This window comes from Salmo salar, chromosome 03 (assembly GCF_965601325.2).
Source record: "Salmo salar chromosome 03, fSalSal1, whole genome shotgun sequence".
In the NCBI taxonomy this organism is placed as follows: Eukaryota; Metazoa; Chordata; class Actinopteri; order Salmoniformes; family Salmonidae; genus Salmo; species Salmo salar.
The window spans coordinates 65,619,169-65,858,633 of NC_138293.1; the positions used below are offsets into that span (position 1 = coordinate 65,619,169).

Genomic DNA, 239,465 nt, shown 5'->3' on the forward strand with positions numbered 1-239,465 from the left:
TCAGGACATGCCTGACAACACAGTTAGAGTTATGTGATGAGTCCTCAACATACAAGTCCACAAACATAGAGGGAAGGTTCTTGCTGGGAAGGCCTTTGCCCCAGCGACAGGAGAGCAGCAGAGAGCATCAAAGAGAAAAGCTAGGCTTCCTGTCCGGGAAATATATGGTATTTCAACAACCCTCCCATTTACCAGGAAGGACTTTACTCAATCTCTTTAGAATCAAGCAATGAGCATTTCAATGTTTCCAGCACCACCTTGCTTCTATTCATTGTCACCCACACATTCAGTATTATGTGTCTCTGGCCATCTGGTGTGAGAGTGATTGAGCAAACAGTTGACACGGAGCTGTGAGCTGTGAGTGAGGCTGATGCTGAGAGTACTGGCGGACTTTCATTTGTAAACAGCCCATTTGTAAACAGTCATTTGGACTGCCCATGAATTTAAAACAAGTACTCCTCTGCCATTTTTAAAGTCATGCCATCCTCCGTCCTTGACTTTTCCTAAATAAGTCTATATAACAATCTTAATATCACTAACAGAACTGGAGTTATAACCAGTTTTGTGAGGGCATGTCATTTTCTTTATGGATTTACCCGGTGCCCCTGCATCTCCCGACAGTAGATCCGGAAAATGCTATTGTGTTATTTGAAATAAAATATAAATCATATTCTAATGTTACCTTAGAACTTTGTAAACACAACCAAATGATTATTTTTGCGATAGCATATATGAAATGTATTAATTACACTGTTAGAATGTTGCAAGTCAAAATGACTGCTCATTAGCTTGAAAGGGGGTCCCTCGAGGCCCATCGGTTTTAGTGTTAAAAGGAAGGTGAATGCAGGCCATGGCCTTACAGTGCTGCTGGAGCTTCCAGGAATAGGACAGATTTTAGAGCCTGATTGGGGATAAACAGTGATTGACTCTTCAGGGCCCATGGTGGTTCAGTCCTTTTCCCTCTCTCTCTCCCCCCTCACTCACTCTCCCTCCTCAATGCAAAGGCCATGCATAGCTATGCTACAAATCCTTCTACAGACACAGACAGAAACGTATAACACGGAACAAGTCTGCGCCCACTTAAGTTGGATTTCTTCTTCTTATCATAATTGTGTTATACGAACACTACAAAAATGCTTTCAATCTTCTATAAAAAAACGTTAGTCCTCCAATTCATCACAGCAACTCCTCCAGAGGTCATACTGCACCAGTGTAGTACTCAGTGTGAAGTTAAGGTTCTAGGAGAGCTAGACACTCTGATTCATCACTGTCGGTGTTTGGTCATGGTTGATATCAGGACGACTTTCAGAGCAGAACATTCAGCGCTGAATGCATCCTCATTCACAGCAGCCTGCATGCTTACTGTACAGCCCTCATTCCACCAGTGATGATAAGATATCGTCCCATTAATTCTCAGTATGACTCACATCTTGGATAAAATCACAATGGCCATATAAGGGGGCAGAATAATGCTGCTTATCTGAAATACGTTCTGTTTCCTGTCAATGGAATACCTCTGACATGGCCTAGTTTGACTCATGGAACAGGTTCTTTGTGAGGGAACTGAACTGACAGAAAGGAGATTCAACAGGGAGATTGTTGAGTGAACGTTCAAGACTAAAGCATCTGAAGTAGCAAACACTGTAACTCAATAACAGTTTCAAAAATACAATAAACAACCAAATTGACAGTATGTTTCTAAAACCAGACCACAGTACAACTTTCCAAAATGCTATCACTGGGCAAATCCCTATATATAGTATCACCATATCATACAGCATGCAGAGTTCTTAATTGGACATGACAGTTGAGTATAGTACAGATGTAGGATCTCAATTTGAGCCAGTTTGCTACAGCAGGAAAATAATCCAGCAGCAAGAGGAAAGTGTAATTATTATATAGATTATAATTAATGGACATTTGTGTAGGGGTTGATGCATTTTTCCTATAATAAAATTAAGTCTGAAATTTCTAAGTGGAAATTACAAACTTCAGAAGCCTTTTTAAACCTCAAATACACTACAAGTTTTAAATGTCCTGTATTGCAGGAAAGTTCTCCTGCAACAGGATGATCAAATTGGGATCTTACATCTGTATAATGAAAAATGCTAAGTACCTAAGGGATATCGGATATATCAAATCTCTAACTCGTATTCTGGGACTTAGAAGATCATATGAGGCTGTTCATTTCCAGCCCATCTCTGCCCTTTTACTGCGTCTGCCTGTCAGTGAGCTCATGTAGTGTTTGTTTACCCTGCCTTTCATTCATGGATACACCCATTAATTATTTCTCACCTCTGAGTCACAGCTGCTCCTGCTGGAGCTGCCAGCAAAACATGTATTTATGTCAGATTGTCACGGTTGTCCTAAGAACGGGACCAAGGCGCAGCGGATGTTGAGTTCCACATATTTATTACAAAGTGAAACTTTAAGCAAAAACAATAAATCAATAAACGAACAACGACACGTGACTACGTGGTGCACATGCACAAACAAAACAATATCCCACAAACACAGGTGGGAAAAATGGCTACTTAAATATGATCCCTAATTAGAGGCAATGATTACCAGCTGCCTCTAATTGGGAACCATACCAAAACACCAACATAGACATTTTAAACTAGAACACCCCCTAGTCACGCCCTGACCAATGGCTCTCTATGGTCAGGGCGTGACAGTACCCCCCCAAAGGTGCGGACTCCAGACGAAAAAAACCTGAAACCAAATGGGGAGGGTTGGGGGGGGTGGGTTGGCCATGGAGCTGGGTTGGATGCCGTGCCTGGACTGGGCACCAGCGCAAAGGAGGGCTCCGGCCATGGAGCTGGGCTGGACGCCGTGCCTGGACTGGACACCGGCGCAGAGGAAGGCTCCTGCCCTGGAGCGGGACTGGACGCCGTGCCTGGACTGAGCACCGGCACAGAGGAAGGCTCCGGCCTTCGAGCTGGACAGGACACCGTGCCTGGAAGCTCCGGACCGTTGACCGTCGCTGGAGGTTCCGGGTCATTGACCGTCGCTGGAGGTTCAGGACCGTGGACCGTGGCCCGTCGCAGGAAGTTCTGGACCGTGGACCGTCGCAGGAGGTTCTGGACCGTCGCAGGAGGTTTCAAACCATGGACCGTCGCAGGAGGTTCTGGACTGTGAAACGTCGCAGGAGATTCCGGACTGGGAACCGTTGCCAGAAGCTCTGGACTGTGAACCGTCGCCAGAAGCTCTGGACTGGGAACCATCGCCGGAAGCTCTGGACTGGGAACCATCGGCAGAACTTCTGGACTCGGAATGCGCACTGGAGGCCTAGTGCGTGGAGCCAGGACAGGTGGCACCGGACTGGTGACACGCACTTCAGGGCGAGTGCGGGGAATAGGCACAGGACGTACCGGACTGGGGACACGCACTTCAGGGCGAGTGCGAGGAGCAGGCACAGGACGTACCGGACTGGAGAGGCGCACTGGAGGCCTGATGCGTGGAGCCGGCCCAGGTGGCACCGGACTGGTGACACGCACTTCAGGGCGAGTGTGAGGAGCAGGCACAGGACGTACCGAACTGGGGAGGCGCACTGGAGGCCAGATGCATGGAGCCGACACAGGTTTCACCAGACTGCTAACCGGATCTTCTGGTCGAATGTTGAGCAGAACACACTTGCACAACATCTCTCTCATCTCTCTCTCTCCCATCTTCTCCATTGCTTCCCTGACAGACTCTGGCTCTTCCCGCGGAAGAATCTTGGGGTTTCTGTGGCCGTGGTCTGACGACACGCTCCTCCAGAGATTGTCATTCGGGCTCTGGCACTCTCCTCGGCTCGACCGACCACCCCTTGTGCCCCCCCCCAAAAAACTTGGGGTTGTCCTTGGGCTTTCTGTGGCCGCGAACCCTGGCGTCGTCGCTGTCCTCCATTATTACCTTCCGTCTGCTGCAAAGGATGGGTTTCGCATCCGCCCATCACTTCTTCCCATGTCCAAAACTCTGTTACCTGGTGAACACGCTGTTTGGTCCTGGTTTGGTGGGATATTCTGTCACGGTTGTCGTAAGAACGGGACCAAGGTGCAGCGGATGTTGAGTTCCACATATTTATTACAAAGTGAAACTTTAAGCAAAAACAATAAATCAATAAACTAACAACGAAACGTGACTACGTGGTGCACATGCACAAACACAAAACAATATCCCACAAACACAGGTGGGAAAAATGGAAACTTAAATATGATCCCCAATTAGAGGCAACGATTACCAGCTGTCTCTAATTGGGAACCATATCAAAACACCAACATAGAAATTAGAGGTCGACCGATTAATCGGAATGGCCGATTAATTACGGCCGATTTCAAGTTTTCATAACAATCGTTAATCGGTATTTTTGGCCACCAATTTGCCGATTTTCTTTTTTCTTATTATTTTTTACACCTTTATTTAACTAGGCAAGTCAGATTAAGAACACATTCTTATTTTCAATGATGGCCTAGGAACAGGGGTTAACTGCCTTGTTCAGGGGGGATTCGGGGATTTGTTTTTGCAACCTTCCGGTTACTAGTCCAACGCTCTAACCACCTGCCTTACATTGCACTCCACAAGGAGCCTGCATGGCAGGCTGACTACCTGTTACGTGAGGGCAGAAAGAAGCCAAGGTAAGTTGCTAGCTAGCATTAAACTCATCTTATAAAAAACTATCAATCTTAACATAATCGCTAGTTAACTACACATGGTTGATGATATTACTAGTTTATCTAACGTGTCCTGCGTTGCATATAATCGATGCGGTGCCTGTTAATTTCTCATTGAATCACAGCCTACTTCAACAAACGGGTGTTGATTTAACAAGCGCATTTGCGAATAAAGCACTGTCGTTGCACCAATGTACCTAACCATAAACATCAATGCCTTTCTTTAAAATCAATACACAAGTATATATTTTTAAACCTGCATATTTAGTTAATATTGCCTGCTAACATGAAATTGTGTCACTTCTCTTGCGTTCATTGCACGCAGTCATGGTATATGCAACAGTTTGGGCCACCTGGCTCGTTGCGAACTATTTGCCAGAATTTTACGTAATTATGACATTGAAGGTTGTGCAATGTAACAGGAATATTTAGACTTAGGGATGCCACCCGTTAGATAGAATACGGAACAGTTCCGTATTTCACTGAAAGAAAAAAAGTTTTGTTTTCGAGATGATAGTTTCCGGATTCGACCATATTAATGACCTAAGGCTCGTATTTCTGTGTGTTATTATGTTATAATTAAGTCTATGATTTGATATTTGATAGAGCAGTCTGACTGAGCGGTGGTAGGCAGCAGCAGGCTCCTAAGCATTCATTCAAACAGCACTTTCGTGCGTTTTGCCAGCAACTCTTCGCTGTGCTTCAAGCTGTTTATGACTTCAAGCCCGGTGGGTATAATTTGTGGAACGTTCCAACAGGAATCTATTCCAAAAACTTCGTAAATAACAAGGTTGCCAAAAAACAACGCATACAAAGTGATCTATTTCATTGCGTTTTTCACTCATCACGTTTATTCTGAAAAATGTCTGTCCTCACTCTGGTTGCCTATGGACAAACATTAGGAATAAGCTACGTGGTGAGTTGATGCCTATTCGGCAGCTAGTTAGCTAGGTTTGTATGCGTTGCTACTTTGTATGCGTTGTTGGTCGGCAACCATTTACTTTACGTTTTTTGGAACAGATTCCTGTTGGAACATTCCACAAATTATACCCACCCCTTCAAGCTTATCAACTCCCAAGATTAGGCTGGTGAAACCGATTTGAAATGACTAGCTAGTTAGCGGGTGCGCACTAATAGCGTTTCAAACGTCACTCGCTCTGAGACTTGGAGTAGTTTTTCCCCTTGCTCCACAAGGGTAACGCTGCTTCAAGGGTGGCTGTTGTCGATGTGTTCCTGGTTCGAGCCCAGGTAAGAGCGAGGAGAGGGACGGAAGATATACTGTTACACTGGCAATACTAAAGTACCTATAAGAACATCCAATAGTCAAAGGTATATGAAATACAAATCGTATAGAGAGAAGTAGTCCTATAATTCCTATAATAACTACAACCTAAAACTTCTTACCTGGGAATATTGAAGACTCATGTTAAAAGAAACCACCAGCTTTCATATGTTCCCATGTTCTGAGCAAGGCACTTAAACGTTAGCTTTCTTACATGGCACATATTGCACTTTTACTTTCTTCTCCAACACTTTGTTTTGCATTATTTAAACCAAATTGAACATGTTTCATTATTTATTTGAGGCTAAATTGATTTTATTGATGTATTATATTAAGTTAAAATAAGTGTTCATTCAGTATTGTTGTAATTGTCATTATTACAAATAAATAAAAAGCAGAAAAAAATCGGCCAATTAATCGGCATCGGCCTTGTTTGGTCTGCCAATAATCGGTATCGGCATCGGCGTTGAAAAATCATAATCGGTCGACCTCTAATAGAAATGTTAAACTAGAACACCCCCTAGTCACGCCCTGACCTACTACACCATAGAGAAACAATGGCTCTTTATGGTCAGTGCGTGACACAGATTAAACAAACAATGGTACATCTATAATCCCCCTCTCAATGATAGGTTGTGATAAGACTCTTGTAATGCCATTATCATGGTGTTAATGTTACTGTAATATATCTGCATGAGATTGGGAGGGGAAAGTCTATGCTTGTGCAAGGTCAAGATCATAAGGTGTTTGGGGGAAATGCAACATGGGCTCTATAATCTTGTCAGATGGCACACTTTTGACTTCCTTCTTCGTTTACCTGGGAGGTAATAAACATTCAAAGAACTAAAATAGGACACCACTCCAGTGAATCAACTTAAATTGACATATTTTTATTGCCGCACGAACGTTTTGTGTATGAGCCCTTCTTCAGCGTGCAAAGGCAATTGCAATCAATGTCACAACAAGATCACATTTTCAGTCAGTATTGGCCCAATCAAGAGATCCCAGGGAATTCAAATGTGCATCTGTGCTGTGATCCTAGCCCTGACAGCAGTGGTGCAAAGTACTTAAGCAAAAAATACTTTAAAGTACAACTTAAGCCGTTTTTTTGGGTATCTGTACTTTACTTTACTATTTATATTTTTGCTAACTTTCACTTCATTCCTAAAGAAAATAATGTACTTTTTACTCCATACATTTTCCCTAACACCCAAAAGTACTTGTTACATTTTGACACAAAAATGGTCCAATTCACACTCTTATCAAGAGAACATCCCTGGTCATCCCTACCTCTGATCTGGCAGACTCACGCAACACAAATGCTTCATTTGTAAATTATTTCTGAGTGTTGGAGTGTGCCCCTGGCTATCCTTCAATAAAAATTGTGCCGTCTGGTTTGCTTAATATAAGGAATTTTAAATGGTTCATACTTTTACTTGAGTACATTTTAGCAAATCCATTTACTTTTGAAACTTTTAGACTTTTACTCAAGTAGTATTTTACTCGGTGACTTTCACTTTTTCTTGAGTCATTTTCCATTAAGGTATCTTTACTTAACAATGACAATTCAGTACTTTTTCCACCACTGCCTGACAGTGAAAGCTAACAGACACACGTGAGGTTTAAATTCCTGCATTACCTATCCAGCACCTCACTCCCCCAGATAAACTGGACAGCTCACAAATCCACTCTAAATTGGAGCCAATCGTCTCATGCTCTGGATACAGACGACCTCCCTTTCCTTACTCCTTCCCAGACTTACGGTTATTACTACAAATGCATAAACAAATCAGCAGAAGAAATAGTAATACCAAAACAGCGTAGTCCTTAGGATTTGTAAACATCTCAGAAGACACCTGGGAGAGACTGTGTTCCAGAGTCAGGAACTGGGTCAGACAGCACGAGACACGAGTCTCTGGCAAGGAGCACGCTAGGCCTGGCTGTCCCAGGGACTTTAAGCACAAGTCAACTCAAAACGAGAGGCCATTTAAGTGGCTTTATGATGGAGCTGGAGAACTGGAGGAAGTGAAAATAACCGATTTTTGTTTAGAGTTCCCTGAGTCTTAAACCTGTCCAGCCACAACCATGCATTATATCCTGTAATTACGTGTTAGAACATCCTGGATTTCAGGAAGCTCGACTTTAAAATGTGTTTATGTGTTTTTGTTACATAAATCCCACAGTGCCAAACACAAAGGTACACTTGAATCTCTATGAATGGCAAACACAGACGAATCCCAATAATTTCCCTCACAGCACAAACAAGAAGAGGTAGACCATTATATGTTTTTTTCATGTAAAGCACATTGTGTTGCATTCCATGTATGAAATGTGCTGTATAAATAAAGCTTAATTTGATTTAATTTAAAACTTTGATATGTTCATCCATTTTCATTGGGGATATGTATTGTAAATATGAGCCCACGTAACTGAGCCCACGTCCCTCAAGCACATCAATCAATAGGATGACGTAAACTCTGCTCTATTTACCTTTTTAAAAGGTGGAGATCAATACCATAACCTTTCCCTGAGGAGAACATTGTGGTCTGGCACACATATCCTTACTACTATGGTATTCATATACTCCCCTAGTGCCTCTGTATGGTCTTACTGTAACACATTGAATGGTTCGAGCAAAACACTTACACCAGGGAATCGGCTGCATGGATCCTCTTGGGGCGAACTATTTTGCTATTTACAAAAGCTGCAATAGACCTTCTCCATCGTAGTTCACTGTTTGAGTAGAGGGTGTGAGGGATAGATAGGGTGTATACCAGGAAGTTTCAAATGAAACAACAGCAGCAGCAAGGCCATCACATGCCTCACACCACTGACGACCCAGAGGGTTGGGCCCAGGCTGTTATTTTGCCGTATTTCTTCTTCCCCTCAGGTGCAGAGCAGGAAATGAAAGTATGGCTCTGTGTTCATAGGAGCCCAGCACTAATAAAGACCTTATGTCATCATGTCATCAGAAGCCTCTGGTGAAATCTCTTCAGAGAAATCTCAAGGAGCCGTTGAGAGAGGGGAGTTTTAGCAGGACACACAGACTAATGAAATGTAACATGATGGTGATAGTAGATGTCTTCTCTGTGTGATATGGTCTAACAAAGACCAACCAAAAAACAACATTGGTTTCACTATTAAACTGCATATCCAAAAATAAAATATATCTGATGTATTATCCACTTAAAAACTACTCCACAATGGCGAGAAGGGCAATCAGTGATTTCTCTCTTAACAAGATATAGTTACTATACCCATCTAAAACACAAGCATGTAGTATATAATAAGTATGTTTCCAAACAAATTATCGTGCTGGCATATCTGGGTCAGAAATCCATCTCTAGACGTTACAACACTGTTATAATCATGATTATAAACTGGGTGGTTCGAGCCCTGAATGATGATTGGCCGAAAGCCGTGGTATATCATATACCACAGGTATGACAAAACATTATTTACTGCTCTAATTACATTGGTAACCAGTTCATAATAGCAATAAGGCACCTCAAGGGTTTGTGGAATATTTCTGCGTTGCATCGTGCATAAGAACAGCCCTTAGCCGTGGTATATTGGCCATATACCACACCCCTTGGGCCTTATTGCTTAATTAATGAACAGATTAGTGTTTATAGACAATCTTATTTAGATGGAACAGCATGATCAATAATGTGTTTCACCCTGTCATTTGTATATGAGCTTCAACCTTGCTGTTGTCCAATTAAAACACACACAGAGTTCATTTCAAACCCTCTCTCTGTGTGGGTCAGCACATAGATAGAGTATGTGGGTCATAAACGGTAGTGAAGTATTTACAGTTGGCCACTTCTTCTGTAATCCTTAATCTTCTTAGCAAACTCCAGTAGTCTCATTCCAACCACAGTGTGCCTTATCGTGTTATAAATGTTGTTATAACTAACAGAACATCCTTCTTGTTCATTTGAGTATATGCTTATTAAGAAAATGCTGTTCATCAGTACCTGTTTGTATTATACGATTTCCCCCTCTCAGTTAAAGTAAGCAGAGACTGCTGTTAGATTTCTGCCTGCCAAGTCCACCAGTCCAGACCAGTGGTAGATCAGGATAGATTTGTCTGATTCTGGGATTTCTCCAGTTAGGGTTAAGTTAGACCTGCCTCTCTGGGACATGTCAGGGACAACACACAAACTTACCCCAAACCACAACCCTCTCCTGTCAAACACCAATCATTTCATACCAGACAGTTGACAAACAGACCACAGGGCAGTTCATCCCACCATATTATTAGCATTCCATGCAGATTTGGTAAATCTATTTATGTAAACACTATCAAATGAAAACACAGAGATGAGGTGTGAAAGATTAGAGTATTAAAATAGCCTTTGCTCCAGTTATCTGATACAGGCATTCCATGTCCAGATATAATCCTGTTACATCATGCATAATCAAAATATCTGCTTATTACTAGATACATTTCTATTTCCAGAAATTAGAGCTGTATCCGTTTGGAGTTGTCAGATTTATATTAGAAGCAGGTGATTGTGATATACATTGCATACATGCACTTTGAAGACAGACAATTTTCACAAGTACAGTGAATAGTAGGCTATTATTGATTGAGAAAGATAAAAACACAGAACACTGATAACGGCAAACTCAAAGTAAAACTGATTTTCCAACAAACTCTTTCTGCATCTAACAGCATACATTACTGGCCGAAAACTGCTGTCAGGCTCCCTCGGTATGACTGGGTGTTTTGCGCACGTAAAAGCGGGGTATGTTGTTGAGAGTCCATCCAACTCCCCCTCTGATCTGCTTCGTCCAATGAGTGCGTCGAGGGCGAGTCGGGCCTCATCGACGAAACGAAGGAGACTGTGGGGGAGGGTCACGTGTGTATACACTGTAGGGTTCAGTACCACTCAATTCGTAGTAAGTTGTCAACGTCCTCCCCTTTCGAGAACAAACCTCGTCAGACTAGAAACTGTATCGCTAAATGCAGCAGTAGCCTAAGTAACTACGCAAAAAGTAATAGATCCAACTATACCGTTTTTGTATTTTTTTTTTCTTCCGAATAGAAAAGGTTACGACGTTTGTTACAAGTGAACACCAAATGTAATTACAGAGAAATGTCAGTGGAAGTACAGCAAAACCCGATGCCTCCGTAGACTTGTCGCCGTGCCAAATCTGTACTTTTCTGGTGAGTTTTCCTAAAATGTTTGTATCATTTTTCAGCAGACTGCATATTGAGTTCCACACAAACATATTTCCTATCTATGTTCGGACGAAAGCATTGAATTTACTGTTTAATTTGGCTGTAGAATAAATAGGTAGGCTATGATAAAATATAGCGTGTGTTTGAATGTAGTGGTCAACAATAGCCTCACAGATGTTATGTCATCTATAGTTTCTATAGATGACAGTTATCCTCGTTTAGCTCCCAATGGTCGGTAGCACCCATAGGAAATCGGCGCCGAATAGGTTGCAAGCAAATGGATACAATGTATCCGCGAGTCTAGATTCTGTAACGGATATATATAATGATACATTGCTTTTAGTTTAGCAGGATGTATTACATTAGACAGTTCAATAAGTTACGAAAAAGTAATCGTTTAACAGCTTTGTGCTTTAATGTTTCTGGAAACACTTGCACAAATAGGTTTCGTAATCACTAAAGACCCTATTACCAGCAATCTAATTCATGCATAGGTAGATCATACTGTGACTATCATCAACAACATTGATTTGAAGGATGATATAACTTACAAACATATGGACATTTTACATGAACCTACTGTTAAAGTAAGACTGGTCTCATAGACTAGACATAGTACACGTAAATACGGGACACTCAAATTAGTACATAAGCGACATGGCCAAAAGTATGTGGACACCTGCTCGTTGAACATCTCATTCCAAAATCATGGGTATTAGTAGGGAGTTGCTCCCCCCAGCCTCCACTCTTCTGGGAATGCTTTCCACTCGATGTTGGAACATTTCTACAGGGACCCTTTTCTTCTATTCAGCCACAAGAGCATTAGTGAAGTCGTGCACTGATGTTTGGCGATTAGGCCTGGCTCGCAGTTGGTGTGCCAATTCATCCCAAAGGTATTCAATGGGGTTGAGGTCAGGGCTCTGCGCAGGCCAGTCAAGTTCTTTCACACCGATCTTGACAAACCATTTCTGTATGGACCTCACTTTGTGCACGGGGGCATTGTCATGTTGAAACAGGAAAGGGTCTTCCCCAATCTGTTGCCACAAAGTGGGAAGTACAGAATCGCTTAGAATATCATTGTATGCTGTAGCGTTAAGATGTCCCTTTACTGGAACGAAGGGGCCTAGCCAGAACAATGAAAAACAGCCCCAGACCATTATTCCTCCACCACCAAACTTTACAGTTGGCGCTATACTTTGGGGCAGGTAGCGTTCTCCTGGCGTTTGCCAAACCCAGATTCATCTGTCGGACTGCCAGATGGTGAAGCGTGATTCATCACTCCAGAGAATACGTTTACACTGCTTGAGAGTCCAATGGCGGGGTGCTTTGCACCACTCCAGCCGATGCATGGCATTCTGCATGGTGATATTAGGCTTGTGTGCGGCTGCTCGGTCATGGAAACCCATTTCATGAAGCACCCGACAAACAGTTCTTGTGCTGACGTTGCTTCCAGAGACAGTTTGCACTCCGCGGTCCCGTTCTGTGAGCTTGTGTGGTCTACCACACAAGCTGTTGTTGCTCCTAGATGTTTCCACTTCACAATAACAGCACTTACAGTTGACTGGGGCAGCTCTAGCAGGGCAGAAATGTAACTTCTTGGAAAGGTCACACCCAATGATGGTGCCATATTAAAAGTCACTAAGCTCTTCAGTAAGGCCATACCTCTGTCAATGGAGATTGCATGGCTGTGTGCTCAATTTTATACACCTATCGGCAATTGGGTGTGGCTGAAATAGCCGAATCCAGTAATTTGAAGTGGTGTCCACATAATTTTGTATATATAGGTTATGTTATGTTTGGTATGGTTACATAAAATGAAAAGAGGGTGGTTGGTCGGGGTGGATGGGTAGGTATATAACGTGAATGTCTAGCAACCCAAAGGTTCCGTGTTCGAATCTCATCACGGAATGCTTTAGCATTTGAGCTAATTAGCAACTTTGTAACTACCGTAATTTCCAGACTATAAGCTGCAACTTTTTCCCCAGGCTTTGAACCTCGCGGCTTAAACAATGACGCGGCTAATATATGGATTTTTCCTGCTTTCAAATTTGTTTTGTCCAAAAAAACACATTCTGTGACGTGCTCAGTTTTTTTGGCGGCATGAAGCTTTCATTAGACCAATGAAATTGCCAAACGGGTTACGGTCAAACAACTTTTTTGTTTACTGTTTCGATTAAATCGAGCGCTCTCTGATTACGGTAGTCATTTTGTCACCCTGATTCCTGGGGGCACAACAAAGTATTTGCAGCCACTCGACATCAGTGTAAATCGTGCATTTAAAGTGGCGCTCCGTGTTCAGCGGGAGGCTTGGATGACAAGTGGGGAGAAATCCTTCACTAAAACGGGCCGCATGCGAAGAGCAACTTATGGTCAAGTCTGCCAGTGGGTCCTGACAGCGTGGAGCATTGTCAAAAAATCCACTATCATCAACGGGTTTCGAAAGGCTGGACTGCTGCGTGTTGAAGAGGGCTCAGCGGGGGATTTGCCTCCGGATGAAAGTGACGAGAACGACAATGAAAACGATCCAATATCGGATGAAGCAATTCTGAGGCTATTCAACTCTGACACCGAAGGAGATGGTTTCAGTGCACAGGAGGAGGAAGATAGTGACCAATGACTTTCTTGGTAGGCTACTGTTTACTGCAAATTTTTTATTTTTCGGTAAAGCCTATTTATTTTTGTTACAAGCCGTGTTTCGTTAAAGCCTATTTATTTTTGTTACAAGCCGTGTTTCGTTAAAGCCTGTGTAAAGTTCATTTGTTTCAATGTACCGGTAGGCACCTGCGGCTTATTTATGTTCAAAATAATATATATTTTTTAAATTCAGTGGGTGCGGCTTATATTCAGGTGCGCTTAATAGTCCGGAAATTACGGTACTTACTACTTTTTAGCTACTTTGCACCTACTTAGCATGTTAGCTAACCCTTCCCCTAACCCTAACCTTAAATATTTTTGCTAACCCTTTAACCTAACTCCTAACCCCTAGGGCTAGCTAACGTTAGCATTAGCCACCTAGCCATCGTTAACCACAACAAATTGGAATTCGTAACATATCATACGTTTTGTTAGTTTGTAACATGTTGTAGATTTTAGAGGTCGACCGATTAATCGGAATGGCCGATTAATTAGGGCCGATTTCAAGTTTTCATAACAATCGGAAATCGGTATTTTTGGACGGCGATTTGGCCGATTACATATATATATATATATATATATATGTTCCAACATCAGATTTTTACCTTGTCAGCTCAGGGATTCAATCTTGCAACCTTACGTTAACTAGTCCAACGCTCTAACCACCTGCTTTACATTGCACTCCACGAGGAGCCTGCCTGTTACGCGAATGCAGTAGGAAGCCAAGGTAAGTTGCTCACTAGCATTAAACTTATCTTATAAAAAACAATCAATCAATCATAATCACTAGTTAACTACACATGGTTGATGATATTACTAGTTAATCTAGCCTGTTTTGCGTTGCATATAATCGCTTAGGTACACGTTGCGCCAACCATAAACATTAATGCCTTTCTTAAAATCAATACACAAGTATATATTTTTAAACCTGCATATCTAGTTAATATTGCCTGCTAACATGAATTTCTTTTAACTAGGGGAAATGTGTCACTTCTCTTGCAAACAGAGTCAGGGTATATGCAGCAGTTTGGGCCGCCTGGCTCGTTGCGAACTGTGAAGACTATTTCTTCCTAACAAAGACAGCCGACTTGGCCAAACGGGGGATGATTTAACAAAAGCGCATTTGCGAAAAAAGCACAATCGTTGCACGACTGTACCTAACCATAAACATCAATGCCTTTCTTAAAATCAATACACAGAAGTATATATTTTTAAACCTGCATATTTAGCTAAAAGAAATCCAGGTTAGCAGGCAATATTAACCAGGTGAAATTGTGTCATTTTGCGTTCATTGCACGCAGTCAGGGTATATGCAACAGTTTGGGCCGCCTGGCTCGTTGCGAACTAATTTGCCAGAATTTTACGTAATTATGACAAAACATTGAAGGTTGTGCAATGTAACAGGAATAACGTTTTGTTTTCGAGATGATAGTTTCCGGATTCGACCATATTAATGACCTAAGGCTCATATTTCTGTGTGTTATTATGTTATAATTAAGTCTATGATTTGATAGAGCAGTCTGACTGAGCGGTGGTAGGCAGCAGCAGGCTCGTAAGCATTCATTCAAATAGCCCTTCGCAATGCATTGCGCTGTTTATGACTTCAAGCCTGTCAACTCCCAAGATGAGGATGGTGTAACCGATGTGAAATGACTAGCTAGTAGCGTTTCAAACGTCACTCGCTCTGAGACTTGGAGTAGTTGTTTCCCTTGCTCTACATGGGTAACGCTGCTTCGAGGGTGGCTGTTGTCGATGTGTTCCTGGTTCGAGCCCAGGTAGGAGCGAGGAGAGGGACGGAAGCTATACTGTTACACTGGCAATACTAAAGTGCCTATAAGAACATCCAATAGTCAAAGGTATATGAAATACAAATCGTATAGAGAGAAATAGTCCTATAATTCCTATAATAACTACAACCTAAAACATCTTACCTGGGAATATTGAAGACTCATGTTAAAAGGAACCACCAGCTTTCATATGTTCTCATGTTCTGAGCAAGGAACTTAAACGTTAGCTTTCTTACATGGCACATATTGCACTTTTACTTTCTTCTCCAAATACTTTGTTTTTGCATTATTTAAACCAAATTGATTTTATTGATGTATTATATTAAGTTAAAATAAGTGTTCATTCAGTATTGTTGTAATTGTCATTATTACAAATAAATAAATAAAAAAATCGGACGATTAATCGGTATCGTTTTTTTTGGGTCCTCCAATAATCGGTATCAGCGTTGAAAAATCATAATCGGTCGACCTCTAGTAGATTTTGCAAAATTCGTTACATATTGTTTGATTTGCAATTCATAACATATCATACGATTTGTAATTTGTAACATAACATAAATGGAAGATGACATCCACAAATGTATACATACGAAACGTAACATATCATACCAAATGGAGTGTATTAGATTTCCGTACAGAATAATACGAAATGCACTGAGACCATGTTGTTAAAGTCCACCTGTGACTTAGCATGGCAATAAAGTGTAATTATGGATCTATTGCTTGAAGGGCAATTCCACGTAACAGAATTATTTTCAGACTCAGATTTTCCACTTTAAAATGTATGCCAAACAAAAACCATTGATTTCAAAGTTTAACAAACCAACTATATGCACCAGGACTACTTTGAAAAATGTACACAGAAAATTGAACAAAAACAAATTTACTGTAAGAGTGGTGCAGGTGCAAAGTTTGGTAACAGTAAAATCTCCCTCAGTTTGTAATGCGACCACGTTTTACCAAAACTCTGTTAAATATCGGCTCTGAATTAAGATTCAGAGATGCAGAAATAATGGGGTGTCAGCTATAATATGACACCTTGAGTTTAAAAAAATCTGTTTTGGTTATTGAACTACAGTAAGTAATGTGAATGTAATTACATCATGGGTCCCCGATCTGTACTACATAGAAATGCATAATTATGGGTATGTCATTATCTTCATGGTGATGTATCCTGAATAGGTACACGAAGGTAGAAATATGCAATATCCTCCTTTGCATTTTTGGGTATTATTCTACACATTAGCTATTGTTCTAATGAACTCTGCCCCCAAACAAGACCAAATTTGGTTGTTCTGGACCGGACCAAATTTCAACCAGTCCTAGACGTATATGTTTCATAAGTTTGGACATCATAGTATAGCATAGTAGAGCACAGTAGAGTACAGAGGTACCAATGCCTATAACTGTTAGAACCCTGAATTCACCCATATAGGGCTCCAGATTGTGGTGTGTGGGGCCACGATGCGGCCAGTCGCTCCTACAGACATTGGACATTGGTACTCTTACTGTACTGTGCTGTCCAAACTTGTGAAACATAGACGTCTATGATTAGTTAAGATTTGGTCCAGTCCAGACCAACCAAATTTGGTCTTGTTTGGGGGCAGAGTTCATTAGAATCCAACGACAGCCAGAGTGGATGCTGTTTACAGTAAATGGAAAGAGAGGGGGCTCATGGGTAGGTGTCAGTAAGAGCCGGGAGAAGTAACATTAACTGGCAAGAGAGAGAAGAGCGAGGCAGAGAGAGGGAGGGGTTTCACACTCTCGCTTTGACTACCAGACAACAGAAAGAGAAAGAATGAGCTGAACATAACAGTATGCCAGTGGAAGGGAGGACAGTAGCAGATGACCCAACTCTGGTTTGTGACTACTATGATTTTCCATTGTTGCCAATTCAATTACAGTAATTCTGTTACTGATTTTTCACAATTCTGTAATTGATTTGGTGATAGAATTAAAAGTGTTAATAAATAAAAATGTGTATCAGTAAAAACATTCATTGGTAGGTCTACCTTTACTTGTTACAGGTGCTAACTTTCATTATCCTCCCACCTCATGAGGGCGAGAAATAAACATCTATCTTAAAGATATGTGGGTTTTTAGTAACAGTGAAAAGACACAAGGCAATGTTTCTTAAACTTACAGAAGGCAAATCATTTCGCCAAAACGAAATATAAATATTGATATTAGTTGTCAGAGGTCTTTACTTCAACATTATTGTGTTTTGATGTATTCCTAATTCTTGGAAGTGTTTTCTGACCTCTTTTCATTCTGTTTGACCAGAAATCAAAGTCATTACTTGTGCCTAATTTTTAATATGGAAAATGGATGAAAAATGTATCTATGCCTTCATTTCCTGAAAATATAGACTGTTAGCTTTTATTTGTCACCTAATTCGATATGCTTCTGTGAACTTCACATGAGTCATTTTACAAGTAAATCATGGGAAACTATTTCACAGGTGGCATGATGTTCAAGAAGACTGACAGGCCATGCGCTCACAGATTACTTTGGTTTTAGAAATGTACTTGCCCTGCAACCAATTACACACTTTCTTGTCAAACATACTTTTTTCAGTGTGTATTTACATGAGAAGTCATTTGGGAAGGACATTTTGGCTGTGCTTTGGCATCCCTTGATATAGTAGCCTACTCATATGTAACTTCCATATTACTCAATTTACTGATATCATCATGTTGTTGTTACTTAATTGGTAACTAATGCATTAAATTGTGTTTATGATATAGATACACTTGCTACTCGTTAAAAGTCTCAGTGGTGGTTAATTACAGTGTTAAAACATATATTTTGGAAAATATTCACAGATTCCTGTGATTATTTTCTCCCTATTTTGCATTGAAACTGCTACTTAAAGCCCCCATGCAGTCTTTTTAATTGTATTCTTAAATCATTACTGTATGTCTAATAAATCACTGTGCGTGTTTATTTAAAAACATGTTTTCATTTATTTCCCTAAGGCTCCTTTTCCCTTTTAAATGCTCAGTCTGATCGTGTGGCGTGTTGATACAAATGTAAATATATTTACATACACAGCCCTGATTGGCGGATAGGATCTTCTAGACCAGGGGTGTCAAACTCATTCCACCGAGGGCCAAGTGTCTGCGGGTGCTATTTTTTTCTCCTTTCAATCAAGCCCTAGACAACCAGGTGGGAGGAGTTCCTTACTAATCAGTAACCTTCATTCATCAATCAAGTACAAGGGAGGAGCGAAAACCCCCAGACACTCTGCCCTCCGTGGAATGAGTTTGACACGTGTGATCTAGACTCTAGAGCCCTCAAACTCAACTCTGGACCTCGAAGCCAGTTCCACTGCTTTTTTTCTTAATTGTTCCCCTTTAATCAGGCACTGATTTAGACCTGGGACACCAGGTGGGTGTAATACATTTTCAGGTAGAACAGAAAACCAGCAGGCTCTGGACCTCGTAGGGTAAGAGTTAAATACCCCTGCACTAGAGCCTTCCCACTTACCCCTTCAAATTAGGAGGATACATATGCAAATAAAATATGACTGGTCATTGGTCAGAATAATCCGATCCGATTATGATGTCATGCAATGGGACAAAAACTCCATCCCACCTGAATAGGCTAAAATTCTAATAATACTGTATTATTTTGTCAAGCCATTTATGAAGAAAAACTCTGGAATGCCAATATAGAATAGAAGTTCATTAGTTTACATGAATTCATGCTTTTTTAGTAGCAGCATTCCCCTATATGAGAACTAGGGGAAGCACTCAGGTGGGTTTTTCCAAGTGTGTAGCTGACAACATATTTCTACTGGATTACATAAGAGACATATCACATTTTCCCATTTCGTCATCAACATTGTCTTCCTTCAATCACTTCACTGAGTGCCGTCCAAACAGGAATTATTGTTTACAGGAATTATGCAATATTTAAACAAATATCCTCTTTTCTATCATGTATAGTACACAGACTGGCTGAGATTAAGGACTGGCTGGACTATCAATAGAAAGCACAGAGGTGAGGTGTGGAATAAAGTCAGTAGATTAGAGTGTGTCAGACAAAATGAACAGAACTATTTACCGCAATACTGTAAATAAGTCCGTTTTTTTGCACTGAAGTCGTAAGAGAAGCCACCTGCCACATGACATACAAAATCACAATGCATAGTTTTGCTCCTCATTTTGCTGTGATTGTGTAACAAAGTCACGCTAGGCCATTAATTATAATGAGTGAAAATGCACCAGGTTCTACACTGTTGAGCGTTATGGTATATAACAAACCCTAAGCCTGCGGCACACCAGAGCGGGCACCTTCACACAAATCACACGCCGCTCCCCTCGGTTGTTATGCTACTCTGAGGGAAGCGAAAGCAGGTGTGAATATCAAAGGGAGCTATTCATGAGAGCTGAAGGACTTTCACAGGTGGAATTATTCATGAAACAGTAACGTATTCTCACATCGTTCTGAAATGTTAATGTGTTCCCTCCTAGCCTCCTAGCCTCTCCTCAAACGAAGTGCAAAGAGGACAATCGGTGTGAAACCAGACGCGATGCCAATGTTATCCTGTTTGGGAGAATAGATAGATTTTTTGAGCAGAGGAAATTGCTTGTATGGTATGAAATGAGTTTGAATGAAATGTTGGCCTAATCTAATTGCGGTTAGATTCAGAGTTGATTGAATGCTCTGTTGTTAGTTTGCGCAACATCTGAAAGTAAGTCTCCAAATGTGCAGTATGATCCTTCCAGAAAGCTGCTCTTGCTCTAGCTATCAAACACCATTAGAGACATGTATGCGCTCACATGTGATGTCATTCAGGCGATTCTGGGAAATAGCTGTACGTTCCAGAGGGGAAGTGAGGGGTGTGAGCCTATCACAGAGTGTCACACTATTCACATCAATAACCCTGAGATATCAAATCCATCTGTATCCCTGAACACCCAGCCTGGAGGGAGGGGACCTGCCAAAGCAGAGTTTCTCCTTTTCTACTTCTGGTAATATTAAACTAACAACATTGAACCTTGAAGATGAGTGAAATGAGCAGATTGTCTTGGATCAGGTCAGCTGTAATATCTTGGTGTTCCCATACTAAATGTGTTGTAGTGAACTCCTATGGTTACAGCATAAAATATTGGCCCAGGCTAGTGTAATACCACAATTATGGTAGGGTTTGGTGACATACTGTTCACCGAAGGCTTCTTACAATTCAACCAGGTGTCCTATGAATGGCGTTTTCCCATCTCAACCAGGTGCCCTTTATAGTGAAGAAAGCGTCTATGGAATGCCCTGTTGTGTTGACGTGCCTGTTACTGTCAGTGAAGCGTCAGCAGCGTAGCTCACTATCTTCACATCCTTAGGAATGCGTCTACCATCCCAGTCCACGTTTTGTCATGGTCTCTTGACAGAGAAAAGGTTCTGGAAAACTGGTGAATGAAAAGAGATTTACAGAGAAGATCTGCGGTCTATTCCAACACGAAGATTGTACTGGAATACAAAATAAAGGAGTTGTGTTTTGATGTTCGGTGTGGGTAATTAAGAGGGGATGACAGTGTGACATAAAGGGCGATTACATCTCAAGCACGCTGTGTGCTGTGCCTTTTGATTGTTCACACATACTTCCACAGCCCATTAGGCTGCTGTGTTCATTATTAACACATTGTCCACGTCTCTAAGAGGACTCGCACAGTCAACACTGCTGTCCCATGAATATAGAGACATTTAGTGTTTTTCACACTGTGTATTCATATACTGTATTCTTCACATTGCTCATTCTGCAATGTCCTACTGTACATTGCAGTTTTGTTACACCGTTTATACACACTGCGTATTTATATACTGGATTCATATTTATATGCTTATAAACTGGGTGGTTCGAGCCCTGAATGCTGATTGGCTGACAGCCGTGGTATTTCAGACCGGATACCACAGGTTTGACAAAACATTTATTTTTACTGCTCTAATTACATTGGTAGCCAGTTTATAATAGCAATAAGGCATCTTGGGTTTGTTGTATATGGCCAATACACCACGGGCTAAGGGCTGTATCTATAAAGGCACAAGGCGAGACCCAAATGCAGACACAGGAGGCAGATGGTTGAGCTCCGATATGTATTATAGCAAAAGGGGGAGGCAAAAGGCAGGTCGGGTACAGGCGAGAGTTCATAAACCAGGTCAGAGTCCAAACGGTACAAGACGATAGGCAGGCTCGAGGTCAGGGGCAGCCAGAGTGGTCAGGCAGGCGGGCTCAGAGTCAGGACAGGCAAGGGTCAAAACCAGGAGGGTGAGAACAGAGAGACTGGAAAAAGCAGGAGCTGAGACAGAAAAACGCTGGTTGACTTGACAAACAAGACAAACTGGCACAGAGACACAGGAAACACAGGGATAAATACACCGGGGATAATAAGTGACACCTGGAGGGGGTGGAGACAAGCACAAGGACACAACAGATCAGGGCGTGACAGTATCAAAGCCCTTAGCCGTGGTATATTGGCCATGTACCATAATCCTTCAGGCCGTATTGCTTAATTATACACTGACTGTACAAAACATTAGGAACACCTGCTCTTTCCATAACATAGACTGACCAGGTGAATCCAGGTGAAAGCTATGATCCCTTATTGATGTCACTTGTTAAAGCCACTTCAATCAGTGTAGAAGAAGGAGACAGGTTACAGAAGGATTTTTAAGACTTGAGACAATTGAGACATGGATTGTGTATGTGTGCCATTCAGAGGGTTAATGGGCAAAACAAAATATTTAAGTGCTTTTGAACGGAGTGTAGTAGTAGGTGCCAGGCACTGGTTTGAGTGTGTTAAGAACTGCAATGCTGCTGGGTTTTTCACGCTCATTTTCCTGTGTGTATCAAGAATGGTCCATCACCCAAAGGACATCCAGCCAACTTGACACAACTCAGTATTAGGAAGGTGTGCTTAATGTTTTGTGTATACTGGATTCTTATTCATATACTGTATGTTATGTTAGGAGCTAGTAACACAAGCATTTTGCTGCACCCACTATAGGGACCCATTATAACATCTGCTAAACTGTGTACACGTCCAATAAACTTTGATTTGATTTGAGGAGAGACCGACTCTAACTAAGGGGTTGCGAGCTCAAGATACACACCTGTTCTTCCTGTTCAGTACGGCAGGGTGTAATTCCCAAAGACAGGTTACTCACATGCCTTTGTCTTTAGTCTTAGTGAGCCCTCCCCCACCCCTTTAAACTCGAGCAGAAAACGAGTCACCTGGTGGCTTTAGAGTGGTTTTTACCAGGGGCAGTGGCAGCCCCATTTCACCTGTCTCTGGGAAAGGAAAGCATCTGGGAGTTTTTGAAAGGGTAACCGTACACCGCCCCCCTGCTGCACGCCCCTCCATGCAGTGTACTCTCCTTACAGCCAGCTGGAGAGGTGTGGAGGAGCACACAGGAACACTGTGTGTGTGTGTGTCAAATCTAATTGTATTTTTTGTATGCGCCGAATACAACAGGTGTAGATTTTACCATGAAATTCTTATTTACGAGCCCTTTCCCAACAACACAGTTTAAAAAGTTAGAAAAGATTAGCAAAAAATAATAATAATGGAAATAGTAACACAATAACAGTAACAAGGCTTTATACAAGGAGTACCGGTACCGAGTCAATGTCCGGGGATACGAGGTAATTGAGGTAATATGTACATGTAGGTAGGGGTAAAAGTGTCTAGGTAATCGGGATAGATAATAAACAGAGTACCAGCCGCATATGTGAAAGTGTTTCTGTGTGAGTGTGTGGCGTCAATATCCGTGTGTGTGTGTGTGTGTGTGTGTGTCTGTGTGTGTGTGTGTGTGTCCTCAGGCAGAAACTGAGGTTATGTAATTGAAAGAAGGAATGTTCTCTTTACTGGCTGTGGTATCTTCCCAGCCTCAACCTCTTGCAAACAAAATCATCTGTCTGCTCTGTTTCCAAAACATTGTCTGGAAATGTTATTTTGTAGTAGTCTGACCGGTCACCAGGTAAACACGTAATATGAGCTTGTAAATATGCTTCCTTACTTTGCACGAGAGCGGCTTGTGCACCAGTTGATTCATCCAACCTTTTAAAATCATATGTTTTTTGTCTCGCGCTTTTCCGAAGCATCAAACCCCACGTCTCTCTTAGGGGAATCTTATCATTGATTCTATATTTTTCATTTTGAACTGTCCAAGCTTGAATACAATGTTGAGAATTCTCCCCTTGTTCCATTCCCTCCTGACATAAGCTCTTTTGTTAGCGTATGCTTTCACTTCTTCCTGAGCAGAATTAATATGATCTGAGTTGGCATGTTCCAGTTCAGACTCCGGCAGGCAGAGTTATGTAACTGGTGTTTTAATGAGCAGGCTCTCACTGCGCCAAGCAGCAGGCTTGATCCCCAGTCAGGCCGTTCCCCCCTCCATGTGCCCAGGCGTTCTCTCTGACCTTACCCTGAACTCCAACCTCACGCTCAGTCCACTCCACACTGACCCCTCCCTGGGACCGCCCGGCCAGGCGCAGGGGGGCTGCATCACATTTCACCGTCTATAAATCTACCCATCACCCGCAACATCCCGCAAACTCCTTAGCTCTCTCTCTCGTCTCTGTTCCTCTCTTTCGCTCGCTCGCTCGCACACACACACACAAACACACACACACAAATACACACACACACACATACACACACACAAATACACACACACAAATGCACACACACACAAACCAGTGTAGTAACCTGAACAGAAGGTGCTCATGCTTTGGAAGAGACATGGATTGGAAGAGACATGGATTGGAAGACGTAGAAGCCAAGCGGCCTGCAGAGTCAGGCTATAGTAAAGAGGGAGGTCTTCATCTGAAGGACAACAAGGGCAACTCTCCAAAGGCAGCCTGGCCCCTGCATGTTATTCTTCCATCAGAACAAGGGATTCACTTGCTCTGGCAGGAGAGGCCCTGAACACTGCAGAAAGAAAGAACGTTTTTTAAGGCTGGAGCTGACCAATGAAACATATTGTGAGGAGTTTTTATTCAGCCAGTGAAATGCAATGAAGTGGAATTAATGGTGTTACCCCAGGCATAATAGCCATGCCGTGTGTGTGTGTGTGTGTGTGTGTGTGTGTGTGTGTGTGTGTGTGTGTGTGTGTGTGTGTGTGTGTGTGTGTGTGTGTGTGTGTGTGTGTGTGTGTGTGTAGTCTTGCTTGCTTCTCTCTTCTCACTTTTAAAGAACCACAAGAATGACTCCAATAACATAGATAGTCCTAGAACATGTCTCAAGGAAACACTTGAAATGAGAAAAAACAGTGCCTGTTGTTTAGTTTAGTTTGTTGTTTCCCACATGGAAAAATATTTCAACAATCTACTGATCTTCTTCATGATGGATTATGAGATTGTTTAAAAGAGAATGGAAACGCATTATCTCTTCCTATTTGAGTGATTTTAATTCAAACAGTAGGAAGGAGAGGGGGAGACATGAGGGTGGAGAACATTTTCTCTTCAGTCATCAGTGTTAATACTTGACCACACATCAGCTGTTTTCGCCTCAGTCATCAGTGTTAATACTTGACCACACATCAGCTGTTTTCGCCTCAGTCATCAGTGTTAATACTTGACCACACATCAGCTGTTTTCGCCTCAGTCATCAGTGTTAATACTTGACCACACATCAGCTGTTTTCGCCTCAGTCATCAGTGTTAATACTTGACCACACATCAGCTGTTTTCGCCTCAGTCATCAGTGTTAATACTTGACCACACATCAGCTGTTTTCGCCTCAGTCATCAGTGTTAATACTTGACCACACATCAGCTGTTTTCGCCTCAGTCATCAGTGTTAATATTTGACCACACATCAGCACTTGTTCATGTAATGAAAAACAAGATAACTTAACTAATGTTGTTCTCCTCTCTCTGTCTGTCTCCAGCCAAGCCAGTGCACCAGTGCAGCCCTCTCTCAGAGCCCTAGCTATGTGGAGCTGTATGGCTTACAATGAGACGGACTCCAGCTCCGAACACCGGCTCTGCCAGGACTTTGGCCTCGTCCTTTCCGTCTTCTCCTTGTTCTACCTCATGGTGTGCTTCCCCATAGGGCTCTGCTACAACACCCTGCTGGTGGTGGTCAACCTCTCCAACAAGATGTCCATGACCATGCCGGACGTCTACTTCGTCAACATGGCCATCGCTGGCCTGGTCCTCAACCTGGTGGCCCCCGTGGAGCTGCTAGGCCCTAGCTTCACACGATGGCCTGTGTGGGAGTACAACAATGAGATCTACATCACCCTGCTCATCCTCTTCAACATCTCCTCCCTGGTCATCATGTACTCCACCACACTGCTCAGCCTGGACTACTACATCGAGCGAGCGCTGCCACGCACCTACATGTCCAGCGTGTACAACACCAAGCACGTGTGCGGGTTCATCTGGGGCGGCGCCGTGCTCACCAGCTTCTCCTCGCTGCTCTTCTACGTGTGCAACCACGTCTCCACCAAGATCATCGAGTGCTCCAAGATGCAGAACAAGGAGGCTGCGGACGCCATCATGATGTTCATTGGCTACGTGGTTCCGGCCGTGGCCGTGCTGTATGCTTTCGTGCTCATCCTCCGCATTAGGAAGGAGTCCACCCCGCTGGACCAGGACTCATCCCGGCTGGACCCTTCTATCCACCGGCTGCTGCTGGCCTCTGTCTGCATGCAGTTTGTCCTATGGACCCCGTACTACATGACTCTACTGGTACACACTATAGCCGGGGCGCCGGGGAGCTACGGCAGCAACAACAAACAGCGGCTCACAATTTACTTCTTCCTGAGGTGTCTGTCGGAGCTGCTGGCCTTCTCCAGTAGCTTCGCCATGCCTCTCATGTACAGGCAGATGAACAAGAACTTCTCCCACAAGCTGCAGCGGCTGCTAAAGAGGCTAAACTGCAGGGACACACCCTGCCCTCACGAACACTCCTCAGTGCAGCAGGTGGCGACGTGAGACAGGGCCAGGCCTTACTAACCCCTAACCTCTTACCCAGGCTGCACTTATTATCACAGACCCCACAGAGCCCGCAACACGTGGCCTTAGCAGTCAGCTACAGGTCCACTGCTGCTACTCTGGCTGGAGTCTTGACTTTCAATGAAACTAAGGAATCTTCAGTGACTTTCTAGAACTTGACTTTCTTTATCCAGTTCTGCAGCGAGAGGACGAACCAAGTAGAAACCACTAAGTGCATTAGCAAGCTTGTCACTTGGATACTTGGTTGTTAGATTGGGGGCGCAAAGCCGTTGTAATGCGGTGTCTCTTCTAATACACACAGGGTGATTCACCAACACAGGCTGTAGAGATACTGCGCTGCACACCAAAACTGACAATGAGTTATACTATTGGAGTAACAATTGTTTTTATATCTCATGTGTCAATCAGCATGTTACTAATATGCATGTAGCTGGTAGTAGGTAGGAAGTGGAATGCAACCTGTTTATGACCCTGTCAGACCACCCAGTGCCCTGGAGCCTGAGGCCATGTCTCATTTGAAGAGTTCCTGTCCAGCCTCGGCCACAACACTCTGGAGGGGTCTCAAATGGCACCCTATTCCCTACATAGTGCATTACATTTGATCAGAGCCCTATGTGTCCGGTTAAACAGTAGTGCACTATATAGGAAATAGGGTCCCATTACAGACACATCCTCTGTCCTCCACTGTCTTGCACCTAGAGATAACCTTTGCCTGCTCGTCACCCTCAGCAGTTTACACAGTACTATACATGTACCTTGTTTAATTTCACACCTCTACGGCATTACATAGGATCATGTGAACTACCGAGAAATTTTCCACACAGCTTCTATTCAGGGTTCAGGCATGGCCAACTTACCTCTTGTGTCCTAGAATGCTATCACTTAACTGGCTGCACACAACACCCAGTCATTGTGTGGGGAACATTTGCCTTGGCTCAGTTGATGTGATGTCTAAAAGCTGCTTAAAGGCACAGAAGTGACCTGCACAGCTGCTTTGCTATCTTGCTTCCCACTAAAGAGGAAGACTGTTTATATATAAAACATGTCCTATTTATATTTCAGCTAAATAATGAACACGTCAATCACATTTCACTCTTGTCATGTTATGGTGATGTCCGTTATTGCATGTGATTATGTGATGGTATGAAGTGTTGAAGTCTTTGTTGCTAAAATGAAAAGGTCAGTTTAGTCATCTCCACTTTGAAAGAGACAATACAATGATAAGCTGTAACCCATTGTTTAAAAGAGACAATACAATGATAAGCTGTAACCCATTGTTTAAACATGTTGCTTCTTGCTACTGCTGGGGTATCCAAGCCACCTCATGATAAGTATTGACTTAATTAAAAGATCAGCAAAACCCTTTGAGTTTAAATGCTGAGGAACCCTAAAAATGAGTCCACACCCTGTTAATCATTATTTAAGGTCTGGTCAAAGTCCTAATTTATTACAGTTGAAATGCTCTTTCTGAGCAGTAGAGCAACAGAGGGACAGATATGTCACATGTTCTGCCCTGCTACTATCAGAAACAAACAAATGACATATGTCTAGACTTATATTGGCTCATTTTCATTCCAGGGTTGTTGAATGATGGTAGAGTTCACTGAAAATGTCATACAATGAAAAGGATTCTGGCTCTTGCACAGTAAAGTTAGTTATAAGCAATGTTATTCTACCTTTAGATATGACCAACGACACCAGGAAATAAAGAACGGTTAGGAATAGGAACTGAAATAGGAAACAGTAAATTCTCACAGTTAAAGATTCAGTCCGAGATCTTAGGCACTTACAACTTCCTAACATATCATACGAAGTGGATGACATAGTACTCAACTGTTTTCTACTTTCGTGTACCAGTTTTGGCTCAAGAGCACTACTTTCAAAACTACTGGCTGAAATTATACAAAACCTTTGGAGCGTCACTTTAATGGGATTCTTAGTTTTAGAATGACAGATTTCATCGCCCTTTACCTCCCCTTTATGTTGTGCCATTATAACCCACCAAAATTAGTATATATTTTTTAAAGAACCAGTACTGTATGTTTATGGGAAACGTTAGAGTATGCTATTCTTTGAAATCCACCTATATAAGCAGAGATAAGAATGTATTTTATTTCATGAGGTTTAGCTACATAGGTCAAGATGAATCCAGTTTCAGATGTGATGCTTTTGTGATTGTGTATATACCAGTATATATGTATAATATGAAATATCTGTATATATTGTATGTTAGAGATTTACTGGAAAAACACCATGTCCTCTCACAAATACAGTATTATTTTCTCAAATATATATTTAGATACTGTAGCTTCAGTAATCTTCTCTATTGTCAGTTGAGTCAAAGACTGATTACACAATAAACTAACATGGGAATTAAACACAATGTCTGTTCTTTTAGTTTCTCTTTGTCTTGATGTTCAAAGTGTTCTTTTGATATGCTAATGTCAACTGTATCCAGTATCCACAGTACATTGTCATGACGAATCAATGTCAACATTTCTGAGGGTATTCTTGTGTCAGTAAACAATGCCAAACTTATTTTTCATTGCTGTTTGAAGCCATGGGGATAGTGCCAGCTATAGAGAGCAGAAACCACACTTATGTGTCATCTTGCAACATACTGTAATTAGGTTTGGTTGCCCCTCTACAGAGCTTGGTAAACCATAGCCATTTATACTGTAAAAAGAGCTTGTTTGCCCGTTCTCCCATTGGCAGCTGGGTCTCTTTTTTTCAAATCAACACACTAATCACATGGGACAGGCTCAGACAATCCCACCTGGGACCCTGTGACCTGGGGGTGTTTCCCTGCGTTGGTCCAAATACAGACCTGTCATGTTTTATATCCATGCGGTTGAAACCCAGCCTCGTCAACAGCAGGATCTACTTAAAACACCCACGCATTTTGAAATGAATCGACGCTATTTATATGTTCTGATGAATTTAAGCCCCCTTTCGAGAGATGATGTTATTCTGGGTTGACATCCCCTCCCCCATGTCCATTTCCAGGGTTAATGTTGAGCTACCGTTGTGCGCTATAGAGGTAAAAAAAAAAAAAAAAAAAAAAGACAGCGGGACACATCCATTTCCAACGTTAATCTCTTCATATACTGAGACCTAGAATAGACTCTCTGTCTGCACTGTAAACCCGCTAGAGTAACCGTGGCTGTGGCACGTCCCTTTAACCACACTGTGTAAAACAGGAACAATCCAGGCATTCTGTGAATTCTTTTGACATCCGTGGGCCTGGCTATACAGCCCAGTGTTGTTGCAATTCTCAACAAGAGCAATATTGTTCTGCTATACGATAACAGTGTGGAGCAGCTGATGTGGGAGTCGTGCTGGAGATAAAGGAGTCCGAGGAAGCAGAAGCGGAAAAGTGAAGACATTAAATAGCGAGTTGTTTTGTTAGAATGTCCAACTGAGAGGAGTAGAAGGAGTAGAAACAGGGTTCTGACGTATTCCAGCATGGGGAACAGGTGACAGACAATTAGATCTAGCCCTGGAGACTTTGGCAGGGTTTATACTCAACAGACCCCCCACACTAACTCAAACCGTCTCAGTCTACATTTGTAATTACTTTTGAGGGGATGAAATTTGAGCTTAACCAAATGACAGCACCATTGCATAAAGGACAACCCTTTAATCTCCCCCCTGCTGGGGGGAAAAAAATGACTTAATGATCAGTTGCTGCTGCTACAGCTACTGTTGATAGATACTTTAAATGTTCAGGCTTCAGGAAGTCCTGAGTCTGCACAGTCGTGCAACATATACAGTACATTATACACTACTGCTGTGCTTTAAGTCCTCGTAGCTATAGGTCTTGCCAAACAGTGCAGCCATAGTTTAAAAGAGAAGGCTTAAAATACTACAGACTGTACATCTGGAAATGATATGATAATGGAGTGAATTGAAAACGGTTGCCATGGAAGCAGTTCCCTTCTGAGAATAGGAGTTTCTTAAGGTAGACTCACTAGAAAGCAGTATTAAGAAAACAACACACTAACCATCATCAGTTTATGTTTCCCTCACTGTCATAACATGTTAACCATTTTAGTTGCTGAAATAAATAGCCTAGTTTGTGGCCGCGTGTCGTCATTTGTAGTTATTTCCATTAATGAACAACGGTCTGTACGATAATATCCATCTGTCGATGTACTATATTCTGTGTGTCAGCTGCAAGTTCCAAATGGGAGAGAGAAGCTGTTTCCAAGAACACAGGAAGTCCTATGTAGGTGAAGAGCATTGAAACATGCTGCCAACTAGCCTGAGGACAGACAACAAGACATGACCCTGTGCCTGGACACAATCAACTCATTGTCTCCCCTCAGCTCCATTGTCAGAGCTACATCTGTGGAGCAGCCAGCAAACAACAACAACCTGCTATAGCCTGACCAGGAGAGAATGTTGATGTTCTTGATGAGAAGACATTGGTGAGGTCACCATGTTTGCCACTGATCCCCTTTACCCTCGTATCCTATGGTCTATTTGCAGAGTTACTAAATATACATAGCATTTGGCCAGGGGCTCTCTATGTTCATTGGATGAACAACAAGAGAAAAGCATGCATTTAAGCTACGTTTCAGGCTGCAGAAATAGCACGAATAGCTATTATACCAGCTAACAGAGGGTTAATACAGTTAACACGCTAAAATAGTAGAATGAGCTGCTATGCTATTAACTGTAACCTGCTGTTAATTAGGTTAAACAGGAGCTTACATGTGCCTTAGAACATGCTAGACCACCTATGTAGCTTGCCCATTTGGTTTATCACTTAAACCTAGCTGTTTCGGTTGGCTGACACCCAGATCCCTCACAAAATCTTTCAAAACACAGCCAGTCGGTTCCTTCAATAACATGTAGCAAAATCAAGTGCAAGATAAGCCTAAATTCTGTAACCTCAGGAAAAAGAAAAACAAGCAGTGATTAAAAAAATATTATTTGAGAATTTCTGGGTGTTGAGCACACTGAATCAGACTTGCAGCCTGATATATTTCCAGTCTTGTCAGTTGGCTAGGAATTTGCTTATCTCCTATGACAACAGCACTGTAGGACGGATGATGAGAGCAATGACCTCATGATCGGAGTAGAGTTGGACTCTGGCTACACTGCTGTCCTGTCCCTGTAACTTCCTCTGACGGCTGATGATAAGCTGTACTACACAACATGGATTTGGGGTGGGGAGGTTTACTTTAGAGACGCTCAGTGAAATCATCCTCCCTGTCCCACCCTATCCTCTCCTCTCCGCTGGGAAGACAACCAGACCAAAGCACATTTTTTAAACACTATCCACCCTCCCTCGCCTGCCAGCCATACTCTATGATCTCTACCCCCTCTCCCTCAGATGAGGACCAGAGAATCAAAAATACAATAACAATGAGAACAGAATATCAAGCAGGGCCCTGGAACCACTGGAGGATCCTGTCCGTGTACGATGCCCCATCATGAGGCTGTGGTTGTGGGTCTGGAAGACTGTCAGAGAGCCAGCAGCATGCCAGGCAAAAAGGCCTGTTAAGTGAAGGCAGATGAATGTGTTCTTCTTCTCCCCAGTTTATTGAAGCCCAATAGACCTCCCACCTCCTTTCCCCCAGAACCCACAGACAGAAAACTGGCACAGACTAATAACATTTGGATGCTGTTCACATTGTCTTGTTCGTAACTTGTTGCGGTATTTGTTGTTGTTCTTTCTTTGATGGTGAGCCTTTCTTTTGTGCTGCCGTACCAAGGGGTATGAGTTGTGGAAGGATTACTCCTTTGACATGTTTTGCATTAATCACAACAAAACCCTCACCCCACCCCTCTTTCTTCATCCTATTATCAAACACCCACTCACCCCCTGAGAATCTAAGCAGTTCATCATAATCCGTCAGGGAGTACAGTACTATCACCGTACATCAGATCGTCTGTCTAATTAGCCTGTTAGAGAGCCATTAACAATGACTCATTGTTATCAATAAACAAGGAACAAGCTTACATTATGGCTCAAAGGATGTCCAATGTGGCACACAGATAGTCATTCTTTCAGATAATGTTGGTCTTTCCAAAAGCAACACCAACAACAACGTGTATGGCACACACGCACGCACACACCTCCTCCTACTCCTCCCAACCTACCTTCGCCAGCGTCGGTGGGAGCCAGTGGGGTGTCACCCAAGAAGACTAGTGCACTGTTCAAGGAGGCAGCTGGACCTGCTTTTCAGAGCGCAGGTGCACAGTTCACTGTGGGTGTGTCACAACAACAGCCACATCAACTGATCCCAGGTCAGTACCCTCTGACCTCTGCCAGATGGGGATATGAAGTACACTATGATCTCTTCTTAGCCACAGTACACTAGCTTTGCCAAGAAGGCACAAACAAGTCTGTTATACTAGAGACTATAGTCTTAGAAAAAAAGGTGCTACCTAGAACCTAAAAGAGTTCTTTAGCTGTCCCCATTGCAGGCCCACGGACCAATAAAAAAGAAAAGAAGCTCAGTCGGGGTCTCAACTTACTGTTGAGAGTTAGAATAATAGAATACACTAAGCACAAATTATACATTTGGTTGTTCATCAGCAGTCACTCAATTAGCCCATGTCAGCTACATTTTTATTTAGATTGGTAAGTTAGCAGCCAGCTATCTAAACATGTAGTAAGATGGTCAAATTATCACCCGGGGTGGGGCCCATTGATCATCAGTAATTATATTAAAAACTGCAAACATCCACCCTATTGGCAAAATTTGTAGAATTGCCTGAAACTAGTTATAACATTTAAAAAATCTTCTCTTCGCCCCATGGAAAAATGTGTAGAATTGCAGAAAACTTGCTTTTAAACGGAAACATTTTCTCTACGCTCCATGGCAAAATGTGCAGAATAGAGGAAATTAACTTTATTTTTTCTTCTTCTCTTTGCTGTCAAGATGGGGCCACTAAAATGGTGGGGGTGGTGAGTTCCATTTTGTTGTGGCACCTGCCCCATCAAAGTTGCCCATCCCTGCCATAGGAGAAACCTTTGAAGAACCCTATTTGCGTCCAGGTAGAACCTGGAACTAAAAAGGGTTCTACCTGGAACCTAAAGGATTCTCCTATGGGGACAGTCAATGAACCTTTTTGGAACCCTTTTTTCTAAGAGTGTATGGCCTCTGTGAATCACATCTGCAGTAAACAAACATTTTGTTGCTATTTTCCATAATATACAAGCTCTCTAGACTCTTGACACAACTATATCCACAAAAAGGACTTCTCGAAACATGCCAAGCCACTACTGTAGCATTGTTTTAGTTAAGTTCATAAATCATCAATTATTAATACTAGTGTGCCTCCCAGTGGTCATCCATTGATGATGCGCCAGTATTTGACTACAGTTTTTCTCAGTTGCTACAAACAAGTTTTGGATCTGTGTTGGAACCTACAGAGTGTGAATTAGACTGTGACATTCAGGGGGTCTCTATTTGTTTTATTCTACAACAAGTCATGAGGTTTTCATCTGATTGTCAAACAAATCACTTAAAAAAGTAGGCTACCTGCAAACGTTCGTCCACTCCAAAATTAATCCAACTTCCAAACAGTACACTTTTTGCATATCTTAGACCACCTTTCGCAGAACTTTAAATACAAATGTCATCAGTGAATACAAAATTCACTCCTAAAGACCTACTCCAGTCTCATTGTGACCTGTTCATCACGTGATTTACTTGACCTTTCACACGTGGCAGGAATAAGTGTGCTGGTTTATAGTATTTGTTTTGTTCACAGAATGCTTACACATTATTTTCCATATTTCCCTCCCTTGGTTACATAATTTTAGATCATAAGAGAAAAGTGTGCAATTGACCTTTCACTAAGCCCCGCCCCCCTTGGTTACTGTTGCAACCTCCGACAACATTTTCCCTGGACGCTCAATCGCCTCACAATGATCTCATACTGTGGTTCTAATACACAATTAAATTAAACACAGACTACCCCTTGCTAATTAGGAAACTCTTGGGTATGATGTGGTGGACTGTGATTACAATTACTTCACGGGAACCTGGTAAAATTGGGTTTTTAGTGTAGCTAGCCACTGAATGGCTCTGAATTCACTGTCAGCATGCAGTCAAAGCTATAACCCCTTGTAGAGCTAACTAGTGCTCTCAAATCTTATCCTGATGTGGACAGCAGATGGGAGTTGAATTTATAACATTGCTAACTTAGCTAGCTAACATACACTACCTTTCAAAAGTTTTGGGTCACTTAGATATGTCCTTGTTTTTGAAAGAAAAGCACATTTTTGGTCCATTAAAATAACAACAAATTGATCAGAAATACATTGTAGACATGGTTAATGTTGTAAATGACAATAGTAGCTGGAAACAGCTGATTTTTAATGGAATATTTACATAGGCGTACAGAGGCCTATCATCAGCAACCATCACTCCTGTGTTCCAAGGGCACGATGTGTTAGCTAATCCAAGTTTAGCATTTTAAAAGGCTAACTGATCATTAGAAAACTCTTTTGCAATTATGTTAGCACAGCTGAAAACAGTTGTACTGATTAAAGAATCAATAAAACTGGCCTTCTTTAGACTAGTTGCATCAGCATTTGTGGGTTCGATTACAGGCTCAAAATGGCCAGAAACAAAGAACTTTCCTCTGAAACTCGTCGGTCTATTCTTGTTCTGAGAAATGAAGGCTATTCCATGTGAGAAATTGCCAAGAAACTGAAGATCTCGTACAACGCTGTGTATTACTCCCTTCACAGAACAGCGCAAACTGGCTCTAATCAGAATAGAATGAGGAGTGGGAGGCTCCGGTGCACAACTGAGCAAGAGGACAAGTACATTAGACTGTCTAGTTTGAGAAACAGACACTTCACAAGTCCTCAACTGGCAGCTTCATTATATAGTACCCGCAAAACACCAGTCTCAACGTCAACAGTGAAGAGGCGACTCCGGGATGCTGGCCTTCTAGGCAGAGTTGCAAAGAAAAAGCCATATCTCAGACTGGCCAATGAAAATAAAAGATTTAGATGGGCAAAAGAACACAGATACTGGACAGAGGAACTCAGCCTAGAAGGCCAGCATCCCGGAGTCGGGATCCCAATTAGCCAACTCCAATGGGGACAGCTAGTATTACTGGGGTCCGACACATACATTAGAAAAATACATTAGAGACAAGACTTTACAATTTACATTACTTAAAAACATTAACATGTGGTGTGTGTGTGCATCTATCAGTTACACATACATGTCAGTACATACACACAACAAATAGTTCACATTGTGGAGAGTTGTTGTGCCGTGAGGTGTAGCTTAATTTTTGGTAAATGAGACAGAGAGCTAGCTAGTGAACCACCTGAGCTAGCAAACAATGTAACAAAAGCATAATTTCAGATTCTAAAAAAATACTCTATCAAAAGTCTCTGCATTTCAGGAATCACAGTAGCAAGTAGCCTACTGTTCAATAATTTAGCCATTTAAGCATTACTTTTTTTGAAGAAAACTTTGCCATAACCCGCACTATTTTTCATGCGATTTGAACGTGAGCTTGGAGCTCTGCTATTGGTTAGCCAAAATTCTAGGGCGGGTAAATTGTGGTCATTGTTTCCAGCAATCCGTAAATACTACTGCATGAAATTCTAAATTACCCCATCAGTGTCATACCACAGTATGGAGAAAGATCTGTCTAATTGTTGTGATTTTTTAACAATACTGTTGACATGCAGAGATGCAGAAAAAGAAGTTGGGTTACTTCTTACTCCTAAATCATCTCCAACATTGGGACCTTCCATTCGGAACTTTGCTTTGGTGTGGATTTAGACCTATAGATTAGTATCAGTTGTGTTCCTTGTATTCACCTTTCCTTATTTCTATTGTAGATTAAGTTTCTGTGTGCCAATGGAAAGTCTACAAAACTATGAGCAAACCAGCCTTTGTATTCAATTGGATTGTGATGATACTGATGAATGAATGTTGCATACAATGTGCTAATTTGTTGATAAAAGAAAAAAAATCTTGAATAATATTTCGCTTGATGTGTATAAAATATGCAAAAAAGGAGAGCAATTGCCCATAATTCTGCACCTTTGGATAGTTTTCCTTCCAATTTGAATCATGATTTAGTGACTGCAAAGAAAATGTGTTGATCTTCTGGGATTTTTAAAAGACAGACTAACTTTCTGTTTTGTCTGCTTGGACTCAAGAGATAGAGTTGAAGTCGGAAGTTTACATATACCTTAGCCAAATACATTTAAACTCAGTTTTTCACAATTCCTGACATTTAATCCTAGTAAAAATTGTTTTAGGTCAGTTAGGGTCACCACTTTATTTTAAGAATGTGAAATGGCACAATAATAGTAGAGAGAATTATTTATTTCAGCTTTTATTGCTTTCATCACATTCCCAGTGGGTCAGAAGTTTACATACACTCAATTAGTATTTGGTAGCATTGCCTTTGAATTGTTTAACTTGGGTCAAACATTTCAGGTAGCCTTCCACAAGCTTCCCACAATAAGTTGGGTGAATTTTGGCCCATTCCTCCTGACAGAGCTGGTGTAACTGGGTCAGGTTTGTTTTTTCTTTATTTTGACTATTTTCTACATTGTAGAATAATAGTGAAGACATAAAAAATTTGAAATAACACATATGGAATCATGTAGTAACCAAAAAGTGTTAAACAAATCAAAATATACCACAATCCCCCGACCTCGACCAAATTGAGATGGTTTGGGATGAGTCGGACCGCAGAGTGAAGGAAAAGCAGCCAACAAGTGCTCAGCATATGTAGGAACTCCTTCAAGGCTGTTGGGAAAGCATTCCAGGTGAAGCTGGTTGAGAGAATGCCAAGAGTGTGCATAGCTGTCATCAAGGCAAAGTGTGGCTATTTGAGGAATCTCAAATCTCATTTGTTTAACACTTTTTTGGTTACTACATGATTTTATGTGTTATTTCATAGTTTTGATGTCTTCACTATTATTCTACAATGTAGAAAATAGAAAAAATAAAGAAAATCCCTTGAATGAGTAGGTGTTCTAAAACTTTTGACTGGTAGTGTATTTTATATTTTATATTGTTCAAAGCAGCCACCTTTTGCCTTGATAACAGCTTTGCACACTCTTGGCATTCTCTCAACCATCTTCATGAGGTAGTCACCTGGAATGCATTTCAATTAACAGATGTGCCTTGCTTAAAGTTAATTTGTGGAATTTCTTTCCTTCTTAATGCATTTGAGCCAATCAGTTGTGTTGTGAATAGGTAGGGGTTGTATACAGAAGATAGCCCTATTTGGGAAAAGACCAAGTCCATAATTATGGCAAGAACATTTCAAATAAGCAAAGAGTGGAATAACTACAATGCTGTTGATTTATCCTCAGTTTTCTCCTATCACAGCCAGTAAACTCTATAACTGGCCTCATGGTGAAATCCCTGAGCGGTTTCTTTCCTCTCCGGCAACTGAGTTAGGAAGGACACCTGTAGCTTTGTAGTGACTGGGTGTATTGATACACCATCCAAAGTGTAATGAATAATTTCACAATTTTTGTACCTCTACCAATAGGTGCCCTTCTTTGCGAGGCATTGGAAAACCTCCCTGGTCTTTGTGGTTGAATCTGTGTTTGAAATTCACTGTTCGACTGAGGGACCTTTTTATTTTATTTTATTTCACCTTTATTTAACCAGGTAAGCTAGTTGAGAACAAGTTCTCATTTACAACTGCGACCTGGCCAAGATAAGGCAAAGCAGTGCGACAGAAACAACAACACATAGTTATATGGAATAAACAAGCGCACAGTCAACACAATAGAATAAAAAGAAAGTCTATATACAGTGTGTGCAAATGGCATGAGGATGTATGGCAATAAATAGGCCATAGTAACAAAGTAATTACAATTTAGCAGATTAACACTAGAGTGATAGATGAGCAGATGATGATGAGCAGATGATGGTGTGTAAGTAGTGATACTGGTGTGCAAAAGAGCAGCAAAGTAAATAAAAACAATATGGGGATGAGGTAGGTAGATTGGGTGAGCTATTTACAGATGGACTATGTAAAGCTGGAGCGATCGGTTAGCTGCTCAGATAGCTGATGTTTAAAGTTAGTGAGGGAAATGTAAGTCTCCAACTTCAGTGATTTTTGCAATTCGTTCCAGTCACTGGCAGCAGAGAACTGGAAAGAAAGGCGGCCAAAGGAGGTGTTGGCTTTGGGGATGACTAGTGAGATATACCTGCTGGAGCGCGTGCTACGGGTGGGTATTGTTATCGTGACGAGTGATCTGAGATAAGGCAGAGCTTTACCTAGCATAGACTTGTAGATGACCTGGAGCCAGTGGGTCTGGCGACGAATATGTAGCGAGGGTGTCACGTCCTGACCAGTAAAGGGGTTATTTGTTCTTATAGTTTGGTCAGGACGTGGCAGGGGGTATTTGTTTTATGTGGTTCAGGGTGTGTTTGTGTATGTGTTCATGTAGAGGGGGTATTTGGTTTATATGGTTCGGGTTGGTTGTGTATGTAGAGGGGTATTTGATTTATTAGTCCAGGGTTTTGGTTATTGTTCTATGTTAGTTTATTTCTATGTTCAGTCTAGTCGTTTGTATTTCTATGTTTAGCTAATTGGTGTTGGGGCCTTCAGTTGGAGGCAGCTGTCTATCGTTGCCTCTGATTGAAGGTCCTATAAATAGGAATGTGTTTGTCATGGGATTTTGTGGGAGATTGTTTCTTGTTTTGCTGTGTGCCTGACGAGACTGTCTAGTTCGTTTGTTTTTTGAATACCTTGTTTGTGTTTTTCCTTCTTCACTAATAAAAAGAAGAGTATACATTTTCCCACTGCGTTTTGGTCTACATCCTACGACACCCGTGACAGAGGGCCAGCCGACTAGAGCATACAGGTAACCTTACAGATAATTGTATGTGAGGACAGTGGTGTAAAGTACTTAAATAAAAATACTTTAAAGTACAACTTAAGTCGTTTTTTAGAGTTTCTGTACTTTACTATTTATATTTTTGAAAACTTTCACTTTTGTACTTTTTATAATGTACTTTTTACTCAAATTTTGCCCGAGACCCAAAAGTACTTGTTACATTTCAAATGCTTAGCAGGACAGGACAATGGTCCAATTCACACACTTGTCAAGAGAACATCCTTTTGAAACTTAAGTATATTTAAAACCAAATATTTGTAGACTTTTACTCAAGTAGTATTTTACTTGGTGACTTTTACTTGAGTCATTTTCTATTAAGGTGTCTTTACTTTTACTCAAGTATGGTAATTGGGTACTTCTGCACCACTGTGTGTGGGCTACAGAGATGAGGTAGTCATTCAAAAATCATGTTAAACACTTATTGCACACATTGAGTCAATGCAACTTAATATGTGACTTGTTAATTTCTGGGGGGAATGGCCCTAGCCCTCACCCTCTGATCCAATGGGTCCCAGACATGCTCAATGGGATTGAGATCCGGGCTCTTCGCTGGTCATGGCAGAACACTGACATTCCTGTCTTGCAGGAAATCACAAACAGAATGAGCAGTATGGCTGGGGGTCATGTCAGGATGAGCATGCAGGAAGGGTACCACATGAGGGAGGAGGATGTCTTCCCTGTAATGCACAGCGTTGAGATTGCCTGCAATGACAACAAGCTCAGTCCGACGATGCTGTGACACATCGCCCCAGACCATGACGGATCCTCCACCTCCAAATCGATCCCGCTCCAGATTACAGGCCTTGGTGTAACGCTCATTCATTCGACGATAAACGCGAATCCAACCATCACCCCTGGTGAGACGAACTGTCACTCGTCAGTGAAGAGCACTTTTTGCCAGTCCTGTCTGGTCCAGCGACGGTGGGTTTGTGCCCATAGGCGACGTTGTTGCCGGTGATGTCTGGTGAGGACCTGCCTTACAACAGGCCTACAAGCCCTCAGTCCAGCTTCTCTCAGCCTATTGCGGACAGTCTGAGCACTGATGGAGGGATTGTGCGTTCCTGGTTTGACTCGGGCAGTTGTTGTTGCCATCCTGTACCTGTCCTACAGGTGTGATGTTCGGATGTACCGATCCTGTGCAGGTGTTACACGTGGTCTGCCACTGCGAGAACGATCAGCTGTCCTTCCTGACTCCCTGTAGCGTTGTCTTAGGTGACACACAGTACGGACATTGCAAATTATTGCCCTGGCCACATCTGCAGTCCTCATGCCTCCTTGTAGCATGCCTAAGGCATGTTCACGCAGATGAGCAGGGACCCTGGGCATCTTTCTTTTGGTGTTGTTCAGAGTCAGTAGAAAGGCCTCTTTAGTGTCCTAAGTTTTCATAACTGTGACCTTAATTGCCTACCGTCTGTAAGCTGTTAGTGTCTTAACGACCGTTCCACAGGTGCATGTTCATTGATTGTTAATGGTTCATTGAACAAGCATGGGAAACATGTTTAAACCCTTTACAATGAAGATCTGTGAAGGTGTTTGGATTTTTACGAATTATCTTTGAAAGACAAGAGTCCTGAAAAAGGGCCGTTTCTTTTTTTGCTGAGTTTATTTAGGCTTGCCATAACAAAGGGCTTGAATACTTATTAACTTGAGACATTTCAGCTTTCATTTTCAATTAATTCATAAAAATACTGAAAACGTTATTCCACTTTGACATTATGGGTTATTGTGTGTAGGCCAGTGACCAAAACATCTCAATTTAATCAAGTTTAAATTCAAGCTATAACACAACAAAATGTGGAACAAGTCAAGGGGTGTGAATACTTTCTGAAGGCACTGTATGTACCTCAAGTGCTTTTCGGTCCCAAATGCCACCCACCACTCCTCAAATTATATTTCAGAAAATAACATTTCCATTTTGGAGCACTTCACAATTCTCCTTTATGATTGTATCAAGTCAAGTCAAGATATCATAAATCAAGCTGTTTTTGAAATGTTCATGAAGAAAGCTACAGAGGAGCAAGTCCTCTCACAAATTATGCTTTGGTGCGGCACATCAAAAGCAAATAATACACGTTATTTATATAGCTTTTTCCACAACATTGAGTGCTTCACAACAACCTGGCCTAAACCCCCAAAAAGCAAGCGGTACCAATGTGGAAAGGAACAATTTAAAAAAGATGAAAGGAACCTTCTTTAGCTGTACCGGGTTGAAGGTTGGAGTGCATATGACCATCTGGTCCAGATAAGTTGTAAATTTAGACGAGAGTATGGTAGAGTATGTGACAGTTAATGAATCAGTTGTTCATTTAGGCAATATTCATGGAAGGGATGACCAACAGGGTCATAGTAGATGAGAGTGTGCAAGACCCTCTAGCCAGAGAGTTGTCCACATAGGTTGACAAAGATCTCATATTCTATATTTCAATACACTTCATCACTATTGGGACATAAGTCCATAATGAGTCTATATCTTGGCATTCTGAGAATGTGGCCAAGCCATCAGAGATGTGCTGTGACATTTTGGCAACTGGTCTTTTTGTATAGCTTACTGAAGTATATTTTATTCGTCCAGAAGACGCAGCAGATTCTCTTGAGACAACCACTGCTAAAAGACTCCACCCTTCTCATGTCATTCTTGACAACAGGGCAACATGCCAGTCCATAAAAAAGAACAGATTTGACATACAGTTGAAGTTGAAAGTTTACATACACTTAGGTCGGAGTCATTAAAACTTTTTCAACCACTCAACAAATTTCTTGTTAACAAACTATAGGTTTGGGAAGTCGGTTAGGACATCTACTTTGTGCAGGACAAAAGTAATTTTTCCAATATTTTTTTTACAGACAGATTATTTCACGTATAATTCACTGTATCACAATTCCAGTGGGTGAGAAGTTTACATACTCTAAGCTGACTGTGCCTTTAAACAGTTTGGAAAATCCCAGAAAATGATGTCATGGCTTTACATCATTTGAGTCAATTTGAGGTATTTCAAGGCCTACCTTCAAACTCAGTGCCTCTTTGCTTGATATCATGGAAAAATCAAAATAAATCAGCCAAGACCTCAGAAAAAAATTTGTAGACCTCCACAAGTCTGGTTCATCCTTGGGAGAAATTTCCAAACGCCTGAAGGTACCACGTTCATCTGTACAAACAATAGTATGCAAGTATAAACACCATGGGACCACGCAGCCGTCACACCGCTCAGGAAGGAGACCCGTTCTGTCTCCTTGAGATGAACGTACTTTGGGGTGAAAAGTGCAAATCAATCCCAGAACAACAGCAAAGGACCTTGTGAAGATGCTGGAGGAAACGGGTACAAAAGTATCTATATCCACAGTAAAACGAGTCCTATATTGACATAACCTGAAAAGCTGCTCGGCAAGGAAGAAGCCACTCCTCCAAAACCACCATAAAAAAGCCAGACTACGGTTTGCAACTGCACATGGGGACAAAGATGGTACTTTTTGGAGAAATGTCCTCTGGTCTGGTGAAACGAAAATAGAACTGTTTGGCCATAATGACCATCGTTATGTTTGGAGGAAAAAGGGGGAGGCTTGCAAACCGAAGAACACCAACCCAACCGTGAAGCACGGGGGTGGCAGCATCATGTTGTGGGGTTACTTTGCTGCAGGAGGGACTGGTGCACATCACAAAATAGATGGCATCATGAGGAAGGGACATTATGTGTATATATTGAAGCAACATCTCAAGACATCAGTCAGGAAGTTAAACCTTGGTCGCAAATGGGTCTTCCAAGTGGACAATGATCCCAAGCCTACTTCCAAATTTGTGGCAAAATGGCTTAAGGACAACAAACTCAAGGTATTGGAAAGGCCATCACAAAGCCCTGACCTCAATCCTATAGAGAATTTGTGGGCAGAACTGAAAAAGCGTGTGTGAGCAAGGAGGCCTACAAACCTGACTCAGTTACACCAACTCTGTCAGAAGGAATGGGCCAAAATTCACCCAACTTATTGTGGGAAGCTTGTGGAAGGCTACCCGAAACATTTGACCCAAGTTAAACAATTTAAAGGCAATGCTACCAAATACAATTGAGTGTATGTAAACTTCTGACCCACTGGGAATGAGATGAAAGAAATAAAAGCTGAAATAAATCATTCTCTCTACTATTATTGTGACAATTCACATTCTTAAAATAAAGTGGTGATCCTAACTGACCTAAGACAGGGAATTTGTACTAGGATTAAATGTCAGGAATTGTGAAAAACTGAGTTTAAATGTATTTGGCTAAGGTGTATGTAAACTTCCGACTTCAACTGTAGCTTTTCTATTCTAGGTGGATTTTTGGCAGCTCTGCTAAGACATCGACATGGGATGAGTTGCGTAAATGCAGAATGAGAGGAGTTTGTTTAGAGATGCTACAGCTGAGAGAAGAGGGTCAATACCTCTGCGTTTGTATGATGTGGTTTTGGTCATGATCCATTCAATTGTATTAAAGGATAGGAGAGATGACTGACCCTGGCCTGTCTCACTCCAGACTGCACAGTGAACCACTTAGAGAGGGTACTGCCAAAGAGAATATACATGAAGAGGTCCAGAAACTGATTCTCCAATAGAAATCCTGATCATGTCTGTAGTCGATGTCATAGCGACTTTAGCTAGCTAAGCTCATGCACAGTAACACGCCATCGGGTCTAACGGTCATGCAGGCCATCAAATCAAAGGGACTCCTTCGATATAAAGCTGTTTTTGACAGAAATTAGAACATGTAGCTTTGACAAGGTTGTTTTAATAGCATGATGAGCTACTTTACATTGGCTTGAATATAGGTTGTGCTTTCACAGAAAAGTAACTACTAAGGAAGACAATTTTCTTTCTCCCAATGACTCCACAAACCCCACATTGGTCACTTGGAACTCTGGGTGTGAAAATTCTTTGGTATTGCCCATAATGACTCTGCATTTGAAGTAGTCGAAAACATGTCCATGATTGTAACAATACCATAGAATCTCAGAATCTGTGGAGAGAGCATACATCTATTCCATCCTTGTCATGTGCAGAATCCTTCTTGCTCCTGCCTTAGCTTGGTGTCAATGGCTGACTCCATACATACATTTTCAGTAAAGCAGAATAAAAATGATTGATTCCGCAGTACTCCTAAACTGGGTTTTAAGTCGCACTCCAGTCTCCGTTTCATTGCATTTATCACCTGATTTACTTAACAAAAGGCACATCTCAAGGTCGTCCAGATATCCTCATGGCATGACACAAGTGGAGGGTTCGGCCTTTCCTCTTTTGTTCTCTATTGCTCCTCTATTGTTCCCGTAAGCAAGGGGGAGGCCGATGACATCAGAGGGCACCATGAGACCAACTCCTTGAATGGCCTACTCCTTGAAGTTTGCTGTTATGTCAACAACAAAAAACTTTTACTCAAAACATACTTCTTTAATTAATATAAGTGTGTATACATTACTGTATTTATACATGGGATATTGTTTTTCAACAGGAAAGTTAAAAAAAATTGCTGGAGTGCATCTTTCAAGTATGAGGTTTCTCAAAATATATATATATTTTATGAATCAACAACATAAATAATATGATATAGTGTACGTAGTCAGAAACTGATTTCATTGGATTTGTTCACATGGCTTACCATGGTAGTCCACAATTATATAATGAACTGAACTGTTTTTTATGTTGAGCACGGCATCACGTTGTTCATGGCTCCAATCAGGCCTTTATGGTAGAGTGGCCAAACGGAAGCCACTCCTCAGTAAAAGGCACATGGCAGCCTGCTTGGAGTTTGCCAAAAGGCACCTAAAGACTCTCACACCATGAGAAACAAGATTCTCTGGTCTGATGAAACCAAGATTGAACTCTTTGGCCTGAATACCAAGCGTCAGGTCTGGAGGAAACCTGGCAATATCCCTACGGTGAAGCATGGTGGTGGCAGCATCATGCTGTGGGGATGGATGTTTTTCAGCAGCAGGGTCTGGGAGATTAGTCAGGATCGAGTCAAAGTACAGAGAGATCCTTGATGAAAACCTGCTCCAGAGCGCTCAGGACCTCAGACTGGGGCGAAGGTTTACCTTCCAACAGCACAACATCCCTAAGCACACAGCCAAGACAACGCAGGAGTGCCTTCGGGACAAGTCTCTGAATGTCCTTGAGTTGCCCAGCCAGAGCCCGTACTTAAACCCGATCGCACATCTTTGGAGAGACCTGAAAATTGCTGTGCAGCAACGCTCCCTATCCAACCTGACAGAGCTTGAGAGGATTTGCAGGGAAGGAAAAAAAGTAATGGGGTCTGAATACTTTCCGAATGCACTGTATCCTGGAGACAGGCCTGATCTGGAATAAGTCAATGTCATAATGACCCACTCACTCTACGGGGCATGTTAGCAGCACAGCCATTCAGAGAGGGTTATGAGAGGACATGAAAGCTACAGTATGTTGAATAGAGAGTCTCTATGGTGCATGGGTGAGCCGTGCTTCCAGGAAGCTGGCCCTCTTTAGAGTGTGTTATCCTCACCACTGGGCCCCGCGATACACTGGGCTCTGACAGGCAGTCATGTAGTCCGGCTCCTACAGCACCCTGTATGGAGCACCACTGTAATTCACCAATAGGCATACAGTACACAGAACCAGGTCCTCTTACCCACTGGGTGGGTATTCATACTGTCTGGAACCCATTGAAAGTCATCACATGACTGTGTGATATGAATGCATTATGAATGGGTGTTGGGATGAGTGTTCTCATTATTTGTGAATTATCTCCTAGCTGTTTTGATGTTGTAGCTATATGATTGAAATGTGCTATCCTCCTTCTTAAGGCTCCACTCCTTTTTTTTCAATTTTCGCCTAAAATGACGTACCCAAATCTAACTGCGTGTAACTCAGGACCTGAAGAAAGGATATGCATATTCTTTATACCATTTGAAAGGAAACACTTTGAAGCTTGTGGAAATGTGAAATGAATGTAGGCGAATATAACACATTAGATCTGGTAAAAGATAATACAAAGAAAAAAACATGCATATCTGTTCAATTTGTTGTATGATGACTGCCCAAATGTGCCTAATTGGTTTATTAATACATTTTCAAGTTCATAGTTGTGCACTCTCCTCAAACAATAACATGGTATTATTTCACTGTAATAGCCTTCCCTGTAGCTCAGTTGGTAGAGCATGGTGTTTGCAACGCCAGGGTTGTGGGTTCGATTCCCACGGGGGGCCAGCACAGAAAAATAAAAAATGTATGAAATGAAATGTATGCATTCACTACTGTAAGTCGCTCTGGATAAGAGCATCTGCTAAATGACTAAAATGTAAAAAAAAAAATGTAAATGTATAGCTACTGTAAATTGGACAGTGCAGTTAGATTAACAAGAATCTAAGCTTTCTGCCCATATCAGACATGTCTATGTCCTGGGAAATGTTCATGTTACTTACAACCTCATGCTAATCACATTAGCCTACGTTAGCTTAACCGTCCCGTAGGGAGGGACACCGATCCTGTAGAGGTTAAGGCTTAAACATCCATCTTTAACCTGTCTCTTCCCCTTCATCTACACTGACTGAAGTGGATTTAACAACTGACATTAATAAGGGATCGTAGCTTTCACCTGGATTCACCTGGTCAGTCTATGTCAGAAAGAGCAGGTGTTCATAATGTTTTGTACACTCAGTGTATAATTTAGTGTGGAAATAGCTTATTTATGCCAACAGGATCTTTGTGTTTGCCTGTGCATCTGTACTGAGATCAGTTACACAATGCATAAAGAAATAAGCCCCCTGTGAAGAAGAACTTCCTGTTTTGGTGTCAAGGCCAAAATGAGCAGCATCAGTCTGCCTGCCTCAGATACACAGTGTGAATGGCGATGTAGAGCAGTTAGTATGGTAGTTACATGAGCAGTTCTGTTCCATCCACCAGATGGCCGTATCTAAACACAGACTGGCTCTGTACACTGTCAGATAGCTCAGCTGTCACAGAGGCACTACACTATCCACCATCAACCGCAATAAGAAGAGGGACACAGTCATAATATATTTAATAAAGTCTTCAATTGGGTCTACTGTCTGTGACTGTCTGTGACCCACTTGCTGACATTAAGGACCAACCTCAGAGGAAGTGTTCAACTATGAGCCTCATCTAAGCATCATCTGGTGTCCATCCCTCTTTCTCTCACTCCCCCCTTTTCTTTCGTCAAAATGTATTCTGCTCGGAGGTTAATTATCTTCCCTCTTTTTTGCTTTCTCTCTTTACTCCTCCTGTTTTTCTCATCTTGATAACAAAGCTGTGTTGAAGAAACCAGAAGCCTCTAAAGGGCATCAAATGTAATTATGAGGAGAATGGGGCAAACTCACAACTCACTTTGCTTTTAATACATAGCGGGGTCAACTATTACCTGTAAAATATAAGGAAGCCATGCTTGGCTGTCCTCATTTGGCCTCTTGAAAAAATATCTGTTTATAGTCATGGGTGTTCACTAACAATTATCTTCTAATCTATGAGTATCCTATACAAAAACAGTTAGTGACTAAAATGTTTTGTGATTGAGAGCTCTGCATACCCTTTTGGGACTAACAAATCTATTTACCTTCTACCGCCTGGTAAGCTTTCTTATCATCTGTGTTTCCCTTGGAAGCAGGCTGGTAAAAGTGGCATCAGTGGTATTTACTGGAGTTCCACATTAAAGCCACTCATGCCAGATTCCCTCCAGCTGGACCCAGTTAGGCTGTCCTATGCCAAATGTTTTTCAGTGCTTTTTGAAACTAGTGAAATATGTTCACTATGCAATGGAAACATTAAACAGATCTGCTGTGAACAGGATGTCAATGCAAACTCCTTTGAGAGGCTTAACTAAGAGGAATGAGGTATATGCCTATAAAGTATATACAGTATAGTGATGTATGACTATGACCTTATACAAACGATATACTGTATTCTCTGACGGGATGTGTACAGCGCTGTGTTTTCCTTGCTCAGACTAGATGGACTCTACAGATGAGGCTGTTTCCTCGGGCTACTGTCTATAGACTATGTACATAGAGACCTGGGCCAAGTTACATCTGGAACCTTTAGAAGATCCCATAGCATCCACACACCTCGCTGGGTTAATAATTAGGTCACGAAACCTGAACGCTGAATGCTTTGAGCAATTCAGGTAGGGTTCAGGGAGAGAGGTGTGAGGGAGGAGGGGAGAGGAGGAGGAGGGGGTAGATGAGTGAGGGAACAAGCATGGTCACAAACAAAGCAAGTTTCATGAGGGAGGAGGTCTAGTGATCAGCTCCCGCGTTTGCTTGAGCGCTCTCTCCTCCTCTTCTTCTGGCTCCTCTCTCTCTCTCTCCCTCTCTCCCTGGGTTGGGGTGAACAGCAGGTGGCGCAGGCAGTGAGTGCAGCCTCAGCTGGACATGGGGATTAGAAATCGGTGACACTCCACTGACTTCTGCACTGGAGCTTCACACTGGATGGACAACAAGCCCACCACGGAAAAGTAAGTGGTTTTCTCTGCTCTCCATCCCTGTGTGATATTGTAGCTGTTTTATAACTATTACAGAGTTGAAGAAAATAAATAGTCTCAGATATTAGAAGGAGAAGGTGCAAACTTGAATTGGATGGGAGGTTTCAATAGATCAGGACCAGAGATGAATGGGGTTTTTCCTCTGCTCATTGTTAGATTTCATTTCACTTCAATGGTGTTACAAATTAGACAGTTCAAGTTGTTATTTTCAGATTTAAGATTGTGTAAAAAATGGGGACATTCAAGAGTCCATTCTAGAAAAGAAAATGAACGTGTAGCCTGGTGCGGATAAGCTGCCTGTTGCGTTTGGGGTTGATGGACCATTTGTACCTTCATGCCCAGTGAACAGAAAGTGATTTGTGATGTATCATTTGTTATCCGCTCTTCATTTTTTCACACTAACCTACATGTCTGAACTGGTAGATTGACATCCTGTTTCCCTAGAGAGACAGGGAGCTGTCAAGTCTCATGTCTCACTAGCACCATGCATCTCTTCTTCTGTCCACAACAACATAACCCCTCCTTAGTTTCTAGCGATAGATGCCCAGCTTGATTGCAATAGGGCCATTGCGGGAGCTTTTTGCCTGGTGCTTAAGCTTTTTAGCTGGCTTATAAATGGGGTGTTATGACAAAAGCTGTATAATAACGCAAAATGGGGTCACCAGACAGTGCAGATGGAGGATAAACAAATTACATATCAAGCCAATTAATACAGATAGAATGCCTCACATCATTCTGCCTCAGGCTATAAAAGTCTTCCTGGTAACAGGAGTTTTCATGTATGACTGTACTAAACGACATAAAGGGTCAAATAAAATGTACCAGTATGTTTATCTTTGAATTATACAACTGCCTTTATAAGGGAATTATATTAATCTTAGCTTTCCTAACGTGGGTCCTGTTGATTCCTGATCAGCCATCCATCTTGGTCCATATCAAAATAAAGTCCCCATGTCTAATCTAAGTGGGCTGGCATGTCTTTCTACACTTATCTGCCTCCTAGGACTGCCAGTGCCATTTCATTGGCAATATGTTCCAAAACCATCACAGCAGTTTGAGGCTGCATTGTGGAAACGTTAGATGATGTATTGCTCTAAGTGTCAAATCCTTCATTCTGCTGGAAGTCAAAACAGACAGTCAACGTTTGTTTGCCAAAGGATAATGGTAATATACTGCATGGTTGGGTTAGCAAGGCTTCCTGGATGTTTCTCAGATGGCTCAGAGGCTATTCTCCCTGTGAGATGAGATCCCTATATCTCATTTATCCAGTTTTTTTTTATTTCCTGTGCATACATGCTTCATGGCTAAGGTATGGCTGTGAAAGCCAGCACTCAGGGGAGAGGAGGCAGCATTAATATTGCAGAGGTTTTCCTTTTTGTAAATGAAAAGACTGAGGGTCTGAGTGTGAACGCATGCTAAAGGTCAAGGTTCCCTCTGCACTGACGGAAAACAGGCAACGGGAAGTGTCATGATATTATTTACACTGTAAAGGGGTTGCTGTGAATTGAACAGTAAGTTACAGGCAGCAAAGAATCATGTAAGTTACTGTATTTCATATTGCACACACCACATACTGGTTAAATTGGTACAGCATTCTTACTAATAGGTGGAACAAATATTACAAGGCAGGCGTCAAAATATTTTAATGAGCCAGAAACAACAATACCATGCACCTAGAAGTGGTTAAAAGGTTTTGGCGCTCCAAAAAAATACAGTACAGGGATGGATTACAGTACCATTCGAAATACAGCAATTCTTTCCCCTCCTACATCATTTTCTCACAATGCACCATAATTTACAATATGCTGCAGTAAAAAGTTTCATGGTATTTTCCTGTTGATAATATCCCCAAATTACCATATAACTTAGTTTTCCTTTACAGTGTAGCTTAGACTATTGTTTAGCTAAGACCAACGTGGAGAAATTAAAATTGGGATAATGTGCAAAACAGTCAGGGTTAGATTAATGTTATATTTTTGTTAGTAAAGGCTGGTGCACGATATCTAAGGAAGTCTCAAGGTTTTGCTTGCCTGAGGTAGAGTATCTCATGACAAGCTGTAGACCACACTATCTACCTAGAGAGTTTTCATCTGTATTTTTCGTAGCTGTCTACATACCACCAAAGACTGAGGCTGGCACTAAGACCGCACTCAATGAGCTGTATTCTGCCATAAGCAAACAGGAAAACGCTCACCCAGAGGTGGCTCTCCTAGTGACCGGGGACTTAATGCAGGAAACTTAAATCGGTCCTACCAAATTTCTATCAGCATCTTAAATGTGCAACCAGAGGGATAAAAACTCTGGACCATCTTTACTCCACACACAGAGACTCATACAAAGCTCTCCCTCGCCCTCCATTTGGCAAATCTGACCATAATTCTATCCTCCTGATTCCTGCTTACAAGCAAAAATTAAAGCAGGAAGCACCAGTGACTCGATCAATAAAAAAGTGGTCAGATGAGGCATATGCCAAGCTGCAGGACTGTTTTGCTAGCACAGACTGGAATATGTTCTGGGATTCCTCCGATGGCATTGATGAGTACACCACATCAGTCATTGGCTTCATCAATAAGTGCATCGATGACGTTGTCCCCACAGTGACCATACGTACATACTAGAGGTCGACCGATTAATCGGAATGGCCGATTTAATTACGGCCGATTTCATGTTTTTACAACAATAGGTAATCGGTATTTTTGGACACCGATTTGCCGATTTTATTTAAAAAATAATAATAATTTTATACCTTTTATTTAACTAGGCAAGTCAGATTAAAAACACATTCTTATTTTCAATGACGGCCTAGGAACTGGGGTTAACTGCCTTGTTCAGGGGCAGAACAACAGATTTTTACCTTGTCACCTCAGGGATTCGTTTTTGCAACCTTCCAGTTACTAGTCCAACGCTCTAACCACCTGCCTTACATTGCACTCCACAAGGAGCCTGCGTGGCAGGCTGACTACCTGTTACGTGAGGGCAGCAAGAAGCCAAGGTAAGTTGCTAGCTAGCATTAAACTTATCTTATAAAAAACTATCAATCTTAACATAATCAGTAGTTAAACTAGTAATATCATCAACCATGTGTAGTTATCTAACGTGTCCTGCGTTGCATATAATCGATGCGGTGCCTGTTAATTTCTCATCGAATCACAGCCTATTTCGACAAACGGGTGATGATTTAACAAGCGCATTTGCGAAAAAAGCACTGTCGTTGCACCAATGTACCTAATCATAAACATCAATGCCTTTCTTTAAAATCAATACACAAGTATATATTTTTAAACCTGCATATTTAGTTAATATTGCCTGCTAACATGAATTTCTTATAACTAGGGATGTGACGTTGTGTTACTTCTCTTGCGTTCCGTGCAAGCAGTCAGGGTATATACTTCAGTTTGGGCCGCCTGGCTCATTGCGAACTGTGTGAAGTTCATTTATTCCTAACAAAGGCCGTAATTAATTTGCCAGAATTGTACATAATTATGACATAACATTGAAGGTTTTGCAATGTAACAGGAATATTTAGACTTAGGGTTGCCACCCGTTAGATAAAATACGGAACGGTTCCGTATTTCACTGAAATAATAAACGTTTCGTTTTTGAAATGATCGTTTCCGGATTCGACCATATTAATGACCAAAGGCTCGTATTTCTGTGTGCTATTATGTTATAATTAAGTCTATGATTTGATATTTGATAGAGCAGTCTGACTGCTCTTCGCAATTCTTCAAGCATTGCGCAGTTTATGACTTCAACCCCCAAGATTAGGCTGGTGTAACTGATGTGAAATGGCTAGCTAGTTAGCGGGGTGTGCGCTAATAGCGTTTCAAACGTCACTCACTCTGAGACTTGGGAGTGGTTGTTTCCCTTGCTCTACATGGGTAACGCTGCTTCGAGGGTGGCTGTTGTCGATGTGTTTCTGGTTCGAGCCCAGGTAGGAGCGAGGAGAGGGACGGAAGCTATACTGTTACACTGGCAATACTAAAGTGCCTATAAGTCATCCAATAGTCAAAGGTATATGAAATACAAATCATATAGAGAGAAATAGTCCTATAATTCCTATAATAACTACAACCTGAAACTTCTTATCTGGGAATATTGAAGACTCATGTTAAAAGGAACCACCAGCTTTCATATGTTCTCATGTTCTGAGCAAGGAAATTAAACATATTGCACTTTTACTTTCTTCTCCAACACTTTGTTTTTGCATTATTTAAACCAAATTGAACATGTTTCATTATTTATTTGAGGCTAAATTGATAGTATTTATGTATTATATTAAGTTAAAATAAGTGTTCATTCAGTATTGTTGTAATTGTCATTATTACAAATAATAAATGAATACAAATCGGCCGATTTAAATTAGTATCGGCTTTTTGGCCCTCCAATAATCGGTATCGGTATCGGCGTTGAAAAAGCATAATCGGTCGACCTCTAGTACATACCCCAACCAGAAGCCATGGAATACAGGCAAAATCCGCACTGATCTAAAGGCTAGAGTTGTCACTTTCAAGGAGCGGGACTCTAACCCAGAAGCATCCCGCTATGCCCTCCGACCAGCCATCAAACAAGCAAAGCCTCAAAGCAGGACTAAGATCAAATCGTCCTACACCGGCTCTGAAGCTCGTCGGATGTGGCAGGGCTTACAAACCATTAAAGACTACAAAGGGAAGCACAGCCGAGAACTGCCCATTGACATGAGCCTACCAGACGAGCTAAACTGCTTCTATGCTCACTTCGAGGCAAATATCACTGAAACATGCATGAGAGCACCAGCTGTTCCGGAAGACTGTGTGATCACGCTCTCCGCAGCCGGTGTGGGTAAGACCTTTAAACAGGTCAACATTCACAAGGCCACAGGGCCAGACGGATTACCAGGACGTGTACTGCGTGCGTGCTCTGACCAACTGGCAAGTGTCTTCACTGACATTTTCCACCTCTCCCTGTCCAAGTCTGTAATACCAACATGTTTTAAGCAGACCACCACAGTCCCTGTGCCCAAGAACACTAAGGTAGCCTGCCTAAATTACTACCCGTAGCACTCACGTCTGTAGCCATGAAATGCTTTGAAAGGCTGGTCATGGCTCACATCAACACCATTATCCCAGAAACCCTAGACCCACTCCAATTTGCATACCGCCCCAACAGATCCACAGATGATGCAATCTCTATTGCACTCCACACTGCCCTTTCCCACCTGAACAAATGGAACACCTATGTGAGAATGCTATTCATTGACTACAGCTCAGCGTTCAACACCATAGTGCCCTCAAAGCTCATCAATAAGCTAAGGACACTGGGACTGAACACCTCCCTCTGCAACTGGATCCTGGACTTCCTGACAGGCTGCCAGGAAAACAACCTCTCCCTCAACTTGATCAAGACAAAAGAGATGATTGTGGACTACAGGAAAAAGAGGACTGAGCACGCCCCCATTCTCATCGACGGGGCTGTAGTGGAGCAGGTTGAGAGCTTCAAGTTCCTTGGTGTCCACATCACCAACAAACTAACATGGTCCAAGCACCTATTCCCCCTCAGGAGACAGAAAAGATTTGGCATGGGTCCTCAGATCCTCAAAAGGTTCTACAGCTGCACCATCGAGAGCATCCTGACTGGCTGCATCACTGCCTGGTATGGCAAATGCTCGTCCTCCGACCGCAAGGCACTACAGAGGGTAGTGCGTAAGGCCCAGTACATCACTGGGGCAAAGCTTCTTGCCATTCAGGACCTCTATACCAGGCGGTGTCAGAGGAAGGCCCTAAATATTGTCAAAGACTCCAGCCACCCTAGTCATAAACTGTTCTCTCTGCTACCGCACAGCAAGCGGTACCGGAGCACCAAGTCTAGGTCCAAGGCGCTTCTAAACAGCTTTTACCCCCAAGCCATAAGACTCCTGAACATCTAATTAAATGGCCACCAAGACTATTTTAATTTGTCCCCCCCCTCCCCTTTACACCGCTGCTACTCTCTGTTGTTATTATCTATGCATAGTCACTTTAATAACTCTACCTACATGTACGTATTATCTCAATTACCTTAACTAACCGGTGCCCCCGCACATTGACTCTGTACCTGTACCCCCCCGTATATAGTCTCGCTATTGTTATTTTACTGCTGCTCTTTAATGACTTGTTCCTTTTATTTCTTATTCGATAATGTTTACTTTTTTTACATTTTAACTGCATTGTTGGTTAGGCGCTCGTAAGTAAGCATTTCACTGTAAGTTGTTGTATTCGGTGCATGTGACTAATAAAATTTGATTTTGATTTGAGATTGATCTAATAGCTTTGTGAGTCTAAATAAATTACGGTACATGATCTATTATCAATAATACAATTAAGCAAATGTAAAGTGAAGAGAGAACAGCGACTGGAACGAGCTGCAACAAACACTCAAACTGGACAGTTTTATCTCAATCTCTTCATTCAAAGACTCAATCATGGACACTCTTACTTACAGTTGTGGCTGCTTTGCGTGATGTATTGTTGTCTCTATTTTCGTGCCCTTTGTGCTGTTGTCTGTGACAATAATGTTTGTACCCTGTTTTGTGCTGCTTCTGTACCATGTTGTGCTGCTGCCATGTTTTGTTGCTACCATGTTGTTGTCATGTTGTGTTGTTACCATGCTGTTTTGTCATGTGTTGCTGCCTTGCTATGTTGTTGTCTTAGGTCTCTCTGTATGTAGTGTTGTGTTGTCTCTCTTGTCGTGATGTGTTTTGTCCTATATTTTTATTTAATTAATTTTAATTTTTAATCCCAGCCCCTGTCCCCGCAGGAGGCCTTTTGCCTTTTGGTAGGCCGTCATTGTAAATAAGAATTTGTTCTTAACTGACTTGCCTAGTTAAGTAAAGGTTAAGTGAATAAAACATTGATTGAACATTGATTTATGAAATGTCTTTACTGCGTCACTGTTTAGGAATATAAACATATCGTCTCACAGATTAATGATATTTGCTTATCAAGAGTATAACAAGGGCTGTCTCTTACGTGTATAGAAAGCATGTGCCCCGCTCTAGCCAAAACATCAGATTTAGAATGGTTTTGTTCAATGTTAATTAGCTCGAAATCTATTTTCCCACCATCCCACCAATTAATAAAAATTAAGTCTGTAGCAGGATGATAGACTGAGCTAGCATTGGCTGAAGATTTCAAAGCAGCTGGTTTTCAATGAATCTGTTTAAGCCTGAGAATGTGCATTTTAATGTCCTTTGGTAACCACCAACGAACTTCGTCTCATCTCGGAATTAGTAGAGACAAACTGTTGAGTTCAACCATCATATATGATTGATTGCTGTGTATACAGTTCGATACCAGTAAATCATTTTACCTGAGATGAAACCTCTGGTCCTTTGGAGTTTGATATGTGCTCAGTCACTAGACAGACAATCAGACATATGTCATTTGACCAAAGGCTGCTGAGCACCTAATCCTTCTTTCATGTAATGACTTTCTTCTTCTGTCTTCTCCACAGCTCAGGTGTCACAGCAATAGCGTCACAGGCTGAGGTTGGGTGAATAAACATGCACATGGACTGGATGAGACAAGCCAGCACTGGAATCAGAACGTGTGAAAAACAAACGGCTCAAAAAAAGAGAAAGAAGCAAAGTCCCTAAGTACATGTTGGTCCTTAGGTTGAACCACATGGATCATGTAAGCCCTTAAGTTGAACCACATGGATCATGTAAGCCCTTAGGTTGAACCACATGGATCATGTAAGCCCTTAGGTTGAACCACATGGATCATGTAAGCCCTTAGGTTGAACCACATGGATCATGTAAGCCCTTAGGTTGGACCACATGGATCATGTAAGCCCTTAGGTTGAACCACATGGATCATGTAAGCCCTTAGGTTGAACCACATGGATCATGTAAGCCCTTAGGTTGGACCACATGGATCATGTAAGCCCTTAGGTTGGACCACATGGATCATGTAAGCCCTTAGGTTGAACCACATGGATCATGTAAGCCCTAGCAGCCTCTGCCGATAAGAAAGGATGATATCAAAACATGGAGGTGCTGCTCTGTGTCTGTACCCTCTGTCATCTATTGCTAGGCAAACCTTGATATCAACATGGGGTCAGACAACCCTTAAACTATTTATATATTTATAAGAACTGACTTCTGTCAGCATGCAAATGGAGCATAGATGAGAGAACCATTTGAGACAGAGAATCGGGCATTGACACGATTGAAGTATGTAGGCTATATGACCTATGATTCAGGACCTTCAAAGCAAAGACACAGGCAGTATGGAAGTGCAGACCACCTCTCTGGTTCAGGTATATGTCAACGGTACGGAGCAACTAAACACCTCATACGACTACAACGTCACGGACGCGTCTGAGAACCCAGACACCTATCAGTTCTACACCATCGGCCTCTTCCTCTCCTGCCTCTACACCATCCTCCTCTTTCCCATCGGCTTCATTGGGAATATACTCATCCTTGTGGTCAACCTCAACCACAGGGAGAAGATGACCATCCCAGACCTCTACTTTGTCAACCTGGCGGTTGCAGACCTCATCCTGGTGGCAGACTCCCTCATCGAGGTCTTCAACCTCAATGAGAAGTACTATGAGTACGCTGTTCTGTGTACCTTCATGTCCTTATTCCTGCAGGTCAACATGTACAGCAGCATCTTTTTCCTGACATGGATGAGCTTTGACCGCTACGTGGCTCTGGCCAGCTCCATGAGCAGCAGTCCTCTGAGGACCATGCAGCACGCCAAGCTCAGCTGCAGCCTCATCTGGATGGCCTCCATCCTGGCTACGCTGCTCCCCTTCACCATCGTCCAGACCCAGCACCGCGGCGAGGTGCACTTCTGCTTCGCCAATGTCTTTGAGATCCAGTGGTTAGAGGTGACCATCGGCTTCCTGGTGCCCTTCTCCGTCATCGGCCTGTGCTACTCGCTGATTGTGCGTATCTTGATGCGAGCGCAGAAGCACCGGGGCCTGTGGCCTCGCAGACAGAAGGCCCTGAGGATGATCGGGGTGGTGGTGCTGGTGTTCTTCATCTGCTGGCTGCCTGAGAACATCTTCATCAGCATCCAGCTGCTGCATGGCACGGACGACCCGGCCCAGCGCAGCACCTTCAGCGGCCACCTGTGGCACGACTACCCGCTGACGGGCCACATCGTCAACCTGGCCGCCTTCTCCAACAGCTGCCTCAACCCCATCATCTACAGCTTCCTGGGGGAGACCTTCAGGGACAAGCTAAGACTCTTCATCAAGCAGAAGGCCAGCTGGTCCGTGCTCTACCGCTTCTGCCACCACACCCTAGATTTACACATACCTGTGAGGAGTGAGGTGTCGGAGGTGTGATGCTGCAGGATCAGCAACATCTTTGTATGAAAGGTTAGGATGTAACAGAAGTCCAGGGGGGAGGAAGAGCTATGTGCTGATGTGTCTACCCAGCAGGATCCTGGGAATTGTCTTCATGACACTCTCAAGGCTTCCAGAATTCAGCTTCTTATAAGTGGTAGAGATACCATGGAGGAAAACTGAAACTAACCATGAGGCAGCCATTTTGTCTCCTGTAAGCGTGGGTGGAGAACACACTGTGTATCTACATGTCATTAGATATAAATAATGAGATCAGGTTATCAAATACACATTTGGAAAATGGAGAAGGCAAATTGATGAAAATACCAGGTTTGGTGTTCTTTCAATGTCTTCTCTTCACTTATCAAAAGACAAAGTCATTATTCTAATGTAACAAAGCTATACCTGTCATGAAACCGCAACAATCTACTCAGAGAAATGGCAGTGATGGAACAAATTAAAACAGACACATCAAAGGGACCAGTGACTTGCTTCTCCTTGACCCCAGTGTGGTTATTGTAACACTGTATACTGCTCAGAACTGTTTGAGTAACCCATAAGACTGCTAGACAAACCTGTTGTCGGATCGGTTTTTATGTACTGACAATTCACTGGATTGTAAGTAGATGTCCCTTTCCTCGTTTGCCTGTGCAAGCAATTGTCCACTAACACCACTTTTATTTAAATAAATAAAATAAGCGTTTGTTTTTTAGGAAGCTGTTGAGAAGCTCTTTGCTGACTTAGTACTGACAACCTTAAGTGTATTACAAAAAGTGGAAGTGGAAGACATGATATGCCTTCCACAAATCTAAACAAATCATTTTTCTACATATGAAAACAAATTGTAGGTGGTGACCTGCTGCATGCGCCCGGACGTCAGAAAAAGCTTCTTTACCTTTAATTTTTTCCTATGTTTACAGAATTCATTTGAAATATTTTTAACAAAAATATTCTTCAAATCAGGGTAGATAGCAAAGGAAACATGAATGTTCATTTTCCTCAAGCATACAGAAACAGTTGTGTGCCAGTGCCCTCAGTATTTGGAGAACGCTAAATATATCTAGTCAAGACCGATACTCATTCTAAAGACGGATGTTATCCACAGTATTATGACCCTAGTTGTCAACTCCTGTTTGCCTGAGGCAGAAACAAGGAGGCAGGTGTTGCTCTGAGCGGAGGAGATGGGACTATATGTAAACACATTACTCAATGAAAACGACAGAGGCGCTGCGATCATCTCTTGTGTTTACTCTGTCTCCAACAGTTTCAGTCATTCTAAAACTACAGTGAGCAGGGACAGACTTATTTACCAAATACTATTTTGGGTAAGGGATGAGAGTAAGGATTAACGTCCTTTTAAACATCCTTTTCTGTCTTGCTAATCTGTCTGTGAAATAAGGCTGAATAAAGACCAGATTTTTAGTTCTTGTTACAGTGGAGAGCATGTACAGTAGGCTACTGTAAGGAGTCGCACCTGCTCCTGTTTTGCTAGAAAAAATCTCCTCAATTACAGGAAGCCGGCAAAAGAACTGCTCCCCTCAACTATTGTTCTCATTCACTATAAACACAAACATTCTGCGGAAATACACCAATCTTTGTAAGTTTATGCCATGACCCTGTTAACCCTTATTGAACTCTAAGACCATTGCCTCAGTCATTACTGTGTATGATATCCTTACTGTGCATTACGGTGCATTCTGAGAAAAGTATCCATTTCCCATGAATGTAAAAGGAACCAATAGAAAAACAAACAAATACAATGGATTCCAGTAATTGCAGTTCCCAGCAGTTAGGTTTTTGTGCTATTTGTTTGTGTTTGTGAATTGATCCTAGGTTACTCAAACTGTAACAATCCATTCTATCTCTAATTTGAATCTGGGGAAATGATGGATTAGTGCATGTGTCAGATATTGTTTGACTAATAGGCCTACTTACTGAAACCACAACAGAAGAGGCATGGTATGTTTTTATAGACATCATAAAATATCTTATAAAATCTGCCAACAAGCCTTTTATGTGCGCCTGAATTCCCACACGTGAACCATCCAAAACAAGCAAACTATTTTCAGTCAAGATATCAATAATAACATAGTCTGGGTGTTACTTCCATGGCATTTCCTTTCCACCAACATGTACACATCAATAACCTCGAGATTTGAGATGTCGATGTTTGGAACCAGTTCAGCTCATCATTGGAATGTGTGTTTGGTAGTAGAGTAGTGTGAGGGTTCGTAGAGAAATAACTTTGATTCGTAGTTTAGCAATAACAAAACACACGCACAGCGTGTAACTGCCATTGCTAGTCATAGGCAATTTGAGGCTATGTACTTCGGGATTATGCAACAGGCGGGCCACACAAACAGGATGGCAGTGGCTCATTTGGGTGCCACCACTTTGTAACATTTATGGCCTAACCCATGTGCGTTGTTGAAGAATACAATAGCACATTGATTTTATTTTAGAGTGCCTGGCTAAAAAAAGCCAGGGAATCAAAAGCTGGGTTCCTAGTTGGAAGTAGATAGACTATCATGATCAACTTGTTTCTTACCTTGTAATAAATACTAACAATACACACTATGAAAGGAGAAATAAGGAGTAGTAATTAACAAACTATTCCTAATAATTACAAGGCAACTAAATACTGGCTACTAAGCCACACAAGAGGAGTAGAAAACCCATTGGACAGTGCTATAAACTTGTTAATTGAGGCTCCAAATCATCTGACATAAATCCAGTTTACAGCCTCTGTGTATATCATTGTCAGCCAGAGCAAGTGCAATAAACAGTTAATGCATCAGGTTGAATCTAACATGGCTAAAAGTGACCTGTCTTTTTATTACTCTCATATTACTGTGAATTGCACCCTCTATCCTAAACAACATGTTGGAATTAATATTCTCAAAGCTACAAACAAAAAACTACTTCGGTATCATTCCAGAGAGCAAATAGGTTCCCATTGAAAAATGGTTTCAAGGATGATACAGGGCACGCCTGCATCTAGCATGTACTGTAGTCGTATCCTGTGGTTTAATTATTGTTTCTGTGGGTGTTGCTGAGACAACCTCCCTGTGGGTCTGTTACAGTAATGCCAGTGAGAGTTCAGTAAGTTACATTGTGTGTGAATGGGACAGTGTGCTGCTGGGCTGGATGGTTGTCAGGGCTCCATGGCCAGCCTGTGGCTGTGATAAGGCTGGGCTGTATTTGTGGACGGAGCTGCACAGCGGGAGATGGCGGCTTGGCGTAGTCTGGGAAAAGCATGAGCCCAAACCACAAACTGTTTTTCCAGCTGTGATGATCCAGGCAGCCTGGGAAATCAGCTCAGAGCATTGTTTGAATAATTGTTTGTAGGGGGTCTTTCGTGAAAATGTCAAACTTGTTGTGGTACATGATACAAAGATCTGTCCTTTTCACACAAAACACATCATATCCTTTCAGAGTACCTCATCTCTTTTGGGTGAAACAGCATGTTAAATTGCTTGTGCATGAGAACATACAGGAGATACTCTCTGTGTACACTTGTGAACCACATATAGCAGAATGTTAAAAAATACTAGAACAGGGCTGGGTATGTCTGCCTATACAATGTTTGTATGAGATTTAGAAATAAAATAAAGATCCCTGTGAGAATGACCTGAGGATGCGACTATCAAGGAAGGCGACAGAAGGGACCAAGACAGGAAGATAAGTGAGTGATTACGCAAGGATGACTGAAAAGTTCAATAATATACAGAAGCGGCGGCCAGACGGACGGAACCAAAAGCACCCCAGGTCACCCACCCCCTGGGGTGAGGCAGAGCAGGACCCGTCCGGCACACGTGTGGTGTACACAGACACACACACACAGGGAAATATAGACTGTGAGAAGAGTTTGACTGGGGACTGTGTGCGCAGCTGTCTGTTGAGTAGGGATCAGAGTTGGATGTGACTGACGTCATAGAAAGCAGAAATGGTGTGACTTTTTCCTTCGATTTATCTACCGCATTTTTTCTCTTTGAATGAGGTTTGCTTAGACCCTTGAGCATGCTTGGGCAGTATAACTTGACTTTTAAAGATGACCAGAGTAATACACCCTGACATTCTATGGCAAATTGAAGAAAGGTGAAACCCATTCACCACAGCCAGTGTTGGGAAACTACTCCGAAAATATACTTTACCAAGGTACCAATTACTTCACACAAGAAGTTAAGCTACACTAAAGCAACCTTAAGAAAAATATATTTTACTTAACCAAAGTTACTTTGAAAACTTAAATTAGAAATTGAACTACATGGAGTTCACTACTCCCCAACACTGACCACTCCAAGGAGTGAGAGAAGGCTGCTGCCATGTCAAAGTAATTAAGACTGGATAGGGCTCATGCATAATTGTATGACAATGCACGCTGTAGCGCTTGGTAGATGAATAATGGATCTGACTCATAATTGCATTTGTAAATTAAAATTATTCACAGAAAAACGAGAGGTGAAAAAGAAAGATTGCATTCTGGGTAATAGAAAAGGCGAAGGATGATATTTGCACGTATGCTGAGACACACAAGCGTGCATTCAAGCAAATGATTGGCTGATTTTGAGACAAGTTCAATTTAGACAGCAAGCATACATAAAATGAAGAGGGCACGTGGTGACGAAGTTGATGTACTCTATCTGAAGCTGAGTGAAAGCTTAATGTGTTTTCATCATTCCTCCCCCTTGCCTAGCAGCACCCCTGCTCTACGTATAGATTTGACCTGCTACAACAACTGCACACACACCAATACGTGCAGACAGACAGACAGACAGACAGACAGACAGACAGACAGACAGACAGACAGACAGACAGACAGACAGACAGACAGACAGACAGACAGACGGGATATAGTAAATATGGTTATGGCTATGTCCGAGGTAGATCAGAAGAGTATGTACTGTATGCAGCCACTGATAAGTGAGAAGTGTTGAGCAGGGTGGATATGGGCTTCCTCTCCATCTTCAGTTCTATTTGTCTTTATCATGCAACGTGATGAATCGCTGGATAAAGCACAGTCAGATAATACTACTCTGCCCTCTAGTGGTATACTAACCAAGCATTATACTCTCTCTTTCTCTCACTCAAACATGCATGGCATGCATGCATGCATGCACACACACACACACACACACCGACATACACACACACACACACTACAATCAATAGAACATCCAGCGTCACTTTACTTGGACTAAGAAAATGCACTTTGACACTGTCAAGTAGAATTATGACCATCCTGTGTCACTTTACTTGGACTAAGAAAATACACTTTATGACACCATCAAGAAGCATTACGACCATCCTAATTATATAATCCAGCAGTGGTGAAAAAAGTACTCAATTGTCATACTTGAGTAAAATTAAAGATACCTTAATAAAAAATTACTGAAGTAAAAGTCCCCCAGTAAAATACTACTTGAGTAAAAGTCAACAAATAGTATAGTGGTGGAAAAAGTGCAACATTGTCATACTTGAGTAAAAGTACAAAGTAAAAGTAAATGCTATACTTCAAAATCCTCATATTTAGCAAACCAGACGGCACGATTTTCTCTTCTTTTTTTTCCGGACAGACAGGGGCACAATCCAACACTCAGACATAATTTACAAACGCAGTATTTGTGTTTAATGAGTCCGCCAGATCAGAGGCAGAAGGTATAACAAAGCATTATATTGATAGGTGCGTGAATTGAACCATAACTCTGTCCTGCTAAGCATTCAAAATTGAACGAGTGGTTTTGGGTGTCAGGGAAAATGTATGGAGTAAAAAGTAAATATTGTCTTTAGGAATGTAGTGGAGTAAAATTAAAAGTTGTCAAAAATATAAATAGTACAGATACCACAAAAAACAACTTAAGTAGTACTTTTTTGCCTAAGTACTTTACACCTCTGTAAGCCAGATAGGCCTATCACGTACATGCCCTTATGCCAATCATCAGTCAAAAAGAGGGTGTCTTGTCCTGCTCTTGAAATCTGCTTCTGCATTCATCCCAGTCATCTGAAACAGAGCATTAGGGTAGGTGCATGTCTGACTTCAATGAGTGCGCAATTACAAAAATAATTACATTTATTAGGTTTCCCTCTCCAAAATTACAATTGAACGTAGGCCCTACACATACAGTAAGTGAGCAAATATTACAGCAGATGGTGTTAACAACTATAGCATATCCTACCTGTGTTTAGTTTCAATCAAAGCACATAATGCCAAGTTGTGCGTGCTGTTGAGTTGTGGCCGCAAGAGAGAAAAACGAGACCATTCGCACAATCATCAGTGGCGTAGCGCCGTTTCGTGGGGCCCCCTGCAAGGGAAGAGAGAAAAATGTGCAGCTGTATAGGTATTCTCATGATGTTTTACCAGTGGCGATTCTAGCATGTATATCTTGGTGGTGCAAACTCAACTTTTTTGGGGTTGTTGCATGCCAGCAAAGCCACAACACAACACAACACAACACAATAGTAAACAATACATTAATTGCACTATAACAATAATGATAATTGCACTATTATGACAAACGGTGCCCACAAAATTTTAGGGCCTACATAAAGTTGTTCCAACAGCAGAACTTTCTTCTCAGCACCATGGAGTGAGCCCTTACCACTGCTATAACTGGCTATCAGCGGAGCCTTGTCTGGCAGCGAAACCGTTCATTCAGCCTCATTTACTGCCTTTTTAAAAAACATAGCTGATATGACTGACTTTCTTAAATAAATGTGGTTTCTACTGACAATTGAGATGTACAAACTATGGCATAAGGGAATGATGAGCGAATTATAGGCAAACCATCATTTTGATGAATACATTAATGAGCGAGCTAAGATGGACATAGGCAAGATAACTGATTCCAGTTATCCACTGATTCCTTCCAAACCACTCATTGTTGAATTTGCAATTTTCAAATTCTTGTGTAATGTTTATGTCCAATGCAATAGCCGATGAACAGCGATTCGTTTTATCTATAATTTATTTTCATATGACAAGGATTGAAAAGGATTTGCCAGTAGATTGTCGACGTGATTCATGATGATGACTGCTTGTCTAGCTTGCTAGCTAACATTTTGAAAGTATGTTTACACGATCAGTCCAATCAAAGCTACGGTAGATATAACATGATTTGACATCATTTTATCTGTGGCCACCGACCTTGAGCCTTCTTGGATGGGCACTTCTAATGTAACTCTATGGCAGCACCCAAGGGGGCTTGAACATTCTACCTCTCCCTGTAGATTTTGCAGTGACATAGTGTCCCCATGAGTGACAGAACACTGAGCCAATCCTGGCGCAACTAGAGAAGATGACCAACCCCTACGCACTGTATTTTCCGCTGGCTGCCCCTCAACCACAGAAAACACTGAGCTAGACTGAAACACCTGCATTTTGGAGCTGCCTTACTCAAGAAAGCAAAAAGGAGACCATGTTTGTATGCGGCTTTATTAACTCAATAAAATAAATGTTAAATTTTTTGCAAACTGATATGTGACACATATTAATGCCAAAATAACATGCAAAACAGGCAACAACAAAATATATATATGAGCAGTTACTGCCTTTTTGCTTGGTATGGCAGAGTACAAGTCAGAAGTTTGGACACATCTACTCATTCAAGCGTATTTCTTTATTTTTTACTATTTTCTACATTTTAGAATAATAGTGAAGACATCAAAACTATGAAATAACACACATGGAATCATGTAATAACCAAAAAAGTGTTAATAAACAAATCTAAATATATTTTATATTCTTCAAAGTAGCCATCATTTGCCTTGATGACAGCTTTGCAAACTCTTGGCATTCTCTCAACCAGCTTCACCTGGAATGCTTTTCCAACAGTCTTGAAGGAGTTCCCACACATGCTGAGCAGTTGTTGGCTGCTTTTCCTTCACTCTGCCTCCCACCATCTCAATTGGGTTGAGGTCGGGTGATTGTGGATGCCAGGTCATCTGATACAGCACTCCATCACTCTCCTTCTTGGTCAAATAGCCCTTACATAGCCTGGTGTAAAGAAACCCCCTTGAATTAGTATGTTTGTCCAAACTTTTGACTGGTACTGTATATATGTATTATTGGGGTTTTTTTGCAAAAAAAATGACGGGTTGCCACTGTATTTTACACATTTTTCCATGAGGCCGAGAGAAAGTGTTGCTGTTTTAGAGCTAACCATGAGGCTGAGGCAATCATTCTAAAATATCATTCGAAATTAAGTTTTTTGTTGTTGTTGTCTTACAGTAAGTTTTACTATGCTATTATATTTGGTTCTGATATGTACAATACTGTGATTTGTGATCTTGCAGACATTGATTCAGCAATGATCTCACTTAATTAAACAAGCACCCTTCCTCAGAGTAGCCTGTTCTCTAGGAGTAGAGTAGAGACGGCGCGTAAAGTAGAAGCATCGGGCCTTTAGCTGTCAGGAAGAAGGGTCAAGTAAAAGTCGAATCCACAGTAGGGTGACAATATGTTCCGGATTGTGCGGGACAGTCCTGCATTTTGGTCCTTTGTCCCGCAACCAAACAATCATGTCCCGCATTTTATCAAACAAATTCTAACACCACTAATTTACAAAAATATATGATTTATTACGTATTTTAGTTAGGCATTCAAATGTCTCTTTTCAGCAGAGAGGAAGAGGCGAAGCAAGAGGTTTCAATCGCCAAAATATGTCAAAAATAAGGCCAACGCGTTTCTTTGTGCTTATTTCGACCTAAGCTTTTCGCCTGCCTTCCCGCCTTTGGGACAATGACTCCCATTGTTAGGAAGCATACATGGGCATCTCGTCATTATATACTGATCTCTGTTTGCAGTCCCGTTTCTCTTTAGACAAGATATGCATCATATAGATGTGGTACTGATGATGATAAACACTTCTCCAATCCTTGTTGAGATCTGATATTCTGCGCAGCGCAAGGTGATAGGGCCAATGTCATACCGTCAATCAATCACTTTTGTAAAATCCTTTCGGTCTAAATTCCAGCTAAACTTGATGGGAACGTTTTAAAAATCATGTTTCTGACAAAAAGCTACAAAAGTAAATAAATAGCCGTATTTGAAAATATATGTAAGGTTATTAAGCTGAAAATATAGAATGTGATTTTATCAAATTTGTGAGGCTCTCCATGCTCATCAGTTGTTCGTCTAACATATCTGCTGCTACATCACTCAATCCGGTTGTCAAAGTCTCCCTTACTAACTGTTTTACATTCCCTGAGACCAACCAGAAATGTTTCCTTGGCCAAGTATTCCCAGATTTTCACAAAACAGACACACATTTGCTTTCTCATTTCTGCGTGATCGAATTTTGCGTGAAGCAAAGGAGTAGGCTGTAGGCGCGCTTCAATTAGCTTGTTTGGTGCAGTGGGAGTGTGTTTTTTGTGTGTGCTTGTGTGTGGGGGGTGCGTGTGTGAAGTGAGACTTCCTAACATGAATGCCATTGGTGGTCCCACCTATGAAAAAAAAATGTTTTAAAGCTCAGGTTACCTCGTTCAAATTACAGGTCAGGTGTATTCAGGATTCTCTTAAAGTTGAATACAAACTAAAAACTTGACGACTTGGTTTGAAGTTACTGTGAGATTATTTCTGCATGGAATTTAGAGTATGCTTTTGCATAGGTTTTTTGTTAGAAAATGTTACTAATAATGGTCTAACCATAGGATGGATTGCAGTCTCTCCTTATCCATAAGTGTAAATACCAACATGTAAATAATAATAGGAGTGTAAAAAGTCCTGCCTAGAGGTAGCTCTCCAAGGGGTTTGGCCAACCCTGACCTATCTTTCCCAAATACTGGGGTTTGAATATGTTCATGTGACATTTGACATTCTACAAAGTATCCCACATTTGAGAAAAATCTAATGAAAATCAATCTTCAGGTGGTTGAGGCTGATTTACAAAACCTTGCCATCATCCTATTCTACATAGGCAAGATATTTTGCAATTATGCCCACCGTTTCTGCCTAGTAGCTTGTGCACAATACTAAAATGAGAAATCAGGATACTTGAGGCAGGGGCATTTCAATATCGCCTATTCTCATTTTTAGACTACAGTGAGCTCCAAAAGTATTGGGACTGTGACACTTTCTTGTTGTTGTTTCGTCTCTGTACTCCAGTACACAATAACTATGAAGTTAAAGTCCAGACTGGCAGCTTTAATTTGAGGGTATTTTCATCCATGTCGGGTGAACCGTTTAGAAATGACAGCACTTTTTGTACATAGTCCCCCATTGATTAAATCAAGCTTGTGACTCTACAAACTTGTTGGATGTATTTGCTGTTTGTTTTGGTAATTACAGATTATTTTATTCCCAATATAAATATATGGTAAATAACTGATTGTGTCATTTTGGGGTCACTTTTAAATAAGAATAGAATATGTTTCTAAACACTTCTGCATTAATGTGGATGCTACTACCATGATTACGGATAGTCCTGAATGAATCGTGAATAATGATGAGTGAGAAAGTTACAGACTCACAAATATCCTAACGGTGAGAAGTTAGCATGTCCTGAGGGTATGATATTTCTTTGTTTTTATTTTTTATTTTACCTATATTTAACTGTGTTTGTAACTTTCTCACTCATCATTATTCACGATTCATTCAGGACTATCCGACTATCTGTAAAACGTGTCACTGTGCCAATTCTTTTGGAGCTCACTCACAGTCCATAAATGCTTACCAAAATGCAAAGCCCTCGTTGACATTTATTTTGTTTCGTTTTTTTCAAAGACACAAGTTCGCATATCAGATTTCAAATAGCCTAATTAAACCAGCAAACTTACTTAGATGTGAAATAATAAAAGTATGGGGAATAACAATAGCATTTTTGCTGTGATAAGGTTGATCATGGGACTCCTTTTTTTTTAAAGGAAAATCGCCGCGGTCATTTTAGGGTACCACACTTATCGTTGTTCAACCCCATCACCTCTGGGTGGCGCTGCGGTGTAGACTACATTTGAACCACGATCGACTGTAAAAAGCTGTTACAGATGCATGCAAATCACTCAACGTAGGCTATGACGAATTGTAGCCTTTTTGAGTAGCCTATAGTAAAACTCATAACAATATCACAAGAAGTAGAAGTAGATGTAACAAGTAGGATGGCTAGTAACCAAACAGATTCTGACTATAGCCTACACGACGTGATGGAATACTTTTTAACACACATCCATAATATTTTGTTCCTTGCTGACTCATACAGTGAATAGCCAAATAATTCGGGACTTCACTCTTCCTCTAAGGGAGCATTTCCTCTGTTACAATGACCGCTGGTGAAGAGATGCCTTGGTAGAGGAACATGCTGTGATTCATAAGGGAGTTATACTATAGACTTTAAAAACTCTGTAATAATGTTGCGCGTCGTAGTGGAATCAGCCAAAGGCATCCCCAAAAAGAAACTCGGAAACCCAGATCCCATAGCAGCGGTAGTGTTCAAAGGTGAGTTATTGTTTTGTTGCCTCTTGCTGTGGCATTTAGCCTACATTTTCTCTTTGGCTTCAATGCCTTGATTGTTGGCTATTCTTGAGAAGTTCAAAACATCTGGATCAAAGACGTTCTCCAAATGTAGGTTAATATAAATCAAAGATGAAGACATGTGGAGTTGCTTTCAGGTTGTAGCCTACTTTTTAGTTAGGCTACTTTATAGTTCTCTTTATTTTAAAGGCACATTATCCTTTCTGCCCTTTGCTGTCAATGTTGGGTTAGTCGACCAATTTTCTGTCTATCATTTATTCTTTGAACCAACAACTGCAATATTCCACAATAAGATGATATTCTGATGGATTTTGTAGTCCCCAAACATTTCACATGTTCAATAAACACAAACATGATGCTCTTTGTATTCAAAGTGGAGATACTGCATTATTAACTGTGAGCATGTAAGGGCACAAAACTACTATGAATTGCATTGAAGGTACAACAATGGTACTGTGCATTAGTTCTGAGCGTCCCGAACCTCCTTTTACCTGCTTTAAGGCAATGAGTCACATTAAATAATGTTGCCTATATTGTGTTACACAGAGGGAAAACACATTCCCTTATAAACGGTTGGAATCATCCATTCTCCCCCTGTCATGAAGAGCTCTGCAGCTGGGTCAATGTGCTTCATTTTTGTATGGATATTTTAGGACATGAGTCAGTCCAAGATGCACATTCAACTTTTATGGTTCAATATGTTGCCACTGTAAGTTGTCTCTCTATGTTAGCAGCCCCAGGGACGTTGTAGTTATTACTCATTTTAAAACTACCTGTATAAGTTAAAGGCCCAGTGCAGTTAAAAACATGATATACCTGTGTTTTATATATATTTCCATTATGAGGTTGGAAATTGAAATTGTGAAAATGACGATAATGCCCTTTTAATGTAAGAGCTGTTTGAAAAGAACGCCTAAAATGTCAGCCTGTTTTGGTGGGATAGAATTTTGGCCTACCTGGTGACATCACCAGGCAATAAATTAGTTAAGAGACCAATAAGAAACAAACCACTCTGCCAATAACAGCTAGTTTTCCCCTCTCCACTTAAACCACTCCTAAACAGTCCTAGAAAAATGATTGCTTGAGAACTTAGCATTTTTGCAAAGAAGCTATTTTTGTTTATTTTTGACCATTTAATTAAAAACAATCACAGTAACATAATTGTTATCCAGAAATGATTTGATATTCAGATAAAAACGTCTGCATTGGACCCAGAGAAATATATTCCACCCATGGATATACTCCCGAGTGGCACAGCTGTCTAAGGCACTGCATCTCAATGCTTGAGGTGTCACTTCAGACACCCTGGTTTGATTCCAGGCTGTATCACAACCGGCTGTGATTGGGAGTCCCGTAGGGCGGTGCACAATTGACTCAGCGTCGTCCGGGTTTGGCCTGTGTCGGCCATCATTGTAAATAAGAATTTGTTCTTAACTGACTTGCCTAGTTATATGCAGGATACATATAAAAACGTATATTCCATGTTTTAATCTTGCCACTTTGTGTGAACGCTACAGGTGAAAAGAAGAAAACTAAAGCAATTAATAGTGAACTCAATCCCGTGTGGAATGAAGTAAGTATAAATATTTACATTACAATCCATCCTCTCTCTGGCAGTCTCTGGGAATGTTGAAAAAGGCCTTGAGAGGAAAGTTTTATGTGGATTAGGGAATGAGGCAAAAATTTTGTCCGCTGTGTTTACTGTTTGTTGATGACTCAACATGGAGTAGTTATTATTAGATAGAGGAATGATAACTGTGAACACTTCCCCTTTGATTTAAAGCATTTGTACCCCCCCATGTTTCATAATTTAACTAACATTGGCAAAGTTGCGTTTTTTATGAACTAACTCAATTTGTGGTTGCAGGTGCTTGAGTTCGACCTAAAGGGCTCCCCATTGGATGCGTCCTCCTTTATAGACGTGATTGTGAAAGACTATGAGACTATCGGCAAAGACAAGTATGTACCTGACATGTAGCTACTGTATATGTCTCAAAGGTTTTGTGAGAGAACACACATCACACACACGCACACACACCTCCTGCTAATCGGACGCTGCTAGTGCTGCTAGGGAGGAGGTGGGACATAGTGTTTTACTCAGTTTGACCTCTGTCATTTCTCAGTCAAAGTGCCCCTCCATTAGTATGTGAACCTGGTCATTACAATACAGTGTCTGGTAAGCACAGGGTATACAGAGAATGACTTAAAGGGAAAGTTCAAACCCTGAGGCCATTGCCGAGTTTAAACTGAGTTGTAAAAAACTAGAGTAAGCACTTCTGCGGAGGGAGATCCATAATGTTCATTAAGGTCAAATCTTCAGGTTACTTGCGTAACCCCGGGTTCTCTGATAATATGAGTGAGCTATCTTACATATGGGGCGAGATCATAAGGAAGCTCCAATCACACAACATCTGTCGTAAACAGACAGGAGGCGTGGCGAATAGTGAGGAACCCCACTTATTATAATGCGTCAAGTCCCACACTCTAGCTCATTATCAAACATATGTTTTCCTCCTTATGCATATTGAGATACCCCAATCATATTATCAGAGAACAGGGGTTACGCAAGTAACCTTAAGATTTGACCTTAATAAGGAACATTATGGATCTCTGACGGCAGAAGTGCTTACCCAAGTGCTCTTTCAAATACTTTTTTCGTTATCTCAAATATGGGTTTCTCACATACAGTCAACTCCCATAGCGCTCATGTGCTCTCCGAAGCAAGATAGTCTCGACATAATCATTCCTCAGAGGCCCCAACACAGCAACGTATATGTCAGCAAGGGCACAGTGACGTCTAGTTCGTAAATCCTCATAAACGTATGAGGGGTAGCCCAACATGCCGCATTGCAGCGTCACCGCTTGCTAGTTCAAAAAACAGCGGGCAGTGTGCGTCTTTGCGCATACGTAGAGATCTATGGACATTTGTCCATATTTTTCCACCACACTTGAGCCACCACTTCAGGATGGAGTCCCCATACAAGTGGTTCCCTCTGGACTACAAGTCCGTACCTGTCACAAAAAGAGCCGTGTTGAATAGACCAAACTGCAGCGGGAATATGGATGCTCATGTTTTAATTCAAAAAAGGAGTAACGCATCCACTGGAAAACAATATACACGACAGGAACAGTTTTGCAGGCACACAACACGCAGTGCAAAAACAACTACCCACGAAAACCAAACAAACACACACCTACTTATGGGACTCCCAATCAGAGGCAACTAGAAACACCTGCCTCCAATTGAGAGTCCAGCACCCAAAACTACACATGGAAAAACAAACCTAGAACCTATACCAAACTAATACACCCCACTACACCACACACAAAAACCCATAATACAAAACAAATATACCTCTGCCACGTCCTGACCAAATATAATAGAAATAATACCTAAATATTGGTCAGGACGTGACATTACCCCCCCCCTAAAGGTGCAGACCCCGGAATGCACCTTAAAAGAAAACATAAAAAAAATCCCCATTACCCCAACAAAACCAAAAAGCAATACCCCCTAAACAATAAGGGAGGGAAGGGAGGGTGGCTGCCGTCAACGACGGCACTGTGCTACACCCTCCCTCCCCAACCCACCTATCCTGGAGGTGGCTCCGGTGCAGGACGTGGACCCTGCTCCACCCTCGGCGTCGCCCACTTCGGTGGAGCCGATAGCTGCGCCAGGCAGACGGACCCCTCGGGCTGGGCCGGAGGACAGGAGGGCCCCTCGGGCTGGGCCGGGGGACAGGAGGGCCCCTCGGGCTGGGCCGGGGGACAGGAGGGCCCCTCGGGCTGGGCCGCTGGGCCGGGGGACAGGAGGGCCCCTCGGACTGGGCCGGGGGACAGGAGGGCCCCTCGGGCTGGGCCGGGGGACAGGAGGGCCCCTCGGGCTGGGCCGGGGGACAGGAGGGCCCCTCGGGCTGGGCCGGGGGACAGGAGGGCCCCTCGGGCTGGGCCGGGGGAGCAGGAGGGCCCCTCGGGCTGGGCCGGAGAGCAGGAGGGCCCCTCGGGCTGGGCCGGAGAGCAGGAGGGCCCCTCGGGCTGGGCCGGAGAGCAGGAGGGCCCCTCGGGCTGGGCCGGGGGACAGGAGGGCCCCTCGGGCTGGGCCGCTGGGCCGGGGGACAGGAGGGCCCCTCGGACTGGGCCGGGGGACAGGAGGGCCCCTCGGGCTGGGCCGGGGGACAGGAGGGCCCCTCGGGCTGGGCCGGGGGACAGGAGGGCCCCTCGGGCTGGGCCGGGGGACAGGAGGGCCCCTCGGGCTGGGCCGGGGGAGCAGGAGGGCCCCTCGGGCTGGGCCGGGGGAGCAGGAGGGCCCCTCGGGCTGGGCCGGAGAGCAGGAGGGCCCCTCGGGCTGGGCCGGAGAGCAGGAGGGCCCCTCGGGCTGGGCCGGAGAGCAGGAGGGCCCCTCGGGCTGGGCCGGAGAGCAGGAGGGCCCCTCGGGCTGGGCCGGAGAGCAGGAGGGCCCCTCGGGCTGGGCCGGAGAGCAGGAGGGCCCCTCGGGCTGGGCCGGAGAGCAGGAGGGCCACTCGGGCTGGGCCGGAGGACAGGAGGGCCACTCGGGCCGATCCTGACAGGCAGGGCACCCTGGCAGATCCGGGCAGGCGGGCACCTCTGGCAGAACCGGGCAGTCTGGCCACCCTGGCAGTTCAGGGCAGTCTGGCCACCCTGGCAGTTCAGGGCAGTCTGGCCACCCTGGCAGTTCAGGGCAGTCTGGCCACCCTGGCAGTTCAGGGCAGTCTGGCCACCCTGGCAGTTCAGGGCAGTCTGGCCACCCTGGCAGTTCAGGGCAGTCTGGCCACCCTGGCAGTTCAGGGCAGTCTGGCCACCCTGGCAGTTCAGGGCAGTCTGGCCACTCCGGCAGTTCAGGGCAGTCTGGCCACTCCGGCAGTTCAGGGCAGTCTGGCCACTCCGGCAGTTCAGGGCAGTCTGGCCACTCCGGCAGTTCAGGGCAGTCTGGCCACTCCGGCAGTTCAGGGCAGTCTGGCCACTCCGGCAGTTCAGGGCAGTCTGACCTCTCTGGCGACTGTTGACTGGCGGGCAGCTCTGACGACTGTTGACTGGCGGGCAGCTCTGACGACTGTTGACTGGCGGGCAGCTCTGACGACTGTTGACTGGCGGGCAGCTCTGACGACTGTTGACTGGCGGGCAGCTCTGGTGATGGTTGACTGGCGGGCAGCACTGACGACTGTTGACTGGCGGGCAGCTCTGGTGACTGTTGACTGGCGAGGCTGGGTTGACACACTAGACTCCTGATGCGTGGGGCTGGTATAGGACGTGCCAGCCTGGAGACACGCACCTCCATGCTAGTGCGTCTGGCGGGAAACACCGGACCGAAAGGGCGCACTGGCGGTCTTGAGCGCAGGGTTGGCATCACCCCTTCCGGCTCGATGCCTACTTCGCCCTGGCACATGCGGGGCGCTGGTACCTTGCCTACCGGCCTGAAAATCCCAGGCCTCACCACAGCCCCAACCCCAAAGCACGGGACCTGTCCAGTCTGCCCTACAAGGGTACGGGGAGCTGGCCTGGGGCTGTAATCTCGCCCCGCCAAATAGCCCTTGTGCCCCCCCCTAAAAAATTCTTGGGGCTGCCTCCAACATTCCTCCCTCACTTGCCTCTGTCCTCTTCTCCGCTGCTTGGTCCTTTGGTGGTGGGTAGTTCTGTCACAAAAAGAGCCGTGTTGAATAGACCAAACTGCAGCGGGAATATGGATGCTCATGTTTTAATTCAAAAAAGGAGTAACGCATCCACTGGAAAACAATATACACGACAGGAACAGTTTTGCAGGCACACAACACGCAGTGCAAAAACAACTACCCACGAAAACCAAACAAACACACACCTACTTATGGGACTCCCAATCAGAGGCAACTAGAAACACCTGCCTCCAATTGAGAGTCCAGCACCCAAAACTACATATAGAAAAACAAACCTAGAACCTATACCAAACTAATACACCCCACTACACCACACACAAAAACCCATAATACAAAACAAATATACCTCTGCCACGTCCTGACCAAATATAATAGAAATAATACCTAAATATTGGTCAGGACGTGACAGTACCGGACATGAATCACATGTAAAGAGTGATGTGCGCTGCTCCACAGAATAATTTTGTGGGCTGGTCTGCACAAACGCAGAGATCGGGTGCCACCTTGGTGGTTGATGTATGCCACTACAGTCGTATTGTCCATTCTGACCAGGAAAAGGCAGAAAATGCTTTAGTGCAAGCAGCACTGTAAGCAACTCAGGATAATTTATGTGAGAATGACGTAGTTGTGGGGATTACAATCCATTCAATGCTCTCCCCTCACAGACTCCGCCCCACCCTGTGAGAGATGCGTCTGTTATCACAACTTTCCTCACAGACACTACCTCTAGGGGAATGCCCTTGGCGAAGATCGAGGGGTCCCGTCAGTGGCGGAGAGATGCTATGCTTGGTGAGGACACTGTTATCCTCCGATGGAGGTGACTACGGGGACACAGGCGTAGGGCAGACACCCAGTACTGAAAATATCTCATCCTCAATAGTCCCAACAGAACTACTGAGATGGTGGAGGCCATCAACCCCAACATACAGAGACACGTCTTGAGCGTGACCGTATGACCCCATTGGAACATGGAGAGACACTGGTGAAGCAACATGATTCGCCCGTCTGATAGTGCGGCCTGGAAAGAGGTAGAATTCAGAACCACGCCTAGATATTCTATTCTTTATGTGGGCACTAAACAACTGTTTATCTGATTGATCCTGAAATCTACAAGGGCAGCTCTGTCTCTCACTGCATGCTTCTGTTAATGGGAGCAGAGCAGGTAGTGGTCTATGTACGTGGAGATCCTGTGTCCTCTGCATCTCAGAGGAGTTAGGGCCACCTCCACACACTTGCTGAATGTCCGAGGGCCTAGTGATAGCCTGAAGGGAACAGCTAGATACTCGATACCTTGACAGACAAACTTGAGAAATCTCCTATGTGCTGGCAGAATGCTTTTGTGAAAATCCTGCAAATTGACTTTAGTGAACCAATCGCCTCGACAAACAAAGCAAGACGGCACTTTGTGTGTAAGCATAAGAAATGTGAACTTTTTCAAATAGCTGTTGAGGATCTGTTGGTCCAAGACGGGGCGCTGGAGAATGGATGAAAATAAATGTTTCATCATGCCAGGGAGAGACCTGTCGGTGAGGGAGGCACAGCGTTCGGGGTGGAGGTGGTTGGTGAGATTGTTCCACTGCTCCTCCATACCTTGCATGTCCATGGCAGTGAAGTCCCTCGGTGGGACCTTACCGGAAAGGGGTTTGTCCCAGTTGTGTTTAGCCTCCACCAAGCATGCTGGGATCATGGGGACATGCTGTTTCCTAGGGACGGTACGGGATGAGAATCTATTCCCATCGAACCAGTCTATTTTGCCGTTTTCGCACAAATGGATTAGCCTGTACTCCAGGCTGGGAGAGGAGGGCCCTCCACTCAGGGTGCTGAAGGCCTTGAGGCCTGAGCCTTGGGGTCTTCCTCACCTTCCTCATCCTCATTGCAGAAGAGTCACACAATACTGTTGTCCTCCTCCTCGTAAACCCCTATACCTCCTTTCCCTGCTGCTAGCTCGTCAAACAGAGAGTGGATATCTGGGGGGAGACCGCCCATAACCTTGGCCCAGCTCGGGGTTGTTTCGTTGCCTCTTCGTCCGAAGGCTGGGAGGAAGAGGAGCCTCGAGGGGGGGCTGCTCTGCACACCCTCCATCTGAGGCTGGACTCCGGCAACTCCTTGCAATGCTCGCAGGACTCTGGGTTAGCAAGAGCCGCCTGAGCATGCTCCAGTCCCAAGCAGGCAATACAGATAGGATGTGTGTCCTTCACTGACATCATGGACCCACACAGGCATGGGTGAGCCGGTTGGGGAACAGGAGACCAGCTGGGTACACACTGTGAAGGGGTAGTAGTATCCATAGCTCCGAATAGTGGAGGGTTCAAGGCTATGCGTGTACTGGCCGATGCTTAGCTGTGTAGCAAGTCCTGACATTAGCTAGCTAGTGTTCACCCCGTGGGCTATTAGCCTAGCTTTTGCTAACACACTGCTAGCTGCGGATAGCATTCGTTTTTGATGAGCTAGCTGGTTAGCTTTACCTTGCAGCGTGGGCTAACAGAGTAGAAAGAGCTAGTGGAATGAGCTATCTCTAAGCGTGTGCTGGTGTAACAGTGTAGCTTCCGTCCCTCTCCTCGCCCCTACCTGGGCTCGAACCAGGGACCCTCTGCACACATCGACAACAGCCACCCTCGAAGCATCATTACCCATCGCTCCACAAAAGCCGCGGCCCTTGCAGAGCAAGGGAAACAACTACTTCAAGGTCTCGGAGAGTGACGTCACCGATTGAAACGCTGTTAGCGCGCACCCCACTAACTAGCTAGCCATTTCACAACGGTTACACCGGCCGACATTTAGCTGTGAAGCTTGTCCTGGTGTTAGCTAGCTAGCATTCACCCTGTGCCTAATAGCCTAGCTATTGCTAGCACACTGCTAGCTGAAGGAAAAGAGTGTGATGTAAGTCTTCGGTGAGCTAGCTAGGTTAGCTTTGCCTTGCACCGTGGGCTAACCCCTTTTAAAAAAGATTGCCGTTTTGAAACTACAGTAAAAGTGCAGTAACTGCAGTTGACTGTGGTATTTCAGACACAGTAATTGCAGAATAACTGTAGTGTACTGCAGTTAAGTTATACTGCACTGTAACTGCATTTACACTGCAAAATGACTGTAGTAAAAAAAACGGTGTTATTTTGGACGCATGTATTTGCAACATACTGCAGTTATACTGCACTCTTAACTGCAGTTTTACTGCAGTGTATTGCATTTATACTGTACTCGGACAGCAATCTTTTTTTGAAATGGACCGAATCTCAAAATTGTCTTTTCTCCCTTCCACTGTGGTGGTAATTAGCAGCACGAAGCAGGTACTGCTAAGTGGGCGAGTGGGGCAAAAGTTAGCCATGTGGCGCTAGTTTTGACTGGAGACTGAGAACAACCCAACTTTTCATTTTGGTAAAAGTACTTAACACCCTACACGAGAAGCAGTATCCTGTCCTCGGTGGCGAGTTCACAATTAAGTCGGAAAACAATGAGACAAGTCATGCTGAGGAGAGTGTAGAGAGAGCTTGTGATCTCCGTAAGTCTATGCAGACGACACCATTCTGTATACTTCTGGCCCTTCTTTGGACACTGTGTTAACAACCCTCCAGACGAGCTTCAATGCCATACAACTCTCCTTCCGTGGCCTCCCAACTGCTCCTAAATACAAGTAAAACTAAATGCATGCTCTTCAACCGATCGCTGCCTGCACCTGCCCGCCTGTCCAGCATCACTACTCTGGACGGTTCTGACTTAGAATATGGGGCAACTACAAATACCTAGGTGTCTGGTTAGACTGTAAACTCTCCTTCCAGACTCACATCAAACATCTCCAATCCAAAGTTAAATCTAGAATTGGCTTCCTATTTCGCAACAAAGCATCCTTCACTCATGCTGCCAAACATACCCTCGTAAAACTGACCATCCTACCGATCCTCCTGCGACCTGTACGCTCTCGTTGGCTGGCCTTCGCTTCATAATCGTCGCCAAACCCACTGGCTCCAGGTCATCTACAAGACCCTGCTAGGTAAAGTCCCCCCTTATCTCCGCTCACTGGTCACCATAGCAGCACCCACCTGTAGCACGCGCTCCAGCAGGTATATCTCCCTGGTCACCCCCAAAGCCAATTCCTCCTTTGGCCGTCTCTCCTTCCAGTTCTCTGCTGCCAATGACTGGAACGAACTACAAAAAATCTCTGAAACTGGAAACACTTATCTCCCTCACTAGCTTTAAGCACCAGCTGTCAGAGCAGCTCACAGATCACTGCACCTGTACATAGCCCATCTATAATTTAGCCCAAACAACTACCACTTCCCCTACTGTATTTTTTAAATTTATTTTGCTCCTTTGCACCCCATTATTTATTTCTACTTTGCACTTTCTTCTACTACAAATCTACCATTCCAGTGTTTTACTTGCTATATTGTATTTACTTCACCACCATGGCCTTTTTTGCCTTTACCTCCCTTATCTCACCTCATTTGTTCACATTGTATGTAGACTTATTTTTCTACTGTATTATTGACTGTATGTTTGTTTTACTCCATGTGTAACTCTGTGTTGTTGTATGTTGTCGAACTGCTTTACTTTATCTTGGCCAGGTCGCAATTGTAAATGAGAACTTGTTCTCAACTTGCCTACCTGGTTAAATAAAGGTGAAATAAAAATAAAATAAATAAATAAATAAAAAGGAAGAAAATTATAATGAGCTAGAGGGCGGGACGTGGCGCCTTACGATAGGTTGTGTGATTGGAGTGTCCTTGTGATCCCGTCCCGAAGGGCTTACCCCATACGTGAGATACAGAAACAAGTATTTGAAAGAGAACTTAGTTGATCTACAATTACATAAAAAAGCTCAAGTTTTTCCATTGCAATGGGCCACATAACGTTTACAGGAACTCCTCTTGCCATGCCAACATGTGTTGAGGAACATTGTGTTACCGCAGAGCTTCAATGATTACCACATTGGTAAGTGAAAAGTGAGGGGTGATTTGAAGTCGCACAACCCCTTACAGCTCCACTACCACACCCTGTACCTGCCTCCGTGTTCAGACTCGCTGTGCTATGTGAGGAGGATTTATCTCTCAGTATGATGGAACCGTTTTCTCTCTCCAAAAGGCTATTGCTTCACCATGAGCACAAATCACTTCAAACTCAATAGATTCAAAATGGTGTCTTATGTGTCTACTCTGTATCAAGAGAAACAGGTCTCAAAATGCTTTTTACTTCACATATTAGTGCTTTTATATTGATGAAACATATCTAAGCTGTATTGATGCTTCATTGTTGTTTCATTTCCAATGTGACATTTTTAAGTCACGTAATGCGCCGCCTCTATTTAGCAGCATGCTTTTCACCACTTATCAGCAGGAACTCAAATCTAGATGTCTAGAGAGAGGGGGAGAGAGAGGGGGAGAGAGAGGGGGAGAGAGAGAGAGAGAGAGATTTAAGTGAATTGAGAGAGAGAGATAGAGAGAGAGAGAATTTAAGTGAATTGAGAGAGAGGGGGGGGATAGAGAGACAGAGAATTTAAGTGAATTGAGAGAGAGGGGGGGATAGAGAGAGAGAATTTAAGTGAATTGAGAGAGAGGGGGGGATAGAGAGAGAGAGAATTTAAGTGAATTGAGAGAGGGGGGGGGGGGGATAGAGAGAGAGAGAGGAGAGGAGAGAAGAGGGTGGGAGAGAAGAGAATGGGGGGAAGGTGGGATGTTGTCATGCCTCTCCCCTCTTGGCTATGTCACCTCAGTGTGGAAGTCATTTGTCATCACACACAGAGAGATAAACAATCATGCGTTAAAACAGGTCCTGGAAATGAAGTTGAACTACAGGGTCAGCGGTAGAGATCACACCTTGGCATTGAAAGCAGGCTACTCTGAAGCTGAGAGCCCCCCCCCCCCCCTCCTCTCCTCTCTCTCTCTCTCTCTCCTCTCTCTCTCTCTCTCTCTCTCCCCTCACACACACACAAGGCCAGAGTACAGGCATGCCTGTGGTAGATGCTAATTGCTCCCAGCGGTTAGTCTTTCCTCGTCCTCCCTTTCATGATTCTTTGCCCTCGTCTATGGGATCGAGTGTTGTTCCTAACTACAGAGCACAGATTACTTTTTTTTTTCCCAGTGTTCTCCGGGGAAGGCTCTAATGATTGCCAAAATAAGCTATGCTAGGCTGATGTTTGTCATTGTGACAGTTTATTAAGATCACTCAGTTACAGGAAAGTCGTCTTCTCGCTACAATCCTGTCACTTTGTTTTTCTTGAGTCCCTCTAGTCCAGTACAAGCAAAGTGCCTCAATGGTATCAACAATATGTTGACATATACACACTTCTTTAAAATGTGGCTGCACGGCACGGTGGTGGCTTTGTATACATAACGGGAATAACTGAGATTAAGCAATGCAACATGATTCTTAATAATTGGGTAATAAAGAACCCTTGGTACCTTTCTAGTTAGTCCTCAGTTCCCCCATAAGGGACTTTCATCAGATCTGTGTGGCCAATATAACTGCTCTATAGGACGATTTGCTAGGTTTGTCAATTCTGAAAGAAGTACAAATGAGAACTGGATACTGCCTGTGATTAGTCAAAAATGAATATATTCCTACATATAAAATTACATACATCATTGTACACAAACAAGAGGAAATCTACACCTCTTTATGCAGTAGACCAGCAAGCATAATACATACATTTGTTTAAGTGATCTGGGTATGATATTATTATGTTACTGTATGCGTTTCCACAAGAAAGATTCATATCACAGACATACAGGTGGTGCTCATTACTTTTTACCTGTATTCCAGATTTATTGGCTCAGCTAAGATCTCTCTCCTAGACCTGGCTCATGGTCATACCAAGTCCCTCCCAGCAAAAAACCTGTCCCTGGTCAATGAGAAGAAACAGGACACTGGGGTGAGTTTCTCTATGGCTACACACTTGTGTCACTGAGAATTAACAGCTTCAAGAATGAGCTAGATTTATAAACATGTATAAGCATTTATAATTGGCTTATTCTTAAAAGTAAATGAAGTGTAACCAATAATACACGTTATTGTAGTGACATTGTCAAGAGGTTTGGTGCTTTTGTGCTTAACGGCTAATGTGTTGGATTGACAATCGCTGGACCCGGGTTCGAGTCCTGGTCAGAACTAACACACAAATTCCCTACATTGGTGTAAGAAGTGGGATGGCGCCCATAAGGTCATCGGAAAGGCGTGTACACATGAAGGACATGGAATAAAGAAGCTTGGGGAGATGTTCTCCTGAAGGGAGGGGCTAGTGCAGAGTATTTCACTACACTACAAGCATTTCGCTACTCTCGCATTAACATCTGCTAACCATGTGTATGTGACCAATACAATTTGATTTGATTGGAGTAGCGACCTTAACCCAACACCTAGGGACCTCGTCAAGAGGTTCAGGTCTCTTGGCGTAACCGCTAAGGTGCTGGGTTGACAGTTGCTGGACTCAGGCCTGAGTCCCAGTCAGAACTACCCCATGCATATAATAACTAGGTTAAAACTTCTTGATCATTGACCATAACATGTCAATGTAAAATAATGTAAGTTAAAGTTGTCAATACATTGAGACATTGTCTTGAAGCAGCATGTTTACATTTAATCCCATCTTTTTTTAGGCGACCATTCATTTGATGATTGGGTATGAGCCGCCAGCGAACACAACTCCTAACCCTAACAATCAAACTGATGAAGACCAGTCGTATGGGGACACAGGTCAGTTTAACATAACAAATATGTGCACGCCATCTTTTGTTTTGGTTAAGCAAAATGGTGTCCTCTCATGAGATCAGTTCCAATGTCTTTGGTATGCCAGTAATGTAAGTAAACTCTTATACATGCAGTTTGGGAAAAGTATGCAGCTATCTCAGTGGTATGTTTGGGTTTGGTATTGCAGTGGTAGCCTGGTTCCCAGATTTGTTTGTGTGTTAGCCAACTCCTCTGTCGTTCAATGTCATGTAATGAGCAGTTGACTAAAGTACAGACAGATCTGGTAGCCAGGGTTGTGTTCATTAGGGCACACAACAGGAAGCGTTTGAAAACGGAAAACAAAAGCTTGCATTTCTTATTGGGCAAGTCCAGGTAGTCCCTACCTGTTTCAGAGTTTTTTTTTCTCACCATTTGGTCTCTAATGAATACAACCCAGGTAACCAGGCTAGTGAGGTGGTGTGATGTTGTGGTTTTAGGCTTTGGTTGGTAGTATTGGAGTGGTACTGGCTTGTCTGTGGTCATTACACAAGTGAAAGGCTGCTCGCTGTTTATGGAAATGGAGGATGCAAATTGAAAAGACAAACAACACTTACAGCCTTTGGCAGACTCTGCCACGAGGAAACAGAATCAATAGAACATATTTTGTAGTACGTTCCATCGGGGGGCTCGCTTTTGGAGTCAGGTCCGGGAATGGGTGTTATGTCATAATATCAGGATATAGATGGACCTGCAAACTCTTTTGTTAGGTGATCTGAAAAACCACGATCAGTGAATGGGAAATATAATTTAACTCCTGGGTAAAGTATTTATTTTTGGGGCAATATTGGTAGAAATGTTACAAATAGGGAGGTTCAGGACTCTCATAAGACATCATAGTAAAATGGATGGATGTATTGCAAAAGGAAATAGCAAAATGGCATTATACTGGGAAAGATGGGTGAATCTGTGGACATCGGAGGGTTGGAGTTCAGATTGAATGGTGGATTGGCGCTGTGGGTAAAAATCTAGCACTTGAGGAAATTAGGAATGTTTCTGTATGTCTAATTCTTTAGCTACAGGTACTGTAGATATGAGGGAAAATAGCTGTAAGTAGCAGTAGAAGTTTTGTTGTCTGTTAGTTTACTGTAATCTAATGGTAGGGTATGAATTTTTTAATGTATATTTGTATTTTTTTTTTAAATATACACACGACACAAGTACTCTCAGCAGACAATATGCTGAACACAAGTCACCTGGACCAGAAGTCCCCACAAGAATTGTAAACTAAAATGTTTTTACCAACTGGAGACATTTTGTAGGTCCCCACAAGGTCAAATTCTATTTCTAGGGGGTTTAGGGTTTAGGTTACAATTAGTGTTAGGGTTAGAATTAGGGTTAGGAGCTAGGGTTCGTTTTAGGGTTATGGTTAGGAGCTATGGTTAGGTTTAGGTAATGTTTTCGGGTTAAGGTTAGGGTACAGGTCAGGGTTAGGTTTAGGGTTTTAAATGGGACTGAATTGTGTGTGTGTGTGTGTGTGTGTGTGTGTGTGTGTGTGTGTGGTGTGTGTGTGTGTGTGTGTGTGTGTGTGTGTGTGTGTGTGTGTGTGTGTGTGTGTTCTGGCTTCCCAGGTGGGGGTGAGGAAGGGAAGGATGGGGAGGAGGTATCCCTTGGGGGTCAGGTGGGGACCCCTGGAGTTCCACCCACACCTGGCCAGCCTGGTAACCCCAACCAGAGGCCTGTCCGGACCAGCCGCAAGAGACACCGGGCCCTGGCCAACAAGCCCCAGGACTTCCAGGTAGAGTACATAGCTAGGACATGAAGTGCATGTCAAAAGTTTAAAGTATCCTCTCCTCCTCATCTCTCTTTCCTTCATTTGCACTGATCTGAAACCACAGGACAGATGAAAGCAGTATGGTGGATGGTGGCTTTCAACCTCCAGTTCTTTCAGATCAGTGGGAGGGAAGACTAGCAAAGGACTATTGAGATGCAGCCCTGGATGGTAGTATGGGGCCCTGTTTAAATACTTATGAAATGCGTCCTTCATCCTATTTTATCTTACTTGAGGTAATCACTAATCTGTATAGGCATGAGAGGTGACAGCAATATGATAATTATGCATTCATAAATCCAATCACTAACAGATCAGTGATTGCCTCAAGGAAGGAAGGAAAAAAGGAAGGAGATATGCATTTTGTAGTAGAACAGCGCATCTTTGACCTCTCGTATTATTGACAAATTAAATAAATAAAAGGCGTAATTAAGGAATTTTGTGTTTGTTGAAGTCACTCAGTGTTAGTTAAACTCTTATACTCTTGTCTTCAATGACCAGATTCGCGTTCGAGTTATCGAGGGCCGACAGTTGCCGGGAAACAACATTAAACCAGTTGTCAAAGTGAATGTGTGCGGACAGACCCACAGAACCAGGATCAGACGAGGAAACAACCCCTTCTTTGATGAGGTAATCTCTTCATAACTCCATACTTTTAAACTGCCCTTACACTCCAAAATCAAAACCACTAGGGCAAAGTTTGATTGCGCTGAAGGGAATCTTTGTTTCAATATTTAATCTTTTGATTGACTGTCTTTTTCACCTCTTTAAACGCTTGTCTTTCTAGGGAGTTTTTCCTAGCCACCGTGCTTCTACACCTGCATTGCTTGCTGTTTGGGGTTTTAGGCTGGGTTTCTGTACAGCACTTTGTGACATCAGCTGATGTAAGAAGGGCTTTATAAATACATTTGATTGATTGATTGATTGTCTATTTGACTCCTGCTCCTCTTTTATCTTGTCCTGCTGATCCCTCTCTCAATCCTTCTCCTGCTTCAGTGTTTCATTCGGATCTTCTTCTCTCTCTGCAACAGTGATATGTTTGAGTAAATCTAAAGCGTAATCCTCCGTTAGATACATTATCTATCCCCCTTGACCTCTCACATGCATTCTCAACCTTTTCTAGTCAATTACTATACAATTGCTAAAGTATGTCTGTATGAATTTCCTTCAAAATCAAGAGTATAGAAAGCTATGGAAAATGGTCATGGTTATGCCTAACTCTTTACTATGTACATAAATAAACCATGAAAATACTGTATATATCAACATATTTATAAACCCTCTCCACAGATGTTCTTCTTCAATGTCAACATGCTGCCTTCAGAGCTTTTAGATGACTGTATCAGTATTCGGGTAAGTACAACACTCCCTCTTAGACTGGGTATAGTCTATATACAGTGTGTTCACGAGTTTGGCTTCTCTCCATCTGACGAACATGTCGGAAGGGGTAGTAGTTGGAGTATGGTAAGGGAGTTTTGGCGTGGATGGTGGACAGGGAGGCTAGACCCCGATTGGGGATCGGGGTTGGTAGCTGTCCTCCCAGCAGGATCAGCCCCCAGTCATGGACTGAGGTTGTGCTGAGCCTGCTGGCAGTGCCAACCCCTGGCCATAAGCCAAGGTTGTGTGAGCATGGATCTGATGAACATGCAGGAAGGGGTTGTGCTGGCCCACCATTGTGCAGGAAGCCTGGAGGCGATGGGGAGGCCAGACCCTGGTCGGTGATTGTGGTTGGTAGCTGGCCCCCCAGCAGGATCAGCCCCAAGCCATAAGCCAAGGTTGTGCTGGCCCCCCTGCCAGTATACAAGAGTGAGAAAGACTTTCTGACAACGAGGTCGCTACTGTTGAACTGACCAAGTTGCACTTCGGTGAATAAGCTTTATCACCTACTCAACCTGGTTGAAGTACTTGCTGTAGACATGCTCTAGAGTGAAGCACATTGAGTGTCAGATGGTGCATTTAGCACAGAGGCGAAATGAGCCAAAGGGAATGGAAGGGGTGAGAAGGTAGTGTAAGGAAGGCCCAGCCCCTGGTCGTGTACCAAGGTTGTGCTGAACCCCCTTCCTGGTAGGGCCAACCCTCAGTTGTTGACTAGGTTTGACCGGACTTCCCAGTGCAGGAAAAGGCCCTGGTCATGGACCAAGGTGTGGTCTGGTCAAACATGTGGTTTCCATATGGTTGATGTGTTTGATACTGTTGCAGTAATTCCATTCCAGTCTTTAGAATGAGCCCGTCCTCCTATAGCTCCTCCCACCAGCTTCCTCTGGCACACACACACATTCACACACACACACACACACACACACACATTCACACACACACACACACACACACACACACACACACACACACACACACACACACACACACACACACACACCACACACACACACACACACACACACACACACACACACACACATATATTCACACGTTATCTGCTCCAAGATCCTCCACTTGACCTATATGGTGTGTATCTGACCGTTGGGAGGTTATCCAGAGTATGGTTTAAATAGAATGATATACACTGAGTCTACAAAACATTAAGAACACCTTCCTAATATTGAGTTGCACCCTCTTTTGCCATCAGAACAGCCTCAATTCGTTGGGGCATGGACTCTAGGTGTCGAAAGCGTTCCACAGGGATGCTGGCCCATGTTGACTCCAAAGCTTCCCACAGTTGTATTAAGATGGCTGGATGTCCTTTGGGTGGTGGACTATTCTTGATACATACAGGAAACTGTTGAGAGTGAAAAATCCAAACAGTGTTACAGTTCTTGAAACAAACCGGTGCTCCTGGCACCCACTCATACCCCGTTCAAAGGCACTTTTGTCTTTCCCATTCACCCTCAATCCACATCTAAATTGTCTCAAGGCTTAAAAATCCTCCTTTAACCTGTCTCCCCCACTTCATCTACACTGATTGAAGTGGATTTAACAAGTGACATCAAAAAAGGGATCATAACTTTAACCTGGATTCACCTGGTCAGTCTATGTTAATCTATGTCACTTCCGTGTTGTCTCCGTACGGCTGTACTTTTTGTTGCTACTTGGCTACCTGCCAAACCTTTTAACTATTTAATCAAACTCTGTATTTAACAAATTTACCAATGTCTTAGTTTTGTCCTCACACAACTTTTTTAATTGAACTTTTTCACCCCGGATACTTTATTTGGACATAGATCTGCAGGACCTCCTCCGGCCGAAAAAAGACAGGAGAACCATTGCCTTATGGTGAGCATAGCCAAGTTTCAAGCTCGGCTTCAGACGCAATCGTTAGACAAGGGCAATTTAAGTGTAGGAAATCACTGATCATAACCTTGATGTGATTGGCCTGACTGAAACATGGCTCAAGCCTGATGAATTTATTGTGTTAGATGAGGCCACTCCTCCTGGTTAAACTAGTAACCATATCCCCTGCGCATCCAGCAAAGGCGAAGGTGTTGCTAACATTTACAACAGCAAATTTCAATTTATAAAAAAAATGACTGCACTTTCTTCTTTTGAGCCTCTAGTCATGAAATCTATGCAGCCCACTCAATCACGTTGTATAGCTACTGTTTACAGGCCCCCTGTGGCGTATACATCATTCCTCACTGAGTTCCCTGAATTCCTATCGGTCCTTGTAGTCATGGCAGATAATATTAAAAGTTTTCTTGACTTCAATATTCGCATGGAAAGTCCAAAAGGCTTTCGGAGCCATCATCGACTCAGTGGATTTTGTCCAACATGTCCCTGACCTACGCATTGCCACCGTCATACCCTGGATCTAGTTTTGTCCCGTGGAATAAATATTGTGGATCTAAATGTTTTTCATCATAATCCTGGACTATCGGACCACCATCTTATTACACTTGCAATCGCAACAAATAATCTGCATAGATCCCAACCAAGGACCCTATTCCAACTAAACTACTGAAAGGCAGCAACTCACTGTCTTCCTAAAGACAAATAATGTACATATATAAGAAACGCTCCAGCCTGGTTTTATACCCCATCATAGTACTGAGACTGCACTCGTGAAGGTGGTAAATTACCTTTTAATTGCGTCAGACCAAGGCTCTGCATCTGTCCTCATGCTCATAGACCTTAGTGCCGCTTTTGACACCATTGATCACCACATTCTTTTGGAGTGATTGAAACCCTAATTGGTTTACACGGACAAGTTCTTGCCTGGTTTAGATCTTATCTGTTGGAAAGATATCAGTTTGTCTCTGTGGATGGTTTGTCCTCTGACAAATCAATTGTAAGTTTTGGTGTTCCTCAAGGTTCCGTTTTAGGACCACTATTGTTTTCACTATATATTCTACCTCTTGGTGATGTTATTCGGAAACACAATGTCAACTTTCACTGCTATGCGGACGACACATATTTCGATGAAACATGGTGAAGCCCCAAAATTGCCTACCCTGGAAGCCTGTGTTTCAGACATAAGGAAGTGGATGGCGGCAAATGTTTTAATTTTAACTCGGACTAAACAGAGATGCTAGTTCTAGGTCCAAAGAAACAAAGAGATCTGCTGTTTGATCTGACAATTAATCTTGATGGTTGTACAGTCGTCTCAAATAAAACTGTGAAGGACCTTAGCGTTACTCAGGACCCTGAACTCTCCTTTGACGAACATATCAAGAATATTTCAAGGGCAGCTCAGAAACGTTTTGTCCAAAAATTATGCAGAAACGCTAATCCGTGCTTTTGTCACTTCTAGATTAATCTACTGCAGTGCTCTACTCTCTGGCTACCTAGATAAAGCACTAAATAATGTTTGGTTAGTGCTAAATTCGGCTGCTAGAATCTTGACTAGATCCCAAAAATTTGATCATATTAGTCCAGTGCTAGCCTCTCTACACTGGCTTCCAATTAATACGGACTTAAAGATCGAGACCAAGTCTGGGTCTCTCACATGGATAGGCAGACCTTTCCATAAAAATTGAGGTCTATAGGGGAAAGCCCTGCCTCCAGCTGTTTGTTTAGAAATTCTAGGGACAATAAGGAGGTCCGCGTCTTGTGACCGTAGTGTACGTGTAGGTATGTATGGCAGGACCAAATCGGAGAGATAGGTAGGAGCAAGTCCATGTAATGCTTTGTAGGTTAGCAGTGAAACCTTGAAATCAGCCGTAGCCTTAGCTATACTTGACTTGAGTGGGTTGAGTCACTGAAGTGATCCTCCTCTTGCTGGTCTTGCGCCCCCTCGGGCTCGTGTGGTGGAGGAGAATTTTGTGGGCTATACTTAACCTTGTCTCAGGGTAGTAAGTTGGTGGTGTGTTGATATCCCTCTAGTGGTGTGTGGGCTGTGCTTTGTGGGGGTTATATCCTGCCTGGTTGGCCCTGTCTGGGGGTATTGTTGGACAGGGCCACAGTGTGTGTGTGTGTGTGTGTGTGTGTGTGTGTGTGTGTGTGTGTGTGTGTGTGTGTGTGTGTGTGTGTGTGTGTGTGTGTGTGTGTGTGTGTGTGTGTGTCCACCTTTGAATGCTCGGCTATGAAAAGCCAACTGACATTTACTCCTGAGGTGCTGACCTGTTGCACCCTCTACAGCCAGTGTGATTATTATTTGACCCTGCTGGTCATCTATGAACGTTTGAACATCTTGAAGAACAATCTGACCTTAATGGCCATGTACTATTATAATCTCCACCTGACATAGCCAGAAGAGGGCTGGCTACCACTCAGTGCCTGGTTCCTCTCTAGGTTTTTTCCTAGGTTCCTGCCTTTTCTAGGGAGTTATTCCTGGCCACCGTGCTTCTACATCTGCATTGCTTGCTGTTTGGCGTTTTAGGCTGCGTTTCTGTATAAGCACTTTGTGACATCTGCTGATGTAAAAAGGACTTTATAAATACATTGGATTTGATTTTGATTTGATGTCATGGAAAGAGCAGGTGTTCGTAATGTTTTGAACACTCAGTGTAAATCAATCATTTTAAAACTCCTTGATTGTGGTAAACTATGAAGCAGTTTAGGACTAAGGGCTGTATTTGTTTCAACATCTCTCTCTCTCTCTCTCTCTCTCTCTCTCTCTCTCTCTCTCTCTCTCTCTCTCTCTCTCTCTCTCTCTCTCTCTCTCTCTCTCTAGGTCTATGATTCCTTCTCCCTCAGAGCAGACAGTCTAATGGGGGAGTTCAAGGTGACATAGACATTTAAATATCCTTACATCCTAATTTGCAAAAAGTGCATTTCATTTAGTTATTTACAGAGCAATACATCAATTACATCCCATCTATTATGTTAGCCTTTCATAACAATGACAGAAAACATTGGATAAATCACAGGAATCCTTTGTTCAAATATGGTATGGCTACAATGCACACTACCACGCTGTATTTATACTGTATTGAATCTGTAATCATCCTTCCAGGCAATAACCTCAATATCCATATTTGTTTGATATTTAATTGAGTTGTCAACAAACATGCATTTTTATTGAAATTAAAGTAAAATGGTTGAAATCTGGTTAAAATCAGTTGTGTGATGTATCTGTAACCGGACTTTATTTTGATTTGAACAGTTGGATGTTGGGTACATATATGACGAACCTGGTAAGTTCCTCTTTACAGAAGAGTGATACAGGAAACAAAGTATTATATTGATCTTCAATTATCTTCAAAGACATCCTTTGTGTGTGTCTGTGTCTGGAATGTGTATATTCTTATGGTCAACAGCCCACGCCATAATGAGGAAGTGGCTTCTCCTGAGTGACCCTGGTGACTCTAGCTCGGGGGCCAAAGGTTACCTGAAGGTCAGCCTGGTCATCGTGGGGACAGGAGACGAGCCACCGGTACGACTGCTGTTTCACTATGCTATGTCACCTCACACCTCACCTGTCTTTCTCTACATTCTCTACCATTGTACTTAATGTAATATTGATTATATAGTTTATAAACTCAGCAAAAAAAGAAACGTCCTCTCACTGTCAACTGTGTTTATTTTCAGCAAACTTAGCCTCTCCAGCGTCTGATCCCGTCAGCGGGATCAAAATCCAGCGAAAAATCATATCGCCAATTAGCATTAAAAAAAAAATCATAATTAAAAAAAAAAAAAATTAATATATATATCTTTTTTTTATAGATACACCTCTCCTGAATCGACCCACGTCATCCGATTTCAAAAAGGTTTTACAGGAAAAGCAAATCATTAGATTATGTTAGATGAGTCCATCGTAAAAAGCAGCTTCATAGCCATTTTCCGACCAACCACTTGCATCACATATAATCAAAAAACAGCTAAATGCAGCACTAACCTTTTACAAACTTCATCAGATGGCACCCCTAGGACATCATGTTATACAATGCATGCATTCTTTTGTTCAATAAAGGTCATATTTATATATAAAAACAGCATTTTACATCTCTGTCTGACGTTGACTAAATAATTTCCCCTCAAATGCGTCCCGGTAAACAATGCTACATTTCCCTAAATTACTAGCCAATAACGAATTTTTTAATTTATATTGTCAATCTAACATTTATAGATGAATATCTCTTGAGAACACCTGTCATACCAGATTTTAAATTAACTTTACTGGGTAATCACACTTTGCGATAAAAGGAGATGCGATACTCAGAAAATGAGCTAATATACAGAGCTCGGCGCCATCTTGGAAACAATCGCATGTCACATCTCATCTTGTATAATATTGTCAATAATCGCCTACCTTTAGTTGTCTTCATCAGAAAGCATCCCAGGTCCACAACAGATGTATTTTCGGTCAAAAAGTCCATACTTCACGTTCCATTAGCCGTATGTTGGTAGCGCGTCCTATGGCTCTCTCCAAGCGCAGGGCTGAAGTTCCGGATAAAATGAGATTCTCCCGCCTGTAGGTTCGTTCAAACATGTCAAACGTTGTAAAACATTAATCTTCAGGGCCTGTAACACCAAGAGAGCCAATAAGATTCGAGGGGGATGATTTAATTGTCTTTCAAACCCATTCCAAAGGTGGGGGTAGACATGGCCGCCGGCGTCATAATGGTGATGGCCCATCCCCTGTGACCAATTTCAAAAGAGTCTCATTCACTGAGTTTCGACTGTATAAGGCTCAAACCACTGTGAAAAGACTGGCGACATCTAGTGGAAGCAATAGGAAGTGCTCACTGAACCATGGTTAACGGTGTGATTTATAGAGAAAGATGAGAAGTCGAGTCCACAATTCTGAATTCCACTTCCTGTTTCAATCGGTCTCGGGGTTTTGACTGCCATTTGAGTTCTGTTATACTCACAGACACCATTCAAACAGTTTTAGAAACTTTAGGGTGTTTTCTATCCATATATAATAAGTATATGCATGCCCTAGCTTCTGAGTTAGATTAGTAGGCCGTTGAAAATGGGAACGATTTTTTTTCAAAATGCGCTGTGGCGCCCCCTATCCTAGGGTATCCTCAAGAGGTTTTAACATGTGTACATATTTGTATGAACATAACAAGATTCAACAACTGAGACATAAACTGAACAAGTTCCACAGACATGTGACTAACAGAAATGGAATAATGTGTTCCTGAACAAATGTAACAGTCAGTATCTGGTGTGGCCACCAGCTGCATTAAGTACTGCAGTGCATCTCCTCCTCATGAACTGCACCAGATTTGCCAGTTCTTGCTGTGAGATGTTACCCCAGTTTTCCACTAAGACACCTGCAAGTTCCCGGACATTTCTGGGGGGAATGGCCCTAGCCCTCACCCTCCAATCCAACAGGTCCCAGAGGTGCTCAATGGGATTGAGATCCGGGCTCTTTGCTGGCCATGGCAGAACACTGACATTCCTGTCTTGCAGGAAATCACGCACAGAACGAACAGTATGGCTGGTGGCATTGTCATGCTGGAGGGTCATGTCAGGATGAGCCTGCGGGAAGGGTACCACGTGAGGGAGGAGGATGTCTTCGCTGTAACGGACAGCATTGAGATTGCCTGCAATGACAACAAGCTCAGTCCGATGATGCTGTGACACACCGCCCCAGACCATGATGGACCCTCCACCTTCAAATCAATCCCGCTCCAGAGTACAGGCCTCGGTGTAATGCTTAGTCCTTCGACGATAAACGCGAATCCGACCATCACCCCTGGTGAGACAAAACTGCGACTCGTCAGTGAAGAACACTTTTTGCCAGTCCTGTCTGGTCTAGCGACGGTGGGTTTGTGCCCATTGGCGACATTGTTGCCGGTGATGTCAGGTGAGGACCTGCCTTACAACAGGCCTACAAGCCCTCAGTCCAGCCTATTGCGGACAGTCTGAGCAATGATGGAGGAATTGTGCGTTCCTGGTGTAACTCGGGCAGTTGTTGTTGCCATCCTGTACCTGTCCCGCAGGTGTGATGTTCGGATGTACCGATCCTGTGCAGGTGTTGTTACACGTGGTCTGCCACTGCGAGGACGATCAGCTGTCTCCCTGTACCGCTGTCTCCCTGTAGCGCTGTCTTAGGCGTCTCACAGTATGGACATTGCAATTTATTGCCCTGGCCACATCTGCAGTCCTCATGCCTCCTTGCAGCATGCCTAAGGCACGTTCACGCAGATGAGCAGGGACCCCAGGCATCTTTCTTTTGGTGTTTTCCAGAGTCAGTAGAAAGGCCTCTTTAGTGTCCTAAGTTTTCATAACGGTGACTTTAATTGCCTACCGTCTGTAAGCTGTTAGTGTCTTAACGACTGTTCCACAGGTGCATGTTGTTAATTGTTTATGATTCATTGAACAATCATGGGGAACAGTGTTTAAACCCTTTACAATGAATATCTGTGAAGTTATTTGGATTTTTATGAATTATCTTTGAAAGACAAGAGTCCTGAAAAAGGGACATTTCTTTTTTTGCTGAGTTTAGTAGAATGTGCATACAATATCAATATGTTATACAACTACATAGAACACACCATTTTTCATCAAGGCTCTCCTCTACCCTCTCCTCTCCTCTCCTCTCCTCTCCTCTCCTCTCCTCTCCTCTCCTCTCCTCTCCTCCTCCTGTGTGTTCAGATTGAGAAGAGAGAGCGGAACGAGGAGCAAGATGACATAGAGAGTAATCTGTTGGTGCCGGCTGGGGTAACACTCAGATTGGTCACTCTCAACCTGAAGGTGTACCGTGCAGAGGACTTGCCTCAGAGTACGTGTATATTCCTTCTTTCTCCATCCTCCACCCTTCTTCCTCCATCAGCAGCAAAGTATCATTTAGTCCAGTCCAAAAACAACCCCTTGCCCCTTTCTTTATCCCTAAACCTCTTGTTTCTTCCACCTATCACTTGCCCCTTACCCCCTACCCCATTGGGTATGCATTTTTCTAGGTAAAGGAAACATGTAAGCAATATGGCAGAAGTTAGTGTGAACAGCCAACACCATATTGATTGCACGTATCTGCAAACACCAAGTGATTAAGGGTTATTTTTGAATTTGGAAATTAATTTCAAGTAATCCAACATTGTTATCAGTGGGCCTATTCTTTCAAAACGTTGATTGAACATCTGTTATTTTTTTATGTTGGTGTATGTTAATATCCATTCATTCCATCTTACAGTGGATGATGCATTTGTACAGACTGTGAAACAAGTATTTGGAGGGGAAGGCGATAAGAAAAACTTAGTTGATCCATTTCTGGAGGTCAGCTTCGCTGGCAAGAAGGTAAAGCTAACACTCAGAACTCCTAGAATGCAAGAGAAAGACAAAACGCAAGTCATTAGGCAAATATTTTCAGATGTTTGGTTTGATGTTGCTTAATGATGACATTGTTTTGGTTTCAGCTGTGCACCAAAATTATCGAGAAAAATGCCAATCCTGAGTGGAACCAGCTGATCAACCTTCAGGTCAAGGTATGAACTAGCTCTCTCGTATTACATGTAGTACACCACAACACAATTGGATGATATGAATGGAAGCCAAACAAACACAACATGCTCTCATTTCCCTCTTTAGTTCCCATCCATGTGTGAAAGCATCAAGTTGACTGTATTTGACTGGTAAGACTTTGGTTATCCTCCCTGGAAGACAGATATGTATGTTTGGATTTTCAAACAATTGTTATAACGGTTTACTGTGTATTACACTATACACATTCACGTATACCTTCACCTTCAAATGCTGCTACTTTGAGTTTGAAGACATGGATCTCGTATGAACGTTTATTAACAGCGTATTGATCTTTTCACACAGGGATCGTCTGACCAGGAATGATGTGATAGGAACCACATTTCTAAATCTGACCAAAATAGCCTCATCTGGTGGTGAGGTTGAAGGTATGGTATTGCTCTTTCTCACTCTCTCTCTCTCACTCTTTGTGTGTATGTGTGTGTGTGTGTGTGTGTGTGTGTGTGTGTGTGTGTGTGTGTGTGTGTGTGTGTGTGTGTGTGTGTGTGTGTGTGTGTGTGTGTGTGTGTGTGTGTGTGTGTGTGTGTGTGTGTGTGTGTGTGTGTGTGTGTTCCCTGTCTCATCCACATTGCATCTGTCCCTTCAAACAGATACACCTGCAGAAAATTGCACCAATCTGTCATCTGAAGGTAAAGAACCATCATCTTTTTGTATGAGGCCTCCCTATAGGGTGGCAGGTAGCCTAGCGGTTAGAGTCTTGGGCCAGTAACCGAAAGGTCCCTTGTTGAATACCTGAGCTGACCGGGTGAAAACATCTGTCTATGTGCCATTGAGCAAGGCACGTAATCCTAATTTGCTCCAGGGGTGCCTTACTACAATGGCTGACCCTATAAAACAACACACTTCACTGCACCTCTCTGGTGTGTGACAATAAAACTTTTTCTTTTGATTGCTTTTGTCAAACAGGGACAGCATTTGTAAATACTAAAGTTTGACTACAGATGTAGCAGAGGCACCAGACCACGTTGTATTACCATGTAAAAAAAAAAGGTGGGGAAATAACAGAAAAACAGCTTCCATCTCCAGACCATCAGATTGTTAAATAGTCACCCCTAGTCGGCCTCCGGCCAGTAGCCTGCCCTGTACTTAGTCACTGTTACTAGCCGGCTACCACCCTGTACTCTAGCCTGCACTTTAGAGTCTGCTGGCCTACTGTATGTACATAGTCATTGAACACTGGTCACTTAAACACTGTTTTACCCACTTCATATGTATATACTGTATTCTAGTCGAAGCTCATCCTGTATAACTACTGCTGTACACACGTCTATTCATATACTGTCCATAGCGTCTATACACACCATTATATACATACATACACTATATACAGTATATTTCTATTCCAGACTCATTCTGATATTTCTACATTTCTTTCTTTAAATTGTTTTGTATTTGTCTGTATTGTTTTGTATTGTTAGTTATTACTGTACTGTTGGAGCTTGAAACATAAGCATTTCACTACTTCGATAACTTCTGCAAAATATGTATACACGACCAATAACATTTGATTTGTTTTGTTAACACTATCGCTCAGAGTCTGGTCGCCAGGCTAATTACACTGTACTTGGCAATGGACTGGAGTAAATATTACATTAATTCAAAATATCTGTAGCAAACCATTTCACAAAGAGAACCTGCCTTTTATTTCAGTGAGCAGTGGGGAGGCAGGGGTGGGTTTCCTCCCAGCGTTTGGGCCTTGCTACCTAAACCTGTACGGCAGTCCCAGGGAGTTCACTGGCCTACCAGACCCGTACGAGGAACTCAACTTTGGCAAGGTAAGACCATCCCTGGGGTTGAGGACAAGTGCTTCAGCTCTGGCAGGATGTTTTGTTATTTCTTATTGTAAATATTTGCATATCTAACATGCACACCTCTCTCACAGGAACATGCAATAGTTCAGGTTCAGAATGTAAATTGTTGTAGAAAATTAGCTCTTGTAGTCAAGAAAATTATGAAGCATTCACCCAGGGTTTATTCAATAGTGACCTGTGCAGGGGAGACCTTTTCTGGACGCAGCCAGCATTGGTCTCGCTTAGACAAAATACATTTTAGCTTATATAGGCAAGGAACATCAGTATTCTCTTTTCTGATAAGTTTCTTGGCAAGCTTATCTATTCTATAAAACATACAGGTATCCCCCCCTCTTCAATGTATAACACGTGGGATTGCCACGTTTCATACTCCCCTTCCTCAAATCCAGATTGTCCGGTTCTAGTTCAACTTGGATAATAGCTTTAAAGCACACACTACAGTTGTCTAACACAATTGTCATTAAGCTGAATTTTTCCTTCACATTGACATTGACTTTTTTTTTTCTCAAGTAATTTCCTGTGTTGATAGGAACATCTTGTGTAGCAACACGATTACAGTATCACTGTGTTGTTTCGTCTGTCTGTCTGTCTGTCTGTCTGTCTGTCTGTCTGTCTGTCTGTCTGTCTGTCTGTCTGTCTGTCTGTCTGTCTGTCTGTCTGTCTGTCTGTCTGTCTGTCTGTCTGTCTGTCTGTCTGTCTGTCTGTCTGTCTGTCTGTCTGTCTGTCTGTCTTGTCTGTCTTGTCTGTCTTGTCTGTCTTGTCTGTCTCTGTCTGTCTACCAGGGTGAAGGGGTGGCCTACAGGGGCAGAGTCCTCATCGAGCTCTCCACTCAGCTGGAGGGCAAAGCTGACAGGAAGCTGGACAACATCTCCAGTGATGACATCCTGGTGGCCCAGGTACACAGAGAGGGTGGGACCCTGTCATAGCTGAGATATTGTTGCTTCATGTATTAATTAAGCTCTGGAACAGGGTTGGTGTCAATTCCAATTGAAGGCAGTCAATTCAAGAAGTAATTTGAAATTCCAGATCAATCATTTAAAAAAGGGCATATATTTTCCATGACTTCTCAATAAACTGTAAGGTGGAAGCTATTTACTTCAAAAGTAATTCAAATTACTTCCGGAATTGACTTCCTTCAATTTGAATTGACCCCAACCCTGGTACAAAACTTGCAAAACATAGAGAAGAACTGATGAGAAATGGATAGAGATAGCTAGAAGGGAAAAGTTTACCCTCCATCCAGTTTTCTTGTGTGTAGACCAGTGTTTCCAAATCCAATTTTGTTTTAGTCCCACAGTAACACACCTTTAATGAATGTACAATGTAATTAAGCACCCCTGACCTCTTGTTTGTGCTTTCAGAAGTACCAGCGGAGGAGGAAGTTCTCGCTGTGTGCTGTGTTCCACAGCTCCTGCATGCTCCAGGAGCCCGGTGAGCCAATCCAGTTCGAGGTCAGCATCGGCAACTACGGCAACAAGCTGGACTCCACCTGCATGCCGCTGGCATCCACAACCCAATACAGCTGTGCTGTATTTGACGGTGAGAAAACCTAGACTATACACCAGTGTTCTTCAACCTGATGGGTACCCTCCTGGTGTGCTAGCTATTGTTCCAGCCCAGTGCCAACACATTAGACCTTGATTAGACCTGATATCTGAATGTTTACAAAATAAAGCTTTTTTGTAGCTCCCATGCTTCGAGAGCATGTGTTTGTTTATCTATCAATTCTAAAGGCACAAGGCAGACGAACTATACAGAGTCATGCATATCAAAAAAGGAATACATACAGTGCCTTCGGAAGGTATTGAAACCCTTTGACTTTTTCCACATTTTGTTACGTTACAGCCTTATTCTAAAATGGATGAAATAAAGCAAATTCCTCAGCAATCTACAAACAGTACCCCATAATGACAAAGTGAAAACAGGTTTTTAGAAATGTTTGCTAATTTATTAAAAATTAAAAATGGAAATATCACTTTTACATAAGTATTCAGACCTTTTACTCAGTACTTTGTTGAAGCACCTTTGTCAGCGATTACAGCCTTGTGTCTTCTTCGGTATGAAGCTACAAGGTTGGCTTAGCTGTATTTGGGGAGTTTCTCCCATTTTTCTCTGCAGATCCTCTCAAGCTCTGTCAGGTTGGATGGGGAGTGTTGCTGCACAGCTATTTTCAGGTCTCTTCAGAGATGTTCGATCGGGTTCAAGTCGGGCTCTGGCTGGGGCACTCAAGGACATTCAGAAACCTGTTTTTGCTATGTCATTATGGGGTATTGTGTGTAGATTGATGAGGGGAAAAAACAATTTAATCAATGTTAGAGTTAGGCTGTAACCTATCAAAATGTGGAAAAAGTAAAGGGGTCTGAATACTTTCCGAGGGCACCATTCATGCCTATCAAAACTGCATTGCTGCTCCCAATGCAGTAGAAACATCCCCATACAGCAGGACTAAATTGTCAAGTTCTACAGGTATATACCACTCTGCAGCTTGAACTGAATATGACTCAGTTCTGTTTCTCCTGTAGGTAACCACTACTATTACCTGCCCTGGGCTGACACCAAACCTGTTGTCATCCTCACATCCTTCTGGGAAGACATTAGCCACCGATTGGATTCAGTCAACATCATCCTCTACATCGCAGATAGACTGGTGAGAAACACTTTCAACAAATCGACCAATCAAATAATCAATCAACCAATCATGGGATAATTCTCAGTTGTTGCAACTTATTATTTTGTTGTCATTTCTTCCAGGAATCCAACCTCACTTCTTTGAGAACAGCCATCCTTGCCAAAGCCTCAGAGGCGCGCTTGGCTGAGATCTGGCTCAAACTCATCAACCACATGATTGAGGATCTGAGCAAGTAAGACATTCATCGATTGTATCTTAGCTTATGATAGTTTCTTGCTAGGTTCTGTTAGCTTCCTTCTGACATATCCTAGCTTCATGCTAGATTCAGATCGCTTCATGATATGTTCTGATAACTTAATGCTTGGTTGTGATAATTTCATGCTAGGTTCTGGTAGCTTTGTGCTTGGTTATGATAGCTTCACCCTAGCTTCACATTCGTTAGTTGACGTTACCCTAGGATAGGGGGCGCCACAGCGCATTTTGGAAAAAATTTGTGCCCATTTTCAACGGCCTACTAATCAGACTCAGAAGCTAGGATATGCATATAATTAATACCTGTGGATAGAAAACACCCTAAAGTTTCTAAAACTGTTTGAATGGTGTCTGTGAGTATAACAGAACTCATATGGCAGTCAAAACCCCGAGACCGATTGAAACAGGAAGTGGAATTCTGAATTGTGGACTCAACTTCACGTCGTTGCCTATTATTCACACCGTGAACTATCGTTATTTGAGCACTTCCTATTGCTTCCACAAGATGTCGCCAGTCTTTACAAAGTGTTTTGAGCCTTCTACTGTCGAAACTCAGTCAATGAGACCGTTGGAAATTGGTCACAGCGGGAGGGCCATCAACATTATGACGCCGGCGGCCCTGTCTACCCCCACCTTTGGAAACGTTTTGAAACACATTGAAATCGTCCCCCTCGAATCTTATTGGCTCTCTTGTTGAAACAGGCCCTGAAGATTTATGTTATACAACGTTTGACATGTTTGAACGAACCTAAATGGGAAAAAATAGCTTTTTTCCGACACGGCTGTCCCGCGGCCGGCAGAGCTTTTGGATACTGCCTTGAGACGCGCTAACAACAGCATGCTAATGGAACATAAAGGATGGACTTTTTCGACCGAAAATGCATCTGTTGTGGACCTGGGATTCCTGGAAGTGCTTTCTGATGAAGACAACTAAAGGTAAGGGATTATTGACAATATTATACAACATAAGATGTGATATGCGATTGTTCCAAGATGGCGCCGAGCTGTATTTACTAGGTCATTTTCTGAGTATCGCATCCCCTTTTATCGCTAAGTGTGATTACCCAGTAAAGTTATTTTTAAATCTGGTATGACAGGTGCTTTCAAGAGATATTCATCTATAAATCTTAGAATGACAATATTACATTTTAAACATGTTTTCGAATAGTAATTCAGTAAAATGTAGCACTGTTTCATCGGATGCTTTTGACGGGAAAATAGTTACTCAATGTCAGACGCCGATGTAAAATGCTGTTTTCATATATAAATATGAACTTTATTGAACAAAAGAATGCATGCATTGTGTAACATGATGTCCTAGGTGTGTCATCTGATGAAGTTTGTAAAAGGTTAGTGCTGCATTTAGCTGTTTTTTGGTTATTTGTGATGCAAGTGGTTGGTCGGAAAATGGCTATGTTGCTGCTTTTTACGATGGACTCCTCTAACATAATCTAATGATTTGCTTTTCCTGTAAAACCTTTTTGAAATCGGACGACGTGGGTCGATTCTGGAGAGATGTATCTATAAAACGAAGAAAAAAAAACATTTCAAATTATTAAATTTTGTTATGCTAATGGCGATATGATTTATCGCTGGATTTTGATCCCGCTGACGGGATGAGACGCTGAAGAGGTTTTTAATGTGAGGTTGTAATAGTTTCATGCTAGGTTCTGATAGCTTCATGATACGTTTTGATAGTTGAACACTAGCTTCTGATAGCTTTATGCTAGGTTTTTATTGCTTAATGCTAGGTTCTTATAGCGTCATATAGGTTCTTATAGCTTTAAAGCGTTTGATAGCTTCAGTATAGTTTCTGTAGCCTCATGCTAGCTTCTGATAGTTTTCAGGTACCAGAGCTTGAGGGCAGGCCCAACCTGACGGCGCTGGACGTCCAGATTAAGAAGCTGCGTGATTCGACGGTGGCCAACATCAGAGAGATGGCCAAACGCTTGAAGGAGGAGGCCACCGACGTTATAGCCACTCTGACAGACATCGAGGACTGGCTGGAGAGACTGAAACAGCTTGCAGAGGAGGTTAGGAGCAACAAGACATTGACATTCTCACGACATTCAGGGTTCAATAGCACATTGATTATTGGGATGTCCTTAAAGTAAGTGCGTGCCCTTATTTTGAGGGTGCCATGACTTGTTATGGGAGTGCCAAGCCCACTCAATTTGAACCCTGAGCACACGTACCAGCCTGTGAATTGAATTGCCTGTCTCTCTCTCTCTCTACTACTGTCAACGGAAAACTCTCTCTCTCCCCATCTCTTAATAATCTCTCTTTCATAGCTGTCTTTTGCTCTTCCCTCAGCCCCAGAACAGTATGCCTGACGTGGTGATCTGGATGCTGCGTGGAGAGAGGAGGGTGGCGTACGCCCGTCTCCCAGCCAATCAGATCCTCTACTCCACCTACAGTGAGCAGGCCTGTGGGAAATACTGTGGCAGGACCCAGACCATCTTCATGCAGGTACTAGGATGGAGAACAGACGGATACTAGTGATAATAGTAGTAGTAGTAGTAGTAAGTGTAGCAGTATGATAATGGTAGGGAAATTCTACGGCAGTACCCATACTATCTTAATGCAGGTATTATGATGGAGAACAGAGACTACTGATCATGCTACTACTATTATCACTAGTATTAGTAATATTAGTGCTAATAGTAGTAGTACTTGTTTAAGTAGTAGTAGTAGTAGTAGTAGTAGTGGTATAATTAAGCATAAGGCCCGAGGGGGTGTGGTATATGGCCAATATACCATGGCTAAGGGCTGCATCCAGGCTCTCTGTGTTGCGTCGTGCGTAAGAACAGCCCTTAGCTGTTGTATATTGGCCATATACCACACCCTCTCAGGTCTTATTGTTTAAGTATAGTACAGGGGTCGGCAACACGTGTCACACGAGCTAAAACCAGCCCATAAGTGATTTTTTTTTACCCCCACCCCACTCAATGTTTTTTTATGGCAAAAATATATATAAATAAATAAAGGATTTTTGTATTATTTAAAAAAAAATTGCAGTAAAAAAATAATTAATTTAGGTATTCTGTACCCAAGTATTCACACAAATAAAAAAAAGTGGCGTGATCATGTCTCAATGTAATCAAGGTATGAAATAATTATTTTCAAATACAATCTCTTTTTGGAATTAGTTGTGGTCAGTTTGCAGTGTACAAATTATTCTAATTATGTTCCGGCTCCCGACCATCCGATCCGACAAAAATCTGCCCGCTGCTGAGTCTAATTGCCTACCCCTGGTATAGTGGTATGATAATAGTACAGGAATACTGCAGCAGGACCAAGACAGTCTTCATGCAGTTATTACTAAGGTGTACAGAGACTTAAAACTGATGCCACAGACATTGTTAGTGGATATTAAAGCGAAACTGGTTGAAATGACGTCATTATAATCAGAAAGTGATGTCCTTTCAACTAGTTTTTCTCAGTTTTTCTCAGTTTTGGCTACTGGGAAGAGGCTCAAAATCAATCAGTTTTGTGTCAATGTCCAATGACAATGTCTGTCAGAGTGCGAAGAGAGGAAGAGTCCAGGGGGCAGATCTGTTTAAACGCAGGTGCATTGGTTTAACCTGAGATATGGCATAGACATTCGGAGATAACATGCACTTAGCTACTTGCCGTTTTCATAGGTGATGTACAGTAGGGTTGGATGATATACCGTATATACCAAATACCAGTGAATTTCGAAAACTCCCAGGTAGGATTTTCAATACCGTCAATATAATTTCAACATTAGCCGGTTAGCTAAAGGTAGCTAACGCCGATTAGTGCTAGATATGAAACTCTGTATACCGCTCAACCCCGATGTATAGTATTTCGTTTTGATGTTTGTTTGTTTCGGCCAGTACCCCATGGACAAAAACAAAGGCGTGAAGATCCCTGTCCAGCTCCGTGTCAACATGTGGCTGGGGCTCTCTGCCCATGAGAAGAAGTTCAACAGCTTCTCAGAGGGAACCTTCAGTGTGTTCGCAGAAATGGTATTATTATTGTTATTCACATTGGTTTTGTGGCAATGCTTTGTTTTACAGTACTAAAGTTGGTATTTTAGCTGGTATTTACTATGCTGACAAATCTCTTTTCCCTCACCCCCTCGTTCTCGCTCTCCCTCTTCACCCTCAGTATGAGAACCAGGCCCAGGTGTTTGGGAAGTGGGGCACCACAGGGTTGGTGTGCCGGCATAAGTTCTCTGACGTGACGGGGAAGGTGAAGCTGAAACAGGAGCGCTTCATGCCCCCCAGGGCGTGGGAGTGGGAAGGCGAGTGGTTCGTCGACCCCGAGAGAGGGTGAGAGTGACCTGTTGGCATGCTTAAACACACACACAAACACATGTACGCGCACACTCACACACGCATACTTATACTCATATCCACACACACTCACTCAGACACACACACACACAGAAGTTTGTGGACCCTGATAGATGGTGTGTGGGAGATCTCTAGCGCTATAAATAATTGAATTTAAGTAGAAACTTCCTGTTTTCATTGTTTGTTTTCAGTAGTTTACATTTCAGTTGGACTACTCCACCCACACGAATCTAGCTTGGTCTGACATTGTCTGTGGTTGTGGTTAGGGAATCATCCTCTTTCCGTCTCTATAGATGTGCAGGGAGTCATAGTACTGAGTATAGTACTCAGTACACAATACTCCCACTTCCACCTCATCCACTCCACCTAAGTCCTCATTGTTTGCCTCTAAATCAGGAGTGCACAACACCAGCCCCCTCATAGTACTCCTATATAAACACTTCCCCAGACCTCATTGATTTGGTTGATTTGACCTTTCCCCAGACACAGTTACCTGATTGATTTGGTTGATTTGACCTCTTTCAATACATTTCTTCAGTGGTTCTGTAATCCTACCTTCTTTCCACTAGAAGTTAGCGTTCCTGGTCTAAGTTCCAGTTGCCAGTACTCGATGGGTTAGTGGGATCAAGCCCGCTATTTGTGATGTGTATGTCTGTGTTTCGTTTTGCTATCCTTGTGGGGACCAGAAGTCCTCACAGGGATAGTAAAACCAGGAACATTTTGACAAGTGGGGACATTTCGCCGGTCACCACAAGGAAAAAGGCTATTTTAGGCTTATGGGTTAGGTTTAGGGTTACAATTAGGGTTAGGTTTAGGTTTAGGAGTTCGGGTTTGGATTAAAGTTAGGGTTAGGGGTTAGGGTTAGGGGTTAAGGAAAATAGGATTTTGAATGGGAATCAATTGTTTGGTCCCCACAAGGATAGTCAAACAAACGTGTGTGTCTGTGTGATTCAGCCTGCTAACAGAAGCAGACGCGGGGCACACAGAGTTCACAGACGAGGTCTACCAGAACGAGACACGTTTCATTGGCGGGGAGTGGAAGCCTGCTGCCGACCCCTTCACAGACGTGGTGAGACAGAGCAACACACACAGACACACACACTATTGCTAGAGACAACCCTGTCGCCTGTACTCAGACCCCTCTATCTACAAGAGGGAAGAAATATGTAACACTGAGAAGTTAAGCTGACCCCTCAGTGTCACATTAATTCTCTTTTTAGGACGAAATTTTATGTTCTCTTTTTCTTACGAAAAGAGGCCAACGAAAACTGAAGCCATTTAGCCTGTTTCCTATGCAATTTGATCTACTAGACTAAGTAGCGACAGGTGCTCTTCCATGGATTCATTTAATGCACATATCACTCACTGTCGTGTTTTAAGTCATGTTTCCCTTGAGAGCTGCATATAGCCCGAGTACCATTCCACTTTTTGTCTCTCCTTGTCATGCCAAGAATTGTAGCTAAAAATAAAAGAAAAGTTGTTTCTTAATAACAGTATTTATAGTTGTTCTTAAAATTCTGGATATTGAACGTTGAAATTGCAAATGTTCAGACTGTTAGGCATATGACACCGAGTACAAGGAATGAAAACAGGTCTGGATTTCAGGCTAAGCTGCGTAGCCTTGATGTTTTCAAACTGTGATGCTTATTGTTTTGATGTCGGGGAGTTTACACAGACAGCTACCTTTTACCACAATCGTGCTTGTTTCAGTGAATCCCATATATATATAGAGGCTTAGTTAAATACTTGATAGGAGACTAGAAACCAATGTGAATCAATCCCTCCCACACAGAATACCCAGAGGGGAAAATAAAGTGCTACTTCCCTACTTTTATAAACGGTGTCTCTGTATTGTTTTGATGTTGTATGTGGTGTCATTGTCACATGTTGATATACAGCCATTGTGTAATGTTGGAAGTGACTGTTACGAATCCCCTTGGCCCAGCAGTCTAGGGGGGGATGGCAATGAGACCCGTAACATAAATCATGCAAATTATAATAGTGATAAAGAACAGTGAGAACCAAAAACCACAGACAACTGAAATCTACCGTCAAACTCAAAAGGTTTATTTTACACACACAGTAAAGGGGTGTGAGAAAAGGGGCTGAGCTGGACCCAAGCAAAGAAACAATAATCAAAAACACCCCTAAGCTAGACTAGCCTATTTCCACAACAGCTAGCTAACTAACCAAAAATACAGTGGGTGGTCCGCACAGTTCTAACTAGGGTACTTAGACAAAGTATTCCTACGGGTAATGTATGCCCATGGGCGACTTGTCTTAGTACCCCCTTTTCCCACCAAACAACACTTTAACAAAATAGTACTCACGAGAGAGAGAGAGAGAGAGAGAGAGAGAGAGAGAGAGAGAGAGAGAGAGAGAGAGAGAGAGAGAGAGAGAGAGAGAGAGAGAGAGAGAGAGAGAGAGATTTTAAACCAAGGGGCTGTGATTGGGTGAGGGAAGAGGAGCGGCTGTCTTCTGATTGGGGGAATGATGATTGTCACCTGTGAGGGGAGAAGGAGAGAAAAGAAATACAGGATACACACTACTTGTATGCGTAACAGTGACTGACTGCGACTGTTCTGTGTAGAATGGGCAGAAGAGCCAGAGTCCAGGGGAGATAGAGTGTCCTGCTGGCTGGAAGTGGGAGGATGACTGGAGTTTCGACAGCAACAGGGCTGTGGATGAGAAAGGTAAAGAACCACTGGAATTATTCTCCTTCATATCCATTACCCAGATGATAACACTGGAATTGATTTTATAATGTACTGGTGTATACTTCGTTTCAAACAATCAATATTGTTTAAGGATTGCATTATCATATGTAGAACAATATGGCACTGTATTGTATACAATTTAATTGATACACCTCTTCTGTACTGTATTTTGACTTTACCTATTATAACCAATATGATACTACAGTATAAAGCTGAATGTCCTCTGACTCTGTATACCGTTTGTCACTATGTGTGTTGTGTACCAGGTTGGGAGTATGGCGTCACCATTCCCCCCGATGACAAGCCCAAGTCCTGGGGAGCAGCAGAAAAGATGTACCACATCCACCGCAGGAAGAGACTCTTACGACCACGCAGGAAAATAGCAGACACTAAAGCAGCACCTGAGGTGAGCGGAGGAGGAAGAAGAGAAGCGGAGGGAGGAGGAGGAGGAGGAGGAAGGGGAGGGAGAAGGAAGAGGAGGAGTTGGAGGAGGAGGGGAAGGAGGAGAAGGAAGATGAGGAGGTAAGGGAGGAAGAGCAGGAAGAGGAGGCGGGTAGGAGAAGGAAGAGGAGGGGAAGGAGGAAGGGGAAAAGGAGGAAGAGGAGAAGGGAGGGGAAGGAGGATGGAGGAGAAGGAAGAGGTTATAGAAGAGGAAGAGGAGGGGAAGGAGGAAGAGAATGAAGAGGAAAAGGAAGAAGAGGGGAAGGAGGAGGAGAAGAAGGGAAAGGAGGATGGAGGAGAAGGAAGAGGTTATAGAAGAAGAGAGCAGGAAAATGTTTAGTGTGCAGGGTAGAGTGGAAGTATGTGTGTGTCTGTATGTCAATTTCAAGTGCTAAAGTTCAAATTCTTACACACTGTCCACTGCCTCTCCGTTGACTCTACAGAGGCGGGATCCCGGCGAAGGCTGGGAATACTCGTCCTTGATTGGCTGGAAGTTCCACAGGAAGGAGCGTTCGTCTGACACATTCCGCCGTCGCCGCTGGAGACGCGAGATGGCTCCGTCAGATGGGATAGGAGCGTCAGCCATCTTCAGACTGGAGGGGGCGCTGGTCAGTAACTTCTTCTGAGTTCAAAAACAATTGACTACACAGGAAGGCTAGACTTAAACTAGACTCTCATGCCACACATCAAAAGTGCTTCATTTTACAAATGTTGTTTTTTCATGGGCAGAAGATTGACTATCAATCATCAATTTTATAATTGTTGCTCTCTCTCAGCTGTGTGACTGGGTTGTGGAGACAAATAAAGTACTACTTTAGTTACAAAGTGTTAGGTTCTAGATAAACAGAGTAAAAAACTCACAGATGCTTATTAAAGCTCATTTTTTTCACCCACTGGGTCATACAGCTGCATAAGACAAGGAACATATTCACACAAGCACTGGTATTTAATCATTTCTACTATGCTGAGCCCCTCGTTACACATCAGAACCTCCAATACACCTCTGTTGCTATCCAGAAGATTAGTGATATATGTTCTTCCTCACTTCATCTAACCTGACCTCTGCCCAAATTGCTCACACCTCCCCAACTCACGGCTGTCATGTTGACTTGTACCAGACTGTGTCTCTTCTCCTCCCATAGGATCCCTGATGGCTAACAATAACATATCCCGACAGAATGTAAACATTATACATTCCCCTCTCTCCCTCAGTGACATGAACACGTGTATTTCATATCTAAAAGTCAGAACCCATCAAAAGGTTTTGGGAAACCCAGTCCATGATAATAAAAATGGAATTTGGCCAAGTGCCTTTTAGTGTGTTATCTTGATTATAATATCCTCTCATTATTCTCCTCCATCTGCCCCTTCCTGCCCAGTGATCCTGATTGGCAACGCACTCAAAAGGCACAGATTAGACCAGAGTTGACTCATGCCCTATTTATTTATTCACGGTGGTGTGCTATTTGTGCTGCTGTACCATCATGGGCCCTATCCAGAAACAAACCCAAACCCCTAGTCCCTGGACACTTATGGAGATTCAAGAGGATTGGATAGATTTAAGCAATATCGTTATAGCTCCAGCAGGGTCCAATAATCTAAAATCTTCTATGTGTCTAGGGGGTAGGGTCTAGGGTTTATTTTTTTGGACTGGGCCATGGTTGTGTTGGTTGTGTTATTATGTCCTGATGTCATGTCATGATGAGCTTGTAATCAATGCACATATTTTCCTAATGGATGATCATGATAAAGTGATAACTATAAAATAAAGACATGTATTCAACTTTCACCACTCTAGAATTACCCATCTCTCAAATGAAGGCATTGCTAGTCCTGTTCTGATCTGGTCTCTGTCTCTCTGGCTGTGTTTACACAGGCAGCCCAATTCTGATCTTTTTCCCACTTATTGGCAAAAGAGCTGATCTGATTGGTCAAAAGACCAATTAGTGGGAAAAGGTCAGACTGGGGGTGTCTTTGTAAACATAGTCTCTGTGTTTTGTCTACAGGGGGTAGATGTTGATGAGAAGGCCAGTAAGAAGGATGCAGCCAGACTGTTTGGTGCCAACACACCCACCGTTTCCTGTAACTTTGACCGTGAGTAACATTGACCCATGCCAGCTGATTGCAAACATTGATTAAGTGATTAAGGCTGTGGCCATACAGAGATAGATGAAAGAGTATGAAAAACACATAAGCATTGGTCACGGTCCAGTTTTTCCATCAAAAAAGTAAAATCATTTCCACATTTTGCATACGAGTTGCATACATAACAAGATGGACAACATCAGCATTTTTTTGTTGACAGATAGACATTCATCATCTCCTTTGTTCGTGAAGGTATGACTCCGCTTAAAAAAACACTGGGCCAAATGTTGTTGTTTTTTACGGAGAATCTCTGTCTGGCCGCGGCCTAAATGTTGATTTCTCCTCAGATTCCTCCACTGCTCTTCCTCTCAGGAAGTCTGGGCCCACACTTTTCAGATTACATTAAATCACTATCGCTCTCTCTTCAGGGTCGTATATGTACCAGCTGAGGGTGTATGTCTATCAGGCCAGGAATCTCATTGCCATGGACAGGGACAGCTTCTCAGGTGAGGAACATCATAAAATGTAGATAAATGGATAGCTCACTTTTTTTCAACTTACCAAGTGGGTTGTTACATCCAAACCATTTGTTTGTTAGCTAGTTATTGAGCACCGTCCACAATCTCCTGGCTAGCACTTTTGAAACATCTAAGCAATACTAGTGGGAACAGACTGGGTTGTTTCCACTGGCCTTGCATGGGGAAAGAGAGAGGTGGAAGCGTAACCCGATCCTCACAGCAGTTGTAATTGAACCACTAGCTGATTAAATCAGTTGTATCAATACAATGACTGTGCTCTGGTCTCCTGCTTCAGATCCCTACGCCCATGTGTCCTTCCTCCATGTGAGTAAGACCACGGAGGTCATCAGGGCCACTCTGAACCCCACCTGGGACCAGACCCTCATCTTTAATGACATCGAGATCTATGGAGACCCCCAGACCATTGCACACAACCCCCCCAACGTGGTGCTGGAGCTCTATGACAGTGACCAGGTGGTATGTACCCTATCCTACCCTACCAGTTGTAGTGTATTAGTGGTGACACTTAGTGGTGCAATACCAGCCGAGCACTGTACATACATGTGATACACTTATGTACATGTATGTGGTCAATGTGTGTAACCACCACTAAGTACATTTCAATGAATCCTGTGAGTCCGAGTCAAGTCAATACATTACACCCATCAATTTCCATCCACTGCCTGCTCACCTGGACGTATTTACCTGTGCCCTGTTAAGTCACATCCAGCCCTGTCTATTTCAACAGTGTCATATTCTAAGTTCAAGAAAATTTCGGTACCATTGTTTTTGACTAGTGCAAGCAGTTGATACTTGTCTAGCTATCTGTTATTCTTATTTTTTTAAGTGTGTATGTTGGAAGCATCTTGGATGAGTGCACTGTCCTTGAGACAAAAAATACCAAAATAACTGTTGTTTGTGTTTTTCTTTACTGTTACTCTTGTACTATTAGCTAGTCATTTTTGAAGATTTTACTTGAAATTATCTGGATATGTGGTTGTTTTGCCTACTTTAGTTGAATGCACTGATTGCAAGTTGCTCTGAAAAAGAGTGTCTGCTAAATGTACTAAAATGTAAATGTAGATGCTACATATCCCTGTGCTGTGTCTGACTCTCAGGGTAAAGACGAGGCCATGGGTCGCTGTACGTGTCCCCCTGTGGTGAAGCTGAACCTCGACACGGTGGTCTCCCCCAAACTGCTGTGGTTCCCCGTCACCAAGAAAGGCCGCAACGCAGGAGAGATGCTGGTGGCTGCCGAACTATTGCTGAAAGAGAAGGTAAAGTACTACCCAGCTAGCACATAATGTTCTGAGAACCGTATGTTTCTTAGAGCTTGGTGAAAGCTTTGTGGTCCTATGGTTATTTTGCATACAACCTTCCCGCAACTTTCTGGGAATGGTGCAGGATAGTTACTTGGCTTTGGAACATTCTCAGCACATTTAAGGAACCTGACAAAAAACTTTATTTTCTTGGTATTTCCTTACTTTAACAGAACATTTCCTAAAAGTTCAAAGATGGTTACATTCAATTAAAATGCTGGTAATGTCCTAGGAACATTCTCCAATTTGTTTGACATTGGGAATGTTCTCAAATTGTTCCGAGAACGTTAAGAAACAACATTCTTCTGTGGGAATTTCAGTACTTCAGAATAACTTTTCCTACAGGTTTCCTCATGGTTCTATTTAAAGTTATGTTCTCAAATAGTTCGGAGAACGTTAAGAAAACGTATTTTGTAACGTGCACATAACGTTTTTAGAATGTATATTAAAAACATATACATTCTGTTCTTCTCAGCATCAACAAAACTCTCTCTATCCTCTATCTTGTTAAGTGTGTTAAGGTTTGTTGGCCGCGCCCACTAATTGGCCACACCTGCTCTTAATGAGTACTTGTTTCCTTTGAAATGGGGTCTGTTTGAATAGACTAAAATTAACAGCTTTGTATGAGTTTAAAAAAAATATGGCATGCTATCTCCAACCTGGTGGTGCAGTGAGCTAATTCCATGGATAGACAACAGAAGCTCATAGGTTTGCATCTCACTGACGCTGTGCCACAATAAAAAAATAAATGTGTTTGCATGATTAATGCCTAAGTAAATTCATGTTCATGTGTCCTGTCTATGCTTGGAGTTCAAAACAGTTAACCCAAACTAAGCTAGCAGTTTTATTAAAAGTCTCAGAACGTTATTTAATTGTCTTCAAATAACCTAGAATTTCTATTCTCTGAAAGTTTAGAAAACCTGCCAGAGAAACGTTCAGAGAACCATAATAAAACAAATATGCTAGCTGGGTAGTGCCCCGTGTTGCAGTGTTTGTAAGGTGAAAGTAGCTCCTAACCACAGATCTAGGATCAGATTGCTCTACACCTAACCTCAAGTGCCAGGTGGGTGGAAAATATCTGTGTGTCAGTGGTTGGTGCAACTTCCACCAACTCCAGTCTAGGTCGAGTTACTGTAGAGCACTTTTTGTGAACATCACGATATAAAATACTTTTAATTGATTGATGTGTATTACTTTTAGGCCAATGAGAGTGACTTGCCCCTGGTGCCCCCCAGACGAGGAGCCATGCTCTACATGGTTCCCCAGGGAATCAGGCCTGTCGTACAGCTTACCGCCATCGAGGTGAGGCCTCAGGCAGTCTGCAACACCATCAAACACACACTCACATACACGCTTGTGCATGCATGAACTCACACAACACACACACACGCAAACACACATTCACACACATGAAGACACATACACATTCTCCTCTGTGTTTCTCTTTCTCACGTGTGTGTGTGTGTGTGTGTGTGTGTGTACATGCACACTTGTGCTGTGTGTGTGTGTGTGTGTGTGTGTTGTGTCCTAGATCTTAGCCTGGGGTCTGAGGAACATGAAGACCTACCAGTTGGCCACAGTCACCTCTCCCAGTCTCATGGTGGAGTGTGGGGGGGAGGTCATCCAGACTGCCGTCATCAAGAACATCAAGAAGAACCCCAACTTCCCCGGATCTGTCCTCTTCTTTAAAGTGGTACTGCAACTTCCCTTCAAACTCAGTGTACTGTATAACAGTTCTCTCTATGAGATATACTATTAATATCAGGGACTGGAAAGAAAAGACAAATGCTCTCGACGTAAACAAAGTGACTGAATGAACGTGACATGAATGTACTATATTTGAGTGGTATTTACCTGTATTTTCACTGTACACCATAAAATGGATACGTACTGTAGATTTGTATCCAAGGTGATACTTAACTTGTTTAGTTTCAGATATGTTTGTGTTTGACATTGACAATGACCATAGGAGCTGGCAAGACCACTCAAATAGATCTGGGACTCGGCTAATCCTTAAAGCTAAAATCCATGAAAGGCGTCACTGGTCGCCCCGCAGGTTGACGTTTACTGTCCTGGAGGCAGAACTGAGCAATTTCCCTTTAGATAGGAAAGGGAAAGGGGGATACCTAGTCAGTTGTACAATTTAATGCATTCGACTGAAATGTGTCTTCCGCATTTAATCCAAACCCTCTGAATCAGACAGGTGCGGAGGACAGCTTTAATTGACATCCACGCTCGGGGAAACTGAATGCGCACAACAGTAAACCGATAATCTCATAGATAACCTCACCTGAATACCATATTCATAATGTATCAAATACGGGCAGAATGACAGATTTTTAGCTTGTCAGCTCGGGGATTCGATCCAGCAACCTTTTGGCAAGTTGCAACGTCAAAATTTGCGAAGGAGATGAGCATCCATCATCATGGTAAAATTTTTTATAATTCTAGTACGAACTCTGATGTTCTATCGTTCCTGCAATGATGTCAGAACCAAATAAACAGCGTTCGTTGTTTGAAATAACGTCTTTGTTGTAATATCTCAAACGGACGTGGAAGTATCAGCACTACAGATTCCAGCTTTAAGGACCCCAATTATTGATGCATTTTACATCCCAATAAATAATTACTTAGGTTGAAATGTTTGACAACCATTAAGATAAACCAGTTTAAATGTCTCTGCATTTAAGCTGATTGATATTATGCTTTCTGTTGAATTGATTGATTGTCTTCGATTTGATCCTACAGTTTATGAACTAATTGTAAGTCGCTAAGAGCGTCTGTTAAATGTCTAATATGTATATGTAAAATGTAGTTTCTGTATCACTGGTAACACTGTGAGTTGTCTGAGCCAGGTTAACCCTACCCACCCCCTCCCACCAGCTCCTACCCAAAGAGGAGATGTACACCCCTCCCATCGTTCTGAAGGTGATGGACCACAGGCCGTTCGGCAGGAAGCCCATTGTGGGCCAGTGTACCCTCTCCCTGGAGGAGTTCCGCTGTGACCCTTACGTCACCAATGCTGAGGTGGTCATGTCTTCCAAAGGTACACACATACAAACAGAACCACGTATGCACGCACACAAATACGCATGAACGTATGAATGAATGCGCACACAGATACACACACACACACACACCCACATGCAACATTGCTGAAGTACTGGACCCCCCTCATCTATTTACTACCCCCCCTTCTTTTCTGTTGTGTATTGTTGTATTAGTGGCCATGATGGCAGCAACTCAAGGAGACATCATCATTAACATGGAGGATAGCCCCATCCTTAATACTGAGGTAGCTACTGTAAAACTCATAAAGGACTTTACAGTATGAGCTTGTCTTAGTGTTGTGTTGTTATATCAGAAATGTACCAGCACTGTAGCCTGGGTGCCAGGCTGTTTCTGCTGTATTGTAAAAATAGCTTGGCATGACAATGAGTGACAAAGAGTTGACAAGATGGTACAAACAGATCTGGGATCAGGCTAGCAAAAATGTGTTGTGTGGTTACACATTCTGATGATTTTATTCTGTTTTTTTTCTTAGCTCCACAAAGAGAAGGTGAGATTTTTCCTTTCTTTTATGAATACATATTATCAAGGATGGAAAGAATCAAGGATTTGATGGCTTGTACACTTCTGACAGAGTCAAAATGTGCTGTTATTGAGGCTTATTTGAGTCTGCCTGTTTTGCAGGAGGAGGAGGCAGTTGACTGGTGGAGTAAGTTCTATGCCTCTGTGGGAGAGCACGAGAAGTGTGGGCCGTACCTCAAAAAAGGGTACGACACCCTAAAGGTACAGTAAGAACGTTCTACCACTTCTGTGGCCATGACTGAATGGTTTGAGTTTACCTGTTTTTTTTTATCTCTTTTGTCTTACAATGGTCACAAGGACTGTTCATAGGACTTTTCCCATCAATATTTAACACCCAGGTGGGTTTTACACGACAACCAGTATAATGGTGATGCTGTGAGAAATGTGTGTTTTCTTATATGCATGATGGTGTGAATTGTGTGTGTCGTCTCAGGTGTATCAGGGTTGTACATACAGTCAGGTCCCAAATCATTGGCACCCTTGATAAAGATGAGCAATAAAGACTGTATAAAATTCATAATACAAATTCTGAGCTATATTGTGTATGCTCAAAGAAAATGGTAAATTATATTATTTTATATTAATTTCATTGTTCAGAGAAAGAGGTTTTGTTAACAATAGACCTTAGACCATTCCGCCATACAGAATATTTCCAGATCCTTGATATCCTTCGCTTATGGACTGCCCTCTTCAATTCAAACAACAGGTTTTCAATGGCGTTCAAGTCCGGAGACTGAGATGGCCATTGCAAAATGTTGATTTTTGTGGTCAATTAACCATTTCTTTGTGGATTTTGATGTGTGCTTGGGTTATTGTCTTGCTAGAAGATTTGTTTGAAGCCAAATTTCACCCTCCTGGGAGAGGAAACCAGGTTTTTGGCTAAAATGTTCAGGTACTTGGTAAAGTTCATGATGCCGTTGATCTTAACAAGGGTCCCAGGACCAGTGGAAGCAACATAGCCTCATAACATCAAAGATCCACCACCATATTTTACAGTAGCTATAAGGTTCTTTTCTGCGTATGCATCCTTCTTTTGACGCCAAATCCACCACTGGTGTACATGGCCAAAGAGCTCTATTTTCATGTCATCTGACCATAGCACAGCCTGGATTTTGCTAAATGGCATTGGCACTTGGATTGGAACTGGTGCTATGGTCAGATGACATGAAAATAGAGCTCTTTGGCCACAAAATCATCATCTTGCAATGGCCATCTCAGTCTCTGGACTTGAACCCATTGAAAACCTGTGGTTTGACATGAAGAGGGCAGTCCATAAGCGTAGAGGAAGGATATCAAGGATCTGGAAAGATTCTGTATGGAGGAATAGTCTAAGATCTATCCCAATATGTTCTCCAATGTTATAAAACATTTTAGAAAAAGTGTCAGTTATCCTTGCAAGGGGAGGGTGCTGGAGTATTTAAAACAGGTGCCAATAATAATCTTTTTTAGATTTTTTGTTATTACTTGTTTAAAAAAGTCTCTTTCCCTGAGCAATTGTATTAGAATAAATAACAATATAGCTCAGTGTTTGCATTATTTATTTTATACTGTCTTTTTTGGTAATCTTTATTGAGGGAGCCAATCATTTTGATTTGTGTGTTTCTGTGTCTCTGTGTGTGTCTTAAGGTGTTTCAGGTTGTGTGATGCGTGTTTGTCATCAACATATTAAGGTATGTGTCCTCATGTGTATAACAGTGTGATGTGTGTGTTTTCCCAGGTGTATGAAGGGGAGCTGGAGGAGGTCCCAGATTTCCGAGGGCTGACAGATTTCTGTAAAACGTTCCGACTGCAGCGGGGGAAGACTGAGGATGAGGACGACGACCCTTCAGTGGTCGGAGAGTTCAAGGTGATCACAGACCTCTTTTTCTTTCAGGAATGTATGATCCTTCATGTGTACATGTCATCCTGTTAAGATATATTTTCGAAGGGAGTTCTGTCCAGAGCCTGTTTTCAATAACAAGGAGACATGGAGTGGGGGCCTTTTAAAGCCCTGCACATACAGCTAGCTGGTGGGGGGAAAAACAACATTACGTAGAACCAATGATAAAATGTCCTTATTTTCTCCACTTTATATGTGAACCCAGCCTAAGTATTGACACACAGCCTGACTTTTGACCCCTGACCCTGCTGGTGTCTCCTGTCCTGTAGGGCTCGTTCCGGGTGTACCCCCTATCTGATGACCCAGAGATGCCAGCCCCACCACGTCAGTTCAGAGAGCTGCCTGAGAGCGGGTTGCAGGAGTGCCTGGTCAGGATCTACGTGGTGCGATGCATGGACCTGCAGCCTAAAGACAACAACGGCATGGTGAGTGGACGCCAAACACAGTCTAACAGACTCTACACACTGAGAACACTTCCAACGCGATCCTGGATCAGGCGTATGTCAAAAGCTGGATTCATTTCAACTTTCAGCTGAGCATTTTTGCTGTGCATTTACATAAGTCTGCCCTTCCCCCTCACCAACCAACAGTTCTCATTAAAATACATGACTTATATAGCCTTTTCCCACGCTAACACATACCATATTTTAACAATTGTGTTTGTTTTTGCTTTTTAGTGTGACCCTTACATCAAGATCTCTTTGGGGAAGAAAACAAAAGATGACAGGGATGACTACAAACCAAACACCCTCAATCCAGAGTTTGGCAGGTAAACATTTTTTATTTAACCTTTATTTAACCTTTATTTAACTAGGCTAGTCAGTTAAGAATAAATTATAATTTTACAATGACGGCCTACAGTGGTAGTTTTAACTAAAACCTTCACTTACAGAAAACTGTCAAAATGCCACTGAAACTGTTGAATTAATTAATTAATTAATTGATGGATGGATGGATGGATGAATGAGTTATTTTGAAATGTATAAAGTTGTTTCGCCAAGTGAAATCAACAATGCACACATAAGTGCATCTGACCAAGTTAACCTCATCTCTTCCTCCTGTGTCAGGATGTTTGAGCTGTCCTGTTTCCTCCCTCAAGACAAAGACCTGAAGATAGCCGTGTACGACTATGACTTGCTCAGCCGAGATGAGAAAGTGGGAGAGACGGTCATTGACCTGGAGAACAGACTCCTCTCTCGCTTCGGCGCCTACTGCGGCCTGCCGCAGTCCTACTGCATGTGAGTGTGTATGTGCGTGTGTCCATGTGTCTATCTGTAACGCCCAACGCAGTAGATGAGAAGCAGGTACAGGGAGTGAACCATTTAATACAGATGTAATGGAACAAGAACAGCGTCTGGCCATAAACACGAGACGACAGACAATGCTACTACAGGGAACAACACAGAGGAGCAGACATACACTACTGTTAAAAAGTTTGGGGTCGCTTAGAAATGTCCTTATTTTTGAAAGAAAAGCTCATTTTTTGACAATTAAAATAACATCAAATTGATCAGAAATACAGTGTAGACATTGTTAATGTTGTAAATGACTATTGTAGCTGGAAACGGCAGATTTTTAAAGGAATATCTACATAGGCGTACAGAGGTCCATTATCAGCAACCATCACTCCTGTGTTCCAATGGCACGTTGTGTTAGCTAATCTAAGTTTATCATTTTAAAAGGCTAATTGATCATTAGAAAACCCTTTTGCAATTATGGTAGCACAGCTGAAAACTGTTGTGCTGATTATAGCTGCAATAAAACTGGCCTTCTTTAGACTAGTTGAGTATCTGGAGCAGCAGCATTTGTGAGTTCGATTACAGGCTCAACATGGCCAGAAACAAATAACTTTTTTCTGAAACTCGTCAGTCTATTCTTGTTTTGAGAAATGAAGTTTATTCCATGCGAGAAATTGCCAAGAAACTGAAGATCTCGTACAATGCTGTGTACTACTCCCTTCACAGAACAAACTGGCTCTAACCAGAATAGAAAGAGGAGTGGGAGGCCAAGAGGACAAGTACATTAGAGTGTCTAGTTGGCAGCTTCATTAAATAGTACTCGCAAAACACCAGTCTCAATGTCAACAGTGAAGAGGTGACTCCGGGATGCTGGCCTTCTAGGCTGAGTTCCTCTGTCCAGTGTCTTGTTCTTTTTCCCATCTTAATCTTTTCTTTTTGTTGGCCAGTCTGAGATATGGCTTTTTCTTCGCAACTCTGCCTAGAAGGCCAGCATCCTGGAGTCGCCTCTTCACTGTTGATGTTGAGACTGGTGTTTTGCGGGTACTATTTAATGAAGCTGCCAGTTGAGGACTTTTGAGGCGTCTGTTTTTTTTTTATTTTTTTATGAAATTTTTATTTCACCTTTATTTAACCAGGTAGGCCAGTTGAGAACAAGTTCTCATTTACAACTACGACCTGGCCAAGATAAACCAAAGCAGTGCGACAAAAACAACAACACAGAGTTACACATGAACAAACGTACAGTCAATAACACAATAGAAAAATATGTACAGTGTGTGCAAATGTAGAAGACTAGGGAGGTAAGGCAATAAATAGGCCATAATGGCAAAATAATTACAATTTAGCATTAACACTGGAGTGATAGATGTGCAGATGATGATGTGCAAGTAGAGATACTGGGGTGCAAAAGAGCAAGAGGATAAATAACAATATGGGGACGAGGTAGTTGGGTGTGCTATTTACAGATTGCCTGTGTACAGGTACAGTGATTGATAAGCTGCTCTGACAGCTGATGCTTAAAGTTAGAGAGGGAGATATAAGCCTCCAGCTTCAGTGATTTTTGAAATTCGTTCCAGTCATTGGCAGCAGAGAACTGGAAGGAAAGGCAGCCAAAGAAAGTGTTGGCTTTGGGGATGACCAGTGAAATATACCTGCTGGTGTGTGTGCTACGGGTGGGTGTTGCTATGGTGACCAGTGACCTGAGGTAAGGTGGGGCTTTACCTAGCATAGACTTATAGATGACCTGGAGCCAGTTGGTTTGGCGCTGAATATGTAGTGAGGGCCAGCCAACGAGAGCATACAGGTCGCAGTGGTGGGTAGTATATGGGGCTTTGGTGACAAAATGGATGGCACTGTGATAGACTACATCCAGTTTGCTGAGTAGTGTTGTAGGCTATTTTGTAAATGACATCGCCGAAGTCAAGGATCGGTAGGATAGTCAGTTTTACGAGGGTATGTTTGGCAGCATGAGTGAAGGAGGCTTTGTTGCGAAATAGGAAGCCGATTCTAGATTTAATTTTGGATTGGAGATGCTTAATGTGAGTCTGGAAGGAGAGATTACAGTCTAACCAGACACCTAGGTATTTGTAGTTGTCCACATATTCTAAATAAAAACCGTCCAGAGTAGTGATGCTACTCGGGCAGGCGGGTGTGAGCAGTGATCGGTTGAAGAGCTTGCACTTAGTTTTACTTGCATTTAAAAGAAGTTGGAGGCCTCGGAAGGAGTGTTGTATGGCATTGAAGCTCGTTTGGAGGTTTGTTTGCACAGTGTCCAAAGGGCCAGATGTATACAGAATGGTGTCATCTGCGTTGAGGTGGATCAGAGAATCACCAGCAGCAAGAGCAACATCATTGATTTATACAGAGAAAAGAGTCGGCCCGAGAATTGAACCCTGTGGCACCCCCATAGAGACTGCCAGAGGTCCAGACAACAGGCCCTCTGATTTGACACACTGAAATCTATCTGAGAAGTAGTTGGTGAACCAGGCGAGGCAGTCATTTGAGAAGCCAAGACTATTGAGTCTGCCAATAAGAATGCAGTGAGAGACAGAGTCGAAAGCCTTGGCCAGGTCGATGAACAGTCTTTTATCGATGGCGGTTATGATATCGTTTAGGACCTTGAGCGTGGCTGAGGTGCACCCATGACCAGCTCGGAAACCAGGTTGCATAGTGGAGAAGGTATGGTGGGATTTGAAATGGTCGGTGATCTGTTTGTTAACTTGGCTTTCGAAGATTTTAGAAAGGCAGGGCAGGATGGATATAGTTCTATAACAGTTTGTGTCTAGAGTGTCTCCCCTTTTGAGGAGGGGGATGACAGCGGCAGCTTTCCAATCTTTGGGGATCTCAGACGATACAAAAGAGAGGTTGATTAGGCTAGTAATAGGGGTTGCAACAATTTCGGTGGATAATTTCAGGAAGAGAGGGTCCAGATTGTCTAACCCAGCTTATTTTTAGGGATCCAGATTTTGCAGCTCTTTCAGAACATCAGCTCTCTGGATTTGGGTGAAGAAGATTCGGGGGGGGGGGGGGGGGGCTTGGGCAAGTTGCTGCAGGGGGTGCTGAGATGTTGGCCGGGGTAGGGGTAGCCAGGAGGAAAGCGTGGCCAGCCATAGAAAAATAGTTATTGAAATTATCCATTATCGTAGATTTATCGGTGGTGACAATGTTTCCTATCCTCAGTGCAGTGGGCAGCTGGGAGGAGGTGCTTTTATTCTCTATGGACTTTACAGTGTCCCAAAACTTTTTGGAATTAGTGCTACAGGATGCAAATTTCTGTTTGAAAAAGCTATCCTTAGCTTTCCGAACTGACTGTGTATATTGGTTCCTGACTTCCCTGAAAAGTTGCATATTGCGGGGGCTATTCGACACTAATGCAGAACGCCACAGGATGTTTTTGTGCTGGTCTGGGGTGAACCACAGGCTATATCTGTTCAAGTGTCTACATTTTTTGAATGGGGCATGCTTATTTAAGACGGTGAGGAAAGCACTTTTAAAGAGCAACCAGGCATCCTCTACTGACGGGATGAGGTCAATATCCTTCCATGATACCCGGGCCGGGTCGATTAGGAAGGCCTGCTCTCTGAAGTGTTTTAGGGAGCTTTTGACAGTGATGAGGGGTGGTCGTTTGACCGCGGACCCATTATGCACGCAGGCAATGAGGCAATGATTTCTGAGATCCTGGTTGAAGACAGCAGAGGTGTATTTAGAGGGCAAGTTGGTCAGGATGATATCTAAGAGGGTGCCCATGGTTATGGATTTAGGGTTGTACCTGGTAGGTTCCTTGATAATTTGTGTGAGATTGAGGGCATCTAGCTTAGATTGTAGGACGGCCGGGGTGTTAAGCATGTCCCAGTTTAGGTCACCTAACAGTACGAACTCTGAAGATAGATGGGGGGCAATCAATTCACATATGGTGTCCAGGGCACAGCTGGGGGCTGAAGGGGGTCTCTAACAAGCAGCAACGGTGAGAGAATTGTAGATCTTTGCAGTAGATTACAACTCTGCCTCCTTTGGCAGTTCTATTTTGTCTGAAAATGTTATAGTTAGGGATGGAAATTTCAGTATTTTGGGTGGCCTTCCTAAGCCAGGATTCAGACACGGCTAGCACATCTGGGTTGGCGGAGTGTGCTAAAGCAGTTAATAAAACAAACTTAGGGAGGAGGCTTCTAATGTTAACATGCATGAAACCAAGGCTTTTATGGTTACAGAAGTCAACAAATGAGAGCGCCTGGGGAATGGGAGTGGAGCTAAGGGCTGCATGGCCTGGGTTAACCTTTACATCACCAGAGGATCAGCGACGGAGTAGGATAAGGGTACAGCTAGCAGGCCAGGGCTAGCAGGCTAGTAGATGGGCCTTCGGGGGACGTCGCAACGGAAGAGCCTGTTGAAACCCCCTCAGATGGTTATGTCGACAGACCATTCATGATGGATGGGTGAGGCTCTGTGTCGACAGTAAAAGGGTCCAGGCCAATTGGCAAAATAGGTATTGTAGCCCAAGAATTGGCTGATGGACCTCTACAGCTAGCAGGGAGATGGGCCTAGCTCGAGGATAGCTCCAGGCTAACGGGTGCTTGCTTCGGGACAGAGACGTTAGCCAGGAGTAGCCACTCGGATAACAGCTAGCTAGCTGCGATGATCTGGTGTAAAGGTTCAGAGCTTGCGGTAGGTATCCGGAGATGAGGTAGAGAAAAAGCAGTCAGATATGCTCTGGGTTGATATCGCGCTGTGCACACTGTTTCTCAAACTAGACACTCTAATGTACTTGTCCTCTTGCTCAGTTGTGCACCGGTGCCTCCCACTCCTCTTTCTATTCTGGTTAGGGCCAGTTTGCGCTGTTCTGTAGAGGGAGTAGTACACAGCATTGTACGATATCTTCAGTTTCTTGGTAATTTCTCGCATGGAATAGCCTTCATTTCTCAGAACAAGAATAGACTGACGAGTTTCAGAAAAAAGTTATTTGTTTCTGGCCATTTTGAGCCTGTAATCGAACCCACAAATGCTGCTGCTCCAGATACTCAACTAGTCTAAATAAGGCCAGTTTTATTGCTTCTATAATCAGCACAACAGTTTTCAGCTGTGCTACCATAATTGCAGAAGGGTTTTCTAATGATCAATTAGCCTTTTAAAATGATAACCTTGGATTAGCTAACACAACATGCCATTGGAACACAGGAGTGATGGTTGCTGATAATGGGCCTCTGTACGCCTATGTAGATATTCCATTAAAAGCTACAATAGTAATTTTCAACATTAACAATGTCTACACTGTTATGCTCATTGTTGGAATGAGACCAAGGTGCAGTGTGGTAGGCGTACATTTTACTTTTAATTAAAAATGACACCGGGAAAAAACAACAAAATACAAAAAAATGAACGTAAAGCTACATGCAGTGCAGAAAGCAACTACACACAAACAAGATCCCACAATCACAGGTGGGAAAAAGGGCTGCCTAAGTATTATCCCCAATCAGAGACAACGACAAACAGCTGCCTCTGATTGGGAACCATACTAGGCCAACAAAGAAATATAAACATAGATTTCCCACCCTAGTCACACCCTGACCTAACCAAATAGAGAATAAAAGGGACCTCTAAGGTCAGGGCGTGACATACACTGTATTTCTGAACATTTGATGTTATTTAAATAGACCAAAAAATTGCTTTTCTTTCAAAAACAAGGACATTTCTAAGTGACTCCAAACTTTTGAACGGTAGTGTATATGTAGGGGGAATCAACAAAGTGAGGTAGTCCAGGTGAGCCCGATGACCGCAGCTGCACGTAACGATGGTAACAGTTGCGTATGATGACGGGTAGCCTGACGCCCTCGAGCGCCAGGGAGGGGGAGAGGGAGCAGGCGTGACACTGTCTGTCTGTCTGTCTGTACGACTGTCAGTTATACAGGTCTCTTAGTCCAACTTTCCCACTGTGTCTCTGATCTGTTGAATTTATGATTCATGCCTTTTAATTGCCTGTAGTTGCCCAGTTCAGCTCAACTTTTATTCTGGCATAATCCAGCCACCACTAGAGAATGCTATTGTATTGTACACTGCTCAAAAAAATAAAGGGAACACTAAAATAACACATCCTAGATCTGAATGAATGAAATAATCTTATTAAATACTTTTTTCTTTACATAGTTGAATGTGCTGACAACAAAATCACACAAAAATAATCAATGGAAATCCAATTTATCAACCCATGGAGGTCTGGATTTGGAGTCACACTCAAAATTAAAGTGGAAAACCACACTACAGGCTGATACAACTTTGATGTAATGTCCTTAAAACAAGTCAAAATGAGGCTCAGTAGACTGTGTGGCCTCCACGTGCCTGTATGACCTCCCTACAACGCCTGGGCATGCTCCTGATGAGGTGGCCAAATCCTGGAAAGTCTGTGGTGCAACGTGGCGTTGGTGGATGGAGCGAGACATGATGTCCCAGATGTGCTCAATTGGATTCAGGTCTGGGGAACGGGCGGGCCAGTCCATAGCATCAATGCCTTCCTCTTGCAGGAACTGCTGACACACTCCAGCCACATGAGGTCTAGCATTGTCTTGCATTAGGAGGAACCCAGGGCCAACCGCACCAGCATATGGTCTCACAAGGGGTCTGAGGATCTCATCTCGGTACCTAATGGCAGTCAGGCTACCTCTGGCGAGCACATGGAGGGCTGTGCGGCCCCCCAAAGAAATGCCACCCCACACCATGACTGACCCACCGCCAAACCGGTCATGCTGGAGGATGTTGCAGGCAGCAGAACGTTCTCCACAGCGTCTCCAGACTGTCACGTCTGTCACATGTGCTCAGTGTGAACCTGCTTTCATCTGTGAAGAGCACAGGGCGCCAGTGGCGAATTTGCCAATCTTGGTGTTTTCTGGCAAATGCCAAACGTCCTGCACGGTGTTGGGCTGTAAGCACAACCCCCACCTGTGGACATCGGGCCCTCATACCACCCTCATGGAGTCTGTTTCTGACCGTTTGAGCAGACACATGCACATTTGTGGCCTGCTGGAGGTCATTTTTCAGGGCTCTGGCAGTGCTCCTCCTGCTCCTCCTTGCACAAAGGCGGAGGTAGCGGTCCTGCTGCTGGGTTGTTGCCCTCCTACTTTCTCCTCCACGTCTCCTGATGTACTGGCCTGTCTCCTGGTAGCGCCTCCATGCTCTGGACACTACGCTGACAGACACAGCAAACCTTCTTGCCACAGCTTGCATTGATGTGCCATCCTGGATGAGCTGCACTACCTGAGCCACTTGTGTGGGTTGTAGACTCCGTCTCATGCTACCACTAGAGTGAAAGCACCGCCAGCATTCAAAAGTGACCAAAACATCAGCCAGGAAGCATAGGAACTGAGAAGTGGTCTGTGGTTACCACCTGCAGAACCACTCCTTTATTGGGGGTGTCTTGCTAATTGCCTATAATTTCCACCTGTTGTCTATTCCATTTGCACAACAGCATGTGAAATTTATTGTCAATCAGTGTTGCTTCCTAAGTGGACAGTTTGATTTCACAGAAGTGTGATTGACTTGGAGTTACATTGTGTTGTTTAAGTGTTCCCTTTATTTTTTTGAGCAGTATATGTTATAATAATTATATAACATTACAAAACAGCTCAGGGACCAACCAGTGGAGGGATCAGCTGAAGCCCTCCCAGATCCTGGAGAACCTGGCCAGACTGAGAGGGATCCCTTCACCCCGCACCTCTGCTGACGGCAGCACTCTCTCCTTCGGGGGGAGAGACTACAGCCTGCTGGACTTTGGTACAGAAAACCACTAAGTAGCAAACCACACGTTGTTAGCTAGGCAAGAGTTGTGTTAATAACTTGAGGGATGTGTAAATCACTTTAGACCTCCTTGTAAACCATCCATTTCAATGGGAGATTTGTCCAAGAAGTTAGTATTCAACCATCTGAGGTACATTCAGTTCTATTAGGGGAGTTCCACAGATAAAGCAGAAAGAATATTACTTTTTTTTAAATACATGTGGCATTTGGCATTTTACTTAAACCACAACATAGTGAATGTGTTAGTCATCTGAACGTCAACCCAAACTTCTGTCTCCTGACTGAGTTGTGTGTCCTGTCGCTAGAGGCCAATAGAGTCATCCACCAGCACCTGGGTCCAGCCAGGGAGAGGATGGCCCTGCATGTCCTCAGTAAACAGGGTCTGGTACCAGAGCATGTGGAAACCAGGACTCTCTACAGTACTTACCAACCTACACTGTCCCAGGTTAGTCCCTTATTCTCTTTTTCCTGATAACACTTTCTAATAGCCTTCATTGTAAGCCATTGTAAATGTTTATAAGTGCTTCATAAAGTTTATAAGCATGTAAAAAAAATGCATTTAGAAATAATGAAATGCTTATAGTTTATTATAGTTATTATAAAGTGTTTCCTTATTGCCCTCATGAAACGTCCAAACATTGTACTGCATTATCAGGCCACATTATCCAAGAAAAAAAGAAGAAATGTCTACATGAGGTGTTTGTTTGTTGTGTGACAACATGACATTGTCTAGAGCAGTGCTTCTCTAACCTCTCCTCGGGGACCCCCGGGCGTTTCACCATTTTGTTGTAGCTCTGAACTAGCACACCTGATTCAAGTAGTAAGGGCTTGATGTTGATGTTGAGTTGACAAGTTGAATCAGCTTTGCTAGCTCTGGGGGTTCCCCAAGGAGAGATTTGAGAAAGACTGGTCTAGGGAATACTTACCAATTGTATTGGCTCTCACTCTCCCCATCGTTAGGGAAAGATTCAGATGTGGGTGGACATCTTCCCCAAGAGCCTGGGTTTACTGGGACCTCCCTGCCACATTACTCCACGCCAAGCCAAGAAGTGAGGGCCTTTATTACATTCATTAAAAAATAAAGAACCTGCACAGTCAAAATCATATTTTTTATCATATTTGATGATATTTGGATGAAACCAGATCAAAGTAGGATGACCAAAGTATGACAAATGACTGGTAGTGGTACATTGATGAAGTTTGATCATACACTTACTGGCTTCCTCCTCTGTGTTAAAAACTTGAACTCAGGAGGCAGGGTTAATTGAGGCTTTATGTGACATCACATACATTTTTATTCACCTCCTTTTAATACACCAATGGTAACGTCTTATTCTGTTACCCAATTTAAATAAATACCACCTTGTAACCATCATTGCGGAGGGGAGCGGTTTACATAGCTAGCTAGTCAATTGGTGGCAAGATTTGACTGCAGGGTGTCAGCAAATATAATTACTTTTTTCCCCTATTCATCTATAGCAAAGTTACTTATAGGTTTCCTCTTTCATTTGTGTCTGGTGTTAGCTAGTTAATGGCTAGCTAGGTCATCAGCCAGCATGGGAAAAAAAGGGGGAAGGGTCGTTCAAAACTCCTACGCAGTTGTCATGTCAACACATCTGTCAGTGCTGCTGCGAACTGCAACAGAAGAGACATGCCAAATAGGAGATAACAGAGGTTAGACCAAGTCATTGTTTTACAAGTCACAAGTAAGTCTCAAGTCTTAGCACTCAAGTCCCAAGTCAAGTCCCAAGTCAAGACAGGCAATTCCGAGTCAAGTCTCAAGTCAAGACCGACAAGTCCCAAGTCGAGTCTCAAGTCTTAAACTTTGAGTTTCGAGTTCTAAACAAGTCATAATGTGCTCTTCACCAAATGTAATACCATTTCATATTTTTAACAAGAGTAATAGTTAGTATGTTACATTTACACAAATCATTCATGCTTTTAAAAATATATATATTTATTACTTTCCAAATAAACTTTATGTTTTCATAGAAATACATGGGTAGCCATGAGAAAGATCCCCCACCCCATAGCGATCGACTATCGAGGATCTATGGGGCGCAATAAGGTGATGTAGGCTTGTAAACAATCGCCTAACCTCAACACATACACACACACATCCTCACTGTGTGTGGTTACAGTAGGCTAACGTATGTCAATGGTTTTAGGAACAGCAGTAACATCTGGCAGGATTTAGGCTACGAACTGCCTAGCCAGTTGTAGCTCAATCTTGGGTGCAATGATCACGTTCCCGTACTGACTGACTGGAGGCTCATTGATTTAACATTACGTTAACCTACATGCTACACTAGCAAAGTTAGAAATTATATAGCTGTCGGCTATATTAGCCACTACTTACCCTTCTTTGTGCAGCTTCAAATGTCGAACAAATTTGGAAGTTGTTGCGTCTCCGTCTGTAATTTTCTTCCCGCATGTTTTGGAAGTTGCAATTCGTTTTTTGTTGATACAGCGTAGTCTTTATATCTGAAAATAATAATTTGGGGTATCATCTTTCCAAGGGCTTCATCTGAATTCACCTGCCGACGTTCCTCTGCACTGCCACGCACAACTTTTTCTCAGCTGGCACAATTTGATTGGCTGCTGTCCGATTCAAACTGTAATCCGTTAAATGAAGAGTTGATGCGCTGCACACATTTTTTTTATAGCATAATTTTTAATAGTTGGGCTTGGGGAGGGTATCAAGTCAGTTCGAGTCAAAATGCTCAAGTCCAAGTTAAGTTACGAGTCATTGGTGTTAAAGTCAAAGTTGAGTTGCAAGTCATCATATTTGTGACTCGAGTCTGACTCGAGTCCAAGTCATGTGACTCGAGTCCACACCTAATAATTGATAGTCATGGTTTATGAACATGGTCTCGCAGTCAAGGTGCCTTCAGAAAGTATTCAGACCCTTTGCTTTTTTCACATTTTGTTACGCTACAGCCTTGTTCTAAAATTGATTTTTTTTTTAAATATTTCCTTAGCAATCTACACACAATACCCCATAATGACAAAGCGAAAACAGGTATTACATTTTTTGGGCAAATGTATAAAAAAAAAACAGAAATACCTTATTTACGTAAGTATTCTGACCATTTGCTATGAGACTTGAAATTGAGCTCAGTTTCATCCTGTTTCCATTGATCATCCAGATTTGGAGTCCACCTGTGGTAACTTCAAATGATTGGATATGATTTGGAAAGGCACACACCTGTCTATATAAAGGTCCTACAGTTGACAGTGCATGTCAGAGCAAAAACCAAGCCTTGAGGTCCAAGGAATTGTCCATAGAGCTCCGAGACAGGACTGTGTCGAGGGACAGATCTGGGGAAGGGTACCAAAACATTTCTGCAACATTGAAGGTCCCTAAGAACACAGTGGAACCACCAAGACTCTTCCTAGAGCTGGCCGCCTGGCCAAACTGAGCAATCGGGGGAGAAGGGCCTTGGTCAGGGAGGTGGTCACTCTGACAGAGCTCTAGCATTCCTCTGTGGAGATTGGACAACCATCTCTGCAGCACTCCACCAATTAGGCTTTTATGGTAGAGTGGCCAGCCAAAGCCAATCCTCAGTAAAAGGCACATGACAGCCGTTTGGGAGTTTGCCAAAAGGCACCTAAAGACTCTCAGACCATGAAAAACAAGATCCCCTGTTCTGATGAAACCAAGTTTGAACTCTTTGGCCTGAATGCCAAGCGTCACGTCTGGAGGAAACCTGGAACCATCCCTACGGTGAAGCTTGGTGGTGGCAGCATCATGCTGTGGGGATGTTTTTCTGCGGCATTGACTGAGAGACAAGTCAGGTTTGAGGCAAAGATGAACAGAGTAAAGTACAGAGAGATCCTTGATCAAAACCTGTTCCAGAGCGCTCAGGACTTCAGACTTGAGCGACGGTTCACCTTCCAACAGGACAACGAGCCTAAGCACACAGCCAAGACAATGCAGGATTGGCTGAGGGACAAGTCTCTGAATGTCTTTGAGTGGCCCAGCCAGAGCCCGGATTTGAACCCGATCTAACATCTCTGGAGAGACCTGAAAATAGCTGTGCACCAATGCTCCCCATCCAACCTGACAGAGCTTGAGAGGATCTGCAGAGAAGAATGTGAGAAACTCCCCAAATACAGGTGTGCCAAGCTTGTAGCTTCATACCCAAGAAGACACAAGGCTATAATTGCTGCCAAAGGTGCTTCAACAAAGTACTGAGTAAAGGGTCTGAATACTTATGTAAATATGATATTTCTGTTTTTTATTTGTAATAAATTAGCAAAAACTTCAACAACAACAAAAAATTGTTTGTCATTATGTGGTATTGGGGGTATTATCAATTTTAGAATAAGGTTGTAACCTAACAAAAAGTGAAGGGGTCTGAATACTTTCCGAAGGTACTGTATATATATATATTCTATGAGGTGTAACCAGACCTCACCCTGTCCAGTTTCAACTGAAAGAGGAACTAGATAGCTAGCTTGATAAATCAGTGCTGACAATTCCATCTTGGCTAGCTAACTCAATTATACAGGTATCATTATTTATATATATATATATATATATATATATATATATATATATATATATATATATATATATATATATGCTGTTACAATAACCAAACAGTTGGAAAAACAAATAATTTGTTAAACCATGATGTGATGTATGACAGGATTGGATGTTGCATACAACTTCAATGCTGTTTGAGTTGCTTTGTGTATCAGCATATTTGCTTGGATGATCTCACTGCAACACTGCTCACTGTGTCCAAGTTTCTTGACATAGGTGTTTCAAAGAACTGTCAGTCAAGGTGAGCTTCCTATCCACTCCGGCTGTCAGTTCTTGCATTCTCAGCTCTGCTTATGAATTTGGTGGTTACATTCCCACCTCATACCTTTACATTTACCAAATAAAGTGGCAGTGTTAGGCTGTTTATTGAAATGATAGATTGCGCCTTTAAGTGTATGATATTTTTCAACAGGTACTTCATGCGGGCTATCGTCTGGAACACCACTGATGTCATACTAGATGAGACCAGCATCACCGGAGAGAACATGAGTGACATTTACGTCAAAGGGTACGGCAGAGCATGATTGTCTACTCAATGGTACAGTATTGAGTGATTGGCTACTCATACGGATCATACTGTATTGCTGATCAAGCAAGGGTAGTGAACCCTACATTTTAAGTGTGCAAAAAAGAAGTGAAAACCATGTGCACAGCTGTCCATCTACTTTAGATCTAGGTGCTGGTTCTAGCAGGAAAAGCTAGGTGTCCAAAACAAATGTAAAAAAATACACACAAGTAAAGACACAACCAACTTTGACTTCATAATTATGTTGAAATGTTTTCATTGCAGAGTGCATGAGAGTGTACCCCATTGCCGACTCGATCGGTGGCATACAGTAAACAGGGAATTGATAGAGAAATAATGATGTATGGTTGATCAAGTAAATAGGCGCAAGAGCAGTGGTGTCAAACTCATTTTGCCTTGGAGGCCGCATTCGGTGTTCAACGAGGTCTGAAGGGACGCACTGAATATTTGTTATAATTCCTCGCCGTCAAAATTTGCAAAGAATAGTGCTTTATCCATTGTTTTGGGAATTTTTGATGCTCCCTGCTCTAGCTTTCATTTTGGTGATTATTAGCGAGCTGGAAACAGTCAAGAAACTATATGAATGTAGGTCCATTATATTTACTACACTGCTTTGATTTGGTTTTAGTCATTTTAACGTATATTTATTTACAGATGGATGCCTGGTATGGAACAGGACAAGCAGAAGACAGACGTCCATTACAGATCCCTGGATGGTGACGGCAACTTCAACTGGCGATTCGTCTTTGGCTTTGACTACCTGCCCGCAGAGCAATTGTGCCTCGTTTCCAGGAAGGTGCGTTTGAAGAGATTTATTGCCTTTATTTGACTATGATAATGATATACGCCATTTAGCAGACACTTTTATCCAAAGTGACTTAGTCATGTGTGTTGTGCATACATTTTATGTATGGGTGGTACCAGGAATCAAACCCACTATTCTGGTGTTGCAAGCGCCATGCCCTACCGACTGAGCTAACACATTCTCTTTTACAGTTTTGACCTAAATTGAAGCATTTTGACAAATTTAAGTCAAAGTTTGACAGTAAATAATAGTTTCAGAAACGTATATGTTGGGCAGATGTTGAGCTCCAGACTTACATCCAAATGTGTTTGTTTGGTCTGTTGTCAGGAGCATTTTTGGAATCTGGACCAAACCGAGTTTCGAACCCCCCCAAAGTTGATTGTCCAGATTTGGGACAATGACAAATTCTCACTGGATGATTACCTGGGTAAGATACATTTATTTCCTCTGAGCTAAACTAACTGATACTAAGTGTTTCTCTTTTTCTCATCACCGGATGTCTCCAAAATTCTGACTGACTGACTGGTTAACTCATTGAATGAATTGATGTTTATTGTCCATGAAGACAATAACAAGAAACATCCATCAGCATTTGAAAACCAATCTTATTTCAACCCAGGTCTGCAGTACATAACATATAACGGTGAATAGGAAATGTGGGAAGGAAACAGTGATATAAAGGGATTGCTAATGCAGTTTGTGTTGTATTTGGGACACAGGCACAGTTGAGCTGGACCTGCTTCATCTGATCCCCCCTGCCAAGACCCCTGAGAAATGCAGTCTGAAAATGTTACCAGGGGTTACAGGCTCCACACCTTCCAAACAACCACCGCCCAACTCTCTGTTCTCCCAGAAGTCTGTGCGGGGCTGGTGGCCCTGTATGATCGAGCAGGATGGAAAGCACATCCTGGGTGTAAGTCCTGTTGTAGTGAAACTGAGAGAATAAATGGCAAATTCTAAGTTAATTTTCCCATTTTGCCATGAATACAGAAAATATTGAAATTCTACACATTCTGCCATGGGGCGGAGAGAATATTTTGCAGTTTTAAAGCTAATTTACTGCAGTTCTACAAATTGTTCCATGACTTATGCCATGTTCATACAATACCTGGATGAGAGCGACTAACAAAATTGTCATTTAGCAGACGTTTTTAACCAGAGCGACTTACAGGAGCTCAGCTCAAGGGCACGTCAGATTTTTCGCCTAGTCAGCTCTGGTATTTGAAACAGCGACCTTTCGGATACTGGCCCAACTCGCTTAACCGCTAGACTACCTTTGTGCCCCCAAAATCAATGGAGGAACACTACCAAAGAAATAAAAATTGCACCTTGTGTTTTCTACTATTTTAATTCTCAACAGTAAGTTGAGACCCTGACACCGACCTAGCATCCGCTTATGTTGATTATCGGTAGGGCCGGCCCTGTGGACAGAACACACGCACACACACCAACCTTTCCCTTTGGGAATTTACTGTAACTGTGGTATGTGGTTGTCATACCTAGCTACCTTAAGATGAATGAAAGCCTCTCTGAATAAGACTAAGATGTAGATGTAAATTAAGTTAATACAGATTTCCTCAAAATAAATTCTTATAGTTGATCAGGTGTCATTATGAATTTATAAACAGAAATGCCTGCTCATAGGTGACAGTATTTAATCACTTTGATCCTTTGCACAGTATTGATAAACATAATGACGTGAAATGGATGTCTGAAGTCACAAGCTTTAGGGCTAAATGTGTTTATAGATCACATAGAAGATGGATGACAAAGTCTGTGGAGTGTTTATGACTGTCTCTGTGTTCCCATAGGGGAAAGTGGAGATGACCCTGGAAATAGTGGAAGAGAGGGCGGTAGAAGAGAGGCCTGCTGGGAAGGGCCGGGACGAACCCAACATGAACCCCAAACTAGACTTTCCCAAGTAAGACAACATCCACAAGTCACCTTTCAACCACCTATGACAATAACATTGTAGCTTGTACATTGTAAGTAGAATGTTTTAACATACAAACTACATAGCGCTATAGCATTCAGTAACAACATGGCACCCAATAAGAGTCTACATTTCAGACTGGGCTTGCCTAGACCTACCGCCTAAAGCAATGTGTTTTGTTGTTGTTTCTCTCCCCATACAGTCGCCCCAACACTTCCTTCTTCTGGTTCACCAGTCCATTCAAGACCATGAAGTTCATCATATGGCGCAGATTCAAATGGATCTTCATTGGTTTGATAGTCCTCCTGCTTGTGCTCTTGTTCCTTGGGATCCTGCTGTACTCCCTACCAGTAAGATATATGTCCTTGTAATCTATAATACGAATATATCTATGCCACTTAGAAGACACTTTCATCCATAGCAACTATAGTGAGTACATTGTGCATACATTTGTTGTGTTTGTATGTGATTCACTCATATAGTGTAAACAGGCAACGTGCTTCATTCCTTTGATATAGCTGAATTGCAACATAATATGGTAAAATTAAGCATAACTGCATTTATTTGATCTGATAATAGAGTGCAATATTGCAATATTTCCACTCCACGAATGCATCCTGCATATGAATATAACAGAGGATTTAACCTTACTTTAAATAAAAGTAAAATATGTGTTTTATTAATTAAATCTTTTCTCTTTCCTCTCCAGAACTACATCTCAATGAAAATTGTGAAGCCTTTCTCTTAGGAGTTACTCTACAGCGCAGCTGAGTACTATACCTGTCTTCGTCCAAGGGATAAGGCAACAGAAGTCTTGACACAGGCCCTCACAAACTCTATGCAATGTATTCCTATCAGTGTTGTCTTCAGAGTTGCATGCATCATTTAAATGTTTACATTTTATCAATCAAGGCTACACTTCACTTGCATTAAATACTGTAGCTACACAGTCCTTTTAATTGTACTGTACTTGTACTGTTCTTACCTGTCTGTTTTTCCCTGAAATACAGAAAGTGAAAGGAAAGGGAAAGGGGATACATAGTTAGTCGCACAACTGAATACATTCAACCGATAATGTGTCTTCTGCATTTAATCAAATGCTATTTTGTATGCATGCTTTACTAAACCTAATATGGAGATTTTGTCATCACTGATAGAACGAACTACTAACAACAAACTGTCACGCCCTGACCGTAGAGATCCTTATTATTCTCTATGTTTGGTTAGGTCAGGGTGTGACTCGGGTGGGGAAGTCTATGTTTTCTGTTTCTTTGTTTTTGGGCCAGTGTGGTTCCCAATCAGAGGCAGCTGTCTATCGTTGTCTCTGATTGGGAATCATACTTAGGCAGCCTGTTTTCCACCTGTGTTTGTGGGTGGTTATTTTCTGTTTAGTGTCTGACGGAACGTTTTGTTTTGTGGCTTTTGGTTATTCTTGTTTTCAGTGTTTCTTGAAATAAAGTATCATGAACACTTACCACGCTGCGCCTTGGTCCACTTTTCCTTCTAACGACGAGCGTTACACAAACACTGTTGTTGTGGCTTCAAACAATGTCCCAACGTTCTAATAAGCCACTTCCTTAGACACCATACAGAGAAGGCCCCAACAAATTTCCATGAAAGCGCATGAGATCATTTCTTGGTTGTAACAAAAATCCCATTTAATTTACTCACAGAATGTCTAGGTATGTCATACAGTCCGGGTAAATCCAGGTATGTCACACATAATAAATTAAGCATGGTTTCCATGTAAGCATAGACAGTTTTACTATAAATATTAATTGGGATCTAGCTCAAAAAGGTACACAAAATGATTAAGGTAAAATAGATGATTGGATTTAAACTTTTGATTTCAAGACAAAGGTATTAATCCACAAATGAAACAGCATTATTAATCCACAAATGAAACAGTATTAATCACTCTAGTTTTTGGAAGGCATTTTTCTAGCAGGCTTATTTCCCCTGTTCTAATTCAGTTCCACCATAGAGGTATAAATAAGGCTCATCATTGTATCTGTGCTATAATGGCTTCTAGAGACAGGATGGGCAATGCAATTGAGGGCTATCTCCATTTTAAAGTAACTTTCCAGTGATAATCTCACTTTAAAAATGTCATGTTCTTATAACGCATACCCAATAATGTTGTTGGCTCATCCTATACTAATTTGTGGCCAAAGCAGAAATTGGAGAAAAAAACACTTTAAAATCCCAACCTCAAACTTGTATCTCAACCAGAACAAAATGCTTGCTATTTCCTCATAGAGGAGGATGACATCCTCATAGAGGAGGATAACATCCTCCTGAGGAGGATGAGCTAGCCAATCAGCGGTCTACTCGTGTTAATATTGGACAGTTACTTTAAAGTAGTCAATTTCTTCTTATTCGACTTTTATAAGTCAGTAAACAAACTAAAAGGGTGCATACTGCCACCTGGAGTGTGTTGTCTGAACAGGTATAAAGCCATGGTTGGTGATTTACTGCCACCTGCAGTTCTGGAATGTTTCCTCACGAGTATAATTAATTGGCTGATCCCTCCTGATTACCTGAATGGAATTATGTGATCCTTCCTTAATTTAACCCATAGGAAGTCCCAAACAGTTGACTACTTTAAAATGGCGAAAGCCCTCAATGGCAATGTTCATGCTGAAACAGGTTCTATCCATTCAGAGTCCTCTTTCTACCTCTATGGGTTCCACTGATGCATCATAGCGTTAACCCATTATATTTCCATATAAACAGTTTCCATACTGTGAATAATAACTAACATATTTTATTTTCACATACAAAATGGCTCTAATAACTGTTGTGTTAATATTTCATTTATATCAATAGGCTTTTCTATGTTTTAATAAAGAACAATGATTATGTACAAAAGTGGCGGTTGCGGATATACTGTAAACGTTTCTCTCCACACTGATCCTGAAGGCAGAGTTTTAGATCACTTACTGATACCTGGCTGGTGTAGCGGTAGTTCCGCAGCCCTGCGGCACACATGGCTAAAAGTGTCCATATAGGTTTGAATCTGGCCTACTGCCCTTTGTCCCAACCATAGATTGTGTTCACATACTGTGTCAGTACTCAATCAATCAATAGACAATTCCACCAATTTATCAATTGGCTGAATGATCTATTGGCTGACTTTCAGCAAACTCAACTCAGGCAAAGCACATTAAGTTGTGTAATTTGTATTGGTGATTCTACAGAAGTGGTTCAAAATTGCTGTCCCCAATCAAAGTACTATTAAAAAAAAACAGATAAGTCTTCAAACGTTGATTTATTTACTTTGAAATGTATTTATATCATAATATATTCTAATTAATTACAAGTCAATTACAAACATTGTTAAATTAATATAGTACAAAGTCATTGTTTAAATACCCATTCCTATTGAGAGGTGGCTGTCCCACACCCTGACTCCTAAAATTCATGTTTGAAAATAAAGCAATTAAAGATTTTTGTAACACTTTTATCAAAAATTGAGTTAGTTAGTATTATTACATTGAAAGACACTGATCTAATTAGTACACTCTTAGAAAAAAGGGTTCCAAAGAGGTTATTTGCGGAGGGACAGGGTTGTACCAAGAACCATTTACATCTGAAGAACCCTTTTTGGAAGACAAGGGTTCTACCTAGAACCTTTTTCATCCTAAGAACCACTTTTCGAAAGAAAGGGTTCTTTAATGATTTTTTGGTAGGAAAGAAGGATTCTTTGGAAGGCAAGAGGGTTCTACTGTACATAGGCTTTTAAATAGTGCCTAAGCATTAGTATTTACCTCAGTGTTTAAACTTTAACATCAGGAGTTTGAGTTATCCGATAAGGGTGGGAATGTTTTAAACTGTACCTACAGTATACTCCCAGTCGGTATTAGATAGAATGTCGCGGCCCCACCCGCTTTGGGGGAAAATGACCCGTGGTTACCCATTGTCTCACAGCAAAAACATCACCTTTTTGCTACTGACCAGAACATTAAGCTAGCCAAGACCAACTAACCCAAACAAACTGACTATATGAAATGAGTTAAATGCTTTACCTGTGATTAAATGTTTTCCACACACATAGCTACGTGTAGACTACTTGGACACAGAGTTCTCACATTTTCCCACTCTCCCACACTGAATAGCCTGAAGCCACAGCACTCTTCTCGCAGGATCTATTTCCATACATGGGAGCATTGCAAACTGTAGGTCGTGATCTTTGACATAGTTACATGTACAACAACACAGCATCTTTTCAGCATGTTTTGTTATTTCTGTATAACAGAAAATTTGACATTTGACAATGGGGTCAATGGGAAAGAATGTTTGTTTCCCCCAATTTGTGGGTGTGGTCGAGGGGAATTACTTCTTATGGCGTGAATATCGACCATCGAGTATATGGGAATATTTTTACATGTATCTGGTATTCCTGATGTGTCTGGTATTCCTGTGTGTCAGATAGTTTTTAAACCGATTACATGCAGCCTGATCCAGGCCAATGACCTGGTCTAAAGCCAGACTGATGAACATTTACAATACATTTCTTAGATAAGAAAGTTCTTAGTTGAAAGTTAGGCAGGTAACTCCAAGAGTTACCTGTCTAACAGAACACAGAGGGTGTTCTTTAATAGTAGCCTCTCCAACAAAATCCAAGTAGAATCAGACATTCCCCAGGGCAGCTGTCTAGGCCCCTTAATCTTTACTAATGCCCTGCCACTGGCTAAGTAAAGCCTGTGTCTTCATATATGCGGATGACTCAACACTATACACGTCAGCAAGTTAAATCACTGCAACACTTAAAGAGCTGCAGTCAGTTTCAGAATGGGTGGCAAGTAATAAGCTAGTCCTAAACATTTCAAAAACTAAAAGCATTGTATTTGGGACAAATCATTCACTAAACCCTAAACCTCAACTAAATCTTGCAATGAATAATGTGGAAATTGAGCAAGTTGAGGAGACTAAACTGCTTGGAGTAACCCTGGATTGTAAACTTGTGGTCAAAACATATTGATGCAACAGTAGCTAAGATGGGGAGAGGTCTGTCCATAATAAAGCGCTGCTCTACCCTCTTAACAACAATATCAACAAGGCAGGTCCTACAGGCCCTAGTTTTGTCGCACCTGGAGTACTGCCCAGTCGTGTAATCAGGTGCCACAAAGAGGGACTTGGGATAATTACAACTGGCCCAGAACAGGGCAGCACGGCTGGTCCTTAAATGTACACGTAGAGCTAACATTAATAATATGCACGTCAATCTCTCATGGCTCAAAGTAGAGGAGAGATTGATTTCATCACTACTTGTTTTTTTTACTCAAGCAGTAAAATCAGATTTAAAAGAAAGTGAGGACTGAAGAATCACACACAGGTACAAACACACATAACATACACACTATACACACACGTACACTTGGATTGTGTGTTGTAGTAGAGTAGGGGCCAGAAGGCACACACTTAATGTATTGTGAAATCTTTTGTAAAATGTATTTTAATGTTTAGAAATTGTATTATAATGTATATTACTGCCATAATAAATACAAATACAAATGATTAATACTTTTGCTAGGTAAGAAAATTTAGAAATAGGGCAATCATTATTTAGGGCACAAGGGTCACCACCTTTGTGGAAAGGGAGCACATGGGCCGCCTTCTAAACCCTTGTGATAGTACCAGATATGATCGTCAAATACAAAAATCTGGGTTAATGATTCAGCAATCAAGGGGGCAGAGAGCAGTAAAAACGGGTCAAGCATATCAACCCCGCATGGATGTATTAACTTCAATCTTATGCAAGGCCTTCAGCACATCACAGGTACAGTAGTAACTTGTTGAAATTAAAACACAGATTCACTAGTAGTTGACAGGTTATCATTCAGGTCAGCTAGAGGATGGGAGAGAACTGACTGACAAGGGTTATTTAGACCACCATTTCTCTCAAATAAAAATGTGCTAATGTAATGCTCATAATGTCCAGGAGGGGGAATTCTGTTCACTGTGCAACCCAATATGCATTCCATACACAGTGTATTGCATTTGGGGCTATGAAGGGGGTGGCATAAAAAGCCAGCAGCAGGCCGTGTGACACAGTCCCCCTCAAAAAGTAACCATATCTGGTTAGTAGAGACCCTACTAAGTATTTTTCACCCCACTTTATTTGAGACAGGTAGTAAAGTTGTTTCTCTACAACCAAATACTGTATGAATACCATATAGTATTGCATTTGGAGCTATGGGGCCAACGTAAAAATCCAGCAGCAACTCGCGCGACACAGTCCCGCACAAAAAGTAAATATTTGGTTAGTAGAGACCCTACTGAGTATTTTCCACCCCAGTATTCCATATACAGTGTATTGCATTTGGGGCTATGGAGGGGTGGAGTGAAAGGCCAGCAGCAGGCCGTGCAACTCAGTCCCCCTCAAAAACTAAGGGAATGCAGGTGACAAGTTTAGATCTGCATATTATGCCCATTGAAACGCATTGGGCTTATTCAGGACAGATTTTGGCGACAGTGAGCCCTCTCGCCTCGCCTCTTCCTCTATGCTGAAACTAGTGAGCGAAACAGCGCTGCTCTGTCTTACTATAGGTAGCCCATGTATCTGATGCTGTCTGCCCAGAAACAGTATGACATGCCATACTCCTTCTGTCCAGACAGCATCAGATACATGGTCTACACATACGGAGACAGAGGGGGGCTGTTTCGCTCGCTCGGATGCTTTATCTGAGATCATAAATCCGGCCCTAGCTATTTGGTGGCACAAGTGGGGACACTTCAGGTTGAGGAGTAAGTTTCACACATCCCCGTGTGCTACATTCATCCCTGAAATTTACCCAACAGCGACCCCAGTGCAATAGTAGAACGAAGTCACTAAGCACCACAGACAGATGCTGGCACTAAGACCGCACTCAGTCAGCTGTATAAGGAAATAAGCAAACAGGAAACCACTCACCCAGAGGTGGTGCTCCTAGTGGCCGGAGACTTTAATGCAGGGAAACTTAAATCAGTTTTACCAAATTTCTATCAACATGTTAAATGTGCAACCAGAGGGAAAAAAAATCGAAATCACCTGTACTCCACACACAGAGACGCGTACAAAGCTCTCCCTCGCCCTCCATTTGGTAAATCTGACCACAATTCTATCCCCCTGATTCCTGCTTACAAGCAAAAATTAAAGCAGGAAGCACCAGTAACTCGGTCTATAAAAAAGTGGTCAGATGAAGCAGATGCTAAACTACAGGACTGTTTTGCTATCACAAACTGGAACATGTTCCGGGATTCTTCCGATGGCATTGAGGAGTACACCACATCAGTCACTGGCTTTATCAATAAGTGCATCGAGGACGTCGTCCCCACAGAGACTGTACGTACATACCCCAACCAGAAGCCATGGATTACAGGCAACATTCGTACTGAGCTAAAGGGTAGAGCTACCGCTTTCAAGGTGCGGGACTCTAACCCGGAAGCTTACAAGAAATCCTGCTATGCCCTGCGACGAACCATCAAACAGGCAAAGTGTCAATACAGGGCTAAGATTGAATCATACTACACCGGCTCCGACGCTCATATAATGTGGCCGGGCTTACAAACTATTACAGAAAAACAAAAGGGAAGCACAGCCACGAGCTGCCCAGTGATGCGAGCTGCCCAGTGACACGAGCTAAATCACTTCTATGCTCGCTTCGAGGCAAGCAACACTAAGGCATGCATGAGAGCATCAGCTGTTCCGGACGACTGTGTGATCACGCTCTCCGTAGCTGACGTAAGACCTTTAAACAGGTCAACCTACACAAGGCTGTGGGGCCAGACGGATTACCAGGACGTGTGCTCCGGGCATGTGCTGACCAACTGGCAGGTGTCTTCACTGACATTTTCAACATGTCCCTGATTGAGTCTGTAATACCAACATGTTTCAAGCAAACCACCATAGTCCCTGTGTCCAAGAACACAAAGGAAACCTGCCTAAATGACTACAGACCCATATAGCACTCACGTCCGTAGCCATGAAGTGCTTTGAAAGGCTGGTCATGGCTCACATCAACACCATTATCCCAGAAACCCTAGACCCACTCCAATTTGCATAACGCCCAAACAGATTCACAGATGATGCAATCTCTATTGAACTCCACACTGCCCTTTCCCACCTGCGCAAAAGGAACACCTACGTGAGAATGCTATTCATTGACTACAGCTCAGCGTTCAACACCATAGTGCCCTCAAAGTTCATCACTAAGCAAAGGACCCTGGGACTAAACACCTCCCTCTGCAACTGGATCCTGGACTTCCTGACGGGCCGCCTCCAGGTGGTAAGGGTAGGGAACAACACATCTGCCACACTGATCCTCAACACGGGAGCTCATCAGGGGTGCGTGCTCAGTCCCCTCCTGTACTCCCTGTTCACCCATGACTGCATGGCCAAGCAAGACTCCAACACCACCATTAAGTTTGCCGACGACACAACAGTGGTAGGCCTGATCACCGACAACGATGAGACAGCCTATAGGGAGGAGGTTAGAGACCTGGCAGTGTGGTGCCAGGATAACAACCTCTCCCTCAATGTGATCAAGACAAAGGAGATGATTGTGGACTACAGGAAAAGGAGGACTGAGCACGTTCCCATTCTCATCAACTGGACTGTAGTGGAGCAGGTTGAGAGCTTCAAGTTCCTTGGTGGACCACATCATCAACAAACTATAATGGTCCAAACACACTAAGATAACGTCTATTCCCCCTCAGGAGATTGAAAAGAGTCTCCTGACTGGCGTGCATCACTGCCTGGTATGGCAACTGCTCGGCCTCCGACCGCAAGGCACCACAGAGGGTAGTGCGTATGGCCCAGTACATCATCGGGGCCAAGCTTCATGCCATCCAGGACCTCTATACCAAGCGGTGTCAGTGGAAGGCCCTACAAATTGTCAACGACTCCAGCCACCCTGGTCAAAGACTTTTCTCTCTGCTACCGCACGGCAAGCAGTACTGGAGCGCCAAGTCTAGGTCCAAAATGCTTCTTATCAGCTTCTACCCCCAAGCCATAAGACTCCTGAACAGCTAATCAAAGGGCTACCCAGACTATTGCATTGCCCCCCCCCCCCCCCCTCTTTTACGCTGCTGCTACTCTCTGTTTATTATCTATGCATAGTCACTTTAACTCTACCTACATGTGCATATTACCTCAATTACCTCTACTAACCGGTGCTCCCGCACATTGACTCTGTACCGGTACCACCTGTATATAGCCTTGCTATTGTTATTTTACTGCTGCTGTTGAATTATTTGTTTCTTTTATTTAAAAATGTTTACTTATCTATTTTTTACTTAACACTTAGTTTTCTTAAAACTGCATTGTTGGTTAAGGGATTGGAAGTAAGCATTTCACTGTAAGGTCTACACCTGTTGTATTCGGCGCATTTGACAAAATACAATTTCATTTGATCACTTGGCTCTCAGCTGCTCAACATGCAGTAAGTCATTGTTTTGCAGGCCAGGAGTGTCCGTATAGCCTCTCCCTGCTAACTATTGGTTTAATTTAAACAACATTGTTCCATAATGTTACAGTGTTAGCTAAACCTGCTCAGTTTACAGTATCCTGGCACCAGAATTGCAAGCTTAATACTGTAATATTGCTTTGCAGCAGAGATTATGTAAAATAACTGACTTAACTGACTTGCCTAGTTAAATAAAGGTAAAAAATAAAAAATAATGCTGTAAATTTACAGGGAAAGATTTTAAGGTGTAACTCACAAATAAACCATGACCTGTAAATATGTAAAAATATTTCACAAATATTGACCATATGTCACTTAAGCAATAAGGCACGAGGGGTTGTGGTATATGGCCAATATACCACGGTTAAGGGCTGTTCTTATGCACGACGCATCGCGGAGTGAGGTGCCTTATTGCAATTCTAAACTGGTTACCAACGTAATTAGAGCAGTAAAAATAAATGTTTTGTCAAACCCGTGGTATACGGTCTGATATACCACGTCTGTCAGCCAAGCAGCATTCAGGGCTGGAATCACCCAGTTTATAAAAATAAATATATGATCTGTAAATATATTCAACATAGCTCACACATAAAACTACAATTTGAACAAATGTAGAACGATTTGTGAGCAAATGTTCAGAAATCCCTAACATTTAAAACTGTGGAATGTGCATTTGCACATTCAAAAAGTGCTTGTGGATCTGTATTCTGTGTTTACAGAATTTTTTGTTTTTTTCCCCCCACCTGTCCATGTACTGCAATCCACAAATGTAGCTTCAGATGAGAGTCGGCTATCTCCATTCATTGGGATAATCTTTATGTCACGTGACGAGCGGTGACGAAATTACATCACGACTGTGTACTTCTTGTCCTTAGCTAGAAGAAAGAATAGCTTCATGAAATGTGAGTATAACGTTTATTTATTCAACAAATTATGTTAAAATGTTCAACAAATGACTTTCGTATGAATATTACATTTGACCATTGGGTGCATGCAATGCCGAGTGTGTGTACCGATAGCTAGCAGGCGATCTCGTCACCTGTTCAGACAAACCAAACCAAAACAAATTAAACTTACTAGCAGTTGTTGAAAAAGTACCCAATTGTCATACTTGATTAAAAGTAAAGATACCTAGAAAATGAGTCAAGTAAAAGTCATTCAGTAAAATACTACTTGAGTAAAAGTCTGAAGTATTTGGTTTTAAATATACTTAAGTATCAAAAGTAAATGTAATTGCTAAAATATACTTGTGTATCAAAAGTAAAAATCATTTCAAATTCCTTCTATCAATAAACGGCACCATTTTTTTAACATTGTATTTACGGAAAGCCAGAGGTATACTCCAACAATTAGACATAATTTACAAATGAAGCATTTGTGTTTAGTGAGTCCATCAGATCAGAGGCAGTAGGTAGAGATGGCCAGGGATGTTCTCTTGATAAGTGTGTGAATTGGACCATTTTTCTGTGTTGCTAAGCATTCAAAATGTAACGAGTACTTTTGGGTGTCAGGGAAAATGTATTGAGTAAAAAGAACATTATTTTCTATAGGAATGTAGTGAAGTAATAGTAAAACTTGGCAGTACAGATACCCCAAAACATTACTTAAATAGTACTTTAAAGTATTTTTACTTAAGTGCTTTACAACACTGCTTAATAGTTCATTGTTAATTCAGAAATGTGTCAATTGTTGGTGATCTGGCTAGCAAGCTAAATTGAAATGTTGCAAATCATCTTTTTCAATCTGTCTTTCAGGGACTTAACAGGGTAATTGATGCTTTGGCAGGACACATCACTCTTTCCCAACTGGTGTGGAGGTATTAAGAAATTGTAACATTATTTGATTAGAAATGTTAGAAATTCAGCTACTGTTTTCTGCTCCGTTTAGGCTTGCAAGCTAAGCAAGTCATTTGTTGTGCATCCTTAGATACATGTATTAATATGTTGTTTCCTAGTCAATAAATGCATTCTGTGTCTGAGTACTGTCAATACATCTCTGTATTGTGTTGCATCATTGAGTTGAGGGGCTGGGCAATGTTGCCTGTTCAATAAAAGGCAAAGTTGTAAAAATTATTAACCTGACAATAACGCTTGACCAGCTGTTTTTGGACCCTACTGCAACTCCCCACTAGTCAATCTGCCATTTATTTCAGACCTTTCCTTAGTTGTTTGATCTGACAGCTGACTCGCCCAAGGACCCACAGCAGCGTTTCCCAAAAACGGTGCTAGGGACCCAAAGGGGTGGACTTTTGGGTTTTTTGTCCTAGCATGACTACATAGCTGATTCAGGGCAATTGGTCAAATTGATTATTTGAATCCGCTGTCAAGACCAACCTGTACAAACACTCCTTTACCCCCTAATGGCTATTGCCCTTTGAATGCAGGCGTGCGGGCAAGTCTGTGAACAGGAACTGGTATCATTGTCCTTGGTCATCATAACATAGGGATGATGGTAATGTGATGGTGAGGTTGATGGTGTTGCTGATGATGATTTTGGTCAGCACATTTTTGATGTGATTCGAGGATGTGCGCTTTGCAACTTTGTACTATTGCTATTTTTACAGATCCACATGCACTTTTTGAATGCGCAAATACACTTTCCACAGTTGTAAATGTTAGGGATTTCAGAATATTTGCACACAAATCTATCTACATTTGTTCAAATTGTAGTTTTATTTGTGAGCTATGTTCAATATATTTACAGATCATATTTATTTCTTGATTTATGGTTAATATTTGTGAAATATTTATACAGATTCACCGATTATGGTTTAATTTGTGAAATATATTTTTACATATTTCTGGACTATAGTATTATTTTAATATATTCACACATCAAAGTTTTATTTGTGAGTTATGTTGAACATACGCACGGATCGTGGTAGACAGACACATTTACAGAATAAAGAAACAAATCTCACTCCATACGCAAATGGAACGAAACGGGACAGTTCGCGCAGGCGCGTTTCATTGTTTTGACTGAAAATGCCGTCGGTTTCGAAAACGGCGGCGAACGCTTCTCCTCAAACCGAGAAACCAACCCACTATACGTAAGTAAAGCAAACGTTAAATGGACAAAGACGTATTCGTTAAAATACCGTGCTTCTTTTTTGTACGGAATATTGTTTTATAGTTGGACTGCTTGATATTTCTTCACTCGTAGTGCAGTAAAACATGGTGCTTTTCCTTTTGTAAATTCTTCCCAATGCACGTAGCTAGCCTAGCGCTAACTTGCTAGCTACATATTCAAATTGATACAGTAACTGAATTTTAACAAATACATTTGTATAATTGTATTGTGTGACCGTGAAAATGTTCCACATAAAAAAGAGGCGTAACATTAAAAAGCGGAATTCGCAGGAACTTGGTTGGTGGTTAACGTTAGCTAGCCAGTCAGCGTGCTAGCGTGGACTGGGTAACGTTAGCGAAGTTGAATGGTTTGCCAGCCAGCAGTGTTATCCTTTTCCTCTTTCCACCTCGGCCTTATTTGCTGTCTGTCTACGCATGTGTTTTGACGTACGTTCTGGTTGTTTGATAGAATGCAACGTCGAAAATCTTGCGTGGATTGTATGTGAATGGTCAAAGTAGATAGCTAGTAACTATCACTACCAAGTAGTTTTATCAGTTCGAGTGATTGTAAAATTCAGATACATAGCTAGCTAGTGTCAATCAAATATTAGTTGTAGATGATGTAAACGTTTATCTCCTTACCTTTAGCATAGATATGGTTTACTTTAAATTTCAAATAGCGAAGCTGTAATATTTCTATCAAAGTTAGATGTGATATTCCCCCTGAGCTTTGGACTTCATTAACACCGCCTTTGTCTTTCCATTTTGCAGATATTTGAAGGAGTTTAGGACCGAACAGTGCCCTCTCTTCTTGCAACACAAGTGCACACAACATAGACCCTTTACATGTTTTCATTGGCATTTCCTCAACCAGAGGCGAAGACGACCGATTAGAAGAAGAGATGGAACTTTTAACTACAGCCCTGACGTTTATTGCACAAAATATGACGAGACTACGGGCATTTGCCCAGATGGAGAGGAGTAAGTGTGAAGCTTCAAGTTTTTTTTTTTCTTCTTCTGTGAATTGTTATGTTCTGGTTAGATGGTTGCTACTGTATCATGCTTATCAATGTTGTGGCTGTTGTTCATTCCGGTTGAGAATTCACTCAATTTGTGCAGGTTGCCAGTTTAGTGAGCACACATATAACGGTGTTGCTAATATTTTATGGATGCTGCATTGTTTCAGTATGAAGTCAGATTCATGCGAATTCCTGAAGTGAATGATCATCGTTGCACAGAATTCAGCTCGCACCACGAGCTTGGTGATGACCTAGCTTGCACATGGTGTTGTTGACTTGTCTATTGTTCGAGCTAATGTCGATCCGTATGGCCCCGGAGTGGGACGACAGCCGTTCTCAATAATGCGGAACCAACTGAATGATTCAACCACATTCATTGTCATTTCATGGATGTTTTTTTGTAATTCTTGCTGGACACGTCTGCTTTGAGCTGCAGAGTGGGGTTGAGCTTCTTCCTCCAGCTTGCAAGGAAACGATGAACACACCCCCTGTTTTCTTGCTCGTGATTGAACCGCCTTTGCACATAGCCTTCTCCCATTGGTCGAGCAAGCAATGTTTATTGTTCATGAGTCCGTTGAATATGAGGTCGCATTGAACGAGTCCCTGCATTGTATTTGTAACCTTAATGTTAATGTTGTCACAAGTACTTATACATGGACGTGTATGGTTTTTACCACTTGTACTGTATCGTTATGTTCATTGAAACCTAAGTAGCATGAATTGATACGTTTCCGTGTGGTTTCATGCAAGTACATGCAAGTCCTAATTCAAGTATCAGCTCAGCCTAAGCATAACTACTCTTGTATGATAATTAGTAGAGATGTACTGAGGGGTAGAAATTGATTATGTAAGTCTTTATATATTCTTGCTCTATTATTTAATGGCTACTGCAGCATTTTTAGGCCCAACCCTCAAAGCATCAGCTAATTTCACTTTATTTTTTTTACAAAATCAGAGGAACATATTTTGAATGAGCTCATAAGCTCATTCTTAGAACTGTAGTTTTCATTACTGGTGTGACATCAATCTACTGAAAATGAAAGTAACAAAGAATAGGCCTTATGAGCCTACACATTTGTAAAGACATAATCATGATAATGATAGCATAAACAAATGGTAATAGATGTAGCCTAAAATATTTGTGACATGATATAGCAAGTCAAGTTGTGCGGATACAGTTTGTCACTTGAGATTACATATGAGAAGGCTTGTGGTGGTGCGGATAGACACCAAAGGAAGGATGAATAAATTCATAAATTAGCAGTTCATCTGCATCTACCTAAAATAAAAGCTACAGTATTCAGTTCCCATGTGTAACAAAGTCACAGCGTTATTGTAAAAAAACAAAAACAGAATGCTACCCTGTAGTGAAGGGGGAACTTACATATCAGGATATTATTTTTGACGATATATGTATTCATAATATCATGTTATTTCTGCTATAGTTACTGGTACCTACACCAAATCTCCAGTATTTTTCCTTCATAGAAAACAAGCTATCTTCTTTTTCAATAGGAAGCCAATTGCAATACTTATTGTATCAGCACTTAAGTATTGTGAAGTCCCAGGTATTTCCCAGCCCTACTAACCTGTCCTGAGTAATATTACAAAATGCCCATACTTGGCCTACTGGAGCAGATGTACTTGTTAGTATACTTACTGGCAGCTCTATCAGTTAAAAAAAAAAAATGGAAATGTTAATATTTTTATTTAAGGTAAAGTCAAATTCTTATTTTCAATGACAGGGGGCAGAACGACAGATATTTACCTTGTCAGCTCAGGGATTTGATCTTGCAACCTTTCAGTTACTAGTCCAATGCTCTAACCACTAGGCTACCTGCCACCCGATGTGTTGGTTGGGGATTTTACAAGTCTCCCTACAGAATTAAAGGTTCACTGAAAGGAAGCAGGCTATACAGCTAATAACCTATCCTATTTAATAAGACATGATAGATGTTCTAGATTATATCTTGAGAAAGATGCTGTTCAACACTAAGAAGAACAGCTCTGAAACACGATATTCAAGCCACTCCTATAATTTGGGCCTATTTGTGTCAGAGCACCATAAAGAAATTGAGTAATGTCTCACTCACTAGTTCAGTGACAATCCTCAATGGCACAGGTCTGGTTAAAGTGCTTTGGTCAGATCCACAGTTTAGTGGTAGAGACTAGCTGCGATGTTAAGTATTTGTGGCAAATGTGTAGCATACTGACTACTTTATAGAGTGGTTTATCATTGAGAGGTTGAGTTCCAGCTTCCTATATCAGTGTATTTGGAATTTCACAGCAGTAAGTAAACAATGTTCCTCAATTCAACCAGCTGTCATATTGAAAGTTCTATACAATATTTGAACTCTGCCTGAGAGCGAGCACTTGCACTCTCTATTCCTCATTCTACCAGTGGCTGCTCTCTTCTCATGACATCACATCCGTTGCCATGGTTACTGTTGCTGAGTAAGAAGCTTTTTGCTGTATTTGAGGAAATTATTGGTTTTCAATGTGAATTTGAGCACATTCATAGCAATGTTGCTATTATTTCTGTTCAATTCCTCACCATACATCAAAGCCTGTGAGAGCGCTGTATCTATAAAAGGCGTTGCATTCCTCTGACTCCCACTGTGGGCATTGGCTACATTTTTGTTTGTCTGATGTGCATATTAAGCACCAAGAAGAACGTTTGCCACTAATAAAGGGATGAAGACAGATATATCTCATTATGCTCTGTAACTCATTTCTTTAGCCTCGGTCTGTTTCCTTTCAATTAAAATCTGTGGAATGACTTCTCAGGAAACGCACAGCATAGAATTCTAGAAACATAGAGTAGAGCCCGATTATATGCAGATTGTATCTCTGTCACATCAAATCCTGATCATTTTAATGAGGAAGCCTGCATTTGTCTAATCGCTTCCTTTCCTGTCTAGCTGTCCTTACTTGCACCGGACTACTGGTGACACAGAGCGCAAGTACCATCTTCGCTATTACAAGACTGGTACCTGTATCCATGAAACTGATGCCCGCGGGCACTGCGTGAAGAACGGCCTACACTGCGCCTTTGCCCATGGCCCACATGATCTCCGCCCCCCTGTATATGATATCAGGTGATCTATCATGCCTTTAGTAACCACTCTGTTCTCAAGGTGTCATACCTTCAACAAACATGTGAATGGGCTTGTTAAGCCAGTTAGCTGAGTACACAAGGATAAATCATGCAAGGTCTGATCATGCACTAACAAAATGTACCAACTGATTCCATTCGTACATCATAGTTTAATGAAATTCTTAAATTTACCCATAGACTATATTTTTGAAGCTGGCTGTCAACCCCTTCTCTACCATTGTTAGTGTAACGTTGATTCAACATGGTACGTCTAGCTGTCTCCGCTGAAGTGATAATAGTCTGTATCCACTCCAGTACATGCCCATACATGGCAGTGGGAGAATGAAGCATGTTCATCTATTTTCTTAGCTCAATTAGTCTCCCTGATGCCTCTCAAATTGGCTGGGGCTAAGAGCAGATGAAAGCACAATTTTCTCTTCATAGACATCAGTCATAGTGTACTTATTGCCAGGGTTGTTGGTTTTGTTGAGTACCATTTACTGTGCAAACAATTAAAGTGTTAAATTATGGTTATTTCTTTAATGGGATGAAAGATTCAGTGGTATATTTGAAGTAATATCCCCCATGTATCTCAGAGATGGATACAAAAAGTAGGCCAATATCTGTATAATGCAAGCAATGGACTTAAACTTAACAATAACATACATTTGCTATTTTACTATGAACCATGTGTTCACATTTTAAATACCCGTCACTAGAAAATAGCAATACCCTGTCCAACGTCCCATGAATGACGTCACATTAAGGAATGGGAGCTTGAAATAATTCAACAAAAACAACAGTAAATGTGGTATCAGAGGTACGCTCAAGCGTTGCCTAGCAACTGTTGAGCAGAACAAGTCTGTAAGAGCAAGGCATTGCCTGAATATTCTACATTTGTCTCTTCCTCTTTTTTTGTTTGTTTTGTGTAGTAGCTCTCTCACTAATCTTCTTCATGTGCACAGAGAGATCCAGGCACAGGAAGCCCTCCAGAATGGCCAGTTGGGATCTGGAGAGGGTATCCCTGATCTACAGCCTGGCGTACTGGCCAGCCAAGCCATGATAGAGAAGACTCTTACAGAGGACCCCCGGTGGCAAGGTGAGCAGGAGACGCATTGATTCTGGTGGCGGTGTCACCCAGAGCCACATTAATTTTCTATTGATTTGATTTCCTTGACCTGTTGTTATATTTTGGCATTAGGTCAAGAACAGAATGTCTTATACTGAGTATGTTTATATGCACATTAATAAATCAATATTAAACTGATTATGGCAGAAGGCAGAGTATGGCATTAGTCATGTAAGGTGTTTACATGACTATCTTAATCAGCATAAGATCATAACGGTAGTAAGCATACGCCGATTAAAACACCTGGATTTCGGCGTAATCTTTTGCATTTTTAGGACATGTAAATGCTTTAATCAGAGTTCAGAGGTGTGCACGAGCTTCCTTTTGTGTGAATGAGTATGCATATTAGAAATAGTTTCCACATACAAACTTTGTCTGAACTAAGAATCAAAATGTTTTCGCAAAAATAACATGGGCGCTGTGGTAGAACATTTATTTAGATATTTTTTTATTCCTTTTTTTATTTTTTGCATTCATCAAAGTCCCGTCAGGTAGCCTGATTTCAGATGTCCATGTAAACAGGATTATTAGGCGACTCGTTCTTGAAAAGCATGTAAACGTTTTAAATCAAGTGATTATGTTAATCTGACTATCCACAATAATCGTTTTATTGTGTGCATGCAACATACTCATTGTGTGCTTTCCTTCCAGACACCAATTTTGTTTTAGCGAACTACAAAACAGAGCAGTGCACCAAGCCTCCACGACTATGCAGACAGGGCTATGCCTGCCCTCACTACCACAATAGTAGAGACAGAAGACGAAATCCACGCAAGTTCAAATACAGGTAGGAGATTAGGACTGTCTAACGACAAAGAGAATGCCTTTTTACAACTGTGTAATAATTCTGTAATATGTAGTTAACCCCTTGAATGATGTGTCAGGTCAACTCCGTGTCCCAATGTGAAACATGGGGATGAGTGGGGAGAGCCATCGAAGTGTGACAGTGGAGACAGCTGTCAATACTGTCACTCACGCACTGAACAGCAGTTCCACCCAGAGGTAAGTGGGACATTGGACACTTTATAAACGCTTAGCACATTTTGTTTCTTGCAATGAGGAATCTGTCAGACCTTGTTTTGGGAAAATGCCACACAGTTATGAGCAGAGAACCTGTCTTTCTCACTTCAGATCTACAAATCCACCAAATGCAATGACATGAGGCAAACTGGTTATTGTCCTAGAGGGCCGTTCTGTGCATTTGCGCATGTAGAAAGTAAGTGAAGCTCCTCAAAATAAGTCAACGCTGTCTTGCTTGTTGGCAACTTTTCAAAGTTAAAACCTCTCCTGTCTGTGATTTGTGTACTTTTTCAGGAATTCCCTCCACGGAAGAGACCATGAACTCGTTGCTAACAGCGATGCAGTCGGGCTCTCAGGCCAAGCTGGGCTCTCAGCAGTATTCAGAGTGTCCGGTCAGCGAGTGGGGCAGCAGTGCACACTCCATCAGCAGCATCAACAACGGCCAAGTGGGGAATGTATGTGATCTGATTACTACTCCCTCTCTGCTTCTCTCCACTGTCTTTTACAAAGGCATCTCAGTTTGTATGAAAAACATGCTGTCTATAGATTAGACCCTGAATAGATATTTAAGCTGTTAACTTTCCTTATTCGTTACACCTTTGTTTTGTATATTCTTGTCATTTTATGTTTCCATTCTTCTGTTTTCTATACTTGCCTTGTATTTCACTAGCCTGTAACATCATTTTGTTTCTGGTAGTACTAGTGCACCAAGAAATATACAGCGTAATTCAAATTAATATAGGATTCAACAGAAACCAAACCTTAACAATTCAGTGTCCTCTCTCTCTTTTTCGCTCTCGCTCTCTCTCTACCCCCCCCCCCCCCCAATATTCCATCTTCAGCTATCATCTGCTCTCTGGCCTTGTTAGGAAAGCTGGGCTTGTTTGGCTGGCTCTAAAACCCTATTAAGACCATGTGTACTTCTCTCCCTCAGGTTTCATATTCTAATAGTCCGACTGTAACACCAAGCTCAGGAAGCAACAGTTCATTGTCCCCAATCGGACCCATCGGCAGGTCCAAATGCTTAACTAATGGTAGCTTATGTTCAGAGTCCACCACGTCAAGTGTGTCATCTCTGACGTCTAACTATCCCAAAGCGCCGGGCTTTGAACGCGAGGATCAGGTACTACAATAAGACTGCTCTCTCTCTTTCCCCGTCCTTACGGGAAGACCCCCGTACTCAGCTTAGTGTAGGGCCTGACCCACTGCTGTACACACTTTGGTCATAGTTTCCATTCTTTTGATTCAGAATTTTGATTTATTTCTATATTCAATTATTTGTCAGTCACATTTTTTATGTTATGTCATTTTCTATAAATTTGATAACTTGGTGAATACTGAAATTAACAACCAAGGCTAAATAAATAATAATTTACCCGTTCCAGGTCAAATTCAGTGTTGTGCTTAACGTTTTATGAACCTAGATTAGACATTATGTTTGGATATGGAACTTGTATTCATGTTATCTATTAGTTATAAAACAAATGTCTGCTTATTTAGTTTTAGACTGTCTTAATGGGTTGTGCTGATGACATTAGACATTTTCTCTCTTTTGATAGGGCTGCAGATGACTGATTATTAACTGAATTTTCTTCACTTAAGAAAGGTGTTGGCTTTCTAAGACCCAGCCAATTGCTGGGTTTAAGTGTTGGGTCATGTGAATGTGCTGTCTGTTTTCAGATAAAGAACTATAAGGGACATAGCGATCAAAAGATGATGGACCAAGACAAGCAGGTGAATAACTAAAGCATTTGCCACTGCCTTTGTATTCCTAGAGGTTAGTGACTGTGTTTCCCCTATATTAATTTCCCGCTGGCCCAAAAAATATGATTTATGGAGAATCATTTTCATTTTAAGTGTAAACTTAAATGACTAAAACCACATATAAAGTATGTAGAAAAGATAATGGAGCTATACATTTTTTAAATAAGATCATCTTTGAGAACTAACAATCACCAAAAATAAAAGCCGTAGTCAGGGAGTCTAAAATTCAAAAAATGGCATGGGGCATCCATTGATATGTTAATGTTTGAGTCACTGATAGCATAAGCCATGGCAAAATGTGTAGAATTGCAGGAACTTAGATTTAAAACTGCAATTTTGCCGCCTATGCTGAAAATAAACACGGGAAACACTGCAAGTGATATGTAGAACATTTTCTATTTAAAGGTATTCCTGTGGAGGCAAAAGGCTTTTGCTGTTATAATTTCAAAGTCATTGGGATTTGTCCAATCGACTTGATAAAAAAGGCCTATTCATAATCTCCCATCTAAAGCATATGACCAGGCACGTAATCTGTGGCTTGTCTTACTTCTTAACCGAGCACCAATGTAGTAAAGCTAAGTATTGCTCAAATTGACGCTCAAAGTGACACTATTAATGAAACAATGCCTTACTATGTACGCCTCTTTTACAGACACACAATAGTGTATTCTCTGGGATGAACCCTCTGGCATCCAGCATAACCTCCAGTATAGAATCTAGCCTGGCCTCCAGTATTGGATCAGATAGTTCCTCACCCACCACCTTATCAACAATGAATGCAAAAGCAACCCCATTCTATCCTGGGAGCAATACTGTGGAGTCAGTTATAGGTAAGTGTACTTGTATTGTGCAAACTTGTTTGAGGGGTTAATGTACCTCTTTATACAAGGAATACTTCTTTTTCAAATAAATAAAAACGATTTGCCTTTTCTTTCAGGTTCTGCTCTTGACCTGAATTTTTGTGACATCAATGTTGCCTCTCTTGATAAAGAGTTTGAGGAGCAAGAAAACAACAGTCTTGGTTTAAGTAAGCAAACCTTGTTTGAAACATTGAACACAATTGACTTAAGTGTGTTCTGCATTTTTTAATTGCGAAATTGATTTATGCTTCCTGTTGCACTCTAGGTCAAAGGATGTTGGGAGGATCCGCTCCGGTCAACATTCCTGGCTCCCTTGCACGGTCTTCTTCATTGAATTCCAACTCATCGCTCTCTGCCTCCCCTCTGAGCTCTCTCTCCCAGTCCCTGTCCCAGTGCCTGTTGTCAGGAATGGCTCCACAGCAGACTCAGCCTCAGGGCCTGCTAACCAAACCTGAGCATGGCCTTCTGGGAACACCTACCTCCTCTCAGAACTCTCTGGGTAAGTTAACAATATAATATTTACTAGTGATCTTGACAAACATGCAAGAGTGAGCATTATTCTTTTACTTATGAGGCATCATCAACAATTTTATAAATGCATCACTTTTTTTGTTGTTGCGCTTTGACATGAAACAATTGTCCTGATCCCACCTTGTAGGTTTGAATGGGGGAGCTAGCAGCATATGGGACTTTGTGAGTGGCAACTTCTCTCCCAGCCCATCACCAGTGTTCAGCAGCCTGGGCTCCACCACTGTGAGCAGCAGTGCTGACCTGAACCGGCTCTTCAGAGAGCTGGACGAGGCCAAGAGGAAGATCAAGCAGTGGGAAGACGCGTGGCACCAGGTCAAGCAGGTCAGCCACTAGTCCCATGCAAGAACTATGACATGAACTAAAGGCACTGCCTCAGTAAGCAATACATCCTGACCCTTGTTAAACCAATTATATATATATATATATATGACATGTCTGTCTGTTCCAGGCTTGTGAGGCCTGGCAGAAAGACTCCCATGATGCAAAAGAACAAGCAAAGTCAGCCGAGGCGGAGCGGCAGCTGGCAGAGCAGAAGCGAGAGGATACGGAGCGCAAGCTAAAGGAGCTCCAGGGGGACTTTGACGTGCTGTGTCGCTCCCCTGGCACACCCCTGCTTAGAAGCTATGGAGACCTGGACCAGCTCCCTCTACCAAAGCTCCACTCCATCCAGAGCCAGCTGCGCACTGACCTAGACCTTATAGATGGGGTAAGACGGGCCAGATACTAAGCACATTCTTATTTATAGTGATCAGGATATACATTATGGCAGACTATTTAGCCTAGTGAAGCATGTTTAAAAAAAACACAAAAAAAAACGAATATATATTTAAGATCTTGCTTGGAATCATTGTATTGAGTTATTATGTTGCGAATAGTTTCTGATACAACCTCTTCTCTTCCCAACACAGGTAATATATCAGCTTCAGTCAAAGAAATGTATAGTTTGCCAAACGCATGATCGTTGCATAGTCCTGCAGCCTTGCCAACATTATGTACTTTGTAAGAACTGTGCACCTAGTAAATCAGAATGTCCATACTGTAAGACAAAAATATTGAAGTGGTAATGTACAATTATTCAAGGTACTACTTAAGGAATTTGCCCTTTGAAGAACTACTAATACATATAGTATGCTTACATTTTCTAAATAGCATTTTGTGTTTCAGTATTTCATATAGTAATTCAATTAATAGTTTAATTGAACTACATAAATGGTGTTTGATAAATCAAGTACTTAAATGTAGTATGTTATTTTGTATTATAAAGGATCACTTACATTTTCCAAAAAGTTTGGGCATCCATAGTTCAAGTGGGCCTAATTTGACTTTATCACTGAAACACATCAGTCAAACGTTATTATTAGTATTGCAACCATCTTTGTGAAGATTGATTTCTTGTAAAGCACTTTGTTGACCTGGGAATTTAAAGGGTATTTTAGAAATTAGCTTTGAGCTGGTTTTGTTTGTTAAATTTTTTTCTTAATATGCTAATGTATGGAGCTTCTGTGTGTACTGTGAAACATACTAGAATATTTCATGTTTCCTATTGTTAAATCATGGTATAGTTCTATATATCTTGTTAGTTTCAATAGAAAAGTACTAAACAATAGTTTCTACTTTTCATTCTTTAATTTACACCTTTCCATCAAAAGTACAAACTTTTGAATGCATTTTAGGCATAACCAGCAGCTGTAATATCAGTAAAGCACATTTATGCTAAAGGAGTTAGGAAATCAATTACTCTGTCTTTTAGTGATTACTGAATTGTTCATTATGTAGTTGTTAGAGGAGCATGTCTTGATGTACATAAGTCTGACATGGTGAAATTGATAGGATTCCTACTAGCTCTCAAACATGTCTAGAACATATCTGATACTTGGCCTCTACTCTAGTCTCAAGTGCCTTGCCTTAGATGATAACCATGACCATCGATGCTTAGAGGATTGTTGTAAAAGCAGACACAGGTAGTCAAAGCCTCTGCACACGTTTCTGCATATATGTCTACTTAATTTTGCTACTTTGCATCATGTGCATTGCCCAATCCTATGTCAAAGTATTTCCTCAGATTATAGTTGTATGAAGATAAAAATCTTGTCAGTGCCTGTGTCCTGACTTCACGCTTACAAACATAAAACAATATATTTTCCTTGTCTACACAGGCAATGGTGCTTTTTTTTTGATGCGGCTTCAGTATAATTTCAAATGACCATCTTTGATTTAATGTTTGGGAGTATGCAAGCAAGGAAACAACTCTGGTCTTGTTTTTAAACAAGATAAAAACAGGCTCTGCTATACATTTTAGACTGGTGTTTGTTGTAAGATGCATCATTGGTGTTGAACCTGTAAGTTGTGTTTTCAAATATGACAGTGTAATGTGCTTAGCTAGGTTAATCTAATTGAAATGACCTTCTACTGTGTTCAAAATGTATTTTTCCTCGCTCTATATCTTGGTCCTTTTAATATTTACAGCAATTAGTATGTTCAGTAGAAAGAACCTTATAATATTCCCAGGTACACGATTTGTAACTTAGTTAGAAAAATTGAGAAATACAATTGTTTACATTTACATGGATGGTAATTCAGAAACTCAGAGAAAAACAAAACTTGTGTTTCTCCTAAAATAAAAAAGGTATTGTGTTCCCTCATGTTTATCAAGTTAAAATGGCAGGTGAAACAATTTTATTGCATGTCTTATACGCGTCATATGTTAACCAGCTACAAATCTAGATCACTGCCAGATATATTTGTATTGTCAGTAGCATACTGTAGAGTCGATCACTTCACTTTTGCAAGCTTTGTTGCTGCTGAGAGAAAGATGTATACATATAGTTGTAATGCATTTAGATTCTTGAATGTTATTGTGCATACACAGTTCAGACATCAGTAGCCTAATTTCTCACACAAGTTAAGCAGTGACACATTTTACTTTACATATAATCAAAATGGCGTCATAACAATGACTCTTATTACCTAACATTCAGAGACATGTCATGGCGTCTAACATTTGGTATACCAAGTTTATAACTTCTTTAATGTTATAGTTCAAGTAAAGTACCACTTAAACAAAGACTCATTAGATTAAAATGTTTTGATTTTCGTTTTAGGCAGTCACACGTTCGGGTACTTTTGTGAATCTTCGAAACGTTGTTACAGGCCAATCAATGTACTGCTATAGAATGTCTCGATTCTTAAATTGGTTGGAGAATCCTAATAAAGCTACTGGGCTACAGTAAATGCTCACCCCAGTTTTTAATATCGCAGGGTTTTTTCCTGTGATGCCAACTAAGTTAATGTGGACTTGACTCAAATGAACCAAAGTGGTGTTGTAGTTTGTTCTTGTAGTTACTTTTAAAATGTATTGAAATGTACAATTTAGTATAACATTCTCTTCAATGGTTCAATGACAGAAATAACTATGCCAACTGCTTTTGCTGACAATAGTAATGGACTTGAAGCCCATTTGTAGTTTTACCAAAGACCTTTATTGCGATTATGTTTATTTTTTTTTCATTTTAGTAATCTAAGCAAATCATTAACCTAATTTGAAACAAACCTAACCTAACACCTAATGTAGATTGGTGTGCATTTACAGAAACTAATGGCATCGCTGTCCTTTTTTGTAAAACAAATGACTGGTTAGCAGCATACACACAATTCTAATTGGCAGTTGTCTACAGTGAAGGAATTTCAGAAGTTAGGGACATGTTAATATTCTTAAGTGGCCATATAGATGAGTACCAGTGGAGGCTGCTGAGGGGAGGACGGCTCACAATAATGTCTGGAACGGAGTGAACCATTCCACCGATTCCGCTCCAGCCATTACCATGAACCCGTCCTCGCCAATTTAAGGTGCCACCAACCTCGTGTGATGAGTACTATTTTGAAGTATGTTTTTCTTTTCACTTTACAGCTAAAATCTCTTAATCAGTTTTAAATATTGATGGTTGTGCACTACTTGTATACTGTCAGGAGTATAGAGTATACTTTGACTGTAATGTGCTTTTGTTTTCATTTGACTGGTGTTTTCTTTGTTTTAATTCACAATTTACTGCAGTCATTGGAAAGATGGTGATAGCGTATCATTTGTTTATTGGTTAGATATTTGAGTGGGTCATTGACGGGTGAAATGACAGAACTTGATTTATTTAAACCAGCATCAATGGCAGATACAGACGTGAGTAAGTTGAGGAGCAACTCTTCACTCATTCGTTCTTGGTCCTTAAGCCCTCTTCAATGTGGCATACTAAGTATACATCTTCCTTTTACACTGAATAAGAAAAAATTTAAGCTCATATTTTATAAATATGGCTCTAAATCATTCAATGTTATGGCCATATTAAACTAATGTTCTTTTACTATGGAACAATTTTTTAATTTTTTTTTATAAATCTGTGCCTTTGATGTTAAAATGTCACATTTTAACTGGCATTTGAAGAGTATTTCTCTTAATGATGGGTGGCTTCATTGAGGGTAAATTGTTATTACAGTAAAACTGAAGAAAAAAAATCCAAATTCTAGTGCCTTTAGATAATTGTATGTACCATAATCTCCCCAATTTAAAATCTGTGGTGGATACCACTCAGATGATTCGATTTTTCGATATTATCACTTAATGGTTCTCGAGTGGTAAAATTTGCTTTGTCACTCTGAAAAGTTAAGAATTCTGTGTAAAGAGCTTGCATTCGTAAGTGATCAGAGAAGGGCCGTTTTGAACCAGACTGCATGTTTCGTAAGGGTGGCTTAGGCAACCTTAGAATGATGAATACTGCTTCTTCATCTGTCTGTATTTGCCATATCAGTCTTCATAACATGCCACAATACCTACCACCAATAAATATGATTCCTTCTGTACTCAACTTTATTGGCACAAGAAAAAAACAGACAATTAATTTTAAAGAAAAGCACCAAGTAGGACTCATTGTTTTGTAAATTTAAATGTAATTGAGATGTAACAATGCTCTGCAGTGGATTAGCATAATCTATTTTGCATTCTTGTGAAGTGTTGTTTCCTTGTTTTATTAAATATTGTGATCATGGAACCTGAAGAATTTATGCAATCTTGTACATACATAAATGTATGAAGCTGTTCCAATTTTAGAATGAAAAGGAAAAAAATGCATATTGCAGCATAAAACATTTAATTGTTCCCAATAGTTAATTTCAAAATGTTCATTTAACATAGAAACCCTGAAATATTGAATGTACCGTTCTAAATTAGATATTTAATAGGTCACTGGAATAATATGGAGAGCAGTTCATCAGTTAGCTATGATGTAGCATCTAGTTTTGTGAATTGCTATACAATGAAATAAATGTAAGACTTAAACACATGCAGTTTTCCGGTCTCTGTATTTATCAGTGTAATGATTAAGGGGAGGGGGAATACATTTTATTTTCTCAGGGTTTCAGTTATGACTGTAGGATAAAAGGTTTAATTGTGAACTGTAGTTCATAGATGTATTTACGCTGATGTCGATGGAAGTAGACATTTGTATTACGAATGAGAAACATGTCCCTTATTTTGTTACAAGTATGGACAAATAGGACATTGTATATTGAATTAGTATTCAACTACCCCATAGAAATTATCAATGGGAGTTCCCCTGTCTTAAAGTTGATCCTCTTTATGGAATCAAAGGCCTGATTTGGCTTTTTACTCAAAATTAAGTAGAAGGTATTGAATCTTTTACTTGTAGTATCATTAACTTGTTCAATTGTACTGCAACATTATGCAATGGTTTGCAAAATTCACAATTTGTATCATCTTGGGAATTAAAACCATTTTTGATCTTAAATGTGTTGAGTATTTGTTTCATGCATTTTAAAACCAAGGTATGTACTTCTAGTTCACTAAACTCCAACGATTAATGCCCCTTGACAAGTATAATCTTGCAATAACAAACATGAACCAGCATTTTAAGTATTTATTTTCTTCACATGAAAATACCCTTTTTTTACTTTTCTTTTGGGGGGGGTTACATGAAAAGGTTTCTTACTACAACCAATTAAATAAAGATCTCCTTTATACAGTATTGGGATGTATCAAATGAATTATAATCAAAGATTGGCACAGAATTCCAGGAAATAGGTTGGCCCTCTTGGTAATGCTCTATAGAATTAAGGTTCACTCAGATTACTGTGGTATGATGACTATCAGGAGACAGGACATCAAATAGATAGCACAGCAGCTGCAATGCCTAGAGCCAAAACAGATGAGATATTCTCAGAGGTGCTTGTTATCAATGGTGCTTTCTTCATAGACATTCACTCACAATCTGTTTTTATCGAGGTCACTTGATCCTGTTAACTAAACATAAGGGTCCATTTTGCCATTATTTGGTACTACAACACAATGTTTCCGCATTTAGTACAAGCTTACTTTAAAAAAAATCTGTGCTGGGATAAATCAGCATTTTCCCCACTTTGGCAAGGTTAGACCTCTCTCCGTAAATACTATAGTGCAAAATAAATAAACCATAGCATATTAATCTATGCATTCCATTATGAAGCAAAGAAGAAGAAATGCAAAACACTAACTGGTACATGTTTGAGTAGCCTATTTCCTTACCTTTCAAGCATGGAGTCAAAGCAGGTCACAGCATAATCTTTCTGTAGAACAACGATAAAACAAGCGCCCTCAGGTAGAGCAGAAATCTAGAGGAGATAGTCAATACCACAGTGTTACAGTGAGTGACCACTGCATGATGCTATTGCGCAACTATCAAACTCCTTCTACATAGCAGATACCCACTCCTCACCTTCCCATCCCTCTCAGAGGGTAGCATCAGTGTCTCAGCTATGTGACATCTCTGGGTCTCGTCCAGGGCACTCATCCTCCCGGCCACCAGGTGTCAGCCTGTCCTCAGCAGCTGCTCAAGCAGGTCCAGGTGGATGGGGGCTGGGCCCAGTACACTGGAGGGCAGCAGGTGGTTTGGCAGAGAGCAATGCGGACCGAGGGCCCTGCTGCCACCCACACACAAACAGCCACGTTTACAAAGTTCAATTGCTGTTCATACCACATCAACTAAACACAACAACAGTTGCCCCAGACCAATCATAGGCAACGTCCCAATAAAAAGTCAATGATTAAGGGACCTGTTTTGTATCCACATAAAAGTAGTAAATAAGCGATTCAACAACAAAGATTCAGCTAGGCTAAAACATTCAAAACTAGACCTCACCTCCATTCAGTCCAGAAGCCATAAGGTGTGATAAAGATGGCTTGTTCGCAGCGGCAAGTGTGCCTCTGTTCACGGGCCAGACAAGCCAAATGGTCTGAGTGTACACTGGGTATCTGTGATACAGAACAGTGAGTGACAACAGACACAAAATGTGTTCCATATTAAACACAGGGCATATGAGACGGCTATACATCTAGGAATAGTAAATCATGTCTATTGTAGCACTGTGATGTACCTGCTCCTGTCTCATGGTGTTGGTCTCTGTGCAGCATAGGCCCTGAGGGAACAGCCTCTTCACATCCTGAACAGCTCTCTGATAGCTCCTCGATCCTACAACATAGTATTATATCATTCATTACGCGCAACTAACATTACATCTGAAACATTAAAGCCTTGTTCCAAAGCCAGTCTCAGCCACTCTGTAACTGATTGATCTATGTTGTCTGGCAGGACCTGGAAGGTGGCCCAGTATCGTGCGGGGTCGAGGGGCACTGACTGACCATAGATGCCGCTGTGTAGATGATGTGAGCTTTAACAGGCCCTCCAGAGGAATTGGTCCTGAGCGCGGCCTGGGCAGGGTCCTCAGGTCCCAGCACGTCCAGTAGCCTCTTCACAGCGTTCTCCCTCTGCAGGCACAGAGCCATGGAAGGCCCAGAGCTCAAGTACTGGACATGGGCTTCTACACAGAGGGGTCCTAGAGGAAAACACAAGAGGAAGGGGGGGGGGAGTATGAAGAGTATGAAATGTATGCATTCACTACTGTAAGTCGCTCTGGATAAGAGCGTCTGCTAAATGACTAAAATGTAAATGTAAAAATGTTAAATATTTTCAACCATTTTGTAACCATTGTTGAAGTAATCGACTTTGCAAGTAACCAATGTTTAATAAAACATCCTACATTACATCATGTTATTTAAAGGTCAAAGTTCATCCAAATAAACCCATTTCCAAACTCACCCTGCACCAAGCAGTTTAACAACGACTCACACTGGGAACCTGTAAGGAACATTAAACACAAGTCAGAAGGGAGGTGGGTGAGAGAGTCGTTTGAATGTGCTGATGACCCGGTGACACATACCAGCTACATTAATGCGAGGTGGGGGTAGGAACTTCAGTAATGGGCGCACACTGTGATCTGAAGATGAGAGACAATCCACATAGATCCAGCTATCCTTGACATGATTACCCCAGATAGAGGGTAGTAGTGAAATAGTACCTAGCTTGCACTGACTAGTCTTTACCAGGGATCATGTCTCCCAGGGAGAAGAAGAGGGATGCTTGTCTGAAGGCCAGTTCAGGAGTGGGAGACAACAGTATGTTCAGGTTCCCGGGGTAGTCCCGTGGCAGGAACCGTAGGGTGGCGAAGGCGTCCACCCTCCTCAGGGCACACACCAGAGCAGGGGAGGAGGCCAGGCCCACCAGGCTGCTCTGCCACAGCCGGTCACATACCTCATAGGGGCTCACCTTCCGCGCCTGCTGCCGGGACAATGTGGGCAGCCACTTCATGGCCAGTAGCTGGAATCCATCCTCCTCGACATCGCCTGATGGAGAAACAGGGTAGAAAGGAGAGAAATGCAGAGCAAGGTTAGGTAGGTGAGGAGTTCAGTGCTACAGCTGAATTGCAAGTACAATATTGGTATTATGAATAATATTATGCATTTTAAATATATTTCATTACATGGGCTGTGTTGTGGGAATGGTTAATGTGGGGTAACGTGCCTGTTGTGTCCCCTGTCCAGAGCCTGTGTAGCAGGCTCAGGCCCTGACTGATGTCCCTTCCAGCCAGCGTAAGCACCACCACCTGCTCCAGCTCTGGGTTGGATGGACACCTGTGATTGGACAGCACCACATTGCAGGGGTTGGGTACGGCCCACATACGCCCACTTGAGAACCAAGCATGAACATAAACTCAATTAGACCAGGAAGCCAAGGAGGGGGTCATCATTGACAGAGTGTGTTAACTCTTCCCTTACCAAAGCTATGGAGCAGGCTCTCTCTGTAGGGCAACATGTGAAAGCAGCTGCTCGGGTCCAGCTTTCCTTCATCTGACAGTCTGATGTGGATACATCCCAACAATCTCTGTGTCTCCAACTCTTTCACAAGGGCTGACAAAAAGAGGAATCAGTGTCAATAGACTGAACATTGATGTCACAAGATCAAATGCCTCTATAGTGCCTATCGGCTTCAAATGGGAAGACATGTTCTTTATACACTGACTGTAAAAAACATTAGGAACACCTAAACATGGAATAATCACAGATAGATGGGCATAGACACTGAGTGGACAAAACATTATGAACACCTGCTCTTTCCATGATATAGACTGACCAGGTGAATCCAGGTGAAAGCTATGATCCCTTATTGATGTCACTTCTTAAATCCACTTCAATCAGTTTAGATGAAGGGGAGGAGACAGGTTAAAGAAGGATTTTTAAGCCTCGAGACAATTGAGACATGAATTGTGTATGTGTGCCGTTCAGAAGGTGAATGGGCAAGACAAAAGATTTAAGTTCCGTTCAATGGGGTATGGTAGTAGGTGCCAGGCTTGAGTGTGTCAAGAACTGCAACGCTGCTGGGTTTTTCACATTCAACAGTTTCCCGTGTGTATCAATGGTCCACCACCCAAAGGACGTCCAGCCAACTTGACACAACTGTGGGAAGCATTGGCGTAAACATCGGCCAGCATCCCTGTGGAATGCTTTCAACACCTTGTAGTCCATGCCCCAACGAATTGAGGCTGTTCTGAGGGCAAAAGGACGTCCAACTCAATACTAGGAAGGTGTTCCTAATGTTTTGTACACTCAGTGTACTTTTGAGGTGATAGAAGCAGAGATATTAGGTATTATAGGTTAAGTGCTATACCTGCTGGCACAGTGACGCAGGCCACTCTCTCTCCTCAGAAGTAAGACCAGGCAGTGGGAAGACAGCTCCACCTTCTTCTCATCCACAGTAAAAGTGGGCGGACTGCAGAACCCTGACACCTTGTCAAAGAGAAAGACAAACTTTTAAGGGCATAGTCAACATTGATCTCGCCAGCTCCTCTCAGGCACTTTGCTGTCAATTCAGTGTGGTGTGACTGATCTGGAGACAGTGTGGTGGAGGTGGGGTCATACCTGCTGTCCGGTGAGTCCCAGTGCCTGGGTTCGTTTGGTGGGGAGCTGCAGCCTCTGGACCCCCCTCAGACTGAACCCTCTGCCCTCACACACAGACAGAACCTGGCTGTAGCAGCATGGCGCCACCGCTGGAGACACTATCAAGAACACGTCCACTATGAGGTGGGAAGGGAAGAGTCAGATCCACAGTAAGACATTTTGAAACTTCCAACTACTGTACTTGGGATCTAGACTTGAGTAAAGCATTAAGCTATAAATGTGACATTGTTGACCTCAAGTGTGTACTTGTTTCTGAGTTACCTTTAACAGTAGCACACAGGGTAGTAGAGGACCTGGTTAAATACAAGGGGCTGCTTCCCTCTCCATCACCAGGGGCAGAGCTGAGAGTGTTGGAAGAAAATCATGTTTTTTGTGAAATACTTTGACTACTGTTTGTGTTGTGTTGTGTGTGTTATATATATATATATATATATATATATATATATATATAGCCCAAAAAGATGAAAACAAATGTATCAATCAGTGTTTACTGAACCTTCAGTCTCTTGACCTTCCATCTACTCATGATGATTAATGATGTTGTTTTTGAAATTGCTTGTTGTTTTGTTGTTGTTGCTTTACAACGCTTTGAGATGCTTTATGTAAGGTATAGCGCTATAAAAGTTCAATAAATTATTATTATTAGTAGTAATATGTTTGTTTTTCTACTTGTAATGTTTGAGTGATGGTTGTGAGACATCAGGACGGCTCTGGACTACAAACACACCTGTCAGTTGGAGCCTGGTCAGGGTTCTGGGAATTATTTCCTGGAACTCTCCCTGCGAACCACGTGACCAGTTCCCTGTGCACACTGCTGGCCAGGCGAGGGGAGTAGAGGAGGGGCAAGTTCTTGCTGCTGTAGTGCAGGGCGTTGATGGATGCCGGGTCTGTCTTCCTAGCCAGCAGGGGGTCTGAAGGGCCTGTTTAATCCTGCCACACGGTGCGGGCGTGAGGCCCTCGGACAGCCAGGGCAAGGACGGGCTGATCGGCCCCATCATCTCCCTGCCCGTAGGATACTCTGCCTGAATCAGAGACAGAATTACTATAACTTACTGAATCATTCCAGTCTAGGCCACTGAAGATCTGCAGACTAGATAAGAATATAACAGAATAGAAGTTTATTAGTTGATAAACGTTTTACCGACACTGTTGGTCAGAAGGCCAGGAGGAGGGTAAACGAGGCGGAGGCCACAAACATCCAACCCTGAGTTGTGGAGAAGCTGGAGGGTGTGGTGAACCACCAGGGGATGCAGGAACAAAGAACTGTATCCCAGAGCAACAGCTATCTGTGAGGAGAAGAAGAAAAAAACTGTATGGTTGATTTCCTCATCCTATACCAACAGTCATGATCATGGGGTATTAACACTGAGGTTAGATGATACCAAGGAGCTTTGGAACAGCTGAGACATAAGATGTTCTTACCTCTGTGTGTAGCAGCTGAGTGCACATGGTCTCAGGCCTCTGACAGCTGAGTTCCTGAGTCTCCACAGTCTGCCAGTAGAAGCCAGGGTTCCGACCGAAAGGTCCTCTTCACAGCCTGAGACACAGGAGAAAGATACAGCACATTACAGCGAACACATCCACATCATCAAGTCAATCTCAGATTCTAAGCATTCACCTGTACCTACCACCAACCATTTTGTCTGAGTTGACAGAGATAAAGCTGTCCAGGCAGGAGGCAGGTATGTGGACGGTTGGGGGATAGGCCTGTTGGTCTAATAGGCTCATGAGCTGGGGCAGCCAATGGGTGATGGCTCTGAGGGAGGTCTGAGAGAGGAACCTGCAGACACGCTGCTGGAACACACTATGACCCTTATCCACACCCCGTTTCTATGAAGAAGAAAAAGGAAAATCACTTAACTGCAGAAAAGGTGGTGGAGGAAAAGAGGAAATGTTTGGGTGCATTCACATAGAATTAGGAATTAGACTACTACTACTACTAATAATAAGTCATTTAAAAGGATCTCTATGTTCATTCCTCTCACCCGGGGTTTTCGGACAAGTTGTAGGCTCTCTCCGTGGGACACAGTACAGATGTGTAGAGCCAGTCCATCCTCTGTCCACAGCTGCTGTAGGCCAGCCACCCAAAAAGGTACAGCAGCCCTGTCATCACCACCTTGAGGGCCTGGTGCTCCAACCTAACAAGTTAGAGGCCTCAGTAAAACATGGACTCCATCTCAAACAGTAAAAATAATCAGATGATCTCAGTGGAATGACGGTGTCAAGAACTAGTCAAATAAATATTCACCAAAGACAGAAACCAAGCAACCAGAGCATAGTATATATGGGATTTGGTTGTGGCTGACTCCACTGTTGGTGCTTTCCAATGATGACTGCTGCTGGCTACCAGGCCTGGACTGGCATACAGTCAGCAGCAAGCACTCCTTATCCTCCATATCAGCAAGCAGAGTGTTAACTGATAGTAGGTGAGAGGACCCCTGAAAAAAAAAGAACGAAAAATATTTAGGGGTAGCGCTCAATTTATGACAATGACAAAGAAGACTGAGTGGAGAGCTATTGAATTGTGAGCACTGAGTCTCTGTTCCAGATGAACTTACAGTGTCATAAAGAACATCAGTCTTCTCAGCGGCAGGCTCCCTGTCTCCGGCAGACCTTGTTGGTCTAAAGCTTTCCAGCTGTTTCTGGAGCTGTTGCTGGCACTGTGCTCTCTGTTTCTGTTGCTCTCTCTGCTCTCGGTCACTGACAGGTCACAAAACAGGTGTTCAGCCACCAGTGGAGGCTGCTGAGGGGAGGACAGCTCATAATAATGGCTGGAACGGAGCGAATGGAATGGCATCAAACCATGTGTTTGATGTACAGTATTTGATACAATTCCACTCCAGCCTTTAGCACGAGCCCATCCTCCCCAATTAAGGTGCCACCAACCTCCTGTGTGAGCCACTGTGACTAAGATTCAAGATACAGTATATGAGACAAAGTCCCCTAAAATGAATATCTTATCTACCTTTGTTTCTTTGGCTGCCCGGTAGTAGCACTCTGCTGAATAGCAGGTGTTCTCTCAACTGGCGGCCTGTTTTGGTCACGCTTCATTGTGGGAGATGTGGTTTTGTTGTCCACCTCTGGAAGCAGAGATGTTATCTCATTGTTAGCCTCAGGCAGCTTGTCCTTCAAGGCCACTCTTCTGGGGGTTCTGCATGTAGAATCTGCTGGAACTGGATCTTTCCTGTCCGGCTCTCTCCTGTTTCTGTTCGCCTCGCGTAACATTCTGAGTAACAGGCTCTTTCCAAATACTTCCCTGTGAGAAGAAAAAACAACATGAACTCAGGAAGGAGTTAAACTGAATTCATAGTTCACAGCCACAGAGCCATTATAGTATATTTACAAACCTATGTAATAATGTTTAGAGCTTTACAATGGGTCAGTTATTCATGGCAATATTTACTCTTTTCCATTCAGTAAACCAGACCGTATATTACTGTCTGTTTTCTCATAAGATTGTTTTTTGTCGTGTAGGTTGAGGTTGGTCAGTTTCATGGATTGTGATGAAGTGCTGTTACATGGTCTGGTTGTTTTCGTGGGAGGCTCAGGGTTACGTAAATCAATATAAACGGTGGGCGCTTCCTGGCGGCTTGGCTGCAACTCAAATGCCATCCTTTTGAAAGACTTTCTCCATCCACCATTTTGTCTGGACAGTAAACAAAACATTCATGTTAATTAATTACATTATTCATAATCATGTGAAACCCACACAACTTGATCATATATTTTACCTGCAATTGGTAGGATGTTGGACAAGTGCTTTCTGAGGCACACCAGAAGTTTTATCTGGCGCAGTTTCTCTTTCCTCTTCAGCATCTCCACATGACTGTGTCCTACAGAACGCAGCCAGCCTCTCCAATATAGTATCCTGTGACCTTACATTGTCTCCATCTGTGACCAAACTGAGAATGAATTGATTACATCATTATGATAATAGCATTGAGTGTGAATGACATGCTAGGTGCACACTGGTTACTCTACATCTACTAGTTGTTCAGCAGTAGCTATATCAGTGATACTTTAGTTACCCTATTGTCTACCTGGTTGTACTTCCATTGGTTCGTCAGACACACTGCCTCCTAAAAAGAGTCTATCTGTTTGAAGAGTCAGAAGAATCTGGTCCAGATCCCAGTGCTCCAGTGGCTGGTAAAAACACAAAGGTACTGATTTGTAGGACATACAACTTCATCAGTATCTATCTAACTGCAGAATGAAAATGACCAGAGGTCAACAAATACATTAGTTATTATGTAGTACCTTCTCAATTTATAACAGGAAACTTAAACTCACCTCAAAACTATTTTGAAGTGGATTTTTCATAGAGCCATTTGGTTCTGTTCTCTGTGTCTTTCTCAAAGCATTGAGTGACTCCAATGTGTTTTCTTCACAAGCTGTGTTATGTGAAGGGTGTGGCGATGTGGACTCAGTTGTTTTTTGTCTGTTTAGTGTGCCATGGCTGTGGTGCGCTGAGGTGTCCCCTTTCATCTCCACAGGAACATTACTGCATGGATGGCCTCCTGCCCGAGCTGCATTCCTAATAGAGTCATGGCTGCATATCTCATTTACCTTATTACCTATGGGACTGGGCTCCTGGTGTGTGCCCTGCTGGGCTAAATCAGTGGCTTGATAAACTCCATGGGGTTCCGTTGTAGGCTCTCTATGAGGGCAAAGGGTCTCCTCTGTCCAACACAGTTGTGGCTGTGCCACAGATATTAGAAGCTCCTGTTTGGGATACACACAGATACACACACAGTAACCTTGTCAAGGACTCTTCAGCAATTGGTGTAAACTTGCTCAGCTAGCTAGCTACTTAACGTTACCTCTATTTCAGAGTCCTCCAATGACAGACACTCTAGGCCCTCTGTGTTTTTAGGAAGGGCTACTGGTCGGGGAAAGATGGCTATGTCTTCTTCATTTTCACACTGGAAAGTGAGATTAGCTACATTTCTGTTAACGTTTGATACATTTATCTAGATTTACTCTGGCAAACACAGTTCAAAAACAAATAAACACAACTCTAGTGGAACAGCAAGTAAGTAGCAAAGTTCATACAAATTAAGGGCTTTTCATAGGGCTAGCTAGCTAACGTTGTCTTACTGCTGCACTTGTTGTTAGCTAGCTAACGTTAGCTAAGTGCAGTAATCAAACTCACTGATGATGAAGAATCTGAATCAATGGACGGAATATGGGTTTTGAAGCTGTCAAAAAGTACATTCCAACGCGTTGAAGGATCCGTGTCCATATTGACTATAAGCTAATGCATCTATAATCATCAAGATAGACCACTCTTATGTGAAAGCAGTAGCAGTCAGCTACACTAAGTTAGCTAAAGTTAAATAGCTGCTAACAACAACTAGCAAACTGTTGGTTACCATAACAACTGAACAACAAGAGTGAGGAGGGCATATAAATGATGGAGGAGCACGTGTTGCAGTGCAGAAGGGATGGGACCTGGGGAAAGATGGCCAACATGAACATGTCAACATCTGTGATGCGACTGCGAGTTAAGTAATGTATGAACCGTTCAAGTTCTGCGGTCTAGAATCCTGCAGGAGCTGTGTTGGAAATGTGCTGCTGTAAAATTGCTCCTGCCCACTTCTTCAAAATGAAAACGTTATAGTGTTGTTATATGTAGGCCCTGAAAGTTTTACTTCTCCCTCTGCTTAGAGTTCTGGACCGTTGTGGTACAGGAGGAAGTGTTTGCCTTGTGTACACATATGGTCCACCTCAATAGCTGGGCCTCTGCACCTTTCATTTGTAAAGGCTGATATTGTTTACCTAGGGCCTATATCTATATTTGGTTGTGTGACCAATTCCTTGTTGAGCAAATCTGTCTCTTAAATATTTAGTCAGAGGACAAAAACATACATGACTTGTGTTTATTCAACGGATGCGTTTAATAGTCACCCATTCAAAGGTGGACTGCTTTGAAACATGTCCTAAAAGAGTACTGTACTGTACACTGTGTATTCTAGTAGGCTTACTTGCAATTTTTTTGTGTGCAATGATTTAATGAACATTTCATGAAATATAAAACTAACTAAAAGTGTATGATGCAAAAGCTACATACTTGAAAAATGTAGGGCCTAATTACCACAGTAGCAAAAATAATTTGTTACATTACATATTTTGAGAAATAATTAATATAGGCTAAATCTTTGAATGTACAGGGAAAATTGTAGGCTAATAACAATTATTTTGAAATTATTGTCTTCCAAATGTCTGGCGTCTTTGACCCCTTCAGCAGTTGTTGAAATGTTCGTTGCTGATATCCCTCAGGTCATGGCCAACCAAGCCTGGAGGGCTGTTGCATGTTATATTGTTGTAGATGGTGACAACAGTGTGGGGTTCCTCTCCCTCAGCCAGGGTTTCCACTTGCCTGGGCACCGTCTGCGGTCTCCTCAAGCTGTAGTCTCTAAGGGGAAGGACACTGCAGTCACACTTCCAACGGTTCCCTGTCAGCCACAGTTGGTGTAGGGTGTCTGGGATATCTGGTGGAATGCTGCTAAGAGCGTTATCTTTCAGGTTTAGATAGCGTAGCCTGGGCAGCAGCTGCATGGTACCATTGTGCAGGATCTCCAGCCTGTTAGCTGAGACGTCCAGCCACGAGAGATGCTTCAAGGGCATGAGGGCCTCAGAGGGAAGTTGACGGAACAGGTTGCTGGACAGCAGCAGATAGTCCAGGTTCTTCAGGCCGTAGAAGGTGTGGGAGGTTAGGACCTCGAGCTTGTTGAATCTCAGGTCTAGTTGTTGTAGGCCTAAGAGTTCCACGAAGCTCTGGCGCTCCACCACAGAGATGTTGTTGTTTTGAAGGAAGAGCCGTCGCAGACCCGATAGTCCAATGAAAGCTTGGGTCGTGACCCTGGTCAGACAGCCCTTATCCAGGTGAAGACTGTGGAGCTTGGAGAGACCTTTGAACACTTGGTCTGGAAGACTGCGGAAACAGCTGCCAGACAGGTTAATGACAGCCAGGTGAGAGAGGCCCATGAAGGTGCCCATCCGGGCCTCCTGCACCTGGTTGTGCTCCAGCTCCAGAACCTCCAGGTGCCCAAGCCCCTCAAAGATCCTGTCCGCCAAGGCCTGGATCCGGTTGTAGCTCAGACGCAGTTCTTCAAGGTACTGCAAGTCACGGAAAGTCCTGGGCCTTAGTCCACTGATGGAGTTGTTGGAGAGCCGCAGCACATGGAGGCTGTGAAGACCAAGGAAAGTCTCATCGTGGAGCGCTGATAGTTTATTGTTTGTAAGATCCAGCCATCTGAGGGACTTCATACCCACAAAGGCTCTGGGTACCACCGTCACTATCTGATTCTGCGCCAGGTAAAGCTTTTGCAGTTTGGGGAGCTTCATAAACACATTAGCCTTAATGACCTTCAGGTAATTTCCGGTGAGGTCCAACTCCTTCAGCTCGGTAAGACCCTGGAAGAGTTGTGGCTGTAAGTAAGCCAGCCTATTCCCAGCCAGCACCAGCTCCCTCAGGCCATGCAAGTCATGGAACCCAGTCTCAGGCAACACTGCTAATGAATTCCACCCCAAGTTGAGAAGCCACATATGTGAGAGGCCAGCAAACATCTTCTCCTCAATGCGGGACAGTTGGTTGTTATGGAGACTAAGCGAGGCGAGGTTAGGCGTATTCTGGAAGATAGTGCCCGGCAACGAACGGATGCGGTTGCGCTCCAGGTGGATGTGAGCTAGCGACTTAAGCCCTCTGAACACCTGGGAGTCAAGGGACACCAGCTGACCGCTCTGTAGATTCAGAAAATCCAAGTTGCTGAGATCCTTGAAAGCGGTGGCAGGCAGAGTGGTGAACAGGTTTCCATCCAGCCAGAGGGAGCGAGTGGAGACAGGCACGTCAGAGGGGGCCTGGGTGTAGTTGCGTGCGCTGCAGTAGACATTGAGCTCTAGACTGTAGTCGTCATGCAGACAGGTGCAGCCCTTGGAACAAGGAATGGGCTCCTCAGTAGGTTTCTCTCCCCCTGTGTCAGGGTCTGGCACCACCAGTGACGTCCCCAGTACCCACAACACCAGTAGCACAATGGTGTGCATAACAGCTGGGGGTAGAGAGCAGAAGAAGTAAGCTCAATGTCGGTGCTCCTTATCTAAAACTACTTAATAAGCTTATTCTCTTTGTAATAAACATGTATTTTCTCACATTTTAAGTCCTCCCTGAAAGCCAATCAACTAACCTATGTACTCAGATTATTCAGATTTTACAGGAACCAATTTAAGATCAATATTATAGACAATGCCTAGGCCTATTTCCAATACTAAAAATACAAAAAAAATATTTACTGCAAACATTCATTACTAAAATATGCAAAGCTACTATAAAGTCTACATTCATTTCTATTATGTGTAATTTGAATAGATGAAAGTTCAATGAATCAGAATAGTTTGCCCTACCTTATATTTCAGCAATTTTGACTGAGGTAGACCGACAGACAGCCACCCACTAAACGAAGGACGTGTGTATTTGTGTTTGGAAAGAAAAACCTGCCTAGTCTTTCTAGAAAAAGTCAGACCCACTGAACTCTCAGAATTAACCTGTTCATACCCTATGACCAGCATCATCATCAGTCTTTCAATGGTCTTATCTCGCTCAAATATACTTTTTATACGTATGCTAACCTATCAGTATCTTTATAAGTACATTTTGAGTGAACATTCTTAACTATTTGATGTTCAAGAATTTAATAAACAAAATTCATTTTTTCCCATGACCTCAGATTTGTCATAGTACATAACATCATTAATACCCCTAAAATTCATATTATATGAATGTCTGCTGTACATATGGTCTGGTGGTTTGACTTTCAAGTAGCCTTTTGCTGAGTACATTTGCTGTAGATTCTGACTGATACAGACAGCATGGCTGAGAGATAAGACAAACCTGGTGCAATGAACCTGTGCTGGCTGAAAAGTAGCAATAGCATTTTCAAATGTATTACAAAAAGAGATTCAAGTTTGTACTTGCATTGTGCGTAAAAGCTTTTTTTTTTGTCCGAATTTTGTCTTGATATCAGGGCACTTTAGCCAATCATTATCCCAGGTAAAGGAAAATGTAGCTGTTTCTTATCTCACAGCACACACATTGACCAGCAAACAGACTCTGATGTTAAACGTGGGTTGACTTTCACTTTATTCTCTTTCTCTGTAGCTTGGTTTCATGAACTTACTGGACTACCCAGAACCGGACGTGTGCCTAAGGACGTCCAAATTCAATAAAATCTAACAGAAAACGTGACCATTGGCTGGACAATCCTGGACTTTGACAGACTGGCGGTTAAGAAAAGGCATGGGTATGTTGTGTAATGCCTTCTCTAATACTGACAGGCATTAAATGACATTGTTTTGTCACACTGAACATTTTAGTTGCTAAATGATATCCTAACCTAGACTTAAGTAGGTATATCAGGGTTTTAAGACACAAAGTCATAATTTTGACACAGAATTGTCACCTTAGGCTTAGTTCTCTGTTTAGCTCAACAAGTTTCTCCCTTCACAATGTGATTGTTCCATGAAGGAACAACATGAGACTTGCCTGAAGGGTGTTAGAAAGATAACGCAACCCTCATATTTAAGCAGTGTGTTTAATGTTTATAATTGGTGGTGCTATTCACTTCTTTCACCACTAGAGAACACTGCTGCTCTGTTATCTAGGCATATGAGACATGTTGAAGGAATCCAAAAGTTCACTTTCTCTGAAAGAAAAGACCCTTCAGCATACAATCCAGTTATCCCAATCTGTTTGCAGGTGTTTACATGTTTTGAGATTTTGTTTTACTTTGAATTACTCCAATAAGTTAGCCACCTTACCACATACACTCTGTCATGGCAATGTTCATTCAAGTTTGATTCAGAGCTTCCATTTCTGCTCTAGCAGAGGAGGCCCTTGTTTGCTACAGCGTAGTGTCAAATTAGAATAATATGGAAAAACATTGTTGAGTTTTATGCTGTTAGAATGATTAATGAGCCATCGCAAAAAGATATACCAGCTTATTTACTTATCCTATTTTAAGAAATGAAGGGAATGGGTCTCATGAAGGAGTGTAAATCCATGTACCGGAGAGAAATCTGCCATAGTGCGTCTTTAACAATTCCTGCTCCCCAGACAAACATCTCTAATTGGCTCACTCCCCTGCTCTCAACCAGCACAAAGGTTCCCTTCCCAGGTCTGCCAGCACCGGGACAACAGGAGGCTTCATAGTGAGTGACAGAGCCCCAGCTGCAGTTGCAGTGAACGTAGAGCAATGTCTTGGGCTCTGCTGGGAGTCAGTGTTTATATACAGGAGGAATAGATAAACTCCTCAGTCACATAACTAGCAGTGGAAAAGTTGAGAACTTCCTCAGCAGTGGTGAACAGACCTGAAGGGCACCGTGTCAGTGTGTGTTGGAGGATCCGTGCTGATAGCTACAATACCGCATCTTCCTTATCTTTTTGTTATTCCTTCTGCTGCTCATGACTGTCTGTCAGAGAATGAATGCCCAGAGGGGCAAGTGCACTCTACTGCTTTCCAAATTCTATCCCAATAGAAGAGAATACTGCCTACCTCCGTTAGGCTAACTGTTGTGTAATCGTGCAGGCTGACACTGTTTTGATGGCTGGTTATGGAGCAAAGCTATGTCATATTTTACGATAATAGGGAAAATAATATTTTTGCCAGTTGCACAGTCTTATTCTTTACAGCTGCCTTCTTATACAGATTGTGGGCTAACTAAATACATTATATGTGGGGGTTTTGTATAGTGCAGGGCTGTCGAAGGTAGCCTAATGGCACAAGTCCCTTAAGATCACATGTGACAGCCATATTGTATGAAATCTAGCATGTCGTCTTCCCTGGGATTACATATTACATATGTAGGGAGCAGATAATAGGTATAATTTTATTAAAGAACATTACCATTCCTCCGCTGGCATATTGGATTCTCCAGATGTAGGGAGCAGATAATAGGTATAATTTTATTAAAGAACATTACCATTCCTCCGGGTACTTTTGCATGATTATTGCAAGAGATGACATCAAACCCAATCCATTGACAAGTGAGGGGAGGCATGGAAGCTTGAAGTCATTTCCTTTCTCTTTATACAGGCTATGTATGTAGAGGGGCTAAAGTCAAGGAATGTGTTGTAGAAAGTTGTTTTGCAGTAGATTGTAGCCTACAACTACACAGGTGAAGTGGAACAAGCTTTTTTCTATTACACAGTGATAGAACAGTACTGAATAAAAGTTAGGCTAGCGGCTTTGTGTTGAGCCGTGGGAGACATAGGCTAAGAAGTGTTTACCTCAAGGTAATATGAAATAACCATGGAACTTTTTCATTATTTCAGGGATTAATTGTATTTTCTTGTTACAAAAAAGTATTTTAATCGACTCAGAACATGAAATAATCCCCTCGAGAGATTAATGATTACTCTCCAAAAACAAGATTCTTCTGCCCTCAAGATAAGAATAATCTTCCCTGAAGATGTAAGATTATTCACTTGAAAAGGATGTTCCTGTAAAATTGAAAATGATGCCCCAACCTGTCTCAAAATGGAGAGAAACTGTCAGAAAGGGCCATGATCCCCATCTGAATCAATATAAAGCATATTGAAGCTGTAGCACAGAAAATACTTTGTAGGAATGAACTAACCTGTATGATTTTAAACGCTTGAATCAGTAAACATTACTTTGACCCACTGGTCTGCTGTTGAGATGAGTCCATATCAAACGCCATCTGTTGGGTACATCCCACTAGGCCTATAGGCATTAGATGAAACCTGCAGGCCTCAATCTCAAGCAAAAGGACTTATTGGCACCAATGTTCCCTCTAATGTTTTGGGGCACTGCGCAAATTTTAGGTCTTGTGAGCGGAAACTTGAACCTTGTGAGAATTTTATGCAAATTCTGGCGCGCATTTACAGTGAACACTGAGGCTGTACCCTTACAGTTTTAGACAGTAGCCAATAGGCTATTGTGGCTATATGAGCATAATGTAGGCCTACCAACAAAACCAATGGAGCAAATCACATAACATTTTTTACATGGAAATAGCTTTTAATTTCTATGATATAGCCTACAGTAGCCTATATTTGGTGTTCAATGCAGGCCTACATTGTATGAGACTTTTAAGAACGTTTTTACATTATGAATGGCTTGACATTGATTAATGATTTTTTACTAGGGTCTGTAACACCATGGGCCAAATAGGTGACTGTAAATTGCATTGTATTGTATGATGCAAGAAACCACTTTAGAAAATAACAGTAATTATTATTACCATACAGAGAATTAGACAATCTAGGCTACCTCTGCCTATTGGCTTATTTGCACATTCAAGCCTGCGTCAAAATACAACACTGCCCCTTTAATTAAGACGTAAGCTTTTTACCTGACTGGCTTTTCAAAGACTACTTGAAATGTAGCCTACGTGTTTTGTGCTCTTGTAGGAAGCAGTAGCTCCCCATGGCTGACCTATACTTATCTATAACTGGGCTAATACCTCGCTAACTAGCAAAGAATATCAACAAATGTGCACATGCGCGGCTCTGCGCTCTGATCTGAAAAGGGCATTCAATTGCGGGTGATTGAAAAACCGCTCGTGGCCTACTCCCGCCAATAGAATTCTACTCCTTTGCGCCCTGGCTCGGCCTACAACAAAATCAAAGACTAAATCTTGCAAAGTTAGATTTGTTTTGTTTTTCTGATATAATGTTGATTCGATCACAGAAAAAACGTTGATCTATATAGTCTAAACTAATGGGGCGAACTCAGTGAAGTTCAATCTCTTGCGTCTCTGTGCGGTCTGGCATTTCTTCTGCCCAGCAGTCCTGGAGGAGGTGCGCACCCGCGCAGTTTAAAGGGAACATCGATTGGCACCAATTAATTCCATCTAACTGGATGGAGGCAATTTTTCACAATTAATAAGAACAGAGGCCTTCCTTCGTGATACACAATCAAATTGACTCCCGGTTTTCGGTATGAAAACGTCTGACAGAGACCTATCCATTCAAGAGCTCTGAAATGTCCAGCTGTGTGAGCCAAAGCCATTTCAACCATTTGAAACATTAGTGACTTAAATCATGCCATTCAGCCTCATATCCGGCTTGGGAGGTAGATCATGGTGTGCTGAGAATGATTGTGACTATGTATGCTCTCTCCTTCATGAATTCCCTTGGTTGGTACCACGCCAAGCTGATTGCTGGTCAGATTAGAAAGGAGATCCACACAACCCTATTCAATTAGGAACCCAATTCATTTGGAAATTGAATTGGTCAAATGTAGCCCACTTTGAATCCATGTAAGCCTTAGCTAATACATTTCTCACATACACTTTCATATCCCTGGATGATTTTTAACCCTTGTCACATGCTGTAACCTGTGCCTCTGACCATTAGGCAATCTATCAAGCGTCGATAGAGGCATGATTCAGAGAGCAACAAAGAACCCAAATCTGAGGTGTGACCTTTTTACATTGATGCTGATTGGTGTGTGGTCTGTCCAATTGTTAGAGAAAAAAAGAAATCTGCCTTTCATATTAGGTTTCAAACCCGGTTTCAAACGGTTTCCTAGGCATTCATTCACCCTTGACAAAAAACCTTTCCACACAATGCAAACTCAACCAATGCATGATGGGAGATAGGCCTATCTGTACAAAGCATTGAGGGTTGGTATTAAAATGTGTTTTTATAAGTAGGCTAGACTGATTGAAATGTTCATTAGCACATTAGCAGCTGATTTGATCTTTAAGCCTCATATCTGAATCCCCCCAGAACCACTAGTCAGGATGTGCCCATGATTACTCATACTGTACCTCGACTCTTCAATACCCATGTCTGTTGAATACAGGAGGCTTCATTGTTCTCTGCTTGTTGGGTGCATAAAACACAAAATGTTATGCTTAGATAAAATTGCAAGACCAATTTATGTCCTTTTATTCAATAGTGTCCTATGCTCATAGGCCATGACGTAATTGTGGACAAGCTGTGTTCTATGATAAATGGACATATGTTATAGCGCTGCTGGGTATGGTACATGGGTTGGCAAGCAAGATATGTGTCTCAGGGGTAGTTGGGATATGCAAAAAACACATTTCATACTCGTACAGGTTACCCACCTGTACATGTAGTGAAACAGGCCAAATATAAGCAACCTCTATTTGGCCTTTGATAATAGTCCATTAGAGAGTCATTCGTTTTGTGAGAATCTAGCCTCTAATAGCCCCTAATAACAGTGTTCTTATCTTACCTCTGTCATGGTGCTGCAGAGTTAATGGAAAAACCTTTTACATTATAGCTCATTTTTGTTTCATTGTCCACAAGAGCCATCTCCCATTTAATATAATAATACTATATAGTATAATACTACTGTATATAATATACATAATATCATAATATATGTCATTTAGCAGGCACTTTTGTCTTTAAGTGACTTACAGTCATGTGTGCATACATTTTACATATGGGTGGTCCGGGAATCGAACCCAAAGCGCCATGCTCTACCAACTGAGCTACAGTGGACCTGATACATCCCACTTATTTAACTGATTAGTATGCTGTACAGGACAATGGGAGATAATTATTAGGAAAATGTAATATTCTGAAGAATGAATTTGCCAAACTTCATATAGACAGGCATTTTCCCATTTTAGACTCATTTACATACTTTCACACTTTATTAAGTAGGCATGCTTGAGGTGCACCCTCATAGATACAACCAGCCACCATTTAGTTGATTGGCATCCACCCACTGCTTACAACATATGACTTCAGTGTTCTAAACACAAGCCCCTGGTGTTACAGATTGAACTGCAACATGGAGTTACACTTCCCTTTCAGTCTCTGTTTTCAGATCCTTTTTTATTACAGTATTTTGCTTCTTGATGAGATTAATTTGTCACAGTAATATTGAGTCCCAGTAGGTTTTTCATAAGGCCATATGAGTGCACATAGTAGCCCACAGTATGAATTTGCATACTGCCTATATTGAAAAAGGAAGGGGCATTCACATTTCCAAACTACCAGCGGCCCCTTAAAGCTCAGAGTTTCTAAGAGACCGATGGAGCAGACAGAGCCCCATGGACACTGTTGCTGTTGGCAGGTCTAATGAAACCCTGGATTGTGTGTATTACCATACGTAATGAGATACGAATCTTCTGTGGGACCCATGACAGCCACTTCCCCTTTTGTCAGTCATTAAATCACCATGTGATAAGCAGACAGTGCTTGGGGGATCCATTCAGAGCATGTTGTCTAGAGCTTTTACTCAGTCTGATAACCCTAGTCAACCCTTCCCCAGTACCAGATTCCAGAGCTGTACCACTGTCCCTTGTGAACACTAAGCATCCACATAAAACCTAACAGCTGCATGTGTTTAACAGAACTTTGGAATGAAGTGTTTTATAGGCTGATAACAGCCTGACAGAGCAATAACACTACAGACTATATAGCTCCCCACCTTCTGTATTTGGTGCAGTGGGCCTTTGGGGCATAAATGCTGTCAGACCATCCTGTTGGACTCATTTGTTGCATGATGTGCTATGAGCATGGGGGACACAGCACAGCAGTTGTGCCCAGCCCTGGGGACAGTCGCAGCTAGGAGAGAGCCCTAGGGATACTGTCTCTCTCTTCCACATCAGCAAAAGGATGCCCACCACATAGAAATCATCCCTCCCCCGAAGATACAAAGAGGATCTGTTGGATTTAATTTCATTGTTTTCTTCTGTCCTTGCGCTGTCATAAAAGTGTGAAGAAAACGGTGTCGTTTCACCAGTAGAATGAAGCCTTTGTGGAAGACACAGCAGAATTGGAAGAGTCATGTCATGGCATTCAACAAGGAAGAGGCCTAGATATGATACATTTTTTATTTGTTCTTTCTTTTGCACTCTTTTGAGTTTAGTGCTTTTCTGTTGCTGCTGCTTTGTTGAGCAGCCACCATTGTGTCTAGGAAACCGTACACAAAATGAATAATTTGACCAAATATTTAGGATGAGGTCATCATTTCATGGGGTCTGTGAAGGAAGAAACCATATGGAAAAAGTCTTAAGCTTGACTTTCACCAAAACAAATGAATTTATTGTGTTAGAGGTTTCATGATGCTTGTATCTAAAGCAAAGTAGATTATTTGAAGATGTTGAGCCAATGGGAAGTTGAGCAAATTGAAATGTTTTCTTCCCAGGCATAATGCAAGGTGGGGTAAGTTTTGCCAAGAGACCACTTTTCTTGGACAAGCTATGTTTTTAAACTGTAATGTTTACATGATTTCTGATCATTTCCTGGGATACACAACATCCTGAAACATATGTAGATATCTTTGTTATAAAGAATACTATATTTCCCTTGACTGAGTGATGCTAAATGTAAAAAATGGATAAACTTACCCCAATCTCCCCATGTCAATTTTGCTATAATTAACTTCAAAGAACGAGTAATAGGAAATGCAAAACAGTTACAGCCTACACAGTGCTCTGAGCAGCACAGTTTAGACTCCTCGTCTCATACAGACAGCAAAACCAATGTAAAACCATGTGGGGAAACTTCTCTTGCTCTGAGTCCTCTCCTTCTGTCAGTGTTGACTTTGAATGCCCCCATAGCCCATTTACCCATTTCTCTCTCTTTTGTTATGCAACACCTCCACCACCAGGTCAACAGTGCCATCCACTGTTAGGAGGTATTTTAGATTAGAATACCATCTAAGTGACTCTCGCTCCAATATCGTGATAAGGAGAGCTGGTCTAAACCCTGGCATACAGTACCACCTCAGTCCCGCTGACAGTTAAAGACCCCCCTCCCTTCCCTCCGGCCACCCCTGCAGCGCTGTCACCCAGCTATAAATACCCCGTCTCAGCCCCCTTCCAGCCCTGGTGAGGAGAGCTCCAGGAAATGAGAGATGTGCGTTGGCTTTGTCTTGACATCTGGAAGGCACCGGAACTCAGCCGTTCGGATCGTTGTAACCACAGCAAATCAACGCAGCTGATGACCCAATTAGGCCCCTTGAATCGGCCAATTAGCTGTGTGGGAGAGGATGCATCCCTGACATCTCTTCCTGCTCTCAGACCCCAGGAGATGGGCAGTACATGGATTTAATTTGCAGCATTGGAAAGTAGAAACACCTAATTAAATCATTCTTACTTCTGTGTTATGTTTCAAAGCATATCCTACATAATGCAATTGACCAGGACAAAAAGTAAAGTATGTGTTAATATCAATAATAAGCAGTTTGGGCACCACCTAGAATAGAGCATATTATTTGCAGCTCCCTTTCTGATCTGGAAGTACCTTGGAATTATGTCAACACCTATACATCCTAAAGAAATCTGTCAAATAAGGCACAGACTCTGATCAGACTATTTCAGCGCTTGCTTACGCAGCAGGAAGATAAAAAGTCACTGGTTCACAGACACTGGTTCACTGTTTCCTGTGGTGCTACTTTCTGGTGTAACACCCTTGAGATGAGACTAATACATAGAGAGAGTAGCTCTCTTCCCCCTGTTCCACCCTCAGGCTGGTCTTGGTAGGGCTGTGATGTACTGTACTGTGCTCTATCCCCAGTGGAGTATCTGCTTTGCAGGATGGGGCTTCCATACCTAACAGGGCCAGTAGTTTCATTCAATTTTACAGTAGAGGACTATTTCAGTGCATTGGGCAGCTGTTAGCAGATAATAATCCATTATGCAGATGTTGCTATGGCCACAAGTGATATAAGGTTTACGTCGGTAATGATTAGCCTATACCCTACATTTGTAAGTCAACGCAATACTGATTTAAGATTACAGTTGACTAAGGATTTGCATAGATATTGATGCTTTACCATTTGCTATCTGTTTATGAACACTCAAGCATGGGCCTTATGACAATGTTTAGCTGAGATTACTGGGGTTTTATGTGTGGAAACATTTCCACAAAATGTGTGATCTAGGCCTTTATTACTCATGAGCGGAGAAAAATACTGGTCAGCAGTGAGGACAAAATACTTCTCAGCTCCCCCAGGAGGATTATTTTACTTCTATTTATATTTTTATTTTTTTTTGCTGTAGAAAACTGGCTCAAGTTAAGATCCTACGTCTATATAGTGTTTCTTTTAGTATCTGAAATTTGTTCTCCTGCCATCAAAAATATGAAACACGTTTTCCCCCCCAAAATTGAAAGGCTTTTCTGATAATAGTTACGGTACTAGGCTATAGTTTGAATGTTCAATGTGTGTCCATATTTTTTTGTGCACTTTAGATGCTTGTCTCAGTTTGTAAATCTCTTCACACATTTTTGTTATAGGAGTGAGTCACTGAAAATATGTAATTTTTTTCACTTCAAAGAGGGAAATTAATTACCGGTAAAGATAAGAAGGTTTGGAAATTACTTTAGACTTTGAAATTACACAGGGTTCAGGGAACAACTTCACTTCAAATATATTTTGAATGTAGGGGTGTGTAGGGCAATTTAGAAAAAGTGTTTCATGAAATAGAATTTGGTCACAGGTAGTTTTCAGATACCGATGGTTGAAGTTGCCCTCTCATATTTACCAGTCTTGCTCAGTAATTCCAGGTTTCAGCTCTCTCCGAGTCTGTTATCACTACGAGGGACCTGAACGTCTTGGATTTCCAATCAACCCACACAGGCAAGGGGACTATTCTTATTCAATTTCAGAAATCGCTCATCCTTCTTTATCTACCAAGTGAAGCATGTCTGATGGGTGTACCCAGACGTATGGCCATTATTAAGCCAGCTGTTTATTAAATTAATGAATAAATGAGTGTGCGTGCTTAAATGGTTGACATTATTTCCTCTCTTTTCTCAAAAAAGAGCCACTCCTAGATGCCATTTGGAATATTTTCTATGGGGAAGATTGCTTACCATTCAGGATACATTTAAAAAGATAGGGAAACCGTGGGTGAATGTGAATTTCCCTCTATCTGGCGTGACACACGTTGCACAGTAATTTCATACCAGTCCATGCATTTGCTTGTCTCCTGTCCTTCAGCTTAAGCCAGTGTCATGCCTTACTTCAGAATCGATCTTGTTCTTACATGCCGATAATAGGTTTTGACAGTTGGAGATATATTCCTGGAGGGAGTATCACTCTGGCTTGCAACCCTAGCTGACTTGAGTTGTAAAATGACTAGGGTGTCTGTGTGACAGGGTTATCTGATTCATGTCACAAACACTTAGTTTACATGTGGCATTCCTCTATGATTGGCACCCAGCCAAGAGAGGCAGCCAACCAAGTAAACGTGTCATGTTCCTATGGCCAGTAAGGGTCGGACTGCTCTAAACCATTTCCAGTTCAGTCAGGACATGAGGAAATGCAAATTATAAACACATTTCTATTTTTAACGCTAACAACTATTCACTAACGGCGAAAGATTGACTGACTTACACAGAGCAATGGAAACTCATTTAGCTCACCAGTGAGACCATTTCATCCCCTTTTAGCACCATGTACTGAAGTTCATCTGATATGAATGCACCGAGCTGTCGAATCACTTAACACGCTTGTCCTGTCAGTGAGAAGGGAACCTCTGAGGAGTCACAGAGAGACACACACGCTGATGTGTTAGAGAACTAGAGACAATAGGGAGTCATGTCTGAATAGGTCAAATCACAGACAAGGAATCATTCAGAAATTGGCCTAATTTAAATGATGATGTTAGAGGAAAGCCAGGGTCATTCCTTGTCCCAGAGCCTCATTATGATGACAGACCTGCTAGAGAGAAAAAATATACAAATGGAGTATGACATTTTGAGTCTCAATTCTTCAGTAATGAAACATTGCTTAGACTGACGTTACTTATGTATACTAGCCTATACACAATCAGCCCTGCCCTCCAAAGGGGTGTGCTGTTTCCAACCAAGTTTTGGGGCTGTATCAGAGTTAAATCTTGCTACAGAGTTTTCTGCAGTCCTTGCTCCCTCACTAGTTAGCCTAATATTTGTTTTCATCATGTTCAGTGCTGACGTCAGTTCTCTTTAGAGCCGGTCTTTTGTCTCGCTAACAGTCTGTTTTGAAAATGCAAAGTCATTTCCAAAGAGACAGATGGATGACCATGGTAAAGGGAAAGTTGCCATTGATGTTGCTGATAACAAAGTTCAAGTGAAATGCAACCAGCTGAACCTTTCTATCTTTAATCCCCATCAATATGCACACACACACACACACACACACACACACACACACACACACACACACACACACACACACACACACACACACACACACACACACACACACACACACACACACACACGCACAGGCTTTTATATTACACCTTTCATGTCTAAGTCAGCAGAGCATTGATTTGTTTAAAGGCGCATTGATCTGACAAAGACTTATCCAAGGCCCACATCCCAGAAAATTGGTTCTGTCTCGCTTAAGTGCAGTATTCAGTGGTTTTGATCAAGATTCAACTTTGAACAAATTTCATCCTACAATGTATTATTGAAGTTTATTTCCAGTTGATTTCTGGCACTTTCCAGTCGTCTGTGTTCACTTTCTCATGCTATTTATATAAATGTTGTTTTGTTGTCAGAAAAAGTCTAATCCCCTCACCAGAGGGTGCAAGTGCTTGATGAAAGCTTTGGTGGATAAAAATATCTTTGTAGGCTATCTGGGAATGTGTAGACGTCTTCCTGTCATTAGGCAAGTGCTGCAGCTCTTCAGAACACAAGTGTAAATAAACTGTGAAGTGGCTCTAACTTCACAAATGGCCTTGTGTACCGTACCTTTAAAATTAGATTATAAGGACGGTCCGGCACATTTACAAGGTATTAAACATAGTACTTTATGGGTCAATGTTCATCCCTCAAACGAGAGCTGAAACCACCTCAAACGCGCTATTATTCATGTGGAAATGGGTTGTGTTTCCAGCGCAGGTTACCCTGTTAGCACAGGGAATTAGGGATTGGTTGTTGATGGGTGCCCCTGGCATGGCTGTCTCTATCCTGGCTGGTAGCCTGGGTGTGTGTGGTGGGCTGGGGGGACCAGATGGAGGGAGAGGGAGAGAGGAGCAGGTGGGAGCCAAGAACAGAGCAGCAATATGGGCCACAGAGTTCTGCGGGAGCCGCTCTCACTGAGCATCCTCTCTTTGATCTCTTGGCTTATTAGCATCCCAGCAAGCGACTCCGAAACCTCCAACCATGATAATGAATATCCCTGCATCCCTTGTGGCTACGGCAGGGCCGTGTGGTACCGTGGCTCGGCTTGTCTGAACATATGCTCTCCCTACATACTCACTGTATTACTCCTCTTGTCCTGGCAGCCCTATTCGGTTGCTTCAGGCAGACAGGCACATTAATGTGTCGTGGAAGAAGGTACAGTGATCATGGAAATCTTCATCATTATATCTATCTGATGCTACACAGGCTACACATGGAGATGTGCAATGGAATAAGGAAGGATCTTGTTTGTAATGTCATATTGGCAGATCCTCAGATGAAACATAGTCAAGTTGGGGTGTAAGTTAAGAGATGGCAGTAGTGAGAGTCGTAAGGCCTGTAGGCCCCCAGAAAGTGGCAGGGCCCAGTGCTTGCCCTGGCTGGACTACATCCTAATATCCTACCATCAGACCTGATGTGGTGTGTTGTTTTTGGCAGCCCAACACAATGATCAGGCAGGCTGTTTTATGAACAGTATGAATATTCAGGGCCACCGCTGTGTATGGAGAGGGATACACTTGAATGAGCTGGAAGGGTTATAATTAATGCCATAGCGAACTGGAAAATGATTTACTTTCTTAGCCTGTTTATCAAACGCAGCACTCCTCTCCGTCCCCCCCCCCCCCCCCCCGTCAACTCGTTGCCCAGGGTGATGAATAACATTACATTATGTTTTTACTGGGCCGACCTCCTTCTGGATGACATAAAACACAGACTGTTGTTATGATTCTGTAACCCATTTATATTGAGTCCAAAGCTTTTAAACATAGAAAGACCCAATCTTCTACCTTAAGACCCAATCGTCTACCTGCGCCATTTCCTGGTGGCAAAAATTCTAATAGTTCGCCTAATTTCAGTTTATGTAACAAAACAAACAATTATAGTGTAGAAAATCATTGTACCATCTAAACCGCTGTGAAATATATTTTCCATAACCAAACACTTTGTATTTTCAGCTGTTTGAAGCTGGTGTACAAAACCGAAAGTAAAGGACGCAAAAATGGAACTAAAGCACGGAAGCAAAGAAATAGCGCACATAGAACAGATCTACCGCTACTTAGACTTGTTTTCAATGAGAATGACAGATCTATAACTCACATTTTTATGTTATTTTGGTAGGGTTGCCCAGAAAGTTACATATTGCAGCTTCAACATATAAAGAAGACCTAATCATGCTAGAAATCACAGGGCTTGTGTAATGGATAATATTCATTTAGAAGTAAATACAGTATGTCACTTTGTCACTCATTCACACTATCCATTCAGATATGTTTATCCAAGAATCAACCATATCCTCCTCGTCCCTTTTCCTCCTACCTCACCATTATACAGTGGCTCCTTTAGTCATCATTATGTTAATGTATTACAGTGTCAGTCATTTGCCTGGTGTGCCCAAAACTAAAGCATGAGGTAATAATGAGCTTATCACGGTGATGATGATCACACGTCAGCCCCATCACACGGCCAATTAATAGAGAAACAACCCGCCCTCTGTGGTACTATTGTTGTTTTCTCCCTTCAAGGCCCTCACAACAATAGTGTGACACTCTAGAATGCAGCTTTCCCATTTAAAACCATTCTACAGGATCACCCACCCCGTCCATCCTCACTCATTTCACTACAACCCTCTCCCCACGCTCCCAATGATGTCGATCATAACGCCAGTCACCCTGCATGCTGCCGTTTCTGCTTAGAAGGCTGTTTTCATTCCCAGGAAGCCCACCTCAGCAGAAGTCAGGAAGGAAAGAGAGTTTCACTGAGACGGATCAAAGAGGGAGTCTGACAGTACAAGTAGCAGGGGACGTGAAATTAAAACTACAGCAAATGAGCTGTTGATGCAATCCCATCCTTTGTTAGTCAATGTGTTTGAATTATGGGTATATGGTGTCAATTATGCAAAATGGTTACCCTATATTTTCAGTTTGTTAGGTACACCCATCTAGTACGGGGTCGGACCCCCCTTTGCCTCCAGAACAACCTGAATTCTTTGATGCATGGAAACGTCTCTCAATTGGTATCAAGGGACCTAACGTGTGCCATGAAAACATTCCCCACACCATTACACCACCGCCACCAGCCTGTACCGTTGACACCAGGCAGGATGGGTCCATGGACTCATGCTGTTTACGCCAAATCCTGACTCTGCCATCAGCATGACACAACAGGAACCAGGATTCGAAGGACCAGGTGATGTTTTTCCACTCCTCAATTGTCCAGTGTTTGTGATTGCATGGCCACTAGAGCTGCTTCTTATTGTTTTTAGCTGATCGGAGTGGAACCTGGTGTGGTCGTCTGCTGCAATAGCCCATCCGTGACAAGGACTGACGAGTTGTGCGTTCCCGAGATGCCTGTTGTGCTGCAACGTTATTTGTCTGTTTGTGGCCAGCCTGTTAGCTTGCACGATTCTTGCCATTCTCCTTCGACCTCTCTCATCAACGAGCTGTTTTCGCCCACAGGACTGCCGCTGACTGGATGTTTTTTTGTGTGTTGCACCATTCTCGGTAAACCTTAGACACTGTTGTGCGTGAAATGCCCAAGAGGCCGGCTTTTTCTGAAATACACTGACGATCATACCACGCTCAAAGTCACTTAGGTCACTAGTTTTGACAATTCTAACATTCAATAAAACAGTAACTGGATGCCTGTCTGCCTGCTGTATATAGCAAGCCACGGTGTTCCTAGTAAACTGGCCACTAAGTTTATCCATGTATGTGTACAGATTTCTGACAATAACGAAAGTAACATTGAGAACAAAATGGCTCCTCTTTCTAGTCTAGTTGAATAGTTAACTTGCATTCACTTTAAACTGCTGAAGTACATCGTCCAGGAAGACACTGCTTCTCAAAGGGTAAATCAGATCTACAGTACGTGCCATTAAGTAGCATTTGTAGGCAGTTTTTTTTGTGTGTGTTGTGCATTGTGGTATATAATGATGAAATATTCAAGTGAATTTATCTATTCATGTAGTTCAGGGAGTGAAGTGTAAGGAATAATGCAAGAAACATAGCCATTGGAAAGCTACTGTTTTTTAAATGTCTTTTTACAAGTGTTCCCTACTGCTGTGTGGGTCGGGAGGTTTAGTTTAGGGGGAGCTACATTACAGACTGACAATAATTACAGCTTTCTTTATTTCCAAATTTAGCTCAGCTGTGTCTGCACAAGAGGAACATTACAGCCCCCTGTTACTAAATGTAAGTGCCTTTTCTCTGCGTGAAGAACAGTAGCTACTGACGATATAGAAGGTTAAGTAACCTTCCCCTATATTTCTCTTTCAACCCTTTAACATTACTGACTGTCAGTAGTTAGACAGTATACTTTTGAAATTACTGTATAGTTTGGGTTGTGTGTAAAAGAAGGTCACAAAAGTAACAGTTGTTATGACAGAATAGTTCATTTTTGTAAGCATGGTTCCTTACTCCCGTGCTACACAATACCTAACATCACATCATTTCAAAAGGAAACAATAGACATTTCGAGGGAAATCACCTATGTTGTTGCACTTTGTGGTTGCAAATGATAAGTACATGTTGCAGCAAGGCTAATTTGTTGAAAATAAATCTAGTAGATAAGGCACTATGACGGAATAGAATAGAGAGTGAATGAACACTGCCTTTCCCATTCTCAGAGACACAGAGTAGCTGTGTCTTGTGGCCTAAACACTTCCTGTAGATACAACGCGTGCCAATAAATCAGATGGGAGTGGGAGTAACAAACTGATTAGCTCTCTTGTCCCCCATTTAATTAGCGCCCTTCATGCTTATAATTAATTCCCCATTTTTCTATAGTCTTGTTTCAAAGTCACACCATAAATAGACTCAATGGGTGACTGTGTTGAAAACTGTATTTTCATGTACACTCAATGTATCAGATATGAGATGTGCTGGGGATGGTCCCCATAGTAGACTCTGGTACAAAAGCCATACTATAGTACAGTTCAGTCTGAATATTGAATGGCGGTGTGTACCTGTCTTGTGTATTCTTCAGTGCTGTGCTGCTGTTGCATGGTATCTGACCTTGGTGGTTGCAGCTTTTCAGAGGTGAATCACATATTCATGATTTCTTGAGTGAGGGGGCTAGAGACGAGGCTGATAGAAAAATTATATTTTTGGGGTTAAGAGTTTGTTGAAGACAAATTGCTGGGAAATACGTTTGGGGGAAATGTGCCAAGTTGGAATTGCACATATTTGTAGATGTTTAAATTGGTGTGCTTTCAGAACTTCACCAAAGAGTAAAATATTCACATCAAAGCTTAACTCTCACTTCCATGTTATGCTGCATCCTTTTCCACTGGTTCTGCATCAAGTCACTCTTAGATAATTCTAGCCTTTTGTCCTTTTGTCTGTGTTTTACGTCTGTAGACAATATGAAGTCTGATTGATCTTACTTTCTTTGCAATTATTTCCTGTCTCTTAATACAAAGAAGCTAGGCTGAAGACTTCATCCTTTATTGTGTCTGATTCTATAAATATTCATGGTCGGCAGTCATCAATGGCCAATCAGATCACAATCGGAACTGAGCAGGTAGTGGCTTCAGAATATTCATCAGCATCTGCTTTCTAAGGGACTCTTTAGTTAGAACAGAGCATCAGTGTATGTACGTCACAGATTGATGGGTATATTTCCAATGTAGACTATGATGTGCTTTTCTCCCCATTCTCGGTCTATAAAAGTCACAAATCAAGTTATTTTCTCCCCTTCCTTGGTTATTACAATGTGCATGTGTTTGATGAAAGGGTAAATACAGAGAGTTTGTTCTTATTTCCTGTTTTCTCCCACATGTAGTTAGGGAAAGAGCCAAACACCTCAAAACCTTCATACAGATTGGCAATCCCGAGTATCTTGTACCATATTGATAATTTCCCCAAACCGATCTATTCGAGATGATCTGTGGAGGAAGGTGAGCCAAGTGCCTCCCGTCCAGGTAAATCCCTGTAAACACTTCTTCCCACTGTTTCATTTCCAGGGCTAATGATGTTGCTTTTCTTTCTGGGTTTGTTTCCTCTCCTTCTCCTTCCTCTCTCAGGGTTTTCTTCATGGTCTAGTCTCGTGAAGAATCATTAAGGTGATTGTTGCGTACACTTATCTTCAGACAGCATCCTTCACCTGTCAAGTCAGAAAGTGTGCATGTGTATAGAGGTCACCGTCTGAATATGTAATAGAAGCAGACGTTCCTGGAGATACAGTTAGCAGGACTCAGCGGGGGTTGAGAGTGTTGCAGTAATCAGGGTTGAGATAGTGCTCGTTATATTTGGCAACTTACTGGTGGTGGCACAAATGGAGTGAGTGTGCCTGCAATTTAATGTCTGCTGAATGAGAGTGGTGGTGAGGTGAGATGGCAGTGGCCCGTAAGTAATTCCTTGCAGGTTGATTTTAGTTACCGTGAACATTTGTATCCTGTTAGAATTTCAAATGAACCATTTATATATTCATCTTGCCCTCCACCAACATCTTATCTAGCCGTCCCTGGTGACATGTTGCCTGAGGTGTTGACCCCTGTGATTTGACCTCTAAGAGATCCCTTTTCCCCAAGGTGTTATTCACCCTGCAGGGCGTTAATGTTAGGTTACATATTACAACTGTAATGGCCAAGTATAATGGGATAACAGTACATATACAGTACCAGTAAAAAGTTTGGACACACCTACTCATTCAAGGGCTTTTCTTTTTTTTTTCTTTATAACTCTGTGAAGCATTGATTTGTGCTGCAATTTCTGAGATCTAATGAACTTATCCTCTGCAGCAGAGGCTCTAGTTCTTCCTTTTGTGTGGTGGTCCTCATGAGAGTCAGTTTCATCATGGTGCTTGATGGTTTTTGCGACTGCACTTGAAGAAACTTTCAAAGTTCTTGAAATGTTCCGCATTGACTGACTTTCATGTCTTAAAGTAATGATGGACTGTCGTTTCTCTTTGCTTATTTGAGCTGTTCTTGCCATAATATGGACTTGGTCTTTTACCAAATAGGGCTATCTTTTGTATACTACCCCTACCTTGTCACAACACAACTGATTGGCTCAAATGCATTAAGAAGGATAGAAATTCCACAAATTATCTACCTCATGAAGCTGGTTGAGAGAATGCCAAAAGTGTGCAACGCTCTCATCAAGACAAAGGGTGGCTACTTTGAAGAATCCGTTTAACACTTTTTTGGTTACTCCATGATTCCATATGTGTTATTTCATAGTTTTGATGTCTTCACTATTATTCTACAATGTAGAAAACAGTAAAAATAAAGAAAACCCCTTGAATGAGTAGGTGTGTCCAAACGTTTTACTGGGACTGTACATGTATGGTTTAAGTCATTATTTTGTGAATGTTAAATCTATTAACAGGTTATTATTATAGTATTACACGACTGCGTTGGCACTTAACCTAGAGTTTAACTCTTGATTTTCAGACGTTGTAACCTGATCTAGTTCTATCCAGTCAGTAGGTATTTTGGAGCATCTCAGGGGATCTGATTATTGTCTGGAACATTAGAGGAGAGAACAATATGAGCCCTAAACATGAAAGCAGTCTTTGACTTTAACACGATCAAATAACTTATTCTAATTATTCATTAGAGGAAACAGCTGCTTGCATTTTATTTTGTAAGTTTGTCTAAAATGCTAATTTAAACTGTAGATATATTTGACAATGCTGTTTATACTGCTGATGTTGTAAATCAGGAAAGCATACAGAAATAAAAAAACATATCTAGGCCCAAATGTTCTCGTTCCGTCCCTCCAACTCTTCTCATCCCTTACCACCAGCACCACAGTATCAGAGGAGTGACTCCATACAGTCCAGCTGCAGCTGTGGATCTGATCCTGACTCCTGACCCTACACACCCCCACACACCCCGTCACCTCCGTCCCCCCTATGACAGATGCAGCCATTGGACTTCCTAATGGCAGATTTCCACCTTTCCTTAATGCTAGTCATTTTAATCATTAGTACAACTCTCCAAATGGATTCCATCTTTTTGCCTAATTAGCAAATCTGGTGTCCTGATGTGACCTATTTCAATAAAATTGGGTCCAGCTCTGTGGTTATAAACAAACCGTTTTGTTGAACTAGTAGGCTAAATAGAAGTTGGATCTCTCCTCCCCAACATGGTCCCTCCTATGGGGATATAGTGCCTGTGGTTTGCCTGGGGGCAGAATGGCCAGTGTTGTCTCAGTGTTGTCTCAGTGTTGTCTCAGTGTATGCATCAGTGTGTGAGTGTGAGGTAAGCAGATGTTGTCGTAGTGCCATTAAGGAGGGCGTGTGCAGGAGGAGCAGGAGACATGATATGTCACCCACCGAGCAGCCGGAAACAGCAGATGTCCACTCACCGAGTTTGCTACTGATAATCAAAAAGCCCCATCAGTCGAGCTAGATGATAACACATGTTGGTTACCATGATGGCATTGTCAGGAAAGCTGTGTGAGATTACAGGTCATGAATACATCCCTTGATTCAAAAGGTTGCTCATGACATTTGTATTATTGGAGTCAACCACAGTGCCAGTGTATGAAAACACTTGTGAATTGAAGTATGTAATCACTGTGACTCACGATTGAACTTAATCCAACAACCAGCAAAGTAGTGATTGAGAGGAACAGGTGGGGAAATGATTCAACAGCGATACTGTATAATTGTAGAGTGAAGAAATATTTTCTCTCTGTGTTGTGTATCTCTCTCTGCTGAGACACACACACAGATACACATACCAATTCACTGTCAGTGTCAAATGGAGGTTGGAGGCCTTGTTTAGACTACTTGCCAGGCTGAAGTCGAGGATTGTTTATCAGGCTCATTCTCTGGCACTAGGAGGCAAGAAAGAGAGAGAAATTGAGAGTGACAGGCGATAGCTGCTACTCTGTCACTGTCTAGCTGTGAGTCTCATTAGTCATTCCATTTAATGAGCAGAGAGTCTTTTCTTCCCAGGGCTGGCAGCTTGTGGTCTCCACTCTCCAATCAGAGTCCACCTGGGGATCTGCAGCCAGGCTGCAGCACTGAAGCCACTTGCACCCACTAAGCCCCCGTGGCTACAAGTGGTTATCAGAGGATATTAGCCAATCACACACCTAAGGGGACCACTTGTCAGGGTCACCATCTTTCCCTCTACCGACTGGTGGATATCCCTGATGGATAGATATTGTGATGTTACGCAAGAGTCAGTGGTTATGACTGGCTCGTATGCTGTGGGAACAAATTCAGTCAGACAGTTTCATACAGTCCCCAACTCTCACTACCTTGAACATTGCAGGCTCGGGGCTTTCAAATGGTGTAGAGAACATTTCTAGGAACATATTTTCATATTATCAAAATTGTTCACCAAGGCAGACATTTTACTGCCGGCTGGCTTTGAACTTCATACAGATGTAGGATTTTAATTTGATCAGCCTGTTGCAGGAGAACTTTCCTGCAATGCAGTAGTGTATTTGAAGTTTAAAAAGGCTTCTGAAGTTTGTAATTTCCCCTTTGACATTTCAGACTTTGTTTCCCTTACGAAAAATGTATCAAACTCTACACAAATGTCCACATTTCCTGTTGCTGCAGGATTATTTTCCTGCTGTAGCAAACTGGCTCAAATTAAGATCCTAGGGTGAGATCAAAGGGTGATATATGACATGGACAACAATTGTGAGAGAGACATGAGAAGAGTGGTCTTTGATGATATCTAGTCATTTTAGACAAGATTAAATATGTCAGTTTGGATCCTAAACGAATCTCAAAATTCTCTTAACTGAGCATTCTACTCAATGCATCGTCAATGAGCGCTGATGAAGATTTCATCAAAAGTACATTACAGTGGCTTGGAAATACAATGCCATTCAAAAGGAGGCAAATAATTAGAAGGAACACCTTTTGTCATCATTTTGATGTCGCCAGATTGACTATAGATGCAGTATAATGTTAGCTAGTTAGGTACGTTTGAGGGAAGGACACCAGATTTAAGCTAGTTACCTTTAGCCTTGGTAGCTATTTTTGACGAACTTTGCTAGCTAATGACAACATTGCCATCTGTCTAAAGTAAATTTGACGACATGATAATGCTGGCAAAGTTGTTTCGTACTAAACATTTGACTACTTTATCAATGTCATTGTATTTCCAGGCACTATAGTGTAATTTAGACTAAACAGTAGTTAGCTTCCGTCCAGAATGACTGGTCTTATCACGACTTTAGGGCGGCTTGAGAACGTTCATAACAGTGGCGTGACGCGACCGAGTGACGTAGGTGCAACCTATGAATAGGCCTAATTCTATATGTTCTGTATGTTATTATGGGCGTGGAGCCAGGAGAGTCATGCTCCCAGCTCTGGTGGGAGACGCCCATGGTACAACGTATGGTGTCATCTGTGTGTATCAGGCAGGCGCCTCGACGGGCGGCAGGTGTGATGAGTCAGTGTGGGAGCAAATCTCCTCCTCCTCCGCCTAGCGCCCATCTGCTGAGGGAAAAGCTGAGAGGAACGGGGTGAAAATAAACACACAGAACGCAACGTGGGCCATGAGATCCATGATCGAGCTAGAAGCTTGCCATGTAGAGTCTGCACAGTACAGTCAGATGGTATGGATGGTTGAGTTCAGATGGCATGGATTGATTGGATGCTTTCAATTAAAAAACAAAGATGGGGTAATAGTTAGTGTACGTTGCCTGTGGATGAACTGGAAGACCGTGTACGCTTTGCTTCTGTGTTTGTTGTTACCATTAAGAGAGAAGATTGTTTCTACTTTAATCATCAAGTTCTATGTTAGTGTTTTCTTTGATTTTTGTCCCTAGATGTAAACAAATACCAATCTCAAAACTTTCCCTGCTCAGTTGAGTGTGTGGGAAAATGCATGTAAGGATTTTTTCTCAAGGTAGGTGTGTGAAAGTGGTCGATGTAAGAACGCATTGAGCTGTGACCGCATTGAGCTGTGACCGCATTGAGCTGTGAATGCATTGAGCTGTGAATGCATTGACTGAGTGAATGTAGCTGTTAAGAGGGTCAAATTTGTTATAAGCAGCATGAGTTTAGACTCTGCCCAACTTGACAAGCAAAATGGAAAATAAGAAAGACTGTCAACAGAGCGTCATAAGAGGCACCTGGCTGTCTCACTCTGTTATAGGATGTACAAAATATTAAGCCTAAATTAGACTGCCTAATGCCAAATGACTCAACACACCTACCTACCTGTCCTTTGAGATTTTACAGCTCTCCGTTCATCTTTGTTGGAGAGGCTAAAGAAAAGACGTTACCATTTCTAGCAGGGTAGGTCTACGTTTTAGAGATCATTAAACTCAAAATGGTAAGAATGCCTAAAACCTAAATGATGATGAATGCACTGGCATTGTAACTAAATAAGTTGTACTGCAGTGTTTCTGAGGGGGAACAGAACAGATGCTGAGGGATTCAGTCTTGGAATCAGTCGTCTGTCCTCCAGAAATAACCTAATCTTCCTATGGACACACTGTAAGCTTCTATCTGTTTAGGCATAAAGCCTTTACCCCATCATCAAAGACATGCAACTGTCAAAACTACTTTTTACAGGGTACTTTTAATTGTGCGTGTGTCTGTGCATGCGTGTGTCTGAGTGAGTGGGCGGGTGGGTTCAAGTGTGTGCTGTAACCTTTAGTTGTGCATCTCAACAGAATAGGTGTATTATCTGCGAGAGCGAGAAAGATCACAGGTCAGGCTGGTATCACGTTTCCACAGAGGGATTCTCTGGGTTCTGTCTGCTCATTATCAATGAATAGGACTTTAATGTGCTTTCAGATGCTTACAGAACTCCGGGGACCCCACATCCACCCCCTCTACCCTTTTCATCTGGGTCTTTGATCAAGACCCAGCCAGGCTAACTGGTCCAGGGCTTCACTGCCGCTGTTCTGCTGACGGAAACCTCTTTGTTTCTCACTTTGAAAACTGGAATAATTACGAGACATTATGATACAGTACTTTGTTCACCTTAGGCTGTGCAAAACACGCATGCAGTTTGAGTCCCCCCCCCTTCACTTAAAAGTGCATTCTTAAACGTAACAGTAGGCATTTCAGCCATAGGGCTTTTGCAAAGGAGTTAGTGAGTACTTTCTACGTTTTTGAGCGTGCCTAGAGCAACATGTAAGAGCATTAGATGAAGATTCCCTGGACTTTCAGAAGCACTAATGTGACTCTTCAAAGAGTGGCTTGTGGTTGTTTTGGACTTGTGTTTGGGCTCAGGGACAGGAAATAAGAAAGATGATTGCGCTGTCTGATGTGGAGTAGTTGCCTGACGACTCAAACTGAAATCTTCCGCAGCTCTATGTTCGCTACGTACTTCAGTCTGAGACTGCCATTGCTGAAGTCGTTTGTGTTGATGTCTGACCTAACCCTTTGGTTTCTGGGACCAATCAGAACGGTTAGAATGTGTTTGCGTTCTAGAAATCGTCAGGGAAGGACTCAGATCCAGACTCATTGCAGAGCAATGGAAACTGATTCACTAACACATGGAGTGCTAATTCAGGGGTTTCTTACAGTCTGTCTCTCCACACTGTCTCACAACATGTAGGATGTGTGAAAGACACCTTACATTACAGGCTACAGCATTTGCCAAGCAACCTGAGACACTGAGCGAGACTGACACTGTCACCAGTGTCATAGTGGGTGTACATTTTAGTTGATGTTGATGGAATAAAAACATTGCACATGATCATATAATCTCTCTTGCATACCCTTTTTATTCCAATGATTCTTAATAAATGCATTTTCTGGATTATGCATTTGTAGCAGCTACATTATCTTTTATTCTGATCATGTCTGTTAGTCCATACACCTTAGAGACCCCCGAGCAACAAATGTGTCTCAGCAATGCGATTACAATGGAATAATACTTCTGTGCTCCTTCCGTCATTGAATTTCTACCTGCTCCCAGCTCTTCCTATTATAATTTGTCCAATGTTACCCAGGGTATTATTTAAGTCCAAGCCTGTATGCTGTGTGAATGTCTATGCTGTCATTGGCTGAGGGTATTAAAGCAGTGTATAGCTGTGCAGCAAAGAGGCTTGGCTCCACGCTTTTGGGTTTTTGATCTGACCTCCCTTCAGGTGCACAGCAGGAGCTCAGATAACGAGATAAAGGGGCCCAGCTCTGCACGACTGCCGATGGGCTGCAGAACGGCCGGCCCAGCCAGCCGGAGCCCTTCAAAGGCTCCATGCCCTCTGATTCCTGCCCAAATGCACCCTGGGAGGCCTGGTGTCAGGCCTAGTGTCAGGCCTGGTGTCAGGCCTGGTGTCACAGAGACTCACACAGTGCTATTTGACACACAGTGGGACACACACTGGGAGATGGGACAGCACAGGGATCTAAGAGTATAGCAGGAGGCCTTCTCTTACACATTTGCTTCACATGACATCTGAAAAACAACTGTGGTGAAGGTTTTTAGCTGCTGCTTGAGCTTCACAAGTCATTTATTGGTAGATCCCTATAATTCCTGGATAATATTGCATTTTTGTATTTCTACATCAAGGTATCTGATTAAGTTTTTCAGTTTTGTCATGTTTATATGACACTCCTTTTGGAGAAAAAAAATCACAATCATCAAAACACATTAAATTCATCAGAGTAACGCTTATGTTTATGATGAATACTCTTGTGTACATCTTGGGTTGCAAAGATGGTTTTCATGGATGTCTAAATTAGCATTTAGGCCTATGAGATTTGACAGCTCAAGGTAAGGTGTTGAAATAGAATAGGCATACACTACATGACCCGACCAGTATTCCAACAGCAGTATGATGTTTCTTATTGATACAGTACATGACCCGACTAGTATTCCAACAGCAGTATGATGTTTCTTATTGATACAGTACATGACCCGACTAGTATTCCAACAGCAGTATGATGTTTCTTATTGATACACTACATGACCCGACTTGTATTCCAACAGCAGTATGATGTTTGTTATTGATACACTACATGACCCGACCAGTATTCCAACAGCAGTATGATGTTTCTTATTGATACAGTACATGACCCGACCAGTATTCCAACAGCAGTATGATGTTTATTATTGATACAGTACATGGCACGACCAGTATTCCAACAGCAGTATGATGTTTCTTATTGATACACTACATGACCCGACCAGTATTCCAATAGCAGTATGATGTTTCTTATTGATACAGTACATGACCCGACCAGTATTCCAACAGCAGTATGATGTTTCTTATTGATACAGTACATGACCCGACCAGTATTCCAACAGCAGTATGATGTTTCTTATTGATACAGTACATGACCCGACCAGTATTCCAACAGCAGTATGATGTTTCTTATTGATACAGTACATGACCCGACCAGTATTCCAACAGCAGTATGATGTTTCTTATTGTATTAGCTAGCTATATATTCACACAGTTCACAACAATTAAGGATGACACTGGGGTCTAGAAAAATACCTGTTATAGCTGGGCACATATGGCTCCTCTGTTATGTTGCAATGGCTGTCAGCAGCATTTCTGCTCCACGTCTATGTTGCTCCAGAAATAGCTGTGCTATGAACTATGTCATTTTCTTTTGTGCCTTTGACACACTTCCGTCTGGTTATATTAACAAGCAACAGTTCTTCACTGTGGATTTTTCCTGGTGCGCCTGTCTTTTTTTAACTTGTCAGGAGGAGACGGGCAGTAAAAAAGTGAGTTTTAAAATAAAATGACTCCCTGAAGGAAGTGGCTGTATTTTTGGGGCAGCGTTTCAGGTATCTGGGAGGAGGCTACTTTTCGCACCTGCATTTTTTTTTGTCTGAGCTAGGGAGTTGTGAAAAATCTGTTTTTTAATAGCTTCAACTTCACAATCTGGACCTGAACTTAATAATATCAATGCCCGGGTGTCTCCTTTTGAATAGCTAGATTGATTCTCTCCTTTCATGCTCTTCTCCGTGCTCAGTTCAACTGATTTCACATCAGGGGTCTCATGTGGTTAAAAAGCAACAGGGTCATATTTTCACTGTTGTACCAATACCAAGAAAAGACGGGGGTACAGAGAGGTGTGCAGCAGGTTCTGATCTTCTCCTGCCTATTGCCCTGGCCTGAATATTTAATGACTTCCCCACACTTCATCCTTTCTCCTTTCAAGACTAATGTAATTTGCCCCGGGCTCTTTCTACTATCAGTGATATTGAAATGCATGAGGAGAAACCTGTATAACGCCTCAACCTTCAAAGACAGCTTTTTAGAGCATGAAAGTGATGTGGTCTGTCTGTCTGTCTGTCTGTCTGTCTGTCTGTCTGTCTGTCTGTCTGTCTGTCTGTCTGTCTGTCTGTGAGTTACCATGTTTATGCATGAGCTACCACCTGATTTCAGTCCTGACTTTTCCAAAACAGGACAGTAGTTCAAGTGGGCCTATGTGTTCTCTCTTTGTATGCTGACCAGTATGATATCCCATGATTCCAAGCTGCTGTCAGTTGGACCTGTCAAGAGCTATTCAGTCGCTGGCAGACATCCTCTTGATTGACCTTTGATTTGATGTTGTACTCCGTCCACATTTTCAGTCTCTTTCATGTGAAAATTACCCCCTGCACTCTTTCATGTGAAAGTTTCCCGCCTCACAGCTTCTACAGAGGGTTATCCTGAGCAGGTTGATTATGGAATGTCAGCCTATTCTAAAAGGCCTACTCTGTTCCTCTGGAGGTAAACCTGAATGAAGCTTCACCTTGACCATACAAAACAGGGCACACTCATTAACCTAGTTGCTATTTCGATAGAAACCCAGAGAGCTAAATTAAGCAAACCTATTTACCAGAAAATGTCCATGCATACTCTAGGGCTGCATTAGGCTAAACTGTTGTATAGATGTTTTTTTTCTTTAGGTTCCATGATATTGTAAGACAAATTAGCTGGTAAATGTGATACAGCAGGAAATCCCTCTATGTTAACAGAAAAGCTAAGATGTCACCTGGCGGGTTGAGCTCAGGAGAAACCATGGAGCATGTAGGATTGCGGTGGGCGTTGTGTGCGAGCTGTGTCCTATATAAAGCACTGGGCTTCACAGATTCAGACAGGGTGTTGTGTTGCAAACTAGCTCATGACTCAGCTCTCTGATTCCCACATGATGTAGATGTGCAACACAGTCCAACACTTTCGTCTTTCATTCCAAATGTTTCTTTGTTTGTGAACAGTAGATCCCCACTACTTATAAAAACAGTATATTGAATGACTAGAGGGCCTTCCTGTTGAACAAGCTGTGGATTACATGGCATGAGTGTACTTTCATTGTTTTGGCATGAAGGTAGGCAATTACTAGTCTTAGCGTTGATTCTCTTCCATTCCTTCAGAGAAACAAGGTTACATTTGTAACAGGACTTGTTTTACCCATCAATTGGGATTAGTTTGATTTGGGGTTATTTTAGAACCACCTAGATGAGCCTGGAGCCTAGTCATAATGTACAGGGCGCAGAAGTTGCAGAATTTAATGACTTTGACAATGCAAAATGGCTTCAAACACAAAAGTCCTGAGGGCAATGAAGAGACACGAGCACTGAGCACAGAGGAAAGTGTCTGTGAGCTCAAATGAGGAGGACTAGCTCTGTCTGTCTGAGTCTGGGTGTCGACAACGGGGCTTTTGCTGATAATCGTTCGGTCCTTTGAGACTAACTGTCATGTAGCTTTTAATTCTGGTCTTATCTTTCCCCTCCATTTTTGCTTTTTTCAGAGGGTTGTGATTGCCATGTTATGGAGATGTATCTGACTTGTTTCTTTCTGTTTCTCTCAGGTGAAGTGTGATGCTGTTTCCTGTGTTTGTTCTGTCTTCTTCTTCTCTACGCCTCTCCAGGATTACGTAATACTAGAGTCTCTTCATACACAGTGCCTTCAGAAAGTATTCATACCCCTTGACTAATTCCACATTTTGTTGTGTTACAGCCTGAATTCAAAATGGGCTAAATAGGTTTTTTTTCTCAACCATCTACACACAATACCCCATAATGACAAAGTGAAAACATGTTTCGATTTTTTTTTAAATGTATTGAAAATGTAATATGCCATTTAAATAGGTATTCACACCCCTGAGTCAATACTGTCGCGACGTTGTATTAGTTAATGTGACGACTGTTGCTCATCGAATGATTAACTGTTTATAATTGCGTGCTTAAATGAATCAAGCAATGAATCAAGCAATTATTAACTCATTAACCTGGGGCACCATGGGAAAATTAGTTTTATTGAGTTTCTATTTTCCAAATTAACTCAAAGAATATCAGAATATCGATTTTACAACAGTCGCTAAATTAATCAACCTCTAGTCTCATGTCTGAACGTCGCATAATCCGGGAATCTGCACGAACCCGGGCTACACCAATGAGTTTACCACACCAATCTTAGTTGATTATTTATTTACTAGCAAGCTAAAATGATGATAAAAATACACATACACAAAACTGCCGCTCTTATGAGTCAGAATATAATAATGTAATTACATGTTGGAGTTCTCAGAGGGGCGTCCCGCGTGGCTCGTTTAGGCTTCTCAAGGGCGCACTGCTTCAACACAACTCTCTGATTGTCCTCACGATGTCAGTGTCCTTCTTGGCTTGGTGGTCTGATATCTTCCCTTTTCTCTGTGGTGTCGTCTGAGGACATACAGCTCTGTAGCTCAGAGCTCACAGCGAATGCATGAAATAGCGTAGATACCACGATTCGATGAAGAGTGGAGGCTAGGTGGTTCGGCTTGAATTCACCCGCTTAGACACAGCTACTCATCCGTAGCTGGGGTAGAAAAATATTTCTTTGTCTCAAACTTTGTGTTGCGTTTTGGGGTTCGTTGACCATTTAGACCTTCGCTGCAGCTTGGGGTCTCTTTTAGTCTACAGTTCATTCTTCAGTTACATGTTTTATACCCTCGGGTCAGAAGTGGGCATAACCGTCTTTAGGGCAGTTCTCTGGGCGTACCAAGTTAAGGGACAAGGCCTAGATTTTACTCAAATCCAATTTTAGACACTATTTTCACATCTCATCTTTACCAAAACGTTCTCTTTGATTTGGATATTTTCCACACAACGTACAATGTATAAACATCAGGCATATACTGGGAAAACTCTTAAAGGTACAATGTTTTCTTAACAACGTCATCTGTTAACCTTTAATAATAAAACAAAAATTGCATACATTTCATAGTCCATCTCTCGTCATGACCACCATTGTGGCTGATGGAAACCATTGTTCCAAAGTCCCTTTATTGCATGTTTAATGTTCTGAGGCCAGTTCTCCATAGTGAGGACACAGGAATTTCTCTGTGTCCTAGGATTTATCATGGGCGTGAGGGGTCATAAAACCCCCACATCCTCATACCCCTAGATCTCTCCTCCTCTGTTGGGGGTTGAGAGAGACCCTGTAGGATTGTGGTCTCCTGTAACCTGACCTGATCAGGACAGTCATGACAATACTATGTAGAAGCACCTTTGGCGGCGATTACAGCTTTGAGTCGCCTTGGGTATGTCTGTATCAGCTTTGTATCAGCTTTCCATTATTCTTTGCAGATTTTCTCAAGCTCTTAAGTTAGATGGGAAGCGGTGGTCAACAGCAATCTTCAACTCTTAACACAGATTTTCAATGGGATTCAAGTCTGGGCTTTTGCTGGGGCCACTCAAGGACTTTCACATTCTTGTTCTGAAGCAATTGCCGCATTGCTTTGGCTGTATGCTTGGGGTCATTGTCCTGTTGGAACGTAAATCTTCGCCCCAGTCTAAGGTCGTTTGCACTTGAAGCAGATTCTCATTAAGGATTTGCCTGCATTTGGTTCCATTCATGGTTTTCTCTAGACATAGCGCTTTGCATTCAGGCCAAAGAGTACATTTTTTGCCTTATGCTCTGATGTGCTCTTATGTGCTTTTTTGCCAACTCCAGGTGTGCTGTCATGTGCCTTTTTCTCAGGAGTGGTTTCCATCTGGCCACTCTTCCTTAAAGCCCAGATTGGTAATATGCTGTAGAGACTGTTGTCCTTCTGGCAGGTTCTCCCATCTCAGCCAAGGAACTCTATAGTTCTGTCAGTCATTGGGTTTTTGGTCACCTTCCTGACCAAGGTCCTTCTTGCCAGGTTGATCAGTTTGGTCGGATGGTCATGTCTAGTTAGATCCATATTTTTTCAATTTCCCAATGATGGAGACCACTGTGCTCTTGGAAACTTTCAACACTAACAAAAAATTTATACCCTTCCTCAAATACAGTATATGCCTCATCACAATTCAATCTCGATCTACGGACAGTTCCTTGGACGTCATGGTATAGTTTCTGCTCTGACATGTACTGTCAACTGTAGGACCTTATATAAACAGGTGTGTTTCTTTCTAAATCATATCCAAACAATTTAACTCTAGACAAAGTTGCAAAGAAAAAGCCATATCTCAGACTGGCCAATAAAAGAAAAGATTAAGATGGGCAAAAGAACACAGACACTGGACAGAGGAACTCTCAGCATCCCGGTGTCGCCTCTTCACTGTTGACGTTGAGACTGGTGATTTGCGTGTACTATTTAATGAAGCTGCCAGTTAAGGACTTGTGTGGTGTACTATTTAATGAAGCTGCCAGTTGAGGACTTGTGAGGCGTCTGTTTCTCAAACTAGACACTCTAATGTACTTGTCCTCTTGCTCAGTTGTGCACCAGGGCCTCCCACTCCTCTTTCTATTCTAGTTAGAGCCAGTTTGCTCTGTTCTGTGAAGGGAGTAGTACACAGCGTTGTACGAGATCTTTAGTTTATTGGAAATTTCTCGCATGGAATAGCCTTCATTTCTCAGAATAAGAATATACTGACGAGTTTCAGAAGAAAGTTCTTTGTTTCTGGCCATTTTGAGCCTGTAATCGAACCCACAAATGCTGATGCTCCAGATACTCAACTAGTCTAAAGAAGACTAGTTTTATTGTTTCTTTAATCAGTACAACCGTTTTCAGTTGTGCTAACATAATTGCAAAAGGGTTTTCTAATGATCAATTAGCCTTTTAAAATGATAAACTTAGATTAGCTAACACAACGTGCCATTGGAACACAGGAGTGATGGTTGCTGATAATGGGCCTCTGTACGCCTATGTAGATATTCCTTTATTAAAAATCTGCCGTTTCCAGCTACAATAGTCATTTACAACATTAACAATGTCTACACTGTATTTCTGATCAATTTCATGTTATTTTAATGGACAAAAAAACAAGGACGTTTCTAAGTGACCCTGTAAGGGCTGTCGTCATGGAGAGAAGTGGACCAAAATGCAGCGGAGTTTGTGTTCGTCATCTTTAATGCAAACGGAACACTATACACTTACAAAACAATAAACAACCGACAGCTAAACAGTACTGACAGCATAACACACTGAACAGAAACAATTACCCACAACCACAAGGAAAAACACACACTACTATATAGGACTCCCAATCAAAGGCAACTCAACACACCTGCCTTCAATTGGGAGTCCAACAACCAACTCACACGTAACACAAAAATCTCTGCCACGTCCTGACCAAAACGAATACAATTGCTCCCTCTGCTGGTCAGGACGTGACAGACCCCAAACTTTTGAGTGGTAGTGTATGTAAATTAGATTTTTTTGTATTTCATTTTCAATAAATTTGCAAACATAAAAAAAAAATGTACTTAGTCATTATGGGGTATACTGTGTACATTTTATTTTAAATAACATTTTCAGTCACACTTTAGTTGCACAAATGCCATATAGAAATTGAATAAATTGGCACGATTAATAATGTCATGTCTTTGGCATCATTAAAACGGAAGACATGTTTATCAAATAACTCTCTGTAATTATTATTACGCGATTAAACTGATTAATCGTGTAACTGTAATTAACTAGGAGGTCGGTTCACCAAGAAAAATATTCAGATTACAAAGTTATACATTTCCTAATATAACTTTCAGATATCATAATATCTGATCTCTGAGTCTTCTGATTTAATGACGTATTCTTTACCTCGTCAGTCACATTCCAAACGTCGTAAATTGTTGGTTATCTGCACGAACCCAGTGTTCACTATGAGTCATCCATACATCAATTGTCTTAAAATAATTTATTTACTAATTAAATAATTCACAGAAATGCATAACAAACAGATATGGTTACAAGGAAATGATAGGAGAATGTGCCCTAGTGGGCTAAACCGGCATGGCGGCTTGTTACACAAAGAAAGGGGGTTGGGCTTGAATGAAAGAGCGGGAAGACTGAGGAACCAGAAAGCAGCTATGCCATCGTAAATACAGTATCGTATGCATTCTAAATTACCGCCCATTTGGAAAAGGAAAATGCAATAAATATTTACTCTGAGCTGGGCATTGGTAGGTTGGTTGTAGATGCTGGCCGTGTTGGCCAACAGAGATCTTCCTGTCCTCTGAAGAATGTCACTTGTGGTAAAATGGATACGTTGTAGTATCTTCGTTGTGTGTTAGACTGGATACGTCGTCCGTCCTTTCCTAGCCCACGTCTACAGAGGCCGCTGCTAACTCAACGGCTAGGAAGTATCACTTCTATAGTGAATCAGAGTTCAAAGTTCATACCATTCGCAACCAAAGCTCATGCTGAGGTTGGCTTAGTTCTGTACTTGACATGTGTGTCCTTTTAACGCAGAGGCTGCAGACCTCACGTTCCCGGAACAGACTGGTTACATTTCGTCACTGGCTTATATAGTAGCGAGCGAGAAGGGTGTGTTTCATCGTTTATAACCCCTGTCTCTTCACAGGGGCGGGCCACTGATTGGTCAGGGCTCTTTCCTTATGAAAACCCAATTCTCTCATTTGGAAGCTAAAATTACATTTCATTTCCTAACAAACAGTTTCAATATCAAACATTTAAATTGCACAACAATTCCATGTGAATCTGATAACTAGAATGTGTAGACTTTCCCAGGTACAGTTTATGTTGTCCTGTCATCAGCCATAATGTCTCAGATGACAACCGAACTGACATCCATACTCATTAAGTACCTGGTATATTTCCAACTGGTTCTATTACTGAAATATGGTTCCTTTTCCCCATTTGTTTGATGTTCCCAGACTCTCTATATTTAACAAAGGCTATTCAAAAGTCCTTCAGTCGGGTCAGAGAGAGAGGGGAAGGGAGAAAGGTATTTATGGGGGGGTTATAAACCTAACCCACAGGCCAATGTCATGACAATAAGTAATTAGATTTTTTTTTTTTTTTATGTTGGTAGGTCTGTTTTATAGAACTGATAATGCCCTCAAGGCCATGCTATATTATAAATATTGTCATGGCTAATCCATGGGTTTCTGTGCCAATATTCAACTCCCTCAAGCTGAATATCCATAATATGCCACGGCCTTGAGTGTGTTACCATTTTTGTTGTTATCGTAAATAAATGTGATTGTTGTAAATACCAAACCTGATGGTTGATGGTCAGTAGTTGGTATTTTAATAAGATAAGTTAATAATTGATTAGATACAGTACAACAGATTGGCATTAATTAGGCTAGATGTTTATCCTGTTACATCCTTCATTTTAGATTCATTATTTGTCTCTGTCTTGTGCATAGCCCAGTGGTCTCACTGTTATTTGGTTTTTATTTTGGGGTTAAAGCCATTTCATGCCATTTGCCTTTCTACAAGGGGGTGTGGTTTATCATATCACCACTCATATCAATCACATAGTGTCCCAGCGGTTCCATGGCTAGATGAGACGTCTGTTTGTCTGTCTGCTTGTCTGTCTCTCTGTTTGTCTGTGTCCTATGCTGGAACACATTGATTCCTGCCCTCCTTAACCTCATTGACATTCCACAGCTGCCGCAATTGCACACCAAGGACCCAATTCATGATTGTTTAAAAAGTTGGACCAGACAGATCCTGATTGTGAATCAAGTATTTATCGTAGCACTGAGCGTTACATCTCTTTACTGTAGTACAGGTCTTTGCAGGCAGGAGGTTGAATATGTGGCACTTTGGGCTTTTTACTGTTTGCCACCACTGGTCTGAGGGCCTCTGTGCACAAAATGTCCTGAAATGTCATCCTCCAGACAGCAGATTAGTCATGGAGCCCTAACGTTCTTTCTACACTTCCCTCCCTGGTCCGTCCACCTGTGATGTGAGTTCTGGGCCGGTTTCCCTGGCTCGGACAGAAGCAGGCGCTGGGAACATGACATGAAAGAAAAAAACGAGTCTACTGAGAGGATCCAAACTGTCCTCATCACTCACACCTTATGTTAGACCTTGTCTTTCAAAAAATGCATGTGATACTCTATTTACAGCTTGAAACAGGTGTTCAGGGACCTCTAAACAGATTTGCAAAATGAGATAAAACCAAATGTACCAAGACTAACGAACTCCACTGCTGGCTAAGTAGATTCCATAGTCATGTTTGGCCATTTAACCCCTGTGCGGCCTCGACATCCAGCGAAAAATCATATCGCCATTAGCATAACAAAATGTAATAATTAAAAAAAATAATAAATAATTCAAATTATATCGTTGTCCGATTTCAAAAAGGCTTTACAGCAAAAACAAAACATTAGATTATGTTAGAGGAGTATATCGTAAAAGTAGCCACATAGCCATTTTCCGACCAACCACATGCATCACAAATAACCAAAAAACAGCTAAATGCAGCACTAACCTTTGACAATCTTCATCAGATGACACACCTAGGACATCATGTTACACAATACATGCATTCTTTTGTTCGATAAAGTTCATATTTATATATAAAAACAGCATTTTACATCGGTGCGTAACGTTGACTAACTATTTTCCCTCAAATGCATCCGATGAAACAGAGCTACAATTTACTAAATTACTATTCGAAAACATTTTTTAAATGTAATATTGTCATTCTAAGATTTATAGATGAATATCTCTTGAAAGCACCTGTAATGCCAGATTTAAAAATAACTTTACTGGGTAATCACACTTTGCGATAAAAGGGGATGCGATACTCAGAACAATAGGCTAGCAATAGCAATAGGCTAGCCATCTTGGAACAATCGCATATCACATCTAGTCTTGTATACTATTGTCAATAATCCCTTACCTTTGGTTGTCTTCATCAGAAAGCACTTCCAGGAATCCCAGGTCCACAACAAATGTATTTTCGTTCGAAAAAATGACTCCTTTATGTTCCAAGAGCTTGTTCTTGTTAGCGCGTCTGAAGGCTGATCCAAATGCTTCGTCGGACACGGGACAGCCATTTCGAGAAAATGCATTTTTTCCCCATTTAGGTTCGTTCAAACATGTCAAACGTTGTATAACATAAATCTTCAGGGCGTTTTTCAACAAGAGAGCCAATAAGATTCGAGGGGGACGATTGCATTGTGTTTCAAAACGTTTCAAAGGGGAGGGTAACCAGGGGCGCCGGCGTCATAATGGTGATGGCCCTCTCCGTGTGACCACGTTCCACAGCGTCTCATTCATTCAATTTTAACAGTAGAAGGCTCAAACCCATTTGTGAAGACTGGGGACATCTAGTGGAAGCAATAGGAAGTGCTCAATGAACCATAGCTCACGGTGTGATTAATAGGCAACGTGATGAAGTTGAGTTCGCAATTCAGAATTCCACTTTCTGTTTCCATCTGTCTCGGGGTTTTGACTGCCATATGAGTTCTGTTATACTCACAGACACCATTCAAACAGTTTTAGAAACTTTAGGGTGTTTTCTATCCACAAGTATTAATTATATGCATATCCTAGCTTCTGAGTTTGAGTAGGAGGCTGTGTAAAATGGGCACGAATTTTTTTCAAAAATCGCTTTAGCGCCCCCTATCCTAGGGGAACGCCAAGAGGTTAAATATGCTTCGTGTGAAATTACAGTAATGGGGGTTAAACCATTGTGAACCCAGATTGTTGATTAAATGCCAGGGTTTCTGTAAAAATAATCTAGGATTAGACTGTATTGAGGATAATTGGGGGCATTTCTGGTGTGTGAGACTGCAGTACAGTGGTGTAAAGTACTAGTTAAGTAGTTATTTGGGGTATCTGTATTTTATTTTACTATTAATATTTTTGACAACTTTTACTTCACTACATTCCTAAAGAAGATTATGTACATTTTTATTCCATACATTTTCCCTGACACCCAAAAGTAGTCATCACATTTTGAATGCTTAGCAGGACAGGGAAAATACCTAATTCCCACACTTATCAAGAGAACATGTCACGTCCTGACCAGCAGAGGGCGAAATGGTGTTAGTTTTGGTCAGGATGTGGCAGGGTTTTTGTGTGTGTGAATGGTTGTGTTGGTGATTGGACTCCCAATTGAAGGCAGGTGTGTTGAGTTGCCTTTGATTGGGAGTCCTATATTGTAGTGTGTGTTTTTCTTTGGGGTTGTGGGTAGTTGTTCTTGCATTGCGTTTTGTGTGCCTGCAAGACTGTTCCTGTCGTGTGTATTGTTTTTTGTCTGGTGCATGCTTTACTCTTTTTTTGAATTAAAATATGAGTATCCACATACCCGCTGCGCCTTGGTCCATTCTTGAAGACAGCTGTGACAGAACATCCCTGGTCATCCCTACTGGCCCTGATCTGGCAGACTTACTAAACACATGGAGCATGCCCCTGGCTATCCGCAAGTAAATAAAAAAAAACTAGAAAATGATGCCGCCTGGATTGCTTTATACACAGAATTTGAAATGATTTATACTTTTACTTTTGATATTTAAGTATATGTTTGCAATTACATTTACTTTTGATACTTAAGTATATTTAAAACAATCATACTTTTAGACTTTTACTCAAGTAGTATTTTACTGGGTGTCTTTAACTTGAGTAATTTTCTATTAAGGTATCTTTACTATGGCAGCAGTTGATCACTCTGCCCTGGTCTGATACCAGTCATTGTGAGCCTGGGAGAGCACCAACAGGATGACATACCGATCGATGACAGCATGGTGTCTGTCTTCACAGTATGATGACAGGCATTTGTCTTTTAAAATCTGATGAAAGAACTGTGTTAATGCAGTGGCATTGAAATCATAACAATTAGGTTATTGTTTGGTTAATCTCGGCAACCTGAAACAAATGTTTTCGTCAGTCACAAGAGACTAGTATTGAGTTAGAGGGCTGAACCAACTAATTGAAAGTACCACTCAGTAATTGAAAGTAGCACTCATGTACGGAAATTAGTCCTCCTTCGCCCACCAAAGGAAGTGAATAATACTGTTGCTTATAGAATGCATTATGTGATTGATACTAATCACTACATTACTGTAGTTCTTTTCACATTGTAGTCTAATTAGCACAGTCACCCACGGCTGGATTCTCCTGGAATCCAGGACATATTTGAAGTCTGTCAGTTTCCTGCTCAACTTTATCCAGGTCAGTCCTATCCCCTATCCATTTCATCCAGAGGGCACCGTGAGCTTTCTATCTGTCTGATGAAAAAAGACAGGCCTATCTAGTTCAGTAGCTGCAGGGGGGTTTAGTTTTTCAATGCAGCAATGATCCAGCATTTCATTTACAGTAGCTATTATTCAGCAGAGCTATCATCTTCAGCGGGCTGAGATTATTTGTTTCTCTTATTCCTCCTCGTAGATATCTCAACTGTTGTCATTATAATGAATGTATTCATAATGATTCATAATTTAGTCTACGAGGATTTCCAGCAGAGTGAAGAACAACCAACGTACACAATAGTTTATTTTTTCCTCTTCCATTTTGAGGGCTAAATTCTCCAACAGAAATGGAATTTCAGGCAGCGCAAAGTATATTACCGAGCCTGCGAGTGAATAGAAAAGTACTCACATTTCCTTTTTTCCCCCAAACAAATTATTTGTAATAACTATTCATGATTCATATTGCTGACCTACAAAAGTTGAAAAGTGAGAAATGCTTCTCTTTCTCTCACCCCTCCCCCAACCATACATTTATGAGAAAATAACAAATTGGCTTTTAAGTGCATTTTAGCAGTGAATAAAAATCTAAAAGTGTGTAGTAAGCGAGGTGATGGAAGTGGGTGTGTTATTACTCTATCGCCCAGAGCTTGATCTGCTCCAGACTTCTCATACTCCAGGGGTTTAGGCTGTAATGTACTCCAGGGGAGTATGAGACACAGAATAAATGTGAGTAGAAGCCTAGGTTAATAAGAAAATAACATTCTGCCTCAGGGATGAACAGAGAACTTCGTTAATAGTTTTATTTTCCTGTACAGAGTTATTGGCACCTGCACAAACTGGGCTTTGACAAGGTTAGAGTATCAATCAGAAAAGGGCTCTACATGGAACCGAAAGGGGTTCTTCAAATGGTTCTCCTATGGACACAGCCAAAGAAACCTTTTAGTTTCTGGATAGAAAAAAAGGTGCTAACGGTGCACCCTTACCCAGTGCTCTTGTTTGGCGTCCCAGGCTTATTTCTCTCCTCTCAGGGCTATCTGTATGGACATGATGAAGGACTCTACTCTTGAGTTTTACCCTCTATTCGTCCTATAACTTCACTATGCGTCATTAATCGCAACTCTTTTTCATGTTCATCCAAAGGTTTTCCTGTCAAAGGCATTTAATCGATTTACTCTCTCATCTTGTACTTGGAACTGGGAGCTGAAAACGGACACCCCTGCCGGGCTCCCGCCTGGGCCTCTGCCATTCCAAAACATGCTTTCTTTTTCAGAGTACAAAGCAGTGGCCCTGTGAAAAAGATAAATCCTGACATTTACCAGTCATTTTCTAATGTTTGCCTTCAACAGAAGATTGGAAATGAGAGGTTTTAGGCTGTAATGTACAAGCAGATATATTCCACTGTGAGTGAGCAGTCTTCTGTGCTTTAGCCACAGACATTAAACATGGTGGGTTCCCCTGGGTCTTTCATCCCAGCTCTGTTTTGACTAAACTGCAGTCCCAATCCACACCTTTGGAACATTATGCACACAATGAATAATGCAGCTTTTCCTGCATGTTGTGCCGCACAGTACATTGCATACACAATGTGTTCTATATCCAACATATGGGCACCAAACAGATTACATAACCAATCTGTTGTGGGCCACAAAGAGACACATGGGCCGTCACATAATTCTATTGGCTTGTAATATTTTATTTTATTTAACAGTACAGTATACGGTAGCACTTGTTGTCTTGTCTGTGTGTGTGTGTGTGTGTGTGTGTGTGTGTGTGTGTGTGTGTGTGTGTGTGTGTGTGTGTGTGTGTGTGTGTGTGTGTGTGTGTGTGTGTGTGTGTGTGTGTGTGTGTGTGTGTGTGTGTGTGTGTGGTCTCTGGCTATATGCTCCTGCATGTGTGCAGTCTGGTTATAGTGGGGATTAGATTGCTCCGCTGTGCCAGAGAGGTTAATAAGCTTGGCAGTAGCAGAGCCTGGGCTGCAGCCTGTGAAATAGACTTGTTACTAGCAATGAGGAAGGTAAAGGAAGGTAATTCAATCTCACACAGAGTTTAAAGGCAACCCTATTACACCAGACCTAGCTGCTGGCACTGTGGAAATGACTACTACCTATGCTCGCTCCATACCAGATGAGATATCGCTGGAGGGAGACCACATTCCAGCTCTGCTTCAGCTCATCTTTTTTGGGTGTATTTTTGACTGTGTGCCATGAAGCATTTGCAGAGGAACAAATGCATGGACTTACTACATTACCAAAGCCAGGACTTAAAGTAATACTCTTCTAATATAATAATGGCTCTATCTCAGAACACCAGGCTCTATGCGAAGTTGAAAAAAGAGAAGAGAGTGTCATTTTCTGTTTTTATGGGACATCACACAGTCACATCAGACTCATTTTGATTCACACAAGAGTATATTTTTGGGGTTTCCATGTCTTTGACCTAGTTCTACCTCTGATGTATATTTAACCGCGGTACTCTCTGAATCATACATGGTTTTCTAGGTATTCCATTCCTAGAATGCCAGGCACAGATGGATACTTGTTTCTGATTACTATTGAGCCATGCTGATTATTGTAGGTTTCAGAGGAAATGCCTGGATAGCCTGCCACTCACTCTAGTTTCTCTCTCTCTCTCTTTGTCTTTTTGTCCTTTTGGTTTTTACCAATATGCTTTCTTTTAATCAAATGTTTTTCTCAACATGTAAGGACACTAAATGGATTCAAATAATGAGAACACACAACATTAAAGTACTATAATAAGATATCCAGTATTGGACAACTTCGTTTTTCTTGTTATTGCATTTAGGAGTAAGGTGGAGTGCAGTGTTCATTGGGGAGGCGTAGGGGACAAGGCTGGTGATTGATACAGCTTGGCGGGTCTGGTTGTAGGCCAGGAGATTATGGAGGTGTCATGGGGAGAGGGTTGTGGTGGATTGGAGATCAAAGCCCTCAGAGTCACGTCTGATTGACCAGAGTGGAATAACTGAGTGTCACTCTCCATGTCAGCTGCATCGGCCACCTTGGTGAAGAATGCAGTCAAGTGCCATTTCCAATGGACAATTGCTATTGTCATTTCAACACAATATGTATAACTGTATGTATGAGGAATAGCATTGGAATTCGAATAGGTCTATCATTAGTTCTCAAAATGTATCTCAATAACCAGTGTAATATACTGCGTAGAAACGTCTAAAGTGGCTTGTCAGACCAGTTTTACATGGGAGATCTGCATGTGCCTGACAAATTTAATGGCTGTGGCAACTGTGTAAATCTGCTTTGAGACCATGACAAAAGGATTTCTTAACAGTCATTATACTGTATATAGAGGGCTGGAGTTCTAATGAGGGATGAATCCTGATGGAAACTACAACACCGACACTGCTTCTAAACAGTGTCTGTTGTACGTGAAGTGATACTGCACGTATACCTTCAATGTTCCATCCGGAATTCTGATCCAATTATTTCAGTTTCCTCTACTACGATATTTCTCCAGCAGTAGTGGAGTGGTGATGATAGGAGCGAGAGGAAGAGCGAGAGAGATGAAGAAAGGAGGAGACCCTTATCTCTTCAAATGAAACAATCATTTTGTTTCTGCTCGGTTCTCTGCCGAGCCTCTGGATTAAAAAAGTAAGGGCAAATATTGGTGAGAAAGACCAAAGCCCAAATGGGAGGAGGATCTCTCTCTCTCTCTCTCGCACTCTCTCTCTGAGATGAATATATTAAGCCATGTGTAATGATCCTTTGAGGACAATAGGATGTTAGAAGAGTAGGCTACATGCTGGTGCAGTATAATAGGGATTAGAATAGAAAACATGATTATCCTTAATCCAGAGACTGCATTCCTTTTCATTTTGTGCTGAGCAACAAATGCACGTCTTTCACAAATATATCGTGGTAATCCTTAGCAAATCACTGGATACTTGTGCTCTTCCCTTACAATACCCTTTTTTCTCTCAACACTTCATAAAACTTTCTTACCTTTCTGTATTTCTAATCTGTTTGCTATTTACCACTGCTCTCCTTGTGAGCTGTCAGCAGACAATGAGCTGAGAAAAATCCCTTCATCATATAGTAAAACTGGGAGGGAGAATAAGTGCAATGCTTGGAACAGAGCAACAATTCTGATGTGTTCCCAAGAATACCCACTCTAGCTCTTGGAGGAAAGAGAGAATTTTGACCAGCATATCAATATACGGGTAAGGACAGAGTGGAGAAACTGGCCACCTTTATTATTCCAGTTTGAGTCATAGTATAGCATGAAATACAATGTTTTAAGCAATCTTCTTTGTAAGAGAATGTTTATTAGTAATTCAGCATATAGTTTGCCAATACCACCACGTAGGTAAACTGGGACACTGATTGGGATATTTTGTTTTATTTAACTAGGCAAGTCAGTTCAGAACAATTTCTTATTTTCAATGACAACCTAGGAATAGTGTGTTAACTGCCTTGTTCAGGGGCAGAACAACAGATTATTACCTTGTCACCTCAGGGATTCGATCTTGCAACCTTTCGGTTGCTAGTCCATCGCTCTAACCACTAGGCTACCTGCCGATATGTAGGTACTGGGTAAAAGGAACTGGGTAAATGATATTGTAGTGCCTGTGGGAGGAAAATTGCTTTTTTCAAATCCAGAAGGAACTGGACTATTTCAAATGTGAATCACCTGGACCTTTTTTAATTATTTAACTCCTATTCTCACTAGAATATAACATTTCCTTCAATAAATGACTGTGACTCTACACTCTGAATTTGCTGGACATTATGGAATGTGTGCGACCTACATATAGCCTTATGTCAATAGGAGGGTGACTGATAAAGGGATCATGTAGCGATGACACCTTTACAGTTGTCTAACAATGTATCAGTTATCTATGATACCTCTTTAACTCTCAATTGAGTTAAAAGCATTTTGATGGCCAAAACGAATCATGTACACTTCGATGGCTGTTCAATGTGCCCAGCTGTGTAATGGTTTTAGATTGAGACAGACTGCGTTAGGGACAATTTCCACCTCCCGATCTGCTCAGTCATGATCATATCAACATGAATAAAGGTAGCCTTGAGGTTAGAGCGTTGGGCCAGTAACCAAAAGGTCGCTGGGTAGTGCGTACGGCCCGGTACATCACTGGGACCAAGCTTCCTGCCATCCAGGACCTCTATACCAGGCGGTGTCAGAGGAAGGCCCTAAAAATTGTCAAAGACTCCAGCCACCCTAGTCATAGACTGTTCTCTCTGCTACCGCATGGCAAGCGGTACCAGAGTGCCAAGTCTAGGTCCAAGAAGCTTCTAAACAGCTTCTACCCCCAAGCCATAAGACTCCTGAACATCTAATCAAATGGCTACCCAGATTATTTGCATTGCCCCCCCCCCCCCCCTTTTATTTTTCTTAAACTGCATTGTTGGTTAAGGGCTTGTAAGTAATCATTTCACTCGGCGTGTGTTACAAATACAATTTGGTTTGATTTGACAATGGTAACTCTGGCTGTGACTCCACTCCCTGCAGGTGTCTCAGGGGGAGTTGGGATATGCAAGAAACACATTTCCATTTCATAAGTGTGTAACAGGGAAAATAGATTCAGGCCCATACGGAGGTAAGTGAGCTCAGGCAGGTGCCTCCTCTTCCTTCATCTGAAGTACCAGAATGCAGCAGGAAGGCGGAAGTAAAGCCTCACGAAGTGGACCCTTGCTGGGATTAAATGAAACATTGGATCCAGCCTATCCTTACAAACTCAAGTTTTAGATCTGTGACACTTCGGGGGATCTGACTAAATGCGTTCTCCAGCTCTCCAACCAAAGGAGACGTTTGAGGAGGTCCCTTAGTGAACAGTTGCACGCATCAGTTCCTTCAACCCGCATGACAAACACACACTGTTTCTGTTCCCTCTGGCTGGGCCCGTTTGTTGCAGTACACGACAGAGGAAAGACTTGTTAAAGCCAAAACAAACAATGTTTGCATTGTGAGATGGACAAATGAAGGGCACAGTAGTCGTTTACAGAGAACCTCGCCTCATTACTAGATCTCAGTTTTAGGTCGGCCCTAGTCTGACTCTGGGAAAAACCAGGAGAAATCATTACTAGTGTAGATGCAGGCAGGAGGCGTTTGGAGGACTTGCTTAGTGATTTTTCACTCACTCACTCACTCACACACACAACACTCACACACACTCAGTAGAAATGGAGGTATGAATTATGAAATAGGCCCACAGTACTTCTGCTGCCACAATACTCATCATCCTCCTCATCATCATGGCAGATCAGGCTGCACGGGCCCTACAGTAGCTGTCTCTCTCTGTCTCCCTCCCTCTCTCTCTCTCTCCGCATTTCAAACAGTGGGCAACAGCTCTGCTTGTCTCCTGGAGAGTTGCAGGCCCCTTTCATTACATCTGATTTCTCTGGGCAGAATTCCCCCACAGCTTTGGGTCGGCACTGTGCTCTGTCTCTCATTGGAACTCTAATGAGGGTGGTTTACTGTAGCTCACTGTGGTGAGACTTGGGTTGCTGCTGACAGGGACTCATTGTGCAGCAGGCCTGCCTGGTAACCTCCTCTCACAGCCCATTTACTGAACCACTGATAAACAGCAGCTAGAAACTACTGGCGTTCTCTTTGGCTTTTTTGAGATTTTTTATTTTTTTTAAACATTTTAGTCATTTAGCAGACGCTCTTATCCAGAGCGACTTACAGTAGTGAATGCATATTTTGATGCTCTTAGAATGTCTATGATCATTAGGTACATTAACATACATTATTCAGCTGGAAACAACTACTCAGCAGTGTCATGAGAGAGATCACTTTACTGGCACTGAAGGATTGGATGGTAAGAACATTCGTTATGTTTTTCTCAATCCTGCATGATGACTACCCCCCCTTCTCTCTCTCACTTCAGCCCCTGGCCATGTTAAACATAATGACACCGTTTGAGACTTCACCACACAGAATGTATGGGCAACTTCACAGTTCAAACACACTGTATTGACAGTAATTAGGCTTACAAATCATCCAATTAGTCCTACTTCCTACTCACAGTCCTCGAGTCATTCCATTTTCTATAGGAGGGAATACATTGGTTGGGATGGCAGTGGGAAAGCACCATGTCTCAGTGGAATTCCCCTTTAATGAATCACACGGTTATCCAGCTGAAATTATGTTTCTGTAGATGTCAGACTAATGTCTTCCCATGTTGATGTCCTTCTGAATGCTCTAGTTTGGTAGTGTTTTACTGGGCCAGAGGTGAGCCTGTGGAGCTCTGTTCTAAAAAACTATATTTACTTGTCTAATATAGGTCAGCGTCTAGTGATGTGACTTTGGTGTGGAGTGTGTGTGTGTGGGTGCGCAAGCGTGTGTGTCCCTGATCCAGGAACAGGGCTGATTGTTGAGAAGCCCCATTCACACATAGCCTTCCCTGTAGCTCAGTTGGTAGAGCATGGTGTTTGCAACGCCAGGGTTGTGGGTTTGATTCCCACGGGGGGCCAGCACAGGAAAAAAATGTATGAAATGTATGCATTCACTACTGTAAGTCGCTCTGGATAAGAGCGTCTGCTAAATGACTAAAATGTCAAAAATGTAAGAGTCTGGCAAAGCAAAGTTGAGGGGCCACTGATGGAGAGGGAGTGAAAGAAACTGTGAAAGAAACTGTGAAAGAACGATTACTGTACCATGTGTGAAAACTTGGGTACAGAGAGAAAGACCGGTCTGTCTCCCGCTTGAATCATTATGTCCAGTCATTCTACAGGCACCCCCCTAGAAATGAACATGGAAATGACAGTAATAAAGCAGGATGAATAGATGTTGTACTGCTCTTAAGCCAGCAATATACCGTAATTTCCCGGACTATAAGCCGCTACTTTTCTCCCACGCTTTGAACCTCGCGGCTTAAACAATGACGCGGCTAATATATGGATTTTTCCCGCTTTCAAATAATAAAAAATAAAAAAAACACATTCTGTGACGTGCTCAGTTTTTTGGCGGCATGAAGCTTTCATTAGACCAATGAAATTGCCGAACGGGTTAAGTTCAAACAACTTTTTTGTTTACTGTTTAGATTAAATCGAGCACGCTCAAACTTCCCATCATTCTGATTACGGTAGTCATTTTGTCACCCTCATCATGGCAAAGACACGGAGAAATGCATATGATGCAGCTTTCAAGTTGAAGGCGATTGATCTGGCTGTTGGAAAAGGAAATACAGCTGCTGCACGGGAGCTTGGTCTGGAGCAATGACTTTCTTGGTAGGCTACTGTGTACTGCTAATTTTTTATTTTTTGTTACAAGCCGTGTTTCGTTAAAGCCTATTTATTTTTGTTTCAAGCCGTGTTTTGTTAAAGCCTATTTATTTTTGTTACAAGCCGTGTTTCGTTAAAGCCTATTTATTTTTGTTACAAGCCGTGTTTCATTAAAGCCTGTGTAAAGTTCATTTGTTTTAATGTACCGGTAGGCACCTGCGGCTTATAGACATGTGCGGCTTATTTATGTTCAAAATAATATATTTTTTAAAATTCAGTGGGTGCGGCTTATATTCAGGTGCGCTCAATAGTCCGGAAATTACAGTATTTGCTGAGAAGTCTCATATTTCTATTGGTTTATTTTGGAAGGAGAGCTGTTTTGCCCTCTGGGACGGCTGTGGTTTACACAACCATGATTAGAAATTCATATTTCACACATTTTAAGACAAGATGAATAAATGTGTTGGCAATGCTGATCATGCTTTTCTAACAGACTCAATAGAACATAAACAAAAGCCAATTACTCTAAAAAAATAAATACATTGAGAGGCATTGGAACATAGACAGGGTGATGCTGTCTGATAGTGGTTCTAATCTACAGACAGCTGTAGTGCTTAGAAGTAGGAATCAGTCATAATTAAAAAGATGTATCATGTTATTCCACGCCTCGCAATCTAATCTTCACTGGTTATTTACATGTAGCTTTTGATTTTGTGGGGGGGGGGGGTTATCTTTGCACTGATTACTTTGGCACTGGGCAAAGGATGGCTGTTCTTGTCAATGTCAAATGCAATCGCTTTACCATTTTATAGAAATCCTGCAATTTCATTAGGCATATTGTAAATCCACTTTAGTTTTCCTCTCCATTCATTTGAAATGGCCTAAAACATGATGATAGAGACTCACAATTTACTCGTATTACTATGTCAACTGCCTTTGAAAGGGCGTTAACACAGCTTTGCTTCAGTGACTGTAAAATAGGCCTAGCTTCTGTTTGCCATTGTTGATATTAGCATTCTGGATCTCTTTGTCGCATTCTAAGAAAATCCTCATGGCTGTAAAGGGTCTCAGCTGCTCTCTAAGCCACATTCATTAGAGAATGATGATTTTGTTTTTTGTCAGCCTGACTATTGGTTGTCATTCCACCAGGTTCCTGTTGTTGCCATGGAAGGTGACTTTCCAGTCTACTTTGATTTAAGTTAGAGACTCATTAACCCCCAGTTGATGTCGTATTTCACCAGCTGGCCACCTCCCCTTGTACTGTCACGTTCCTTGATTAGCGTGTGCACACCATATGCCTAACACAGTTCACAGAGTCTGCTTCAAACACCTGTTCCACATTTCTCAATCTTACCCTGATCATAGCACAAAGTATTCCGTGCCCTCATGAAAGAGGCTTGGTGGAGAAAATTGCTTTTTCTATCTCACAGCCATCTTTGATTGAAATTACCTCTGTAACTTTGACAATTACAGTATTTCAATATCCGCACATTACTGTAATAGCTTGAAGCTTGAGCATTCATACTGTATTATGTATTATTAATATTCACTTTTGTGAATATATTCTAGTCTATGTTATGTAATAGGGCTGGGAATTGCCAGTGATCTCACGATACGATTTCATCACTGTACTTAGCCTAGGTACCGATACGATGTGTATTGCCATTCTCTCGATTCTATATGTATTGCGATTCGATACTGCAATTTTATTGATATGTATTGGGATTCAATACTGCGATTTTATTGCAATTTGATGTTCCAAACATATTACCATGTCTGCTGCAGAGGTACAAGATTATTATTCATATTTTCATATAAAAATACAAATTAAAAATACATGTATTTTTTTCACACCATCACCATTATGTAATGAAACCAGAAATATTCTATCATATCTCCATCAGCATATGCACACTTGAATGCACACACACACATATCACAGTTTAGCACAGCCTAACTGCAGCTGGTCGGAATGGATGTCTTACCAGTTGAACAGCCCTAGAGAGTGACTCCTCTGTGGAAATGGTCCAATCAGGTAACTACCTCTTGCCGCTCGGATCCCGTAACCGGGATCAACATCCAGCGAAAAAATCAGAGCGCCATATTCAAAACCAAATCTAATCATTTCTGTTTCTCAAACATAGGACTATTTTACACCATTTTATACATACACTTCTCCTGAATCGAACCATTTTGTCCGATTTCAAAAAGGCTTTACAGTGAAAGCAAAACATTAGATTATGTTAGGAGAATACATCGACAAAAACAACCACACAGCCATTTTCCTAGCAACTAGCATGCATCACAAATACCCAAAACACAGCTAAATGCAGCACTAACCTTTGATGATCTTCATCAGATGACACTCCTAAGACATCATGTTACACAATACATGCATTTTTTGTTCGATAAAGTTCATATTTGTATATAAAAACAGCATTTTACATCGGCGCGTGACGTTCAGAAAATATTTTCCCTCAAATACTGCCGGTGATCAGCGCCACAATTTACAAAAATACTTGTCATAAACATTGATATAAAATTAAACTGTCATTCAAAGAATTATAGATGAACATCTCCTTTATGCAAACGCTATGAAAGATTTCAACAAAGCTTCACGAGGAAAGCACTCTTTGCAATAATCTGAGTACTGAGCTCAGAAAAATACACTAGGCTATACAGATAGCCGCCATCTTGGAGTCATCTAAAATCATACATTGCATTAGAAATATTCCCTTACCTTTGATCATCTTCATCAGAAGGCACTTCCAGGAATTCCAGGTCCACAACAAATGTTGTTTTGTTCGATAAAGTCCATAATTTATGTCCAAATAACTCCTTGTTGTTCGTGCATCCAGTAATCTACTCCAAGTGTAGAAAGCGCGCGGATGATGTCGCGAAGAAAAGTAAAAAAAAGTTGTATTTACGTTCGTTCAAACATGTCAAACGTTGTAAAACATCAATCTTTAGGGCCTTCAGAACGTGAAGATTCAATAATATTTCAACCGGACGGTTCCTGTGTCTTGAAAAAGGTTTTGGAACGGGAGGATCCACCCTCGTGAACGCGCCCCAAGAAGTGATGTCACCCCCTGCCTCAACAACTTCCCCTCCTTGTCATTCGGGCTCTGTTCATCGTAGAAGCTTCAAACAACTTTGTAAAGACTGTCGACTTCTAGTGGAAGTCGTAGGAAGTGCACAATTATTACTACGTCACTGTGTACTCAATAGGAAAAGACTTGAAAAGAGCCCATGCATCCAGATTTCCTCTTCCTGGTAGGATTTCTCTCAGGTTTTTGCTTGCCATATGAGTTCTGTTATACTCACAGACACCATTCAAACGGTTTTAGAAACTTCAGAGTGTTATATGCATATCCTAGCTTCTGAGTTTGAGTAGGAGGCAGTTTAATATGGGCACATATTTTTTCCGAAATTGTCAATACTGCCCCCTATCCTTAAGGAGCTGTAATTAACCTGTTATGTCTAGGGGGCAGTATTTTCACGGCTGGATAAAAAACGTACCCGATTTAATCTGATTATTACTCCTGCCCAGAAACTAGAATATGCATATAATTAGTAGATTTGGATAGAAAACACTCCAAAGTTTCTAAAACTGTTTGAATGGTGTCTGTGAGTATAACAGAACTCATTTGGCAGGCCAAAACATAAGAAGATTCTGTACAGGAAGTACCCTGTCTGACCATTTCTTGGCCTTCTTTACCATCTCTATCCATTACAAAGGATCTCTGCTCTTACGTGACACTTCCCACGGCTCCAATAGGCTCTCAGAGCCCGGGAAAAACCTGAACGTCGTCATTCCAGCCCCAGGCTGAAACACATTATCGCCTTTCTCAAGTGGCCGATCAAGGGACTGTGGGCTTAGACGCGTGCCCTGGCCGCCCCCGTCTTTGTGATTTTTCCTCTGTTTGCCGAAAAGGAGATTCCCGGTCGGAATATTATCGCTTTTTTACGAGAAAAATGGCATAAAAATTGATTTTAAACAGCGGTTGACATGCTTCGAAGTACGGTAATGAAATATTTAGAAATCTTTTGTCACGAAATGCGCCATGCGCACGACCCTTATTTACCATTCGGATAGTGTCTGGAACGCACGAACAAAACGCCGCTATTTGGATATAACGATGGATTATTTTGGACCAAACCAACATTTGTTATTGAAGTAGCAGTCCTGGGAGTGCATTCTGACGAAGACAACAAAGGTAATGAAACTTTTGTAATAGTAAATCTGACTTTGGTCAGGGCTAAACTTGGTCGGTGTCTAAATAGCTAGCCATGATGGCTGGGCTATCTACTGAGAATATTGTAAAATGTGCTTTCACCGAAAAGCTATTTTAAAATCGGACATATCGAGTGCATAGAGGAGTTCTGTATCTATAATTCTTAAAATAATTGTTATGTTTTTTGTGAACGTTTATCGTGAGTAATTTAGTAAATTCACCGGAGGTATGCTAGTTCTGAACGTCACATGCTAATGTAAAAAAGCTGGTTTTTGCTATAAATATGAACTTGATTGAACAAAACATGCATGCATTGTATAACATAATGTCCTAGGGTTGTCATCTGATGAAGATCATCAAAGGTTAGTGCTGCATTTAGCTGTGGTTTTGCTTTTTGTGACATTATATGCTAGCTTGAAAAATGGGTAGTCTGATTATTTCTGGCTGGGTACTCTGCTGACATAATCTAATGTTTTGCTTTCGCTGTAAAGCCTTTTTGAAATCGGACAGTGTGGTTAGATTAACGAGAGTCTTGTCTTTAAAATGCTGTAAAATAGTCATATGTTTGAAAAATGGAAGTTTTCGGATTTTAGAGGAATTTGTATTTCGCGCCACGCCCATCATTGGATATTGGAGCAGGTGTTCCGCTAGCGGAACGTCTAGATGTAAGAGGTTAACAGTCATACTGATCCCTCCTCTTTGTCAAGATTCCTCACTGTTCAGATTCCCAGCATGGCGTCTGTATGTCCCCAGCCTGCAGTCTCTGATGGACTGAGGGACCTGTTCCATTGTAGCTGTGCTGAAGTCAGACAGTCAGGCATACAACCTAATTGGAAACTTAATCACGTCTGCTGATGGCTGGTGGTGGTGGGAACTAAAGCCCCATAGGAGGAGAGAGTCAAGAAATATCATTGGTACAGTAGGCTAGGCTGCTGGCCTAGATACGACCGTACCAGATGCATTCAAACTAGTGCTTTGTTACGTTTATCATAAGGCTTCATTCGATGCTAGATTTTTGATTCACAATTATAGGTCACTCATCAGATACCACATAAATAATATTCAAACTAAATAGAGACAAATTAAATAATCAGCCTTTGTATCCCAACGACACTACATTTTATTTAAATTAAGTCACAGAAGGAAAGAAAGCTCATAACTGAAAACATCAAGAGAGGTATTTCAAATGAGTCTCATTCTTTCAAGGGCATATGAGGATTGGCGGGACTGGTCCAGGTAAGCTTTCTTTGCCACTGTTCTGTGAGTGCTACATGCTCCACAAATCAGGCTGCCTGTGCCAGCAGCAGCTGAGAGGGAGCCATCCGCTGTCACGCTGTGAGGAAATATGACCTAAAAAGTAAGACCACCTCATACAGCATGCTGAACAGCAGGAAACTTTTAGACAGTGACATTGAATCCCTTACACCCCCCCCCCCCCACACTCTCCCCCTCCCTCCTCTCTCTCTTTCTCAATCTCTCCCTCCCTGTCATTCTTTTTTTCACTTATACACACACACAGATTGAGAAAGAGACATACAAAAAAGATTCCTTTATGTAACTTTTCCGGCAACCAGAGAACCTTCAAGCTAGGGGAGGGGAGTCCCTGTGGAACTCTAACATGTATTTCCCTCTATTCCAGAAATGTGTCATTTGGTTTCTCCATACTCAGAAAACGTGGGCTAGAATGAAACATGAAGTCAAACGTATTACAAATGGAGAAATTTGGATAGAAAAAAATCTGCATGGGGAGATGGGGACATAATGTGTGGCTGTTAGATTGGTAGGGCAATTAAATGCCTTGACTTATTGTGTAGCCAGTATTCCCATAATGGGAGAGCTACAGAGGGGGAGAAATGAACTGTACTGGACAGTGAAGGGCATTTTCAAGAAGCCACATGGGTAAAGAGAAAATGGCACAGACAGAGCTAAAGTCTTAATTTACTCTGCGGCAGCACAATGACCTTTCTGTGCCATGACTGTGAAGGTCTTTCATGACACAAAGAAACAAATCCCACTGAAATAGTCCAAATATCATTGATACCAGACCAAATAGATATGGTGGAGCTCACAGAGTAGCTAACAAGCTTACACAGCAGCTGTCTGTGCATCCCACACTATATAGTTTAATGGTATTGATACCAAAACCAAGGCATGTTTGTAAATATAATATTCAGGGTTTATCAGTACTGTTAAATCCATAACAAGGACTTGTGCTAACCACTCTCGCAGAGCAGAAGCAGAACTAGTCTGGTGATTGTCTGACTACACCTGTGGGGATTTGACCCCTTTGAGAAAGCGACTGAACATTGATTATACCGCTGTGAATATCATCGCAGTCGCACAGATCGTAAACCACTCAAACCATCTACATATCCGAAAACCAGAGCGAGACCCTCTTTTCTCTGCCTCAAGCCTCTTTGATTTCCCCAGCCTTTGTCTGTTTGAGACGATAGGAGGGTTCTCTCTCTAAAGAGCTCTGCATCAGCAGTAATCCCTATGTGCCTGTATGTGTTCAGATCTCCACAGATTTTAGTCCAGGCTGCTGTGTCTTGCTATGGCTTGCTGTTGTGCTGGGCTGGGCACACTGTGCTGGGCTGTGTCTCTTGTCCTCTGGCATGGGGATTTGGTGCATTCAGAGTCTGCTTGGCATCCACCGATTTGGCCCTGTCTGTGTCTTGCTAACCGAATGTCAATTGCTCCCGTACGTTTGACAGCCATCCACTTGACTGGCTACAGCGTAACTGTGTGATGTTTTCTGCGGGCTCGGCTTCACGACTGAAACGCCAAGCCCTTTGTTTATTTAGGGGTGACAGCCAAACACATTTAACATGTTTGTGAAGAATACTGAGGATTCAAGGACTTGTCTTACATTTGCTATTTTGTATGCATGAATTTTGTATTAATTTGTTGTGTAAGCATATACATTGTTGGGGATACACAATGGGTAGGCTATGGTATATTTTGATAACGTAGAATTAGGTATTTTACTAATATTTTACCAAAAAACGAAGTATTTGCCACAAGTATTTAAATCAATCGTTTTTTTATTATCAAATAAACATAGTGAATTAAATCTAACTAGTTGCGCTTCCTCTTTTAATATGCACTTCTTTAAAAATCTATCTTAAAGAACATCTTAACTGCCTTCAGCGCTGATGCTGGTGTTACCACGGCAACCCTAAATCCATAAACTCCCCTGCACAGTTTTCTTCTGGCAGAGTGGTGCCATTTTCCCTTCTCCCCTCCTCTCCAAGACATTCACGACGCAACCTTACTGCTGTTTCTTTAATAGGCAGTAGCACATGACGGGGGGGTTTGCCTCCTACGTAAACACTGCTTTCACAAATGCATATTTTTCATGTCAGAAGGACTTAAATCTAATCAAAGACAACCTGTCGTTGGAAAGTTTCTACTTTGAAAAACACGTTTCCTTTCTTTCTCTGAATCTTATCAACGATGCTTTTATGAAGTTATATGGATACCGAATGTGAATGTAGAATATAAATAACAAACAGTTGATCAGTTTGAGATTGCTGTGTTTCAAAAAAAAAAAGTCATATCAGACTGAGATGCAAGAGAAAAGTGACCATGCATTCCTCTTACGTTAATGTTTAATGCAGTACGGACATACAACTGAAAAATCCTAAGCCTCAAAATTACCACTACTGAACAAACACCCCATGGAAATCCCTGGTCTGCACGATTTCAGGACCCTGGACAGCAGCCACTCTGAAACTATACCTGGCATCGCACTTCACTGCTAGTCTTGCAGGGCCCTACAGGGTGTGAAGCCGTCTGTAGTTTGACTCTTAAGATTTTCAGACTTAAAAAGTGTGGAAAAACTGACAGTTGCATCCCCTCCCGGATCTGTATTGAGGAATACTACAAACAAATAACCCATGAACTTCACTGTGCTACGTGATCTGACTGCATTGGCCAGAGTGATTGATGATTAGACACATAGTACAGAACTCAATCAAGAACCAGGGACCCAGCTCAACACCATACCACCACTTTAAAGTGTTCTGATGCATATAGAATGGAAGAAACACTTAATCTGCCTCTCCACAGCACATTGACATGTATCACCCCCCCACCAGAGGGACCAGGGACTTGGAAGGCTGTGGAGATTGATATCAGTGTAATCTAACCTCTCTAGTTCCATTAAAGGAACATTCTGGGAGCCTTAACAGACTAATCCTTCAAGGAGCTCGGATGTGGCGATGGGATGGGACCTGTATCTAGAATCAGTCTGCCATGTCCACCTCCTCTGTGGGATTATAACCCCCTCTAACTCTTCAGTCTCCATCTGATTTCTACTTTATTTTGGCCTGATATCTGCTTCACTGATTTCTGCTCTCGTAAAAGCATGGGTTTTCTGCAAGTTAACACTAAAAACGTATTACCTACAATTGATCAATTTAATGTGTGGGTTCACCGCTACAATCCAGATGTTGGTCATTAATGAGACGTGGTTAAGAAAGAGTGTTTCGAACACTTTTGTTAGCCTTTCTGGTTATAACCTTTTTCAGCAAGACATACAGTATCTTCCAAAGGTGGTGGAATGTAAATCTTTACCAAGGATCACCTTCAGTGCTCGGTTGTCTCCACCAAGTCTGTCCCCAAACAATTTGATTTGCTAGTTGTACGCATTAAATTTCAAATAGCTCTTCGTTGACTGTTGCTGGGTGTTATCGTCCTCCATCAGCAGTGGCCTCTACCCTACCTGCACCCTACCTGCCCGAAGCTCTCTCCTGGCCCCTTACACTAAGTCTGAATTTGTCCTGCTAGGTGACCTAAACTGGGACATGATTAAACCACCTGACCAAGTCCTAAAGCAATGTGACTCCCTAAATCTTTCTCAGATTATTACCAATCCCACAAGGCATGACTCCAAACACAAAGAAAAGGCTACTCTCCTTGATGTTATCCTTACAAATAATCCTGATAGGTATCAGTCTGGTGTTTTCTGTAATGACCTTAGTGATCACTGTTTTACAGCCTGTGTTCGTAATGGCTGCTATGTGAAACGACCTGTCCTGATTTCTCATAGATGCTTGCAAAAAAACTTTAATGAGCAAGCTTTCCTTCATGATCTGGCCTCTGTAAAATGGTATAGAATCAGCTTGATCCCCTCTGTCGAAGATACTTGGACCTTCTTTTTTGATATTTTCAGTGGTATTGTTAACAAACATGCCCCCATAAAGAAAATGAGAATTAAAAACAGGCTCAGCCCTCTGGTTAGACCGTGATCTGGCAGAGTTATTCCACCTCAAAAATTCCATTTGGCAAATCACTCGGCACACTCATACTCAGGCTGACTGGCTCTCGTTCAGGCAAATTAGAAATAAGTGTAATCAGGCTATCCATAAGGCCAAACTTAGTTACTTTAAGGAGCAGTTCTCTCTCTGTGAGTCTATCCCCAAGAAGTTCTGGGAAATGGTTAAATACCTGGAGAATAAACCCTCCTCTTCACAGCTGCCCATGTCCCTTAATGTTGATGATGTGGGTTTTACTGATTCTATTGACACATGTCCTTGCTTGGAAAATGGCTGTGTGATTATTTTTGTCTATGTACTCTCCTAACATAATCTAATGTTTTGCTTTCACAGTAAAGCCTTTTTGAAATCGGACAATGTGGTTAGATTAACGAGAAGTTTATTTTTAAAATTGTGTAAAATAGTTGTATGTTTGAGAAAGTTGAATTATGACATTTTGTTGTTTTTGAATTTTTCCGCCCTGATATTTCACTGGCTGTGTCCCGCAGGTGGGACGCCAGCGTCCCACCTAGCCCATAGAAGGTAATGGAAAAATGAACACTTTACAAATAAACAAAACGACTGCCAACAGTTCTGTCAGGATAACTAGAACTAAACAGAAATTAACCACCCACCAACACAATGACAAAAAAAACCTACTTAAATATGGTCTCTAATCAGAGGCAACGAGATTCAGCTGCCTCCAATTAGAGGCCAACCCCAAACAAATCCAACATAGAAATAGATACCCTAGAATAAACATAGAAATAGAAGAACACAGAACATAACCCCAAAACACACAAAAAAACACCCTCTGCCACGCCCTGACCAAACTACAATAACAAATAACCCCTTTTACTGGTCAGGATGTGACAACCTGTATTAACTTCTTTGGGATAGGGGGCAGTATTTTCACGGCCGGATAAAAAACTTACCCGATTTAATCTGGTTACTACTCCTGTCCAGAAACTAGAATATGCATATAATTAGTATATTTGCATAGAAAACACTCTAAAGTTTCTAAAACTGTTTGAATGGTGTCTGTGAGTATAACAGAACTCATATGGCAGGCCAAAACCTGAGAAGATTCCATACAGGAAGTGCCCTGTCTGACAATTTGTTGTCCTTCTGTTGCATCTCTATCGACATTACAGCATCTGTGCTGTAACGTGACACTTTCTAAGGCTTCCATTGGCTCTCTAAAGCCGCCAGAAAGTGGAATGGGGTGTCTGCTGTCTCTGGGCAAAGTACAGCAGCAGAGTTTGTAAGTGTTCAGCCTGGGAACAGTCCATTTTTTTCTTTCAGCCTTTGCATGAATACAACGTTGCCCGGTTGGAATATTATCGCTATTTTATGAGAAAAATAGAATAAAAATTGATTTTAAACAGCGTTTGACATGCTTCTAAGTACGGTAATGGAATATTTTGATTTTTTTTGTCACGAAATGCTCTCGTGCGTTACCCTTCGGATAGTGACCTGAACGCACGAACAAAACGGAGGTATTTGGATATAACTATGGATTATTTGGAACCAAAACAACATTTGTTGTTGAAGTTGAAGTCCTGGGAGTGCATTCTGATGAAGAACAGCAAAGGTAATCCAATTTTTCTAATAGTAATTCTGAGTTTAGTGAGCCCCAAACTTGGTGGGTGTCAAATTAGCTAGCCTGTGATGGCCGAGCTATGTACTCAGAATATTGCAAAATGTGCTTTCGCCGAAAAGCTATTTTAAAATCTGACATAGCGTTTGCATAAAGGAGTTCTGTATCTATAATTCTTAAAATAATTGTTATGTATTTTGTCAACGTTTATCATGAGTAATTTAGTAAATTCACCGGAAGTTTTCGGTGGGTATGCTAGTTCTGAACATCACATGCTAATGTAAAAAGCTGGTTTTTGATATAAATATGAACTTGATTGAACAAAACATGCATGTATTGTATAGCATAATGTCCTAGGAGTGTCATCTGATGAAGATCATCAAAGGTTAGTGCTTCATTTAGCTGTGGTTTGGGTTTATGTGACATATATGCTTGCTTGGAAAATGGCTGTGTGATTATTTGTGTCTATGTACTCTCCTAACATAATCTAATGTTTTGCTTTCGCTGTAAAGCCTTTTTGAAATCGGACAATGTGGTTAGATTAACGAGAGTCTTATCTTTAAAATGGTGTAAAATAGTTGATTGTTTGAGAAAATTGAATTGTGGTATTTTAGTTGGTTTTGTATTTCGCGCCGTGCGATGCCATTGGCTGTTGGCTAGGGGTTCCGCTAGCGGAACGTCTGTCCTCAACAGGTTAATAAAGGTGAAATAAATAAAATAAATACATTTGGGTGAGTTTTTTTTTCTTACCTGAGTAGCCTCGTTTCACTGCCAAAAATGAAATTAAACCATCTAGTGTTCAGGGAAATAACAACACATTGTCAAATACAGGTAACCTAGTCAAATAATGAACATCCAATCACATTAACCGTTACTCTCTCGTGGGAAACCTTCACTCTTGCGCAGACATTTTGAAATGAAACATGACCATTTGAAAAATAAGCCATGGGAGTTTTTTGAGCAAGAATAAAGATGACTTTCGAGTAATAAGGCATGTATAAAAGCAACAGATACCATTAATAAGAAGGGACTAGAAGCGTCTTATATGATGAGCTACCGAGTGGCTAGGACAGGCAAGCCCCATACTATTGTGAAGGACTTAATTCTTCCTGCTGCCGCGGATATGGCTGGGACAATGCTGGGGGAAAATGCCCAAAAAACTATACAGACAATGTCTTCATCAAACAACACTGTTTCACGACGCATTAGTGACATGGCAGGAGATGTTTTGAATCAATTACTGCTTCGCATACAAGCCAGTGAATTATATGCGTTACAGCTGGATGAGTCAACAGATGTGCCGGGCCTGGCACAGCTCCTGGTATATGTCCATTACATTTATGGGGGGGGGTCGATTAAGGAAGATATCCTCTTCTGCAAACCTTCTGGAAACCAGGACGATACGAGAGGATATTTTTAAAGTACTGGACAGCTTTGTGACATCAAATGGACTTTGGTGGTCAAGATGTGTTGGTATCTGTACTGATGCCGCAAAAGGCATGACAGGGAGACATAGTGGAGTGGTTACGTGCGTGCAAGCAGTTGCTCCTGGCGCCACTGGGGTACACTGCAGCATTCACACTCTTGCTGCCAAGGGAATGCCTGACAGCTTGAAAGACGTTTTGGACACTACAGTGAACATGATTAACTTTGTTAAAGCAAGGCCCCTGAACTCTTGTATATTTTCTGCATTATGCAATGATATGGACAGCAACCATGTAATGCTTTTACAACATACATAAGTGCGCTGGTTGACAAGGGGGCAAAGTATGGACACTTTTTTTGAATTCTTTACTTACCATCATTTTCACTTGTCTGACCGCTTGCATGATGACGAGTTTCTCACACGACTGGCCTATCTGGATGATGTTTGTTCTCGCCTGAATGATCTGAATCTAGGATTACAGGGACTCTCCGCAACTATATTCAATGTGCAGGACAAAATTGAGGCTATGATTAAGAAGTTGGAAGTTGGACAAAACACAAGTCTTTCCATCATTGTATGATTTTTTGTGTGCAAATGAACTCAAGCTTACGGACCTCTGTCAAATGTTGTATGGCAAAGCACCTGAGTGAGCTGGGTGCGCAATTATAGAGGTACTTTCCCGAAACGGACGACACAAACAACTGGATTCGTTATCCCTTTCATGCCCTGCCTCCAGTCCACTTACCGATATCTGAACAAGAGTGCCTCATCGAAATTGCAAGAAGCGGTTCTGTGAAAATTGAATTTAATCAGAAACTCACTGCCAGATTTCTGGATAGGGCTGCGCTCAGAGTTGCTTGCCTTGGCAAATCGCGCTGTTAAGACGCTATGTGAGAGTGAGAGTGGATGTGAGAGTGGATTCTCAGCCCTCACTAGCATGAAAACTAAATACAGGCATAGCCTGTGTGAGGAAAATGGTTTAATACTGAGACTCTCTCCAATACAACCCAACATTGCAGAGTTATGTGCATCCTTTCAAGCACACCCTTCTCATTAACCTGTGGTGAGTTATTCACCATTTTTGATGAACAAATAAGGTATTATATGTAAGATGGCTAAATAAAGATCAAAATTATTGATTATTATTATATTATTATTTGTGCCCTGGTCCTATAAGAGCTCTTTGTCACTTCCCACGAGCCGGGTTGTGACAACAACTCACACTCATTCTTATGTTCTTATGCAGGCTTACAATGATGGCAAAAAACAACATTTGAGAGTGCGCTGACCCTAATGCTAGAGGGGATTCACAGCGGGAGGTTGAATGTTTGAAGGGGTACGGGACTATAAAAAGTTTGGGAACCACTGGCCTAAACCATTCACCTGTCATCACCACTTTACTCCACGTTTTAACATACAGAAAACACATTGGTAATTCATCCATATGCATTCCCATGCGACTCAGTCTATAGTTGTGTATTTACAAATCTTTACATTGGTTCCACAAACCAAATCTTATATAGTGAGATTTTATGTTGCCAATGCGAAAACAGTTGTCCCTGTTTGAGTACATCTTTAGGCTTAAGTTCCTTGAGGGTTGTAGGCAGCAGAAAGTATGGGAGCTTTAGATGGGATGATAGATGTCAGTCAGGGATGCCAATTACAGGAGTGTGGATCCTCAACATATGTGCTAAATGGAGCAGAATGTTCATCCCCTGAGTGCACCACGGCAGAGCCGATGAGCCATGTGGAGGCCAGGGAGAGAGTGGCCACTTGGGACCCAGTCAAAGACCCACCTATCCCATAGCTCATCTCTGTCTCTCAGTGTCACTCTCAGTGTCTCTTAGTGTCTCGTTGTGTCACTCATATAAGTATGTAGGCCTACCATACCCATCTCTGAGGGACACGGATAAGCAATGGGTTTCCAACACTACTGCATCAGCCAAACACTGGCATCACTGAACAACTTGTATCCCACATTAAACTAAGACATGAGGATGTATTCATCTTCAATTACTCCGTAATATGTTTGTGCCAGATAAGGTCAGTAATGCAATGGGTAGTTTCATAGTAAAATATTATAGAAAAAGAAACCAGCAGAGAAGCCCAGAGTCCTCCAGCAGAGAAACCAAGAGTCCTCCACTAGAGAAACCCAGAGTCCTCCACTAGAGAAACCCAGACACCTCCACAAGAGAAACCCAGAGTCCTCCACTAGAGAAACCCAGAGTCCTCCACTAGAGAAACCCAGAGTCCTCCACTAGAGAAACCCAGAGTCCTCCACTAGAGAAACCCAGACTCCTCCACTAGAGAAACCCAGACTCCTCCACTAGAGAAACCCAGACTCCTCCACTAGAGAAACCCAGAGTCCTCCACTAGAGAAACCCAGACACCTCCACAAGAGAAACCCAGAGTCCTCCACTAGAGAAACCCAGAGTCCTCCACTAGAGAAACCCAGACTCCTCCACTAGAGAAACCCAGACTCCTCCACTAGAGAAACCCAGACTCCTCCACTAGAGAAACCCAGAGTACTCCACTAGAGAAACCCAGAGTCCTCCACTAGAGAAACCCAGAGTCCTCCACTAGAGAAACCCAGACTCCTCCACTAGAGAAACAGACTCCTCCACAAGAGAAACCCAGAGTCCTCCACTAGAGAAACCCAGACTCCTCCACTAGAGAAACCCAGACTCCTCCACTAGAGAAACCCAGACTCCTCCACTAGAGAAACCCAGACTCCTCCACTAGAGAAACCCAGAGTCCTCCACTAGAGAAACCCAGAGTCCTCCACTAGAGAAACCCAGACTCCTCCACTAGAGAAACCCAGACTCCTCCACTAGAGAAACCCAGAGTCCTCCACTAGAGAAACCCAGACTCCTCCACTAGAGAAACCCAGAGTCCTCCACTAGAGAAACCCAGACTCCTCTCAATCCATTGTCTCATTTACATTTTAGTTTCACTAGAGCTCTATCAATTCCACCTCTTCATGTAACACAGGGATAATGGGTCTCTGGTGCCGGCTGTGGCCAAGTACCTCTCTATAACTACCCAGGCAGAGAGATAGGAGCTAGCGATGCTATCTGTGGACCACATTAAAAACAAAAGAGTGTCGTAAAGACGCCCAGTGGGAAGTGACATGAAGTTGACATGAAGTGGTCACATCTGATGCAGCCTACAGTCTCCTGTGGATTCTCAAGACAGGCCTGTGAGACAGTGAAAAATGTTCATCGCTACTCTCCAGCCTGGAGTCTACAAATGTAATTCTACTACAGAAGCGATATCAGCCCAGATGCACTCGTTTTTTTGGTCGTTCATCAATCAAATGCCAAGTAGAAAAATCATCCAGAGACAGTACACTTGAGAAATCTGGCGCTTAGCAACATACAGGACTTGACTGCAAATACCATAATATTTGTGATTTATTCAAAAATGCATTCATGATGCTTCATCTGAATATGCCATTCTGTCAGCAATATGATTTATCATACACAGTGGGGGCATGGTCATTTACTAAAGTATGACAGAATTAGGTTATTGAGCTGATTTAATTTCCAGAGGAAACCACCCCAGTGGGAAAAAACATGATTTGCCAATTAACAATAATCTCTCCCGTCCTTTTCGGGGACATTACAATAAGTGCAATAGCTTTTTAAAGCTAGAGGTTTAAATGAAGGCACAGAGCATGTCCATAATCATGAGTAAACTCTGTGGAAATTACAGAAAGTTAGCTGTTATATGCTCATTAGTTTCTCCAGCGTTGTGTTTATGTACAGTACAGCTGCTGTTTATTTGATAAAGAATACAGTAGGTTAACCTGTACATATAGTACTTTATGATGAATCACACTAACATGATCAGTTCATAATTGCAATGAAATAGACAAACGAGGATATTACAATAATCAGAATAAGCACTATTTGCTTTGAAATCAACCGAATACAGAATATAAGGGGAATGATGATGATGAATTATTGAACTATCTAGTGCATAAAGTAGGCCGTCATTGGAAATAAGAATTTGTTCTTGACTGACTTGCCTAGTTAAAAAAAGGCTAAATAAAAATATTTATTTTGATTATTTTTTAAATAAACGGCTGTAGTTATGCAGAACAGGATGGTAAACAAAGTACATTATTTCCCGGCTGTCAGCGGCGCTAACGATGTGCCATTCAAACCCCTGCAACGCAGTGAGGATGCTTTGACAAGTGGAAAATCAGAAAGATGACAAGTAATCTATAAAAATACTTACGCTGAAGATAATTAGTCATCTCTGCATACAACCATGAGTGGAATACCAAGTAGCTAGGCCTATAGCAAAATGTATTTGAACATCAATTTTATGTGTACATTTTTGTAGTTTGGGGTCATTTTGAAATGGGGGGGCCATTTTAATCAGGCCTTGGGAAACTGCTTAAAAAAATATGGTTTGGGTTTTGAATGGAGAGCTAATGTATTTTGCTGACACATCTGCCTGGCTCCATCACAGAGCTTATGGTCTGCAGGTCCCAGCTGTATGCCAGAACAGAGTTCATGCTTTAGTGTGTTGGTGTGAAATTTTAGTGTGTGTGTGTGTGTGTGTGTGTGTGTGTGTGTGTGTGTGTGTGTGTGTGTGTGTGTGTGTGTGTGTGTGTGTGTGTGTGTGTGTGTGTGTGTGTGTGTGCGTGTGTGTGTGTGTGTGTGTGTGCGTGCGTATGCACGTGCGCGTGCGCGTGCTCGCGTATGTAAATGTGTGTGTATGTGTTTCTTTAAGAGAGAGTTAAACCAAATTTACATGGTTGGGATGTGGGAAATGTGAGGGGGACTTGAGCAAAACGTGCTTTCATAGCTCCTGTCTTGTCTTGTACATCTCAGGTTTTCAATTGCCTTCTGTTGCTGTAGCAGGGCCCAGAGGGCAGGAAGGTGGATTTGACTTAATCAATGTTCTGAAGAACAACATACAGTACCAGTCAAAAGTTTGGATACACCGACTCGTTCAAGGGTTCTTCTTTATTTTTATTCTTTTCTACATTGTAGAATAATAGTGAAGACATCAAAATTAAGAAATAACACATTGGGAATCATATAGTTACCAAAAAAGTGTTAAACAAATCACAATATATTTTATATTGGAGATTTTTCAAAGTAGCCACCCTTTGCCTTGATGACAGATTTGCACACTCATAGCATTCTCTCAACCAGCTTCACCTGGAATGCTTTAACAATAGTCTTGAAGGACTCCCCACATATGCTGAGCACTTGTTTACTGCTTTTCCTTCACTTTGCGATCCAACTAATCCCAAACCATCTCAATTGGGTTGAAGTCGGGTGATTGTGGAGGCCAGGTCATCTGATGCAGCACTCCATCACTCTCCTTTGACATTTTCTTAAAGTGCAGTCACAAAAACCATCAAATACTATGATGAAACTGGCTCTCATGAGGACAGCCACAGGAAAGGAAGACTCAGAGTTATATCTGCTACAGAGGATAAGTTCATTAGAGTTAACTGCACCTCAGATTGCAGCCCAAATAAATGCTTCACAGAGTTCAAGTAACAGACACATCTCAACATCAACTGTTCAGAGGAGACTGCTTAAATCAGGTCTTCATGGTCGAATTGCTGCAAAGAAACCACTACTAAAGGACACCAGTAAGAAGAAAAGACTTGCGTGGGCCAAGAAACTCAAGCAATGGACATTAGACTGGTGGAAATCTGTCCTTTGGTCTGATGAGTCCAAATTTGAGATTTTTGGTTCCAACCGCAATGTCTTTGTGAGACACAGAGTAGGTGAATGGATGATGTCCTCATGTGCGGTGGTTCCCACCGTGAAGCATGGAGGAGGATGTGTGATTGTGTGGGGTGCTTTGCTGGTGACACTGTCTGTGATTTATTTAGAATTGAAGACACACTTAACCAGCATGGCTACCACAGGAATTAGTTCGGATTAGTTGGACCGCACAGTGAAGGAAAAGCAGCCAACAATTACTCAGCATATGTTGGGACTCTTTCAAGACTGTTGGAAAAGCATTCCAGGGGAAGCTGGTTGAGAGAATTCCAAGAGTGTGCAAGGCTGTCATCATGGCGAAGGGTGGCTACTTTGAAGAATCTCAAATATAA

At 42.1% G+C, this 239,465-nt stretch overlaps 7 protein-coding genes across 12 annotated transcripts; 4 read left to right on the forward strand and 3 right to left on the reverse strand.

The window, feature by feature from the left end:
• The first annotated feature begins 10,827 nt into the window (after nt 1-10,827).
• On the forward strand, nt 10,828-28,901 carry LOC106601053 (G-protein coupled receptor 146). The gene is made up of 2 exons (XM_014192954.3): nt 10,828-11,113; nt 25,439-28,901. Exon 2 carries the CDS (start codon nt 25,482-25,484, stop codon nt 26,487-26,489), a length of 1,008 nt encoding a protein of 335 aa, XP_014048429.2. The 5' UTR covers nt 10,828-11,113; nt 25,439-25,481; the 3' UTR covers nt 26,490-28,901.
• A 19,707-nt stretch (nt 28,902-48,608) lies between these two features.
• Nucleotides 48,609-58,896, forward strand: LOC106601100 (G-protein coupled estrogen receptor 1). The gene is made up of 2 exons (XM_014193024.3): nt 48,609-48,839; nt 56,337-58,896. Exon 2 carries the CDS (start codon nt 57,078-57,080, stop codon nt 58,182-58,184), a length of 1,107 nt encoding a protein of 368 aa, XP_014048499.2. The 5' UTR covers nt 48,609-48,839; nt 56,337-57,077; the 3' UTR covers nt 58,185-58,896.
• A 10,325-nt stretch (nt 58,897-69,221) lies between these two features.
• Nucleotides 69,222-135,481, forward strand: LOC106601099 (myoferlin). Its single transcript, XM_014193023.3, has 54 exons — nt 69,222-69,612; nt 71,166-71,221; nt 71,516-71,607; nt 82,050-82,158; nt 82,883-82,979; nt 84,581-84,747; nt 85,282-85,410; nt 86,071-86,133; nt 90,848-90,898; nt 91,280-91,310; nt 91,434-91,549; nt 94,726-94,852; nt 95,261-95,364; nt 95,484-95,552; nt 95,656-95,699; nt 95,893-95,975; nt 96,198-96,236; nt 97,258-97,382; nt 98,201-98,314; nt 98,780-98,957; nt 99,941-100,065; nt 100,170-100,279; nt 102,140-102,332; nt 102,613-102,768; nt 104,160-104,291; nt 104,434-104,597; nt 105,576-105,690; nt 107,212-107,314; nt 107,605-107,744; nt 108,223-108,387; nt 109,786-109,873; nt 110,293-110,370; nt 110,678-110,859; nt 111,501-111,659; nt 112,902-113,003; nt 113,233-113,394; nt 114,585-114,747; nt 114,926-114,996; nt 115,246-115,260; nt 115,395-115,493; nt 117,010-117,138; nt 117,441-117,596; nt 117,849-117,940; nt 118,239-118,409; nt 126,019-126,167; nt 126,497-126,636; nt 127,152-127,240; nt 131,156-131,251; nt 131,924-132,065; nt 132,402-132,501; nt 132,794-132,987; nt 133,886-133,995; nt 134,210-134,357; nt 134,717-135,481. Exons 1-54 carry the CDS (start codon nt 69,525-69,527, stop codon nt 134,753-134,755), a joined length of 6,159 nt encoding a protein of 2,052 aa, XP_014048498.2. The 5' UTR covers nt 69,222-69,524; the 3' UTR covers nt 134,756-135,481.
• A 10,888-nt stretch (nt 135,482-146,369) lies between these two features.
• On the forward strand, nt 146,370-161,736 carry LOC106601098 (putative E3 ubiquitin-protein ligase UNKL). Of its 2 annotated transcripts, XM_014193020.3 has the most exons (16): nt 146,370-146,505; nt 147,296-147,505; nt 150,465-150,641; nt 151,606-151,739; nt 152,421-152,556; nt 152,654-152,771; nt 152,901-152,985; nt 153,084-153,244; nt 153,724-153,912; nt 154,470-154,523; nt 155,206-155,383; nt 155,491-155,580; nt 155,679-155,912; nt 156,072-156,265; nt 156,393-156,650; nt 156,853-161,736. In XM_014193020.3, exons 1-16 carry the CDS (start codon nt 146,441-146,443, stop codon nt 157,006-157,008), a joined length of 2,439 nt encoding a protein of 812 aa, XP_014048495.1. In that variant the 5' UTR covers nt 146,370-146,440; the 3' UTR covers nt 157,009-161,736. The 2 variants fall into 2 exon arrangements, with proteins under 2 accessions (XP_014048495.1, XP_014048497.1); XM_014193022.3 differs by lacking the exon at nt 153,724-153,912.
• A 114-nt stretch (nt 161,737-161,850) lies between these two features.
• On the reverse strand, nt 161,851-165,000 carry LOC106601052 (dynein axonemal assembly factor 8). Of its 2 annotated transcripts, none has more exons than XM_082973693.1 (10): nt 164,842-165,000; nt 164,364-164,663; nt 164,201-164,257; nt 164,080-164,118; nt 163,623-163,816; nt 163,358-163,452; nt 163,123-163,235; nt 162,700-162,901; nt 162,510-162,595; nt 161,851-162,138 (listed from the first exon to the last, which is right to left on the reverse strand). In XM_082973693.1, exons 1-6 carry the CDS (start codon nt 164,996-164,998, stop codon nt 163,417-163,419), a joined length of 783 nt encoding a protein of 260 aa, XP_082829819.1. In that variant the 5' UTR covers nt 164,999-165,000; the 3' UTR covers nt 161,851-162,138; nt 162,510-162,595; nt 162,700-162,901; nt 163,123-163,235; nt 163,358-163,416. The 2 variants fall into 2 exon arrangements, with proteins under 2 accessions (XP_082829819.1, XP_082829818.1); XM_082973692.1 differs by having other exon boundaries at nt 162,700-162,904.
• Nucleotides 165,001-165,199: 199 nt separating this feature from the next.
• On the reverse strand, nt 165,200-171,910 carry LOC145877593 (dynein axonemal assembly factor 8). Of its 4 annotated transcripts, none has more exons than XR_014391934.1 (17): nt 171,095-171,910; nt 170,565-170,996; nt 170,315-170,417; nt 170,006-170,176; nt 169,793-169,920; nt 169,240-169,530; nt 168,833-168,974; nt 168,523-168,712; nt 168,260-168,412; nt 167,903-168,104; nt 167,697-167,811; nt 167,416-167,560; nt 167,002-167,296; nt 166,536-166,615; nt 166,236-166,390; nt 165,985-166,103; nt 165,200-165,227 (listed from the first exon to the last, which is right to left on the reverse strand). XR_014391934.1 is itself a non-coding variant. In XM_082973695.1 (16 exons), exons 10-12 carry the CDS (start codon nt 167,721-167,723, stop codon nt 167,199-167,201), a joined length of 270 nt encoding a protein of 89 aa, XP_082829821.1. In that variant the 5' UTR covers nt 167,724-167,811; nt 167,910-168,104; nt 168,260-168,412; nt 168,523-168,712; nt 168,833-168,974; nt 169,240-169,920; nt 170,006-170,176; nt 170,315-170,417; nt 170,565-170,996; nt 171,095-171,904; the 3' UTR covers nt 165,200-165,227; nt 165,985-166,103; nt 166,236-166,390; nt 166,536-166,615; nt 167,002-167,198. The 4 variants fall into 4 exon arrangements, 2 of the variants coding, with proteins under 2 accessions (XP_082829821.1, XP_082829820.1); XR_014391935.1 differs by having other exon boundaries at nt 169,240-169,920; nt 171,095-171,196; nt 171,427-171,442; XM_082973695.1 differs by having other exon boundaries at nt 167,910-168,104; nt 169,240-169,920; nt 171,095-171,904.
• Nucleotides 171,911-172,139: 229 nt separating this feature from the next.
• On the reverse strand, nt 172,140-174,821 carry LOC106601095 (uncharacterized). Its single transcript, XM_014193014.3, has 2 exons — nt 174,675-174,821; nt 172,140-174,322 (listed from the first exon to the last, which is right to left on the reverse strand). Exon 2 carries the CDS (start codon nt 174,315-174,317, stop codon nt 172,515-172,517), a length of 1,803 nt encoding a protein of 600 aa, XP_014048489.3. The 5' UTR covers nt 174,318-174,322; nt 174,675-174,821; the 3' UTR covers nt 172,140-172,514.
• Nucleotides 174,822-239,465: the final 64,644 nt, after the last annotated feature.

Excerpts from the sequence above, each read along its gene's own strand:
- LOC106601053 (XM_014192954.3), top strand. The coding sequence starts at position 25,482 with ATGTGGAGCTGTATGGCTTACAATGAGACGGACTCCAGCTCCGAACAC.
- LOC106601100 (XM_014193024.3), top strand. The coding sequence starts at position 57,078 with ATGATTCAGGACCTTCAAAGCAAAGACACAGGCAGTATGGAAGTGCAG.
- LOC106601099 (XM_014193023.3), top strand. The coding sequence starts at position 69,525 with ATGTTGCGCGTCGTAGTGGAATCAGCCAAAGGCATCCCCAAAAAGAAA. Across the intron at positions 71,222-71,515 it reads TCAATCCCGTGTGGAATGAA|GTGCTTGAGTTCGACCTAAA; the intron begins GTAAGTATAAAT and ends TTGTGGTTGCAG. Across the intron at positions 95,700-95,892 it reads AAGTTGACTGTATTTGACTG|GGATCGTCTGACCAGGAATG; the intron begins GTAAGACTTTGG and ends CTTTTCACACAG.
- LOC106601098 (XM_014193020.3), top strand. The coding sequence starts at position 146,441 with ATGCCGTCGGTTTCGAAAACGGCGGCGAACGCTTCTCCTCAAACCGAG. Across the intron at positions 154,524-155,205 it reads TGATGGACCAAGACAAGCAG|ACACACAATAGTGTATTCTC; the intron begins GTGAATAACTAA and ends CCTCTTTTACAG. Across the intron at positions 156,651-156,852 it reads ACCTAGACCTTATAGATGGG|GTAATATATCAGCTTCAGTC; the intron begins GTAAGACGGGCC and ends TTCCCAACACAG.
- LOC106601052 (XM_082973693.1), bottom strand. The coding sequence starts at position 164,998 with ATGTGGGCCGTACCCAACCCCTGCAATGTGGTGCTGTCCAATCACAGG. Across the intron at positions 164,664-164,841 it reads CTGGACAGGGGACACAACAG|GCGATGTCGAGGAGGATGGA; the intron begins GCACGTTACCCC and ends TTTCTCCATCAG. Across the intron at positions 163,817-164,079 it reads GTTAAACTGCTTGGTGCAGG|GACCCCTCTGTGTAGAAGCC; the intron begins GTGAGTTTGGAA and ends GTTTTCCTCTAG.
- LOC145877593 (XM_082973695.1), bottom strand. The coding sequence starts at position 167,723 with ATGTGCACTCAGCTGCTACACACAGAG. Across the intron at positions 167,561-167,696 it reads CTCAGCTGCTACACACAGAG|ATAGCTGTTGCTCTGGGATA; the intron begins GTAAGAACATCT and ends TTCTCCTCACAG. Across the intron at positions 167,297-167,415 it reads CCTTCTGACCAACAGTGTCG|GCAGAGTATCCTACGGGCAG; the intron begins GTAAAACGTTTA and ends TCTCTGATTCAG.
- LOC106601095 (XM_014193014.3), bottom strand. The coding sequence starts at position 174,317 with ATGCACACCATTGTGCTACTGGTGTTGTGGGTACTGGGGACGTCACTG.